Source organism: Salvelinus alpinus, chromosome 12, assembly GCF_045679555.1.
Source record: "Salvelinus alpinus chromosome 12, SLU_Salpinus.1, whole genome shotgun sequence".
NCBI classification, from domain to species: Eukaryota; Metazoa; Chordata; class Actinopteri; order Salmoniformes; family Salmonidae; genus Salvelinus; species Salvelinus alpinus.
Genome location: NC_092097.1, coordinates 14,445,288 through 14,727,263, shown reverse-complemented (window position 1 = coordinate 14,727,263; position 281,976 = coordinate 14,445,288). Strand labels below are relative to the sequence as shown.

The following is a 281,976-nucleotide window of genomic DNA, read 5'->3' as shown; positions in this document are numbered from 1 at the left end:
TAATGAAACCTAAGATTACCTGGGGTACCGATGTAAGAAATAACACATAAAAAAACAAAAAACTGCATATTTTCCAAGGAACGCGAAGCGAGGCGGCCATCTCTTTTCGGCGCCGGAAGTAATCATGTCATATACAGGATTGGATATTATGTAATCATGGGTCATCAAATCACACTGACAGCTTTATGTTAGAACAAGAATGCAGTCTTGAGCAATATTAATTTAATTTGTCAAGATTACAATATATTTTCAATATAATTATTGTTGCACATGAAACCCCTCATTGTACATTATTTAAAAATATGCTGAATTCAGCTCTGAGAGAGGTCTGTTGCTGTAGTTGATTCCATTTCTTGTCACCTTTTCCACAAAGGCCAAAAGCACTTCCAAACCCCACAGATTTGGATGCTTATTGCATTATCCGCTATATACCCAGGCTTACCCTCACACCTGTACACCCCCTGGCAGGGCTGTAGTCTCCACACACTGAGCTTACTGAACTTTTTCAAAGAACAAGTTAACTACTGACTTTCAGCATGCATATAGGGAAGGTCACTCAACTTGTACTCCACTGACTCCAGATGACTGATGATTGGCTAAACTAAATGGATAGTAAGATGATAGTTGGAGAGCTGTACTGTTAGATTTCAGTGTAGCCTTAGATTGCAGGGTGACATGGGAGAACTTGGGAATGTTGAACACCAGGCATTCTGGATATATTGCAGCGGTTTGATGGCAGAAGCGGGGAGCCCAGCCAACAGCGAGTTGCAGTAGTCCAGACGGGAGACGATAAGTGCCTGGATTAGGCGCTGCTTCCTGTGTGAGGTAAGGTCATACTCTACGGATGTTTTAGAGCATGAACTTGCAGGAGCGTGTCACTGCTTTGATGTTTGCATAGATTTTTTAAAATCTGGATTTGGGTGAAGGAGAAATGGGGAGGCTTGGGGAAGTTGCTGCGGGGGGTACAGAGGTGTTGACCGGGGTAGGGGTAGCCAGGTGGAAAGCATGGCCAGCCGTAGAAAAATGCTTATCGAAATTCTCAATTATCGTTGATTTATCGGTGGTGACAGTGTTTCCTAGCCTCAGTGCAGTGGGCAGCTGGGAGGAGGTGCTTTTATTCTCCATGGACTTTACAGTGTCCCAGAACTTTTTGGAGTTTGTGCTACAGGATGCACATTTCTATTTCAAAAAGCTAGCCTTTGTTTTCCTAACTGCCTGTGTGTATTGGTTCCTAACTTCCCTGACAAGTTGCATATCGCGGGGGCTATTCGATGCTAATGCAATACACCACAGGATGTTTTTGTGCTGGTCAAGGGCAGTCAGGTCTGGAGTGAACCAAGTGCTATATCTGTTCCTGGTTCAACATTTTTTTTGAATGTGGCATGCTTATTTAAGATGGTGAGGAAAGCACTTAAAAAAAATAACCAGGCATCCTCTACTGACGGAATGAGGTCAATATCCTTCCAGGATACCCGGGCCAGGTCGATTAGAAAGGCCTGCTCTCTGAAGTGTTTTAGGGAGCGTTTGACAGTGATGAGGGGTGGTCATTTGACCGCATACCCATTACGGACGCAGGCAATGAGGCAGTGATCGCTGAGATCCTCGTTGAAGACAGCAGAGGTGTATTTAGATGGCAGGTTGGTCAGGATGATATCTATGAGGGTGCCTGTGTTTACAGATTTGGGTTATACCTGGTAGGTTTCTGATGTTAACATGCATGAAACCGAGGCTTTTACGGTTACAGAAGTCAACAAATGATAGCGCCTGGGGAGTAGGAGTGGAACTGAGGGCTACAGGGCCTGAGTTAACCTCTACATCACCAGAGGAACAGAGGAGGATTAGGATAAGGGTACGGCTAAAGGCTATAAGAACTGGTCGTCTAGTGCGTTGGGGACAGAGAATAAAAGGAGCAGATTTCTGGGCGTGGTATATTAGATTCAAGGCATAATGTACAGACAATGGTATGGTAGGATGTGAGTACAGTGGAGGTAAACCTATGCGTTGCGTGACGATGAGAGAGGTTTCGTCTCTGGAGGCATCAACTAACCTAGGTGAGGTCTCATCATGTGTGTGGGGTGGAACGAAAGAGCTATCTAAGGCATTTTGAGCGGGACTGAGGGCTCTACAGTGAAATAAAACAATAAAAACTAGCCAAGACAGCAGTAGACAAGGCATATTGATATTAGAGAGAAGCATAAAGCAATCACAGCTGTTGATCAGGAGAGATAAGACAACAATGGGTAAATGGCGATGAATAGGCAGAGTGGGTCAGTTAGGTATATACAGGACCTGAGTTCGATGCTGGGGCCGACAGGTAAACAAAGTGCGGTACCGTGTTGTTGAAACGGTCTAGGGTGTGTCAGCTGTGTAGCCGAGTGATCATAGGGTCAAAAGAGCAACAATAGGTGAGTCAGGATGCTGTTCGGTAGTCACTACTAGCTGGGCGAGCAGGGGACACAGTGTTCAGAAAAGCTAGCGGGCCAGGGCTAGTAGATGGTTCTGCGGCGATATCGTAACAGAATAGCCTGTTGAGACCACATCGGGCGATCACGTCGGCAGTCCAGTCGTGATGGATCGGCGGGGCTCCGTGTCGACAATAAAGGGTCCAGGCCAAATGGCAAAGGAGGTATTGTAGCCCTAGAATTAGCTGGTATTTGGGCCTAGCCCGAGGCTAGCTCAAGGCTAGCTGGTGCTTGCTTCGGGACAGAGGCGTTAGCTAACAGTAGCCACTCATTTGCAGCTAGCTAGCTATGATCTCGTGTGATGATCCTGAGTGGCAGGAATACGGTGATATGGTAGAGAGAAGCAGTCCGATATGCTCTGGGTTGATATCGCGCTGTGTAAGACTGCCAGGTGTTGTCCGAGCTAAGGCTGAATGATGCCGGGGGAAAACAAGGCGAGGACCGCGAGCCATGGCTAACAAAGACTAGTAGCTAGTTAGCTGGCTAGCTCCTGATAGAAGTTCCAGTTATAAAGAATAGAAATAGCAGATCCGTACCACATTGGGTGAGACGGGTTGCAGGAAAGTATATTTAGTTCGGAAATAGAAAGTGAGATTAAGATATATACGAAAAAGACCGGCTATTTACAAGGGATAAGACACGGGATAAGACAAAGACAGATATACACGTCCTACTGCGCCGCCATCTTGGTTCATAAAAAAATAAAACACAAAGAAATAATGACAGGGTGTTGTCTAGGGTCACGCCAAGGTTCTTTGAACTCTGGGAGGGGGACCCCGTGGAGTTGTCAACAATGATGGAGAAGTCTTGGATTGGACAGGCCTTCCCCAGGAGGAAGAGCAGTTCTGTCTTGTTGAGGTTGAGCTTGAGGTGGTGGGCCGACATCCAAACGGAGATATCTGTCGCCACCTGGGTGTCAGAAGGGGGGGAAGAAGAAAAGTAGTTGATTGTCATCTGCATAGCAATGATAGGAGAGACCATATGAGGATATGACAGAGCCGAGTGACTTGGTGTATGGAGAGAAGAGGAGAGGAGAGGGCCTAGAACTGAGCCCTGGGGGACACCAGTAGTGAGAGTACGTGGTGGTGCAGACACAGGTTTTCTGCCCATGATATCATTTCAAGTCTTTTTACATTGTGTTTTATGTGATTTATCTTGGTTTGGTAATATCATTTCGTGATTATGAAATATCAAACTTTCTTCACATTCCCAGTGGGTCAGAAGTTTACATACACTCAATTAGTATTTGGTAGCATTGCCTTTAAATTGTTTCACTTGGGTGAAACGTTTCAGGTAGCCTTCCACAAAGCTTCCCACAATAAGTTGGGTGAATTTTGGCCCATTCCTCCTGACAGAGCTTGTGTAACTGAATCAGGTGTGTAGGCCTCCTTGCTCGCACACGCTTTTTCAGTTCTGCCCACAAATTCCCTATAGGATTGAGGTCAGGGTTTTGATTTGCACTTTTCACACGAAAGTACGTTCATCTCTAGGAGACAGAATGCGTCTCCTTCCTGAGCGGTATGACGGCTGCGTGGTCCCATGGGGTTTATACTTGCGTACTATTGTTTGTACAGATGAACGTGGTACCTTCAGGCGTTTGGAAATTGCTCCCAAGGATGAACCAGACTTGTGAAGGTCTACAATTTTTTTTCTGAGGTCTTGGCTGATTTCTTTTGATTTTCCCATGATGTCAAGCAAAGAGATTGAAGGTAGGCCTTGAAATACATCCACAGGTACACCTCCAGTTGACTCAAATTATGTCAATTAGCCTATCAGAAGCTTCTAAAGCCATGACATCATTTTCTGGAATTTTCCAAGCTGTTTAAAGGCACAGTCAACTTAGTGTGTGCAAACTTCTGACCCACTGGAATTGTGATACAGTGAATTATAAGTGAAATAATCTGTCTGTAAATAATTGTTATAAAAATTGCTTGTGTCATGCACAAAGTAGATGTCCTAACCGACTTGCCAAAACTATAGTTTGTTAACAAGAAATTTGTGGAGTGGTTGAAAAACAAATTTTAATGACTCCAACCTAAGTGTATGTCAACTTCAACTGTATGTATTGTTGATGTGTTTCTGTAGTTGTGGATGGATAAGATGGACAGATAAAACTTGCGTGAGATAAATTATCAATATGCGTCCTAATACCTAGAGAAATCTGACCTGCAATTTATAAACAAAGCTGCTGTAACGGTCATCGTTGCATGAAGAAGGATCGGACCAAAGCGCAGCGTGGTAAGTGTTCATGACTTTTATTTAACTAAACACTGGAACAAAATAACAAAGAGAATAAACAAAACCGAAACAGTCCTGTCAGGTGCAGAAAACACTAAACAGAAAATAACTACCCACAAAACACAGGTGGAAAAATGCTACCTAAGTATGGTTCCCAATCAGAGATAACGATAGACAGCTGACCCTGATTGAGAACCACACCCGGCCAAAACAAAGAAATACAAAACATAGAAAAATGAACATAGAATGCCCACCCAAATCACTCCCTGACCAAACCAAAATAGAGACATAACAAGCTCTCTAAGGTCAGGGCGTGACAGCTGCTGTGCTTATAATTAGTAAAACCTTATTTTTTAAATCACTTTGAAGTGATCCAAATGGAAAATTCATTTATACATTTTGATATATATTAAACTGGATTTACTGAGTCTGTCTTTAAGTTTAGTCACAAAATGTCCCAATTTACAGTATGTCAACCAATCAGCTGAGCAGCCGGACTTTTTTTCAGCCCGTAGTTTTTCTTGAGCTGGTAACTTAACTAGGTAAAACTCTGGACGGTATGGCGTGAGTCAGCTGTTGTAAAAAGGTTTAATAGGGGCTATGATGCGACCAGAGTTTTTCAAATAAACTCCTGGATAAACTCCTGGCCTTGGGGAAGATGGAAACCTTGTCAAACTGCAGCAACCTTGTACTTGTTCATATTACTTATACTGTATTTTAAAGAAGAACTAGTGGGGTTTCCTATACACAGTCACCAGTGGCGGTCGGTGCCATTTAAGATGAGGGAGGAAGATTTTATGAGCATGGCCTTATTTCTATTACAGCATATTGGATGACTGTCATTCATATTCCATTCACCCAGCTCAATGTAACAGCGATAGATTTAGGCTACTACATGATATTCTAATTATCCTTATACGCAACATGAGGTTGCTATAACCTAGCCTGTGAATTAAAGTTTGCAACGTAAGGGCACAGGTCGAGAGAATTTTGAGTAATCAAGATGACAGTGACACATTCAATACCACCTTGCACACTCTTGTCTGCATCTAGCTGATCTAGGGTGTAATCATTAGTCCAACAGTTGCAGATGAGAGTTTATTTTGGACAAATTCAGGTATGTTTATCCCCATTTCATTTTGTTTGCGTCCGTTTAAGAAACGTTTTTCAACGGAACCCCTGATCACACGCATACTGTTAACTTTACTAGCAGCCACATAAAAACAGCATGATCACTTTGCTCATTGTATATATAATTCCTTCTTGCAATTATCTGTGTTCTCCTCCTCTCACATTTTCCCTTCACTTGTGGACAACACATCAGCTGTCTGTGGCCGGTTGAAAAAACCTTTCCAAGCCAAACCTACATCGTTGTCACTTCATAGTCAACTAGAACTACTCGAACTAACGCGTTACAGCTTGATCATACCGACAGCATCATTGCGCAAAATGGTATGTGGCATCATCTGGATATGTTTGCAACAAGAGTTGCACCACACAGAACGCCCTCTGCAATGCAATGCTGCAAGTAAAACACAGTATTCCATTGGAAATGAATCAACTTCTGGTGTACCAAAACACAATGTCGTTGTCGGTGTGATCGAGGCGTTAATAAATCCGCTACAATCATGCAGTACAGTGTATGGTTAGAAAGCAGTGGCAATAAATTAATGAAACCAAAAGCTTACCTTGACTTGGAAGAGTTCCAGTGTTGGAGAGCCATAGTCAGCTAGCTAACATAGCATGCCTCTCTGATTGAGCTGGGTGTTTGAGTAGGCTAAACTAGCTAGCTGCATTTGCTAGCTAAGTGAAAGTTTAAAAAAATACAACCAAATATCTCTCTCTCTCTTGCTTCTCCTTAATTTTGGAAGAAATTAATTTGTTCAAAACTGTTGTCTTTCAGTACTAAATTCATTCTCTGATCATTGATTAGGTGGACAAGAGCTCTGATAGGTTGGAGGATGTCCTCCGGAAGTTATCCTTATTACTGTATAAGTCTATGTAAGGGGGTGAGAACCATGAGGACAGAAGCTAGCTAGCAACACCATGTTGCCACCCTACAGAGTGCTGCTGAGGCTACTGTAGACCTTTATTGCAAAACAGTGTGTTTTAATCAATTATTTGGTTACATGTGAATATATTTTGTATAATTTTTATATTTTGCTCAATCTAATATTTATATATTTCTTAATTCCATTATTTAACTTTTAGCTGTGTGTGTATTGTTGTAAATTGTTAGATTCCACTGCACTGTTGGAGATACTGTAGGAACACAAGCATTTCGCTACACCCGCAATAACATCTGATAAATATGTGTATGTGACCAATACAAGTTGATTTTGATTTGAGTATAGTTTTATCTAAAAATAATAACTTTTTAAAAATGTTTTACAAATTTTTATGAAGTTCAGTGAGGAGGATGGTCCTTCACTTCCTCCTCAGAGGAACCTCCACTGAAAGACACAGAAAAAGCAACATGATTGTACAATAAAACTCCCAGGGCTGAGCTTGCTTTATGAAGGCGTGCATCGTGTAGTCCCGCCCTATGCAACTGTAGGCCTAATTAAAAATTAATGCACAGTCTATGTAAGCTATTGTGTTTGTTTAATTCCAGTTACTAATTTTGAATTTGAAAAAGTCTAGTTAGCGTAATCAGCCCAAGTTTTAATATAAACCAAGTTTGATCCCATTCACATTTTATGACAAACAAATGGGCTATATATACACAAGGTTACCGATTAATTTACCATTGCCAGAGGGACAGGGTGCGTACTATAGTAGGTTAGACTATGCAGCTGCTGTTGTTAGTAGCCTAGAGTTGATCAGACTGAAAAATAGTCTCGTTTCCATGCAATATAGCATGTCAGATCACTAATGTTTAGGTGTAAAGGCTGCTACATTTTGTATGATCTTTTATAAGTTACTTTATGCCCAACCTTTAGCACTTTGACATTCCTTGTTATTGCCACAATGTTATGGTCACTACATCAAATGGGAAATTATATTGCTGTGGAGCAAAGCTTTGCAGTATTAGTGAAGATATGATCAATAAGTGGATGTCACAGATCCAACACTATTGATATGCACTCTAGTTGTTTGAGTGAGAACCTGGGTCATATTGCAGGTATTAGTCACAGTTAGAAGCTCCCTCTTGAGAGGACAGCTAGTTGCTAACCAGTCAATGTTCAGGTCAACCAGAAAATAGACCTCTCTGTTAACATCACACACATTATCAAGCATTGCACACATATTATCCAAATACTGACTGTTACGACTTGGTGGCCTAAAAGAAGAGGCTTTGGATGAGGCAGGTGAACTTGCAACTACAACACTTCAACAACATTTGACATGAGATCCTCTCTAAGCTTTACAGGAATATGGCACTGAACACATACAGCAACACCTCCCCCATAGACATTCATGTATTTTCTGTAGATGTTTTATCCTTATATTGCTACTGCTGTATAATCAAAGGAATTATCTAAGTGAGTTCCAGAGATGGCCAGTGTGTGAATGTTATCCGATGTTAGCAAGCTATTGATTTCATGAACCTTATTTCGAAGGCTACACACAGTATATTAATATGGGCTATTTTTGGCCCTTTCCTGGGTAGCTCATCGGAGATAGCAATATTATGGAGAAAATAAACAAAAACATTGTTTGGCTAATAGTCAGTCAATCAGGCAGTGCTAGTTGGTGTATGTATGTGTGTGTGTGTGTGTGTGATGTTGGGCTGAAACTATGGACCCAGAAGCTTGGCTCTCTCACTCCTCCCAGGCTTTTGGGAGAGAGGGTGGACAATGAGCTTTTCGTAGCAGATGTAAGCAATGTCCCCACACTCTCTGGCAGCTTTCATAGGTCCTTTCTGCCTTTGGCACACAGCTTCAGAGAAGTCCTCATTGATGTTGCCCATTGGGCACAGACGTCAATTCAACATCTATTCTGCGTTGGTTCAAAGTAATTTCATTGAAATGATGTGGAGACAACGTTTATTCAACCAGTGTGTGCCCAGTGGGTGGTTCCTCTCAAGTTCTTGGCTCTCTCCAAAACAGAACCTTAGGAACTTGACCACTATAGGCCTGGGTCTGTCACCTGGGCTGGTTACAGGTTTTACAGACCTTTGGACGCGCTCCACCTCAATCTTCCTATGATCCATCTGCAGTTTTTTGGTAATAATTTCTTACTTTCTCCGTCTGGGTCTCATATGGAGACTCAAGGATGTCATCCACAACAGTGTTATTCTTCCTTGATTGTCCCTCTAGATATACTGTTTTCCCAGTCTTACAGTTTGTCATCCACCTCTCCCCGGAGAAATGCAAACTGTTCTTAATGTCTTAGACCTCTTTGGTTAGATCATCCTGTCACGGATCCCCCCGGTACTGCTGCTAATTCTGTTCACCAGTCTACGTCACCGGCTTTCTAGGCTTCACTGAACGGGTTCATTATCATCAACCCCGGACTGTCTTGTCTGATTACACACACCTGGTTCCCATTTCCCCTGATTAGTATGTTATACATGTGCCCTCTGTTGCCTCTGTCTTTGTCGATTATTGTTCCCATGTCCGTTGGTTGTGTGAGTACTTGTGTTGGTGCAGCGGTTACGCTGAGTGCTATATATATTGTGTATTACGGGTATCGCTCTGTGTCGTTCAACAAGGTTTACCCTCGCTCTTTTGTTTGGGTACAGCCCAGTGTTTTTGTACACATGTTTGTTTTGGGTGTATTAAAAAACCCTATTGTGTATTCCTGCGCCTGTCTCCAAATCCATTATACCAGTGTGACACGTCCTTTCTTTTCTTTGTTGAGCACCAGTATTTGGAAAGCTCTTGAAGCTATTTGACTGTTTCTGTAACGATGGCTTGCAGACCTATTTTTATTGATTTAACCCTTGTGTGGTGTTTTTGTTATTCACCCACTGTTCACGGGTCTGATGGAGCCAAAACATTGAGTTTTTAAAACAATACAGCCATAACAATTTATGTAAAAATACTTAATTCTTAGATGTTGAGTTATATCAATTACAAGTGCTATAGACAGCATACATGGTTAATATTTGCCATTTACCTCTGCTAGATCACATTTATCAATTAAAGCACTTATTAAAAAAAAATGTGATGAGTAAACAAAAATCAATTATATTCAAGACATGCCTGGAATAAATCATGTTTATCTTGAACAAATATGAATGAAACAAGGTTTTCATCACTATTGATGTTTATTGTGTTGAACTGAACAAATTGGAAGGACATTTTACATACGGTACTTTTTGGAAATGATAAATGAGCCCCATTGAACACAAATTAAGGCCTGTCTACACACCACATGTGGGACTACTGTGTGTGTGTTGCAAATGTATTTCTTGCACATGATGCATGTGTAGTGTCTTCCTGTCCCTTTTTGGGTCCATACACATCGCAGCGCTTCTTGTTGCTACCGGCTAAAATTTAGAATGAAGAAAACAGCAATTTTACTAACATCTCACTCACATATGTGACTCACCCCCTGGATTCTGTCTTGTAGCAAAATTTGAAATTGTGTTTTTTACATTAGAAAAATGTAATGAGACTCAGAGCTACAAAATGGTATATCATACACTGCATATTTGAGGAACAATGGGAAAGTAATTCTGCTTTGATTAACTTGTAAACTGACTTTTGAGAAAATGGCCTTTGAATGTTTTGGTATCTAGTGAAGAGCTCTTTGTCTGCACCCATTCAGCATCGTTCACACCCTCTAAAGCTTCAGCCCCACCCATCTCATTTTGCTCTCGGAGCGTTCAGAGTGCACACTTGACGCTCTGGTTGAAGATTTGTTCACCTATAGATAACATTGAAACAGCCTAACCAGCTTTGCTGGCAATAATTTCATAATGCTTTTATGCAGATGTTTACTGACACCGGCCATATTCAATGGGTGTTGTACACTTTAGCTTAAGATATGTAGCTAGGTAAACAATGAACCTAGCTAGGTAAACAACGTGTACTATCACACATGTAACGTTAGCTAACGAGCCAGCCAGCTAATCCTAGCTAGTTAAACAACAATGAACATAGGGGCTTGCGAAAGTATTCACCCCCTTGGCATTTTCACAATTTTGTTGCCTTACAACTTGAAATTAAAATAGATTTTTGGGGGTTTGTATCTTTTGATTTACACAACATGCCTACCACTTTGAAGATGCAAAATATTTTTTATTGTGACACAATCAAGAAATTATACAAAAAAACAAAACTTGCATAACTATTCAACCCCCCAAAATCAATACTTTGAAGCGTCACCTTTTGCAGAAATTACAGCTGCAAGTCTCTTGGGGTATATCTCTAAGCTTGGCACATCTAGCCACTGGGATTTTTGCCCATTCTACAAGGCAAAACTGCTCCAGCTCCTTCAAGTTGGATGGTTTCCACTGGTGTACAGCAAACACACATGCAACAAAATCACTCACACTTACTTCCGGTATTGGAGTTGTTGGTTCTGTGGGTCGGGCGGATGGGGCACCAGCATCCTCCTCCTGAATCCTCCTCACGATGGCTGCAGAAGCTGGGGTCCTTGGGATATGTTGTCTCCTCTGGATTTGAAGTCTTACCAATGCTTTGCCCAGCTCCTCAAGAAAGAGTCATCTCTGTTCCAATCTGGGTTTAACGCCATCCAGATGACAAACGCGTTGTACGCCGAGATGTCCAAAATGTAGAAGAATATCACAAGTGGCCAGCGTAGGGTAGCTGTAGCCAGTCACCAGCTTGTCTAAATTATCCACCCCTCCTTTTGTGGCATTGTAATCCATTATGATTTCTGTTTTTTTATGTTCCTGGCCACACATTCTCCCATCCCTATGGAGCATACTCATGAGTACCACATTTTTGCCTTTGGCACGTAGGACAGTAGGGACGTGTCGGCCGTGAACACAAAATTGATAGGCCTGTTCCGTGTATTCAACAGCTTAGGTGGAAAGTGTTGTCTTGTTTTTTCATACTGTTCCTACCATTCCTAGCAACATACAACATATCACACTAACCAAAGAACACCACATGTAAACACATCACAACATTGTTCTCTGTCATCCTACTTTGACTTTCCTTTCGTTGTATATCCTGTTTGGGATAGGGGGCAGCATTTTCACGTTTGGATGAAAAGCGCGCCCAGAGTAAACTGCCTGCTACTCAGTCCCAGTTGCTAATATATGCATATTATTAGTAGATTGGATAGAAAACACTCTGAAGTTTCTAAAACTGTTTGAATGATGTCTGTGAGTATAACAGAACTCATATGGCAGGCGAAAACCTGAGAAATATCCAACCAGGAAGTGGGAAATCTGAGGTTTGTAGTTTTTCAACTCTTGGCCTATCGAATACACAGTGTCTATGGGGTCATATTGCACTTCCTAAAGCTTCCACTAGATGTCAACAGTCTTTAGAACCTTGTTTGAGGCTTCTACTGTGAAGTGGGGGCGACTGAGAGGGGAATGAGTCAGAGGTCTGCCAGAGAGCCACGAGCTGACCATGCGCGTTCACGTGAGAGTTAGCTTGAGTTCCATTGCATTTCTGAAGATAAAGGAATTCTCCGGTTGGCACATTATTGAAGATTTATGTTCAAAACATCCTAAAGATTGATTCTATACTTCGTTTGACATGTTTCTACGGACTGTAACGGAACCTTTTGACTTTTCGTCTGCTCCTAGTGATCGCGCGTCGTGAGTTTGGATTGTGTACTGAACGCTCGAACAAAAAAGAGGTATTTGGACATAAAGGTGAACTTTATCGAACAAATCAAACATTTTTTGTGGAACTGGGATTCCTGGGAGTGCATTCTGATGAAGATCATCAAAGGTAAGTGAATATTTATAATGCTATTTCTGACTTCTGTTGACTCCAACATGACGGATATCTGTTTGGCTTGATTTGTTGTCTGAGCGCCGTACTCAGATTATTGCATGGTTTGCTTTTTCCGTAAAGTTTTTTTGAAATCTGACACAGCGGTTGCATTAAGGAGAAGTCTATCTTTAATTCTGTGAATAACAGTTGTATCTTTTATCAATGTTTATTATGAGTATTTCTGTAAATTGATGTGGCTCTCTGCAAAATCACCAGATGTTTTGGAAGCAAAACATTACTGAACGTAACGCGCCAATGTAAACTGAGATTTTTGGATATAAATATGCACTTTATCGAACAAAACATACATGTATTGTGTAACATGAAGTCCTATGAGTGTCATATGATGAAGATCATCAAAGGTTAGTGATTCATTTTATCTATATTTCTGCTTTTTGTGACACCTCTCTTTTGCTGGAAAAATGGCTGTGTGTTTTTTGTGACTAGGTTCTGACCTAACATAATCATATGTTGTGCTTTCGCTGTAAAGCCTTTTTGAAATCGGACACGATGGGTAGATTAAGATGAAGTTTATCTTTCATTTGGTGTATTGCACTTGTTAATGTATGAAAGTTACATATTTCGAAAAAACATTTTTGAATTTCTCGTGCTGCCTTTTCAGCGGAATGTTGTCGAGGGGTGCTGCTAGCGGAACCCCTAGCCATAAGAAGATATCCCAATTTCATCCAAACAAAAAATCTAAATACAAATGTTGAATATATGAGAGGGCTGCAACGAAATTTCAAGAACAAAAAATAAATAGATAATTCATATTATGAATAATGGTAAAGTTGGAGCCATGATGAAATTGACAGCAATTTCTAATTATGTACATTATCTGTATACAATTACATGATTGGTGTAATGATTTTGTATCAATAATTTTGTATCAATACACATGATTAGTATTAATTAGATATTATAAATAACATATATTTTCCCCTGTTTTTGTTCACTCCAACTAACTTGGCCCATATTGTTTCATAATCCTTTAACTTTGCATTTAAATTTGCAATAGTATTCTCAAATTTGAAAGTGTTCATTGACAGTTTGAGACATTCTGCAAATGAGGGTGATTGTTCCTCTTTCCAATTCCTTAAAATGACCCTTTTAGCAAGGAGAGTTAGTGACCTGAGCATGGAAGCATTTGGTGTATTTTCTGGGAGGTTAATTCCCAGCAAGATAAAGGCTGCATTTGTGTGTATTCCATTTTCTATTGCTCCTTGAAATAGAGTGTTACGCCCTGACCATATTAAGCTGTTTTTTCTCTGTGTTGGTTGGGGCGTGATAGTGACTTGGGTGGGTCAGCTAGGTGTTTTTGTATTTCTATGGTGGCCTGATATGGTTCCCAATCAGAGGCAGCTGCTTATCGTTGTCTCTGATTAGGGATCATATTTAGGTAGCCATTTCCTCATTTGTGTTTGTGGGATCTTGTCTTGCCTGTCAGCACTAGTTGTATAGCTTCATGTTTCATTTGGTTGGTTGGTTGGTTGGTTGGTTGGTTGGTTGGTTGGTTGGTTGGTTGGTTGGTTGGTTGGTTGTTTGTTGTTTTTGTTCAGTGAGTTTCAGTTTATTAAAATTATGTGGAACTCTAAGCACGCTGGGTCTTGGTCTACTCTTTTCAACGATCGTGACATAGAGAGAATATCATTTTCCAATATGTTTCCAACTTAGGGAACTTGACCAACAGATGCACAAGCCCAGCATCATCTGATTTACATCTCCAACATTTGCTATTGGTTGTCATTAATGCCTTGTACATTTTAGAGGGAGTCCAGTAAGTTATATTCATTATATAATACTGAACAATTTGTGTTTTAGACTCTCTGCACATTTTAAAACAGTTTTTCCACACCATTACATTTCTGGTATATATATATACACCCTAGGTGCCAGGTGTTTTTTGGAATTCATATCCTTTATGAAACTTTCTTATTTGTTAATCATGTTTAAATGTAATTGTTCTATCTGCTGACTTGACTGCCTGTAAAATCTGAATTATTCTCAAATGGTTGGTAAACCTGGTCTTATCCTGTAGCTCATTCAGTTCCATAATTTTACCATCTTTACACAAATCAGAAACTGTTGAGAAAATCTGGCTAGTTTGATAGCTAGCAGCTAGGCTAGCTGCTTTGCCAAGCAGCAGCTCTTCAGGCTCTTCAGACTGGAAAAGTGCTTGGAGGAATTATACTGGCTGAAGGCAGTATCTACTGGCCCCAATGAACTCTGGCCCCAATGAACATTGTTTGAATATACACTGACAGACAAATGTGTTTGACTGAGGGCTTTGAAGGTGTGTCTCACTGCAAAGGTCATGCGCGGTGTATCTGTGACTCAATCCATCAATATCTCCACCACTCCTGTAGAGCAGCTGAGGCAGTGATGGATAAAGTGATGTGGTGGATATGGAGCTGTACAAGGCAGCAGAGCGTCAGGGAACCATTGACTGTAAGGCCTGGCCTGAGTTACAGAGTGACTCATTGAGACCAAAAGTCATTCTGAGACAGAGGTAAGATGAGGATAACGGTCTTGCTCTAGTCTAAAAGCATACTGGTGGGTGTAAACGCATAAATCTTCCTCTAGTATCCTCTCCTTTCCATTAGAACAATATACAGTAGCTCCCTCAGGGACTGTGTGCTGTGGTTCAGATGGGTGTGAGTGGGTGTGACTGTCTGGGAGTGGCCTATCACGTCTGTTTGAAGACTCTTTGGCACCCTGGCTTGGGAGACCCGTGGGATGTAATCTATTTCACTCAGTAGCATCCCACCTCAATGAGATTTGGATTAGCCAGTCAATAAAGGTTCACTGATATTATATTATGTAACTTACTTATCATATAGCCCATCTGATTGACACTACACTAGACAACAACTATAGATTGAAAATACACCCCATTCTGCCATTTTCCAATGAAATGTGAAAAAGTGAAAGACCATTTTACTAAAGATTCAATTTCCTATATACAGTATACTACACTACTGTCTTATTTTTCTCTGTGTGTGTTTGTGCGAGTGTGCAGGGATTTTGTTGCCTCTGAATCTGTCTATCTGAATAATACAGTATTTCAGGGGAATGTGTTTATGCACTTGGTGAAATTGGATTTGGACTGTTATTTGATACACAGTCTCCAATACCATTTGCCCACACATTGATTCAACTCATGGATGTATTGAATGTATATTGAAAGTGTGGAATATGGGCTATATTACGAGGTCCTTATAGTGGAGGTAGTATCTGCACCTTATACAACATTGGTTTATTCATAATTGATATGGGTTGACAGTTGAATAGAATCATATTCAGATATAGCATGTTTTCTAGTACACAGATGTTACATCATACCAAGTGTTGTTTCTCAGCCTCTGAGGCAAGCTCCATTAGAACAAACTCCATTGACGGTCAATGCAAACCTGTGTCATAATTACAGCTGTATGATAGTGCCAATCACTATCACTGCCAGCGTGTGTATATGGAGAGAATCCCTTCCTTTTTCCCCCACCGCTGAGTGTGTTGAAAGTGAGGACTCAGAGAAGTGAGGTTGGATGCCAAAACACACATGGATCCAGGAGTATGTGATGAGGATAAAGTGCTGATCCAGCTTCTCCTCTCTACAGCTCCTGTTACACGTATGCTGGGCCAGCCAGTCTCCTGAGAAACCTACCATGTCAGTAATCACCTCTCCATGCTGAAATATTCATGCCCTGCCTTGAAGTTAGAGAAGCTGAAAATTCCAGTTTTCAACACAGCTTCATTAAAAGAGCTGGTGACAAAGAGAGAGGGATGGTGCGAGAGATAGAGAAGGGGAAGGGGGGAGAGAGAGAGAGAGAGAGAGACACTGCGCCGGAGGCGTACAGTACATTATCCCTTATCTCCTTTTCTCTCTTTAATTAACAGGAGAAAAGGATGCCGTTCCTGAGGTCAGTTCCTCTCCCCTCCACCTCTTATCCACCCCCCACCCACCCCGGGTTGTGGAGGATCTCAAAGACCCATGGGAGTGGAGGCTTTTAATTGCAACTTCCATAGCATCCTGTATAGAAACCTGGTTGTTACACTTTACAGTTCCACCAATAACGGAGCAGAAATGCCAGCAAATAGGCAGTGAAAAGACAGTGCTCGTGACTGAGTAGTAGGGATAGATTAACAAAGAGTGTGATTAAAAGTTGGGTCAGAGGAATGTTAAGGGTGCCAGATGTAGAATACAGATTAGATTGCTGAAATGTTATTCATCGCTATTTATGCCTAAAGCACAGTATTTCAAATCATACAAAGCTGAAGAATTTCCCCAAATCTTATATTCATGCAAAGATACTGGTAATACAACTTAAACATATGGAGTACAATATTACAATTATTGATAGTGGGCTCCATTTGTGCTTAAGTTCTTCTAATAAAGAATAGAATGACAATCTGATTCTAGGAGGGTGAAATGAGAACGCCGCAGCAGGGCATGGCGGCCGCTTTACAGGCTCCTGACCAATTGTGCTATTTACATTTTTTTGCGCTGATCTTAACTTTTTTTGTACATAATGATTCTGCCATCGTTTCCTATGACCCGAAAATAGATTCTGGACATCAGAACAGCTATCACTAACATCAATTTGGATGAAGACTTCTACTTCAATGAGTCGGGGGTGAAAGACAATAATAATGGGATGGAAATCCTTTTGAGTTACATATCCTTAGGAAAAGCTTATATTAGTATAAGAAGGTCATTGGTTGAAGTTTATGTCTTTATCTCTTTGTTAAATTAATATCTGGGGTATTCGTGATTTACTCAATCGTAAGGCTATTTTCTGTGTTACAAACAGTTCAATGCAGACTTTCACTTTCTACAAGAGACTCATGCTTGTTCTTCCGGGTCTAGCTTTTTGGAAAAATCTATGGGGTAACGATATCTGGTAATCATATGGCAACAACCACTCTGCAGGTGTAGCAGTTTTAAGAGGTGCAGTTTTAAGAGGTGCAGTTTTAAGAGGTGCAGTTTTAAGAGGTGCAGTTTCAAGAGGTGCAGTTTTAAGAGGTGCATTTAAAGGGAAGTAGTGGCGATTGGTTTAATTTTAACAGTGAATTTGACTTTTTCCAGATTTTGTTATGTTACAGCCTTATTCTAAAATGAATGAAATAAAAATAAAATCCTCAACAATCTACACACAATACCCCATAATGATGACGCAAAAACAGGTTTTTAGAAATGTTTGCAAATGTATTAAAAATAAAAAAACAGAAATACCCTATTTACATACAGTACCAGCCAAAAGTTTGGACACACCTATAGTACTCATTCAAGGGTTTTTCTTTATTTTTAAAATGTTCCACATTGTAAAATAATAGTGAAGACATCAAAAGTATGAAATAACACATGGAATCATGTACTAACCAAAAAAGTGTAAAACGAATCAAAATATATTTTATATTTATATTCTTCAAAGTAGCCACCCTTTGCCTTGATCACAGCTTTGCACACTCTTGGCATTCTCTGAACCAGCTTCATGAGGTAATCACCTGGAATGCATTTCAATTAACAGGTGTGCCTTGTTAAAAGTTCATTTGTGGAATTTCTTTCCTGAGCCAATCAGTTGTGTCATGACAAGGTAGGGGTGAAATACAGAAGATAGCCCTATTTGGTAAAAGACCAAGTCCATATTATGGCAAGAACAGCTCAAATAAGCAAAGAGAAACAACAGTCCATCATTACATTAAGACCAATCAATTTCCAACATTTCAAGAACTTTGAAAGTTTCTTCAAGTGCAGTCGCAAAAACCATCAAGTGCTATGATGAAACTGGCTCTCATGAGGACCACCACAGGAAAGGAAGACCCAGAGTTACCTCTGCTGCAGAGGATACGTTCATTAGAGTTACCAGTCTCAGAAATTGCAGCCCAAAAATATGCTTCACAGAGTTCTAGTAACAGACACATATCAACATCATCTGTTCAGATGAGACTGCGTGAATCAAGCCTTCATGGTCGAATTGCTGCAAAGAAAGCACTACTAAAGGACACCAATAAGAAGAAGAGATTTGCTTTGGCCAAGAAACACGAGGAATGGACATTAGACCACGTGGAAATCTGTCCTTTGGTCTGATGTTTCCAAATTTGAGATTTTTGGTTCCAACCACCGTGTCTTTGTCAGACGCAGAGTAGGTGAACGGAAAAGAGTAGGTGATCATCTCATCGTGTTTGCGCTTAGTGGAACTATCATTTGTTTTTCAACAGGTCAATGACCCAAAACACACCTTCAGGCTGTGTAAGGGCTATTTTACCAAGAAGTAGCGTGAATGAGTGCTGCATCAGATGACCTGGCCTCCACCATCACCTGACCTCAACTCAATTGAGATTGTTCGGGATGAGTTGGACCGCAGAGTGAAGGAAAAGCAGCCAACAAGTGCTCAGCATATAGTCGTGGCCAAAAGTTTTGAGATTGACACAAAAAATGTTAACAAAGTCTGCTGCCTCAGTTTGTATGATGAAAATTTGCATATACTCCAGAATGTTATGAAGAGTGATCAGATGAATTGCAATTAATTGCAAAGTCCCTCTTTGCCATGCAAATGAACTGAATACCAAAAAAACAATTTCCACTGCATTTCAGCCCTGCCACAAAAGGACCAGCTGACATCATGTCAGTGATTCTCTCGTTAACACAGATGCACTCACATCTGCCTACTGCCATTCCTGAGCAAGCTCTGTACTGGTGGTGCCCCGATCCTGCAGCTGAATCAACTTTAGGAGACGGTCCTGGCACTTGCTGGACTTTCTTGGGCGCCCTGAAGCCTTCTTCACAACAATCGAACCGCTTTCCTTGAAGTTCTTGATGATCCGATAAATGGTTGATTTAGGTGTTGACAAGGACAAGGCTGGAGATCACTCTGTCATGCTGATTGAGTTCGAATAACAGACTGGAAGCTTCAAAAGGAGGGTGGTGCTTGGAATCATTGTTCTTCCTCTGACAACCATGGTTACCTTCAAGGAAACACGTGCAATCATCATTGCTTTGCACAAAAAGGGCTTCACAGGCAAGAATATTGCTGCCAGTAAGATTGCACCTAAATCAACCATTGTTCTGGTTGAATTTTAATTCCAGGTTTTAAGGCAACAAAATAGGAAAAATGCCAAGGGGGTGAATACTTTTGCAAGCCACTGTATGTGGGAACTCCTTCAAAACTGTTGGAAAAGCATTCCTCATGAAGCTGGTTGAGAGAATGCCAAGAGTGTGCAAAGTTGTCATCAAGGCAAAGGGTTGATAGTTTGAAGAATCTCAAATATAAAACATTTTGATTTGTTTAACAATTCTTTGATTACTACATAATTCCATATGTGTTTTTTCATAGTGTTGATGTATTCACTATTATTCTACAATGTAGAAAATATGAAAAAAAAAAAAAAAAAACCTGAATGAGTAGCTGTGTCCAAACTTTTGACTGGTAATTTATATATATATATATATTTCAAAGAGTGCAGCACCCTTAGCACCCCTACTACCCGTGGCTTTGCCTTGACCGCAAAGCGCTACAGAGGGTGGTGGGACAGCCCAGTACATCACTGGGGCTGAGCTCCCTCCCATTCAGAACCTCTATATCAGGTGGTGTTAGAGGAAGGCCTGAAAAACAAGCTCAGAGATATCTTCTACCCCCAAGCCATAAGAATGCTAAATTGCCAGGCTACTAAATCGTCAATTAATTGTACCCAAACTATCTGCACTGACTCTGTCTTGCACTGACCCTACGCACACTCACTAAAAAGTATGTGTCACGGCCTGATCTGTATCACCTGTCCCTGTGATTGTCTCCACCCCCTCCAGGTGTCGCTTATTTTCCCCAGTGTATTTATCCCTGTGTTTCCTGTCTCTCTGTGCCAGTTCGTCTTGTATGTTTCCAAGTCAACCTGCGGTTTTCCCATCCTCCTGCTTTTTGCAGTTCTCCTTTTACTAGTCCTCCCGGTTTTGACCCTTGCCTGTTTCTGGACTTTGTACCCGCCTGCCTGACCATTCTGCCTGCCTTGACCACGAGCCTGTCTGGACTCTGATCTGGTTTTGACCTTTTGCCTGTCCACGACCATTCTCTTGCCTACTCCTTTTGGATTAATACACATTGTAAGACTCCAACCATCTGCCTCCTGTGTCTGCATTTAGGTCTCGCCGAGATTTGGCGACGAATATGAAGCGAGGGCCAGCCAACGAGAGAATACAGGTCGCAGTGGTGGGTAGTATATGGGGCTTTGGTGACAAAACGGATGGCACTGTGATAGACTGCATCCCATTTGCTGAGTGTGACAAATAACATTTGCTTTGATTTGATAAAGAGTTCAGGCGTTACATTTTAAAGCAGTATCGGAATGCCATTGACCAGAACAATGTTACTGTAACTCGGGCCCCATGAGGGGACAGCTGAAATCCAGATACAGAAGTTTAAAGTTGATTTTATCTCTCCCTATAGAAACATACAGCAGCTGGTTTCAGAATTCATACAGGAGCAGTTTTGGCGGAGGAGTCAAGATTTCGCTGTCTGAGCAGTATACAGGAAAAGCATTATACAATGTAGCTACAAACTCAAAACAGACTGTGTGGAAATACTCACATTGATGCCTTTGAACATGTTATTTTTTTATTTCACCTTTATTTAACCAGGTAGGACAGTTGAGAACAAGTTCTCATTTACCACTGCGACCTGGCCAAGATAAATCAAAGCAGTGCGACAAAAACAACAACGCAGAGTTACACATGGGATAAACAAATGTACAGTCAATAACACAATAGAAAATCTGTATACAGTTTGTGCAAATGAAGTAAGGAGGTAAGGCAATAAATAGGCCATAGTGGTGAAGTAATTACAATTTAGCAATTGAACACTGGAGTGAAAGATGTGCAGATGAGGATGTGCAAGTAGAAATTCTGGTGTACAAAAGAGCAGAAAAAAACGAAAAACAAATATGGGGATGAGGTAGGTAGTTGGTTGGATGGGCAATTTACAGATGGGCTATGTACAGCTGCAGCGATCGGTAAGTTGCTCTGACAGCCGATGCTTGAAGTTAGTGAGAGAGATATATGTGATTTTTGCAATTCGTTCCAGTCATTGGCAGCAGAGAACTGGAAGGAAAGGCGGCCAAAGGGGGTGTTGGCGTTGGGGATGACCAGTGAGATATACCTGCTGGAGCGCGTGCTACGGGTGGGTGTTGCTATGGTGACCAGTGAGTTGAGATAAGGCGGAGCTTTACCTACCAAAGACTTATAGATGACCTGGAGCCAGTGAGTTTGGCGACAAATATGTAGCGAGGACTAGCCAACGAGAGCATACAGGTTGCAGCGTGGGTAGTATATGGGGCTTTTGTGACAAAACGGATGGCACTGTGATAGACTGCATCCAATTTTCTGAGTAGAGTGTTGGAGGCTATTTTGTAAATGACATCGCCGAAGTCAAGGATCGGCAGGATAGTCAGTTTTACAAGGGTATGTTTGGCAGCATGAGTGAAGGAGGCTTGGTTGCGAAATAGGAAGCTGATTCTAGATTACATTTTGGATTGGAGATGCTTAATATGAGTCTGGATGGAGAGTTTATAGTCCAGCCAGACACCTAGGCATTTATAGTTGTCCACATATTCTAAGTCAGAACCGTCCAGCGTAGTGATGCTAGGCGGGCGGGCGGGTGCGGGCAGAGATTGGTTGAAGATCATGCATTTAGTTTTACTAGCGTTTACGAGCAGTTGGAGGCCACGGAAGGAGTGTTGTATGGCATTGAAGCTCGGAGGTTTGTTAACACAGTGTCCAAAGAAGGGCCAGATGTATACAGAATGGTGTCGTCTGCGTAGAGGTGGATCAAAGAATAACCCGCAGCAAGAGCGACACACCCCTATCCACATCGACGGGACAGTAGTGGAGAGGGTAGTAAGTTTTAAGTTCCTCGGCGTACACATCACGGACAAACTGAATTGGTCCACCCACACAGACAGCGTTGTGAAGAAGGCGCAGCAGCACCTCTTCAACCTCAGGAGGCTGAAGAAATTCGGCTTGTCACTAAAAACACTCACAAACTTCTACAGATGCACAATCGAGAGCATCCTGTCGGGCTGTATCACCGCCTGGTACGGCAACTGCTCCGCCCACAACTGGAAGGCTCTCCAGAGGGTAGTGAGGTCTGCACAACGCATCACTGGGGGCAAACTACCTGCCCTCCAGGACACCTACACCACCCGATGTCACAGGAAGGCCATAAAGATCATCAAGGACAACAACCACCCGAGCCACTGCCTGTTCACCCCGCTATCATCCAGAAGGCGAGGTCAGTACAGGTACATCAAAGCAGGGACCGAGGGACTGAAAAACAGCTTCTATCTCAAGGCCATCAGACTGTTAAACAGCCACCACTAACATTGAGTGGCTGCTGCCAACATACTGACTCAACTCCAGCTCACTTTAATAATGGAAATTGATGGAAATTGATAAAAAAATGTATCACTAGCCACTTTAAACAATGCCACTTAATATAATGTATATGTATATACTGTACTCTATATCGTCTACTGCATCTTGCCATCTTTATGTAATATATGTATCACTAGCCACTTTAAACTATGCCACTTTTATGTTTACATACCCTACATTACTCATCTCATATGTATATACTGTACTCGATACCATCGACTGCATCTTGCCTATGCCGTTCTGTACCATCACTCATTCATATATCGTTATGTACATATTCTTTATCCCTTTACACTTATGTGTATAAGGTAGTAGTTGTGGAATTGTTAGGTTAGATTACTCGTTGGTTATTACTGCATTGTCGGAACTAGAAGCACAAGCATTTCGCTACACTCGCATTAACATCTGCTAACCATGTGTATGTGACAAATACAATTTGATTTGATTATTGATATATACAGAGAAAAGAGTCGGCCCGAGAATTGAACCCTGTGGCACCCCCACAGAGACTGCCAGATGTCCGGACAACAGGCCCTCCGATTTGACACACTGTCTGTCTGAGAAGTAGTTAGTGAACCAGGCGAGGCAGTCATTAGAGAAACGAAGGCTGTTGAGTCTGCTGATAAGAATACGGTGATTGACAGAGTCGGAAGCCTTGGCCAGGTCGATGAAGACAGCTGCACAGTACTGTCTTTTATCGATGGCGTTTATGATATCGTTTAGGACCTTGAGCGTGGCTGAGGTGCACCCGTGACCAGCTCGGAAACTGGATTGCACAGCGGAGAAGGTACGGTGGGATTCGAGAAGGTCGGTGATCTGTTTGTTCACTTGGCTTTCAAAAACTTTAGAAAGGCAGGGCAGGATGGATATACTGTAGGTCTGTAACAGTTTGGGTCTAGAGTGTCTCCCCCTTTGAAGAGGGGGATGACCACGGCCACTTTCCAATCTTTAGGAATCTCAGACGATACGAAAGAGAGGTTGAACAGACTAGTAATAGGGGTTGCAACAATTGCGGTGGATAATGTTAGGAAGAGAGGGTCCAGATTGTCTAGCCCAGCTGATTTGTAGGGATCCTAATTCTGCAGAAGTGGGGGGGGGGGGGCTTGGGCAAGTTGCTGCGGGGGGTGCAGAGCTGTTGCCCGGGGTTGGGGTAGCCAGGTGGAAAGCATGGCCAGCCGTAGAGAAATGCTTATTGAAATTCTCGATTATCGTGGATTTATCGGTGGTGACAGTGTTTCCTAGCCTCAGTGCAGTGGGCAGCTGAGAGGAGGTGCTCTTATTCTCCATGGACTTTACAGTGTCCCAAAACTTTTTGGAATTAGTGCTGCAGGATGCAAATTTGTGTTTGAAAAAGCTAGTCTTTGCTTTCCTAACTGACTGTGTATATTGGTTCCTGACTTCACTGAAAAGTTTCATGTTGCGGGGACTATTTGAAGCTAGTGCAGTGCGCCACAGGATGTTTTTGTGCTGGTCAAGGGCAGTCAAGTCTGGAGTGAACCAAGGGCTATATTTCTTCTTAGTTCTACATTTTATAAAAGGGGCATGCTTATTTAAGATGGTGAGGAAGGCACTTTTGAAGAACAACCAGGCATCCTCTACTGACAGGATGAGGTCAATATCCTTCTAGGATACCCGGGCCAGGTCGATTAGAAAGGCCTGCTCGCAGAAGTGTTTTAGGAAGCGTTTGCCAGTGATGAGGGGTGGTCGTTTGACCGCGGACCCATAACGGACGCAGGCAATGAGGCAGTGATCGCTGAGATCCTGAAAACAGCAGAGGTGTATTTGGAGAGCAAGTTGGTCAGGATGATATGTGGGTGCCCATGTTTACGGATTTGGGGTTGTACATGATAGGTTCATTGATAAATTGTGTGAGATTGAGGGCATCTATCTTAGATTGTAGGACGGCCGGAGTGTTAAGCATGTCCCAGTTTAGGTCACCTAACAGTAACGTCTAAATTAGTTGGGTGGGATCTTTAGCCTTTAACGTCTTTGGGAAAGGGAGCAGTAATGAGTAGGTTGGATGAATAAGGTGCCCAGAGTAAACTGCTTGTTACCCAGGCCCAGAAGCTATGATATGCATATAAGTAGTAGATTTGGAAAGAAAACAGTCTAAAGTTTCCAAAACTGTTAAAATAATGTCTGTGAGTATAACAGAACTCATATGGCAGGCGAAAACCTGAGACAAATCCAACCAGGAAGTGGGAAATCTGAGGTTTGTAGTTTCATTTAAGTGATTGCCCATCCAATACGCGGTGTCTATGGGGCCAGATTGCACTTCCCAAGGCTTCCAGCAGATGTCAACAGTCTTTAGAAAGTTGTTTGAGGCTTCTATTGTGGAAGCGGGTCGAATAAGAGCTGTTTCAACAAGTGGACTAGGCTGAGGCCAATGAGTTGTTTACTGCGCAGTCACGCGGGCGCGCCGTTCCTTCTTTTTCCTCTGTAATGAATACGCTAGCTATTGTCCGGTTGGAATATTATTGAAGATTTATTATAAAAAGACCCTAAGGATTGATTGTAAACATCGTTTGACATGTTTCTATAAACTGTAATGTAACTCTTTTGACTTTTCGTCTGGGTTTTACGCTCGCGCATTGTGCCTTTGGAATAGTGAACTAAACGCGCGAACAAAACGGAGGTATTTGGAGATAAATATGGACGTAATCGAACAAAATGAACATTTCTTATGGAAGTGGGAGTCCTGGGAGTGCATTCCGACGAAGATCAGCAAAGGTAAGGGAAGATTTATAATGCTATTTCTGACTTTTGTTGACTCCACAATTTGGCAGGTAACTGTATGGCTTGCTTTGGTGGCTGAACGCTGTACTCAGATTATTGAATATTGTGCTTTTGCCGTAAAGCTTTTTTGAAATCTGACACAGCGGTTGCATTAAGAACAAGTGTATCTTTTAATTCTATGTAAAACATGTATCTTTCATCAAAGTTTATGATGAGTATTTCTGTTATTTGATGTGGCTCTTCAATTTCTCCGGATGTTTTGGAGGCATTTCTGAACATGGCGCCAATGTAAACTGAGGTTTTTGGATATAAATATGAACTTTATCGAACAAAACCTACATGTATTGTGTAACATTGAGTCCTGGGAGTGTCATCTGATTAAGATCATCAAAGGTTAGTGATTCATTTTATCTATATTTCTGCTTTTTGTGACACCTCTCTTTGGTTGGAAAATAGCTGAATGCTTTCTGTGACTAAGCGCTGTCCTAACATGATGATATGTTGTGCTTTAGCCGTAAAGCCTTTTTGAAATCGGACACTGTGGTTGGATTAACGAGAAGTGTATCTTTAAAATGGTGTGAAATACTTGTATGTTTGAGGAATTTTAATTATGAGATTTCTGTTGTTTGAATTTGGCGCCCTGCAATTTCACTGGCTGTTGGTGAGGTGGGACGCTAGCGTCCCGAACGATCCCAGAGAGGTTAAATTGTATTTAAACTATTGCTGAGCGTTTTCTCTCAGTTTGATCACATTAATCAGCTATGAGTACCACCTGTATTTAAGGGCGTACTGTTATTGAGAAAGAAAGAAAGAAAGAGATATTCTCTTTGCTATGTAACACCAACATCAAAGGCATTTCAACAGTGAGACAAAATGTTTAAACGTCAACTATGCAAAATGTCCTAAAATTAGTAATCTTATGCAATTTCATCGAGGACGTCGTTCCCACAGTGACTGTACGTACATACCCCAACCAGAAGCCATGGATTACAGGCAACATTCGCACTGAGCTAAAGGGTAGAGCTGCCGCTTTCAAAATGCAGGACTCTAACCCGAAAGCTTACAAGAAATCCTGCTATGCCCGTCTTATGTGTCAGGGCTTGCAAACTATTACAGACTACAAAGGGAAGTACAGCCGCGAGCTGCCCAGTGACACGTGCCTACCAGACGAGCGAAATCACTTCCATGCTCGCTTCGAGGCAAGCAACACTGAGGCATGCATGAGAGCATCAGCTTTTCCGGAAAACTGTGTGATCACGCTCTCTGTAGCCGACGTGAGTAAGACCTTAAAAACAGGTCAACATACACAAGGCTGTGGGGCCAGACGGATTACCAGGACGTGTGCTCCGGGCATGTGCTGACCAACTGGCAGGTGTCTTCACTGACATTTTCAACATGTCCCTGTTTGAGTCTGTAATACCAACATGTTTCAAGCAGACCACCCTAGTCTCTGTACACAAGAACACAAAGGCAACCTGCCTAAATGACTACAGACCCGTAGCACTCATGTCCGTAGCCATGAAGTGCTTTGAAAGGTTGGTAATAGCTCACATCAACACCATTATCCCAGAAACCCTAGACACACTCCAATTTGCATACCGCCCAAACAGATCCACAGATGATGCAATCTCTATTGCACTCCACACTGCCCTTTCTCACCTGGACAAAAGGAACACTTACGTGAGAATGCTGTTCATTGACTACAGCTCAGCGTTCAACACCATAGTACCCTCAAAGATAATCACTAAGCTAAGGATCCTGGGACTAAACACCCCCCTCTGCAACTGGATCCTGGACTTCCTGACGGGCCGCCCTCAGGTGGTGAGGGTAGGTAGCAACACATCTGCCAAGCTGATCCTCAACACAGGAGCTTCCCAGGGGTGCGTGCTCAGTCCCCTCCTGTACTCCCTGTTCACCCACGACTGCATGGCCAGGCACGACTCCAACACTATCATTAAGTTTGCAGACGACACAACAGTGGTAGGCCTGATCACCGACAACGACGAGACAGCCTATAGGGAGGAGGTCAGAGACCTGGCCGGGTGGTGCCAGAACAACAACCTATCTCTCAACGTAACCAAGACTAAGGAGATGATTGTGGACTACAGGAAAAGGAGGACCGAGCACGCCCCCATTCTCATCGACGGGGCTGTAGTGGAGCAGGTTGAGAGCTTCAAGTTCCTTGGTGTCCACATCAACAACAAACTAGAATGGTCCAAACACACTAAGACAGTCGTGAAGAGGGCACGACAAAGCCTATTCTCCCTCAGGAAACTAAAAAGATTTGGCATGGGTCCTGAGATCCTCAAAAGGTTCTACAGCTGCAACATCGAGAGAATCCTGACTGGTTGCATCACTGCCTGGTACGGCAATTGCTCGGCCTCTGATTGCAAGGCACTACAAAAGGTAGTGCGTATGGCCCAGTACATCACTGGGGCTAAGCTGCCTGCCATCCAGGACCAATACACCAGGCGGTGTCAGAGGAAGGCCCTAAAAATTGTCAAAGACCCCAGCCACCCCAGTCATAGACTGTTCTCTCTACTACCACATGGCAAGCGGTACCGGAGTGCTAAGTCTAGGACCAAAAGGCTTCTCAACAGTTTTTACCATAAGACTCCTGAACAGGTAATCAAATGGCTACCCGGACTATTTGCATTGCGAGCCCTCCCAATGTAACAGTATAAATTTAGTACGTCCCCTCGCGCGAACCAGGGACCCTCTGCACACATCAACAACAGTCACCCACGAAGCGTCGTTACCCATCGCTCCACAATAGCCGCGGCCCTTGCAGAGCAAGGGGAACCACTACTTCTAGGTTTCAGAGCAAGTGACGTAACTGATTGAAACGCTATTAGCGCGTACCCGCTAACTAGCTAGCCATTTCACATCCGTTACACCAACCCCCCCCCCAACCCCTATTTTTACGCTGCTGCTACTCTCTGTTTATCATATATGCATAGTCACTTTACATACTACTTCAACTGGGCCGACCAACCAGTGCTCCTGCACATTGGCTAACCGGACAATCTGCATTGTGTCCCACCCACCACCCGCCAACCCTTCTTTTACACTACTGCTACTCTCTGTTCATCATATATGCATAGTCACTTTAACCATATCTACATGTACGTACTACCTCAATCAGCCTGACTAACCGGTGTCTGTATGTAGCCTCACTAGTTTTATAGCCTCGCTACTGTATATAGCCTGTCTTTTTACTGTTGTTTTTATTTCTTTACCTACCTATTGTTCACCTAATACCTTTTTTGCACTATTGGTTAGAGCCTGTAAGTAAGCATTTCACTGTAAGTGGTGGTGCACCTGTTGTATTCGGCGCAAGTGACAAATATACTTTGATTTGATTTGCAGTACTATATGGATCTTTATTCAGCTTACCCCAGCCTAGTCCACACAGTTTCAAATCTTATCATTATGATTTTTTTAATTTAAAGGGCCAGTGCAGTCAAACACGGGATTTTCCTCTTCTTCTTTTTCTCTCTATGTTTCCACGCTATGAGGTTGAAATAATACTTTGAAATTGTGAATATTATGATAATGCCCTTTTAGAGTAAGCTCTTTTTGGAGAAAAACTTTGAAGGGCTAAGTGGGGTTGGCAAAGTCTAGGCAATCCTATCAGGGCTGTGTATGTAAATATATTTTCCAAATTTTCCAATTTCCCAAAGATTGGAAAGCAGCTGCGGTTATCCCCCTCTTCAAAGGGGGGGACACTCTTGACCCTAACAGCTACAGACCTATATCTATCCTACCCTGCCTTTCTAAGGTCTTCGAAAGCCAAGTCAACAAACAGATTACCGACCATTTCGAATCCCACCATACCTTCTCCGCTATGCAATCTGGTTTCAGAGCTGGTCATGGGTGCACCTCAGCCACGCTCAAGGTCATAAACGATATCTTAACCGCCATCGATAGGAAACAATACTGTGCAGCCGTATTCATTGACCTGGCCAAGGCTTTTGACTCTGTCAATCACCACATCCTCATCGGCAGACTCGACAGCCTTGGTTTCTCTAATGATTGCCTCGCCTGGTTCACCAACTACTTCTCTGATCGAGTTCAGTGTGTCAAATCGGAGGGTCTGTTGTCCGGGCCTCTGGCAGTCTCCATGGGGGTGCCACAGGGTTCAATTCTTGGACCGACTCTCTTCTCTGTATACATCAATGATGTCGCTCTTGCTGCTGGTGATTCTCTGATCCACCTCTACGCAGACGACACTATTCTGTATACTTCTGGCCCTTCTTTTGACACTGTGTTAACAACCCTCCAGGCGAGCTTCAATGCCATACAACTCTCCTTCCGTGGCCTCCAATTGCTCTTAAATACAAGTAAAACTAAATGCATGCTCTTCAACCGATCGCTGCCTGCACCTGCCCGCCTGTCCAACATCACTACTCTGGACGGCTCTGACCTAGAATATGTGGACAATTACAAATACCTAGGTGTCTGGTTAGACTGTAAACTCTCCTTCCAGACTCACATCAAACATCTCCAATCCAAAGTTAAATCTAGAATTGGCTTCCTATTCCGCAACAAAGCATCCTTCACTCATGCTGCCAAACATACCCTTGTAAAACTGACCATCCTACCAATCCTCGACTTCGGTGATGTCATTTACAAAATAGCCTCCAAAACCCTACTCAATAAATTGGATGCAGTCTATCACAGTGCCATCCGTTTTGTCACCAAAGCCCCATATACTACCCACCACTGCGACCTGTACACTCTCGTTGGCTGGCCCTCGCTTCATACTCGTCGCCAAACCCACTGGTTCCAGGTCATCTACAAGACCCTGCTAGGTAAAGTCCCCCCTTATCTCAGCTCGCTGGTCACCATAGCAACACCTACCTGTAGCACGCGCTCCAGCAGGTTTATCTCTCTGGTCACCCCCAAAACCAATTCTTCCTTTGGCCGCCTCTCCTTCCAGTTCTCTGCTGCCAATGACTGGAACGAACTACAAAAATCTCTGAAACTGGAAACACTTATCTCCCTCACTAGCTTTAAGCACCAGCTGTCAGAGCAGCTCATAGATTACTGCACCTGTACATAGCCCATCTATAATTTTAGCCCAAACAACTACCTCTTTACCTACTGTATTTATTTATTTATTTTGCTCCTTTGCACCCCATTATTTCTGTCTCTACTTTGCGCTTTCTTCCACTGCAAACCAACCATTCCAGTGTTTTAAGTTTTATTTTACTTGCTGTGTTGTATTTACTTCGCCACCATGGCCTTTTTATATTTTTATTTATTTATACATATATTTGTTTGCCTTCACCTCCCTTATCTCACCTCACTTGCTCACATTGTATATAGACTTATTTTTTTTCACTGTATCATTGACTATATGTTTGTTTTACTCCATGTGTAACTATGTGTTGTTGTATGTGTCGAACTGCTTTGCTTTATCTTGGCCAGGTCGCAATTGTAAATGAGAACGTGTTCTCAATTTGCCTACCTGGTTAAATAAAGGTTAAATAAATAAAATAAATAAATAAAATAAAATATTATATATATTTGTATCAACACACCCACATGATCAGACGGAGCATTTCAATGGCAAAAGGAGGCTCAGGGAAATAAATTATAAAAAATATGTTTAGAGTTATTTTCATTAAATAAACACACAATGATTTATTAGACATAAAGAACGTACAAAATGTATAGCTTAGATATTAGATGTAAAAAGCATTAATTTACACCTCTTGCACCACTAATCCATTTTCACATTTAGCAGTAAACGAAAACCATTTGGGTACTCAGTAGGAAACCTAGGAGCCTAGTTTGTGGTGCCACAGCATGATGTGTTCCTCCCCTGAGTCATGGCGGCGGGAAGGCAGGCGGGTGGTGGTGCACTCATTACCACATGGCTGACCTGCCCCTCGCCCAAGGGTACACAGACGGTCGCCACCGAGCGTCAGACACCACTTAACGGTCCAGCTCACTCAGAGGGAGACACAGGTTACTATTCCTGACTGTCAGGAACATTTGTTCTGTCGACTGGACACTGATTTTGGGATGGGTCGGCCGATGTGGGAACATCCTCTGCTAACCTCAATCGACTGTACTGTGGAGATGGACCCCGCTGGGGGAGTGCCCCTGGCAGGAACACAACTTCACCTCTGCTATAGTGGTTCACTGCTCAAAAGGCCACGTCTTTCGGCAAATGCATTTTTTAAAGCCTTTGAAAGGCTTTTAGAAAGCATTTTTTAAAGTAGGTGAAGTGGATGGTGCCCATTTTTGCCAGCTCCTCCTCAACTTTGCTATTTAGTTTTGTATTTTCACGTTAATTCTCCCTCTCCGGCCTCTAGCTCGCCAGGCTGCTCGTTACGGCGCACACTGGTCACCATCATTATGCGCATCTGTGCATCATCTGGACTCCATCATCTCCTTGATTACCTGCCCTTTATATGTCACTCCCTTTGGTTTCTTCCCCAGTCGTCATTGTTTCTGTTTCATGTTGGTGCGCTGTTTGTGTTTCTTGTTTTGTTAATTTATTAATTAAATGTATTCACTCCCTGAACTTGCTTCCCGACTCTCAGCGTACATCCGTTACACTTTCTTCGTACAGAATGTTTTTGCTATTATTTCTCACGACCACTGTTATTCCCCCTTCCAGGAAGGATATAAGGCACTCCCTCATCTCCCCTTTGGCAAATCAGATCAGGCCTCTATCCTGTTGCTACCCACCAGAGGAGGACGGTTCATAATAATGGCTGTAACGGAGCAAATGGAATGCCATCACACGTAATACATGTATTTGATACCATTCCACTAATTCTGTTCCAGCCATTACCACGAGCCTGTCCTCCCCATTTAAGATTCCACCAACCTCCTGTGCTAACCAATTATAGGCAGAGGCTGAAACAGGAGGAGCCTGTGGTAAGATCTATTCAATGCTGGTTTTATTAGTCACGTGTACAGGATACGCATGGTGCTGTATACATCGTACAACGAACTGCTTACATGCAGGTTCCTTCACGACAATACAACAAAAATAAGAGATCTCTAACCTCCTCCCTATAGGCTGTCTCATCGTTGTCGGTGATCAGGCCTACCACTGTTGTGTCGTCAGCGAACTTAATGATGGTGTTGGAGTCGTGTTTGGCTACGCAGACGTGGGTGAACAGGGAGTACAGGAGGGGATTACGTACACACCCCTGAGGGGCCCTAGTGTTGAGGATCAGCGTGGCAGATGTGTTGCTGCCTACCCTCACCGCCTGGGGGCGGGCCATCAGAAAGTCCAGGATCCAGTTGAAGAGGGAGGTGTTTAGTCCCATGGTCCTTAGCTTAGTGATGAGCTTTGTGGGCACTATGGTGTTGAATGCTGAGCTGTAGTCAATGAACAGCATTCCCACGTAGGTGTTCCTTTTGTCCAGGTGGGAAAGGGCAGTGTGGAGTACGATTGAGATTGCGTGTGGATGACATTTTAATATAATACAGGAAGGAACTAGTTATAGTCCAATATTTACAACTGTGTTGAGGAAGGGGGGATGGGACCAAGCATATAAATTGAGCAGAATAATAAGAGTCTGGTATCAGCAGTTGTGATGTGTGTAGCATGAATGTATACGTGTGTGTTGTGTATATATGAATTACAAATCAGCCTTTACTTAAGTCATGTTTCTAGTCTATTGCATAGTTACAATGTGTAATCATTGATGTCCCAGGAGCAGGAGTGGTAAACACTTTTGAAGTGTATAATTGTAATACATACATGCAGACACAGCATCATTCAAAGAATGGAGTTTGAAATGACTGAAAAAGAATGTCTCAGAGGTTCATACCTGAACCGCACCTTTATTTGCCAAGGAAGAGTACATGGTCAGTGAATATATTCAATGTGGGGATCTCATGCGTGGTAATACCTACAGTACATGTATATAGTTATTATATTTTACTCTATCCATAGGCTTCATTAATGCCATTCAGACTTGAAGTTGATACAACAACCATGATGGCTGAGGTTCACAGACTGGTATGAATATTAGTTCAGAGAAGGAGAAGAGGACCAAGGTGCAGCGTGGTAAGTATTCATAAATACGTATCTTTAATAAATCTGAACACTCTAACAAAACAACACACGACAAACGAACAGTTCTGAAAGGTGACGACAAACACTAAACAGAAGATAATCACCCACAACTCAAAGTGGGAAAACAGGCTACCTAAATATGGTTCTCAATCAGAGACAACAATAGACAGCTGCCTCTGATTGAGAACCACACACGGCCAAACACACAGAAATAAACAACATAGAACACCAGACATAGAATGCCCACCCAAACTCACGCCCTGACCAACCAAAATAGAGACATAAAAAGGATCTCTACCGTCAGGGCGTGACAGTTTTAGGGTCCTTACAAATATTGGCTACATACTGTAGCTAGCTACACATCTATAGGCATACAGTTATTTTTCTCCTCCACTACACAATAAGCAAGTAAATAGTCAGCTAGCTATGTCACTTCAGCTGCATTGCAAGGCAAGCTTACACAATTGTACATTCAATTTGCAGTAAATGCTTTAGCTAGCTAGATTCTTTACATCCACTGTTTCACAAGACGACAGCCTGGTTTGCTGGTTTTCTCAGGAGTCCCGAAAACACAAACTACAAATTAATTATCATGTCACAACACTAGCTAGCTGGCTAATGTTAGGTAGTCAGATAACTTGCTAAATAGCGATTTTTGTAAATTAACTTTATGACAAAGAAATATGCACAAACGTTTGTCTCTACATTAACTAACATATTCCTCTCAATTGTACATTTTTTGCTTGACTCGTTATGACGTTATAACTACTTACATTTGGTTCCACCGTAATGTTTTGTCAGCCATCTTCACCCAGTGATGGGTGGCTCGCGTCATATTCATCATTGGAACCACTCGATATGATTGGTCATATAAAAACCTTGGGATCCAAATGCATAATGAGTGCTCTAACTCCCCCTTGTGGTGGTCTGGAGCAATGAAGCCGTGACGCTGGGTACCTCTAAGTCCCGTGGTGTAAGCTCGCAACTTTTAAAGTATGTATGTGTGGGTGTGTGCATGAGGAGGAGTGCATGTGTGCTAAGATACGGAGAAACAGAGCAAGTGGTCAGTCCAGCTCAAATGTTCTGCAGTCTGGTGGCTTGTAGATAGAAATAGTCTCTGAGCCTGTTGTTATCAGACCTCGTGCTCCTATACTGTCAGCCCGACGATAAGGGTGAGAACAGCATGTGGCTGGGGTGTGTGGGGTCTTTGATGATGCTGCGGGCTTTCCTCAGGCACCATTTGTCCTGGGTGGGTGGGAGCATGGTCCCAGTGATGTACTGGGCCGTCTTCACCACCCACTGAATTGCCTTGGAGTCATGGACGGAGCTATTTCTGTACCAGGCTGTGATGCAACCGGTCAGGACGTTCTCAATGGTGCACCGGTAGCATTTGGGGAAGACCTTTGGCGGCATACCGAATTTCTTCAGCCGCTTTAGGAAGTAGAGATGTTGTTGCGCCCTCTTGACAAGAGCGGTGGTGTTGTTGGTCCATGTCAAGTCCTCATTGATGTGGACGTAGAGGAACTTAAAACTTGTGACTCTCTCTACTGGAGTCTCGTTGACGTGGATTGGGGCATGTTCCCTCTGCTTCCTGAAGCCAACAATCAACTCCTTTGTTTTGCTGACGTTGAGGGAGAGGTTGTTGTCATGATACCATAATGCCAGTTAACTTACCTACTCCCTATAAGCTAACTCGTCATTGTTGGTTATCAGGCCTACAACCGTGGTGTCGTCAGCAAACTTGATGATGGAGTTGGTGTCGTGCAAAGCCACGCAGTCGTAGATGAACAGAGAGTACGTCAGAGGACTGAGGACACACCCCTGGGGGGTCCCTGTGTTAAGAGTCAGTGTGGAGGAGGTTTTGTTGCCAATCTTCATAGGCAGTGGTCTGCGTGTCAGGAAGTCCAGGATCTGGTTCCCAGACCCAGGGCTCTGAGCTTGGTGTCGAGCTTGGAGGGAACAATAGTGTTGAATGCTGAACTGCAGTCAATGAATAGCATTTTCACATATAGTGCCTTGAGAAAATAGTCATACCCCTTGATTTATTCTACATTTTCTTGTGTTACAGCCTGAATTCAAAATAGATTAAATATATTTTTTTTCCTCACCCATTTACACACAATACTGCATAATGACCAAGTAAAAACATGTTTTTATAATTTTTTGCACATTCAATGAAAATGAAAATGACATATCTCATTTACATAAGTATTCACACCCCTGAGTCAATGTTAGAATCACCTTTGGCAGGAATTAAAGCTGTGAGTCTTTCTGGGTAAGTCTCTAAGAGCTTTGCACACCTGGATTGTACAATATTAGCATCATTTTTTTTTTAATTCTTCAAGCTCTGTCAAATTGGTTGTTGATCATTGCTAGACAGCCATTTTCAAGTCTAGCCATAGATTTCCAAGCCAATTTAAGTCAAAACTGTAACGAGGCCACTCAGGAACATTCAATGCCATCTTGGCAACTTCAATGTATATTCAGCCTTGTATTTTAGGTTATTGTCCTGCGGAAAGATTAATTTGTCTCCCAGTGTCTGTTGGAAAGCAGACTGAATCAGGTTTTCCTCTAGGGTTTTGCCTGTGCTTAGCTCCATTTGGTTAATTTTTATCCTAAAAACCTCCCTAGTCTTTAATGATTACAAGCATACCCATAACATGATGCAGCCACCACAATGCTTGAAAATATGGAGAGTGGTACTCAGTGATGTGTTGTGTTGGATTTGACAAAAAGTAAATATTTTTGCTATATTCTTTGCAGTTTTACTTTAATGCCTTATTGCAGAAAGGGTGCATGTTTTGGAATATTTGTATTGTGGAGTAACTACAATGTTGTTGATCCATCCTCAGTTTTCTCCTATAACAGCCATTAACTTCTGTAACTGTGTAAAGTCACCATTGGCCTATGGTGAAATCCCTGAGCAGTTGCCTTCCTCTCCAGCAACTGAGTTAGGAAGGACGCCTGTATCTCTATAGTGTCTCGGTGTATTGATACACCATTCAAAGTGTAATGAATAACTTCACCATGCTCAAACAGATATTCAATGTCTGGTTTACCAATAGGTGCCCTTCTTTGTGAGGCATTGGAAAACCTCCCTGGTCTTTGTGGTTGAATCTGTTCGAAATTCACTGATCGACTGAGAGACCTTACAGATAATTGTACGTGTGGGGTACAGAGATGAGGTAGTCAAAAATCATGTTAAACACTATTATTGCACACAGAGTGAGTCCAAGCAACTTATTATTTGACTTGTTAAGCACATTTTTACTCCTGTTCTGATTTAGGCTTGCCATAACAAAGGGATGAATTCTTATTGACTCAAGACATTTCAGCTTTCATTTTGCATTGATCCTTTTTGCACTAACGTTTTGACTCATCACATATGCTGCTGCTACTCTTTATTATGTGTCAGTGTATTCATAGTTATATGTACATATCTACCTCAATTACCTCGTACCCCTACTCTTTACTGGTACCCCATGTATATAGCCAAGTTATAATTTCTCATTGTGTTTATTATTACCTTTATAATTACTTGTTTTACTTTTCTATAAATTTCTCTATTTTCATTCTCTTTGCATTGTTGGAAAGGACCCGTAGGCATTTCACTGTTAGTCTACACCTGTTGTTTATGAAGCATATGACAAATAACATAATGCAAGACTACTACTCGATCATTAAACTTTCTGAGGACACCACTGTTGTAGGCCTGATAACCAACAGCAATGACAGCCTATAGGGAGGAGGAATGAGCCCTGGCAGTGTAGTGCCAGGACACCTACCTCTCTCTCAACTCTCTGCAAAACCAAGAAGCTGATTGTGGACTACAGGAACATAACCTGTACTGTATAATCTGTCTGGAAAGAATGGGATGCGTGGGATAATGCAGAGCCTGAAGTGCAACTGAATTCATGTATAAAAAGGGCCTCCAGCAGGTGGATGTCTAATCTAATAGTTTGCTGATGCTTGATTAGAAGTGTCAGAAATATACTATAACTGCCAGATTGCAATTGTTATGCTCTGACTTTTCCGCCATGTTTTTTTTTTCTTCCCACAGGAGTTATTTGAAAATCTCCTAAACAATGACAGTTAGTAAGGAATTAGACATTGTTTTATGCACGGCAAGGATCTCTTTATTTGCTATAATTAGAGCCGCTTAATAATTTTGTTCTTTTAAAGCTCTGTTTGTAGCCTTAGGAGTCAGATTGGAAAGCTATTACCTTGGTCAATTATCCTTAAAAGCAATGGGTGAAAGCTTTGCTGAGTGTCCTTAGGCATGGACCATATAAAATGTTACAATTCATTTGTTTATGACATGGTTGGTGTATTTGTCCTTTTCATTAATACCCTCGTCATCATTCTTATCATCATTAGGATGCAATCAGCTTCTCTTGGTTGCACACACTGACCATGGATATTCATCACCATATACTATATAAAACCGTCAAAGCGGGAGCCAAAAATAGCCCAGAGGATCCTGGCATACCAATATACAGTACCTGCTATATGTAAATAGACTGTGGGAGATTTAAATGAATAGTGTGAGAGCTCTGCCATTTGGCTGCATGCCTGTCATTGTGCAGGCCTTTGAGCTCCATCATTTTTCTGTTTGATACAAACACGCTTATCTGGTTGAACATAATCAGCTTTACTGAGCTGAAGGACAGCACTGTCCACTTTGATTCCACTTCTTAAATTCAACATCCACTCAATGCAGAGCGTAAGCCGGCCATAAAACAGCTCATCTAAAGCCTAGACGTTTATGACAGACTGTGGGCAGACTTGACTGCTATTGGGCCTGACCAATGTTGAATTAATTAGTGATGTATACCTGTACAATGACATTTATATGATATGAAGTACTGCATTGTTGTCATTGAATCAATGGGGCAGATGGAGCATCTACTTTGTTAGATTTAACCATTCTGAGACCGGGTATTGTGAAGCGATATCTGTATTACATTGACAGATAGTCTTAATCAGAGAGGTTCTCATTGATTTACCTTATATTGAATAGGATTCACTAACAGGGTCCAGTACATGTGGCCCCTCTCCAGAGCATGTATCACTCCCCTTGTATGTCATGGAAAGTGAATACCTTCCCGTGCTCTCAGGCTAGTAGTGACTTACATCAGTGAACTGTTGACTCCTACAGCCAATATTTCTGTTGCCCAAGGGTCAGAAACAAACAGCTTCTAATTGTACTCTTCCACTGCAGTAGCCACGGAGGGGTGACACTTGTAGGTTAACTCCATCATAGGAAGGATTGGATGCATAAGTGTGTGTGTGCGTATGTGTGTGTCTGTGTGTATGTGTGTAATTAGATCAGTGTGACTGGAGCCTGTTCCACTAAAATGTTGTGTGTTAACCCAATGCAGATTGGTAGTGTAAAAGGTGGTATTGGGGGTCAAATCTGCCTTCAGTAACAACTCTTGGTCTGTGCGTTTCCTACTTTCCTTGTTACTGTAATACAGAATAAAGTTCAAAATTAGAACCACTCTCATGCCCTGTTTATTGCATGTGAGGAATCCAGTTCAAACTGGTCCATACAATGCTTGAAGCCTCTATTATTCATCCTTATCTTAATCACATAGTGAGGGATGTTATGTACTGGATGCAGAAACATTTCACCTCAAGGTTTACAGCAGTTCAATGATTCTACAGGCCATCAAATGTCCTGTAAGTGCTATGATGAGTTTGGATGGGAACATTCATCCTCTCTCCCATTATAGATGTTGAAGAGGCGTAGGTAATGATTGCCCAACTCACAGAATCAGCCACTCAAAAAATATATATTCATAATTTACCAGGCGTGTGTGTGTGTGTGTGTGTGTGTGTGTGTGTGTGTGTGTGTGTGTGTGTGTGTGTGTGTGTGTGTGTGTGTGTGTGTGTGTGTGTGTGTGTGTGTGTGTGTGTGTGTGTGTGTGTGTGTGAAAAGCTATGTTCACAAATACTGAGAAATAACCCTGTGATCATCCGTTGCCATAGTCACCCAGACTGGAGCACTGTGGTGATGCTACAAGGCCATTGATGCCATTGTGATGTCACAGGTTTTGTGACAAAAATGTTTTTTCAAGTAATAAAGCAGTCTTTCAGACCATTAGTCTCCGTTCATAAGAGTTGATTGTTGCAGACATGCTTGGGGACAACTAGAGAAAGAAAAATAACTTCAACTTTTGCTTTCATTGTTCAAACAAATTACAGACGGTCTAAGAATGACTGCAGTGGATAGCAGTGAGGACTTCAAGCAGAATGTGGCTATTGTAATCGACCCAGGATCAGGCTCCATCAAAGCTGGCTTCTCTGGAGATGAGAAGCCCCATAAAGTTCTGAGGTCAGTGGTTGGATTGTCCAAAAAAGACCAAACTGAATGTTATTTTGGAAACAACATTCCCTGCAAGAACTCAGATGATCTCATTCTCAAGAGGCCCATCACCAGTGGAATGATAAGTGACTGGGATTCCCTGGAGAAGCTGTGGAGCCATGTGCTCTATGAGGAGCTGCAAGTCTGCCCAGAAGAGCATGGCATCCTGATGACTGACCCAGCCTTCTCTCCCATCTCCAACCGAGAGAAGACAGCTGAACTCCTGTTTGAAGGGTTTGGGGCCCCAGCGATGTATGTTGGTTACCAGCCTGTGCTGTCCATGTATTCTTATGGACTGGTTACTGGTCTAGTGGTGGACTCTGGGGCTGGCTGCACCTCTGTCTCTCCTGTGTGCAATGGCTACTGCTTACCACATGCCACATTTCACATGGACCTGGCTGGAAAGGGTGTGTCTGACTATCTGAGCAAACTACTGGCCGACGTTGGACATGGGAGTGCTCTCCAGCAAATGTCCTCTGTGCAAGAGATGAAGAAGCAGAGTTGCTACGTCTCCCAGCTGAGTTCTGAGGACAAAGGCACACCTCTGGACTATCAACTCCCCGATGGCACCACCATTACCCTGGGCGACGAGCGCTTCCGTGGCCCTGAGATCCTATTCTGTCCATCCGACGCAGGAATGTCGCAGCCCGGAGTTCACATCCTGGCCACGAACAGCCTGCAGAAGTGCGCCCCCGAGTGGCAGGCGGCCTTGATGGCCAACGTGGCCCTGTGTGGCGGCTCCTCGATGTTCAGCGGTTTCCCGGAGCGGCTCCAGGCAGAGATGGAGAAACTGGCCCCGAGGGACTCCATAATCGGGATGCTATCTGGGGCTCACAGGGAGTTTGCCTCCTGGGTGGGGGGCTCCATCATCACCTGCCTCAGCAGCTTCCAGCCCATGTGGGTGAAGGTGCAGGAGTACCAGGAGGAGGGCTCCAGTGTGGTGCGCAATAAATGCTATTAGAACTCAGACCTTCAGAATTTGTACTGTAGGCCTATAGTATGCAATGATTCAGGAATACATGAAAGTGAAAAATAAATTGGATATTGATTTAAAAATATGCCAGGCTTGTTTTTTTATTGTATGCTTTATTGCACTGGTAAAATGGGCCATTCAATGCCTTATCGTTTGTTAATTCGATGTTCTCTCCAATATCAATTAAACATCATTGTCATCTGAGTTGAAAGTTCCAGAAAGATGCATCATGCAGTATGACGTTTTTCTTGTATGAAAAGGGAGATTCATTGTCTTCATTGGATCTACTATGATGTCTCCCATGCTAGCTGACTAAGGCTATCCAACACTGGAACCAATGATTTTTATAACTAACCCAAGACAGACCAGTCTGTCATTTCCAATGGGAACAAATTAGTCATAGTGGGCAGAACAAGCAAGGAGAGGGGCAGAGCCAATTAAGAGCTATCGTTCTAGCATGTATTTGCATATTTCCATTAGCGAATGCCTACTCTGTGAAGTGAAAGTTTGCATTAAGTCAATTCACCCTTGCACTCCTTCTAAACAACACTTTTTTTTAATTTGTAAAAGGATAAAATCTACAACACTTAGTCCACTCTGTTCATAACAGATTCTAGTTTTGGGCACAGAAAACTGTATTTAAATCAAATGTTTCATTGATGAGAAAATGTGCAAAATGTCGGCCAAAATCCATCTCGCTCCATCTTCTCCCACTGCCTTCTACTGGGCGTCCTCTCATCACAATATTTGGTAAATGAGTGGAAACGCCAACCGGATGCTTCACTTATACATCCGGTGAAATATCTGGCTTATCATTCTATCTGTGCTGGAACTCTTCCAAGTCACGTTAAGCTTTCGGTTATATTAATGTATTGCCACCGGGGCCTGCCGGTGTAACTGCTAAACTGTTTGATGTACATTGTACTGCGTGATTGTAGCGGGTTTATTAGCACGCTAGTTCAAAACGTGACATACACATGGTTAGCAGATGTTAATGCGAGTGTAACAAAATGCTTGTGCTTCTAGTTCCGACAGTGCAGTAATATCTAACAAATATTCTAACAAATTGACAACAACTACCTAATACACACAAATGTAAAGGGTTGGAATAATAATATGTACATATAAATATATGGATGAGCAAGATGCAATACATGGTTCTAGTAGTTATGATGACGATGTACGCTGTGTTTAATTTAGCAGTTATGGTATGAAGGTTTGGCTTGGAAAGGTTTTTTCGCCTGGTCACAGACAGCCATTGTGTTGTGCACTGAAGACCACAAGAGAATGGGTAAAGGTGAGAGGAAAGCACGTAGATGCGAGAAGGAATTATACAACGAGCAAAGTGATGATGCTGTTTGCGAATAAATATAAAAAACTGAAATATAACATTTACATTAAGTATTCAGACAATTTACTCAGTATTTTGTTCAAGCACCTTTGGCAGCGATTACAGCCTCGAGTCTTCTTGGGTATGACGCTACAAGCTTGGCACACCTGTATTTGTGGAGTTTCTCCCATTCTTTACTGAAGATATTGGAAGGTGAACCTTCGCCCCAGTCTGAGGTCCTGAGCACTCTGGAGCAGGTTTCCATCAAGGATCTCTCTGTACTTTGCTCCGTTCATCTTTTCCTCGATCCTGACTAGTCTCCCAGTCCCTGCCGCTGAAAAACATCCCCACAGCATGATGCTGCCACCACCATGCTTCATCGTAGGGATGGTGCCAGGTTTCCTCCAGGTGTGACGCTTGGCATTCAGGCCAAAGAGTTCAATCTTGACCATCAGACCAGACAATCTTGTTTTTCATGGTCTGAGAGTCCTTTAGGTGCCTTTTGGCAAACTCCAAGCGGGCTGTCATGCACCTTTTAATGAGGAGTGGCTTCCATCTGGCCACTCTACCATAAATGCCTAATTGGTGGAGTGCTGCAGAGATAGTTGTCTTTCTGGAAGGTTCTCCCATCTCCACAGAGGAACTCTGGAGCTCTGTCAAAGTGACCATCGGGTTCTTGGTCACCTCCCTGACCAAGTTCTTTCTCCTCTGATTGCTCAGTTTGGCCAGGCGGCCAGATCTAGGGAGAGTCTTGGTGATTCCAAACTTCTTCCATTTAAGAATGATGGAGGCCATTGTGTTCTTGGGGACCTTCAATGCTGCAGAAATGTTTTGGTACCCTTCCCCAGATCTGTGCCTCGACACAATCCTGTCTTGGAGCTCTACAGACAATTCCTTCAACCTGATGGCTTGGTTTTTGCTTTGACATGCACTGTCAACTGTGGTACCTTATATAGATAGGTGTGTGCCTTTCCAAATCATGTCCAATCAATTGAATTTACCACAGGTGGACACCAATCAAGTTGTAGAAACATCTCAAGGATGATCAATGGAAACAGGATGCACCTGAGCTCAATTTCGAGTCTCATAGCAAAGGGTCTGAATACTTATGTAAATAAGGTATTTCTGTTTTTTGTATAAATTAGCAAAAAATGTCAAAACGTAACAAAATGTGGAAAAAGTCAAGGGGCCTGAATACTTTCCGAATGCACTGCATATATGCAAATTTAGTGGGTTCATTAATTTGCCACACCCATTAGGTTCATATCAGATTAACTCGTAATTCGCTCCTCTATGCCCCCCCCCCACTCGTGTGTGTTACATCCTCTTCATTGTGTGTAACCTACTGTATGTAGCCTATTCCGCCCCTCGTCCCTCACGGAGCTGAACTCGACGCGAGAGGCACAACATATGGTAAAAAGGAGCGCTGGAATTTATTTGAATTGTTTTAGAAATAAGTACTTCGTTCAAAGCTAAGTAGAAAGGTCGTTATATTTGCAGTAACAATCAGGAGAACAGTCGAGTGGAAAAAGTCAGTGGATTCAACGTTTATTGAGACATTTGCTGATAAGGTAAGTTCTCGCAATTTTAGTTGTCTAGGCTATCACAAAGAGTTGAGCTCACTAATTAATTTTCACTTTGGTTTGTTTGGGAAACTTAGGCCTTTCCCTTAATTAAGCGATTTTTTTCCTCAAACGCATTACATGTTAATAACATAAACCTAATCAGGTTAATTGTGCCGTTTAATATCAAGTATATAATGCTTGCACATTTTGCCGATAAAGTGATGGAGAACGATGCACCAGAATTTACGCATTATGATAGACTAGACTGGTCGAAACTTCGCAGTCAAATAGATTTTCCCCATGCTCGCTATTACGCCTACTGTAAACGAAGCGCACGAGACACGAGACTGCACGTGAACAACCTAGTGAAGCATATCGTGAGGTAGTATCCTATAATTTGGTAAATCTAAAGGGTACAGTTATTTCGTCGATACATCTCTGTTGTATAAGTTAAGTTATAAGTTATATAATAGCCTATATTTCAAACACCATCGCACCTAACCGGTTTCCAAGACGAATTGAATAAAATGTAACATTTGAGTGAGAATTTAGCTATTCAAGTATTTTTTTAAGAGATTGACTTTTGAGTTGCTCAACTTGTGATGTTCGACTGTGCGTGCCAACAAGTTGATAGTAGCCAAAATAATCGTGTAGCCTATTCGCATACCCGTTTTTCTGCATTCATATTTTCATTAATCTCATCTGCAACACCATGTTTTGCATGACATTGGCTATTTAATATAAAACGGGGTGTATCAGTGATGCTGATGCATGCTAATCAAACGATAGGGCAGCGTTCAACACCTCTGTAACAGTTTAATCAACAAGTTCAAGTTTGTTAAGCCACTTACTGGTAATATATAGCATATTTATATAGTATATTTGACTATTTTCTATAGGAAAGTCAAGTGAGAACTTTTTACCCCTGGTGAGAAGAACTGAGAAGCTGATAGAAAGGATGTGCAGTTTCAAGCAGTCATCCCAATGACGCTGACACTTTCTTTTTATGCCATGACAGTGCCAGATTAGTTTTTTTTTTAAACTCCTACACTCAGTCATCCTATTAATTTGTATTACTTGTATTGTATAATGCTTGACTATTTCTGGGCCCCCAAAGCATGTGGATATAGTAATATATCAGTAATACTTTTTTTTCAATAATAATAACAACAATAAATAACAATAAAAATCAATATAGTAATGGACTAACATACATTGACACATTTTCTTTGTCCTCATCTATTTTTTTGTTGGTTGACAGATCCCATAACCACTATGACATTATCATATTCTTAGAGAAGCAAGTTAAGGGTTTTGTATAATTTCATCCAGTAGTTTTGAAAGTAGTGTTCACAAGCTAAAACGGTCTTGAAAATTGTGAACAATTGTATGACATGTTATGAATTCAAATTCGTACAATGATTCCGAATTTGTAAGTTCCTAATATCACATTCAATCTCGTTAATGTATGTCCAATTCAAATGTATGTCCAATTCAACCTAATTAGCCCCACAATCTATTGCTACAATCTTATGAGGTAGCTAATGGGGATGTGAGAAACTGAATAGATTCGTTTTTTTTTATTGCAGCTGGTGAAACCCTGTGGCGTGACACATTAACACCAGTGTACAATGATCTGGGTTTGAAAGGACATTATAGCTGGTTTTGTGAATGGCACTTATGTGGTGTGTGTGTGTGTGTGTGTGTGTGTGCGTGTGTGTGTGTCGCGTCAGTATGCATGAGTGAGTGTGTGGGTAGAGTTCCGTGTGTGAGCAAGAGAGTTACTGTAAAAAAAGATAAATGCAGGTAGCCCGGGTAGCCATTTGTTTAGCTATTTATCAGTATTGTTTAGCAGTCTTATGGCTTGGGGTAGAAGCTGTTCCTGACTTGGTGCACTGATACTGCTTGCTATGTCATGAGTGGCTGGAGTCTTTGACAATTTCTTGGGCCTTCCTCTTACACCGCCTTGTAGCACCTTGTGGTCAGGTGCCTTGCAGTTGCCAAATCTTTTCAGCTTCCTGAGTGGGAAGAGGTGCTGTCGTGCCCTCTTCACAACTGTGTGGGTGTTAGTGGACCATGTTAATTTCTTAGTGATGTGAATACAGAGGAACTTGAAGCTCTCGACCCACTCCACTACAGTCCCATTGATGTGGATGGGGGAGTGCTCAGCCCCATCCACCAAAGGGCTCCTGTCAGAGAGACTCAGATTCAGGACTTCTCTTTGATCGGTTTTATTATGGCAGTTCAATAGTGCTGAGCGATTAACCAAAATGTCTGTTATTCTTTATAATAAAAGAAAAGTCATTGACCAACATCGGTTCAAATATTTTAATTCCATTTAGGTCTGTTTTTTTCTGTGAACTTAATGTGCTGTTTCTCTAGATAAATCAGATCAAGCCTGAACTGTGCGATGTAGTAGGGAGTTGTCATTTCCAACAGGCCAATATTCGATATATTTATAGTTATAGTTTATAGTTTAACGCAGAAAATGTGGTAATTAACTACAATGACGATAATCTATTACACGCCTACTTTTCCGGTATGTGTGGAGCAGACGACGTGGAGAATGAGAGAAGCGACAGAAGACGCGTGATCGAGAGGGAAAGAGAGTAGTTGCTTTGCAAGGTATTTCTACCGGGAAAATACATGATCTACTGTGCCTTGCAAAAGTATACATTCCCCTTGGAATTTTTCCTATTTTGTTGCATTACAACCAGTCATTTAAATGGATTTCTATTTGGATTTCATGTAATGGACATACACAACATCGTCCAAATTGGTGAAGTGAAATGAAAAAATAACTTGTTTCAAAAAATTCAAAAAAATAAAATTAAACAGAAAAGTGGTGCGTGCATATGTGTTCACACCTTTACTATGAAGCCCCTAAATAAGATCTGGTGCAACCAATTACCTTCAGAAGTCACATAATTAGTTAAATAAAGTCCACCTGTGTGCAATCTAAGTGTCACATGATCTGTCACATGGTCTCAGTATATATACACCTGTTCTGAAGGCCCCAGAGTCTGCAACACCACTAAGCAAGGGGTACCACCAAGCAAGCGGCACCATGAAGACCAAAGAGCTCTCCAAACAGGTCAAGGACAAAGTTGTGGAGAAGTACAGATCAGGGTTGGTTTATAAAAAAATATCTGACATTTTGAACATCCCACGGAGCACCATTAAATCCATTATTAAAAAATGTAAGGAATATGGCACCACAACAAACCTGCCAAGATAGGGCTGCCCACCAAAACTCACGGACCAGGCAAGGAGGGCATTAATCAGAGAGGTAAGAAAGAGACCAAAGATAAGCCTGAAGGAGCTGCAAAGCTCCACAGCGGAGATTGGAGTATCTGTCCATAAAACCACTTTAAGCCGTACACTCCACAGAGCTGGGCTTTACGGAAGAGTGGCCAGAAAAAGCCATTGCTTAAAGGAAAAAATAAGCAAACACGTTTGGTGTTCGCCAAAAAGCATGTGGGAGACTTTTCAAACATATTGAAGAAGGTACTCTGTGTGAACGCTGCGTGTAACACATCCGGTGTCAGGATAAATAAAAAGCAAGGTCTGCTAACTTTCTTTAATTATGTTTAATTACCGCAAACAATGAATGGCAAATGCAATTTTTGTATATACGGGTTCGCTGTATCACCGCGCAGGGTAAACAGGGAACTGGCAGGAAGTACGTAAACAGCTGTTCTTATACCGTGATGACGTAGTTCCAACGCGTCTGTTGGCCTATCACAGTAGAGGCTGGGCGCGGTTTAGACTTTGCCCCGCCTTTGCTGGCCCTCGGACTTGTCCAAGCCCCTTGGCGCTTTCCTTTGTCCACATCTGGTTGCTGGGTAGATTAGCTCCGTCTTGTGTCTCCCCTTGATTCTTCACTCAAACAATTCCTAATATGGTACTGAACAGTCTCCCAACCTCCCTGGTTGGCCTAGAGTGATGCACCCCTCCCCTCTCCAGACTGACCACAGCTTTTATGGCCTGTGTTGGTCAGTCCTTACACACCTACACACACACCCATCTGTATTGTTTGTGTGTGTGTGTAACAAAACAATATTCATCTTCAAACAATATGCTAACAGGCTATAGTGCATAAACATAAATTCTAACAATTGCTCAGATGAGACAAAAATTTTGCTTTTTGGCCATCAAGGAAAACGCTATGCCTGGTGCAAACCCAACACCTCTTATCACCCCGAAAACACCAGCCCCACAGTGAAGCATGTTGGTGGCAGCATCATGTTGTGAGGATGTTTTTCATCGACAGGGACTGGGAAACTGGAATGATGGATGGCACTAAATACAGGGAAATTCTTGAGGAAACCTGTTTCAGTCTTCCAGAAATTTGAGACTGGGACGGAGGTTCACCTTCCAGCAGGACAATGACCCTAAGCATACTGCTAAAGCAACACTCTAGTGGTTTAAGGGGAAACATTTAAATGTCTTGGAATGGCCTGGTCAAAGCCCATGTCACATCTGCTCCTGCAATGCCCTCTACTGCTCATCCTGTGTCTCCTTGACCTGCCGCCACTCCCCCAGTACTCTCTCCCTCTCTCTCTCTGTGTGTGTATGTGATTGTGTGGGCGGAGACAGGTGTGCTGGAGTCAGAGCAGATCTCCACCAGCTACAACCTGTTCCATAATCAAGACCTCTACAAATACTCAGTCCTGCCACTTCCGCGCTGCCAGATCGTAATCTCTGCTCAGTCAGTCTATGTTTCTAGCCGTTTGTTACTATTCAGATCCTGTCATCCTGTTGTGCCTGTTTTCCTTGCCTGACGCTGTTTCCCTCTCACGCTACAGTTCTGCCCACTCTGACTCTGGTCCCTGTCTCCAATCCCACATCTCGTCATCCTGCTACTCTGTCCTGGATTCCGCACAGTTTCCAAGATGTGTCCCGTGTATATATATATTTTTCCCTTCTTATATATTTTGTCTATATTTTTTATATTTTTAACCTCAGTTTCAACATACTCTCCTGCAACCCGCCTCACCCAAAGTGGTATGGATCTGCTATTTTCTATACTTTAGAACCGGATCCCCCAACAGAAGCTAGCCAGCTTACTAGCTACTAGCTAGTAGTCAGTTAGCCACTGCTAGCGGCCATCAGCTAACCTTAGCCCGGTCAACTCCTGCCAGTCTGCACAGCGCGATTCAACCCAGAGCATACCGTACTGCTTTTCCTCCACATCTACGGATTCCTACCGCAAGCTCTGAACCTTTTCACCTGGATCATCGCAGCTAGCTGCTATCCGAGTGGCTACCCCTGGCTAATGCCTCTGTCCCGAAGCAAGCACCAGTGAGCCGGGAACTAGCCCCGTGCTAGGCCCATCTCCCGGCTAGCTGAAGAAGTCCATCAGCCACTCCTTCGGCTACAATACCTATTTTGCCAATTGGCCTGGACCCCTTTTACTGCCGACACGGAGCCCCGCCGATCCATCACGACTGGTCTACCGACGTAATCCGCCCGAGGGGTTTCAACAGGCTCCTCCGTCGCGACGTCCCCTGAAGTCCCATCCGCTAGCCTGCTAGCCGTGGCCCGCTAGCTGTCTAGAGCATATCGGACTGTTAGCTGAAGATGTCCATCAGCCAATTTCTTGGGCTACAATACCTATTTTGCCCCATTGGCCTGGACCTCTTTTACTGCCTACACGGAGCCCTGCCAATCCATCACGACTGGTCTGCCGACGTAACCGTCCGATGGGGCTACAACAGACGGTTCCATCGCGACATCCCCCTAAGGCCCTACTGCTAGCCTGCTAGCCCCGGCCCGCTAGCTGTCTGAATCGCCGTGTCTCCAGCTTGCCTAGCTACCCACTGGTCCCTATGATCACTCGGCTACGCATGCCTCTCCCTAATGTCAATATGCCTTGTCCATTGCTGTTTTGGTTAGTGATTATTGTCTTATTTCACTGTAGAGCCTCCAGCCCTGCTCGATATGCCTTAGCTAACCCTTTTGTTTCACCTCCCACACATGCGGTGACCTCACCTGGTCTAAATGATGTCTCTAGAGACAAAACCTCTCTCATCGTCACTCAATGCCTAGGTTTACCTCCACTGTATTTACATCGTACCATACCCTTGTCTGTACATTATGCCTTGAATCTATTCTTCTGCGCCCAGAAACCTGCTCCTTTTACTCTCTGTTCCGAATGCACGAGACAACCAGTTCTTATAGCCTTTAGCCGTACCCTTATCCTACTCCTCCTCTGTTCCTCTGGTGATGTAGAGGTTAATCCAGGCCCTGCAGCGCCTAGCTCTACTCCCATTTCCCAGGCGCTCTCATTTGTTGACTTCTGTAACTGTAAAAGCCTTGGTTTCATGCATGTTAACATTAGAAGCCTTCTCCCTAAATTTGTTTTATTTACTGTTTTAGCACACTCTGCCAACCCGGATGTCCTAGCCGTGTCTGAATCCTGGCTTAGGAAGGCCACCAAAAATCCTGAAATTTCCATCCCTAACTATAACATTTTCCGACAAGATAGAACTGCTAAAGGGGTTGGAGTTGCAATCTACTACAGAGACAGCTTGCAGAGTTCTGTCATACTATCCAGGTCTGTGCCCAAACAATTTGAGCTTCTACTTCTAAAAATCCACCTTTCCAGAAGTCTCTCACCGTTGCCGCTTGTTATAGACCACCTTCTGCCCCCAGCTGTGCCCTGGACACCATATGTGAATTGATTGCCCCCCTTCTATCTTCAGAGCTTGTACTGTTAGGTGACCTAAACTGGGACATGCTTAACACCCTGATCGTCCTACAATCTAAGCTAGATGCCCTCAATCTCACACAAATTATCAATGAACCTATCATGTACAACCCCAAATCCGTAAATACGGGCACCCTCATAGATATCATCCTGACCAACCTGCCTCTAAATACACATCTGCTGTCTTCAACCAGGATCTCAGCGATCACTGCCTCATTGCCTGCATCCATAATGGGTCTGCGGTCAAACGACCACCCCTCATCACTGTCAAACGCTCCCTAAAACACTTCAGCGAGCAGGCCTTTCTAATCGACCTGGCCCGGGTATCCTTGAAGGATATTGACCTCATTCTGCCAGTAGAGGTTATTCTTTAAAAGTGCTTTCCTCACCATCTTAAATAAGCATGCCCCATTCAAAAAATGTTGAACCAGGAACAGATATAGCAGTTGGTTCACTCCAGACCTGACTGCCTTTGACCAGCAGAAAAACATCCTGTGGCGTACTGCATTAGCTTCGAATAGCCCCCGCGATATGCAACTTTTCAGGGAAGTTAGGAACCAATATACACAGGCAGTTAGGAAAGCAAAGGCTAGCTTCATATTCGTCGCCAAACCCACTGGCTCCAGGTCATCTATAAGTCTTTGGTAGGTAAAGCCCCACCTTATCTCAGCTCACTGGTCACCATAGCAGCACCAACCCATAGCACGCACTCCAGGAGGTATATTTCACTCGTCACCCCCAAAACCAATTTCTCCTTTGGCCGCCTTTCCTTCCGGTTCTCTGCTGCCAATGACTGGAACGAATGGCAAAAATCACTGAAGCTGGAGACTCATATCTCCCTCACTAACTTTAAGTATCAGCTGTCAGAGCAGCTCACAGATCATTGCGGTTGGCAGGTAGCCTAGTGGTTAGAGCGTTGGACTAGTAACCGGAAGGTTGCAAGATTGAATCCCCGAGCTGACAAGGTAGAAATCTGTCGTTCTGCCCCTGATCAAGGCAGTTAACCCACTGTTCCTAGGCCATCATTCAAAATAAGAATTTGTTCGTAAAATAAATAAAATTTGCACCTGTACATAGCCCATCTGTAAATAGCCCATCTGTAAATAGCCCATCCAACTATCCCATCCCCATATTGTTATTTATTTTCTTTGCTCCTCTACATATCACTCCAGTGTTAAATTGCTAAATTGTAATTACTTCACCACTACGGCCTATATATTGCCTTACCTCCCTAATCTTACCTAATTTGCACACACTGTATATAGATTTATTTCTATTGTGTTATTGACTGTACGTTTGTTTATTCCATGTGTAACTCTGTGTTGTTGTTTGTGTCGCACTGCTTTGCTTTATCTTGGCCAGGTCTGTTGTAAATGAGAACTTGTTCTCAACTTGCCTACCTGGTTAAATAAAGGTGAAATAAATAAAATAAAATAAAACTCTACTACTCCCTTGGATTCCCCTCTGGACCTGCTTACCCTGTCTCAACCCCTCTCGCTTCAGCCTCCACACCTGGTTTCCAGCAACCCGCCCGAGCTTCCCCTGACCTGCATTCCACTCATAAAAGTATGCCTTATTTACTTTGATGAACAACTAAAATAGTGATTTTTTTTCAGAAAGCATAGACAGCAGCTCTATAGAGATGAGATGACTTGGAATGAAGTAATAAAGTCATCAAATAAACCAAGTGTAGGGCTGATATACACAACAGCTGAAATAGTTTATTACAGTTATGTTAATAAATGATGTTTAATATTAATGGACAGTCACACCATCATGGGACTTTTATGAATTGTTTAATTCTGAGTTGTTACAGCATTCAACCCACATAATGCAAAGTGCATGTAATTTGTAAAAGCACTAATCGCTCAGCACTACATTTCAATCATCTGAGGACAACAGTTTAATGTATGTTTCTGAGAGCAAAAGGAAACAAGTGGCAGTTGATCATAATCAACATAATGCACAATGAAAATAAAAAGAAGGCTTCAATTACACTGGCTTCACACAGTTCAAAAATACACATTTCCGGTTTTAAACATGAAATAATCTGCAACAGTGCAGCTAATGTGTGCCCTAACTGCTCTTCAGGCATCCTCCTTTGGGATGGCTGGCAAAATCATGATGTCACGTCTGCTCCCGCTCTTCCCTTCCCCTGGTGCTTGAGGGCGCCAGATTACCCCGCATCACACGCTCCTGCCATCCATCACTCACACCTGCCCTCCCTTGTCACTCGCATCAGCGTTATTGGACTCACCTGGACTCACTTATCACATGTTCATTTCGTCCCCTATATTTGTCTGTTCCCTTGCTCTGTTCCCTGCTGCTGCATTGATTGTTTTTGTCCTTAGTTTTAGTTCTTGACGCTGTTCCTGTCTCGTGTTATTTCAGTTATGTAAATGTTTGCTCCCCGTACCTGCTTCGTCTCTTCAGCGTCATTCTACGTGACAGAATGCAGCAGCCAAACATACGAAGCATCGGGGAGTACTGGCGTTCCGGTTGGAATGGTGGCAGCGGCTCTGGGTCGCCACCGATGGAACCAGGGGTGCCTAGCCAGCTCGTCGGGCTTCCACGCCCTAGCTGGTTCAAGAGGTTTCCTTGCCCCGGTTGGCTCGGATGGCGCCCATCCCACGTTGGGCCTCAGCCGGAACGTCAGTTCTTGTTCGCCCAGATGGTCCAGGAGTTTTTGTCTTTGGTTTTGTTGGTGACGTTGGGGTGGATCCCGCCGCCGATGGAACCGGGGGTGCCTAAGCCAGCCCGTCGGGCTTTCACGCCATGGCTGGCTCAAGAGGTTTCCTGGCTTGGCGGCTTTCCATCCCACGTCACACTCCACTGGATCATCGGGCTCCCTTTCTGCTGCGGGATCGACAGGCTCTCCTTGCCTCAGCCGGATCGTCAGGCTCTCATGCCTCGGTCGGCTTGCCAGGCTCTCACACTCCTGCCGGTTCGTCGGGTTTTCACGCACCAACCGGCTTGCCCAGCACATGTCTCGGCCGGTTCGCCCAGGTGGTTACGCCGGGTGGCGTCCCAAGAGGGAGGGGTACTGTCACGTCTGCTCCCGCTCTTCCCTTCCCCTGGCGCTTGAGGGCGCCAGATTACCCTGCATCACACGATCCTGCCATCCATAACTCACACCTGCCTTCCATCGTCACTCGCGCGTTATTTGACTCACCTGTACTCACTTATCACGTTCATTTCGTCCCCTATATTTGTCTGTTCCCTGCTGCTGCATTGATTGTTTTTGTCTTTAGTTTTAGTTCTTGACTCTTTTCCTGTCTCGTGTTATTTCAGTTATTATTAAATGTTTACTCCCCATACCTGCTTCGTCTCTCCAGCGTCGTTCCGTGTGACACGAGGGCCACTGGTCTTGTGTAGACTGTTCCCTACAGAGATCTCCGCAGCTCTCTGGGCCACCGACCCTTGCGCTAGGGTTTTTTCCCCTTTTGGCGGGATTGTAGTGTGGGTTAGTACTCATGGATGAGTCCAAAACCTATCTGCCAGCACCTGACTGTGGCACCATCGCCGCCTCCTCATGGAGTTAGGGAATTAGGCAACTTGAGGCAGGGGTGTATCGTGCTGCCCCTCAAGACCAGGTTAGGGGTCACTAGGTCCCGTGGGCAATCCCAGTGGAGTGAGACAGAAGGCAGAGGATCCTGAGGCAAACTTGTGAAAGGTCAGCCGAAGGTCATCGGCTGCTCAGAGGGACAGGTTTTTGTGCTGATAGAGCAGTGATATCTTCTGAGAAGCTAATAGCCTGGTAGTGTCTTAGGAGAGTCAATTCAGCATCTCTGTGAGAAGGCTTAGGAAGAATGGGATCCTGCAGTGCTGCCCCATGGAGGTCTTGGTAATTTGCTTCTACTAGCTTCTTCCAAGATGCATACTCATCAGTGTCTGGGATATGGCTCTTTACATCTTTGACAGTGAAGTTGCAGAAGGTAATGCCGGTTTCAAAACAATTGGTACTCAGAAATCTCTGACTTCCGACTTCAGTGTGTTCAAGACAACTGCGAACTCGGATAAAATGCACCATGGTAGATGTTGGGGGTCTGACTCTTGGAACTGGGGGTCTGCCTTTCTCTGCAGATGCTCTGCAATTGTTCATGATGGTAGCGCTGGACTAGCCTAGTTGAGAGTCTCTGTTGCTGAGCCTCTTTTTGTAGCCCTCCTGACAAATCTTGCATATTTTAGGGATTGAGGCTTGCTGAAACTCTATGAAACTGTCTCTGAGATACTTGTCTGTCGACATGGGAACCGCAGGTAGCCTAGTGGTTAGAGCGTTGGGCCAATAACCGAAAGGTTGCTGGATAGAATCCCCGAGCTGACGAGGTAAAACTCTGTTGTTCTGCACCTGAGCAAGGCAGTTAACCCACTGTTCCCCGGGAACTGAAGACGTGGAAGTCGATTAAGGCAGCCCCCTGCACCTCCCTGATTCAGAGGGGTTGGGTTAAATGCGGAAGATACATTTCAGTTGAAGTCATTCAGTTGTACAACTGACCAGGGATCACCCTTTCCCTTCAACTCATATCCATAAGGACCTTCCAAGGATAGCAGCATGCTCACCAGCAGACGGACATGTAGATAGCAGCTCTGAAACCCCTGAAAGTCACCAACTTTCAATTCTGGGGCAGTGAGGATGGTGCCAATCTCACTGAGTGGCTGATGAGATTGGCCATACTGGAGCTGGAGTGCCTGAATAGTAGTTGTGTAGGGTGATGACGGCAGGACTGATTTTCCAGTAGGACATGGTACTTTCTCAGTCAGGAGTCAAGGAGATTGTCCAGTGCCAGTTTTAGGTGAGTGGTCCTTCTCAACATCAGTGGTAAGGTGGGTTCAGGGGGTGACTTACATGGAAGGCTGAACCCATCTGCTGAGCTGGACCCCAGGAGGAGGGTGGACCTTGCTATGGGTAAGCTGGGTAGTCAGGCAGTGGAGCAGGGTATGGAACTTGCTTAGGGTATGTTGCATTTATATTTTTGTTCTGTGTATATAATCATACAATCAATTTGACTTTGTTTTTACCAATCTAACTGCAGAACAACATAATGGTAATCATTTATTTGAAAGGTAAATCTCTTGATAATATGGGTAAATCAAGATGTACCCTAGGTCTAGTCACATATTATTCAATAGGAGTGTGCTCATGCATTGAGTTATGGAGCTTGTTTTAGCTGATTTTAGGATCTAGAGATGACAAACAATCACTTCCGTTAAGGACTTATTTTATTGGCAACTGTGAGGAGAAGATATTATTTCATTGTACTGTTCAACAACATTTGCATAGAAGACGCATTCTCTTTATAAACGTGTGCGCCATTTGCAAGGCATAATGTGGCTGTGATAATGTGGCTGTGATAATGATCTAGTGATAACCAGACGGGAGGCGAGGGAAGTAAATTCGTTTTTGGTGGCGAGGGAGACAAAGTGATTTCAGAACTTTTTTTCCCAATCAGCTTGGAAATCAGCATATTTTGCGTTATGATTTAATATTATCACAAACAAAGTACTAGGGTAGTGAATTCAGCTGTGAGCTTGCAAGGAAAGTTAGCCAACAATTAAAGCTACAAGCTACCGGTATCGTCTTGCATTGTAAAAGTGTTGTATGGACATTATTTTAGCAAACAGTAACATTTCTACATGACGTGTTGCATTACTCAAGTGTGTTAACTTCCGTGCAGCATGAGTGGGGAGCTAATGCAGCCCAGACAGCTCTAGCAATGAATGAGTAAGTGGAACAGGCACTTTGCTCTTCATCCTATAAAGGGGCTGCGCTGATAGACAGACTTGATCCTCTCAATCACGTGAGACACATTTGACAGAAGTATCGAACGTAACAAAAATTCTAGTACCAAACTATATACCGTGCAACACAAACGCTGTGTGATTGGTTCTTCCTGTATTGAATCCACTTAAGGGACTTCCCATAAGTGATACACATCTCACCTATATTATCATACAACTGGGGTTACGAAAGTAACCTTGAGTTTCCTCATGCCTCTGTGTGACGTGTTTGTTGTGCACATCTGTCCACAGTGTATGTGCATGTTTGAGAGATGTGAAAACAAACAGTTGCTAAAGTAATGGTGGTTCTACAAAAGTTATGATGTGATTGCCTCATTACAATTCTTGAGGAATCTTAAAGGTTGATCACATAAATATTAGCAGGATGTGTTTTCTTCCTTCATCTTCATTTCCAGTGACATTTTTGGGGATGCCTCTAAATTGTCAAACCCATATTGACAGATTCAACAGAAGAAAGATGACTAGAAAGGTAATGGGTTGTATGTAGTCCTCTCAACTCTAGTGGTGGTTGTAGTTGTATGGCATGCAGCTCTCCGATTTACTTAATTCCAAATGGTTGGGAGTTAAGACTGGGAGTGCGAGTGTCATTCTCCACAGCAGACTGCGCAGTGGGCTGCCTTCCTGTCTGATGGCAGCAAGGTCATTCATTCCTCCACTCAAGAAGATGAATTACGTCTTGACACACAGCTTAGACATCGACAGTGTGGGGAGGCAATGGCAACAGCATTAGAGTGCAGCGAAACATTTTCCTGTGGTCTTTCATTAGATTGAAGTGTCAGTGATTGGACTGTTGTGAAAGTGAGAATAGCAGGCTTTTGGGTGGAGTAAAGGTATATATTTCCACAGTCGAGTGTATTTGTTAATAAGAGTCAGAGTGTTTAATGATTGACGGCAGAGATAACGTCTAAAGAGTTTAAAAGCGTTGGATCTATTAAAGTAATAAGATAAGGCTACAGTTATTTCACAATAACAGTATTGAGAGTATAGTCTCTTCCTTTGATGTATAGAATCAAAGATATTCAACTTCTATAGTCTGACACAGTTATATTGACTTATGTCATTAGCCTCAATCTAATCTTATACATACAATACATTCGGAAAGTATTCACATTTTCTTTAACGTTACAGCCTTATTCTAAAATGGATTTAATACATTTTCTTCCTCATCAATATACGCACAATACCCCATAATAACAAAGCAAAAACAGGTTTTTAGACATTTTTGCAAATGTATTAAAAATGAAAAACAGAAATACCTTATTTACATAAGTATTCAGACCCTTTGCTATGAGACTCGAAATTGAGCTCAGGTGCATCCTGTTTCCATTGATCATCCTTGAGATGTTTCTACAACTTGATTGGAGTCCACCTGTGGTAAATTCAATTGATTGGACATGATTTGGAAAGGCACACACCTGTCTATTTAAGGTCCCACAGCTGACAATGCATGTCAGAGCCAAAACCAGGCCATGATGTTGAGGAATTGTGTCGAGGCAGGATTGTGTTGAGGCACAGATCTGGGGAAGGGTACCAAAAAATGTCTGAAGCATTGGAGGTCCCCCAAAACACAGTGGCCTCCATCATTCTTAAATGGAAGAAGTTTGGAACCACCAATATTCTTCCTAGAGCTGGCCGCCCGGCCAAACTGAGCAAGAACCCGACAATCACTCTGAAAGAGCTTCAGAGTTTCTCTGTGGAGATGGGAGAATCTTCCAGAAGGACAACCATCTCTGCAGCACTCCACCAATCAGGCCTTTATGTTAGAGTGGCCAGACAGAAGCCACTCCTCAGTAAAAGGCACATGACAGCCCGATTGGAGTTTGTCAAAAGGCACCTAAAGGTTCTCTGGTCTGGTCTGATGAAACCAAGATTGAACTCTTTGGCCTGAATGCCAAGTGTCACGTCTGGAGGAAACCTGGCACCATCCCTACGGTGAATCATGGTGGTGAGAGATGTTTTTCAGCGGCAGGGACTGGGAGACTAGTCAGGATAGAGGGAAAGATGAACGGAGTAAAGTACAGAGAGATCCTTGATGAAAACCTGCTCCAGAACGCTCAGGACCTCAGACTGGGGCGAAGGTTAATCTTCCAACAGGACAACAACCCTAAGCACACAGCCAAGAGAATGTAGGAGTGGCTTCGGGACAAGTTTCTGAATGTCCTTGAGTGGCCTTGAGAGGCTGTAATCACTGCCAAAGGTGCTTGAACAAAGTACTGAGTAAAGGGTCTGAATACTTATGTAAATGTAATATTTCAGTTTTTTGTTTTTAATACATTTGCAAAAATGTCTACAAATCTGTTTTTCCTTTGTCATTATGGGATATTGTGTGTAGATTCATGAGGGGATAAAAACTATTTTATCAATTTTAGAATAAGGCTGTAACTTAACAAAATTTGGAAAAAGTCAAGGGTTCTTAATACTTTCCGAATGCACTGTATGTTCTATTCTGTTATAGCAAACACGTGTCTATCTTTTTTTCAAATATGTAACAGCTAAGCACAACAAGGGCATGTTTTTCCCCTGCCATAGTGATAGATATGGAAAATTGTCTAATGTTACCCTGTTCTCCCCCTTTAATGTTATCCAACTCTCCATGTCTGAGTCAATGTGTAATATTGTTAGTTAATGGCCCCCATTATAATGTACTCTGTTTCATTTCTGTTATTGATTGACCAAATGTAAAGTATCTGCTGTCCTCATTTGCCCTGAACAGGAAATAGAATACGAGGAAAGGTTATCTTTCTGCTGTTGAATGTGTAACTGTCTCCTAGAGATGGATACATGGATCGCGTCACATTCCATTACTCTCATCATTAGTGTTATTTTCTCCTCCCTCTATCTTATGTTGATTGGAGTCGATAGGCTGTTTGGAGCAGCAACATATTTGCCTTGTTTCCCTCTTAACCCTTAACCCCCCAAAAGGAAGCTGTAGATGATATATCTGAGTGAATAATCCTTTAGGGCCAAATTCTAATTTGTGATCTGCACACATAACTCAGATGTTTTATTGTCAATGGGAGATTTGTGTAAAAATGTAATATAAGAACCTATTGATTAGTCAAGGTGAGAAAGTCCATCCACAGCATTATACATTCTACACTACATCGGGCAATACAATAAATTACCAAACACATTAATCCATGTTGTATATTATTATTAGCAATTATGATGCCAATTTCTTCTTACACAGTTGGTCATACTGTTAATTAGGTGTGTCCTAGAGATGATCATGTGGAGAGCTTTAGGTTTTAAGTGCCCATCAGTGCACATAGTGACAAATGTAATCTCGGTCTGCCAGTTAATTATTTACCATATGTGTCAGTAAATGTTACTGGCTCTAAGTGGTCACATACAGCATCACTCTTATATGCTATCATCCAGGCAGCATCTGTATGAAGATAGTTATGTTAGTGGAGGATGGAAGGTGGAAAATGGAGCAGCATTATGTCATTACTATTTCAATACCAGGGGTGTGCATTGATTTAGTTTACGTTGATGAAAAATATTTTACTATACTATTACTATAGTACAACCACTACTGTACAGTATTTGGGGCTAACTACCAATGTCATTGGATTGGTTGTTTAGAGCAGTGTTGGATGAACAGAGAGAGTCCCCAGCTACTGTGTTGCATCATTGATGCCTTTTCTATTCTCTTTTCACTGGTCCATGTTACAGTAACTTCCTTTACTCTCTGTCTCTGCCTCCTGCTATCTGATATTGAAGTCTGTCCGCGTTGGTGCATCAATCACACAAGGCCAAGCAGATCAAGGCTGGGAAACACAGTCATAGTTCACATCGGTCACATTTCACAATGCTTGGAGAGATTGGCAAGAGGCTGTGGATGGATTCAGACTGATGTGGAGAAAAGCTAGGATAATAGATCACCGCTGACACGATGTGCCAATACGTTTTCTCAGCTTCAATACTTCTGGGTAGAGGATGTAGCAGGAAAGGTGCCAAGGAGCCATAGCTGCCATTTTAGGGGCTCCTGACCAATTCTGCTATTTTGTGTGTTTTCTTGCATTTTGCACTGATCATAACTTTTTTTGTACATAATGTTTCCACCATCGTTTCCTGTGACCGAAAAGAGCTTCTGGACATCAGAACAGCGATCACTAACCTTGGATGAAGATTTCTACTTCAACGAGTCGGCGGTGCAGAACATACCGCTCAACCCGGACCAGGCCATGATCGCAGAGACTAGGAAAAGGAAAAGACGCCGTATAAGAGGCTGATGTGTGGGCACCCCGACAAAACTACGCTGGCCAATAAATAATCCACCTCTAACCTCCGTTCTATTAGCGAACGTACAATCACAGGAGAACAAACTGGACGAGCTCCGTCCGAGACTATTCTATCAACGGGACCGGAAGAACTGTAATATCATATGTTTCTCAGAGTCATGGCTGAACAAGGACATGGATAATACACTGTACATCTAGCTGGTTTTTCTATGCATTGGCAGTATCAAACAGCAGCATTGGGTAAACTTAAGGGGGAGGTGTGTGTCTCTTCGTTAACAACAGCTGGTGCTCGATCTCTAATATTTAGGAAGTCTCAAGGTTCTACTCATCTGAGATAGAATAACTAATGATTAGCTGTAGACCATACTATTTACCAAGAGAGTTTTCATCTATATTTTTGTAGCTGTCAATTTACCACCACCAAGTGAGGATGAGGATTATTTGAGATACTGTTTAAAGAGGTAGGGTTTTAGATGTTTTCGGAAGATGGGCAGTGACTCTGTTGTCGTAGCTTCAGGGGGAAGCTGGTTCCACCATTGGGGTGCTAGGACAGAGAAGAGCTTGGACTGGGCTGAGCTGAAGCTGCCCTCCTGTAGGGGTGGAAGGGCCAAGAGACCTGAGGTGGCAGAACGTAGTGCTCAGGTTGGGGTGTAGGGTTTGAGCATATCCTGAAGGTAGGGAGGGGCAGTTCCTCTTGCTGTTCCATAGGTAAGTACCATGGTCTTGTAGTGGATGCGAGTTTCGATTGGAAGCCAGTGGAGTGTGCGGAGGAGCGGGACAACATGAGAGAACTTGGGAAGGTTGAAAACCAGGCCGGCTGCTGCATTCTGAATAAGTTGATGGCACAAGCGAGGAGTCCAGCCAACAGCGAGTTCCAATAGTCCAGACGAGAGAGGACAAGTGCCTGGATTAGGATCTGCGCTGCTTCCTGTGTGAGGTGAGGTCATACTCTATGGATGAGCATGTCACTGCTATGATGTTTGCAGAGAATGACAGGGTGTTGTCCAGGGTCACACCAAGGTTCTTTGCACTCTGGGAGGGGGACACTGTTGAGTTGTCAACCAGGATGGAGAGGTCTTTGAGCGGGCATGCCTTCCCCGGGAGGAAGAGCAGTTCTGTCTTGTAGAGGTTGAGCTTGAGGTGGTGGGCCGACATCCAAGTTGAGATATCTGCCAGGCACGCAGAGATGCGTGAACCCACCTTGGTGTCAGAAGGGGGGAAGGAGAAAAGTAGTTGAGTGTCATCCACATAGCAATGATAGGAGAGACCATGTGAGGGTATGACAGAGCCGAGTGACTTGTTGTATAGACATCAAAGGAGAGAGCCTAGAAACAAGCCCTGTGAGACACCAGTAGTGTGAGTATGTGGCGCAGACACAGATCCTCTCCACAGCACCTAGTAGGAGCTACCTGCCAGGTAGGATGCAATCCAAGAGTGTGCAGAGCCTGCGATGCCCAGTCCTGAGAGGGTGGAAAGGAGGATCTGATGGTTCACGGTGTCAAAGGCATCGGATAGATCTAGGAGGATGAGAACAGAGAGTCAGCTTTGGCAGTGTGGATAGCCTCCGTGACACAGAGAAGAGCAGTCTCAGTTGAGTGACCCTTCTTAACTGGTTAGGGTTAAGAAGATTGTTCTGAGAGCGATAACTAGAAAGTTGATCAGAGACAGCACACTCACGTGTTTTGGAAAGAAAAGAAAGGGATACAGGTCTATAGTTTTTGACATCAGATGAGTTGAGTGTTGTTTTCCCAGATACCTTGGACCGACTCCAATTCGCATACCGCCCCAACAGATCCACAGATGACACAATCTCTATTGGACTCCACACTGCCCGCTCCCACCTAGACAAAAGGAACATCTATGTGAGAATGCTGTTCATTAACTACAGGTCAGTGTTCAACAGCATAGTGCCCTCCAAGCTCATCACTAACTAAGGACACTGGGACTGAACATCTCCCTCTGCAACTGTATCCTGGACTTCCCGACGGGCCGCCCCCAGGTGGTGAGGGTAGGCAACAACACATCCGCCACGTTGAGCTTCAACATGGGAGCTGCTCAGGGTGTGTGCTTAGTCCCCTCCTTTTTTGGCATGGGCCCTCAGAGCCTCAAAAAGTTCTACAGATGCACCATTGAGAGCATCTTGACTGGCTGCAACCCCGTTTGGTATGGCAGCTGCTTAGCATATGAACGTAAGGTGCTACAGAGGGTAGTGCGTACTGGGGCGAGCTCCCTGCCATCCAGGACCTCTATACCAGGCGGTGTCAGAGGAAGGCCCCAAAATTTGCCAAGGACTCCAGCCATCCGAGTCATAGACTGTTCTCTCTGCTACCACACGGCAAGCGGTACCGGACCGCCAAGTCTGGAACCAACAAGACCCTGAACAGCTTCTATCCCCAAGACATAAGATTGCTAAATAGTCAATTAAATAGTTAACTAACTCTTTGGACTCATCACATATGCTGCTGCTATTGTTTATTATACTGAACAAAATTATAAACGCAACATGTAAAGTGTTGGTCCAATGTTTCATGAGATGTTTTGGAATGGGTGGCCAGTAATAAACTAGTCCTAAACATCTCTAAAACTAAGAGCATTGGATTTGGGACAAATCATTCCCTAAATTCTCTACCACAGCTGATTCTGGTAATGAATGGTGTGGCTGTTTAACAAGTTGAGGAGACTAAATTACTTGGTGTTACCTTAGATTGTAAACTGTCATGGTCAAAACATAGATTAAATGGTTGTAAAGATGGGGAGAGGTCTGTCCGTAATGAAGAGATGCTCTGCTTTTTTGACACCACACTCCAAAAAGCAATTCCTGAAGGCTCTAGTTTTGTCTTATCTTGATTATTGTCAAGTCGTGTGGTCGAGTGCTGCAAGGAAAGCCCTAGTTAAGACCTAGTCTCTCTTTGTTAAGAGTTGAGGAGAGACTGACTGCATCACTTCTTCTTTTTATAAGAAACATTAATGTGTTGATAATCCCAAATTGTTTGCATAGTCAATTTACACACAGCTCTGACACACACACTTACCCCACCAGACATGCCACCTGGGGTCTTTTCACAGTCCCCAAATCCAGAACAAATTCAAGAAAGCGTACAGTATTATATAGAGCCATTATTGCTCCGTTCCATCTCATATTGCTCATGTGAACAGCAAACCTGGTTTCAAAAAACAGATAAAGCAACACCTCACGGCACAACGCCTCTCCACTATTTGACCTAGATAGTTTGTGTGTCTGTATTGATATGTAGGCTACGTGTGCCTTTTGTATTTTTTTTTAATGTAGATCTGTCCTTGAGCTGTTGTCTATTAATATTCTGTATTATTTAATGTTTCATGTTTTGTGTGGATCCCAGGAAGAGTAGCTGCTGCTTTTGCAACAGCTAATGGAGATCCTAATAAAATACCAAATAACAGATCCCAGAAATGTTCAATAGGCACAAAAAGCTTATTTCTCTAAAATGTTGTGCACAAATGTGTTTACATCCCTGTTAGTGAGCATTTCCCCATTGCCAAGATAATCCATCCACCTGATTAAGCAGCGTTATCATTACACAGGTGCACCTTGTGCTAGGGACAATAAAAGGCACTCTAAAATGGGGTTACTGAGGAGCATTTCCTTACTTTTTTGTTGTATTTTACCCCCCAATTTCGTGATAATCCATTGCAATCTTGTCTCCTTGCTGCAACTCCCCAACGGGGTCAGGAGAGGCGAAACATGACCCGCCAGACCGCGCTCCTTAACACCCGCCCGCTTAACCCAGAAGCCAGCTGCACCAATGTGTCGGCAGAAACACAGTTCAACTGACGACCGTAGTCAGCCTGCAGGTGGCCGGCCCGCCACAAGGAGTCACTAAAGCATGATGAGCCAAGGAATGCCCCCCGTTCCAACTCTCGCCTAACCCGGAAGACGCTGGGCCAATTGTGCGCCGCCCTATGGGACTACCATTCACGGCCGGTTATGACACAGCCTGGGATCGAACCCGGGTCTGTAGTGACACCTCAAGCACTGCAATGCAGTGCCTTAGACCACTGCGCCACTCGGGAGGCCACTGAGGAGTATTTCTGTCGGTAATAAAACACATTCTGATTAGCTGGGCCTGGCTCCCCAGTCGGTGGGCCTGGCTCCCAAGTACCCTAGGGCCTAATGAATGTATTTCCATTGATTGATTTCCTTATATGAACTGTAACTCAGCAAAATCTTTGAATTTGTTGCATGCTGCGTTTATATTTTTGTTCAGTATATATATCCTGTTACCTAGTCACTCTATTCCTAGTTATATGTACATATCTACCTAAATTACCTTGTACCCCTGCACATCGACTCATTGTGTATTTATTTATTATTACATGTTATTACTTCTTTTATTATTTCTCTATTTTCCTTCTCTCTGCGTTGTTAGGGAGGGCTGGTATGTAATCATTTCACTGTTAGTCTACACCTGTTGTTTACAAAGCATATGACAACTTACATTTCATTTGATTTCTCATTGTTAGACGGAGTGGAGTATTTTGTATTTATTTTATTTAACCTTTATTTAACTAGGCAAGTCAGTTAAGAACAAATTGTTATTTACAATGACAGCCTACAAAAATGTGTGGCTGTTTCCCTCTGTTTTATAGAGATTGATTCCATCAATTGCACAGACGACAGAGGAAGGGGAGAGCAGAGGAGAAGAGTGAATTGGAAGATACAGTATCAGACTAGTGCTTTTTCTGCCCTCAGAGCTCTTCTTTATTGAAAGGGTTACTTGTGGCGCCAGGTGGCTTCAAAGAGCCACCCCAGCTAGCATCCACAAATAGCAAATTTAAAGGAGAATTTTAAATGTAAATTGATTAATATTTCACCTCGGTATTGATTCATGCTGGCACTGTAGACATTTTCATCTTCCAGTGAGTCGCTTATGCAAAGAGGAGTGGTGACATTACTGCCTTCTTGATCTGCTGCATCTTCTTATTTTCACTGTGCATGAAAGATTACATTTTTCAAAATGCTAATTATTTCCCAATCAGGGTCGGACATGGACAAGAATTCATCCCTGGCATTTTATCCACTCCAGCCCACATCACTGCGCGCGTCGCCAACTCACCCCCTCTTTTTATACATTATAAAAGCCAAGCTAATGATTTAAGCTATATTGCAAATGAGTGCCTGTCATATGTCTTCTCCTGAATCAACACCTACCTTAAGTGTTAATTACTGGTGCCACTAACTTTTACAGTTGGTTTCACCGGCCCATAATTATTTTTGGACCAAAATTATGAGTAATCATCTTATGAAGTCATTCATAGTGCTTTATTAAGAAGTATAAAAAAATGGACTTGAGGTATTCAATAAAAAAGTTGTTTTATCTAACATGTCCAAGCAGGAATGCGTGATTCAATATATTTTTATGTGCAACCTAATCCAGTGATGTCATGAATTTTGGGTTAACTAGGACAACAAGGACAACAACCACCCGAGCCACTGTCTGTTCACCCCACTACCATCCAGAAGGCGAGGTCAGTACAAATGCATCAAAGCTGAGACCGAGAGAGTGAAAAATAGCTTCTATCTCAAGGTCATCATACTGTTTAACAGCCATCACTAACACAGAGTGGCTGCTGCCTTCATACCGACTTGAAATCATTGGCCACTGTAACAAATGCTCACTAACATTTGAGAGAAATAAGCTTTTTGTGCATATGAAAAATGTCGGGGATCTTTTATTTCAGATCAGGAAACATGGGATCAACACTTTACGTGTTGCGTTCATATTTTTGTTCAGTGTAGTTTGCAGCTATCACTGTCTAGTTGGCTAAGTTATGGATATTTAGTACCCCATACCAGTGCCAAATTTAGCTATTTTATCGACATATGGCAGTACACAAAAAAAATCTATCTCACTTATTTTGCCAGCAAGAAAGAAACAGCCACAAATTCATTCAAAACGTAGGGAGATGTCACGATCGTCTTCTTGAGAGAGATTGGACCAAGGCACAGCGTGTGCAAAATACATCTTCTTTTATTAAAGAAGAGAGAAAAACCAAGAAACGAACAACTATACACAAAATAACAAACTGACGACCGTGAAGCTATACATATAAATAGTGCTGACACAAACACTACACATAGACAATTACCCACAACCAGCTAAAGCCTATGGCTGCCTTAAATATGGCTCCCAATCAGAGACAACAATAACCAGCTGTCTCTAATTGAGAACCAATTCAGGCAACCATAGACTTTCCTAGACACCTACACTGAACACTAAACCATCTACTCTACTTAACCCCCTAAACCATACAACACCCTAGACAATACAAAAACACATACTACACCATGTCACACCCTGACCTAACTAAAATAATAATGAAAACAAAGATAACTAAGGCCAGGGTGTGACATAACCCCCCCCTTAAGGTGCGAACTCCGGACGCACCAGCATAAAGTCTAGGGGAGGGTCTGGGTGGGCGTCTGTCCACGGTGGCGGCTCTGGTACTGGTCGTGGTCCCCACCCCACCATAGTCACTACCTGCTTTCGTAGCTTCCTCCAAATGACCACCCTCCAACTTAACCCCACTGGATTAAGGGGCAGCACCGGACTAAGTGGCAGCACCAGGATAAGGGGCAGCACCAGGATAAGGGGCAGCACCGGGATAAGGGGCAGCACCGGGATAAGGGGCAGCACCGGACTGAATGGCGGATCCTGGCTGGACGGCTCTGGCCGATCCTGGCTGGACGGCTCTGGCGGATCCTGGCTGGACTGCTCTGGCGGATCCTGGCTGGACGGCTCTGGCGGATCCTGGCTGGACGGCTCATGGCTGGCTGGACGGCTCTGGCGGATCCTGGCTGGACGGCTCATGGCTGGCTGACGGATCTGGCTGCTCATGGCTGGCTGACGGATCTGGCTGCTCATGGCTGGCTGACGGATCTGGCTGCTCATGGCTGGCTGACGGATATGGCTGCTCATGGCTGGCTGACGGATCTGGCTGCTCATGGCTGGCTGACGGATCTGGCTGCTCATGGCTGGCGGAAGGCTCTGGCTGATCCTGTCTGGCGGAAGGCTCTGGCTGATCCTGTCTGGCGGAAGGCTCTGGCTGATCCTGTCTGGCGGAAGGCTCTGGCTGATCCTGTCTGGCGGAAGGCTCTGGCTGATCCTGTCTGGCGGAAGGCTCTGGCTGATCCTGTCTGGCGGAAGGCTCTGGCTGCTCCTGTCTGGCGGAAGGCTCTAGCGGCTCCTGTCTGGCGTAAGGCTCTGGCGGCTCCTGTCTGGCGGAAGGCTCTGGCGGCTCCTGTCTGGCGGACGGCTCTGAAGGCTCATGGCAGACGGGCGGCTTTGCAGGCTCAGTACAGACGGGCGGCTTTGAAGACTCAGTACAGACGGGCAGTTCATTCGGCGCTTGGCAGACGGACAGTTCAGACAGCGTTGGGCAGACGGGCAGTTCAGGCGCCGTTGGGCAGACGGGCAGTTCAAGCGCCGTTGGGCAGACGGGCAGTTCAGGCGCCGTTGGGCAGACGGCAGACTCTGGCCGGCTGAGACGCACTGTAGGCCTGGTGCGTGGTGCCGGAACTGGAGGTACCGGGCTAAAGACACGCACCTTCAGGCTAGTGCGGGGAGAAGGAACAGGGCATGCTGGACCCTGGGAGCGCACATTAGGCCTAGTGCGTGGTGCCGGAACTGGTGGTACCGGACTGGGGACACGCATCTCAGGGCTAGTGCGGGGAGCAGCAACAGGACGCACAGGACTCTGGGGACACACAGGAGGCTTGGTGCGTGGTGTAGGCACTGGTGGTAAAGGGCTGGAGACACGCACCATAGGGCTAGTGCGTGGAGGAGGCACTGGTGGTACTGGGTTGGGGCGAGGAGGTGGCGCCGGAAATACCGGACCGTGCAGGCGTACTTGCTCCCTTGAGCACCGAGCCTGCCCAACCTTACCTGGTTGTATGCTCCCCGTCGCCCGACCAGTGCGGGGAGGTGGAATAACCCGCACCGGGCTATGTGGGCGAACCGGGGACACCATGCGTAAGGCTGGTGCCATGTAAGCCGGCCCGAGGAGACGCACTGGTGACCAGATGCGTTGGACCGGCTTCATGACATCCGGCTCAACGCTCAATCTAGCCCGGCCGATACGTGGAGCTGGAATGTACCGAACCGGGCTATGCACGCGTACAGGAGACACCATGCGCTCTACTGCGTAACACGGTGTCTGCCCGTACTCTCGCTCTCCACGGTAAGTACAGGGAGTAGGCGCAGGTCTCCTACCTGACTTCGCCACACTCCCTTTAAGGCCCCCCCCAAGAAATTTTTGGGTTGTACTCACGGGCTTCCAGCCTTGCTTCCGTGCTGCCTCCTCATATCGCCTCCTCTCGGCTTTAGCTGCCTCCAGCTCTTCACGAGGGAGGCGATATTCTCCCGGTTGTGCCCAAGGTCCCTTACCATCCAGTATCTCCTCCCATGTCCATGAATCCTGTGTAGGTGGGTCCTGTTGCCGCTTGACACGCCGCTTGGTCCTAGATTGGTGGGTAATTCTGTCACGATCGTCTTCTTGAGAGAGATTGGACCAAGGCGAGTGGTGGCATTTTTTATAAAACGTTGTCATAACAAATTTAAGAACTTTCTTACCTCAACTGAAATCACCTGGTTTCCACTTTGAAGCTGCTTGGCTGACAGCCGTGGTATATCAGACCGTATACCACGCGTATGACAAAATTGCCAATATACCATGGCCAATGGCTGTATCCAGGTACTCCGCGTTGCATTGTGCGTAAGAAAAGCCCTTAGCCATGGTATATTGGACATATACCACACCCCCTCGTGCCTTATTGCTTATTTAGACAACGGGTGGGTCTAATTCTGAATGCTGATTGGTTAAAACCGCATTCCAGCCAGTGTCTTTTCCACAAGTTACCACAGGCTAAATCTATGACGTTAAAATGCCTATTTACTCTGTTCCATCTGACTGCGCAATCCACTTTCTTATCATCTTGCTTTCCACTATAAAAAGCATCGAGACATTATCTTACATTTCTTTTATTCAGGTTGCACTTTTGACGTGACTGTAAGTTAGCTGTAGTTGGCTAGCTAGCAAGCAAGGGATAAGAACGTTGCCAGCCAGTATGGCAATGGAAGATTTAGAACGAACGACTGCCGGCTTGGGTAGCAACCCTAGATTTGTGTCGGGTCTATATCTTCTGGAAGGATTAAATATTATGAATAAATTCATCAAAATAACTTTTTTAATGAAAATATGTCAACCATTATTTGAATATGTTGGTAACTTCGTCTCGGGCCCAAAAACACCCATGACAATATATCCTCCAAACACCGGTTTCTCGGGCATTATCACTTAAATATGTACATATACTTTTAAATTCATATTGGCTAGGGAAATGTCACGAGCCGAGAGAGGGTTTGATTGATGTTCTTGATTCGCAGCTTAAAAGTACTGTAAATGTCACAGTATCCACTAGCCAGGAGGCTAAGCATTCCAAAATGCATTCCTTCCAAAAATGAACGTTTACCCCTTACTGTACTTTTTATACGAATATAAAAGTACAGTAAGCCTACCTTACAATATTGCAAAAAAACATGCTTAAAACTTCTTATGGCTGCAATCCCACTAACGGGATGATATGACAACAGCCAGTGAAAGCGCAGGGCGCCAAATTCAAACAACAGAAATCTCATAATTAAAATTCCTCAAACATACATGTATCTCATACCATTTTAAAGGTAATCTTGATGTTAATCCCACATCATTGAGCAATTTAGTGTGTGGCAACGGCAGCTATACATCAACTTTATTAACTTCTAGAAGGCGTTCGACAGCATACACTGCAAAAGCCTATCGAAGCTCTTAAGAATTCATAGAATCCCCACCCATGTTGTTAACACCATGAAACAGTTTTACAGCAACTTTTCATGCACTCTGAGAACAAAGAACACACACTTTGCTGTGAAGTCTGGAGTTCATCAAGGTTGTGTGATGTCAGCCTTACTCTTCAACCTGGCAATAGACTGGGTCATGCGGTGAACAACAGAAGGTCAGGCAAGAGGAATACGATGGACCTTGTATTCTATTCTAGAAGACCTTGACTTCTTTTATTACACAGACACACACACACACACACACACACACCATCATCTAAAAAACAAAACTGACAGACTCCAGTCCTTTGGCCAGCAAGTCAGCTGGTAATCAACTGCAGCAAAACAAAGATCATGCCCATATACATCAACAGCAAAAGCAGTCAAAATCAAGGAACAAGACCTGGGCCGGTTACATCAAAATTCAGAAGTGTTTCAGTTAAGGGTTTACCTTAAGGAATAATTATCCCTTACCTAAGGGAATTGTTTAAGGGTGTTGCATATAGCCCCTTAAACATTTCCTTAGGTAAGGGAATAATTTAAGGGAATTACAGTAGTCTGAAGGCATGTATGGCAGAGAGGGTCACTGGCTAATATGGAGATGACCTGATTCACTGAATGAACGTCTCATCAAAGAGATCACATTTATTTTGAAGACAGGAGAAACAAATTGATTCAAAAGATAGTAAAACATATGTATTCTACATAGCAACAAGTTGAGAAAAAGTAACTATTACTTTCTAGCACTTCAATATAATTTACATAGTAGGTAGCTAGCTAGCCTTATAGCCACGGATTGTGTACTTTCCATTGTTTATCGAAGTAGCTAGCTAGTAGATGTTTTTCTTTTGAAACCAGGGCAGAGGAAAGCAACATTCACCTCCACAAATGCTGTTTACATTGATATCCATACCGAATGAAGCACTTAAGGGACCTCATGTGCACCCTTCTAGTTTGCTAGTAGATACCCATAGACTTCCAGTCATTGCGCTATCACTAGTTAGCATTGGCTCACAAAACTACCTTTAACTTCCTTCATACTGGACACAGAGACACAGAAATGTTATCCACGAGTTCGTCTGACTCCGGGGAAGTAGATAAAGGGCCTCGTTGCAAAAGGGCCAGTTGCAAAAAACATCTTAAGTAAATCTTCCCCTTTATCTTTTAAGTTCAATAAAATCTGGAAATACGGAAAATATAGCACAAACACAAAACCAGCGCTGTGTCCTGGCAGCTCTCCTTTATGGTTCGGAATGCTGGAAAATGACCTGAAAAACGATCTACCTTCCACAAAACTTGTCTCCCTAACCCTAATGCACATCTTCTGGCCTAACACAATATCAAACATCAACTTCCTCAGACTGACGAAAGAGGAATTTGTGGATGCCATACTCAAGAGACGTCGCTGGAGCTGGATTGGACACAACCTGAGAAAGAGCACAGACACCATCCCAAGAATAGCTGTCCATTGGACTCCAGAGGGCAAACGTAAGAGGGGGGAGGCCCAAGACAATGTGTCAGCGAACAATCGAGACAGAGCTCCAACAACATCAGCAGAGCTGGGGCACGGCGGAGAAGATTGCCAGAAACAGACAGAAATAGAGAGCCATTGTAACTGTAATCTGTAACGTTACCAGAAAACATTTTGTAATTCAATTACAGATACTATTGAAAACTAGATGATTGCTTTTAGGATTACTCTTTAAATTCAGAAAGGATGTTTGCCGAAATTTTTTGGGGGGCACCTTTCTGTTTTCTCAATGACATTCAAATCAGCATTGAAAAAAGGCACAAGTTTAAGTTTGTTCCACCTGAGCGAGTCTGACCACAGGTCAGAGACCAACCACTATGATGACACACCAAATGTGTTTGATGGATCGCGGGAAGAGAGCAGGAATAGGCTTTTGTAGGCTACAGTCCAAGCAATGTCTTCGTCTTCCAATGGAGCGACTGCTGTCGGCATCCAAAGATTATCCAACTTGAATCAACACATGGTGGTAAGGACGACAGCAGCGGGGTAGCCAATGGGTGATACGGATATCACTTATTATTGATATCTACATAGCGTATTGATGTGTATCACACTGCTGCTATCTCATTTAGCTACAGTATTTGCAGCTGATTGTGGCTGTTCACAAATGTATATTTTAACCCAATAATGTTTCAATTGAAGAATTTTAAGCTGCCTGGTTGCAAAAAAATCATTGTTTTTGCAACCACTGTTCAGCCATTGACAAATACAATCTTGCAACTGCTGCATATTGCGTTTTCAGCCTATGGAATAAAAGTTGTTGCGAGTTCCTCCCAACTCCTCCATAGTATTGTTCTCCATACTGGCAAAAACTAGTTTAATTTAAGAAAAACACAAGTGGGGCTTTTATTGCTCAATCTAATTTGTGCTGATGAATTTGTTTTTCATGGGCCTAATGGACACATGCTCAAACTCTTGCACTTTTGATAAAGTTAAACAGCAGGAAATTATCGAGATATCAAAGTGTCACCAATAAAAACGTAAACAATAGGCCTATAGCAAATGCATTATATAGCAATAATTTTTCACATGCAAGTAGCACTTTTTGGTTGGTAGTCCTCAAAGCATGCCTTTCCATGAGAGCAGCATTTATTTTTCAACTCGGAGCAATGAGCCCAATCAGTCCTCCATGACAACAAAATCATAAACAACAGAGTATAGGCTCCTTAGTTTTTGGGTTATGCTCAGGAAAAATAATTAGTCTAATCTACAGTACCTTCAGAAAGTATTCATACCCCTTGATTTATTCCACATTTTGTTGTGTTGCTGCCTGAATTCAAAATGGATTAAATATATTTTTTTCTACACACAATACCCCATAATGGCAAAGTTGAAACATGTTTTTAGAAATGTTAGCAAATTTATTGATGATGAAATACAGAAATATCTAGTTTACATACGTATTCACACCTCTGAGTAAATACGTGTTAGAATCACCTTTGGCGGTGTTTACAGCTGTGAGTCTTTTAGGGTAAGTCTCTAAGAGCTTTGCACAGCTGGATTGTATTGTATTTTTCTTTTAAAAATTCTTAAAGCTATGTCAAGTTGGTTGTTGATAATTTCTAGACTTCCATTTTCAAATTTTGCCATAGATTTTCAAGCCGATTTAAGTCAAAACTATAACTAAGTGACATAGGAACATTCAATGTTGTCTTGGTAAGCAACTCCAGTGTATATTTGCTCTTGTGTTTTAGGTTATTGTCCCGCTGAAAGATTTATTTGTCTCCCAGTGTCTGTTGGAAAGCAGACAACCAGGTTTTTCTCCATGATTTTGACTGTGCTTAGCTCTATTCCATTTATTTTTATCCCAAAAACTTCCAAGACCTTGCCGATGACAAGCATACCCATAACATGATGCAGCCACCACCATGCTTGAAAATATGTGACCGACTGGCTTTGGTCTTATGTAGCAAAATTTGAAATTGTGTTTTTTACGTTGGATAAAAGTAGTGACTCAGAGCTAGAAAATTGTATATCATACAATACAGTTGAGGAACAATGGGAAAGGAATTGTGCTTTGAAAGTGAATAAACTGGTAACCTCACTTTTGAGAAAATGGCCCTTGAATGTTTTGGTAAACCTACTGGAGAGCTCTTCTTTGTCTACACCCATTCAGCATTGTTCACACCCTCTTAAGCCTTAGCCCCACCCATCTCTTTAAAGATTCATATATGAGGCCATGTACTAAACAACCAAAGATATCAATACAAAAGGCTGGTTTATACTACGGGTGCATTCGTAAATTCAATCTGGCGTGCCAGAGTGCGTCCTGGGCGTTCATAAACTCATTGTCAGATTGTTCGGTTGTAAATTCAGAGCGTTTCACTCTTGGAGTGTTCAGAGCGCACACTGGATGCTCTGGCTGAGGAGTAGGGTTGATCCGAGTGCTCTGCCCTAACAGCAGTCAAGCTCCCAAGCTAACTGGCTAATGATGGCTAGCTTGCTAGCTACTTCCAGACACATAAGAGAACAGCTCACTCTGACCATTTAACTCACTTTAGCAGAGCTGGTTAGGCTGTTTTTATGTTTCCAGAGCATTGGTGACTGTAACTGTGCTGCTGGCAACAATTTAATTACCCTTTTTTGCCGACGTTTACTGACACCGGCCATATTCAACGGTTGTTGAGTGTTCGTAAATTCGTCAGTTGTTCGGCGCTCTGGTACCCTCAGACGAGAGTGCTCTTAAATCGGAGTAGAAAGCCAGAGCGAATTTACCAGCTACGTCTATCGACAGTAGTCGCAGTGACATCATGAACATTCTATTGAAATGGTTACTTGCATAGTGGAGTCTTTTGTTTAGACTTGTAGCTAGATTGCTAAACAATAAACCATAATCCCAACTCATAACATTACTACCCTGCATGAATCTGCAGGTAGCTAACCAACTAGGTTCAATATTAGCTAGCTGTCATTAGGTTATAACTAGCAATGCAATGGCTCTGAGATACGAATAATATTACTACACAGATCCTACACGTAACGTTAGCTAGCAAGCCAGCCAGCTAACGTTAGCCAGCTACCTAACAGTACGCTGTAACTTGAAAAGAAAATTAGAAATGTGTAATGTCTGAAAATGTAGCTAGCTAGACTATCTTACCCCGTATACATGGATGGACACTTCTCCCTCTCTGTTTAAAGATGTAATCCAGAGACAGGTGTTTTATACAGCCTTTTGTGTGTTCTCTTTTCGACACTCTCTGCATATTTGCAATCAAATGCCAGAATTTCTCCATCGCCTTAGCTACCATGCTCTAATTCCACCGGGCCTTCCACTGATTTCAAAACTTGGTCCTCCAGAAAGTGGAGCGCAACACTTTGATATCTTTAAAAAAAGCCACGTTAGAACGGATTACATACAAATACTGACCAGCTCATGTTATAGACAGAAGCGGGCTACATGGCAGACCAATCCGAACTCATCTCTCGGCATGTCCAGCCCAACTATTATCTCAGCCAATCATGGCTAGCCGGAAGGTTCCTAACCTTTTCCATGGCTAAATCAACTAGGCTCGTAATTTAACAGTTGTATTCGTATTTACAGATGGCATACACATTTGTTATTAAGGCACATGAAAGTGCACATGTTCCAGAAGGCATTCCTGCCAAAAAATGCATTTTGATCCGCCCAAAAAGTTTACATTCAAATGGCGCTCCTGTGAAGTAGTGACGTGCGACATACTCCTAGTTTCCTGAAACGAGTCACGTGAAGATTGTTACTCAGTGATGTGTTGTGTTGGATTTGCCCCAAACTTTAAGCTTTGTATTCATTACATAAAGTTGATTTCTTTGCCACATTTTTTGCAGTTTTATTTTAGTGCCTAATGGCAATCAGGATGCATGTTTTGGAATATTTTTATTCTGTACAGGCTTCCTTTTTTTCACTCTGTCATTTAGCTTAGTATTGTGGAGTAACTACAATGTTATTGATCCATCCTCAGTTCTCATATCACAGCCTATCAACTCTGTAACTGTTTTAAAGTCATCATTGGAGTCATGTTGAAATCCCTGAGCGGTTTCCTTCCTCTCCGGCAACTACATTTACATTTAAGTCATTTAGCAGACGCTCTTATCCAGAGCGACTTACAAATTGGAAAGTTCATACATATTCATCCTGGTCCCCCCGTGGGAATTGAACCCACAACCCTGGCGTTGCAAGCGCCATGCTCTACCAACTGAGCCACACGGGACCGAACTAAGTTAGGATGGACACCTGTATCTTTTTACTGATACACCATGCAAAGTGTAATTAATAACTTCACCATGTTTAAAGGGATATTCAATGTCTGCTTCTTTTTTCCCCACCTATCTACCAATAGGTGCCTCCTTTGCGAGGCATTGGAGAACCTTCCCTGGTATTTGTGGTTGAATCTGTGTTTGAAATTCATTGCTCAACTGAGGGACCTTACAGATAATTGTATGTGTAGGGTATAGAGATGAGGTAGTCATTCAAAAATCATGGTAAACACTATTACTGCACACAGAGTGAGTCCATGCAACTTGTTCTGTGACTTGTTAAGCAAATGTTTACCCATGAACTTATTTAGACTTGCCATAACAAAGGGCTTGAATACTTACTGACTCGAGACATTTCAGCTTTTCATTTCTAATTAATTTGTAAAAATTCTGAAAAACATAATTCCACTTTGACATTATGGGGTATTGTATGTAGGCTAGTGACACAAAATCTCAATTTAATCAATTTAAAATTCAGGCTGTAACAACTAAATTAGGACAAAGTCAAGGGGTGTGAATATTTTCTGAAAGCACTGTACTGTACATATCCCTATTTCCAAGTCCTATTCTTGAAGATCAAGGGGTATTGAATGAATTTGAATGATATTGATGTTTTATTTAAAGATATAGCCTAATCATATTATTATCTGTAGTAGAAAGCAATGGGTTAGAAGAAGCCAACATAACCCTCCCATAAAGTAAAATGCATCATCCATGTATGGCCAGCTATATAAACTCTAACATTGATTTATCATTCAATAGATGTTGTTCAATTGGTAATATTTATTTTTGTCTTCTAATAAGGGGAAAGTAATCCAAAAGTTAGGTTACTGATGACAATTTTGGACAGGTAACTAGTAACTGTAATGGATTACATTTAGAAAGGAACCTAACGGCCTCCCTAGTGGCGAAGCAGTCTAAGGCACTGCATCGCAGTGCTTGAGGCGTCACTACAGACCTGGGTTCGATCCCAAGCTGTGTCACAACCGTCCGTGACCGGGAGTACTATAGGGCGGCGCACAATTGGCCCAGCATCGTCCGGGTTAGGGGAGGGTTTGGCCGGGGGGATTTACTTGGCTCATCGCGCTCTAGCAACTCCTTGTGGCGGGCCGGGCGCCTGCAGGCTGACCCCAGTCGTCGGTTGAACGGTGTTTCCTCCGACTCATTGGTGCAGCTGGCTTCCGAGTTGAGCGGCGGGTGTTAAGAAACATGGTTTGGTGACTCGACCTTTGCCTCTCCCGAGCCCGTTGGGAAGTTGCAGCGATGAGACAAGATCGAAATTATGGGGTAAAATACACACCAACAACAAATAAGTAAGAAGAATCCTCCTGACCCCTGTCACATGCTATGAGTCACCTCCCTCTGCTCTGCCTCGACTGCCTGTTCCCTGTGTGTTCCGTGAGCCTCTCTCTCAGCGCTGGCTCCAAACGCTTAGGGCCCCCGGCCCTTTTAGGAACTCAGTCGTGATCTCAACTTACTGTTAAGAGTTAGAATAGCAGAATACACAAGGTGTAATTTCATTTTTTTTGTGTGCATAAAGCAGTTTTTCTCTTATTTTTTCAGTCACTCAATATAGCATGTCAGCTAACAATTTTTGGTTTGGTGAGTTAGTCAAGCCACATATCTAAACTTGTATTAATCATGGCTAGAATACCGACCGGGCACACAGGGCAGGTGCCCAGGGGCCCTGACCTCCATGGGACCCCCATTGATTTTGTTAGTCACTCTCACTCAATTATCATTAACATGGTATAAGTCTTGGCAACGTGTGTAGAATTGCAAGCAATTTGCTTTAAACTACAAATAATTAACTCCACCGCATGGCAAAAATCTGCAAAAATGTTCTCTCTCCCCCTCGGCAAAATGAGTGGAATTGCATGAAATTTGTTATAAAACCCAAAAGGCTAGGGCCGGCCATACACTCGCTGCTCTGCACTGAGCAGCGCTACAGTACCCAGAGAGGATTAATTTTATCAGTGCCTCTAGACTGTACGAATCACAAAGGATATATTCAGACTGCTACAATTGACTGGTGAAGGGCCTCAGAGGTGTGCTTTGTCATCCACGTAGGAGTAAGGAAGCAAAGTTGCAGCTTTATGGTGGATAGAAGGTTTTGTAGAGCAATGCCAGTGAGGCTGCTCTCCCAGCACCATTAACATACACTGTATAGGGCAAGCCTGTTGCCTCAGAACACTGACCCATGGGCTTTCATTTCCCTGGCCCCAATTCTCTCAGCTCACATTTGTACTGTACCCTTTTTCTGCTGAAATTTGAAATGAGCCTGACTCAGTTTTCAATCTGCTGAATCTATTGCGCCTGCATTGCCAGTTGTAGTCTACTTCAAGTTACAGTGTAAACATACTGAATGTTTATGTAATAGTGGATTTTCGGCTGCAGCGTGGATCTTATATGCATCACTGACAGGATCATACCCTTTCGGAAATAGCCGACAAAGACACATTTAGTCTTCACTGCTCTAAACTACTGACACCCAGGGGAGGATGGTCCATCCACAACATCCAAATTAAACATTAAAGCCTGAGCTTTTGGTGCAGGGATGAAGACACACTTCAGCAACCATCCCAGTATAGAATGCACAATAAACTGCCTTGGTCTGAGGGGGAGAAAAGAAGGAGCATAGAGGCAGGAGGGGGAGGCTGGCTGTTGGTTGGGCCAAACCCTCTTAGACCTTGGTGCATATCTAGGGACAGAACAAATGTGATCTCACTGTGTGTGTGAGACACGCATCAGTGCCCATAATGATTTACATTTTGGGTTGTGTGTCAAACACAATGACGTACTGTGTGTGTGTGTGTCCCTAAGTGTATTAGTGAGAAAGTGCGCTCAGCATGAGGACAGGGTTTGGTTGGCTCTGGAGGGAAGCTGGTGGGCAGGGGGTAACATGATTTATCCAGGACTCTGGGCCATATGCAGAGCAGCTCTCAACCCCTTATTGTGTCTTTCCCCTGGCCCTGAGCTCAACACATACACCATCCACCATCCAGCCCTGTTGCCTTACTTCCCTTGGTATCACGTGTTTTTCATATAAATACTAAGTGATGTGTTTATACAATACGCCCTTTTGATCAATATGGTTCAGGCCATAATGTACGTACCATTAGCATACACTATAGTCCTACAGTGCAATAACTTTGCCTCGTGTTTTAATGCCTTTATCTGGTTTTATATACCCTTGGATTGTCCCTGCCTTTGTTCAATGCTTTATGTCCTTTGTCAGCCCTAGATACAGATTTAAGAGAGACAAAGATGAACGTAATTAGAATCTTGGAACGTGTTACAATGGCCATATTAACTGTTGTCTGCTGGCACAACTCACGCCACCTGAAATCATCAGGGGAGGAAAATGTTTAAAATCTCTGGATGTATATTAATACCTTTTAGCTTTCTTAGCATTTAGCAATGATCCACCAAGCTGTGCCCAATCCAATGAGCAAGTCTCCACCAGTTCAGTAATGGATCCTTTGCACATACAGTGGGGCAAAAAAGTATTTAGTCAGCCACCAATTGTGCAAGTTCTCCCACTTAAAAATATGAGAGAGGCCTGTAATTTTCATCATAGGTACACTTCAACTATGACAGACAAAATTAGAAAAAAAAATCCAGAAAATCACATTGTAGGATTTTTAATGAATTTATTTGCAAATTATGGTGGAAAATAAGTATTTGGTCAATAACAAAAGTTTATCTCAATAGTTTGTTATATACCCTTTGTTGGCAATGACAGAGGTCAAACATTTTCTGTAAGTCTTCACAAGGTTTTCACACACTGTTGCTGTTATTTTGGCCCATTCCTCCATGCAGATCTCCTCTAGAGCAGTGATGTTTTGGGGCTGTTGCTGGGCAACACGGACTTTCAACTCCCTCCAAAGATTTTCTATGGGGTTGAGATCTGGAGACTGGCTAGGCCACTCCAGGACCTTGAAATGCTTCTTACGAAGCCACTCCTTCGTTGTCCGGGCGGTGTGTTTGGGATCATTGTCATGCTGAAAGACCCAACCACGTTTCATCTTCAATGACGTTGCTGATGAAAGGAGGTTTTCACTCAAAATCTCACGATACATGGCCCCATTCATTCTTTCCTTTACATGGATCAGTCGTCCTGGTCCCTTTGCAGAAAAACAGCCCCAAAGCATGATGTTTCCACCCCCATGCTTCACAGTAGGTATGGTGTTCTTTGGATGCAACTCAGCATTCTTTGTCCTCCAAACACGACGAGTTGAGTTTTTACCAAAAAGTTATATTTTGGTTTCATCTGACCATATGACATTCTCCCAATCTTCTTCTGGATCATCCAAATGCTCTCTAGCAAACTTCAGACGGGCCTGGACATGTACTGACTTAAGCAGGGGGACACGTCTGGCACTGCAGGATTTGAGTCCCTGGCGGCGTAGTGTGTTACTGATGGTAGGCTTTGTTACTTTGGTCCCAGCTCTCTGCAGGTCATTCACTAGGTCCCCCCGTGTGGTTCTGGGATTTTTGCTCACCGTTCTTGTGATCATTTTGAACCCACGGGGTGAGATCTTGCGTGGAGCCCCAGATCGAGGGAGATTATCAGTGGTCTTGTATGTCTTCCATTTCCTAATAATTGCTCCCACAGTTGATTTCTTCAAACCAAGCTGCTTACCTATTGCAGATTCAGTCTTCCCAGCCTGGTGCAGGTCTACAATTTTGTTTCTGGTTTCCTTTGACAGCTCTTTGGTCTTGGCCATAGTGGAGTTTGGAGTGTGACTGTTTGAGGTTGTGGACAGGTGTCTTTTATACTGATAACAAGTTCAAACAAGTGCCATTAATACAGGTAACGAGTGGAGGACAGAGGAGCCTCTTAAAGAAGAAGTTACACGTCTGTGAGAGCCAGAAATCTTGCTTGTTTGTAGGTGACCAAATACTTATTTTCCACCATAATTTGCAAATAAATTCATTAAAAATCCTACAATGTGATTTTCTGGATTTTTTTTTCTCATTTTGTCTGTCATAGTTGAAGTGTACCTATGATGAAAATTACAGGCCTCTCTCATCTTTTTAAGTGGGAGAACTTGCACAATTGGTGGCTGACTAAATACTTTTTTGCCCCACTGTAGCTTGGCTATTTAAGGGAACCGGTCATTTTAAGGGAAACTAGTAATTTAAAGATGCTATTTTACTTATCGTTCAACCAACCAGCAGCAACAGATTCAGCAGCAGAGAGTCTCTTGGACTGTTGCAGTATATTGTGGTTCTGTGCTTACCTTGTAGTTATGAAGCCTAGATTTAGGGATGAAGGAAACTACAATGCAGCATTTCAGCTTGTGCTGTAAGGAGATTGCTTTTTCAGCTCCCAAAGCTTACAAAACATCCCACTAAGTCTCTTTATTATTTTCGCTTTGGATAGAAAAACTCCTCTCCTATTGTAAGAGTAACTGAAAAAACGCTTTCCTCATCCAGCTAATACTACCACTGATGTGTGGGGTGAACGGGAGTGCTCAGTGAGCAGATATTTAAGAGATAAAGGTAGAGCAGTATGAATGTAATTAACCCTCAGTGGTCCATGTGTTAATGTGTAGTAACCTAAAGTATAACTCGTAAACACTTTACTTGACACCCTGCGTCATAACACGTTATGCCATGGTCATAACCATGTCATAATATGTCATAACAGCTGACATAACTTGTCATAACCTGACATAATATAGTCCTAACACTGTCATGACCAATATATTTACACCTGTTGTGACATATGTTGTGTTATTTAATGACACTGTCATGAAGCATTATGACCATCCTGTGTCACTTTACTTGGACTAAGAAAAGACACTATGACACTGTCTAGAAGCATTATGACCATCATAATAATATAAACCAGATAGGCCTATCAGGTCCAGTGAAGTCGGAAGTTTACATACACCTTTGCCAAATAGATTTAAACTCAGTTTTTCACAATTACTGACATTTAATCCTAGTAAAAATTCCCTGTCTTAGGTCAGTTAGGATCACCACTTTTTTTTAAGAATGTGAAATGTCAGAATAATAGTAGAGAGAATGATTTATTTCAGCTTTTATTTCTTTCATCATATTCCCAGTGGGTCAGAAGTTTACATACACTCAATTAGTATTTGGTAGTATTGCCTTTAAATTGTTTAACTTGGGTCAAACATTTCAGATAGCCTTCCACAAGCTTCCCACAATAAGTTGGGTGAATTTTGGCCCATTCCTCCTGACAGAGCTGGTGTAACTGAGTCAGTTTTGTAGGCCTCCTTGCTCGCACACGCTTTTTCAGTTCTGCCCAAAAATTTTCTATGGGGTTGAGGTCAGGGCTTTGTGATGGCCACTCCAACACCTTGACTTTGTTGTCCTTAAGCTATTTTGCAACAACTTTGGAAGTATGACTGTGAACCATCAGATCCTCCTCTCCACCCTCTCCGAGCTGGGCATCTCCGGCGCGGCCCACGCTTGGATTGCGTCCTACCTGACAGGTCGCTCCTACCAGGTGGCGTGGCGAGAATCTGTCTCCGCACCACGTGCTCTCACCACTGGTGTCCCCCAGGGCTCTGTTCTAGGCCCTCTCCTATTCTCGCTATACACCAAGTCACTTGGCTCTGTCATATCCTCACATGGTCTCTCCTATCATTGCTATGCAGACGACACACAATTAATCTTCTCCTTTCCCCCCTCTGATAACCAGGTGGTGAATCGCATCTCTGCATGTCTGGCAGACATATCAGTGTGGATGACGGATCACCACCTCAAGCTGAACCTCGGCAAGACGGAGCTGCTCTTCCTCCCGGGGAAGGACTGCCCGTTCCATGATCTCGCCATCACGGTTGACAACTCCATTGTGTCCTCCTCCCAGAGTGCTAAGAACCTTGGCGTGATCCTGGACAACACCCTGTCGTTCTCAACTAACATCAAGGCGGTGACCCGTTCCTGTAGGTTCATGCTCTACAACATTCGCAGAGTACGACCCTGCCTCACGCAGGAAGCGGCGCAGGTCCTAATCCAGGCACTTGTCATCTCCCGTCTGGATTACTGCAACTCGCTGTTGGCTGGGCTCCCTGCCTGTGCCATTAAACCCCTACAACTCATCCAGAACGCCGCAGCCCGTCTGGTGTTCAACTTTCCCAAGTTCTCTCACGTCACCCCGCTCCTCCGCTCTCTCCACTGGCTTCCAGTTGAAGCTCGCATCCGCTACAAGACCATGGTGCTTGCCTACGGAGCTGTGAGGGGAACGGCACCTCCGTACCTTCAGGCTCTGATCAGGCCCTACACCCAAACAAGGGCACTGCGTTCATCCACCTCTGGCCTGCTCGCCTCCCTACCTCTGAGGAAGTACAGTTCCCGCTCAGCCCAGTCAAAACTGTTCGCTGCTCTGGCACCCCAATGGTGGAACAAACTCCCTCACGACGCCAGGTCAGCGGAGTCAATCACCACCTTCCGGAGACACCTGAAACCCCACCTCTTTAAGGAATACCTAGGATAGGATAAAGTAATCCTTCTAACCCCCCCCCCCTTAAAAGAGTTAGATGCACTATTGTAAAGTGGTTGTTCCACTGGATATCATAAGGTGAATGCACCAATTTGTAAGTCGCTCTGGATAAGAGCGTCTGCTAAATGACTTAAATGTAAATGTAAATGTATGACGGCTGCGTGGTCCAATGGTGTTTATACTTGCGTACTATTGTTTGTACAGATGAACATGGTTCCTTCAGGCGTTTGAAAATTGCTCCCAAGGATGAACCAGACTTGTGGAGGTCTACACATTTTTTTCTGAGGTCTTGGCTGATTTCTTTTGATTTTCCCATGATGTCAAGGAACGAGTCACTGAGTTTGAAGGTAGGCCTTGAAATACATCCACAGGTACACCTCCAATTGACTCAAATTAGGTCAATTAGACTATCAGAAGCTTCTAAAGCCATGACATCATTTCCCAAGCTGTTTAAAGGCACAGTTAACTTAGTGTATGTAAACTTCTGACCCAATAGAATTGTGATACAGTGAATTGTAAGTAAAATAATCTGTCTGTAAACAGTTGTTGACAAATTACTTGTGTTATGCACAAAGTAGATGTCCTAACCGACTTGCCAAAACTATAGTTTGTTAACAAGAAATTTGTGGAGTGGTTGAAAAACAGGTTTTAATGACTCCAACCTAAGTGTATGTAAACTTCCCGACTTCAACTGTACATGCCCTTATGTCAGTCATCAGTCAAAAAGACGGTGTCTTGTCCTGCTCCTGAAATCTGCTCCTACATTCATTTGGGCTCCCGACTGGCGCAGCGGTCTAATGCACTATATCTCAGTGCTAGAGGCATCACTACATATCCTGGTTCGATTCCCGGCTGTATCACAACCGGCCGTGATTGGGAGTCCCACAGGGCGGCCCACAATTGGCCTAGCATCGTCTGGGTTAGGGTTTGGCCGGGGTAGGCCGTCATTGTAAATTAGAATTTGTTCAAAACTGACTATCCTAGTTAAATAAAAAATAAAGAAATTCATCCCAGTTATCAGAAACAGAGCATGGGATAGGTGCATGTGTGACATCAATGTGTGCACAATTACAATGATAGTTTAATATGGTAAATTTCAGAAAATTTTATATAACAACAACACACTGGTGACAAGTAGGCTATGGTGTAATGGAAGGTTTTGCCTTGTGTGGTAGGTTTTGTGCGTTTTGACACTCTTATGTTTCGAGATTCAAGTTTTATGTCACATGCACAAGTACAGTGAAATGCCTTTCTTGCAAACTCAAAACTCAGCAATGCAATAATCAATAACAATGTATTACTAGAATAAAAACACACGAGAAATAGGTGTCATAACCGGCCATAAAATAACTACTGTGGCAGGTTTTGTGGGTTTTGACACTCTTATGTAGGTGTCATAACCAGCCATAAAGTATAGCAATATGTCACAACAGGTCTAAATATATGTGTCATGACAGTGTCATGACCATATTATGACAGGTTAGGACAAGTTATGACAGCTGTTATGACATGGTTTTGACCGTGTCATAATGTGTTATGACGCTGGGTGTCAAATAAAGTGTTACCTTTAACTCTTCCTCTCTGGGTCAGATCTCTTCATATTCGTGGGATTGTTGTTTTTCATAGGATGTGGGTAAACAAGTGAAAGCAGTGTCACTCCCAGTATAATTCCCAGTTATCTGACTTAACAAGAGACTCGAGCTACTTGTAGAGTGATGTAGTAATTCTCAATTATCCCAATCTTATGGGTCTCATCCAGAGTATGTTCAGAATCATGCATTACATGGAATCATTGTAATCGTTATTCCAGTTGTTGGAAGAACAATACACTGAGAAAACCTGGAAGGCAGAATTGGAATGAGTTGCTCCATTTTCGTGGCTCGTCCATTCTCAGAAGAACGCAACAACGTTAAGAATTTTCACTTTGATTTCATGCTGAGGCCCCTAAAAACAACAGCGGTTCCATAACACTTAGATCCACCAGCGTCTATCTCTCCTGAAATCCAGTGCAACACTCTTAATGAGTCTCTCCAAGGTGCTCCTGCCCTGTCCTCACATGCAGTGTAGAAGAGCACTGTGATCTTGCCAATTGAAAGAGAATCCAAATGAACACTGCAAGGCTTTCAAGATTAAACTGTGGAAATGGACCAGATGGCCCTTTGATTTTCTTTTTGAACGGGGGAAGACAAAAAAAAACTTAATTAGGATAATTCACAGTGAGGAAATGAGTCCTTACTAGCCTTCCGACAATGTTTGACCAATAGGTGGCACCACTGATCAAAACAAATGACCGCTGGCCATACACACATTATTTATGAATATTGGGCTATAGCGATCTTAATTCACATAGATTTATATGTTACTTTGTGTTCAACCCATGCACACATCAATAGTTGGGGAGTCGCTCTTTGCCTTTATGCTAGGCCTTATCGTGTACAGGTCATGTGTGTATGATTCCACTGCATTAATTCTACAGTACTCCCTCTTGCTGACTCACTACACTTTATCCTCTACAACACTTCTGCACTACTATAATATGCTCCCTATGAACTACAGCAGCCGCATGACAGACTGACAGAGGAGATCCAAGCAAGTTCAATGAGTTAAACACTGAAGCGTTGTGTCCTGATTTGGTTTTGATCTCAGAAATGCTTATTTAGGTCTTTAGTGGCTTAACCTGCATTCATAACCAGGTGGGAAGGTGGTATTTCCCACATACGACTGGGAAAAATCCACTTGAAAACTCCTCCAACTGTCAATTACTAGTGGGAAACATGCATATCATCCCTTAGCTCCGTCTTCTCCCACATGCTGACCTCTGACGTCACCTACCTTGATATCAGCAAAAACAAAACATGCTTTATAAAAAGCAATCTATTCATATTCATATTTTTTTAACAATATAATTTGTTTACAAGCATGATAGCAGTCCTTTTAGTTTATGGTTGACACAGCTTATTGGCCATTAGCCAATCGACGTTTCTCAACGAGTTCAAAGCACTTGAATGCGTTCAACTGGTATATATGACTTCACAACTGGAAATTTCCACTTTCCCACGCCGTTATGAACGCAGCATAAGAAACAACACACCTTTGCAATGAACAGCTCTGTGGCCTTTTTAACATATTCATAAAAGTATCCTCCCTTTTGGATTTTGGGTTATTCAGGATAAGGATATCACAGCCAAACAATATAATGCTATGACCATTTATATTCATACCTCATCTATACCTTTGAGCAATTTATTTATCATATTCAATTCAAGTTTTGGCCATCTTGAAGTTTAGACTAAACCCTGCACGTTTCCCTTGATTAAAACATCAGTCTTTGGGCACAGTTCTGTTTTTTCCACCTCCTCTGGCATGTTTCACACTCTGCACTTCTCTTTTCCAGTTCAGTGGAGGGATGTAGTTGACTCATAACCCGCAGTCCCTGTGGTTATATCCGCAGGGAGGGTGGGTTCAGGATTTAAGGTTATGAAATATTGTGTGGATGAAGGGTAGCTGTTGGGTTGAATAAAGAGAAACAATACATTAAAAAAAGTAATAAATGTATCATTCTTGTGTAATTTATATCTATAGGCTACATTGACATTTTTCTTTCGTTATTTGTAGGCTATTAGTGCATTAGCCTTAGCTTTAGGGCCTAATTTTACACGTGCCAAGTAGCCTACACGCCAATCACCGAACGCTTTTGGAAATGGGCAGAAAAAGTTAACTTAGATCCACTGAGGCAAAAAGGACAATATCTGACTTTAATTCAATAAGAGAAAAGCTGCGAAATGAAAAGTTGAAAATAAAGAGATGGGAGGGTCAGAAAAGTAATGTTTGGGAAAGATTTGGTAAAGTGGTAAAATAATTTGATAGCTTATGTGATGATTGTGAGACGCTTTACAAATTCGACAGTCAGAAGACAGAGACTTCAAATAGGCCTATGGCACGGTCATGGGAACTGTAGTCTACTGTTCAGATGGGTTAAATGGACACTGACTGTACAGTACCAGTCAAAAGTTTGGATACAACTACTCATGCCAGGGTTTTTTATTTTGTTTTACTATTTTAAGCGAAATATGATGTGACTGTCTATGGTTCTTATTTCTGTGTGCATATTTGTGCATGTAGAAAAACATGTTGACTCACCCTACTTGTAGAGAAACGCTAATGCCATCCTCCTCTCTTTCATGTTGATTAAACAGTCTATCACTTAGTCATACAGCACATGCTTTTATTTTTTGTTGTCCTAGGCTACCTGGCTAAAATGCTTGCTCACTAGCCTAACTTCCGTTCATGGGCAACGTTAGCTAGTTAACATTAGCCTTCTACATCTAGCTACGTATTGAGCTTCCATCCTCTCAGGCCAGGGGCATAACAATGTATGAATTAATGGTTGGATCAGAATCGCCGTTAAAATCATTGGACCGGACTGGAGAATTAAGTAAAACTACAAGTCCAAATCCCTATCTCCATCTATGGCTAATTTAGAAAAGGGACAATTTTAGCTAGCTGGTTAGCTAGCCACCGGAGGACAACAAAACAACGAGATGCAACAATTCAAGTTTCTCTGTCAATGATGTATGCCAGATGCTCGCAGGCTTCACTTGTCTTCAATGCTACGGACGACAACAATGTCATACTTGTTTGGACCAGACAGCATCAGATAAATGGCCTACACGTAGAGAGACAGAGGGGCACTGTTTCACTCACCCAGAGAAATTACAGTAATGAGACCTTGGCTATAGTTTCGACTGCACTTTCTCTTTGATCCAAAACAGTGACAGTGTAGTGAGCAGATGGACAGCTTGGTTTTAACTTGGTTCAAAGAATTTGTTTCCAGCATAACATTCTTGAAAGGGGGGGGGTTATATATTTACTTGTGGAACCTTGAGATACAAGATGGAGACTGAATTGAACCTGTAACATCTGGACTAAATAACATCTGGACTAAATAGCATAGAAGAGTGCCAGTCTGGGTGCCAGTCTGTCTGCTTTGGATAATTGTTTTGCAGAACATTGACACATCTTACAACACATTGAAATATCAATGAATTCTAGAATCGAATTGTAATTGTATTGCAGAACTATTTCTAGTAATGTCACCTCTTTTCCCCGTGGTATAAGATGGGTAGCAGTGACAGGACTGTGTTTTGTGACAGTCATCTTAAGAGCTCGGCTATATGTTATCTGTTCCCAGAATCATCTTGAGATGCAGAGCAACAGGCTGTGTGTGGAGTGAGCTACGTGCCAGAGAAAAGACTGGGTGTCTGTTTGGTTCACACTTACTGTGCTCTGATGTAACACTGCCCCAGAACTAAATAGGTGCTGAAGGAGGACTACCTTACTTGCAAATCCTGTTGAAGTGTGAAACATGGGGGAAACTGTGGGGAAAACTGTACATATTAAATTGATTATGTAGTAGGACTGTCAAAGTGAATGCGTTACTAACACGTTAACGCATAACATGTTTCTAGCGGAAAAAAATGTGATGCCTTTAATTGCATCTCCATTTCTTCAACGCACAGAACCTTATAAGCACACGTGTTTCCGCACAGCCCTTTTTAACCGCAGGACACAACACGGAACAAAGCTACAGTCAATGCTTGTGCCTTTACACCTCTGAAGACCGTGTGCCTCTAGCCAAAATCCTATCTTTCATATCGGCGAGAAAGAATATTTCAAATAAAAAAGATACACTTAGGCCACTGTAACAGTTTTGCCACAGATCCACAAGCAGCGTGCCTCCAGTTGACGAACTACACTTCCTCCCCAGTTACGATGACACACAGGTGTTCGGAGCACGCTAGATAGCTAATTAGCACAGGTGGCAACCTATGTCTTCCTTCTGTCTTCCGTTAATGTAACATGGAGATATGGCAGCATGGGAACACTAACCCTAACCCTATGATGGTGTGTAGTAATTTAACCTTTTGTTTTTGAAAATAATTTCTCGCTGATTTAAAAGATACGTTTCTTATGTTTCCAAAACTGTACCACAAGCGATGCGTGTTAATGTTAGAACAAGCATCGGGGCTCTGAACAAAACTCCCGCGGTCAGAAGATACTATCGTCAATAGGCGCTAAAGCAGATAGCGTCTATGAATGGGGTACCTGATAACTTGACCACTGACTAGGCTATGCACAAATTTGTATGGCACATGAAGAACTGGAAAGGAATAGGCTACGCAAAGAGCTGCGTCAAAGGTAGCATGTATATATGCAAGAATGTGGTGTGTGTGTGTGTGTGTTTGTGTGAGGATGTGTGTGTGTGTGTGTGTGAGAGCGGGAGTAAGTGAGAGAAAGAAGGTGTGGGAGGGAGGAAGAGTGTGTAAGACTATGTATGTAATGTTACCTAACAGTACAGATGGTTACAGTGTTTTTATAACATTGTTGGACAATTTTTAAATCTCTTTGCTCTTTGCATCCATAGAGACAGTTATTTTGTCCTATGGTCACACTCATTTAGAATGCCTGAAGCTTTAACAGTACTAAAAGCTGTATATGTGTGTGTGTGTGTGTGTGTGTGTGTGTGTGTGTGTGTGTGTGTGTGTACAAGTGTTAAACTTCAAGAACATTGATAAGAGGGATTAGGCCTACTTAAACATTGGGAGCATTAATAGCTAGCTGTATGTTAGTGACTTTTGTGTTGTTTATGATGATTTTTGTGTTTCTGTCCCTTACAATCAAGGTATAGTATGACTAACTCAATGCACTGCTTTGTAATGGAAAAATATTTATTTAGGGCCACATTTTTTGTAAATTCAAAAACTGCGATTCCAGTAGGTTCAACAACAGTACAGAGGTGTCTATTCCCATCAGTTCAGCAATAGGAAGCGGTTCATCCCTACCACTTCAATGGGAAGCATCCATCCTCGCTTGGCATCTTTTTTCATAATGTGCTTTCTTGAATTTACTGCACTAAATTTGTCTCTATTTTGCACTCTCAACACTGTAGTCAGCACTTTGAAGGACCTTCAATTAGTGTGGATCCCACATTTAAACTGAGTCTGCTATTATTTATCTGTGGCATGAGACATGTAATGTCAATTTTATGTGAGACAATTAAAGTGTGTAGCTGAAGCAGCATTGAGGAATAGCAATCTAATGAGTTTAGATGTGCAAGTGGCTCTGTTTGGAGGGGGAGAGAGGAGGGGGTCCAACCAATGAATGCACTCGTCTCCCAGAAACTAGTCATACACTAAATGGCCAAAGGTATGTGGACACCTGCATTAATATGGAGTTGGTCCTCCCTTCGCCGCTATAACAGCCTCTACTCTTCTGGGAAGGCTTTCCACTAGATGTTGGAATATTGCTGCGGGGACTTGCTTCCAGTCAGCCACAAGAGCATTAGTGAGTTCGGGCACTGATGTTGGGCTATTCGGCCTGGCTCGCAGTCAGCGTTCCAATCAGTGGAGGCTGCTGAGGGAAGTATGGCTCATAATAATGGCTGGAATGGAGTATAATGGCTGGAATAGAGTGAATGGAATGGTATGGTATCAAACAAGTGAAAAACATTTTTGATACCATTCCATTTACTCCCTTCCAGCCATTATTATGAGCCGCCTTCCCTTCAGCAACCTTCCAATTCATCCCAAAGGTGTTCGATGGGGTTGAGGTCAGGGCTCTGTGCAGGCCAGTCAAGTTCTTCCACACGATCTCGACAAACCATTTCTGTATGGACCTCGCTTTTTGCACGGGGTCATTGTCATGCTGAAACTTGAAAGGGCCTTCCCCAAACTGTTGCCACAAAGTTGGAAGCACATAATTGTCTACAACAGGGGCTCCTAAACTTTTTCAGCCTGGGACCCAAATTAGAAATTGTGTGTTTTCCTGGGACCCAAGCTTAGGAAAATATGCGACTATACATAAATATCGATATATTTCATTGCCCTTATGCCTATTTTTTTTATTTTTTATATTGTAACGGCTGTCGTAGTCGTTCTCCTCCTCAGACGAGGAGGAGCATGGATCGGACCAAGATGCGGATTGGTAAGTATTCATTATTTAATGGAAAAACAACAAACACTACAAAATACAACAACCAACAAACGTGACTAACCTGAAACAGTCCTGTGTGGCCCAAACACTGACACAGGAACAAACACCCACAAAACACAGGTAAAACCCAGGCTGCCTAAGTATGATTCTCAATCAGGGACAACGATTGACAGCTGTCTCTGATTGAGAATCATACCAGGCCGAACACAAAATCCCAACATAGAAAATCAAACCTAGACCAACCCACCCAACTCACGCCCTGACCAACTAAAACAAATACAAAACAAAGGAAAACAGGTCAGGAACGTGACAAATATAGACAAAAACAAATAACAATTAAATAACCATAAATATATTTTCATGTTTATTTTTCCCCATTAAAAACACTCTTACATTCCTGTCTAGGTTGGAACTGTTGCTGTTAAATACCATAAATAATTTCATTCTGAACTGGAATAAACGGATTGATCACATCACACAGATGTATAACAGAAAACACACACATACACACAGTCCTAATGAGAGGTGTGTGGCTGGTTGAAGTTTTCAACAAGCATGTCTATTCTGGGCTCAGTTTTTAACAGTGCAACACTGAGGCGATGCTCAGCACTGACACTGTTCCTGTACTTGAGAACCCTAACTTGCATAGGTATGTGGTGCCAAACTGGATCAGAACATCTACTGCTTTCTCAGTCAGACAGGAGAATGCTTCCTGCTGCAGATGAGCAACCCAGAACTGTGAAAGTATTTGCCTCAAAAAGCATCTTGCTTCAATCAGTTTATTCCAGTTCAGAATAAAAAATATTACTTGTAACAGCAACAGTTCCAACCTAGACTTGTTCTCAACAATAATTGATACAGTAAAATGTACAGTAGGCCTGAACTTTTCATCTTCATCTGTACTGTTTCTTAGGGTTGCACTATCAGTAGCTAGTTAGCTTGCTTTGGCTAATGTTAGTTATTAGATGTGTAACGTTACAAGGCCAGGGGATTGTTTGAAAGAGAAACTCACATCCACTCCTATGAGAGATAGTACTCCCTTATTTATTCTTATCATCACCTGTTATATAATGACAACAATGCCTTGCTAGTTGACTTACTCTTCCACTTTCGAAGCACTGTTTCCCGAAGCATTCTGCCCTGTTCTGAAAGAACTCCCTGGGTTTACCGTCATGTTGTGCCTGGATGTTTGATCAGAACGTGTCGTTTTATTAATTTGTTCGTTTTGAAAGACTCATTACTAAGCACTTCCCCACACAAAACACATTGTGGGCGCTCCTCATTATTTCTCAAAGTTTGTAAGAAAGAGACAAAGTTATCGCCGTATTTGCGTTTCATGACAATTGAGCTCAGTCAGAACTTGGAGTGATCTTCAAGAAAACTGCAGAAAAAAGATCCAATAAACCGCGAAGCACACCGGCATCTCCCTCTCCCTCTACCTCTCCCGCAGCTACCAAACTGAGCAGGGACCGCTGCTAAGCAGAGAGCGCACTGAACCGAGTTCGCAGTTGCACTTGGCCAAATCAATTCCAGTAATTCATTAAATAATTATAAATGTACGTCTTTGGGTCGCGACCCATACTTTAAGATGGTCTACAATGTCATTGAATACTGTTGTGTTAACATTTTCCCTTAACTGGAACTAAGGGACCTAGCCCGAACCATGAAAAACAGCCCCAGATCGTTATTCCTCCTCCACTAAACTTTACAGTTGGCACTATGCATTGGGGCAGGTAGCGTTCTCCTGGCACCCGCCAAACCCATATTAGTCCGTCAGACTGCCAAATGGTGAAGCGTGATTCATCACTCCACAGAACGCGTTCCCACTGCTTCAGAGACCAATGCCGGCGAGCTTTACACCACTCCAGTTGACGTTTGGCATTGCAAATGGTGATCTTAGGCAAATGGTGATCTTAGGCTGCTCGGCAAAGGAAACCCAATTCATGAAGCTCCCAACGAACAGTTATTGTGCTGACGTTGCTTCCAGAGGCAGTTTGGCAGTGTTGCAACGATTTTTACGCGCTTTAGCACTCGGCAGCCCCATTCTGAGAGCTTGTGTGGCCTAACATGCTTACCAGACCGGACGCGTCGCGTGCGCGAGCGTCGCAAAAATAAATTTAGAAATCCATGTTATTCAATTATTGCACCCAACGAGCGTCTGCGATGCCAAGGGCTAAATTAGAACTCCTTTCTATTTCTGAGAAAGATTGCACTGCAAGTCCTGCCTCTCCCATCTCCTCATTGGTTTATAGAAGCAGGTACCCACGTGCCATCTCCTCATTGGTTATACCCACGTGGGTGATTGAAAGATGAAATGTTTTGCCGGTTGTCGAGGTAAAAGTGTAGATGCCAATCAGTTCAAAGATGGAAAAGCCTGGAAGGAGGAGAGATTACTAGAAACAATTCGGTTGGCCGTTTTTTGTGTGGATTAATTGTCAGGTAATCCACACAATTGTGCATTTCAGGTAAAATAACAACTCAATGTTTATATCCCAGGACAAATTAGCTAGCAACAGCAAGCTAGCTAAATAGGACAAATTAGCTAACAAGTGCAAGATAACTAGCTAAATTGCCATAAATGTTTAATGCTTTTTGACCTGTCCCCAAAATTAATGTCATTGGTTCAGAGTTTGTTTTGATATTTTAACCTGCGTGTCTTGATCGCGTTTGGTGTAGGGGGACAAAATACATTTCTGCACGATAGCGCACGATGGCGCACGCGCGCAGCCGGTTTAGGTTCCGTGTAACACTTCGCGGTTGAGCCATTGTTGCTCCTAGACGTTTCCACTTATAGTAGTAGTTCTAGCAGGACAGCAATTTGACGAACTTACTTGTTGAAATTCACTGAGCTCTTCAGTACGGACCATTCTACTGCCAATGTTTGTTTATGAAGATTGCATGGCTGTGTGTTTGATTTTATACACCTGTCAGCAACGAATCCACAAATTTGAAGGGGTGTCCACATACTTTCGTATAGTGTATATTGTAGTGTTGTGTATATTGCAGCCATTTCAGAAGGTCTCCCCAGAAGTCACTACATTACTGCTAACATCATGTACTGTAAATGTCTGTGTAAATTAATTAGATTATGTTTCAGATTAATCATTGTAAACTTCAAAGAAAGAAGAAAACAGTTATAAGTTAGCAAGCAAAAAGCTTTTATGTGTGTGTGTGTGTGTGCATACAATGTGCATGTGTGTGCGTGCGTGTGAATGTACACTTCCTCCAAGGTTGTCAGGCGTAGTAAAAGCATAGCCACAGGAGAGCAGTATATCTGTTTTTTTGCTGGAGAGTCAGATATCTCTGTCGGGGCCTGAGTTATACCAGTCATGCTCGTTAATCGCTCAGCCTCCACAGGCCACCCTTCATCATGAATAATTTGCTGCGATATTGAGCTCCTTCGGAAGAGAGCTGGGATTTTTTTTATGTAATTAGGTGTCCAAAATGCACTACCATCACCTCACATTGATATCTACACACACCCACACCCTTTCATCTTCCACTGCACTGTAGAGTTGACACAGTACTACTAAATACCCTCGGACAGACACACATGTGCAGCTAAATTTAGACAAGGTATTAGTTTCCTATGCAGATCTGAAAAGACACATACACGTGCAGGATACACTTCACACTTAAATGCACATGTGCATGCATGCGCTCACTCAGGCATACTGTGCAGTGCATAGTATTGCCACACACACACACTGTCCCTTAGGAAGTATTGTCTCTAACTGTAGTATCATCAACACAGATCTACATTGTACTCTAACATGCTCTATTTAAGTAATAAGACACGGGGGGGGGTGTGTGGTATATGGCCAATATACCACAGCTAAGGCCTGTTCTTAAGCACCATGCTACGCAGAGTGCCTGGATATTGATATATTGCCATAATACAACAAACCCCGAGGTGCCGTATTGCTATTATAAACTGGTTACCAATGTAATTAGAGCAGTAAAAAGGAATGTTTTGTCATACTGTACCTGTGGTATGCGGTCTGATATATCCCGGCATTCAGACAATCAGCATTCAGGGCTCAAATCACCCAGTTTATAATTAATCAATAAGGCACGAGGGGGTGTGGTATATGGCCAATAAACCACGGCTAAGGGCTGTTCTCTTATGCACGACGCAACACAGACTGCCTGGATACAGCCCTTAGCCATGGTATATTGGCCATATACCACAAGGCGCCTTATTGCTGTTATAAACTGGTTACCAACATAGCAGTAAAAATACATGTTTTGTCATACCCGTGGTGTACGATCTGATATACCACCCAGTTTATAATGTAGAATATTGTCTAGCATCTCTCATTGTGACAAGGGCTGAATACAGTCTAGATTACCTGAGGTATAACCTACAACCTTTGCTACCAACTAATACGATGTTAAGCTCTATACTAGTGATGCACCGACATGACATTTTTGGCTGATACCGATATCCAATATTTTCCTTGCCAAAAAAACGATACCGATAACCAATATTTAAAATTATAGCAGCTTTTTAAGCATTCTAGTACAGTTAAATAGTTAACACACACACATGGACGCAGCGATCTAAGGCACTGCATCTGCACTGCATCTCAGTGCAAGAGGCGTCACTACAGTCCCTGGTTCGAATCCAAGCTGTATCACATCCGGCCGTGATTGGAAGTCCCATAAGGCGGCGCACAATTGGCCCAGCATCATCCGGGCTGTCATTGTAAATAAGAATTTGTTCTTTACTGACTTAGCCTAGTTAAATAAAGGTTACACACAAACACACACACCACACTGACCAAAAAGGTATTTTGTTGGCATTTACGTATGTCCCCATTACCAGTAAAACATAATCAAAACCTATTTCTTTCACTTACTTGCTGTGCTGTTTCGTTGTTCAGTCGTTTCATTCTCAACCAGGATTTCTATGGAACGCAGTTTGGGTCTTTGCGTGTCAAAAAAGATACATGTTAAATAACACTATTTGACGTGTCAAATAACACTATTTGACGTGTCAAATAAACTTGTTGACCAATCAGGACCTGAATATGACTGCACGTCACATAATAATTTAACGCATTCATACATTTTTTACATAGTTATTACACATTGATTACAATATCACTCGTATTTCATATCTCACAACGATTCATTGATACGTATGCTATGATGCTGGTAAAGTTGTCTCGTGCTTATACAGTGCTGGTCATAAAAAAAGCTAGCTCATGGATGCAAACAATGTTCTTCCACAAAAACATAGCAAAACAACAATCTGTTTCAGTAGCTATAGTTAGCTAGCTAACTATATAGCTAGGTGTCATCATCTAAAATAACCCTAATTTATAAAACAGTTCTTATTTGATTAATGGTAGTCGGACCCATCTATGTGAAGCTAGCCACAATATGGATTAGCCACAATATAGTGGACTTTGCGGTTAGCCTTCAAAATAAAAGTATGGCATAATTATACTATTTGTATTAATTTGCATCACTGTCAATGACATACTTTTATTTTGAAGGCAAACTGCAAAGTCCACTATTGCCTAATCCTTATTGTGGCATGCTTCACAACACATAACCCGGTCCGGTCGAGAGTCACTAGCCAGATGAAGCTAGCTGGCTCCTTATAATGTTAGCTTTGGGCAACAGGGTTAAGTAGCTGGGTAGCTATTTATTTTCATGAACTGAAGTTCAATTTCAATAGGCGAACAACAAATGGCAACCTAGCTAATACTTACTCACAAGGATTCCTAAATCATTGCTAAGAATAATGAAAATGACTGCAGTTTCTACTAGTCATTGTTTTCAGGCTGGTTGTATTGGTGCTAGCTAGGTACCAAGCTAAAGCTAGCTACCCCAGAAGTTGCAGTCATACAAATGATGCTTTATTACCAACGCGGTATTGTAAACACATCGTTTGTGGCCAGTGTTTGCTTGTTTGCAGACTTTTTTGTACAGCTTTGACAGTGCTACGGTATCTTTTTTGACACGCAAAGACCCAAACGGCGTTCCATAGTATGTATGTGTACGTGAAGCAAATCGCAGTGACGCTATTACTTTGTAACTCCGGTAGGGCAACATCTGAAAAATAGCGTACTTGGTAGTGTGTACCGGTGCTTGACCAGTCGGCGAAAGCCAACATCACCCACGACAGACAACAGTTGATTGTCAAGGGCAATGAATTCCATTATCTTGCCTTTGAGTTGTCTCGCAGAAATGTTCTTACTCTTTCAAATGACTGCTCTACTTGTTGACTGCTCGATCCACACAGCAGACATTGTGTGGGCTAGGCTAGGAATGCTGTGTTGCGCGGCTAGCGCAAAATTTTACGTGGCGTCATTACGTCATGTACCTACGTTATATAGGTATGCACGGTAGCTTTGACATAGGTTTTTAACATCAGCGTTAAGCTAGATATCGGGCCGATACCGATGTTGGCATTTTTAGCTAATATCGGCTGATTCCGATATGTTCACCGATATATCGTGCATCCCTAATCTATACATGTATTGCAGGAATTAACTTGCATGTACATTTTAAATTTCTGATACAGTATCATGATCATTGTGAGTTTGAATCATATATAGACTATATATACAAAAGTATGTGGACACCCCTTCAAATTAGTGGATTTGGCTACTTCAGCCACACTCATTGTTGACAGGGGAATAAAATTGAGCACACAGCCATGCAATCTCCATAAACAAACATTGGCAGTAGAATGGCCTTACTGAAGATCTTAGTGACTTTCAACATGGCACGTTTCCATCAAGTCAGTTTGTCATATTTCTGCCCTGCTAGAGCTGACACGGTTAACAGTAAGTGCTGTTATTGTGAAATAGAAACGTTTAAGAGCAACAACGGCTCAGCCGTGAAGTGGTAGGCCAAACAAGCTCACAGAACCGGACAGCCGTGTGCTGAAGCACGTAGAACATAGAAATCATCTGTCCTCGGTTGCAACACTCACAACCGAGTTTCAAACTGCCTCTGGAAACAATGTCAACACAATAACTGTTTGTCAGGAATTCCATGAAATGGGTTACCATGGCCAAGCAGCCACACACAAGCCTAAGATCCCCATGCGCAATGCCAAGCGTCGGCTGGAGTGGTGTAAAGCTCGCCGCCATTGGACTCTGGAGCAGTGGAAACACATTCTCTGGAGTGATGAATCATGCTTCACCAACTGGCAGTCCTACAGACGAATCTGGGTTTGGTGGATGCCAGGAGAACGCTACCTGCCCAAATGAATGGAAGCAAGTCTCCGCAGCAATGTCCCAACATCTTGTGGAAAGCCTTTCCAGAAGTGTGGATGCTGTTATAGCAGCAAAGGGGGGACCAATTCCATATTAACGCCCATTCCATGATTTTGGAATGAGATGTTAGACAGGCAGGTGTCCACATAGTTTTGGTCATGTAGTGAATATATTAGTTAAAACATATTGATGGATCAACTACCAACACTGAATATAACATTCCCGTAGTGTCTCACATTCACTGTCTCTCTGTGACTGTATTACCAGGGCTCTGCCATGGTTAAAAAGGAGAGGGTGGCAAAAAGGGATTTCTTCTGTTCACCCTGGCAGCTTACAGAGAGGAGCTGCTGGCATACATAGATCTCTGGTTATCTCTGTTATGAAACAAGAATAGTCAGATTAATGCCTCTGGCTCTGACAAATTACAATTTGTATGATATGCTACAAATACATTTTTTGGGGGGGGCTAACATTAGCTAGGTGGCTAACATTAGTTATGCTAGGGGTTAAGGTTAGAGGAAGTTGTATTTAACCTTTATCTAACTAGGCAAGTCAGTTAAGAACAGTTTCTTATTTACAATGACAGCCTACCTGGAAACAGTGGGTTAACTGCCTTGTTCAGAGGTAGAATGACAGATATTTATCTTGCCAGCTCGGGGATTCGATCCAGCAACCTTTCGGTTACTGGCCCAACACTCTTACCACTAGACTACCTGCCGCCCCAAAGTGTTAGCTGACATGCTACGTAGCAAAATAATTATAAGTAGTTGCAAAGTTGCTAATTAACTAAAATGCTCAAGTTGTCCGCGATGTAATTTGAACATGCAACCTTTCGGTCGCTAGACTTTCGCATTTTACACCCACCCACCAAATCATATGTGAAGAATGCAACAAAGATGCAGAATCATCTGTCCAAGTGCTTAAAGTTCCCTCAGCGTTCACGACAAGCAGCCTCTGACAAAAGTCCCTTTACTTCTATTCAAAGTGAAAATTATGAATCAGACACCTTATCGATAGCAACTGCTCAATTTTGACTCAATGGAGGAACGTAGTCAGAGAAATGCTGATGAATGTTTTGCTCAATCCTGTGTATGCAACTGATTCAACTCTGATGCTCACAGGCAATGTGAATTGGAAGAGATTTCTGAATGTTCTTCGCCCAGCATACAGCCCTCCAACCAGACATGCTTTATCTACTCATTTGCTGGATGCAGAGTTCAATAGAGTTCAAGTGAAGGTCAAGCAAATCATAGAGAAAGCAGACTGTATTGCAATCATCTCTGATGGGTGGTCGAATGTTCGTGGGCAAGGAATAAATAACTACATCATCTCCACCCCTCAACCAGTATTCTACAAGAGCACAGACACAAGGGACAACAGACACAACAGTCTCTACATTGCAGATGAGCTGAAGGCAGTCATCAATGACCTTGGACCACAGAAGGTATTTGCGCTGTTGACAGACAATGCTACGAACATGAAGGCTGCTTGGTCTAAAGTGGAGGAGTCCTAACCTCTCATCACACCCATTGGCTGTGCTGCTTATGCATTGAATCTTCTCCTCAAGGACATCATGGCACTGAAAACAATGGATACACTCTACAAGAGAGCCAAGGAAATGGTTAGGTATGTGAAGGGTCATCAAGTTATAGCAGCAATCTACCTCACCAAGCAAAGTGAGAAGAATAAGAGCACCACATTGAAGCTGCCCAGCAACACCCGTTTGGGTGGTGTTTTTATCATGTTGTACAGTCTCCTGGAGGGGAAGGAGTCTCTCTAACAAATGGCCATATCACAGTCTGCCGATATGGACAGCCCCATCAAGAGGATGCTCCTGGATGGTGTATTTTGGGAGAGAGTGGTAAGCAGCCTGACACTCCTGAAACCTATAGCAGTATCCATTGCACAGATTGAGGGAGACAATGCCACCCTGTCTGATGTTCAGACTCTGCTTGCAGATGTAAGAGAATAAATCCGTACTGCCCTGCCCACTTCACTGTTGCTCCAAGCAGAGGAAACTTCCGATCTGAAATACATCAAAAAGCGTTAAGTCTTCTGCCTGAAGCCCATACACGCCGAAGCGTACATGTTGAACCCCAAGTATGCTGGCAAGAGCATCTTGTCTGGTGCAGAGATCAACAAGGCCTATGGTGTCATCACTACCGTGTCTCGCCACCTTTGTCTGGATGAGAGCAAGGTTCTTGGCAGTCCGGTGAAGTACACTTCCAAGCAAGGGCTTTGGGATGGAGATGCAATATGGCAGTCGTGCTAACATATCTCATCAGCCAACTGGTAGATCTGAGGCTCTTTCCCCTGTTGCCTCCATCATCCTCCAAATCCCACCAACATCAGCCGCCTCAGAGCGCAACTAGTCCTTGTTTGAGAACACACACAGCAAAGCACACAACAGGCTGACCAATGCAAGGGTTTAAAAATTGGTGGTCATCTGGGCAAATTAGATGCATTTTGAGCCTAACAACGAGCCATCCTCAACAAGGTCGGAAAGTGACAGTGAAGATGAGGCCTCAGAGTTTGATGTTCAAGAGGTGGACATTGAGGAGGTCCAGGGAGAAGACATGGAAGCTTGAGAGGAAGACAACCAAGCTTTACTTTAGACTCATTTTACAGATGTATGTTGAAAAGTTTTTGGGAGATGCGATGGATCATTGGGGATTATTCAATATTCCCTTTTGTTATTCATTGAAATCATCCCATGTGAAGTTGCAACTCATTTAATTAAAGTTAAATTTGTAACTAAATATATTTTTTATTTCTATTGGAAGGATTTAATCATTTGCAATTATGTCTACTTATTATAAGGTAAAAGGTTTATGTTTCTGTCTCCATATGATATGGTAAATATATCCAATGCAAAAACATCTACATTTAAATGGTATTAATATTAATTTGCACATATTCCCGTTAATTCCCATATATTCCCGTTAATTCCCATATAGTCCTGTTAATTCCCACAAAGTTTCCACGTCTGAATTTTCCCCAAAATGTGCATCCCTATTTGTGTGGATGTTTTGGTTCTACAAAGCTGTGTACATCTTAATATTCAATAATCAGTTAATTGCATTCATTCTTGCACCATACGATCAATTATCAGTTCTAAACATGTATTTCTCTTCTTTATGCTGCCTGCAGCATGATCCATTTTTTCTGCGTGCATATATGACAGACAGCTGTTGTTCGGAGCACGTCTCCGGAGCCACTCTGAGCGTATTAACGCTGGTGTAGAATTATGGCAGCCAGCCAGCAGGTCAAACTAGCAACTAAAATGAACGAGTCACTCAGAAAAACAAATGTTGACTCTCGAGTCAGTAAAAACAGTTGTTCAAAAAGAACGAATCGTTCACGAACTGCACATCACTAGTCAGCGAGCTGCCTTTGAGAGAAACGGGAATAATTGATAGAGAAGCCTTCTTATTTTACCCTCTCATTTTTTCTCTCTGTGTCTCTGTCTTCCCCCCGACATGCAAAGGTACAGAGGAGCATCAGTGGCAGTCTCTCAGACCTGAGAAGGTTTGACGTGGTTTAGATTATACCTCATGATGGGCTTCGATGTCATTCAGGCACTGTAGCACTAGCAAAGTGGACGGAGCTACAGTTGAAGTCGGAAGTTTACATACACCTTAGCCAAATACATTTAAACTCAGTTTTTCACAATTCCTGACATTTAATCCTAGTAAAAATTCCCGGTGTTAGGTCAGTTAGGATTACCACTTTATTTTAAGAATGTGAAATGTCAAAATAATAATAGAGAGAATGATTTATTTCAGCTTTTATTTCTTTCATCACATTCCCAGTGGGTCAGAAGTTTATATACACTCAATTAGTATTTGGTAGCATTGCCTTTAAATTGTTTAACTTGTGTCAAACGTTTCGGGTAGCCTTCCACAAGCTTCCCACAATAAGTTCGGTGAATTTTGGCACATTCCTTCTGACAGAGCTGGTGTAACTGAGTCAGGTTTGTAGGCCTCCTTTCTCGCACATGCTTTTTCAGTTCTGCCCCGTTCTATAGGATTGAGGTCAGGGCTTTGTGATGGCCACTCCAATACCTTGACTTTGTTGTCCTTAAGCCATTTTGCCACAACTTTGGAAGTGTGCTTGGGGTCATTGTCCATTTGGAAGACCCATTTGCGACCAAGCTTTAACTTCCTGACTGATGTCTTGAGATGTTGCTTCAATATATCCACATCATTTTCCTACCTCATGATGCCATCTGTTTTGTGAAGTGCACCAGGCCCTCCTGCAGCAAAGCACCCCCACAACATGATGCTGCCACCCCCGTGCTTCACGGTTGGGATGGTGTTCTTCGGCTTGCAAGCCTCCCCCTTTTTCCTCCAAACATAACGATGGTCATTATGGCCAAACAGTTCTATTTTTGTTTCATCAGACCAGAGGACATTTCTCCAAAAAGTACGATCTTTGTCCCCGTGTGCAGTTGCAAACCGTAGTCTGGCTTTTTTATGGCGGTTTTGGAGCAGTGTCTTTTTCTTTGCTGTGCGTCCTTTCAGGTTATGTCGAAATAGGACTCGTTTTACTGTGGATATAGATACTTTTGTCCCTGTTTCCTCCAGCATCTTCACAAGGTCCTTTGCTATTGTTCTGGGATTGATTTGCACTTTTTCGCACCAAAGTACGTTCATCTCTAGGAGACGGAACGCGTATCCTTCCTAAGTGGTATGACGGCTGCGTGGTCCCATGGTCTTTATACTTGCATACTATTGTTTGTACAGATGAACATGGTACCCGTTTGGAAATTGCTCCCAAGGATGAACCAGACTTGTGGAGGTCTACAATTGCTGATTTCTTTTCATTTTCCCATGATGTCAAGCAAAGAGGCACTGAGTTTGAAGGTAGGCCTTGAAATACATCCACAGGTACACCTCCAATTGACTCAAATGATGTCAGTTAGCCTATCAGGAGCTTCTAATGCCATGACATCATTTTCTGGAATTTTCCAAGCTGTTTAAAGGCACAGTAAACTTACTGTATGTAAACTTCTGACCCACAGGAATTGTGACACAGTGAATTATAAGTGAAATAATCTGTCTGTAACCAATTGTTGAAAAAATTACTTGTGTCATGCACAAAGTAGATGTCCTAACCGACTTGCCAAAACTATAGTTTGTTTTCAAGAAATTTGTGGAGTAGTTGAAAAACGAGTTTTAATGACTCCAACCTAAGTGTGTGTAAACTTCCGACTTCAACTGTATACTGTATTCCACACAAAAAGATGAAGCCCTTGCATTGCTGTAGTAGCCTCTTCATGTAATATATTGGTCAGGCCCGATGGTCAGGGGGCCGGAACATAATTACAAATCACTTGTAGACTGTAAATTGACTGCAAGATGCCCAAACAGATATATTATTTGACTAAAACATAATAATTTCAAACCAGCGATTGTATTTTTAATATGGGTTGCTCTGCTTTTCACTGACACTCGCAACTCAACAATCATCTATTTGGTATTTGCAACGTGCTCTGCCCAACTATGCAATTTAAGACAATCCACTTTTTTAAAAGAAGCTAATGGTCAATCCTCTGTGGCCAAATCATGCTTTCTGGTGTAGTAGCTTATTTTGAATGATGTATTTATTTCTCTATAGACAGGAATTAGCTAGTTAGGCTATATCATTTTGGCAATTTAATTCAATTTACTTGCGGGAAAGCTTCCCCTAGCCTTAGGGACGCATGGCGCATTGTAAAGATGGGGAGAGGTCTGTCCGTAATAAAGAGATGCTTTGCTTTTTTGACACCACACTCCAAAAAGCAAGTTCTGCAGGCTATAGTTTAGTCTAATCTTGATTATTATTCAGTCGTGTGGCCCAGTGCTACAAGGAAAGACCTAGTTAAGCTGCAGCTGGCCCAGAACAGAGCGGCACGTCTTGCTCTTCATTGTAATCAGAGGGCTGATATAAATACTATGCATGTCAGTCTCTCTTGGCTAAGAGTTGAGGAGAGACTGACTGCATCACTTCTTTTTATAAGAAACGTTAATGTGATGAAAATTCCAAAATGTTTGCATAGTCTACTTACACACAGCTCTGACACACACACTTACCCCACCAGACGTGCCCCCTGGGGTCTTTTCACAGTCCCCAAATCCGGATCAAATTCAAGAAAGCGTACAGTATTATATAGAGCCATTATTGCATTGAACTCGGTTCCATCTCATATTTCTCAAATATACAGCAAACCTGGTTTTAAAAAACAGATAAAGCAACACCTCACTGCACAACGCCTCTCCTCTATTTGACCTAGATAGTTTGTGTTAATGCGTTGATATGTAATTTAAAAAATGTATGTAGTTCTGTCCTTGAGCTGTTCTTTTCTATTCATGTTCTGTATTATCTCATGTTTTGTGTGGACCACCAGGAAGAGTAGCTGCTGCTTTTGCAACAACTAATGGGGATCCTAATAAAATGCCTAAAAATGTCATGGTGGGATTAGGCAGGAAGGCTGTACTCTACCGTCTTCAAATTGCTCATCGGAATTCAGTAAAAATGATGCACGCCGTTGCATCCGAGTTGCATGTTCTTTTAAGATGAATTACCATAAACTAAATGTGATTTCTGTCATTCTGAGAACCGTGGGTGGATGCCCTAATCAGGTTACACAACCAATGCATATGGTTCCGGTAAATTTCTTAAATGTCTTGTGAATTAAAATGCTGCCGGTCAAATGTCCGGCGCCACATTTTCCTAACGGAAACTCAGGTGTGTGGGTGTGTGTGCATGTGTGTGTGTGTCTCAGTCACCAGATCTCAACCCAATCGAACACTTATGGGAGATTCTAGAGCGGCGCCTGAGACAGTATTTTCCACCACCATCAACTAAACACAGAATTATGGAATTTCTCATGGAAGAATGGTGTTGCATTCCTCCAATAGAATTCCAGAATCTATCGCAAGGCGCATTGAAGCTGTTCAATGCTGATTCAAAGTTCACCTTGAATCGGAGACATCCTTGACCTTTTTAGGACTTTTTTCTGTTATACAACCAGGCTGGAAAACGTTCATTAGCATATCTGCGTGCAAGGCAGCTTTACCCTTCACAGCGTAATGTTTGCAAATGCAATAACTCACTTTTGTATTACCTTTGGTTAAAATAAATTAGATTTCACCGAATTGGATGGGCAACTTTCATTTCGTTTAGACATTGTGATAGGAATTAAAAGGTGTTTAAGAAACCCTTGCATTTTTTTCTGTCTCCAGTAAGGTTGCAGGGAAGGTGGGCGAGGCTCCTACCTCATATGGTATACATGGCTAGAGAAATAGGCTCTGGAAAGTATGTACTACTGTATGGAAAGATTGTACTGTATGGATATTGTCCACATTGTGTACCGTTGAAGTCCGTCAGAACTCTGTAATTGATTGTTTTGTTGCCATTGCTAGCAGTGCACTTATTCAAGCCACAAGGATTATGACTAACACACAAAACATCTCAGGGAGCATAAAGAGCCATCCGGAAGATGTTGTAGATGTGAATCAGAAAATAAGGTGCCCTTTTGGTTTACTTCTTTATGGCTAGTTGCAGCATTTCATTTGTTTGCCAGGGGTGATCTTTGCTTTGCTTTGCCTCTGACAGCACTGACATTCAGCCCACACTTAACCAGCCAGCAAGCCAGCCAGCCCCTAGCCTGGTCCGCTCCCCTCTCCTCTCCATCACACTCTCAAGCCTCACACTAAGAAAGCAACACACCATTCTCTAACCTGTCTCCACAGTGGCAATTTTCCTGCAATTATCACGTTACTCGTTAATCTAAAAGACCAATTCAAGAGAATACAGTAGGCTCTCTTCAATTTGCACTAGACTCCACTGCACTTAATGCTTGATTGGTTCTTTTCTGCTATCTTCATTGTATTTCAAGTTGCTAATACTGGAACAAGCACATCAGTTTTTCTCCTTATAAGAATACTTTTCAAAGTCACTCACACCATCAGAGCATGTATTTCAATGTCATGGTTACAGGCTGACTACACGCGAGCGTTGCAAAATACATTTAGAAATCTTTATTATTTCATTATTGCACCCACACTGCTCGCGCGCACCAACGAGCGTCTGTGTTGCCAAGGGCTAAAATAGAAGTCAGTTCTATTTCTGATGCAGATCGCACGGCAAGTCCTGCCTCTCCCATCTCCTCATTGGTTTATAGAAGCAGGTACCCACGTGCCATCTCCTCATTGGTTATACCCACGTGGTTGACTGAAAGACGAATGAGTCAGTGGCGGTAATGTACCTAATTTATGAAAGTTGCCAATCGCAATATAAAGTCAAGAGAAGAAAAAGACAAGAAGGAGAGACAACTAGAAACTATTCGGTTGACCATTTTATGTGTGGATTAATTGTAGGAGCAGAGGACCTTGTGCATTTCAGGTAAAATAACAACTCAATGTTTATATCCCAGGACAAATTAGCTAGCAACAGCAAGCTAGCTAAATAGGACAAATTAGTTAGCAAGTGGAAGCTAGCTAGCTAAATTGCCATAAATGTTTAATGCTTTTCGACCGGTCCCCAAATTAATGTAATTGGTTCAGAGTTTGTTTTGATATTTTAACCTGCATGTCGTGATCGCGTTTGGTGTAGGGGGACAAAATAAATATATGCACGATGGTGCACGCGCGCCGCCGGTTTGGGTTCCATGTTAGGTTGAAGTGGAGTAATAACATGTCAAGTCCTCATAGCCTTTATTTTCGGTGTCCCTCTCTCTCATCGGAGTGCGAGACAGTAAATGGCAAACATTAGAACATCAGCGACCTTCTGACACCAGTATTTCTTTAGTCCATACGGTTGTTGTCCTGCCCCTCCATATTGACCGTATCATAGCCACTCAATTCCAGGGAGGGAAAGCCATATCAGAGTCGTCCTGACCCTACAGCAATCCCCAGGGTTCAGGACGGATGAAAGAAATGAATGTCAAGAATGTTCGTCTTAGAATGGTGGGAATGTGTGCAAGAAAGAGGGAGGAAAGAGAGAGGCAGAGCACAGACAACACTGCACTAATTTCACACACTTTGTACATTGCATGAGAGAAAAAGGAAAGGAAAGGGGGATACCCAGTCAGCATTCAACTGAGTGCCTTCAACTGAAATGTGTCTTCCGCATTGAACCCAACCCCTCTGAATCAGAGAGGTGCGGGGGGCTGCCTTTGTCGACATCCACGTCTTCGGCGCCCAGGGAACAGTGGAGAGCTAGAGAAAGAAAGAAAAAAGTAGATAACAAAGGTATATTTCACTCAACATGTACTGCACTGACACAACTGACCAATGATTTTTTTTGAAAGAAAATGATATTAGGAAGATTGTGGGAGCTGTACTGTTAGATTTCAGTGCAGCGTTTGATATTATTGACCATAACCTGTTGTTGAAAAAAAGTGGATTTTCAAACTCTGCCTTATCATGGATTCAGAGCTATCTATCTAATAGTACTCAACGGGTTTTCTTTAATGGAAGCTTTTCTAGTGTCGAACATGTAAAGTGTGGTGTACCGCAGGGTAGCTCTCTAGGCCCTCTACTCTTTTCTATTTTTACCAATGACCTGCCACTTGCATTAAACAAAGCATGTGTGTCCATGTATGCTGATGATTCAACCATATACGCATCAGCAACCACAGCTAATGAAGTAACTGAAACCCTTAACAAAGAGTTGTCTGTTTTGGAATGGGTGGCCAGTAATAAACTGGTCCTGAACATCTTTAAAACTAAGAGCATTCTATTTGGTACAAATCATTCCTTAAGTTCTAGACCTCCGCTGAATCTGGTAATGAATGGTGTGGCTGTTGAACAAATTGAGTAGACTAAATGACTTGGCGTTACCTTAGATTGTAAACTGTCATGGTCAAAACAGAAAGATTCAATGGTTGTAAAGATGGGGAGAGGTCTGTCCGTAATAAAGAGATGCTCTGCTTTTTTGACACCACACTCCAAAAAGCAAGTTCTGCAGGCTCTAGTTTAGTCTAATCTTGATTATCGTCCAGTCGTGTGGTCCAGTGCTACAAGGAAAGACCTAGTTAAGCTGCAGCTGGCCCAGAACAGAGCGGCACGTCTTGCTCTTCATTGTAATCAGAGGGCTGATATAAATACTATGCATGTCAGTCTCTCTTGGCTAAGAGTTGAGGAGAGACTGACTGTATCACTTATTTTTATAAGAAACATTAATGTGTTGAAAATTCCAAATTGTTTCCATAGTCTACTTACACACAGTTCTGACACACACACTTACCCCACCAGACATGCCACCAGGGGTCTTTTCACAGTCCCCAAATCCAGATCAAATTCAAGAATGCGTACAGTATTATATAGAGCCATTATTGCATTGAACTCGGTTCCATCTCATATTGCTCAAATAAACAGCAAACCTGGTTTTAAAAAAACAGATAAAGCAACACCTCACTGCACAACACCTCTCCCCTATTTGACCTAGATAGTTTGTGTTTATGCATTGATATGTAGGCTACGTGTGCCTTTAAAAAAAAATGTAGTTCTGTCCTTGAGCTGTTCTTGTCTATTCATGTTCTGTATTATGTCAGGTTTCATGTTTTGTGTGAACCCCAGGAAGAGTAGGGGTATAGGGATCCTAAGAAATAGGGATCCTAATAAAATACTGAAAAATGTCATGGTTGGATTAGGCAGGAAGGCTGTTCTCTCCTGTAAGTAAAGTTTACCTACCCAGACAGATACCATTTGTCTGGGTTGTAAAACAATCCCCTACTGCAGTACCTTGTGTTAAACTTAATTCAGCTTTATCCCGAAACATGAAGTAAGAGAGTTTCACATCGATTTCAATGGGCAGGAGAAAAATTCTAATTTGCTCATCACCTTGCCTCATTGGAAAAAGCATGCTGCTTCTAAAAACCCTTGCTCTTTATCGTTATCAATTTTCCTTCCCATAATTCTTTGCTGTGTCTGCAGAAAAACATCAGGGATATAGAAAGCCCCCCTTGCAGGGCTGCTGTCTGGGTGAGGGTCACACTGCAGAGTGCTGTAAAGTGTCTCACACAATCGATCGCTTCTCCCCGTTGGAAGATTAAGGTAGGAACACAGGAAGATAATGCTGATGGTGGTCAATCCAAATGTGCTATTACATTGCGTACATTGCAATACCTCTGCCTTGTGCCTCTGGCTTCTACGTGGATTAATCAATATACAAAGGAAGCAGCTTTGGGTGCTTTAGGTTCATTCTTAGCCTTTTTTCAGAGATTCTAAGAATAAGTACTATGTATTTTTTTCTCTAATGGAAATAGTTTTGCGTTTGCATTTAGATATCAAAGAAAGAACACTCTCTGTGAACCTGTGTGTTGAGTGACTGATACAATCATTTATAAGGTTTAAGATAAATGATTAAATAATTCTACCCGGAAACTTAACCAGTAGGGATTAGAGGTTATGTAGCATGGATAAGGAGTAATTAAAAATATGAAACATAAGTCCAACTAGGTTAAACTGGGAGAGAGAGGAATGTGTGTATGCCTAAGAAAACACCTAGAAACAATTAAACTATGGTTGAACCGACCCGGCTATAAATCTGGGAACGTACGATAGGACAGGGAGTACCCTTCTAGGTTTCCTTTATCTGGGGGGGACTGGAACTGTCCGCTGGGTAGTGATAAACTGTGGTGAGAATTCTAGAGAAGAAGATAGCTCTCCTAATGTTAGTGTGCATGTGTGTGCGTAGGTTAGAATAATTTAATAAAAGGAACATCTTTGTATGTGAATGGGAGAGCTCTCGTGAATAAAATTGGATTTGACTAATTGTAAGCTGGGAATTCTGTCTGTTTCATTTAAACCAGAACTTTACACACTCTGGGTTGCAGACCGATTAGAATAATTGAAAATTATAGACATTGATAATAAAATTCTATATCAGTGTGACTGAGAGTAAAAAATCTTATCTGAAATCACTTCCATTTTTATTATTCATGTTTGATTAGATGTGTTACTTTAATGGACCTGAATTTGACCTTGGCAGCATCCAATAGAACTAATCAGAGCTATAAAAAAGAGAACTGTAACAGACAGGCTTTTATTTAATCTCTCTCTTCTCTCTTTCTCTCTCTCTCCGTCTGTCTGCCTCATTCTTTCTCTATAATTGTCTGTCTCTTTGGCTGTTATTGCCACTTGGGGAATGAACATGTTCCTTTTATTGTCTTGTATGTGCATTAGTAGAATATATTTTTTCCTGATGCGTTTGTTAATGGCGTGGCCTGCCAGACCAGTTCTGCTCTCATTTAAATGATGCTCCTGCAGGAGTCTCTTTCTCTCATGGAGTGAGAGATTGAGCAGAGAAAGGTCAACGCTTTGCCTCACCTGCACTACACAACACAGGCTCTCTCCTCAAATGAAAAACATATCTCAGAGAGAGCACCGTTTCCTCTCCGCATTTCAGATGTCTCTGATTGACTTTTCAGTCAGTAAACAGGGTTCTTTTGAACAGATTGCCCTCACTTGGCTGCTCTCCCTCTCTGCTCTCTCTCTCCCTCTCTCTGGTTTCCTCCATCCAATTTATTCTCACAGACAATAATTGATTCAGTAATAGCTCATAGTCAGCTATTGTGTGTTCATAGAGACATTCACTCCTGGTGTGCCATACAACCATGTCAGACAGATCAGGGAAATATTGGGATGGATGATCCAAGGTATTTGTATTCAAATTTTCCCTATTCAAAGGTATGAGATGTTATCTATTGGGCCTTCTAACATCGAACACAATGTAATATATTTCAGACAATGGGAGATACTATAAATAGAGCTATTAAGTCATTCACTTATCCAGATTCTCTCCAAACTGACCACTTCATAGCTGGGATGACTGCATACTGCAGAGGCTGCGGAGTGGTCAAAACGTTGCTGCATTGGAACTATGTATGAACAAAATTTGTCCATACACTCCTTTCTTTTCATGACTGCATACTGTAGGATCACTATTAGAGGAAAGAATGGATGTCCCATTATTGCAGACTCTTAATTATACTAGGTCAAGATAAGGGCAACCTCAGAGGGGACACAATTTGCAAACCTTAAGGTAAAAACACACAAAAACTTCCAGGCCCTTTTCAATTTGGTAATTTACGGCCTCTCTCACTCACTCTCCCCAAGATTATAGTCACAGGAATCATTTCAAAGAGACAATGACAACCGCATTTTCCCAGAAAAACACAAAACACTTTGTTAGTATTCATTACACTACATCGATTCAGAAACTCAAAAGTGAACTATAAACCAAACCTAATGATAATTCCACTGTACCTCAAATCTTAAAACAACTAAACTTAAAACAAAGAAACGTCCTCTCACTGTCAACTGCGTTTATTTTCAGAAAACTTAACATGTGTAAATATTTGTATGAACATAACAAGATTCAACAACTGAGACATCAATGAACAAGTTGAACAGAAATGGAATAATGTGTCCCTGAACAAAGGGGGGGTCAAAATCAAATGTAACAGTCAGTATCTGGTGTGGCCACCAGCTGCATTAAGTACTGCAGTGCATCTCCTCCTCATGGACTGCATCATATTTGCCAGTTCTTGCTGTGAGATGTTACCCCCCTCTTCCACCAAGGCACCTGCAAGTTCCCGGACATTTCTGGGAGGAATGGCCCCTGCCCTCACCCTCTGATCCAACAGGTCCCAGACGTGCTCAATGGGATTGAGATCTGGGCTCTTCGCTAGCCATGGCAGAACACTGACATTCCTGTCTTACAGGAAATCACGCACAGAACGAGCAGTATGGCTTGTGGCATTGTCATGCTGGAGGTTCATGTCAGGATGCGCCTGCAGGAAGGGTACCACATGAGGGAGGAGGATGTCTTCCCTGTAGCACACAACGTTGAGATTGCCTGCAATGACAACAAGCTCAGTCCGATGATGCTGTGACACACCGCCCCAGACCATGACGGATCCTCCACCTCCAAATCGATCCCGCTCCAGAGTACAGGCCTCGGTGTAACGCTTATTCCTTCGACGATAAACGTGAATCTGACCATCACCCCTGGTGAGACAAAACCGTGACTCGTCAGTGAAGAACACTTTTTGCCAGTCCTGTCTGGTCCAGCGACGGTGGGTTTGTGCCCTTAGGCGACGTTGTTGCCGGTGATGTCTGGTGAGGACCCGCCTTACAACAGGCCTACAAGCCCTCAGTCCAGCCTCTCTCAGCCTATTGCGGACAGTCTGAGCACTGATGGAGGGATTGTGCGTTATTGATGTAACTCGGACAGCTGTTGCCATCCTGTACCTGTCCCGCATGTGTGATGTTCGGATGTACCGATCCTCTGCAGGTGTTGTTACACGTGGTCTGCCACTGCGAGGACAATCAGCTGTCTGTCCTGTCTCCCTGTAGCGCTGTCTTAGGCGTCTCACAGTACGGACATTGCAATTTATTGCCCTGGCCACATCTGCAGTCCTCATGCTTCCTTGCAGCATGCCTAAGGCACGTTCACGCAGATGAGCAGGGACCCTGGGCATCTTTCTTTTGGTGTTTTTCAGAGTCAGTAGAATGGCCTTTTTAGTTTCATAACTGTGATCTTAATTGCCTACTGTCTGTAAGCTGTTAGTGCCTTAACGACCGTTCCACAGGTGCATGTTCATTAATTGTTTGTGGTTCATTGAACAAGCATGAGAAACAATGTTTAAACCCTTTACAATGAAGATCTGGTAAGTTATTTGGATTTTTACGAATTATCTTTGAAAGACAGGGTCCTGAAAAAGGGACGTTTCTTTTTTTCTTTTTTTGCTGAGTTTATGTTACCATCTGGTCTTTAGACTCTATGATCCTTTCTTTCAGAAAGTATACAAACTACCCAACAAACATAAAAATAACATGCCAATTAAGCTTGCCATAAAATCTTGATTCTCAGCAGTAAACTTAGTTAGGTTTTCTTCAGTTTCACTCAGTGCGGTTAGAGAGAGAGAGAAGCAGCACTGAAATTAGATCCGTAAGTGTGATGCGGAGCTCATAAAGTGCTTTAATTTGTGTTTTCGGATGCTCTGCTCATAATCGCTCGCTCCTCTTCCCTAATTGGAAATGCTTCACTTGTTGCTGTGGCACACTGGCAGGCTCGCTGAGTGAGCACAATTGCATTAGTGTTTTTCTTCTCCTGCTCTGCCTCCATTAGCACCCGGTTCCCCTGTTCAGACTCCTCAAAGGAACCCTGGTGCTGACTGACACAGTTGCATGCTGTAAATGAGATCTGCTTTTAAAGTTGAGTCCCCTAGCAGCTCCTCACATCACGCTCTGCAGCCCATCAAAGTGGTGTTTGTTAATACAGGATTATCAAAGGCTTGTTACAGTTGTCAAGTGAAACAATCGGCTCAACAGTGATAGCATCAGCTGGCGTTGGCTGTTTATCAGTCCCTTTACTCTGGAAAGATTTTCTCGCCATCAGTGCAGTGCAATGTTTCATGATTGAGGGATTCTGTTTGATGTGGTGTGTAATAATGTACACTAATGGCTAATAGTGTGTGACATTACATGATACCAGGTTGTTCTCCGCTCTCCCTCAGGGCAGGATTGGCCATGCCATTTGGCTGTTTGACGCTTGGGGAAAAGAAGGATTACAACAATCCCTCAGAGGTGACAGATAAATATGACCTGGGACAGATTGTTAAATCGTAAGTATGCTCTTAGTAGTCCACCTTACTGAACAAACAGGAAATACAGTAAACCCAATATCAGCCCTCTAGTCTGGGTTTTTCTTTGTCCAATATGGAACCAGATAATTAGAAAATTAACTAACTTTAAAAAAAGACTTAAATACAGACAAATGGTTTATTCAAGTCCACCTAAGGATGCTGTTTCCATGGCCAATAATTATGAAATTGTAATCAAGGGCTTTACAAAATTAACTTAGAAATCCATTAAATGTACTTTTGATCTTTATAAATGTGTGGTTTTGTGCATTTCCTTTTCAGAGAGGAGTTCTGTGAGATCTTCAGGGCCAAGGACAAAAATACACTGAAAATGTTTACTTGTAAAAAGTTCCTGAAAAAGGATGGAAGGAAAGTTCGGAAGGCTGCAAAAAACGAGATCCTTATTTTAAAGATGTGAGTTTTTGTTATGAACTTTAAACTCTGCTTTCTGTCATTTTGCATCTGCGTTCACAAAACTATTCTCTGTAAATGCTTTTTGTTTCATAAGAGATGGTGTATTATTCTAGTAGGCTATGTGAATTTGCCGACAACCATTAGAGCGAAGAACAAAGAAAACAAAATATGTCTGCATCATTTTTTATGAAAAAGTAAAGCAAACTACATTCCACTGAATGATCACACTGGGTAGCAATATTTACTCCAACTTTGTTAATCCTCAAATATTTTTCTCACATTAGGCTTCTTATTCATCATGTGTGGCAGACTCCCTTTCATTGCCTCCCTCTCCAGTAAACATTAGCATAACCTGAGCCTTATCAAACAATTTGTTGCAGGCAGTAGGGAACTCAAAGAATACAGATGAAAAAGCCAATGCACGTAATGGAAGATGAAAGTGTAATTTATTGAAGGGTTATCTAATACGTGGAGTCTTTTCTCCCAATACACAAAAGCATGACCTTCATAGGGCTCGCTATTTCAATTGGTTTCTTCAAACTCTGGAACTGAAGGATTTGATCAATCTTCTTGTGGTTGGCGGCCATTACTTTCAGTGACTGGAAAAGATACCATTCCATCAGTCCAATCCCCTGAAGCACCATTGAAAGCCAGCAGCACACAGACCACATATGGCCAATTGTTTCCATGTTGTCTAACACATTATGTGAAGCTTTAAACTCTTCATTGCTCTTAGCCTCGCTGACAAAACTCACCATGAAGTTTCTTAGCCGGTGCAGTCGTTATCGTGGTCACGGTCAAACACGCCATACTGTTCTGCCGCGTGGTCGTGATTGCACATAAATGCCCTCATCAATTCAGATGTTTAAGCATGCAGATCTCACTGTCCTTTTTTAAATAAATTGATTATGTTTATTGCTGCATTTTTTCCTGCACATGGTTGCTGTTCCTCTTGGCATGGTTGACTGTTGTTGTGTTTTATTCATGAGCATTATTATACCGTTATACCGTACTGTGTATCTCAATGAAGGCACTCTCATTTCTCTCCATCTGTACACTCCTTCTAACTCTCCTCTCTCCCCCTGTGGCCTGCTCTCTCCAGGGTGAAGCACCCAAATATTCTTCAGCTGGTGGATTTCTATGAGACCAGAAAAGAGTACTTCCTCTTCCTTGAACTGTGAGTCGAGTCATCTGATTGGTTGAGATTGCGCCCCTGTTTTTGTGGCAGCAGGGGTCTATGTGTTGATTATGCACTTATAGGGAATGAGCTGTAGTAGCCTAAGGCCCTGTAAATATGAGCACAGCTCTGAACTACCCTTCTGCAGCCTTCATTTGGTATTCAGATATGATTCATTTCTGCATGCTCCATTTTTTCATTAGTCTGTGTTCTGGGGATTTGATACATTACCATAGAAACATTAAATGTGACATGCTCCATCATAATCAGTCGTAAGTCGTGCTAGTGCATTAGCATAACACTTGCACATTTCGTAAAAAATATTGGCATGGCCTGTTGTTGGATTAAAACAGAATTCAATAGAACAACATGTTTTCTAGCCAACCCAATTCATTTGAATGTCGAAATCATAGTTTTAGTACACTTTGAAAGCCTCAGATGATAAGAAGATCCACCTTTCAAAACAAGTCAATGGCTAGCTAACAGTCAACTGACAAGCTAGCTGACTACAACCACAAACTAATTTTTAAACATATTATCTAGCTAGTAATACATTATCTTGTCAAACTGTTAAATGAGTAGCAAGCCAGCTACAAGTGATGACAAATAATATGTTTTATACAGTGGGACTTGCATTGCGACGTGCAGATTGCAATCGGAAAACCAACAACAAACTTTGGGGGTGATTTTCTCTAAACAGCTGATCAGGGAGACCTCTGTTGTAACTATGCTGTGCTCAATTGGAACAGTTAGTACACAAGTTCTAAATAGTTTTGAAGCTAATAATCTCCTATTTCCAGCAGTGTATAAAACTCTAAATCTGTTTATGGGTCTATATGACTGATTCACAAATTCACAAAATATATGATACTCATATCCTCCAGGATTGCATTGATTTGTGGGTCTTTTATTCTGATAATGACCATCAGAAATCATCACATTAAGCATGTTTGGTAATTCTGTAATTTTGTCAAATGTTGATGTCTTCGCCCTTGGCATGGTGTCACTTCTATGGTAATTGCATAGTAATGCAAACATTTTTCCCCAAAGTGTCTCCGTGTCAGAGATATCAAATAAAGTTGTATTATTAAAAAGGATCTGTGAATTATTTGAACCAGAGACAGTCAGGCTCAAAGCACCTACTGTAGGTCAGCACCATGCTTCTGCTTCATGCCACTCACTTTCTCCCCACAGTGCTACTGGCAGAGAGGTATTTGATTGGATCCTGGACCAGGGCTACTATTCAGAGCGCGACACCAGTAATGTGGTCCGTCAGGTGTTGGAGGCCGTGGCCTATCTTCACTCCCTGCACATTGTCCACAGGAACCTCAAGGTACTAAGCCCACTGCTTATTTTAAACGCCACTGGTTCTTTTAAATACATTTTTGACTTGTTTAATTGGGTTGAAGTGTATACAGTACCAGTCAAAAGTTTGGCCACACCTACTCAGTCCAGGATTTTTATTTATTTAGACTATTTTCTACATTGTAGCACAATAGTGAAGACATCAAAACTATGAAATGACACATGTGGAATCATGTAGTAACCAAAAAAGTGTTAAACAAATCAAAATATATTTTATATTTGACATTCTTCAAAGTAGTCACCCTTTGCCTTGATGACAACTTTTACATTCTTGCCATTCTTTGGAATGCATTCCAATTATTAACAGGTGTGCCTTTTTAAAAATGATTTTTTGCAATTTCTTTCCTTCTTAATGCGTTTGAGCCAATCAGTAGTGTTGTGACAAGGTAGGGGTTGTATACAGAATATAGCCCTATTTGGTAAAATACCAAGTTCATATTATGGCAAGAACAGCTCAAATAAGCAAAAAGCAGTCCATCATTACTTTAAGACATGAAGATCAGTCAATCCGGAAAATTTCAAGAACTTTTAAAGTTTTTGCAGCCACAAAAACCATCAAGCACTATGATGAAACTGGCTCTCATGAGGACCGCCACAGGAAAAGAAGACACAGAGTTACCTCTGCTGCAGAGGATAAGTTCATTAGAGTTACCAGCCTCAGAATTCGGCAATTAACTGCACCTCAGATTGCAGCCCAAATAAATTCAGGCAGGCTCGGTGTCAGGACAGGCAGAGGTTTGTAAACGGGTCAGAGTCAGACAGGTACAGAAGGGCAGGCAGGCTCGGGGTCAGGGCAGGCAGAATGGTCAGAACCGGGGAAACTAGGAAACAGAACTTGAGAAAGCAGCGAGACGGGAAAACACGGTGGTAAGACCTGACAAGACAAGACGAACTGACAAGAGACAAACAGAGAACACAAGTATACAATGCCTTGCAAAAGTATTCATCCCCATTGGTGTTTTTCCAATTTTGTTGCATTACAACCTGTAATTTTAAATATATTTTTATTTGAATTTCATGTAATGGACATACACAAAATAGTCCAAATTGGTGAAGTGAAATGAAAAAAATAACTTGTTAAAAAAAAAATCTTAAAAATACAAAACCGAAAAGTGGTGCGTGTATATGTATTCACCCCCTTTGCTATGAAGCCCCTAAATAAGATCTGGTGCAACGAATTACCTTCAGAAGTCACATAAATAGTTAAATCAAGTCCACCTGTGTGCAATTTAAGTCTCACATGATCTCAGTATATCTATACCTGTTCTGAAAGGCCCCAGAGTTTGCAACACCACTAAGCAAAGGGCACCACCAAGCAAGCGGCACCATGAAGACCAAGGAGCTCTCCAAACAGTCCAGGAACAAAGTTGTGGAGAAGTACAGATCAGGGTTGGTTATGAAAAAATATCAGAAACTTTGAACATCCCACAGAGCACCATTAAATACATTATTAAAAATGTTAAGAATATGGCACCACAACAAACCTGCCAAGAGAGGGCCGCCAACCAAAACTCATGAACCAGGCAAGGAGGGCATTAATCAGAGAGGCAACAAAGAGACCAAAGTTAACCCTGAAGGAGCTGCAAAGCTCCACAGTGGAGATTGGAGTATCTGTCCATAGGACCACCTTAAGCTGTACACTCCACAGAGCTGGACTTCACAGAAGAGTGGCCAGTAAAATCCATTGCTTAAAGAAAGGCATGTGGAAGACTCCTCAAACATATGGAAGAAGGTACTCTGGTCAGATGAGACTAAAATGTAGCTTTTTGGCCATCAAGGAAACCGCTAGGTCTGGCGCAAACTCAACCCCTCTCATCACCCCGAGAACACCATCCCCACAGTGAAGCATGGTGGTGGCAGCATCATGCTGTGGGGATGTTTTTCATCAGCAGGGACGGGGAAACTGGTAAGAATTGAAGGAATGATGGATGGCGCTAAATACAGGGAAATTATTGAGGGAAATCTGTTTCAGTCTTCCAGAGATTTGAGACTGGGACGGAGGTTCACCTTCCAGCAGGACAATGACCATAAGCATACTGCTAAAGCAACACTCGAGTGGTTTAAGGGGAATTCCAGGTTTTAAGGCAACAAAATAGGAAAAATGCCAAGGGGGTGAATATTTTTGCAAGCCACTGTAAATACACGGGGGCTAACCAGGAAGATGGGCTACACCTGGAGACAAACACAAAGACAGGTGAAACAGATCAGGGTGTGACAGAATCAGACCTTCATAGTGGAATGTCTGCAAAGAAATCCCCTACTAAAGGACACCAATAATAATAATAAGAGACTTGATTGGGGCAAAAAACATGAGCAATGGACATTAGACAGGTGGAAATATGTCCTTTGGTCTGATGTGTCCAAATTTGAGATTTTTGGTCCCAACCGCTGTGTCTTTGTGAGACGCAGAGTAGGTGAACAGATGATCTCCACATGTGTGGTTCCCACCGTGAAGCATGGAGGAGGAGTGATGGTGTGGGGGTACTTTGCTGGTGACACTGTCAGGGATTTATTTAGAATTCAAGGCAGACTTAACCGACATGGCTACCACAGCGTTCTGCAGCGATACACCATCCCATCTGGTTTGCACTTCGTGCGACAATCATTTATTTTTCAACAGGACAATGACCCAACACACCTCCAGACTGTGTAAGGGCTATTTGACCAAAAATGAGAATGTCAAATATAAAATATATTTTGATTTGTTTAACACTTTTTTGGTTACTACATTTTTCCATATGTGTTATTTCATAGTTTTGATGTCTTCACTATTGTTCTACAATGTGGAAAATAGTAAAAATAAAGAAAAACCCTTAAATGAATAGGTGTGTCCAAACTTTTGACTTGGACTGTGTTTTTAGGCAAACTTTTCTGAAAAGGCACATTTATAATGCAAATGTATTATGCAAATGTACTTGATCAGATTGACACCACACTGATCTTGCTTTGTTTGAACAAAGAAAATTGGACTGTCATTTTTAGACACTTGTGTGATGCTAAAGTAAGAGTTTGACTGCTTCAATATTTACCAGTGATGAAGTCTGCTCTAAGTCTGTGTAAGTTTTGAATGAGATTACTTTAGCAAAACTTGGGCAAACGTCAGCTGTCGCCCTGTTCCTTTTCTCAGCTGGAGAATTTGGTGTACTTCAACCGCCTGAAGCACTCCAAAATAGTGATCAGTGACTTCCACCTGGCAAAGCTGGAGACCGGGCTCATCAAAGACCCCTGTGGAACCCCAGAGTACCTTGGTAAGGACTGGGGAAGGAGCGGGGGTGGGATTAGTACCTTGTTAAGGGGGAGCACAGACTGCCTGGGAGAGGGAGCAGTGGGTATCTTCGAGAGTTGGTTTTGGGGAGCAGTTTATGGGAGCGCAGGAAAGCATATGTGAGAAGAACATCAACAAAAAATTCAACAGAGAGCTTGCTGTATATTGTTTTGTTACTGATATAAAGAGAGAATCTTTAACTGTGTTTGTGTCCCTGCAGCACCAGAAGTGGTTGGGAGACAGAGATACGGCAGGCCAGTGGACTGCTGGGCCCTGGGTGTCATCATGTACATACTGTGAGTGGTTTGATTATCAGCATAGGGAGCCATGGGCCCATATACAGCGGTTGCTCAACTAAACGTTTTGAGATTATGCTGCAGGATTTAGAGGTAATTTGTTGTTTAGTACGGTACCCTGCGTCACTGCTTCATTGCTCCAGACCAGCGCAAGGGGGAGTTAGAGCACTGATTATGCTTTTGGGCCCCAAGGTGCTAATGTGTCTCTAACTGACAATGAATGGGTGACATAAACCAAATAGAAACTGATAATTGTGCACGACTTCAAAATTGAATTTCAATGAACTGAATGATGAAGATGAAGAAGATGATTGAATTTAGAACAATAGTGTAAGAATTGCTATTCGTCTGTCCTGCACGCGCACCCCCTGAAAAAGACACTTATTTTTTTGTTTCTGCTCGTCAGTATTACTTACTAAAACTGTTGTTACACTAAGGTTTTTATTCTAAGAGAAATGAAAATGTTCAATTATATTCCATGATATTCTTAAGATATATGTGTTGACTGAATATAAGCAAGGGATGTCTGCTAAATAATCAAGTTGATGGCGCAGTCATATAGCCTCAGCACCTACATAAAGCTGAGTGACTCACTCATTCATAGCTTTGGATCAAAATTAACAAGTACCAACATTCTTTCTGAAAGTCTTTAATAAAGACATGTTTTGGTTATCCTGACCTGGACACCATGTATTATAATAGTCCATTATCGGCTGTTAGCAGGACAACAGACTCTTGCCAACACCTCTCTGTATTTTGATACTTTGTGCAAGGCAATTGATCAGTATTAAAAACTTTGTGGATGGGGCCTCCCGAGTGGCCTAAACAAACTGCGTTGCTGCAGATGCTGGTTTGGTACCCGTGCCGGCCGCGCCCGGGAGACCCATGAGGCGACAGTGGCCTTTTGGTTTCTCTCCCTATAAAAACTGAAATAAATAATTCAAAACAACAGATTGGCTTTATTTACAAATTAGTAAGAATGTCTCACCCTACTGTATGTTCAAGAATGGCCTTTTTCTCACTCAATTTAGGTTATTTGAAAACAAAATCATCTCCAAAATATAGTTATTTTTAAACAAAGCGATTATTATTATTAATTAATTTAGAATGATATAAAAGCCCCTTAGATATTCTCACAGATCAGATTTGCCCTAACGAAAATGTCTCTTAGATATTAATTTAGAATCCTCCAATCCTCTAAATCGAATTATTGACGAATTATAGTCACATCATTGAATATTAAAAATATTTCAGTTTGGGTATATGTTAGACTACAATTAGGGTGTGGAAATGTTATGCTCTTAGTACTGTAGCCTACTCTCCCGACTGTCACGTTGTACATCGCCATATTTTCCGGTCCATCCTAAGGGAAACCCGGAGGGTTTTTCTTGGAATAGAAACACCATAATATTAATCAAATGAATTAAGTTGCATTTATTAAAATCAATCCCATATACTATGTTCTTACAAAAAAATATTTTAAATTCTCTAGTACAGCCAATATTGAAGGCTATCAAATGCTTCTCAAAGATGGCCTCTGGTGGTCAAACTAGCACTAACTAGCATTAATGGTAACAATGGCTGACAATTAAATAATGTGCCATAGAATTCTGCGGCAGCCCGCAAGGTGTGCTGCAGTATGACGCAACTTTTAAAGGGAGAACCACTGTATACTACTGCAAGAGGGGTGGGTTGTGAGTCTACTCAGAGGATGGGAGATTTGGAATTATACAGACGGACAACATGAATGGTGACTACTTTACTGAAAGAGACCATCTTCACTCTACTCCACATGGTATGCTCAAAAGCAGTACGGATATCTTATTTATAGGGTATTACCTACTGCAATACATCAAATCTTTACATGACATTTGTGCACATGGTATTACAATACAAGCTGATAAAGAGCTCCTTTTGTTTTGTGGCCCTCAGGCTTTCAGGCAACCCTCCTTTCTATGAGGAAACTGATGATGATGATTATGAAAACCACGACAAGAACCTGTTCAGGAAGATCTTGGCGGGGGACTATGAGTTTGACTCTCCGTACTGGGACGACATCTCAGAGTCAGGTACTGTTAAGATGAAGTAGAGACACAGGAGACTATAAACAACAGCTTACTGGGTAAATAGAAATTCAAAAGGGAGGATTTTATCTGTTCACTTTTTCACGTTCAAAAGCATATCCTGTTTGTGTTCTGATTCCATCAGGAGGATTGCAGTTGAAGTCAGAAGTTTACATGCACCTTAGCCAAATATATTTAAAATCAGGTTCACAATTCCTGACATTTAATCCTAGTAAAAATTCCCTGTCTTAGGTCAGTTAGGATCACCACTTTACTTAAAGAATGTGAAATGTCAAAATAATATTTGAGAGAATGATTTATTTCAGCTTTTATTTCTTTCATCACATTCCCAGTGGGTCAGAAGTTTACATACACTCAATTAGTATTTGGTAGCATTGCCTTTAAATTGTTTAACTTGGGTCAAACATTTTGGGTAGCCTTCCACAAGCTTCCCACAATAAGTTGGGTGAATTCTGGCCCATTCCTCCTGACAGAGCTGGTGTAACTGAGTCAGGTAACTGAGTCAAGCACCCCCACAACATGATGCTACCACCTCCGTGCTTCACGGTTGGGATTGTGTTCTTCAGCTTGCAAGCCTTCCCCTTTTTCCTCCAAACATAACGATGGTCATTATGGCCTAACAGTTCTATTTTTGTTTCATCAGACCAGAGGACATTTCTCCAAAAAGTACGATCTTTATTCCCATGTGCAGTTGCAAACCGTAGTCTGGCTTTTTTATGGCGGTTTTGGAACAGTGGCTTCTCCCCTGCTGAGCGGCCGTTCAGGTTATGTCGATATAGGACTCGTTTTACTGTGGATATAGATACTTTTGTACCTGTTTCCTCCAGCATCTTCACAAGATCCTTTGCTGTTGTTCTGAGATTGATTTGCACTTTTCGCACCAAAGTACGTTCATCTCTAGGAGACAGAACGCGTCTCCTTGCTAAGCGGTATGACGGGTTCGTGGTCCCATGGTGTTATACTTGCGTACTAATGTTTGTACAGATGAACATGGTACCTTCTGGCGTTTGGAAATTGCTCCCAAGGATGAACAAGACTTGTGGAGGTCTACAATTTTTTCTTCTGAGGTCTTGGCTGATTTCTTTTCATTTCCCCATGATGTCAAGCAAAGAGGCACTGCGTTTGAAGCTAGGCCTTGAAAAACATCCACAGGTACACCTCTAATTGACTCAAATTATGCCAATTATCCTATCTGAAGCTTCTAAAGCCATGACATCATTTTCTGGATTTTTCCAAGCTGTTTAACGGCACAGTCAATTTAGTGTATGTAAACTTCTGACCCACTGGAATTGTGATACAGTGAAGTATAAGTGAACTAATCTGTCTGTAAACAATTGTTGGAAAAATTACTTGTCATGTACATAGTAGATGTCCTAACCGACTTGCCAAAACTATACTTTGTTAACATGAAATTTGTGGAGTGGTTGAAAAACGAGTTTTAATGACTTCAACCTAAGTGTATGTAAACTTCCGACTTCAACTGTAACTGCTGTTTGTTGAGATATTGCTTTTATTGTGTTGCAGCAAAAGGCCTGGTCGCCCGTATGATGGAGGTAGACCAGGATCAGAGGCTGACTGCTCAGGAGGCCATCAACCATGAGTGGTATGGAAATACACACAGTAGCCTACTATAGGGATATACCACAAGGCCACAGTACTAAGGAGATATACCAGATGTGAAGTGAAAATTAACCAGATTAATCTAGTTGATTGATGAGTCCGTATGATGTGTCCGTGGTAAGTATGATGTGTCCGAGTGTTCTTATTAATAAATACATTTAAACAGGTTGTCAGTGATGTTGTTTTATTAGTATTACTCACCCCCATCTGCTGAGCTGTCACTTGTACTGTACATGTCAAGAGAAGATTACAAAGCCTCATTATAGTGAAGTTTCCTTTTCCCCCTTTATCTCCTCAGGATTTCTGGAAATGCAGCCTCAAATAAGAATATTAAGGATAATGTCTGTGCACAGATAGAGAAGAACTTTGCCAAAGCTAAGTGGAAGGTAAGCCTCTCTTTTTATCTGTTCCAGTTCTTCATCACTGAAGGAGAGATGGGAGGGAACTATTGTAATGACCCTGGGTTTATAAGCGCTGATATCGACTCTGCCGCTTGAGCGTGCGTTTCCTTCACAGTCGATAGCGCGCTGGACTTCGGGCTAGACGGTCGAGGGTTCGAGGCCTGCTCCCTGCCTGTTTCATTACACTATCTATCACTTGCTATATATGTTTTATGGGCCTTGAGAATTTGAAATGGGATAAATGATTGGTGACAGTGCAAGTATAAGGCTTTAGAATTGGCTACATGTTCTGTAAAAGCTTTAAAATATATAGTAACTAGGCGCCTTGAGTTGAGTGTGTTCTGCTACTGCCTCCCACAGAAAGCGGTGCGGGTTACTACCATCATGAAGCGACTGAGAGCTCCAGAACAGAGTGCTGACTCGGGGGCAACCATCCCAGCAGTAGTAACCAGCTCTGCAGCAGGAGAACCCGCCCCGGCTCTCAGTGACCCCTCTGCAGCTACCGCTGCTGCAGCCCCTGAGGGGGAGCCTGCTGCTGTCACAGAGCCCCCTGCTGGCATGGAGGCCGTGACGTGTGATGCCACTCCCCAAGGTGCAGCAGAGGTCACAGCTCCACCCCCGGCCCCTGAGGAGGCCAGCCCAGTGGAGGCCCCAGTTGAAGCCCCGGAGGAGGTTGATCCGTTGTCACGGTGTAACGGAGAGTCCCCGACTCCCCTCCAACCAGCAACTGAAGTTGACGATGAGCAGGGTTAGACGGTGAACTCCCTCCTATGACCTCCTTCACTCCCAGCGATCGTCTTTCCTGCACACTAGCATGGTGACACTGACTTATCTCTCTCACTTGCAGCATGAGTAACATCTCACAGAGCCTGTGTCCTATCTTTCCTGAGTGTTGAATTGATCTGGCTACATGTATTCTGTATTTTTGAAACATCCCTCTGGCCTTACAGGGGCTTTTTGTGTCTAATGCAGCCCAGCTAACAGCTACATATTTTCCTCTGAACTCTCCCCTTTAAATCATATGGAAATATGTAATTGTACCAAACCTGCTTTGATTTCCTCTTAATGAGCCAAGTTTGGGAACGTTTTTACCCAGTCCTACTCTCACAGTATTCCAATGCATTATCATGGCATACAATAAGGTAATGAACAGCTTGGCTTTGCTCTTATAGTGTTGATTTTACATAATGATCTGTAGCATTCCTCCTTCACACCCCTCTCTACACATGGAAAGATCCTGTTTGATCTCTTTTTGGGGGGTGAACATTGCTCTCTTTGTTATTTGTTGTATACACTCATCACTAGTTTTGTCTGTGCTGCAGCAATTATGTTTACTGGGGGATGCAGCAGGCCCAGTGTAAGTGAAAGGCAGCATCCACAACATGCTGGGTGAAATGCGAAAGACATATTTCAGTTGAATGCATTCAGTTTACCAACTGACTAGGTATCCTCCAATCCCTTTCCCTCGCCAGCTTTCTGCTTAGGAAAGCACCACATGGCTGTCAGTGTAAAGATTCTGTATATTGAGACCTTTGTAGAAGTAGTCAAAACAGCATGCATTCTTAACTTTTGCTGTTAATTTCAAAATGATAAGCACTTGGTGGAAAGAACGTGCTAATCCTGCTACTGCCTTTAAACTGGAAACATGAAGGTCTTTCTGTTCGTTAGGCTCCAAGTGGAGGGCACTGTTGATGCTCATGTTTTGTTCAAATGGACTACATCATTCCATAAACTTCTAACTATTCATATCATATCATACATCATGTGCCACTACTGTAAATGTACGTTATATTAAATGAGTTGTGTTTGTTACACAGTAGTTTCTATGCATCTAGAATTAAGTTTGTGAATTTATGAATTTCACGGCAGGCCTCAGTCATAACATATCTTCATCCATCCTATGCGATTAGATCAACTTTTTCTATACATTTTTTATTTATTTTTTCATTACGTTTCTGGTTTAACAGTTCTTCTGGCTTATTCATTCTTATGCATCCTAAAGTACGTAGATCCATTTGTAAATAAATACAATTTAGCCTACAAGGAAAAGCATGATATTCTTTTCGCAGTTGTATAACATTAGATTGTGACTGTGTAAAGCACCACCTGTAAAAGCCATTTTTATCCCCCACCAGCTTTTTACAAGGTGTTGTTGATTAAAGGAAACAGAACAATTAAGAGCAATTGTGTTAAAATGATCTCATGTTTTTACAAACATATGTATTTGTTTATTTATCTATTTATTCATAGGTTTAATTATTCTCAAGATATTCATAACAATAACAAAAACATAATAGTAGTCGGTCTTCGGTCCCTTTCAGTATAGTCAATAACGAGGTACTGCAAGAGTTCTCTGTAATCACCGTAAGTTGAGCAATATTCTACTTGCTGCCGAAACTGTGATTCTTCTCTTGGTGTCCTCTATAAAGTGCATGTACGTACCTGTAAGTTAAAAGCCTATAGACTTTGACAACAGTCGATACCCTGTCCAGACAGTTAGTCAACTAACACATGGCCAGTGTCAAACAAGGCAGAGCCAAGATCATATTAGTCATGCTTCTGACTTGGCTCCCATCTTTCTGGTTACAGTACCAGCCATCTGTGCAGAGGGTGGCTCTTTCCTTGATACAGCAAGACAGTGATTTTATTGTCAGCAAACAGTAGCTATTATATACAGCTGCTTAATTATACAGTGTATTAATGCATTTGTTGTCAAGGGGCTATGCTTCTGTGTTCACCTGCACGTTCTATGGAAGTATGTATTTAAGAAAAGTTTGAGCAATTATTTTCAATGAAAGGCAGGAAGTCAAATCAAATGTGCTACTTCATTTTTTGTTGATCAGAGAAAAGTTATTGCTCCCCAGTCTATTGCTTATGCATGTCTCTGACACCTACGAGAACATATATACTGTATATATACATTACCAGTCAAAAGTTTGGACACCTGCTCATTCAAGGATTTTTCTTTATTTTTACTATTTTCTACATTGTAGAATAATAGTGAAGACTTCAAAACTGTAAATATAAAATCAAAATATATTTTATATTTCAATTCTTCAAAGTAGCCACCTTTTGCCTTGATGACAACTTTGCACACTCTTGGCATTCTCTCAACCAGCTTCACCTGGAATGCTTTTCCAACAGTCTTGAAGGAGTTCCCACATATGCTGAGCACTTGTTGGCTGCTTTTCCTTCACTCTGCGGTCCAACTCATCACAAACCATCTCAATTGGGTTGAGGTCTGGTGATTGTGGAGGCCAAGTCATCTGAGGCAGCACTCCATCACTTTCCTTCTTGGTCAAATAGGCTTTACACAGCCTGGAGGTGTTTTGGGTCATTGTCCTGTTGAAAAATAAATGATAGTCCCACGAAGCGCAAACCAGATGGGATGGTGTATCGCTGCAGAATGCTGTGGTAGCCATGCTGGTTAAGTGTGCCTTGAATTTTAAATAAATCACTGATGGTGTCACCAGCAAAGCAACTCCACACCATCACACCTCCTCCTCCATGCTTCACAGTGGGAACCACATATGCAGAGATCATCTGTTCACCTACTCTGCGTCTCACAAACCCACGACCGTTGGAACCAAAAATCTCAAATTTGGACTCATCAGACCAAACGACAAATTTCCACTGGTCTGATGTCCATTGCTCGTGTTTCTTGGCCCAAGCAAGTCTCTTCTTATTATTGGATTCCTTTATTAGTGGTTTCTTTGCAGCAGAGGTAACTCAGAGTCTTCCTTTCCTGTGGCGGTCCTCATGAGAGCCAGTTTCGGTTTATAGCGGTTTATGATTTTGGCGACTGCACTTTATGTCTTAAAGTAATGTTGGACTGTCATTTCTCTTTGCTTATTTGAGCTGTTCTTGCCATAATATGGACTTGATCTTTTACCAAATAGGGCTATCTTCTGTATACCACCCCTACCTTGTCACAACACAACTGATTGGCTCAAACGCATTAAGGAAAAAAAATCCACAAATTAACAAGGCACACCTGTTAATTGAAATGCATTCCAGGTGACTACCTCATGAAGCTGGTTGAGAGAATGCCAAGAGTGTGCAAAGCTGTCATCAAGACAAAGGGTGGCTACTTTGAAGAATCTCAGATATAAAATATATTTTGATCTGTTTAACACTTTTTTGGTTACTACATGATTCCATTTGTGTTATTTCATAGTTTTGATGTCTAGAAAATTGTAAAAAAAAAAAGAGGCAAAACCATTGAATGAGTAGGTGTGTCCAAACTTTTGACTGGTACTGTGTGTATATATATATATACTGATTGATTGATATGCATATTCAGATACATTATTGAGATATAACATTACACAATGTCTTCATTTTGCCAGAACATTTTGATTTCCATGAAAAGCTTAACAGCAATATCTGAAGAAATGTGTGAGAATATACCATCCTCTTACTTATGACCGCAAATAAATACTGTTACACAATCTTAAGCAATGCTTTGTTTCAGTGCCACTGTATTTAGTATTCCATGTCTGTTAATTTCATGCTCTTTCTGATGTACCTATTATTTCTCAATTTAATGGTCATCTAGACCAGTGGTCACCTGTAGGTCCTGACTGTCTCTCATTTGTAGGCTCTGTACTGTACTCCTTGACTGAGTTCATGACTTTGATGGTAATAAAAGTATACTCATGGAATATGTGGTCACGAGTCCCCATGGCTCCCTACATTTTGAAGGATGTATAGTATTATATGTCTTTCTGAGACCAGGTTGCTTGTTGCTTCGTAACTACAGTATAAAGGGGAGGATTTACGTTGATGGTTAGGTGAACTAACGACAAAGGTTAGGATAATTTACATGAAAGATTAAGTGAATATTAGAATAGGGATTAGGGGAAGGGTGAGCTAACATGCTACAGTTGTACCTTACGCCACTCAAACACGCAACCTTTAGATTGCTGGACGGTCACAGATTACGCCCACCCATCCTCCCTGACCAACCTCCCTACTTTTATTTCTGTCTAAAGTAACTAGACCATTAGTAGGTATCATACATCTTGGAGGTGCTCAGAAATACATCATGGATGTTACGTATGGCTTTGAGGCCAGGCTGCTATGTCTATCTCACTTATTCTTCTCAACCGCTTTTCTAAGATGTGCTGTACACGGCTAGAACATGTTTTATCTGGAACGGCAAGCAACCATCCAATACAGGGCAAACACTCATGGCTCGATTCAATCCGTTTCGCGGAAGATACAGCGTGATTGAAATGTACAGGTAATTTCCGATTGAGCCGACATATGCAGCGTTTACCTGAATTCAGTCTCCGCCAATGCGTGAACATTGCCTTTAAATTTCAAACACGAGCACATATCTTCAGCTCTACGGATTTAATTAAGCCATCAAATACTGTTGCTATTGAAAGCTGACTCATAAAAACAGCTTGTACATGAAATGACATGATCAAGCTTAATTTGAAAGCTTAAATGGACAGATTCACCAGTGACTCATAAGCAGGCTCATCATATCGTGCCCTCTGTCATGTGTTATGTACGTGTTGACAGTAGCCTCTCTAAACAATAGAGCGTACAGTGCATTCGGGATGGATTCAGACCCCTTGACTTTTTCCACATTTTGTAACGTTACAGCCTTTTTCCTCATCAATCTACACACAAGTTTCTGAATGTGCTTGAGCCAGAGCCCGGACTTGAACCCGATCTAACATCTCTGGAGAGACCTGAAAATAGCTGCGCAGTGACGCTCCCCATCCAAGTGTGCTATGCAAAAACGGACACAATTCGAGGATCTCTAGGATACTTGGAATTAATTCAGATTGGCATAGCACACTTAGGGATTGTTCTTACTTTGAATGTTAATGGATAAAGACGGCTGAGATGGGAATGGGATATCCTTCCTTTAGAGAGGCTTACCATGTCTCATGCCTTCTGTTCATCTGTATTTGGTGGGAGGAATGAGAGTCAGTTTCCTGCCCCTCTTAAGACTGGCGGTCGCTGAGATTAAAAGCCAGTAATAACAGCTATTCCTTACCCAGTGGGACATGGGACTTTAACATGCCTTTCACTTAATTTCCGGTTAGATTTCAATGAATAATTGATTGGATAAAAGACGGAACAAATCAAATCAAAATGTATTGGTCGTGTACACAGACTTGCACATGTTATCGCAAGTGCAACTAAATGCTAATGTTTCTAGCTCCAACAGTGCAGCAATAGCTATCAATTCAAAACAATACACACACAGAGCCTCACCTGTTTTGAGCCCCACCTGTTTAGCTAAAAAGAAAACAGTGTTGCATGTTTTGCATGTTATTTGGGTATGTGTCACATATCAGTTGGCAACAATGTAAAAAAAGATATATATTGAGTTAATAAAGCCACAAAGGAATATGGTCTCTTTTTTGCTTTCTTGAGTAAGTTAGCTCCAAAATTCAGGTGTTTCAGCCTAGCTCAGTGGATTATGTGGTGGACGGGCAGCCAGCAGAAAATACAGAGCGTAGGGTTTGGTAATATTCTCTAAATGCGCAGTGATTGCATCAGTGCTCTGTCACAGCAAAATCTACAGGGAGAGCTAGAAAGTTCAAGCCCACTTGGGTGCTGCCATCCAAGAAGGCTCAAGGTCATTGGCCACAAATAAAATGACGTCAACTCGCGTTATATCTACCGTAGCTTTGATTAGCTAAACAAGCAGTCATCATCATGAATCACTTTGATAATCTACTGGCAAATGCTTTTCAATCTTTGTCATTTGCAGATCCTTGTCATAGGGTGGCAGGTAGCTTAGAGGTTAAGAGCGTTGGGTCATTAACTGAAAGGACGCTGGATCAAATCCCCAAGCCGACTAGGTGAAAAATCTGTTGATGTGTCCTTGAGCAAGGCACTTAACCCTAATTGCTCTGGATAACAGTGTCTGCTAAATTACTAAAATGTAAACATATGAAGATAAATTATAGATTGGTGCTCGTCAGCCATTGGCTATAAACATTACACAAAAAGTTGGAAATCGCAAATTCAACAATGAGTGGTTTGGAAGGAATCAGTTGCAAAGCAATCACTGTCTTGCTTCCGCTGCCTGTTATTAGGTGGAGAGGGTGTGTGGTCCAAGTCTGGGTTTAAGGGTCTCTTTTCCAAGCTTTAAAGGATAAACATTCACACGCAACACCATGGGCCAGAAAAGGTTGAATAAAGTGGCCATGCTGTCAATCCAGCATGACTTCTGCCGCATTCAAAACAACTGGAAATTCGGAACTGGGAAATCTCAGACTTCAGTGAGTTCAAGACAACTGGGAAAATACGTTTTGAATGGTCATCCAACTCGGAATTCTAAGTCGGGAACTCAGGCCTCTTTCTAGAGCTACACCCTGAAAATCACTGACGTCATGATTCAACCTAGTTTTTTTCAGAGATCCCAGTTGTGTTGAAAGCACCATAAATCCAAAGACTGCCAGAATTTGATGACAAAGTTTCATGACAAACTTTGCCCACAAGAAAGCCCGCTGCGCCACCTTCCTGTTCAAGTGAGCACAGACAATGTTGAGTCCAAAAATGTATTGTATGCTGCTGCAGAAATTATGTAAAATGCCAGGGAGATATGTATACTGTAGCTGAGAAATGAATTCTAAGTGTATGTTGTGTAGTAAGCTTTTAGTAGCCCATGTGTCTCACCCTAATAATTTGTTCCCTTTCCCCCTTATAACTTAGCCTACTTTTCTGATTTGGTGGTACACATGTAGCCTATAGCCTGTTTAGAGAAATGTAATCATCAAATATTGTAAGAGCTTTCATTGTCTGCTTATATGCCCTCTTTATTTATGCTACGCTTCTGACTTGGTGTACTGTAAGAACAGCCCATGTTCTGAAAAAAAAAAAAAGTAAACTACGTCCATCTTAGCTCGCTCATTAATGTCTTAATCAAAATTACGGATTGCCTCCTATCCTCTTATCATTCCTTTATGCCATAGTTTGTTCATTTCAATTGTCAGTAGAAACCACATTTGTTTAAGCAAGTCAGCCATATCAGCTATGTTTTTAAAAAGGCAGTAAATGAGGCTGAATTAACTGTTTCGCTGCCAAATAAGGCTCCGCTGATAGCCAGGTGTAGCGTTGGTAAGGATTCACTCCATGGTGCTGAAAAGAAAGCTCTGCTGTTGGGACAGCTTTATGTAGGCCCTAACAGTTTGCTGGCACCGTTTGTCACCGTTATAGTGCAATTAATGTATTGTTTAGCGTTGTGTTGTGTAGTGGCTTTTCTGGCATGCATAAAATAACATAAAATGAGTTTTCCACACCAAGAATGACATGCTAAAATTGCCACTGGACACACATCATTCAAAAAGTGAAAATATAGAAATTAAGAAATGTTGGAATGAAAAACAAACATGCACATTGCTGTCTGGATTATGATAAAAAAAGGAGATAAAGAAATAAGAAGCTTACAAACATGTAACACGCAATGGTATAGTACAAACATGTTATTGAACAGTAAGGTCTTTCCTGAAGGCAGATTGACATATGCTTGGAGGAAATGGTCATGGAATCAATGAGACATTCATCCGTTAGATGAAGCGAATGTGTGTATCTGTAATTGATGTGACGTGATAGTATAAAGTGACATGATTCTTAAATTCAAATTCAGGTATGGAATGTCGCTCTGCCTTTCTCTTAATAATCCACTCAGCTTTACAATTTACTTTGGATGCCTCTGTTTCCTGTGACACTGAAGTGACTTCATCCGTCATCATCAGAGTGACTGAGTACATTCCCAGTGGACAAAGATTATAAAGACGATGAATATGTGCAGTTTGTCTTATTGATTTATTGGCAGTTGAACCCAGATGCAATACAAAGGCATGAATGACATTCAAGCATAAGTACATCATAGCATTTTGTTTTTCATCATGGCCACTGGTTTATCTTGCCATCTACTGGGTGAAATGCTACAATGCAGTTTGTAGGTGGAGATTTTTCCTCCAGAGCAAAGTATGTACAGTTGAAGTCGGAAGTTTACATACACCTTAGCCAGATACATTTAAACTCAGTTTTTCACAATTCCTGACATTTAATCCAAGTAAAAATGTTCTGTCTTAGGTCAGTTAGGATCACCACTTTATTTTAAGAATGTGAAATGTCAGAATAATAGCGGAGAGAATGATTTATTTCTGCTTTTATTTCTTTCATCACATTCCCAGTGGTTCAGAAGTTTACATACACTCAATTAGTATTTGGTAGCATTGCCTTTCAATTGTTTAACTCGGGTCAAATGTTTCGGGTAGTCTTCCACAAGCTTCCCACTATATTTTGGGTGAATTTTGGCCCATTCCTCCTGACAGAGCTGGTGCAACTGAGTCAGGTTTGTAGGCCTCCTTTCTCGCACATGCGTTTTCAGTTCTGCCCACAAATTGTCCATGGGATTGGGGTCAGGGCTTTGTGATGGCCACTCCAATACCTTGACTTTGTTGTCCTTAAGCCATTTTGCCACAACTTTGGAAGTATGCTTGGGGACATTGTTAATTTGGAAGACCCTTTCAATTCCTGACTTGAGATGTCTTGAGATGTTGCTTCAATATATCCACCAAATTTTCCATCCTCATGATGCCATCTATTTTGTGAAGTGCACCAGACCCTCTTGCAGCAAAGCACCCCCACAAAATGATGCTGCCATCCCCGTGCTTCACGGTTGGGATGGTGTTCCCTGGCTTGCAAGCCTCCCCCTTTTTCCTCCTAACATAACGATGGTCATTATGGCCAAACAGTTCTATTTTTGTTTCATCAGACCAGAGGACATTTCTCCAAAAAGTACGACCTTTGTCCCCATGTGCAGTTGCAAACCGTAGTCTGGCTTTTTTATGGCGGTTTTGGAACAGTGGCTTCTACCTTGCTGAGCGGCCTTTCAAGGTTATGTCGATATAGGACTCGTTTTACTGGGGATATAGATAGTTTTGTACCTGTTTCCTCCAGCATCTTCACAAGGTCCTTTGCTGTTGTTCTGAGATTGATTTGCACTTTTCGCACCAAAGTGCGTTCATCTCATTCCTGAGCGGTATGACGGCTGCGTGGTCCCATGGTGTTTATACTTGTGTACTATTGTTTATACAGATGCACATGGTACCTTCAGGTGTTTGGAAATTGCTCCCAAGGATGAACCAGACTTGTGGAGGTCTACCATTTATTTTCTGAGGTCTTGGCTTATTTGTTTTGATTTTCCCATGATGTCAAGCAAAGAAGCACTGAGTTTGAAGTTAGGCCTTGAAATACATCCACAGGTACACCTCCAATTAACTCAAATGATGTCAATTAGCCTATCAGAAGCTTTTAAAGCCATGACATCATTTTCTGGAATTTTCCAAGCTGTTTAAAGGCACAGTCAACTTAGTGTATGTAAACTTCTGTCCCACTGGAATTGTGATACAGTGAATTATAAGTGAAATAATCTGTCTGTAAACAATTGTTGACAAATTACTTGTGTCATGCATAAAGTAGATGTCCTAACCGACTTGCCAAATCTATAGTTTGTTAACAAGAAATTTGTGGAGTGGTTGAAAAAACGAGTTTTAATGACTCCAACCTAAGTGTATGTAAACTTCAGACTTAAACTGTATGTGTTTTGGGAGGGGTAGAAGAACAAGAGTATAAGATAACTGTATAACTAACAGACATTACCATTCAGTTGTTTGCAGGTTGTCAAATTAATAAATGGAATAACTAATGTGTATGAACGATTATGCTAAGGGCTCTATTCAATCTTTATCGAGGAAGTTCTGCATTACAGCGTGATATAAGTTTAAAGGCAATGTTCCCGCGACAGAGGTGACTGCATTCCCGGTAAACGCTGCATATGTCGGCTCTATCAGAAATTTCTCTTCAGCGATACAAATTGAATTGTGCTTTAAAATGCTTCTGGAAAAAACCATCTTGGTCCACTAATGACATGGTTTATACTATAACTGTCCAGCAGGGAGCACCATTGACCGCTTTTTTTAATCAGCTTTGCCTACCCAGGTCAAGTCACTGCAGAGTGACACTGCAGAGTGACCTACCCAGGTCAAGTCACTGCACTACTTGCTAACCCAATTTTGTGTAGAGCCTAGAGTTTTTCTTGGTCAGATAGTAAGTAGGTAAGAGAGTTTTTTTTCTGCCAAGACCTGGGAATTTGTAAATAACCCTAAATGTGACCCTAACCCTATATACAGTATTCCATGCGGTACATTGCAATTGTAATTGGTATAAGAACAGTTGATCTGCTCAAATCCCCATCAGGCAACCACCCCAGGTTAGGACACTGATGATGTCAGTGGATTATCAGTTCTGAGCAACTGAGTGGGTGTGACTGACTGGAAAGAACCAATCACTGACTGAGGGATGCCAAACTGCTGCCTCTCACTGCTCCCAGTTCAGAATCAATCTCCCTGGCCCAACAAAGCCATTTGTGTTCCTGGGCTTCTCTATTGTGTGCTGTGGGAGAGACAGAAGAGAATGTTGATACTTGTTCTAATTATTTTTGCTCTTACTATTATTATCATTACAATAATAAGTATTACTTTTAACATTATTAGGCCTTGTAGGCTAGCTGAGAGAGCACATCCTGTTGTTATAGCTGTCTTTAAAGTAACATTGGCCTGCTTCAATGTATCTCCCAGCCTCTAGCCAATTTATAGTTCTTTGTTTTGAAATCTTTGTTTTCATTTCAACAACTTTCTACTTGTGATATGTTAGACGCCTTGATTAAGATTGATGTAAAAAAAATCCACTGGGGCTCATCTGCTTGCTCCTTTCTTACTGCAGCTCCCCTGATTGCAGAATTATTGACACATATTTTTAACCTGACAATTATCTCAGGTACTTTCCCCAGGGTTTGGAAGGCGGCCCATGTGCTCTATCTCCGCAAAGGAGGTGATACCTCCGACCTAAATAATTATCGGCAATCTCTGAACTGTCTTGCGAAGCGATTTTTTAAAACTCTTTGATCAACTCTCAGCTTAGATCTTTCCAAGCTACGAACTGTATTCTAAGTGTTTATCAATCTGCTACAAACTGTATTCTAAGTGTTTATCAATCTGCTACGAACTGTATTCTAGGTGTTTATCAATCTGCTACGAACGGTATTCTAAGTGTTTATCAATCTGCTACGAACTGTATTCTAAGTGTTTATCAATCTGCTACGAACTGTATTCTAAGTGTTTATCAATCTGCTACGAACTGTATTCTAAGTGTTTATCAATCTGCTACGAACTGTATTCTAAGTGTTTATCAATCTGCTACGAACTGTATTCTACGTGTTTATCAATCTGCTACGAACTGTATTCTAAGTGTTTATCAATCTGCTACGAACTGTATTCTAAGTGTTTATCAATCTGCTACGAACTGTATTCTAAGTGTTTATCAATCTGCTACGAACTGTATTCTAAGTGTTTATCAATCTGCTACGAACTGTATTCTAAGTGTTTATCAATCTGCTACAAACTGTATTCTAAGTGTTTATCAATCTGCTACGAACTGTATTCTAAGTGTTTATCAATCTGCTACGAACTGTATTCTAAGTGTTTATCAATCTGCTACGAACTGTATGCTAAGTGTTTATCAATCTGCTACGAACTGTATTCTAAGTGTTTATCAATCTACTACGAACTGTATTCTAAGTGTTTATCAATCTGCTACGAACTGTATTCTAAGTGTTTATCAATCTGCTTTCAGGTCAGGTCATAACACCATCTCCGCTGCATCACTTTAATTGATGTGATAAATTGTATGGACAAAAGGAAACACTGTGTTGCCCTCTTCATTGATCTGTCAGGTCCTGTACTTTTTACTGTGTATATTAACAATATTGGTCTATCTGCAAAAAAAAAAGTACATACACCTGTATGCAGCTGACACTGTTGTGTACGCTTTTGCCCCCACGATTTTCAAGGCTCTTTCGGAGCTACAATCTGCCTTTGTTGAACTGAAATTGGTACTTAATGCAGGTAAATCCAAGTATATTTTATTTTCCAAAACACTTAAAAATGTATCTGATGATTTATGCATGAGTACATTGGATGGTGCCCATATTGATCGTGTCCCCACTTATAAATGTCTGATCATCTGGATTGACGATATATCTTCATAAATATCTTTATTTCTATATGGACATTTTATTCACAGCTGTACGCGGTATTTGGTTGTGGCAAACCGCATACGATCCATTTGTTTCAAACGAAGACCATGATCTTAATTCAGCTGGCCATTGTGATTTTTTTCAGGGCGAGACAACCGTGACGTTGGCCAAATGTATACGCTTTTGTTGTCCGGATTTGTTTACACTTCAAAGACATCCGCACAATATGCGTCTTCGACTACCTCCAGAGGCGGTCAGGAAGATCTAATCACAATGAGATCACAATGCGTCTTTTGATTGTCTACACCTGTCGACAAATGTGGGCACAATCAGAATGTGGACAAGATCAGCACAACAGACACATGTTAGAACAAGGTATAAAAGGGGCTACTATGTCAGTTTGGCCATGACCTAGATCGGTCATGGAGAAAGTGACTCAGTCTGGTGCTGCCTGGTAAGGGTCATTTCTAACCCGCTGTCTAGGCTTTTACAAGGTGTGGAAATCCTCAAGGCCCTGCTTTAACCATGCAGTCTCCCATGGCCTTGTAGTCAGCGCCATCCTCTAAGGCAGTGTTTCCCAACTCCGGTCCTCGAGTACCTCCAACAGATCAAATTTTTGTTGTGGCCCCGGACAAGCACATCTGATTCTACTTGTCAACTAACCATCAAGTTGAATCAGGTGTTTTTGTCCGGGATTACAACAACAATGTGTGCTGTTGGGATTGACGTCCACAACAAACCATACAGTCCATTTGATCATAGTGAACATGATATCTACTAGTAATGAGGTTATAGGCCATGTGATTCCGTATTGAAATATTCGAGGAGATGCTAAATATGTTAAGGCTGAAGAAAAGCTCTACGCATCTATTTCCTCCCAGTGTTCCATCGTGGATAATAACAGAGCGTCAGTCAGTCAAGCTGCCAATGATGACCTTGTCTGCCATAAATGGCTGGTAGCTCATCTTTCTCTCTCTTTGGTAGCTTGGAACATTTATTCCCAAAAGTTCTGAGTGATACACAAAATATAATATGGAAACATCACACATCAGAATAAAAGTAGAGCATTATATTTTATAAAATATAGAGCTTTAATTTATTAGTCAGCAACAACAATGGAAAGGGAAGAGAAAGTAATTTACACAAGTCATTACAATAACATCACCTCTGTGCATTGAATCTTAACTGATAGCAAAAAGAACACAAAAACTAAATACAAAAACAAAAGAAAAAAAGACACCGTAAAAATACCAAGAAATTGTACAATCATTTTTTTGCTGTAACACCCTGTTTTCAACTGGAGGAGAGTAACAGGGGCCGTCTGGTTTTATTCTGGGAATGAATACTATCCCATAGTGAAGAGTGGAAAAGAGAGCATATCTGTTGGTACATTACACATAGTAATTCTCCTCCATTCTGCTTCATGCTGCACTGAGGCTGTCCCTCATGTCTTCGCTGAAGTTTGACCATACTGTACACTTGAAGAACAGAAAAACTACAACATAGTTTTTTTTGTTTCATAATTACAGTACAAATACATATTCATGCACACAATGAATATTTTGGTTATTGTCACAACGCTGTTACAATGTTTTGTTGTGTAAGGAGGACATACATTTTTTTCACATGTAAAGTCGAAGAATCCAGATGCACCGGTAAATGAAAAGAGATGGCTCTTAGTTTGAACCAACATGGCTGCTTAGTGAAAGTGATCTGGGCATTGCCATAGATTATCCATTATATTGATCAGATACTCCCTTGACCTCTCTAGCAATGAAAATAAATGCCTCCAAAAATGGAAGGTAGTTGGTAGGAGGCAATATCAGGTGGGACCATTCTAGCCAATGAGAAGGCAGATACGATTGTGATAAAAGGCACAACTCCGATACAAAGTGTTTTTTCTCAAAGTTGCCTGGATGTGACGTGTCCTACTTATATCAGTACATTCGTAACAACCTAAGCATTGTGAAACTTCTGTTCGATCAAATAAGCCACAAGTAGCAAATAAGCCGTTACATTTTTTGTTAACCAAATCCTACACTTTCCTTGACCTCCATACAAAAACTCTGCTTGGTGAGAGGGGAAAAAAAGAAAAAATGTCACCTGCTGGTGAAGACAGATTTTGGGCCCAGTTATCCCTCTCGCTTCGCCTCTTCCTCTCTAGCATCGCTTGATCTCAAACTGAATTCCGCTTTGTTTTTGTTGACCAAAAGGAAATGTATTTGGCCAAAGTGTGCTAGGTTTGGCCCTGGCCAATGTTTTCAATATCTTATACCTTCCATAAGATTCAATTGAATAATTTAAAGGTAAGAGAATAATGCCCTTTGTGCACAACCTTGACCCTTTACTGTACCTCACACTCAGTCCCATTCGATGTTTAGATTGCAAAATAAACCAAACAGCGCTCGTAGACGTCCTTAAAATATTTCTTTGATAAGTATCTACAGTGTTTTTTTCCTTCTGATTAAGTTTTACTTTCTGATTCTCACAATGTCATTTACCACAATTTAGCTGCTGAAAGGTAAGGTTTTAATCCGTTTTTCACTCTTTGTTAAACAATCTATTCGATTGACCTGGCCATTCAATAATAACCTTAGTTTCAACCCCCTCCCCCCCTCCTTTTCACGGACTCTGGTAATCTAGAGATGATTTCATGCATAGGCTACATGGCAACACTGTATTTATAACAATTGGTTTGCCTGAGTTAATGGCACATACTGTACAGTGAGGAATAACCAATGAAGCCGAAAATAAATAGCATCAACCTATTAGGGGAGCCAATTATGCCTAGCAGCAATAGTATTCAACATAGTCATTTAGACAACAGGTTCACAGGGAGAATGGACAGCTAGCCAATGGGTGGGGCCATTTGTGCATCCTCTGAAATTGGAGTCAGGAGTCTTTGTTCTTATGCACTGATTGTGAGATTACTGTATGTTCAAACAATTCCTGGTGAGCCGAGAATATGAGTATTGACATTCAGTCAAGGCAAACAAGAAACCATTATATCCCCATCTACCCCAACCCTCGGTTAACGTATCTGTTTACACAATGACCCCTTTCAGCTTACTACCAACAGAGTTTACATTCCAAACAGAGCTGTCAATGTCGAAAGATGGAAAGATTAAGATTTTTGTAATGACAGTAACAACAATTATACAATTAATAACAATAATACAATAACATTTACCCAAAAGGTACCTATACACAAAGAGCATTTTTCTATAAGTACAAAGAAATCCACAGAATGATACTATATACAACCTACAATAAATACTGTGTATCATATACTTTATTGTTGAAAGGGATGTGAGCTGTGTTTGTTTGTATGACTTGTTTTTTTTCCACTTCCATTTCTTTTATTTGTGGTTATTGATTTTCTTTCACCTTGTCAGTCTCTTGAATTGAGTCTTTCCCAGTTTCCCTGGGGTGCGGTTGAAGTTTGGGAGAGTTGAGGGACCCCTCATGTCTCCACCTCCTCTTCGTCCTCTCCCTCACCGTGATGTCGGCGGTTGCGTGGTTTCTTCTGCTCCTTGAGCTCTTTCATGTCATTGGCCTTGATGGCTCCCATCATGGGGTCTCCCAGCTGCCAGTAGTCCTGGCAGTACTGGTTGATCAGGCCCATCTCTGGCTGGCTCAGGATGGTCAGCAGGTCCTTGTACTGACCCGCGCTGGGCGTCCAGGCGCTGGACTGGAGAGCAGATGGCCCCAGTCCCCCACCCTCCACCAGGACGTTGTTGATGGCTCGGCCGGACAGGACCACCAGCTGCAGCTTGACCAGCGTGTGTTTGAAGTTCTTCTCTGTGGCCGTGCACTGGTAGACCCCGGAGTCTGAGGGCTGGAGAGAACGCAGCAGCAGGCCTTGTTCTGTCTTCAGTACTCGCCCGTCAGAGCGCATCTGAGAGAGAGAGAGTTATGACTTGAATCTACAATGATGAAATGAGGCACGATGTAAAGCCAGGGCAGTAACATCAGTGGAGAGGCAAAGCTGACAGCTAATCTCCTGTTCTTATTGGCAGCCCAGCACCACCAACCACCTACTATATCAATATATCAGTGTTATGTCGACCTGTACATTCTTCCACTAACATGATCCACATTGATCTGCAGTTAAATATGACAGTCAATTCCACTTCAATAAAAGTGCTCTAGTGATGTTTTCCATTGTCTCTCGATGTATTCCTGAAACGTATCCAAGAGTTTGATTAGCTGCTGACAGCTTTTATACCCAGAATCAGATGAGCAGAGCAACAGCCCAGCCAATTGAGCCATGCCAATGGGGAAAGGCAGCATCCAACCGAAAAGCCAAATAAAACAGACGTTACACTATAGCTTCACAATAAAACTTCAAGAATAGCCTCAGGGTGAGAAACTATGAGCAGGTCTTATGTTGTTTTATGGATGGGCCCTCCCTTTGGGTACTTGGACAGTTTGGGCTTTATCCCTTCAGGTTGAAAACCAACCACCTGGTTATCATATCTGTATGGCTGTTATCTCGTTATTACAGTATTACATCAATAGACTGACAACAGTAATACATCAATAGACTGACAACTCCAGCTTTTAGATGAAACAGACTGCAACCTGAGGAAGACCCTTCGGCATCATTATGTAACAGAATGAGAAGTGCAGTCGACAGAGGGGAACATCATGTCATTCCTGGGAGATTTACTCCTCAGCTAATCCCACTTTATCTGAACAAGATCACATCCCCTGTCACGAAGTTGATGTATGGTTTGAGTTACCTTAGGTCATAGTATACCAAAAACCCATATATATATTTTATTTAAAAAAAAATTGATTTCACCTTTATTTAACCAGGTAGGCTAGTTGAGAACAAGTTCTCATTTACAACTGCGATCTGGGCAAGATAAAGCAAAGCAGTGCGACACAAACAACAACACAGAGTTACACATGGAATAAACAAGTGTACAGTCAATAACACAATAGAAAAAAAAGAAAGTCTATATACAGTGTGTGCAAATGTCGTGAGGAGGTAAGGCAATTTAGCAAATTAACACTGGGGTGATAGATGAGCAGATGGTGATGTGCAAGTAGAAATACTGGTGTGCAAAAGAGAAGAAAAGTAAATTAAAACAATATGGGAATGAGGTAGGTAGATTGGATGGGCTATTTACAGATGAGCTATGTATAACTGCAGTGATCGATTAGCTGCTCAGATAGCTGATGTTTAAAGTTAGTGAGGGAAATATAAGTCTCCAGCTTCAGCGGTTTTTGTAATTCGTTCCAGTCATTGGCAGCAGAGAACTGGAAGGAAAGGCGGCCAAAGGAGGTGTTGGCTTTGGGGATGACCAGTGAGATATACTTGCTGGAGTGCGTGCTACGGGTGGGTGTTGTTATCGTGACCAGTGAGCTGAGATAAGGCGGAGCTTTACCTAGCATAGACGTATAGATGACCTGGAGCCAGTGGGTCTGGCGACGAATATGTAGCGAGGGCCAGCCGACTAGAGCATACAGGTCGCAGTGGTGGCATATATATATAATATATAATACGTCTGGGCTCAATGGGCAGAGAGTATAGATCGCAACAGTGTTTTGGGAAGAATACTAGTTTGAGTGATATTGTGTGTGTCATAGATGGCCGCTCACCTCTTTCCGGCGGTCACTGTTGTCCCTCTGCAGGTGCCACTTGATGGCGGCGTGGGGAGAACGGGCCTGGCACTCCAGGAAGGTACTGCTGCCCTCCACCCCATACTGCACCATCTCCAAGGTGTTCTTATTAACTGAGAAAGACACCATGGCAATCATAGATTCAGTATCATGTCCCACAAAGACCAAAAATCCAAAAGAGCAATGTTTTATTTCATATCTATTTGATGAAAATGTTGAATGAATGAATGAGATGTATTCACTGCCACTGAAAATCTCTACTCCATCCACCCTCTGGTACACACTGGTCTTACCATTGGAGTTGAAGCCCCTGCACTGCCGGATGGGGTTCCCGTACTTCACGTCCTGCCTCCGGCTGCGTCTAAAGGGGTCAGACCAGTATTCCCGAATAAGAGAAGAGAATAAATTACCAAGCAAATGCAAAGCCATTCAACATTCCATAGAGTCAGTCAACAATCTGCCATAAAACATTGCATGCAGTAGTCATTCAACGACCTATAGTATAGAGTTTTTCAACCATTCAACAATCCATATACTGGAAGCCATTCAACAATCTATAGAGCTAGCTAACAATCCATATACATCAACCATCCAATCTATAAAAACAATTCAACAATCTATAGAGCCATTCAACAATCTATAGAGTCATTCAACAATCTACAGTATAAAGCCATTTACAATCTATAGAGCCATTCAACAATCTATAGAGCCATTTACAATCTATAGAGCCATTCAACAATCTACAGTATAAAGCCATTTACAATCTATAAAGCCATTCTGAGCAGCTCATGCTGATGCTCACCTCTTCTGCGAGGTGGAGTAGCGGGAGCAGGACTTTCCGTCCCAGGCGCAGTAGGGGTCCCGGGCCAGGCAGCAGTCGGCACACGCCTCCCCGTACACATCACAGCGGTGGAGGGCCAGGTGGGTCACACCAAGCTCAGAAGACACGTAGAGCTGTTGCTGTGAGAGTAGAACGCAAAGGAGGATGTGAGATCCCAGCTGGATAAAGTAGGGGAATATCCAATATTTACCACAGATCAAGTCTCAGTGCAGAGGGTTACAGTGGCCAAGAGTCGGTCAAAGCTATAACAATGTAATGTGATAATATAACTATTAAAACACATGTAAATATAGTTTGCTACTTGGAAGAGTTGCGAGCACACTCGGAGAGCTCATCTTTACTGTAGAACTAAGATTTCCATTGTCCCAGGACAATGCACCTTCAGCTTTTACGATCAGCTGTATTGAATTCATCATTCTTGGCAGCCTGTGTAAAATTGTAACCCTTTCTAAGAAGGATGTCATGTCATGTATCCAAGGCCAACTATTTTAACCACAGCGAAAGACAACACTAACTCAATGCATTTACCATGTTTCCCTTTTCATTGTTTCGACCAGACTGCAGGCATTCTATGAATTATGAAGGGAAACATTAGTTCCACAGCTTCATATAGGTAGCTCATGGCATTCTTAAATAATTTCCCTTTATTTAATTCACTCCCTCCTCTTTATCCTACGAAACATACACTACCGTTCAAAAGCTTGGGGTCACTTAGAAATGTCCTTGTTTTTGAAAGGAAGGCACATTTTTTGTCCATTAAAATAACGTCAAATTGATCAGAAACACAGTGTTGACATTGTTAATGTTGTAAATGACTATTATAGCAGGAAACGGCTGATTTTTTAATGGAATATCTACATAGGCGTACAGAGGCCCGTTATCAGCAACCATCACTCCTGTGTTCCAATGGCACGTTGTGTTAGCTAATCCAAGTTTATCATTTTAAAAGGCTAATTGATCATTAGAAAACCATTTTACAATGATGCTAGCACAGCTGAAAACTGTTGTTCTGATTAAAGAAGCAATAAAACTGTCCTTCTTTAGACTAGTTGTGTATCTGGAGCATCAGCATTTGTGGGTTCAATTAGAGGCTCAAAATGGCCAGAAACAAAGAACCTCCTTCTTAAACTCGTCAGTCTATTCTTGTTCACACATTAGAGTGTCTAGTTTGAGAAACAGACACCTCACATGTCCTCAACTGGCAGTTTCATTAAATAGTACCCGCAAAACACAAGTCTCAACGTCAACAGTGAAGAGGCGACTCCAGGATGCTGGCCTTCTAGGCAGAGTTGCAAAGAAAAAGCCATATCTCAGACTAGCCAATAAAAAGAAAAGATTAAGATGGGCAAACGAACACAGACACTGGACAGAGGAACTCTGCCTAGAAGGCCAGCATCCCAAAGTCACCTCTTCACTGTTGATGTTGAGACTGGTGTTTTGCAGGTACTACTTAATGAAGCTGCCAGTTGAGGACTTGTGAGGCTTCACAAACTAGACACTCTAATGTACTTGTCCTCTTGCTCAGTTGTGCACCGGGGCCTCCCACTCCTCTTTCTTTTCTGGTTAGGGCCAGTTTGGGCTGTTCTGTGAAGGGAGTAGTACACAGCGTTGTACGAGATCTTCAGTTTCTTGGCAATTTCTCGCATGGAATAGCCTTCATTTCTCAGAACAAGAATAGACTGACGAGTTTCAGAAGAAAGGTCTTCGTTTCTGGCCATTTTGAGCCTGTAATCGAACCCACAAATGCTGATGCTCCAGACACTCAACTAGTCTAAAGAAGGCCAGTTTTATTGCTTCTTTAATCAGAACAACAGTTTTCAGCTGTGCTAACATAATTGCAAAAGGATTTTCGAATGATCAATTAGCCTTTTAAAATGATAAACTTGGATTAGCTAACACAATGTGCCATTGGAACACAGGAGTCTAGGTTGCTGATAATGGGCCTCTGTACCCCTGTGTAGATATTCCACCAAAAATCTGCCGTTTCCAGCTACAATAGTCATTTACAACATTAACAACGTCTACACTGTATTTCTGATCAATTTGATGTTATTTTAATGGACAATTTTCTTTGCTTTTCTTTAAAAAATAAGGACTTTTCTAAGTGATTTCTAAGTCTATTAGGTAAGCTTATACAGACATGCTTACCCTTTTGGACGAAATCTTCATTGTTGTAATTGGAGTTGGAACCTGGAATGTGGAGACAATGCATTTATGAGTCTTCTAAAGTATCTTTATTGAAAATAGACGTGGATATAGGCAGAGAGAGAGAGAGAGAGAGAGAGAGAGAGAGAGAGAGAGAGAGAGAGAGAGAGAGAGAGAGAGAGAGAGAGAGAGAGAGAGAGAGAGAGAGAGAGAGAGAGAGAGAGAGAGAGAGAGAGAGAGAGAGAGAGAGAGAGAGAGAGAGAGAGAGAGAGAGAGAGAGAGAGAGAGAGAAGAAAGACAGTGAGTGCTCACCTTGAACACCTCAACCTCCTCCAGGACCAGTTCTTCAGTCTGCAGGTCGTCTTTGGGCAGAACAATCACCTTCTGAACCGTCCCCCTGTCTGTGGCCCAGGGAAACACCTGAGAGTTAATATTACTACACACACCTACTGTGGCTTGACACTACCCTGCCTTGCTGCCTGTCAATCAAACAGCCCTCACTATAGCTCCCTCTCAGTCTGCTTATGTAAAGGTTAATCCTCACTGCTCATTCCATCAGGCTTTACACTTCAGTACTCTTCACCTCTTTCAGACAGCTCTCTCTCAGTGTTCACCTTTGCGCTCCCCTATATGAACATCATCTCTTTCACTTGCTTAGTACTGCATGTCAACTGTCATAACGTTATCCTCTTCCTCTCTGCGTCCCGATCTACCGGAGCCCGGAGGTAGGAATTTCCCCCAGACAGCCCAGCCGCGCCCCAACAGAATGGCATGTTTGATTTCTGCACCCAGGCATTCCTGAGTGCAGGATACCTGAGATTTATTATGACTCTCAATGTGCCCCAATGCAGCGATGAATGCGTGCTCTTGACGGCGGCTCAAAGGAGAGACATTCCACTGACTCCGGGCACAGTGGAGCACGGTGCACTCAGATAAAAACCCTTTAGTCTCCAAGAGACGCAGAGCAGAACAAAGACGGCACACTAAAGGATAATGCGCTGCACATATGGGAGAAAAAAATAAGAAAAATCTCTACTGCTGCACTATGCTGGTGGTGAGATTAGTGTAATGGATTTCATTACTCTAACCCCCCACCTCCATTCCCCCTCCTCTCACCCATTCCCCCTACTCTCACCCATTCCCCCTCCTCTCACCCATTCCCCCTACTCTCACCCATTCCCCCTCCTCTCACTCATTCCCCCTGCCCTGCAGGTAGAGAACTCAAAAGCTTTTACTTCAAGTGAATGACGCAAAGGACAACCCTGTTTATTGGTTAAACATCCATTTTGACAAAAATGAGGTCAGAAGCTTGTCTCCTGGTGATAAATGATAGTGAGAAAGACACCAGGTCCATCTGGCGGAAGTTTTCTCCTTTGTATTCCTTTCAGAAGGAAATCTGTTGAGCATCCTTGGACATTGTACAAAGAGTTATAGAAAGTAACGCTAATGTGACTTTATGTAGGCCTACTATATTTAACGTGAATATAGACTAGTGACGCCTCACCAGTTCCCAGGAACAGCACTTCATAGTTCCCGTCTGCGGCGGCCACCTGGTCCACAGTGATGGTGGTGAACTCGTAGTCCACGTTGGTCCGGACCACCAGGGGGCGCTTGTGCATTGGGTACACTGCATTGTACATGTTGGGGTGGTTCCTCATGAAGTTGATGACTTCGTCTGGGTAGTCTTTGGTGGACTTCATGTTGGGGGTGAACGTTCCACCTGGGCACTGTGGTTGAAAATGAAATGAGCATTAAAACTTTGCCTCTCACCACAGAAACAACAACCACTTATCCACAGCATCAACATGGGAGACATGCGGACTCTTATAGCAGGAGAACACGGCTATGGAGGCTAATGTTTGTGTTCTGCTTGACAGACAGACGCTTTCTATTTAAAGTCTAAGTGTCTGTTATGCCAGCTTGGTTTGGTATTAACACTCATGGTCATGGGAGGGTGAGGCTCACCGTCCCTGGTCGAGGGTAGGGGATCTTCCCACTGTAGGCGACCCACTGGTAGTTGGGCCCTTCTTTGTGGGCGAAGGGCCCATTGAAGACCTGGCGGATGTCTGCCATGGAGTAGACACACACTGCTGAGCCCCTAAACACTGAGCTGTGTGGAGAGGGGAGAGACAGACAGCTCATCGGGTTAAGAACTGAAACAACTAATAGGGACATCATATGACAACGAAAGTGTATAGAAATAATTATTTCATCAGTGTTTCTAATAAAAGTTTCTGAAAACAAGTTTGACCACTCACCCCGAGACGGAAAAGACTCCGTAGATAACAGGATTCTTGGTATCCTGGGTTGGCTGTATGTAAACGTCTCCTTAAAGAGATACACAGTAAGAATCACGTCAGTGCAAAGAGAAGCTAGTATTTACAGAGGTCCAGTCAATCCACCTTTCGCTTTTCACACCTTTTGGCAAAACCTGAACTCCCATCAGAACAGCTCTGCTCTTAGGGCTGTCGAACAGGAGGAGCAAATGCACACAATGTCTCTCCTCTCCTCTTTTAGAGGGCAGCTCAGAGGCACGCATTTCATTTCTCTTTATCTTCACATGAATCGTTTCTATTTCACTTTGACCTGCATTGCTGGAGCTCGGAGCTTAACATTTTCACTGTACCCTGTGATTAGACCTGCAACACTACATGTAACGATTCAACTTGTAATCTAAATCTTATGTCAAGCTTTGTGTTGCTTGAAGACATTGTGTGACCGGACCACAATCATGCAGGGGTGGCAGGTAGCCTAGTGCTTAGAGTGGTGGGCCAGTAACCGAAAGGTTGCTAGATCAAATCCCTGAGCTGACAAAGTAAAAATCTGTCGTTCTGCCCCTGAACAAGGCAGTTAACCCACTAGGCCGTCATTGTAAATAAGAATTTGTTCTTAACTGACTTGCCTAGTTAAATAAAAAATGCAGTGGGCTTGATGGAATTGGAGATAAACTAGCCTAGCAGTGAGGATGGGGTCAAAATGAAAGGAGGAGAAGATGTGGCTAGCCTCTTCCTCCAGGGCTGTACGACTTACATCCATCATACTGCTGACGGAAACAGGAAGTGTAAGCCCATGGCACATCTTTACAGAGCAACAGGAAACTAACAGAGACAAAGTCCACAGGATTCCTCCCTAGGCCAAGGTGAAGGCTACAGTACTCTCTGTACAGTACACAATATGATAAAACAAAGACAAAGTGCTTCAGAGACCACACCTTTGAACATAAGCATTCTATCCATGAGCGGATATTCCCAACTGAACCCAGAGGGTAATGAAACTCATTATTGAGCATCTATGTATGCAGAACAATTAATAAAAAAGACCAAACTGGGACACCATGTAAAGATATATAGCAATGAAACCCACACAGTCGCCTGAGGTGTTTAGGCTTGAGTGAGACAACATGATTGCTGTGTCACCTGAGAGTTTTCTCCAGAATCTGAGTTATTTAATATGTGACGAACAGACACTTTCCACTTCCTGTTGGGAGGGGTGGCAGTTGGGCTTTGTTCTAAGCCCTAGAGCAGGGGTGTCAAACTCAATCCTAGTGTCTGCTGCTTTTTGCTTTTTCCTTTCAATTAAGCCCTACACAACCAGGTGAGCGTAGTTCTTTACTAATCAGTGACCTTAATTAATTAAATCAAGTACATTGGAGGAGCGAAAACCTGCAGACATTCCCCCCGTGGAATGAGTTTGACACGTGCCTTAGAGGAAGATGGAATCATACCTCACATGCCTCTGGGGGTCCCAGAGAGAAACTACACACGATTTGGCCAGTTTATTTCTGGTTGGAGCCCAGGTGGCTGCAGAAGGAGACCTACTTTAAATCTGATTGGCCTCTGGCCAATAGTGATAGTCTCTCCCCGCTGGCCTGCTTTCTGACTGGCCCACATTCTCCTCTCAGGAGTCCCATCCACCTCACAGAACAGAACTCAATAGTGAGTCAGACTTCTTGTGTGTAGTAGGGGAATGGCCATTGGCCAGAGGATAAAGACACTGCATGTCTACATGCAAGAGCCTGTGAAGGGCCTGTGAGAACTCAAATTGAAAGCATTATCATGCAATGGACACCAATGAGACGTATGATAAATTCTGCATGTCCTAGTCTACAATTCTTCCTTTTGCGTAGACTGGGCACATTGTTATTCACTAGGATTAGCAATTCGACATACTTAATAGAATACAGAGAGAAAGGCTGTCAGGGTTGTCATATAACAGATGAGCCCCACCAAGAAACACAGCTGTTCCACTACAGGAAGTGATGAATCAGATACCGTAGACTACACTGCAATCACAAACAGCCAGAAAACCAGAGCTATCATTAGCTCAATACAGTTGGCTGTCCGAGTCGGTTGTCTCCCAAAAATGTACTTATTATTATGAGAAAAGCTACTTGATTTAAAATAGAAATATTCTGACAAGGCAGAGAAGAGTTGGCAACAGGAAGGCTTCTCACATGCATGTTAGTTAGAGCTGTGAATGAATCCAGACTCCAAACTGCCCTTTCACCTTCCTACTTTTGTAAGGCAATAAAAATCCTGTCTTTACATTTTTCGTTTCCTCAAAAGTAAGAATGCATTTTTCCTAGAGCTTAGCCTGATATTGCCCTCTACCTCTCCCCCTTCTCTTTCAGTCTTTCTTTCCCTCTACCACTCTTGTTCATCTCTCATAAAGTCTTCTCTGTGAAATCCATGCGCAGGTACCTGCGGAATGTTGAAGCAGTGAGATTGATTACGGTAACTTCAAACTTGTAAATATTGTTGATGCTCAATTTCATGCAATGAACGTCCTTATTTATATAAAACCATACAATCTAAACCTTTACAGTATCCATTTCTATAATTGCTTTGCATTATTCATTTTGACATAGAATACAAGCACATGTGCCTGGATAAGGGCCTCTACCTTGTGTTTCAATTTACTGGGGGTCATTTGGGTGCAGGTTCTCAAGTAGAGCCAAATCTTTAACTCTTTTCAACTGTAAAACTCTCTGGGTCTCTGGCGTCCGAAGCTAACAGCAGTCACACATAAAACTGTTGCCACACAAGGAATACAGCTGGGCTGGAAGGCTCATCAAAGTTCACAATAATTACCCCAAGGTCCTCTTTACTTTACTACTACACTAATAGAGAGAGTGAAAATGTAAGTTCATCTGTTCTCTTTATCCAGGCACATACCATAACTCCACCGCCACCATGGGGCACTCTGTTGAAAACGTTGACATCAGCAAACCGCTCTCCCACACGACACCATACGACACCGTGTTCTGCGGTTGTGAGGCCTGTTGGACGTACTGACCAATTCTCTAAAACGACGTTGGAGGAGGCTTATGGTAGAGAAATGAACATTCAATTCTCTGGCAACAGCTCTGGTGGACATTCCTGCAGTCAGCGTGCAAATAGCACACTCCCTCAAAACTTGAGACATGTGTGGCATTGTGTTGTGTGACAAAACTGCACATTTTAGAGTGGGCTTTATTGTGCACAGCACAATGTGCACCTGTGCAATGATAATGCTGTTTAATCAACTTCTTGATGTGCTAGACCTGTCAGGTCACATTTGTGCAAAACATTTGTGCAAAACATTTGTGCAAAACATTTGAGAGAATTAAGCTTTCTGTGCATTTGGAACATTTCTGGGATATTTTATTGCAGCTCATGGAACATGGGACCATCACGTTGCATTTATACTTTTGTTCAGTGTAGAAGGCACATAGAACGTGTTGCCCTGCACTAATGGAGTAATCCTTCCATCCTTATTCTCCCCTGTCAACACCACAACCTGAGCATGGACCGACAGATGTAGGATCTTCATTGGATCACTCCTTTGTTGCTGAGCATTTTTGTGGCACAGTAGGAACTGCAAACTTGTAGTGCATTCAAGGTTTAAAAAGACTTCTAAAGTTTGTAATTTCCACTTTAAAATGTCAGCCCTAACACCCCCTACAAAATACACTACATGACAGAAAGTATGTAGACACCTGTTCGTCAAACATCTCATTCCAAAATCATGGGTTTTGGAATGAGATGTTCGACGAGGGGGTGTTAGTTCCCCCTTTGATGCTATAACAGCCTCTACTCTTCTGGGAAGGCTCTCCACTAGATGTTGGAACAATGCTGTGGGGACTTGCTTCCAATCATCCACAAGAGCATTAGTGAGGTCGGGCACTGATGTTGGGCGATTAGACCTGGCTCGTAGTCGGCATTCCAATTAATCCCAAAGGTGTTCAATGGAGTTGAGGTCAGGGCTCTGAGCAAGCCAGCATTCCGGAGTCGCCTCTTCACTGTTGGCGTTGAGACTGGTGTTTTGCGGGTACTATTAAATTAAGCTGCCAGTTGAGGACTTGTGAAGCGTCTGTTTCTCAAACTAGACACTCTAATGAACTTGTCCTCTTGCTCAGTTGTGCACCGGAGCCTCCCACCCCTCTTTCTATTCTGGTTAGGCCCAGTTTGCTATGTTTTGTGAAGGGAGTAGTACACAGCGTTGTACAGTTTCAGTTTCTTGGCAATTTCTCGCATGGAATAGCCTTCATTTCTCAGAACAAGAATAGACTGACAAGTTTCATAAGAAAGTTCTTTCCAGTTTCTGGCCATTTTGAACCTGTAATCGAACCCACAAATGCTGATGCTCCAGATACTCAACTAGTCTAAAGAAGGACAGTTTTATTGCTTCTTTAATCAGAACAACAGTTTTCAGCTGTGCTAACATAATTGCAAAATTGCATAATTTACGTGTTTTCGAATGATCAATTAGCCTTTTAAAATTATAAACTTGGATTAGCTAACACAACGTGCCATTGGAACACAGGAGTGATGGTTGCTGATAATGGGCCTCTGTACCCCTATATAGATATTCCATAAAAAATCTGCTGTTTCCAGCTACAATAGTCATTTACAACATTAACAATGTCTACACTGTATTTCTGATCAATTTGATGTTATTTTAATGGACAAAAAATGTGCTTTTCTTTCAAAAACAAGGACATTTCTATGTGACCCCAAACTTTTGAATGTTAGTGTATATATATATATATATATATATATATAATATATATAATCCACATAATAATTCACATTTCCTGTTGCCGCAGGATTACTTTCCTGCTGTAGCAAACTGGCTCAAAAGAATATCCTACACCTGTATTTAGACCAGACATTATAACCCATCAGTAAACTGGAGCCTTGGCATGGAGCGCACCTATACCCAGTTAAACACATGCACTTCCTAGGGGTACAGTACCTGGCAGGTGTGGGCAGTGGCCACTGGCATCAGGCCTGTCTGACCTTTGCTTCCTAGTTCGGGACGTACTGTATGGATGTACTGTATGGACAGCCTGTGGCAAAGCTGAGTCTGCACTGTTCATTAGGAGACTGCAACAGCCCATGTCTTTACACATTTACAGCTTTATTAAAGTAATATCCTGAACGGTGCACTGTACATGTGAACCAGTGCCAGCTCTCCACACTCCTCTAAACCCAGTGTGCACGGCATGCCTGTGTCAACAATGAGCCGACTAATAAAGACACAAAGTAATTTATAACCATAGAGTACGCTGCTCACGGTTTGGATATCCTTTCATTTACTTGGCCAAAATGGTTATATAGCACCAGCGAGGTTTCCATACAATTGTCGCAGATTTTCATGCAAACATTCTAAAATCTGCATAAAGAAAATATGTGCATTTTCCAACCAGTGGTGTGTTTCCACCAAACTGACTTGTTGCAGATAAAGAATCAGTGTGTGATGACGTAGTGCACACAAAATGTACTTCTTCACCTCCATGTACTTAATAAAAATCTAAAGTTCAATGTGTTTCCATCGCATTTTAAACTCTACCAAAAGTTTAGTCACAAAAACTGTTGCATTAAATAGCAAATGTGCCTACTGGACGAGGCATGTGCGCTCTAGCACAGGGTTTCCAGAAGTTGGTCCTGCCCCCCCCCCCCATTATTGGAAAGTAGATCAAGATCACTGTGCATTTTCACCATCCTGTGAAATTCTCTGTAACTTATTTCATATTTAGCCTAATAGACTGCACGGTTTCCCGAGTCGTAGTGGGAGGAATACAGACCATGTCATCGTGACTCCAAGTTGACTTCGATATGATAGTTGTTATATCAATATTTGTGGATAAAGGCATTTCCATCGCCATTTCTCGCGTATTTAATTTTACCGACCATGTTGAACTAACAAATGATCTGTCGGCATTTATAAAATTGTACAGAAACTTACTGTTTCCATCGCAGCTGTAGTGATTTTTAAATATATACACGGTATGACTTAACTCGCATAAAAACTTTGGATGGAAACGTTACTGAGAGAAAAAAACTTACAAGACTAATGCACACGCAAGCAGAATGAATCAACCATAACCTACACCGTAGTTCAATTAGGCATAATGCAAGAGCGCACTCTGGGACTAAAAACAGCGGTCAAATAGAAAGTAATACAAGCTTTTCATTCTTGAGGTTCGGACTTGTCTACTGTAGGCTCGGTCATAGAATAATCAGAACTCTTATCATTCCAACATTCTATTTGGAAGCAGTGAGACAGAGATAGAAAGACATGGCAATGGACTTGACAGTCCTGCCTGGCTACTTGATCTGTCTGCCATGAGGCAGCAAGCCCCTCATATCCAGTCTATTACAGGATGGGAGTGCTTCCCAGACACCGTTTACTGCACAGCAAGGAAAAAGGAGCCTTTTGTTTGAGACATCTTGAAAGAAAATAACAACTATAGTACCGGAGTGTGCGCAATTCCCATTACAGCATGCCGTATGGGCCACAGGAGGATTGAGAGGAGGTTGTGTAATGGAAGAGGCTGCCATATGGGGCAGAGACTGGGCTGTGTGCAGTGCAGCGCAGTGCACAGCAGTGTAGTCAGGCACTTGTCAGGTGGTGGTATGCAGAGCTAAAACTGGCCTTAGATGAGCCTGGGTGGATAGTGCAAGCAGGGTGATAAAAGACAGGCAACACCAACAAGTTCCTCTATCAGGGGTGGGCATTTCCAGTCCTCAGGGGCCTGATTAGTGTCACAGTTTTGCTCCAGCCCCACCTAACACACCTGACTCCAATAATCAACAAATCATGATCTTCAGTTAGAATGCAATTTGATTAATCAGCTGTGGGGGATGGAGAAAAAGTGTGACACCAATCAGGCCCCCGAGGACTGGAATTGCCCACCCCTGCAACTGGTCTGGAGTCAGTTCCACCACCATCATTTTTAACTGGTCTCTATTTGACACAGTTTTAATACCAATCAGAAACCTCAAGATATTCAACAGGCTGTCTGGTTCCTCGTTCCTTACTTTGATGTGGATAGCGGATGAAACCACAGTAAAGGGGAGGAAGGAGAACTCACGGAGCTCGTCGAAGTGCGTCTCAATCCCGTCGGCCCCCGGCACTGAGCAGATGAGCCGTGCCTTCAGGAAAGTGCTCCACTTGTTGACCAGGCAGCAGTGTCCACCGTCATCATTCTGCAGAGAGAGAGGGGGAGGAAGAGAGGGGAGAAAACACAGTCTTCATCACACACACACTCACATCCTCTGTCTTCCCACCAAAAACAAACAGGTGGAGCCACCCACATACATTGTACATATTTTAAAAAGCAGGCCGGTTTTGAAAGCGGCCCTGCAAAACGTTGAGAAATGCTTAGTTGTGGGGGGATGAGATGGTAAACACTGTCTCCTCTTATTTAGAGCCTCTCCCATCTGTCATGGAGCAGGGCCAAATTCCAGTAGATGTGATTTAGAGGTTTCCTCCTCCTTAACCAACACATTCTCCTTAAAGCACGTTCCACTTTGAAGGGGAAAACACACTGCCGTGTCATATATTTAAAAAATATTGCTGTAACAAATTGTTTTCACCACATATATCATTTTAATACCCACACGGCAGTTGTAGGCCTGTACATACTGCACACTACCTTCTACACATGTATTTGGAATAAATCCCTAAACGGGATTTGAAATTGTTTTCACAAACTTTGTACTTTTTTAGAGCAAGTACGCTGTACAGTTGTTCATGTTTTGGGGTACGAGGAGTGTATAGAGCCAATAAAGTGAACGGCATTAAGAGCATCCAGATGTGTATGGACGTGAAAATGATAGAACAGCATCCCTGGGGACCAGTGTAAAAAACACTGAGAGGGGAATGAGTGTTTGTGTGCAGGGTCACTGCCTCACCCTTTCAAATAAACACAGTGGTGAGCTGCGGAAGAACTGGAGCACGGTGACTAACTGAATAAACACTACGCTCTCCATGTTTGTAAGCTAAGCCCAGAAAGATGCACCCTAAGCTCCAAGTTTACCCTACAGGGACAAACACATTCCCTGTTATTAGTTTTTGCTGTTCTTCTCAATTTGTAGCTCTGGGGTAGAAGGTCAGGGCCGTGCTTTTATTAAGACAGTGTGCGGTTAATTACCACAAACACTAGAGAATACTGATGTCGAAGGGCTGCTGGGCTGGTTTAGAGGCTCTGAACTTTACCAAGCTGTTAACTGAATACCTAATATACTACGTCCTTTAGAGTTTTTTAAGACTACCCGTCAGGAGAGGTCAGAGGATCATGGGGTCTTAGGTCAGAGTACCATCTCATGGACAGAGGCAGGCATTGTACACAGGAAGGTTAAATAGACATGTGGATTTCAGTGAGTTAGTGTTAGACTAACACAAGTAGTTCCACATCCAGAAAGTCCCAACAAAACTGGTTCCTTTCCCTTTCTTAATGAAACTAGGGTTTATTTGTCATGTTGTGCATGTCACATGTTTTGTTATTTGACAGTTCTGAGGTGAACGTGGCCTCATTATTAATACACTCCATTCTGAGGCTGTGCTCACCAGGCAGATCCGACCGATGCGGGCCTGAGTCACGGGACTCTGGCCCATCTCAGCAGACGTCTCACGGAAGAAGAAGTAAAGCTTGTCGTCATTCCTCTCTGCACTGTCAGGGATGGGCTGCACATGGACAAAGGAAGGGTCTGGGAGAAGGAGAGAGAGAAGCTTAGGAGGAGATTCATTTCCCTGAACATCTGGTTAATATCATTTACAAACTGGCTGCATTTCGTGTTTAATAAAGGATTAGATTTTGTAAACATAAACATTATTAAACTTTTCAATAGTTTCGGGTCACATGTTGACAAATGGTACTTTCAAATTCGTGCCATCCCATGCATAAATTACAGCACAGTAGTCTTAATAGCATAGACAAGCTCTTGTATAACACATATCTCGAGTGCCAAAGAAGCCATTTATTTATTTACCATTTAACCATCTGGAGTTATACTGGTCTGTACGCATGGCGGTCTGTTTCCCAGTACGGAAGATGGCAGAGTCTGTTCCCATGAAGTCAATATAGACCCCAGCATAGAGTTCACCATCTGAGAGAAAAGGAAAAGAGAGACGGAAGGACAGAGGGAGAGAGAGAGAGAGAGAGAGAGAGAGAGAGAGAGAGAGAGAGAGAGAGAGAGAGAGAGAGAGAGAGAGAGAGAGAGAGAGAGAGAGAGAGAGAGAGAGAGAGAGAGAGAGAGAGAGATTAATCGGCTGAGCCAAATACTTTTGACTCGTTGATATAAAGCCAGCCACACCCTTGGCATGAAGGACTGAGGCTCTCCTTACGCAGAACCCCCCACCCCTATAATTAAACCTTTAGTCCCTGGCAGGTCCCCTGACAGGACCCTAGTGCCCAATACCTCAGGGCTTTCCATCCCCTACGTCCAGATACATATCTTTAGACTGTTATCATCACGGTGCCTGTGTAAAAGACATATTTAGCACATAATGTGGACAAAGACAGATGAACAACACACATTATATTACACAATCATACATAAGGAAGATTGCACAGTTTGCCACTAACCAGGCCTTTTAAAGTTATGTACAGAGAAGGAGGACCATAGTCTTGTTAGTCAGTGGGGAGGCTGGGTGTTGGTCCTTCAGTTGCTGGTTGGGCCTCATATGACAGCAGGTGTCTCAGCATGCATTTGACAGCTACCGGGAGTTCTCAAGGGTGGGGTTAACAGGACAACAGGGGCTCAGGGAAAACGGAGCAACAACTAAACTACTAGTATGTACTAACTAGAGTCAATAAAGGCAGTTTTGTAATACCTGTGGCAATCGAAAACGCCTAAACTGCCAAAACCTGACAAACCAGAGGCCACCTCACTAAGATCTAACTTTGACGTGCAAGAGAAACTGCATTGGCAAGTAACAATGGCGGGCATTGCCCCTGAACTTGAGAAAAATGTTGTCTTAATAGCTGAAGGATTCAAGACTTAATTTGCTAGAATGGATGCGAAACTGGACAACATTCACACTCTAGTTACTTCTCAAGGCCAGCGGATCATCGACATTGAAGCAGCTGCTGAAAATACCTCAGGCAGGGTCTAAACACTAGAAACGACATGCGAAAAGCTGAAGAGAGACATCGAAATGCAATTTTTAAAAATGTAATCTTTATTTAACTAGGCAAGTCAGTTAAGAACAAATTCTTATTTACAATGACAGCCTACCCCAGCCAAACACGGCCGACTGTGTGGAGGTCCTAGGGGAAGATGTTTTCCCCTCTCCTCCAGAGCTAGACAGGGCCCACCACAGCCTCATTCAGAAGCCTGGACCAGGCCGGAAGCCTCGCACTGTCATTGATTGCTTCCACCGTTACCAAACCTTGTGTTGTGGACTGCACGGGTGAAGGGGCCCCTGAAATACCATGGGCACACTGTACGCTTCTATGAGAACTACAGCCCTGAGGTCACTAATAGGAGGGCTGAGCTCAAAGACGCCATGTCCAAGCTCTACGAACGTGGCCTCCGACTCTACCCTGCCCAGCTGAGAATCACCCAAAACGGAGAAGTGGTGTGGCTGCACTCTGCCCTGGAGGCCGACAGATTCATGGAACTTGCAGAAAGATCCACTGGGGAGTAGAAGACCTGGAAAACTATGGCCGAAAAAGTTTGCCCTGAGTTGCCACCGACTAGCTGGCCAAAACACTGGCTAGTTTGGCTGAGACTGGCTTCGCTAGCAAACCACAACACTTTTTGGAGACATTCCACTGAAGGTACGGGACTTTCAGTTCATTATTGTCTGTTTATACTAATGGATGTAGGCCTTTCTCCGGTCGTCCGGGAGTCATCTATTCTTTTGACCAATCGATTGGTCAAAATGTTTAAATGTGTATTTTTCCATATATGTTTTAATCTAATCAACTATATGCACTGAGCTTGTCTGCTGCTTTAAGCACACTGTTTGATGAAATAATTAAGACACACAAATGACTAAAGGTAGTCCGACCGCAATTGATTTGATTGTGGCGGGCCGGGCTCAGACTTGCTGCGCTGTGTTAAACAAAATGAAAGCGAGTGACTGTGTGACTAGCACCCATTATCTCTCCCTCCTCCCTGCTGCAGCGACCACCACTGTCCCTTTTTGTCGTTAGCTGTAATCGTTCTAATTGTGCGTTGTGACAATGTCAAGCACTAAGTTGTAATCGTTCCCATATTAAGCACCTTTTATTTTGGCTAATCTACAGTGGTAAGAAAAAGTATGTGAACCCTTTGCAAATTACCTGTATTTCTGCATAAATTGGTCATCAATAGAAAAACATAGTGTGCTTAAATTAATAACACAGAAATTATTGTATTTTTCTTGTCTATATTGAATACATCATTTAAACATTCACAGTGTAGGTTGGAAAAAGTATGTGAACTGCCTATGCTAATGATTTAAAAAAAAGCTAATTGGAGTCAGAAGTCAGCTAACCTGGAGTCCAATCAATGAGACGAGATTGGAGATGTTGGTTAGAGCTGCCTTGCCCTATAAAAAACACTGACAAAATTTGAGTTTGCTATTCACAAGAAGCATTGCCTTATGTGAACCATGCCTCGAACAAAAGAGATCTCAGAAGACCTAAGATTAAGAATTGTTGACTTGCATAAAGCTGGAAAGGGTTAGAAAAGTATCTCTAAAAGCCTATATGTTCATCAGTCCACGACAATACAAATTGTCTATAAATTGAGAAAGTTCAGACTGCTGCTACTTTCCCTAGGAATGGCCATCCTGCAAAGATGACTGCAAGAGCACAGCGCAGAATGCTCAATGAGGTTTAAAAAGAATCCTAGAGTGTCAGCTAAAGACTTACAGAAATCTCTGGAACACGCTAACATATCTGTTGACAAGTCTACGATACGTAAAACACTAAACAAGAATGGTGTTCATTGGAGGACACCACAGAACGAAGCCACTGCTGTCCAAAAAAAACATTGCTGCAAGTCTGAAGTTTGCAAAAGTGCACCTGGATGTTCCACAGCGCTACTGGCAAAATATTCAGTGGACAGATGAAACTACAGTTGAGTTGTTTGGAAGGAACACAACACTATGTGTGGAGAAAAAAAGACACAGCACACCTACATCAAAACCTCATCCCAACTGTAAAGTATGGTGGAGGGAGCGTCATGGTTTGGGGCTGCTTTGCTGCCTCAGGGCCTGGACAGCTTGCTATCATCGACGGAAAAATGAATTCCTAAGTTTATCAAGACATTTTACAGGAGAATGTTAGGCTATCTGTCCGCCAATTGAAGCTCAACAGAAATTGGGTGATGCAACAGGACAACGACCCAAAATACAGAAGTAAATCAAAAACAGAATGGCTTCAACAGATTTCCCCAAAAATATGCCTTCTGGAGTGGCCCAGTCAGAGTCCTGACCTCAACCCGATTAAGATGCTGTGGCATGACCTCAAGAGAGCAGTTCACACCAGACATCCCAAGAATATTGCTGAACTGAAATAGTTTTGTAAAGAGGAATGGTCCAAAATTCCTCCTGACCGTTGTGCAGGTCTGATCCGCAACTACAGAAAACATTTGGTTGAGGTTATTGCTGCCAAAGGAGGATCAACCAGTTATGGAATGCAAGGGTTCACATACTTCTTCCACCCTGCACTGTGAATGTTTACACGGTGTGTTCAATAAAGACATGAAAACGTATAAATGTTTGTGTGTCATTAGTTTAAGCAGACCGTGTTTGTCTATAGTTGTGACCTAGATGAAGATCAGATCAAATTTTATGACCAATTTATGCAGAAATCCAGGAATTTCCAAAGGGTTCACACTTTTTCTTGCCACTGTACATCAGGTTTGATTGTTGTTGTTTTCCCCCTGTATTGGCCTGACTGACTATGACTATGTCATTACGTCCAATCGCTGTACCCACATGGCTAATAATACTCTTTCTTTTTGACAATACTCATTAATTGTGCATTGTGATAATGCCATGTAAATCAGCTGATACTGACGCTGACCACCCCAAAAAATGATGCTCAAATTTCCCACTTTCCCTTTTTTGTTTTCTTTTTATTTTCTTACTCATGCTAAACCCGATCCCCAAACTAATTTAATGACATTACATTCTATCTCACCTTACTCCATACAGTTTAATGATATAATGGCAACCAAAGGTAAATCATAGTCGCTACCTTCCTAGCTGGAATAGCAAATTATTGGATTTCTCATGAAGGTAAATGACCACAACAAATCATGTGAATATGTTCTTGGTATTTTTCCATTGGAAGTCACGAAACCACGATGGAAAGGATTTGCTTATTAAAACAGTGAACCCAGTGGTATGTGCCCAGACTGACCACAGCTCTTTCAATCCTAACAAAGCAAAATGCCTTATGATTTTATCATGAGAGATGAGATGACCATTCCACTGTGATCTATCTCGTGGGAAATAGGCACAGAATGGAAAAGGACACTGTCTGGACATAACTTAGGCATTAAAACATTTTTTAAGTGTGCCAAAAACAAAATTGGCCATTGAATTGAGGATAGAGGAGGTGGCCATTTTTAGTAGTGGGAAATAAAAGGAGGCGTACACAGGGGACATGGCCTCAAGGTCCCTCAGAGTCACTGAGTGAGCCATGGGGACGAACTGGATGATCTGGACTGGACTGGGGACCTCTCCAGCCATTCTCCAGCCATGTGGCCGAGTGTAGATGATACTCACTGATCAAAGCTGAGACGCTGTTGAGCTTTGGGTCGTAGGAGCACTTTCCCTTCCCAGACTCCACTTTGCCCGGCTCCAAATGCCATATGTATTCCTGAAATAGAAAAATCATAAGAAAAAAGCGATACATTCATAGTGCTCTTCATCATGTCACAGTAATTCCCTAGTGGAGGGAAAATGAGGCAGTGCAATATGTTTCCAGTAGGTCCTCTGGGGCCTATAAGGCATTGTGGTTTCAGAGGATGAAACATAGAATAATGAGAGTGCCTTCATACAGAAAAAAAACTCTCAATTCAACTCTTCTAAATCCATCTATAGTGCACTAGAAGGACTGGGGGAATAATGCGTCAAAGGTTGTTCTTTCTGCACAAAAATGTCTCCTATGCCAAATGTCTCTCATCCCCTCTTGATTACAATTGTTTATGTACCCCTACTGCCGCTGACACCTGCAATCCTGCTCAGTGAAAACACTTCCTGGATGGAGGCTGGATGACTGATGCTCATGACTCCTGGCATCCCTATACACAGCACTGAAAGGTGATTGGCAGGTATTTGGATTTGCGGGTGGGAACAGCCAATGGCATGCGATGACATGCCCCGTAGCCTTGCCACAAACCAGAACAAGTCAAATCCCCCAAACGCTCGCTCTTCAATCGAGGAAGAAGGGGAGCAGAGACGAAGACATCTCTGTCCTTGTCCGTCAACACCCGAGCAGGAGAAAGTGAGGTGCTTGCCAAAGTTATTCTCCACTGGCTCCTACGTGCACCTTTATGAGATCCCCTCTCACCTTTGATTAAAATCAACGGCACATGTAAATCTGAAGGTGTTGGCAGCTCCCTGCAAGAGATGCCAGATGTTGACGTGCACCAAGTCACCAACGGTTACATGTGCCAAGGGATATACTCTGAACATGTTTTTAAACCTTTAAGAAAGATTTTACCCTACAGACGATTAAGTGTTGCATGCAACACATTCAAAACATAAGGCTGAAAACATAATGGCCCTGTCGTTCAAAGGGTTAAGAGTTCCTTCCTGTGCTGCGAATGGTGGGAGAGCACAAACATTCAAGTAATGCTCAGCTATATGGGTCTATTATTTCCTTTCTGCTTTAGTAGTTGGACACAGTCGGCTGGTGTTTGTCCTGAACCAACGGGGCTGCAGTGTGAGAGGGTCAGACATTAACCGTGTGAGATTTGTGAGAGGGGTTGGCCCGCATTCCTACAGAAGGAGGATGGGTGGGGGGTAAAGGAATGGAGGGTGGGGCATTCTGTGCCCTCTAAGACAAGTGACAAGACAATGTGAGGAGGAGAGGAAAGTTACTAATGTATCTATCACAAATAAAACATGTATATTTGATTGTGTACTGTATCAACATGTTCTGTGACCTTGTGTAGCAAATCACAAAATGCTGGGCTTCCATCTCTCTCATGCATAAGAAGCAGGCAACGCAAATACTGACAAATCAGTTCACCAAACACACACAGAGAGAGAAAGAGAAAGAGAGAGAGAGAGAGAGAGCACTCAGAAAGTGAGGCTTACACAAAAATGGACAGATGAACAACGAGAGCAACGGACAACACAAACATGATGGATGAAACTAAAAATGGACAGGGTCTAGAGAAGACATGCTTAGCCATGAGGAGATAAGCGATCCACTTCACTAGACAACCAACAGAGTGGGACAATTCAAATGATAAAGACAGAAATACTTCAAGACACACAGAATGAGCACAGATAGAACTGAGGGGTCGGGAGACATGCACAGCCCTCCCCTACAGGGAGACAGAGAGAGAGAGAGACAGAGGCATGGCATGTTGGCTGAGTCCCATAGTGGGTCTCCCCAGCCCATAAAAGTAAGGCTCAGGCGCAGACAGGCAGGCAGGCAGACGTGCCCATGCTAGTGATGGGCACCTGACCCAGACCCACGTCCCACCTTTAGTCCCAGTGTTTCGGACACATCGTTTGGTTGGGCCGCGCGGCTAGCCCTCCCTCCGGTCTGGGGCATCTGCAGGTGCATGGCGGCCTAAAACAGGAGACAGCGACACATTCTAGATGTTACGCACCTGCAGTAGGTGGGACCTGACGTGAGCTCAGTAACTCTGTAAACTGGTCTGGGACTGATGTGACTACATGACTGTTTCAATAATGTCATTTGGAAAGCCTGTGGGGAAAATGTGTGGATATCTCATTCTCTACATTCTCTGTGCAAGGAATGCCTGCGTGGCTCAACTTCACCAGATGGTGTGAAAATCATCAATATTAGTTCTGTACCATGTGGTTGAGTCAATACAGTCTCTCACAGTATGGTACATACATTAAATCCTGGCCTGAGCCACCGCCAAGAACCAACATTTGGCTTTTACAGACAATACTAGCTATCATAGCCCCGTGTAGGCTAATATATATCCTTTAGGTATTTAGAAAGGAAGTTGTCTACAGCTGAGTGAATAGTACGTGTCTGAATAACGTCTGAAAAAGAAAGAATGATGGTATCTGGCAAGCTGATAACAATATATCTGGATGTCTTCAGTTACAAATGTCAAAGCAGGTTCCTGACGTGTGAGAATGAGTGTGTGTGTGTGTGTGTGTGTGTGTGTGTGTGTGTGTGTGTGTGTGTGTGTGTGTGTGTGTGTGTGTGTGTGTGTGTGTGTGTGTGTGTGTGTGTGTGTGTGTGTGTGTGTGTGTGTGTGTGTGTGTGTGTGTGTGTGTGTGTGTGTGTGTGTGTGTGTGTGTGTATGTGTATACATCTACATGAGACAATGAGCACAGTAGATTTCTGGCAATGAGCAGCATTTCGCCTTCTCCTGGCTTCCTGTCTGGAAAAGCTGTGTGTATGGTGGTGTACCATTTCACATCTCTGCTCCCATACTTAACTCCAGACCAGCAGAGAGAGAGAGAGAGAGAGAGGGGACTCACGGGAAGAGTCTGACCTGTCTGTTTAATATGAAGGGGAAAATAAAAGCCATCTCATTAATGTACTATAACTAGAACATTCCACTGGCACCCCATAACGGGAGCTCTCATGGCCAATTACCCAACTTCTCATATGGTGAGGACTGGAGGCTGAGGGAGCATAGCGGGAGCAGGCCAACTGAGAGTCTCACAGGGCTTCTAGAGCTATGAGTGGATGGATGGATGGATAGATGGATGGAGGGAGGGATGGATGCCCTTTGTTAGTAATGATCATATGGATCCATATGAAATAGCAGAGGGGTAAAGTATTCCGTGGTGGTGATGCCTGGCTCTACGAAACTCAAGACCTCAAATTAAAGAGTGAGAATTAACATTCAGCGCCGTAACAGTAACGGTGAGAAGTAACGCTGGGGACGACAGTTGTGAAGACTGAGACTCCAATGGCTGCCTAGGCCTGGGGCTGGAGATGAAGCAGTGGAGATCGAGAGGGGTAGAGGATGGTGAAGGTAGGAATGAAGGTAGGATGGCGAGAGAGACATAGAGAGAGAAAGAGAGATGTGGGGATGAAGAGAGAGAGAGGAGAGAGAGAGAGAAACAGAGAGAAAGAGAGAATGAGAGAGAAAGATGGAAGGGAGGGAGGCTGTGGGATGGAGAGTAAATGTGGAGATGATCTCTACAGATCATTTCTTGGCCGGTGATTTTAATCCAGGGAAACTGAAATCCGTTTTACCAAATTTTTACCAGCATGTCTCCTGTGCAAAGAAACGCATAGAAGGCCCTCCCTCGCCCTCCCTTTGGCAAATCAGACCATAACTATATACTGCTTTCTGCTGACAAGCAAAAACTCTAACAGGAAGTACCAGTGACGTGCTCAATATGGAAATGGTCTGATGAAGCGGATGCTAAACTACAGGACTGTTTCAGAATCACAGCCTGGAATATGTTCCGGGATTCATCTGATAACATTGAGGAGTTTACCACATCAGTCACTGGCTTCATTAATAAGTGCCTTGACGAGGTCGTCTCCACAGTGACTGTACATATCCCAACCAGAAGCAATGGATTACTGCAGTGATTCCCAAACTAGAGATCCCGACCCAATGTGGTGTCATCTGATATGAAAATGGGGTCGCAGATGAATTTCCAAAATCTACCCCCAAAAAATACAAAAATACATATATAGTATAATATCGTCTTTGTATCTAAAAATCATTGTAATGTGGCTAACCTTAAAAATCTAAATCAAAATTATTCAAATCTAAATGACTAAATTCAATCAGAGAGCGCCCTTATATCATGGGAAATGTCACACCCTGATCTGTTTCACCTGTTCTTGTGATTGTCTCAACCCCCTCCAGGTGTCACTTATTTTCCCTGGTGTATTTATCCCTGTGTTTCCTGTCTCACTGTGCCAGTTCGTCTTGTATGTTCAAGTCAACCAGCATGTTTTTTTCCGTACTCCTGCTTTTCTATTCTCTTCTACTAGTCCTCCCGGTTTTGACCTTTGCCTGTTTTCTGGACTCCATTCCCGCCTGCCTGACCATTCTACCTACCCTGACCTCAAGCCTGCCTGCCATTCTGTACCTCTAGAACTCTGAACTGGTTTTGACCTTTTGCCTGTCCACGACCAGTCTCTTGCCTACCCCTTTTGGATTGTTAATAAACATCTTGGACATCTCTGCCTCCCGTGTCTGCATCTGGGTCTCGCCTTGTGCCCTTATAGGAAAAGGCCGCACGTGTTGCACTTGAATCATTCCCATGGTGAATGGCTAGGCCAGCTACGCTATGAAGCCACACACTATTGCAGAACCTTTGATATTACCGGACGCAATTGATATGGTGAAAACAATGTGTGCGGAGGCAGAGGCACAGAAACTCACATCAATACCATTCTGAGAACACTGTTAAACAAAGAATTGATGCTATTGCTAGCAATCAAGAGGAAACTGACTGAACGACTCAAACTCCCCAGCTTATGCTCTCCAAATGGACGTTAGCTGTGAGGGCCGAGATGCCCATGCATTTGTATTTATTATGGATCTCCACCTGCTCTTCCTGGGGTCCAGCAAAATTAAGGCAGTTTATACAATTTTAAAAACATTACAATACATTCACAGATTTCACAACACACTGTGTTCCCTCAGGCCCCTATTCCACCACTACCACATATCTACAGTACTAAATCCATGTGTGTGTGTGTGTGTGTGTGTGTGTGTGTGTGTGTGTGTGTGTGTGTGTGTGTGTGTGTGTGTGTGTGTGTGTGTGTGTGTGTGTGTGTGTGTGTGTGTGTGTGTGTGTGTGTGTGTGTGTGTGTGTGTGTGTGTGTGTGTGTGTGTGTGTGTGTGTGTGCGCGCGCCAATGTTTGTGTTGCTTCACAGTCCCCGCTGTTCCATAAGGTGTTTTTTTAATCTATTTTTTTTATATAACTTTGCTGCTTGCTTCAGTTACTTGATGTGGAATAGAGTTCCATGTAGTCATGGCGCTACGTAGTACTGTGCGCCTCCCATAGGCTGTTCTGGACTTGGGGACTGTGAAGAGACCTCTGGTGGCATGTCTTGTGGGGTATGCATGGGTGTCCGAGCTGTGTGCCAGTAGTTTAGACAGACAGCTCGGTGCATTCAACATGTCAATACCTCTCATAAATAAAAGTAGTGATGAAGTCAATCTCTCCTCCACTTTTAGCCAGGAGAGAATGACATGCATATTAATAATATTAGCTCTCTGTGTACATCCAAGGGCCAGCTGTGCTGCCCTGTTCTGAGCCAATTGCAATTCTCCTAAGCCATTTTTGTGGCACCTGACCACACAACTGAACAGAAGTCAAGGTGCGACAAAACTAGGGTCTGTAGGACCTGCCTTGTTGATAGTGTTGTTAAGAAGGCAGAGCATCACTTTATTATAGACAGACTTCTCCCCATCTTAGCTACTACTGCATCAATATGTTTTAACCATAACAGTTTACATTCTAGGGTTACTCCAAGCAGTTTAGTCATCTCAACTTGCTCAATTTCCACATTATTTATTACAAGATTTAGTTGAGGTTTAGGGTTTAGTGAGTGTTTTGTTCCAAATAGAATGATTTTAGTTTTAGAAATATTTAGGGATAACTTATTACTTGCCACCCACTCTGAAACTAACTGCAGCTCTTTGTGTGTTGCAGTCATTTCAGTCACTGTCGTAGCTGACATGAATAGTGTTGAGCTATCCGCATACATAGACAAACTGGCTTTACTCAAAGTTAGTGGCATGTCATTAGTAAAAATTGAAAAAAGCAAGGGGCCTAAACAGCTACCCTGGGGAATTCCTGATTCTAACTGGATTATATTTGAGAGGCTTCTATTAAAGAACACCCTCTGTGTTCTGTTAGACAAGTAACTCTTTATCCACATTATCGCAGGGGGTGTAAAGCCATAACACAAGTTTTTCCAGCAGCAGACTATGATCGATAATGTCAAAAGCTGCACTGAAGTCTAACAAGACATCCCCCACAATCCTTTTATCCTCAATTTCTCTCCGCCAACCATCAGTTATTTGTGTATGTGCTGTGCTTGTTGAGTGTCCTTCCCTATAAGCATGCTGAAATTCTGTTGTCAATTTGTTTACTGTGAAATAGCATTGTATCTGCTCATACACAATTTTTTCCAGAAGTTTACTAAGGGTTGGTAACAGGCTGACTGGTCGGCTATTTGAGCCAGTAAAGGGGGATTTACTATTCTTGGGTAGCAGAAGGACTTTAGCTTCCCTCCAGGCCTGAGGACACACGCTCTCTAGTAGGTTTAAATTGAAGATGTGGCAAATAGAAGTGGCAAAATCGTCTGCTATTATCTTCAGTAATTTTCCATCCAGATTGTCAGACCCCGGTGGCATTGACTTTTGTTCGATATATATGTTGGGGGATGATATTCACGAAGACATATAGTTCTGTCTCATGATTCCCGAGGATTAAATGGCACGGGATGTTCAATGTGCTATGTTGATGAAAAACAGATTCTATGGGATCAAATGGTGGGCTTTTGCACAGATGTGGCTCCATCTATGGTGGGATGGTGGGCAGGCCTCTGCACTCTAGTTATGAATATGTATGTCTTCCTCTGACCTATGGATGCATTGTATGATACACCGAGAGCAACTAGTGGCAAAAGAGCTGAGCACAGAACTAGGAGATATACTGTAGCAGATAACTTAAATTGTAAACTACATCAAACAACATCCACTGTGTGCACGCCTGTTTGCAAAACTATGTGGAGATGTGGGTTTAGAGAATGATAACGATCTATTTCGTACCAAGGCTTGGTGGTTACCGAGGGGTAGTGTTGGAAAGATGTTTCGCCTTGAGAGAGGAACTGTTATTCACAATATACAGTTGAAGTCGGAAGTTTACATACACTTGGGTTGGAGTCATTAAAACTTGTTTTCAACCACTCCACCACTTTTTTGTTAACAAACTATAGTTTTGGCAAGTCGGTTAGGACATGTACTTTGTGCATGACACAAGTAATTTTTCCAACAATTCTTTACAGACAGATTACTTCACTTATACTTCACTGTATCACAATTCCAGTGGGTCAGAAGTTTACATACACTAAGTTGACTGTGCCTTTAAACAGCTTGGAAAATTCCAGAAAATGATGTCATGGCTTTAGAAGCTTCTGATAGGCAAATTTATATAATTTGAGTCAATTGGAGGTGTACCTGTGCCTCTTTGCTTGACATCATGGGAAAATCAAAAGAAATCAGCCTGATTTTGAGGACCTCCATAAGTCTGGTTCATCCTTCGGAGCAATTTCCGGCTGCGTGGTCATAGGACCATACCGCTCAGGAAGGAGACGCATTCTGTCTCCTAGAGATGAACGTACTTTGGTAAGAAAAGTTCAAATCAATCCCAGAACAACAGCAAAGGACCTTGTGAAGATGCTGGAGAACACAAGTACAAAAGTATCTATATCCACAGTAAAATGAGTCCTATATCAACATAACCTGAAAGGCTGCTCAGAAAGGAAGAAGCCACTGCTCCAAAACCGCCATAAAAAAGCCAGACTACGGTTTGCAACTGTACATGGGGACAAAGATCATACTTTTTGGATGAATGTCCTCTGGTCTGATGAAACAAAAATAGAACAGTTTGGCCATAATGACAATTGTTATGTTTGGAGGAAAAGGGGGAGGCTTGCAAGACAAAGAACACCATCCCAACCGTGAAGCATGGGGGTGGCAGCATCATGTTGTGGGGGTGCTTTGCTGCAGAAGGGACTGGTGCACTTCACAAAATAGATGGCATCATGAGGTAGGAAAATGATGTGGATATATTGAAGCAACATCTCAAGACATCAGTCAGGAAGTTAAAGCTTGGTCGCAAATGGGTCTTCCAAATGGACAATGACCCCAAGCACACTTCCAAAGTTGTCGCAAAATGGCTTAAGGACAACAAAGTCAAGGTATTGGAGTGGCCATCACAAAGCCCTGACCTCAACCCTATAGAAAATTTGTGGGCAGAACTGAAAAAGCTAGTGCGAGCAAGGAGGCATACAAACCTGACTCAGTTATACCAGCTCTGTCAGGAGGAATGGGCCAAAATTCACCCAACTTATTGTGGGAAGCTTGTGGAAGGCTAACTGAAACGTTTGACCCAAGTTAAACAATTTAAAGGCAATGCTACCAAATACTAATTGAGTGTTTGTAAACTTCTGAACCACTGGGAATGTGATGAAAGAAATCAACTGCATTCCTCGTGTTACTATTTCAATTTTGTATGACATTTTGATCTTTAACTCTGCATTGTTGGAAAAGGAACCATAAGTCAGCATTTCACAGTCTACACCTGCTGTTTACAAAGCATGTGATGAATATATACATTTGATTTTACAGACAGCGCCATAGGCTCCCTCACCTCTTCATTATGTGAACACAGACTCAATGTATTCAATAAGGTGTGGAGCTCTAACCTGTGGTTTGCGTCCACGGTTGACGTAGGTGCAGATGGGGTTGTAGGCCCCAGTACCACAGACATACAAGTGGGTCCTGTTCCATGGCTCAATCAGACGGATAAAGTTCCCACACTCGCCCTGCATGGGGACAAACATAGACAGACATGAATGGATTATCAACATGTATGATAATACCTATATACAACATAAAGCATAGTACAAGAGGCAATTATCTTTAACATCAATGGAAATGTCAATATATTAACATGCCAGTGTGCCAGTATAACAGTATACTGCTAGTATAATCTATTTATCCACACCCTACACTGGCAGATGGGGAAGAGTGAGACTTGTTGGTGCCAGTCCTGCCCTGTCTGTTTGTCCAGACAGAGAGGAACCAGGATTTTACAGGGCCAAATAAAATCCTCGTAGGTATATGGGGCGGCAGGTAGCTTAGTGGTTAGAGCGTTGGACTAGTAACCGAAAGATTGCAAGATCGAATCCCTGAGCTGACAAGGTAAAAATCTGTCGTTCTTCTCCTGAACAAGGTAGTTAACCCACTGTTCCTAGGCTGTCATTGAAAATAAGAATTTGTTCTTAACTGACTTTCCTAGTTAAATAAAGGAAAAAAATATGCCCTTCAACTGGGCTTCATAATAGCGCTTGATGGTTTTTGCGACTGCACCTGAAGAAACTTTCTATGTTCTTGAAATCTTCCGTATTGACTGACCTTCATGTCTTAATGATGGACTGTCGTTTCTCTTTGCTTATTTGAGCTATTCCTGCCTTAATATGGACTTGGTCTTTTACCAAATAAAGCTGTCTTCTGTATTCCACCCCTACCTTGTCACAACACAACTGATTGTATCAAACGCATTAAGAAGCAAAGAAATCCCCCAAATATATATTTTTAAAGGTACACCTGTTAATTTAAATGCATTCCAGGTGACTACCTCATGAAGCTGGTTGAGAGAATGCCAAGAGCGTGCCAAGCTGTCGTCAAGGCAAATGGTGGCTACTTTGAAGAATCTCAAATATAAAATAACACTTTTTTGGTTACTACATGATTCCATATGTGTTATTTTATAGTTTTGATGTCTTCACTATTATTCTACAATGTAGAAAAGGCGTAGGTGTTGTCCAAACTTTTCCGGAACTGTATATATACAGTGGGGAGAACAAGTATTTGATACACTGCCGATTTTGCAGGTTTTCCTACTTACAAAGCATGTAGAGGTCTGTCATTTTTATCATAGGTACACTTCAACTGTGAGAGATGGAATCTAAAACAAAAATCCAGAAAATCACATTGTATGATTTTTAAGTAATTAATTTGCATTTTATTGCATGACATAAGTATTTGATACATCAGAAAAGCAGAACTTAATATTTGGTACAGAAACCTTTGTTTGCAATTACAGAGATCATACGTTTCCTGTAGTTCTTGACCAGGTTTGCACACACTGCAGCAGGGATTTTGGCCCACTCCTCCATACAGACCTTCTCCAGATCCTTCAAGTTTCGGGGCTGTCGCTGGGCAGTACGGACTTTCAGCTCCCTTCAAAGATTTTCTATTGGGTTCAGGTCTGGAGACTGGCTAGGCCACTCCAGGACCTTGAGATGCTTCTTACAGAGCCACTCCTTAGTTGCCCTGGCTATGTGTTTTGGGTCGTTGTCATGCTGGAAGACCCAGCCACGACCCATCTTCAATGCTCTTACTGAAGGAAGGAGGTTGTTGGCCAAGATCTCACGATACATGGCCCCATCCATCCTCCCCTCAATACGGTGCAGTCGTCCTGTCCCATTTGCAGAAAAGCATCCCCAAAGAATGATGTTTCCACCTCCATGCTTCCCGGTTGGGATTGGTGTTCTTGGGGTTGTACTCATCCTTCTTCTTCCTCCAAACACGGCGAGTGGAGTTTAGACCAAAAAGCTCTATTTTTGTCTCATCAGACCACATGACCTTCTCCCATTCCTCCTCTGGATCATCCAGATGGTCATTGGCAAACTTCAGACAGGCCTGGACATGCGCTGGCTTGAGCAGGGGGACCTTGCGTGCGCTGCAGGATTTTAATCCATGACGGCGTAGTGTGTTACTGATGGTTTTCTTTGAGACTGTGGTCCCAGCTCTCTTCAGGTCATTGACCAGGTCCTGCCGTGTAGTTCTGGGCTGATCCCTCACCTTCCTCATGATCATTGATGCCCCACGGGGTGACATCTTGCATGGAGCCCCAGACCGAGGGTGATTGACCGTCATCTTGAACTTCTTCCATTTTCTAATAATTGCGCCAACAGTTGTTGCCTTCTCACCAAGCTGCTTGCCTATTGTCCTGTAGCCCATCCCAGCTTGTGCAGGTCTACAATTTTATCCCTGATGTCCTTACACAGCTCTCTGGTCTTGGCCATTGTGGAGAGGTTGGAGTCTGTTTGATTGAGTGTGTGGACAGGTGTCTTTTATACAGGTAACGAGTTCAAACAGGTGCAGTTAATACAGATAATGAGTGGAGAACAGGAGGGCTTCTTAAAGAAAAACTAACAGGTCTGTGAGAGCCGGAATTCTTACTGGTTGGTAGGTGATCAAATACTTATGTCATGCAATAAAATGAAAATGAATTACTTAAAAATCATACAATGTGATTTTCTGGATTTTTGTTTTAGATTCCATCTCTCACAGTTGAAGTGTACCTATGATAAAAATTACAGACCTCTACATGCTTTGTAAGTAGGAAAACCTGCAAAATCGTCAGTGTATCAAATACTTGTTCTCCCCACTGTATATATATACTTTATAGATAGCTTTATAGCTAAATATAGAAAATACATTACTACATATTACAGGTGGCACAAGTCACCTGATCTGAAACATAAATCCTGAATTAGTTGTGTGGAGATCGAGAGTCAACAGAAATACTTACATTGGTGTCCTTTCCACTTAGAAGACACTCAGTCTTCCTCTGCTGAGAGACAGGCCAGTGGAGCTGAAGGCAGGGGGGGAACAAAGGTCATTTTATAGCAATAACCCAACACATCGCACAACCCGTTCAACATCACTGGACTTTATAGATGTGGGGCTAAACCTGCCACAGGGTACTATTAGCCCCCTTGGAATGGTCATATCCAGATTTTGTTTTTACAATGTTTTACAACCCCTGTCTCCAGAAAATAGTGCAGTCCAATACAAACTGTAGGTGAGCTAATCAAAATGTCAGACACAGGGCAGCGAAATGAGACATATGACCCTCGGGAGCCGTTTTTGAGAGCTGAGGTAAAGGGTTAGCCTCACCACGGATCATAGAGCTCTGGAGATGAGAGAGGAGGGGAGAGGGGGCAGGAGAGGTGAGGGGAGAAGAGGTGAGAGTAGGTAAGGGAAGGTGAATAGATACAGGGTTAGTGACTGTAAGGTCTTACAATGAGCGGCTCCTTGTTGATGTCATGCAGGTCCAGGGACAGGATGTAGTCCTTACTGCCAACGTACATGCGGTCATGGTCCTCGTCCATACGCAGGATACGGTAGTCAGACGTGTTGAGCAGGTAGGCAAAGTGTTGGGCAGTGCCGGTGGACCTCAGCTCTGCAGAGAGGAGAGGGGGAAGAAGAGAGCAAAATATCCATTAGGGAAAGACAGCTGCTGTACACAAACAGATTAACACACACATGCAGGCTCAACTGACACATTCCACCCCTGTCCTGCATACCCATGTGGGGTTATGGGATGGTTTTATATTATCAACACTGTTGAAACCCAATACAGTCGGTCAGTGACAAGTGCTAGAGAGCGTATCATTGTGTTGCCATCTCAATACTGTCTTTCCTCCATATCTCTGTTAAATACCGGCATGGACATCTGCCAAGGGTGCTTTTCTCTGGTCATCTGAAGGTCTGAGTGGGTCTTCTGCGGCTACATTAAGAATGCAGTTGACAGACATTCCTATGTCAAGAGTAACAGGACTCTTCCTATAGACCCTTCCCTGTGAGACTGGAGTGTTTGTTTGATACGTTCTCCACAGTTCAGCAGCCATGTACAGACAGGGCAGTGCTGTTTGAGAGGCCCACTGTCTCTCCGCTGCTCGGGCCCGACACCAAAGACAAACAATCAATGGGACCCTACAGTGTAGGGCTTAGCAGGGTGGCAATCATATACTGCTGCTTGACAAACATTGAGGTTTTACTCAATAAGCTTCTACTGAACTAATTTAGGAGTCCACCAAAAAACAACATCTCCACAATGCCACAACTATCCTTCATGTATGGTAATTTTAGTGGTTAAATTGTGGTCAGGAAAAAACAGTAGATGACAGATAGGAAGGATGTAGATCTAATTCAAGTATTTTACTGTTTAAATACTATATATTAGAACTAAGGTATGCCTGCACATAATCAGAGGGTCAACTTCAAATAAAATGGTCCTGTTGTATCACAGCTTCAAATTGTCCCGTTGTATCACAGCTTCAAATGGTCCTGTTGTATCACAGCTTCAAATGGTTCTGTTGTATCACAGCTTCAAATGGTCCTGTTGTATCACAGCTTCAAATGGTCCTGTTGTATCACAGCTTCAAATGGTCCTGTTGTATCACAGCTTCAAATTGTCCCGTTGTATCACAGCTTCAAATGGTCCTGTTGTATCACAGCTTCAAATGGTCCCGTTGTATCACAGCTTCAAATGGTCCTGTTGTATCACAGCTTCAAATGGTCCCGTTGTATCACAGCTTCAAATGGTCCTGTTGTATCACAGCTTCAAATGGTCCTGTTGTATCACAGCTTCAAATGGTCCTGTTGTATCACAGCTTCAAATGGTCCTGTTGTATCAAAGCTTCAAATGGTCCTGTTGTATCACAGCTTCAAATGGTCCCGTTGTATCACAGCTTCAAATGGTCCTGTTGTATCACAGCTTCAAATGGTCCCGTTGTATCACAGCTTCAAATGGTCCTGTTGTATCACAGCTTCAAATGGTCCTGTTGTATCACAGCTTCAAATGGTCCCGTTGTATCACAGCTTCAAATGGTCCTGTTGTATCACAGCTTCAAATGGTCCCGTTGTATCACAGCTTCAAATGGTCCCGTTGTATCACAGCTTCAAATGGTCCTGTTGTATCACAGCTTCAAATGGTCCTGTTGTATCACAGCTTCAAAGTCAAAACCTGCACAACATAGTTTCAAGTAACAAATCCTTCTGATATTGCAAAAGGGTAAAAATACGTTTATTCAGATCCATGTTTATGCAGGACCTGTTTCTAAACTGGTCACCCTACTCTGGGAATAAAACATGCCTCCATAAAGCCAAAGAAGGTGTGTGTTTATATTCAATCCCCTCTGTTTGAACATGGTGAAAAATACATTCCTATCTGGTTGTCTGACTGTCTCTCAGGAAGTTTTCTGAATACCAAGACAAGACGAAAGCCATCCCCATGTCCCCCATCAAACCACAGGACCTTAAAATAAACTCAATCCACAGACGTTTCTCAACATACTTACCATGGAATCTGATATTACAAGTCTTCCATACCGTATCTAAATTTAACTCTGGGTTACTTCAATAATCAACGATTCATAGCATTAGATTTGCTATATTTGTACAGTTTGATTTAATAAGAGTATCTGCCAAGGGTCTGTTTATAGGTCATCTGTGTGATTGACAGCTGTCGGGGCCCTATGCGTAAGAGCTGCGACATGTGGTCTCACCCCGTGATTATTTGTGTTTGAGAGTTGGGTTGAATGATGAGTCCCCATACTACACCCCTCTGTATATCATTGGCTGTGTGCTACTGGATGGGAAGTTCAACACACATGCACACACACGCTTGCACGTACGTGCACATGTACACACACAGACACGCAGGCAGGCAGGCAGGCAGGCAAGCAGGCAGGCAGGCAGGCGGGCAGGCAGGCAGGCAGGCAGGCAGGCAGGCAGGCAGGCGGGCAGGCAGGCAGGCAGGCAGGCAAGCAGGCAGGCAGGCAGGCAGGCAGACAGACACACTCCAGGGGCCAGTTCAAGCCCTTTCTGAACCAGTTTGTCAGCAACTCCTCAGCGTATGTTTGTTTTCAGAGAGTAGCTGAATGTAACCATCTGTTTGGTGAGGAGGGAGTCAGAGCACTACAGAGCAACAATAGACTCTATAGAGCTCTCCGTATCCAGCTCCAAAACATATGTAATCGAAGCCCATAATCATCTGATAACGGACGGATAATGGAGTCATAATGTACACTAAAGGGTGGTGACAAACCAAACATATGACCCTTTTAAACATCTATGGCTAGCTTGCCATATGTTAATTTTCCCCAAACCAAAAACCTTAAACATCCATAACACTTGAAATAAATACTGTTATGCATTAGATATGCATATTTAGATAATATTGTTATACATTAGATATGCATATTTGGATAATAATAATGTTATACAGTAGATCTGCATATTTAGATACTTGTTATACATTAGATATGCATATTTAGATCATTGTTATACATTAGATATGCATATTTAGGTAATTGTTATACATTAGATATGCATATTTAGATCATTGTTACACATTAGATATGCATATTTAGATAATAATACTGTTATACATTAGATATGCATATTTAGATAATTGTTAGACATTAGATATGCATATTTAGATAATTGTTAGACATTAGATATGCATATTTAGATAATAATACTGTTATACATTAGATATACATATTTAGATAATTGTTATACATTAGATATGCATATTTAGATAATAATACTGTTATACATTAGATATGCATATTTAGATAATTGTTATACATTAGATATGCATATTTAGATAATTGTTATACATTAAATATGCATATTTAGATAATAATACTGTTATACATTAGATATACATATTTAGATAATTGTTATACATTAGATATGTATATTTAGATAATAATACTGTTATACATTAGATATATGTCACGACTCCTACCGAAGGTGGCTCCCCTTCCTGTTCGGGTGGCGCTCGGCGGTCGTCGTCACCGGCCTACTAGCTGCCACTGACTTTTTCCTCCCCCTCCTTATTTGTTTATTGGTTACACCTGTTTGTGGTTAGGGTGATTAGTGGGGCTTTATTACCCAGCAGCCCTGCCTGCTGGGTGTGCGGGATTGTTTTGTGTACGGTTTGTACATGCTTGTGTGTCACGGTTCGTGTACGTTGTCTTTTCTGATTATTTTGTTCCCTTAGTGTGTTGGGGCATTTGGTTGGAGTGGCGTCGTGTTCACCTCTGTGTGATTAAAAGTTACGCTACTCTGAACTCTCTGTCTCCTGTGTCTGACTCCTTCCTCCACTACACCCCGGGCATTACAATATACATATTTAGATAATAACTCCCTCCCTCCCCTTGTCAGTGAAAGAACGTTCTCTAAACAAATACAGAACGTTTACCAGGCTGCGTAGAAAATCATATTCCATCTGTTCCTTAATGCTCCTGTAGCACTGCAATTAGAGCATTACTAAGAGGAAACTATTGTTCCTATACTAGCATTAGAGGCCATTCTCCTGGTGATTTGGCATTGAGCTCATTGTAAACCCAACATGCCACTTAGGTTTCTTGTTGTATCAGTCAGAGAAATGGAACTTTCTGATGTCTCGTTGGGGGTAAATACACAAGAAAAAAAAGAAGAGGAAATCTGAAAGGAAAAGTCTGCCAGCTACTGTACATTATCCCCTGCTCTCCTCTCCCCTCCTCTCCACTCCTATCCCCTGCTCTCCTCCTCTCCCCTGCTCTCCTCTCCCCTGCTCTCCTCTCCCCTCCTCTCCCCTCCTATCCCCTGCTCTCCTCTCCCCTCCTCTCCCCTCCTCTCCCCTCCTATCCCCTCCTATCCCCTGCTCTCCTCTCCCCTCCTCTCCCCTCCTATCCCCTGCTCTCCTCCTCTCCCCTCCTATCCCCTGCTCTCCTCTCCCCTCCTCTCCCCTCCTATCCCCTGCTCTCCCCTCCCCTGCTCTCCTCTCCCCTCCTATCCCCTGCTCACCTCTCCCCTCCTTTCCCCTCCTATCCGCTGCTCTCCTCTCCCCTCCTATCCCCTGTTCTCCTCTCCCCTCCTATCCGCTGCTCTCCTCTCCCCTCCTATCCCCTGCTCTCCTCTCCCCTCCTATCCGCTGCTCTCCTCTCCCCTCCTATCCCCTGCTCTCCTCTCCCCTCCCATCCCCTGCTCTCCTCTCCCCTCCTATCCCCTGCTCTCCTCTCCCCTCCTATCCCCTGCTCTCCTCTCCCCTCCTATCCCCTGCTCTCCTCGCCCCTCCTATCCCCTGCTCTCCTCTACCCTCCTATCCCCTGCTCGACCCTGCTCGACCCTCTGCTCAGACAGACAGAAGCACTGGGGAGTGGCTCATATTAAATGTTGATCCAGGGCTCATAATGGCGGGAGACTGGGCTCAGCTACGCCACACTGCCTCAGAGGTCAGGCCACCTGTGGAAACAAGCCCAGGAGGCCTGGAGAGGGACTGGGCAAACACTGAGACACCATCAGCAAGCTAAGGCACACAACGACAGAGGGGAAAACGTGCATGATCAAGACGGATGGTGATTTTTAACCAGGCTACTACATTTGCTGTCAAACCATTTGACAAGCAGAATGAGAGATTTGGTTGAGTTTGGAGGGAACAGGGTGCCCTCATACCACATTATTATTTTGTTTTGTTTTGCTTACTTCATTCAAAACTACCATCTATAAAGCCAATCTAAGGCCTATTCCAAGAAGTGCTGGTTCTATCTATATTACAGGACAGGTGCATGATCCCCAACAGTAGAGGGAGTGAAGCAGCAGGAATTAGACCTCTGCAGGGCAGGCCAGGGGAGCTTTAGTACAGGAAGATGCTCCAAGCATGAACTCCTCTGAGCTCTGTGAGTCATCCGCATTAGGGCAGGACGCCATTTTCACCACACAGACTTGGAGATGTGGAGACCTGGAGCAACATAAGAGCGTATATATTAGAGGCAGATCAGCTCTTAAAGTAGTCCATTACTGCGTGTGGGGTTTTAGCTCACTCTGGGGGGCCTGTAGGACAGAGGGGGGCTTTGTTTCGGGAGCGGACCAGTTCCCCCTGTTGAATGGCAATGGCTCTATCAGTGGGGAAAGTTAGACTTCCTGTTGCTGGTGAGGGAACCTGATCCGAGTACTCCTGATCCCTCAAACACACACACATACACACACACACAAACACTGAAATGAACGTTACTCCCAGGAGTAATGGTGCACAGAGAGGAAGGTGATCCCACTGTAGCTTGAGCTGAGAATTCTCAGTAAAGTCGTTAGTGGCGGTCCTGTCCTTTCTCTCTAGTCTACTGAGCAGGGACAATCCTCTTCCCGCCGTCTGGATATCTCTAGATGGTGCTGGCTTCCCATTCTATTAGCAGAAAAGGTTATGTTTGTGGATGTAGCTTGGAGTCATGTAAGATGAAGCCCAAAATGCACTGTTTCTGAATAGCCTATTCTCTGGCAGATGCCACAAGTCCCCAACTCCTCAGCCGGCCATCGTACAGCCCAAACTCAAGCTCAAGGTCACACGTAACACATTGACACATGTTCAGAGGGAGCAACAGGTTAAAATGCATATGTGCACTTCACTATGTTGTGAAATGGCCACAGATTCTAATTCCCCATCTCTAGTGGTTCAGGGTAAGTCATAAGGACTTCCTCTGGGATTACACAGAAACGGGCCAGAGAGCCTGCCAATCCATGTTTCTGGTGGCTACAGGAGGGAGGCAGAAATCAAAGGGTGAACTCAGAAGCCCCACAGTTTAACAGGATCAGTCCTCCTGAGAGAATACTTGGCCACTGACAATGAGATCCCATGGCTGCAGGCACGCATGTTACACCATACAGGTAACTGCCAAAATAAAGGAAACACTTGAGTAAATGAGGGATACAAAGTACTGTATATTGAAAGCATGTGCTTCCACACGGATGTGGTTCTTGAGTTAATTAAACAATTATCCTCCCATCATGTTTAGGGTCATGAGTAAAAATGCCCAGTTGCCCATTATTTTGGCTACCATGACTAGAAGAAGAGATCTCAATGACTTTTATAGAGGGGTCTCAACGGAGCATGGGGGGTTTCAAGTGTGTGTGTGTGTGTGTGTGTGTGTGTGTGTGTGTGTGTGTGTGTGTGTGTGTGTGTGTGTGTGTGTGTGTGTGTGTGTGTGTGTGTGTGTGTGTGTGTGTGTGTGTGTGTGTGTGTGTGTGTGTGTGTGTGTGTCTCAGTCACCAGTTCTCACCCGAATTGAACACTTATGGGAGATTCTAGAGCGGAGCCAGAGACAGCATGTTCTACCACCATCAACAAATTATGGAATTTCTCATGGAAGAACGTTATCGCATACATCCAATAGAGTTCCAGACACTTGTAGAATCTATGCAAAGGCGCATTAAAGCTGTCCTGTCCAATGCCCTATTAAGACACTTTATGTTGGTGTTTCCTTTATTTTGACACAACTCCCCACCTTCAATTAATTGCCCATGGGTTTAGATTACTTATTTATTTATTTTTAGCATGAAAATGCTGAGTTCAAGGGCATATATTCTTGAGATCCCCTGGCAAAACTGGACATCTCCATTTCAAGTTTTTGTATTTTTACACAGGTTAAAGCTGTCTTACAGCTCCGTTGGACATTCCTGAAGTCAGTATGCCAATCGGCTCACAGCCCTCAAAGCTCATCACTAAGCTAAGGACCCTGGGACTAAACACCTCGCTCTGCAAGGTGGTAAGGGTGGGTAACAACACATCCGCCACGCTGATCCTCAACACGGGGGCGCGTGCTCAGTCCCCTCCTGTACTCCCTGTTCACTCATGACTGCACGGCCAGGCACGACTCCAACACTAATATTAAGTTTGCAGATGACACAACAGTGGTAGACCTGATCACCGACAATGACGAGACAGCCTATAGGGAGGTCAGAGACCTGACCATGTGGTGCAAGGACAACAACCTCTCCCTCAACGTGATCAAGACAAAGGATATGATTGTGGACTACAGGAAAAGGAGGACCGAGCACGCCCCCATTCTCATCGACGGGGCTGTAATGGAGCAGGTTGGCATCCACATCACCAACAAACTAACATGGTCCAAGCACACCAAGACAGTCGTGAAGAGGGCATGACAAAACGTATTCCTCCTCAGGAGACTGAAAAGATTTGGCATGGGTCCACAGATCCTCAAAAGTTTCTACAGCCGCACCATCGAGAGCATCTTGACGGGTTGCATCACTGCCTGGTATGACAACTGCTCGGCCTCCGACCGCAAGGCACTACAGAGGGTAGCGCGTACGGCCCAGTACATCACTGGGACCAAGTTTCCTGCCATCCAGGACCTCTATACCAGGCGGTGTCAGAGGAAGACCCTAAAAATTGTGAAAGACTCCAGCCACCCAAGTCATAGACTGTTCTCTCTGCTACCGCATGGCAAGCGGTACCGGAGCACCAAGTCTAAGTCCAAGAGTCTTCTAAACAGCTTCCCCTACCCTCTTTTATGCTGCTGCTACTCTCTGTTATTATCTATGCATAGTCACTTTAATAACTCTACCTATATGTACATATTACCTCAATTACCTTGACTATCCGGTGCCCCCACACATTGACTCTGTACCGGTACCCACTGTATATAGCTTCACTATTATTATTTTACTGCTGCTCTTTAATTATTTTATTTTTTTTCTTTCTTTTTTCTTAAAACTGCATTGTTCGATAAGGGCTTGTACGTAAGCATTTCACTGTAAGGTCTACACCTGTTGTATTCGGCGCATGTGGCAAATAAAATTTGATTTGATTTAGATTTGAATTGCATGCTCCCTCAAAACATGAGACATCTGTGGCCGTTGCGTTGTGACAAAACTGCACATTTTAGAATGGCTTTATTGTCCCCAGCACAAGGTGCACCTGTGTAATGATCATGCTGTTTAATCAGCTTCTTGATATGCCACACCTGTCAGGTGGATGGATTATCTTGGCAAAGGAGAAATGCTCACTAACAGGGATGTAATCAAATTTGTGCACAAAATTTGAGAGAAATAAGCTTTTTGTGCGTATAAAAAATGTCGGAGATCTTTTATTTCAGGTCAATAAACATCTGAGCAACACTTTACATTTTGCGTTTATATTTTTGTTCAGTTTATAATGCACAATCCACACAAACAACCAAAAGAAGCAGAAATTGTAGATTTATAATTTAGACTGTATTAATGAATCATGTTTTGTGGTGGGCTTAGAAACCTGAGCACTTCCTCTCATTAAGGACAGATTACCGCATCTACCATGATTTAAGAGTATATTTACTTTCCTGGCAAATCTACAAGACGAATGAGGCGAATGATTGAATAATGGAAAATGTTTGACTGTATGGTTAAACATAACACAGGGGGAAAAAATACTTCTGGCACCCAACTGTGCGGCTCACATTAGCTACATGAACTTGATGTGGGTGTTCCACCCAGCTACATACCGTATTTCTCTGGTTTCGAATTGGGTAAATTAAAAGTGTGGGCCCTGTCAAAGAAAGACAGAACAGGGCATGTTGCTGCATGAAGACTGCCTGTGTTTCTGCAGAGGCCTGGAGGAAGGGGAGGGTGGCAGAGTGGAGGGAAACAGGGTTGGGGGGATGAATAGTTACATGGAATCTGCCAGATTGAGGATAGGGGCAGGGATTGCAAAAATATCTGGTTTTATACCACATGAGCCATCTAGGTTTGGTGGTTTCCTTTTTAAATATGACAGTCTCTCCTTAGTGGAATTGTAGTGAGTTTTAAGGCTAGAATACATGCAGTAACATCAGTCTATCCGGTTAAACCATATTCATTCACTGGGACATATTTATTGAAAAACAAACAATGCGATTTGGATACACTAACACAAGCCTGTACTACTACTACTGGAGTCCTGAGGCAGTTTTCAGCTCCTTGGAGCGCCGCGAGGTGTGTGAGTTCACACACACTGGAGTGGCAGGAGTGATAATTAGGGTGTTTAAGAGGGGGCGGGAGAAGTGGCATGCTCACTCACATGAAAGGAATTGCATGTCAGAAACCGGGGTCTAATATTTTAAAAGCTGTCAATGTAGTGAAGAAAAATGGCAAATTGGTCAACACTACTCCTTTACGCCCACTCCATTTCAACACCAGTGGACGGGATCTCAAACCCTATAGATTTAGGACCTAAGGAAAAAACGAACGCCAAGACGAAGGGCAGAATGAGCTGCCATGTTGGCAGTTCTGTCAGATTTTTACGAGGTGCAGTAATGTGTCAACCAGGCAACGGTGCCACGGGTTTAACAGATTTACCCGTCATCCATTACCTTGTGGAAGTCTAAGTCAGACATTCTCATTAACGTCTGTGTTATTCTTCTCGCCCTGCCATAATTAGGAAGTGTCTGCTGCCTATAGCCCTGTACATATAAGAAAGGCTCATTTGTTCTCAGGCAGAGTAAATGTCAGTGGTTGGTTAGGCCTGCCAGGGGTATGATGGACCTGGGAATGGGCTCGGCACTCAGGCTCTGCTATCTGGAGATCAGAGCTACAACCATTCACTGTGCCATTCTGTCCCTGTCTAGTCCAAACTGTAAGAGAAAAACATGATGTGGCAGCTTAATGCTGCCAAGAAGGTTCTCCTTCACGGTTCTACTGTAAACATGCTTCAACTAGTTTAAGGACAAATATGAGAAAATTCTGCATGCAGCGTTTTGGTTGATTTATCATCTAATGATAGATGTATCTAATCATCATAGCCACTCAAATAATGTGAGAGATTTGTATGTAATCAGAGTTTTCCAGGAAGAGGTAATCAGCTGTTAATGAGCCAGCTTGTGTTTAACTCTGGAAATGCAGTGTGATATTTAGCGGTTGAATTTGCACCTCACTACCAAGTGTCAGGACAAAGCAGTAAAAGTAAATGTGATGAGGCAATTAACTGGTACATCCTCTGAAAAAACCACAGCGATACTCTAAGAGTGTTATCGGAGTATGTGACCTCGTCCTACCAGGGTAAGATGCCACCATGACCAGAACCGTGGGGAATCCAGTTTAGTTTAGTTACAGAGATATGGTCCATCTCCAGATACCTGCATGTCTACGACCGGTTGTTAACTTTCTCACAGTGACTTCCTGTTAGTGCTGAGCGATTAGTGCTTTTTGAGCTTGATTTGGATTCAGTTCGATTTTTTTTTTAAGAAACACGGTTTTCGATTCGTTTCAACAAAAAAAAAATTCAACATTAAAAGCTTTATGAAATAATCACATAAAAATGATTTTAGAGCTTATTAATGGAAATTCCAAAGGCAATAGTGAACATTAAATAGCCAAAACATAGAAAATATTCCATTGTCTCTGTCAGGTCCACATTGGATAGACATCAATAGAAAAATAAGAAATTACTATGAAATCATACAATATTTACATTTAGTTTTTATTTGATTACTTTAATATTTTTTAAGTCGTCATCTCATTCCTGCTCAGGCAGTAGCAGCCAGCCAGCCAAACCATCTAACGTTATCTCTGTGCTCCCCATACTGTACTGTCATTAGTCATCCTATTTAGCTACGCTAGCCTGACTAAGTATGCTGCAGAACTGTCGAACTAAATAATTTTACTAGTTCTTCAAAGTAGATAAGGTATATATATTCACAAACTGTCTATAACCCTCTCGTCGTTGTGTTGTGCACATTCCTCCCTCATGTGGTCTACACAGTCTGTGTATATCTAACCTAATGTATCTAACCTAATGTATCTACAGTGGAAGTCAGAAGTTTACATACACCTTTGCCAAATACATTTAAACTCAGTTTTTCACAATTGACATAGGAAGGCCCAAGCATACTTCCAAAGTTGTGGCAAAATGGTTTAAGGACGTCATAGTCAAGGTATTGGAGTGGCCATTACTCAATCCCATAGACAATTTATGGGCAGAACTGAAAAAGCGTGTGCGTGCAAGGAGGCCTACAAACCTGGGCCGAAATTCACCCAACTTATTGTGGGAAGCTTGTGGAAGGCTACCCGAAACGTTTGACCCAAGTTAAACAATTTAAAGGCAATGGTACCAAATACTAATTGAGTGTATGTAAACTTCTGAACCACTGGAAATGTGATGAAAGAAATAAAAGCTGAAATAAATCATTCTCTCTATTATTATTCTGACATTTCACATTCTTAAAATTAAGTGGTGATCCTAACTGACCTAAAACAGGGAATATTTACTCAGATTAAATGTCAGGAACTGTGAAAACTGAGTTTAAATGTATTTGGCTACGGTGTATGTAAACTTCAAACTTCCACTGTATATACACACACAGTACCCTGCATTTGACCTTTAACCCAGCTAGGTGCTTCTCTGATGTGGAAAGGGAAGCACAGCCGTGAGCTGCCCAGTGACACGAGCCTACCAGATGAGCTAAATCACTTCTATGCTCGCTTCGAGGCAAGCAACACTGAGGCATGCATGAGAGCATCAGCTGTTCCGGACGACTGTGTGATCACGCTCTCCGTAGCCGACGTGAGTAAGACCTTTGAACAGGTCAACATACACAAGGCTGCGGGGCCAGACGGATTATCAGGACGTGTGCTCCGGGCATGTGCTGACCAACTGGCAGGTGTCTTCACTGACATTTTCAACATGTCCCTGATTGAGTCTGTAATACCAACATGTTTCAAGCAGACCACCATAGTCACTGTGCACCAGAACACAAAGGCAACCTGCCTAAATGACTACAGACCCGTAGCACTCACGTCCGTAGCCATAAAGTGCTTTGAAAGGTTGGTAATGGCTCACATCAACACCATTATCCCAGAAACCCTAGACCCACTCCAATTTGAATACCGCCCAAATTGATCCACAGATGATGCAATCTCTATTGCACTCCATACTGCCCTTTCCCACCTGGACAAAAGGAACACTGATGTGAGAATGCTATTTATTGACTACAGCTCAGCGTTCAACACCATAGTACCTTCAAAGCTCATCACTAAGCTAAGGATCCTGGGACTAAACACCTCCCTCTGTAACTAGATCCTGGACTTCCTGACGGGCCACACCCAGGTGGTGAGGGTAGGTAGCAACATATCTGCCACGCTGATCCTCAACACTGGAGCTCCACAGGGGTGCGTGCTCAGTCCCCTCCTGTACTCCCTGTTCACCCACGACTGCAACACTATCATTAAGTTTGCAGACGACAGAACAGTGGTAGGCCTTATCACCGACAATGATGAGACAGCCTATAGGGAGGATGTCAGAGACCTGGCCGGGTGGTGCCAGAATAACAACCTATCCCTCAACGTAACCAAGACTAAGGAGATGATTGTGGACTACAGGAAAAGGAGGACCGAGCACGCCCCCATTCTCATCGACAGGGCTGTAGTGGAGCAGGTTGAGAGCTTCAAGTTTCTTGGTGTCCACATCAACAACAAACTAGAATCACACCAAGACAGTCGTGAAGAGGGCACGACAAAGCCTATTCCCCCTCAGGAAACTAAAAAGATTTGGCATGGGTCCTGAGATCCTCAAAAGGTTCTACAGCAAGGCACTACAGAGGGTAGTGCGTACGGCCCAGTACATCACTGGGGCTAAGCTGCCTGCCATCCAGGACCTCTACACCAGGCGGTGTCAGAGGAAGGCCCTAAAAATTGTCAAAGACCCCAGCCATCCCAGTCATAGACTGTTCTCTCTACTACCGCATGTCTAGTCTAGGACAAAAAGGCTTTTCAACCGTTTTTACCCCCAAGCCATAAGACTCCTGAATGGGTAATCAAATGGCTACCCGGACTATTTGTATTGTGTTCCCCCCCAACACCCCCAACCCCTCTTTTGACGCTGCTGCTACTCTCTGTTCATCATATATGCATAGTCACTTTAACCATATCTACATGTACATACTACCTCAATCAGCCTGACTAACCGGTGTCTGTATGTAGCCTCGCTACTTTTATAGCCTCGCTACTGTATATAGCCTGTCTTTTTACTGTTGTTTAATTTCTTTACTTACCTATTGTTCACCTAACACCTTTTTTGCACTATTGGTTAGAGCCTGTAAGTAAGCATTTCACTGTAAGGTCTACTACACCTGTTGTATTCGGCGCACGTGACAAATAAACTTTGATTTGATTTGATCTCCACTACAGTGGAACAAGATTAAGCCTGACACCACCACTGACATCCCCTCAGTCCCAGTTTGCACACATGAGCGACAGGGGAGCCTCTTCTAATCAGCAGCCCAGAGCCTACAGGGTCTTTGATTTGCCTTTAACAGCTCCTTTCAACACGACTTCTCTTCATGTCAAACATTAACAGGAGTTATTTGGCTTTGAGTTGGCTGCATGCGAGGTGACACATGTAAAAATAATGCCTGTGTGATTGCTGGAGGTTGGTACTGTAGAGAGTATGAGTTAGTGGAGGCTCCTCAGAGGAGGAAGGGAAGGACCATCCTACTCAGTGAATTTCAGAAAACCAATACTTAATATAATCACGTTAACAAATAACTGATTAAAACCCAATGTTTTGTAGTGAAGGTCTACCTTAGCCTCAACAGCACTCTCTGGAAAGCAACATTGTGTAGCCGGAGGACATCTATTTTCCATCCTCCCCTATGTATATTGACTTCAATACAAAACCTTGGAGGCTTATGGTTCTCACCCCCCTTCCAAAGACTTACACAGTAATTATGACAGCGTCCTATCAGAGCTCTTGCAGAATGAACTGACATATTGTCCACCCAATCAAAGGATCAGAGAATGAATATAGTACTGAAAGCATAGCTAGCACTGCAGGGCATAACATGTGGTGAGTAATTGACTCAAAGAGGAAGAAAGACAACAGTTGAACAGTTTTGAACAAATTAATGTATTCAAAAAATAAGAAGAAGCCGCAGAGCGAGAGCGAGAGCGAGAGAGAGAGAGAGAGAGCTAGCTATATGTTGTTGTATATTTTACACATTCACTTACTTAGCTATCTAATGCAGCTAGCTAACTACTCCGAGAATAATGTTAGCTAGCTGGCTAAGCCTATCCAACACTGGAACCAAAGATTTTTTATAACTAACCCAAGATAGACCACAGTCTGTCATTTCCAATGGGAACAAATTAGTCATAGAACATGCAATGAGAGGGGCAGATCCAAGCAAGAGCTAGCGTTCTAGCATGTAGTTGCATATTTCTGTTAGGGAACGCCTACTCTGTGAAGTGAGAGATGCATTAAGTCAATTCGCCATTGCACTCCTTCTAAACAACACTTTTTTTTTACTTTGGCAAAGGGTAAAATCTACAAAACTCAGTTCACTCTGTTCATAACAGATTCTAGTTTTGGGCACAGAAAACTGAATTGAAATCAAATGTTTCATTGATGAGAAAATGTGCAAAATGTCGGCCAAAATTCATCTCACTCCAACTTCTCCCAATGCCTTCCACTGGGCGTCCTCTCATCACAATATTTGGTAGTTGAGTGGAAACGCCAACCGGATGCTTCACTTATACATCCGGTGAAATATCTGGCTTATCATTCTATCTGTGCTGGAACTCTTCCAAGTCACGTTAAGCTTTCGGTTATATTAATGTATTGCCACCGGGGCCTGCCGGTGTAACTGCTAAACTGTTTGATGTACATTGTACTGAGTGATTGTAGCGGGTTTACTAGCGCGTTAGTTCTAGTAGCTATCGTGACTATGGTTTGGCTTGGAAGTTTTTTCGCCTTGTCACAGACAGCCATTGTGTTGTGCACTGAAGTCCACAAGCGAATGGGTAAAGGTGAGAGGAAAGCGTGTAGATGCGAGAAGGAATTATACAACGAGCAAAGTGATGATGCTGTTTGTATGTGGCTGCTATGAAAGTGAACTGTGTGTGCAGGTGATCAGGGGCGTATTCATTCTGCCGATTCTGTTGAAAAATGTTTCTTAACCGGAAGCAAACAGAACGAAGTGGGGATAAACCCACAGATAAAAATCTGAATTTGTCCAATAGAAACTCTAATTTGCTACTTTTTGGACTAATCACTGTCTGTCACTTTGATTACTCCAATTTGTTATAAACTTTATTTCGTAGTAGCCTAAACCTATTAGATGTTACATTTAATGGAATATGAATGACAGTCATCCAATATGATGTTATAGAAATAAGATCATTCTCATAAAACAAAAATGTCCTCCCTACTCTTAAACAGCACCGACCGCCACTGGTATGAGTAGCTGTGCTACTTAAATGAAAAGGAATGATGATAAGAGCATGGGACATGGAAATACAGCAGCTGCTGCTTACTGAGCTAGTGCTTCTAGAAAACCACGGAGGGTTAAAGCATAATGGACAGGGTCAGAGTGGCTGGCAGTGTCAGATCAGACAGCAAATAACGACGATACAAGAGCACGGCTTCATGGTTAGAATGAGGAGATACTGTATGATCAGTCTTCCTTGGTGATGCCTTAGAGGCCAATGGAGTGGGGGTGGTAAACTCACGTTTTTGTCTCTCAGTGGTGTGGTCACGCTTCCCTGCACACTGTATTTTAGTATCTAAGTGTAGAGACAGCCTTGTTGCTGGGGAAGCAAACAAATAGAGACATGACAGCATGCCTGTGTCCTGTGCTGTGTGTGTTACCTTACTGCTGTCTCTTACATGTAGAGCTAGAACCGAAACCTTTGCAATTTCCTTTTATTAGTGGCCTATGTGAATACCAATACTCTACTTCATTTCTAGCTTCTCCTGCAGGAAACATACCTGTATATACAGCAAGAAAGCCATGCTAAAGGGAATCCTCAGACAACTGCACAGGGTACTATATCATCCCACCCCATCTCGCCAGCTGTCCCACAATAATGCACACATACCCAATCATTCACGGCATGCTGTTGATAGTCTCTTGCATAGAGCTCCCTTAATATTAAAAAGGTGTGAACCCGGAACTGCTTAAGAATGTCTCAAAGCATGGTGTGTGAGTGTGTGTGTGTGTCACATGAATGTGCATTACCAGATGAAGATTATTAGTGTATAGCTCTGACCCCACAGAGTTCAGAGGTTGTGCTGTGATGTCCCTCTATGCCTCTGACACATCTCTGTTTACCACCATCGCCACCTCATTATCACCCCCGACCCCCACCCCCGACCCCGGGACTCACCCACCGTATAATTAGGACCCACTCATGGCTGCTCCCTTCCAGCTAAAGGCACCAATTTGTATTCACTGTCAGCTCTGATGGGCTGTCATGCGGAGTGATGGCCCTTCACTGGCGCCTCTGATTCCTGTCGCCTAAGCCCTCTCCTCTCCTCTCCTGCTGCCAGCCAGCCCCACATCAGTGATGGACAGGCTTGGTGAGAGAGGATACAGGCTGGGAAGGTATATGGGGAGAGGCATACTGTATGTTTGTCTCTATCGTCATTCTAAATGTTGCAGCCGCAGACAGCTGTGGCCTACTTCAGTGTCAGGTTAACAACATGGGTGGGAGGAGATGATGGATTTCTAAGGGAGTCGTTCCTCATGAAGAAGACACTCTCCTCTTTTAATGTTTCATCTTGTTCAGAAGGTAGGGGGAGGCAAGAGTGAGAAAGAGTGAGGAGAAGGAGAAGGTGAATGAGAGGGAAGGAGATCCTCCCTGGGTAAAAATGTCTCTCTCTCTCAGTGGTCATGTGCTTTATCTCCTTTTCAACAGTGACAAATCTCAACCCTGCTCCTATCTCACACGTCCCCCCCTCGCCACATATTCCCCATCGGACTGCGAGCCCAGTCAATGTGTCTACACCACAGCCTGCTGTTAATCAGGTCCATTCTGGATCGAGTCCTCCCCCATCTCTTTCTCTGGGGGTTTGAAACCAAAGTTAAGATGATTATTGCAGACACACTCCTGTGTTGTATCTGTGTTGTAGGCACTGAGTGGATTTTAATGCTTGGAGAGATGACATGGCGTGTGTCTCTGGTCGACCGGCTTTGACCTGGTTTCCATCTCACAGTGTTTTGAGTGCTGTTCAGCAGTGCTGAGCATGCTCCAGCATCAGCTCTGAGACCGAGAGGTGAAAGGTCAGCAGTGGTCAGCAGTGGCCGGCCATGCTCCAGTATAATCTGGGATTAGCTCATTGTCAGGGTTACCTCCCCCCGGCCTGAGAGGAATCAGGAAACAGGGATTGTCCTGGGGTAAAGTGGCATTACTGCACAGTGCACAGAATCCAAATGAGCCTGTGTTCACCAGGAGAGGAGGAGAGATGCAGAGACCAAACACACAGAGAAGAATGGGCAGAAAGAGGCTCATCCATGTTTCACTGAGCCCAGGGTCGTGACCCCTGCCATCACTTTGAAACATTAGGTTCCACTCACTGGAAGAGTGAGTGAATTACAATGCCCTGTCTACCCATGAATCACATGCATTAACAGTATGTGTCTAGCCACATTTATTGCAATTTCTGGCTTTCAGCCCCACAAAAAAAGATGATAAATTAAAAAGTTGCCGGCCAAAATGACCGTTGAGAAAAAAAAATAACATTGCAAAATAACGCTTTTTATTCATTGATGGGTATACCAGTCGATGGAAATATATTTGACCATCATACTTATCAGTCTACTGGGCAATTTGCATAATTTAGTGGATTTAAATGGTTCTGTGTGTATTTTCGTTAGTCATCATGTATCTTATTTATCCAACACAACTATCACATGCACACAGTGGTAAAAAAAAGTATCCAATCGTCATACTTGAGTAAAAGTAAAGATACCTTAATAGAAAATGACTCAAGTAAAAGTGAAAGTCACACAGTAAAATACTACATCAGTAAAAGTCTAAAAGTATTTGGTTTTAAATATACTTAAGTATCAAAAGTATTTAAAATTGCTTATATTAAGCAAATTAGACGGCACAAATGTTTTTTTTTTTTTTACGAATAGCCAGGGGCACACTCCAACCCTCTGACATCATTTACAAATGAAGCATTTGTGTTCAGTGAGTCCGGCAGATCAGAGGCAGGAGGGATGACCAGGGATGTTCTCTTGATAAGTGGTTAACTGGACAATTTGCTGCTAAGCATTCAAAATGTAAAGAGTAAAAGTTGTCAAAAATATAAATAGTAAAGTAAAGTACAGATACCCCCCCAAAACTACTTAAGTAGTACTTTCAAGTATTTTTACACCACTGCTTTCCTTTTGATTCAGTGCGCTTTTCTTTCTGCAAGGTCATTTTTTATGGTGTATAGAGGTAAAGCATTTGCTGTATTTTTCAAAATAAAACTGTCAATTGTTCTCATTGGCATTTTTTAAATCAAGCAGAGGATATGGACATATATTTTTGACAACTTTTACTTTTAATCCACTGCATTCCTAAAGAAAATATGTACTTTTTGACTTCCATACATTTTCCCTGACGCCAAAAAGTACTTGTTGCATTTGTAATGTTCAGGCAGAACAGAATTATGGCCCAATTCATGCACCTATCAATATAACACATTGTCATCCATGCTGCATCTGATCTGACAAACTCACTCAACTCAAATACTCAGTTTTAAAAGATGTCTGAGTGTTGGAGTGTGCCCCGTCTGTCCGTAATTGTGGCATCTGGTTTGCTTAATATAAGGAATTTGATGTACAGCATTTACTTAAAATGTTACTCAAGTATGACAATTGAGAATTTTTTCCACCACTGTACTTAAGTACATTTGAAACCAGATACTTTTAGACTTTTACTCAAGTACTATTTTACTTGGTGACTTACAGTATGTCACGCCCTGATCTGTTTCACCTGTCCTTGTGCTTGTCTCCACCCCCTCCAGGTGTCACCCATCTTCCCCACTTATCCCCTGGGTATTTATACCTGTGGTTTCTGTCTGTCTTTGCCAGTTCGTCTTGTTTGTTCAAGTCAACCGGCGTTTTGTCTCAGCTCCTGCTTTTCCCCAGTCTCGCTTTTCTCGTCCTCCTGGTTTTGACCCTTGCCTGTCCTGACTCGGAGCCTGCCTGCCGTCCTGTGCCTTTACGCCTACTCTGGATTACCGACCTTTGCATGACCTGAGCCCGACCCTGGGTCTCTCTGCTGTCCTGTACCTTGGTCCCACTACTCTGGATTACCTGCCTGCCTTGACCTGTCATTTACCTACCCCTGTTGTTACAATAAACATTGTTACTTCAACACAGTCTGCCCTTGGGTCTTACCTGAAACCTGATACAGTATGCTGTCCCTTGAGTCATTTTCTATTAAGGTATCTTTACTTTTACTCAAGTATGACAATTTAGTACTTTTTCCACCACTGAACGAAAGTAAGAAGAGACAGGGGTTTCAACTGAGTAAGAGAATGAGGGTCATGGGGAGACAATATGCAGAGCTTTGGAAGACCGTTGGAAGATAACTGCACATATCTCTCTCTCTAACATTTACACTGTATCCTCAAGTCTGCAGTTGATTTACAACACAGAAGAAACAGGATGGTGACCTAATGTGACCCCATATGATGACCCCTAAATGTACAGTTGAAGTCGGAAGATTACATACACCTTAGCCAAATACATTTAAACTCAGTTTTTCACAATTCCTGAAATGTAATCTGAGTAAAAATTCCCTGTTTTAGGTCAGTTAGGATCACTACTTTATTTTAAGAATGTGAAATGTCAGAATAATAGTAGAGAGAATGATTTATTTCAGCTTGTATATCTTTCATCACATTCCCAGTGGTTCAGAAGTTTACATACACTCAATTAGTATTTGGTAGCATTGCCTTTAAATTGTTTAACTTGGGTCAAACGTTTCGGGTAGCCTTCCACAAGCTTCCCACAATAAGTTGGGTGAATTTTGGCCCATTCCTCCTGACAGAGCTGGTGTAACTGAGTTAGGTTTGTAAGGCCTCCTTGCTCGCACACACATTTTCGATGGGATTGAGGTCAGGGCTTTGTGATGGCCACTCCAATACCTTGACTTTGTTGTCCTTAAGCCATTTTGCCACAACTTTGGAAGTGTGCTTGGGGTCATTGTCCATTTGGAAGACCCATTTGCGACCAAGCTTTAACCTCCTGACTGATGTCTTGAGACGTTGCTTCAATATGTCCACATAATCTTCCTACCTCATGATGCCATCTATTTTGTGAAGTGCACCAGTCCCTCCTGCAGCAAAGCACCCCCACAAAATGATGCTGCCACCCCTGTGCTTCATGGTTGGGATGGTGTTCCCTGGCTTGCAAGCCTCCCCCTTTTTCCTCCTAACATAACAACGATGGTCATTATGGCCAAACAGTTTTATTTTTGTTTCATCAGACCAGAGGACATTTCTCCAAAAAGTACGATCTTTGTCCCCATGTGCAGTTGCAAACCGTTGTCTGGCTTTTTTTTATGGCGGTTTTGGAGCAGTGGCTTCTTTCTTTCTGAGCGGCCTTTCAGGTTATGTCGATTTAGGACTCGTTTTACTGTGGATATAGATACTTTTGTACCTGTTTCCTCCAGCATCTTCACAAGGTTCTTTGCTGTTGTTCTGGGATTGATTTGCACTTTTCGCACCAAATTACGTTAATCTCTAGGAGACAGAATATGTCTCTTCCTGAGCGGTATGACAGCTGTGTGGTCCCATGGTGTTTATACTTGCGTACTATTGTTTGTACAGATGAACGTGGTACCTTCAGGCGTTTGGAAATTGCTCCCAAGGATGAACCAGACTTGTGGAGGTCTACAATATTTTTTCTGGGGTCTTGGCTGATTTCTTTGGATTTTCCCATGATGTCAAGCAAAGAGGCATTGAGTTTGAAGGTAGACTTTGAAATACATCCACAGGCACACCTCCAGTTGACTCCAGTTGATGATGTAACTTAGCCTATCAGAAGCTTCTAAAGCCATGACATCATTTTCTGGAATTTTCCAAGCTGTTTAAAGGCACAGTCAACTTAGTGTATGTAAACTTCTGACCCACTGCAATTATGATACAGTGAATTATAAGTGAAATAATCTGTTTGTAAAGAATTGTTGGAAAAATGACTTGTGTCATGCACAAAGTAGACGTCCTAACCGACTTGCCAAAATTATAGTTTGTTGACAAGCAATTTGTGGAGTGGTTGAAAAACAAGTTTTAATGACTCCAACCTAAGTGTATATACACTTCCGACTTCAACTGTAAATGTCCTATTTGTACACCAGTGTGGGGTCACAGTTTTGGACAGCATTATTGTTTCTCCTCATCCTGTGAAGGACAGGAAGAGCAGACAGAATGTGACATAGGCCATTGTGACGGGGCTCTTCCTCCCACCAGCTATTACCCGCCTGCTGCTGCTTCACTTTGGGCCTGGCCTCTACAGCACAGCGCCACCTCAGCGTTTATCTTCCTGAGCTGTGGGAGGGATGTTGTGTGAGGGGAATGGCATTGTTTGGCCCTTTGTGTGAGTGTTTTCTGTTTTTAGGGATGGAGGAATGAAGGAGGATACACTAATTGCTTTATCAGCATCCCCTTCCCAAGTGTCCAACAGTTGCAGCCTGCACCCCTTACATGGAGTTTGGTTAGGGGAGTTAGGGTTAGTTATGGGGGTTGGGCCAGCGGGTGGCCCAGTCAGCCCCTCCTATAGCAACGGGCACGGCTCAGTCCCCAGGCAGGTGCCCCGTTTCCCATGCCGGAAGAACAGGAAACGGGATTAGGAGTCAAAGCGGGTGTTTTCTCACGCTTATGTCAGCAGGGTCATGCATTTTGCCTTCTTTACTTTCTCTTTTGAGAGGGCACTCATCTGAAATAAAAGTGATTAGCCCATCACCAACAGCATGGTGTTTTTGGTCCGCTGCCGCCTCTCCGGGCCTCTCACCAAGCAGTGCGCTGAAGTACCCTACATCCCCAACACTTGCTCCCATGGGAACGAGAGGCCACAGGGTTAACCCCTCCAGCACAACACTATCAGACAGCCAGCCCCAACCAGCCTCAGCCAGACACAGGGAGCAGAGAGCAGATAGCAGAAGTCACTGAGCTCAAGCCATGGTGGTTTGTGACTATATGCCAGTCCTGCATGCCAGTTTTAAAGGGCCTTTCTAGCCTTGGCTGTCTGATCCGCTTCGGGAACCAGAAAGAGGTAATAGTCTCCCTTAAGACACTAGCATTCTATCTGGTTAGAAAAATCCTGTCTTTCCATTTGTCATGTTTGTGTCAATGCGCTTGTCCCTTCACATTATTGGACAGTGGTTTACTTCTGTACAATACTCAATGTCCATTAAACATAACAATAATTCATAACATAATAATGACAGAATTGCTAAAACAATCTCAATTATTCTACTTCACTGTATGGATTGTATGGAATAATGAGCACAAGTTGGTAGGCCTACTTAAAAATGTACAGACAACTGTCACAAATGGTTCAGATGGCTTCCTGCAGTCCCCAGAGCTTTATCAGACTTAACTCTGCTCTACTCTACACCTGCTCTACTCCCAGTCCATGTGAGGTGGCGGTGTAAAGAAGATACAGGATAAGGGGAATGGGAGCCAGGGTCAGTGAGTTGGAGTTTGCCAAGCCGATTTAGTCCTCCCAGTTTGTCACTGGTAATCTCTCTGCAGCTAACAGGACGAGACAGGGGGTGGGAAGTACTTCAAGCTGATGAGGACAAGCTTTCTCTAATTTCAACTCTCCCTCTCTGACAGACACATACACTCGTTCAGACCAAAATAATCCACAACATTCCTTATGTTTCTTAACAGCTTAAAGGGCAAAATTGAGAGGGCAATGGTTAAAGCTAGGATCCTTAGTTGCTACATCCATTTATATATACTCATTGATTCTTGAAGAACATAACTTATAAATGCCTCATGAGCTTAGTTTAACTGTCGTACTACTTAAGAACCCAAAAAAGCTGATTTAAATTGCAACCAACATTGCCCATCGAACAAATTAGTCCTACTTTGAGCAGACTAAGGGCGATTTATCCGTTTGACAATCAGTCCATACAACTGAAATAAAGTATTTCCTCGTTTTAACCAGGCAAATCTACTGTGTGGGAATTTACCTGACACGTATGAATGGAAAACTAATGTTGGTGTAGCCTACTCTTATTATTTTATATGTTTCTAATTTATGTAATCCATTAAATACTTTAAAATAAAATGATCTGAATGTTCATTTCTTATCAAGATCAGGGGTAGTAGTGAATCTAGACCAGCTGTCTGGTATCATCATCACTTGACACGGTAACAACAAGAGATCAACTGGTCGGCTGGTTAATTCTTGTAGGTTTTTCCATTTGCAATCAAGCTAGCAGCGTTTTAAAAAATCCAGTGTGTTAAGTTCTGCCTATTCGCTGAAATCAAGACATTATTTATATATCATGGATGGTCAATCCTTGCATCCATAGCTCTGTCTATGAATTTGAGTGTGGTTACATTTCTCCATGCCCACCCCTCAGCTTTTTCCCAAAACAGAGGCAGGGTGGCGCTTTGTTATTGTTTCAATTAATGATTCTAGCTTTTAGAATTGAAAGAATGAGATAACCAAAGACCAAGGACAGAGAAAGAGAGTAAAGCAAGAAGCGTGTGAACGAGGCAACGTTCGTATCAGGCCGGTTCCTGAGGTGTTTAGTTTGGCTGTGCCTAGGACCTCAGCTAGCTACGAAGCCAAAGTATCCCTCATTCCCTTCCCTCAAACACCACAGTGTGACCTCCCCACACCCCCACACGCCGTACACCCGTCATCTCACCCAGACCCCGCGCCTCTGACAATATGCTTTCTGAATTAAGAAACACCTCATCTCCACCCCAGAGTGAGAGAGAGATGGGGGTCTATGTGAAAACGTCTTCATTCTGCCTGTCCGTGAGCCGAGCCAACCACAGCCAAGTCTCCTTTGTTGAAGGGGAAACACAGAGATATTATTCTAAATAAAGTCATGTGTGAGCTGCTAGCATGACAGGCCAACAGATGCTCAACTGGAGCACCCAGATTAATTTCCTCACTTTTACTAAATGAAAAGTGAATTACGTCGAAATGCATTTACCAACTGCAGGTGCAAGCAGTTTTAGCTATGATATGCAATAGCTTTTTGGTGTGCACCTCTGCATGTTTTCATGCCAAACCGTACAATTTCATGACTCAGATGACTAAACGTAACATACTTTGGGACTAGGATTTACTCACACTGACCAGATACAGTATATGACCACATGTAGCTGTAAATTAACCAGCTAATCTATCAGGCCTATGGCAGATTAACTTCTTGAGAATACAGGGGGTGCTATTTTTCCATTAGCATAATTTGCTCTACAGATTAAACTGCCTCTTATTCAATTATTGCTCTTACTATATGCATATAAATAATACCATTGGAAAGAAAACAATCTCTAGTTTCTAAAACCGTTTCAATTTTGTCTCTGAGTGATACACAAGTCATTTGACAGCACTTTCCCTGACCAAGAAGTAGAATGCAAGAAGTCTATGCTCGCTTCAACGCTCTGCCTATATATGGTCATGACCCCTATGACCAGAAACACACTTCATTCGCCTTCCTCTGGGTGTCAAGAGGACGTCAGAGGAGAAATTCTTTGTTTATCTGGTACTGACGTGAAATAAGACCTATTTCTTTGGCGTGACCGACAACTTCCTGTTTTCTGATTCGCACGAGTTGGAGCTGCGATTGTGTACTGTTTTGCTGGCGTTATGGATGAAAACTATCTCCGTGTCGAATTTTGTTTGATACATGTGACCATATCATCGTAATGTATGTTTTTTCAATATAGTTTAATCAGATTATTTGAATTTTTTCGGGAGTTTTGTGGTGTTCCGTTGTCTGATTTTATTTACGTTTGAGAGATCCGTGCCACTCGACCAGTACCTGTGCTAAATGGAGTGGGAAAGGAACAATTCTGAACGGAACCAACGACTCATCTTGACAAAGGACACTTTGATCAACATTCTGATGAAAGATCAGCCATAGTAAGACCCAATTTACGATGTTATATCATATCTGTTGTGCATGTGAACTGGCCGTGGGCGCCTAGCCGAATCTGCCTGGTATAGCTATGCTAATTTAGCGCTACATTTTGTTTTCGTTATAAAACATTTAATAAATCTGAAATATTGTTTGGATTCACCAGATGTTGGGCTTTCAATATCTGTACGCTGTGTATTTTTCTGAAATGTTTTAAGATGAGTAATTCGTTATATGACGTTGGTCTCTGTAATTGTTCTGGCTGGGTCAGCACTATTTCAGATTGCAGCTGCAATGTAGAACTGTGATTTATACCTGAAAAATGCACATTTTTCCCCAAAAAAACTATGCTATACCATAAATATGTTATCAGACTGTCATCTTATGAAGTTGTTTCTTGGTTAGTGGCTATATATATTTTTATTTAGTCGAATTAGTGATAGCTACTGACGCAGGAAAAAACTATTGGGAGTAAAAAAATCGTGTCCTTTGCTAACGTGGTTAGCTAATAGATTTACATATTGTGTCTTCCCTGTAAAACATTTTAAAAATCTGAAATGGTGGCTTTATTCACAAGACCTGTATCTTTCATCTGGTGTCTTGGACTTGTGATTTAATGATATTTAGATGCTACAAGTTACTTGTGACGCTATGCTAGCTATGCTACTCAGTGGGGGGGGGGGGGGTGGGGGGTGCTACCGGATCAGGGTTGGTGACTCGTGAGAAGTTAAACAAATACTGTACCCTAAAGCTGAATTGCATTGTAGGGAGCAGAGATGACAGCATCACAAAATCATTCTTCCCTCTTGGTTCTGTTCTGTCCTGCTCATAGCACTAAATCCTAGACTACTTGACTGCAGCCCCCACCTCTCTACTTCCCTCTGGTACTAGACCGACTGGGCACAGACGTCAATTCAACCTCTATTCCACGTTAGCTCAACGTAATTTCATTGAAATGACGTGGAAACAACGTCGATTCAACTAATGTGTGCCCAGTGGGGAGAATCTGAAGAGACAAAACAAACCTTAATTTCCACTCATTACTTGATTGGCCTACAGCTCTGACAGGCTAATATTGTCTGTCTGGGTGACCTTAATTGACGAAAACCAAACTGTCAATCAATGATTGCAGAGAGTTTTTACCCTTTCAACATTGATCAATCAGCCAACAGGACACTGGGCCATGGCGGAAGAGGGGAAATTAGTTGACATTCAGAGAGCGAGAGAGAGAGAGAAGGGGGGGGGGGGGGGGTAATGCAACTGGTGCAAGTATGGAGTTGTTTGTTGATCAGAATGGCAGGCATGTGACCAAAGCATACCAAACCCCACAACAGTTCCTACATCCGACCTACCTACACTTGATCCCCAGGTATGAAAGAGGAGTCACCCTCTCTACTAAGCTAGTGCCAATACAGAGACATAGCATGCCGGGGTAGCTTCTGACCATAATGTCATTGGACATGCACGATATATACAAACAAAAGGCTACTGTCCTTTCAAACAATGACATCACCAGGAAGACTGGATCCTCCTTTTCACTGCTTGTGAGCATCAACATTTTTCACAACACTCTTAATTACGCATAATGTTATGAAATATCCCCTTTTAGGGAATATAATAATGCGTATGACTGAGAGATAACATAACAGTACAGCCCTCTCTACACTACACAGCCCTCACTATGAAACTAGTACTGCTGCCACAGTAGAGTTTGTGCCCTGGTTATGAAAACGTCATCGCTGCCACAGAGCAGGAGAGAAAAGCCTGTTAATGTTAGAGAAAACAAGTCCTCCGTACTCATAAACAAACACATTTCTACATTGGCATCACAGACTTCACTGAATCGGTATCTGTAATAGTCCGTGCCTCAGGCCTGTGAAAACAACCACCGAAAGACCAGCGCTCTTCACCTGTAGCAGGTTTCAATGTTCCTATATGAGCAGGGCCTTTAATCCTACTACTGTAGGCCTATATCCCAGTAAAGCACTACCTGAGCCCTCGGTCTGTGTACGGTACATGGTCGGAGGTAGAAGCAACAAGTCCTACACCATCAGCGCATTCCACAGTAAAGCCGGGACCATGACTGGAAATAAACAAAAAGCACGTTGGGTTATTAAACTCATTCACAGTGTTGTATCCTGGAAAGTGTTCTGTTAAAACGTGGAAAACTTTGCTCATTATTCCTGGAGAGTATATTTGACATAGAATTAGGGAAGGGGGAAAAATCGATACAGTAGAGTACAGAAATATATTTTTTGCCTATTTTATGTCAATACTGTGACCCCAAGAAACGCTAGCTAGAACTATTTGGCTGTAGCTGCAGTAAAACTGACATTTCTCAACCTAAACTTCAGAAACTATTCACAACCCTTGACTTTTTCCACATTTTGTTGTGTTACAGCCTGAATAAAATGGATTAAACTGAGATTTTGTGTCACTGGCCCACACACAGTACCCCATAATGTCAAATTGGAATTATGTTTTTAGAAAAGTTGTGTGTGGAATAATAGTGTTTTTTGAATGACTACCTCATCTCTCTACCTCACACATACAAGGTCCGTCAGTCGAGCACTGAATTTCAAACACAGATTCAACCACAAAGACCAGGGAGGTTTTAGGAACACGCTTGTCATCAGCAAGGACTAGGGCGCTTTTGTGGGGGATAAAAAATAAATGGAATAGAGCTAAGCACAGGCAAAATCCTAGAAGAAAAACTGGTTCAGTCTGCTTTCCAACAGACACTGGGAAACAAATTCACCTTTCAGCAGGACAATAACCTAAAATACAAGGTCAAATATTCACTGGAGTTGATTACCAAGACAACATTGAATGTTCCTGAGTGGCCTAATTACAGTTTTGACGTAAATTGGCTTGAAAATCTGTGACAAGACAAAAAAATGGCTGTCTGGCAATGAGCAACAACCCACGTGACCGAACTTGAATATTTTTTAAAGAATAATGCAAATATTGTACAATCCAGGTGTGCAAAAATCTTAGAGACTTACCCAGAAAGAATCACAGCTGTAACCACTGCTATAGGTGATTCTAACATGTATTGACTCAGTGGGTTAAATACTTATGTAATCAAGATATATTTGTGTTAAATTTTTCATAAATGTTATTTTAATCTTATTTTGTACTTTATTTATAGATTTTCAGATATGAGAACAGAAAAATAGTACAACCCCAAACCCACCCTCCCTCCCTCCCTCCCTCCCTCCCTCCCTCCCTCCCTCCCTCCCTCCCTCCCTCCCTCCCTCCCTCCCTCCCTCCCTCCCTCCCATCCATCCATCCATCCATCTATCCATCCATCCAGTAAAAGTTCTATACAAAGTTCTATACAAATTAAATTGGTATCATAATTATAGTATAATCTTATCAGCACAATAAATGTCAAATGTTTTACAAATGGTAGAATTCTTCTTCCACTTTGACGTTACAGAATATTTTGTGTAGATCGTTGAAAAAAAACAACAATTAAATCAATTTTAATCCCACCTTCTCCCACCTTAATCCCACCAACAATGTGGAAAAAGTAAAGGGGTGTGAATAGTTTCTGAAGGGACTGTATAGAATCGCAACACATATCGTATCTGCACCTACGTATCATGGTAATATTGTATCATGAGGTCCCTGTCAATTCCCAGTCTTATATAGAATCAGTAGTAAATCCCTGAGAGATCCTATTGAACGACAATGCCCTGACTACAGGCTGGGAGTGGGTTGTAGGGGGATGCTGGGCTGCAGTGCCTGTTAAACCTGACCATAAGCATCCTGCTCTGTACATTGGCAGAGAGCTATAATCATAGACTCCCCATAATGACTCATTGATCGAAGCTTCTCAATCCCTGCCGGGTTTATCTGAGCTAGTGGTCCAAGCTCGGGATCTCTCACGAGCCACCCCCAATCTCCACCGCCGCTAAGTGCACTTAGAGTTCAGCGGAGGCGCGGAGGCTGCTTTTTGTAGCAGAGCACTCAGTCTGTGTGTAGAAGAAAAGCTCCATCCATCTCTCTGGATGGAATGTACATCCCCCCTGATTAGAGGGCTTCCCCTCTCCCTCTATCTCCTCCAATCTTTTTGTCTTCCAGTGGAAGAGTGGTAACATGCATCACTCGGACTTCCTGTTATCATCTCAAACACTAAACTAGCATCTCACACGATGTGACATCTTCCCAGTGTACGATAGCCTCGTATTGACCCCAAACATTTGAAACTCACAATGGGACTCCCTCTGCACACCCATGACAGGCTTACTCATTTACATTCATTTATAACTTTTTGGATGGCATGACAACAGAAAGCAGCAGGGAGTGGTATGGGAGGGGGAGGCTGTGAGTAAAGGAAACATGGTAGAAAAAGAAAGGGCAGAAAACTGTATTAGAAATACAATACATTTCCCTCTGAACAGTTTTGATTCGTTGAGCCTACTCTCACTCTCACTTGGACAACGAGAGTTCAACGTCTTAAACTGTACAGAAGGAAAAATCCTTCTTTAACCTGTCTCCTCCCCTTTATCTACACTGATTGAAGTGGAATTAACAAGTGACATCAATAAGGGATCATAGCTTTTACCTGGATTCACCTGGTCAGTCTATGTCATGGAAAGAGCAGGTGTTCCTAATATTTTGTACAATCAGTGTATATATATATATACATGTATATTATATTATCATATAATAATATTATATTATATGGATGATATTACACTAAGAGCACTCTTTAAAAAATAAAAAACGGATCGATTGTGTATTGTTCTGAATCAAGTCCATCACTCAAGGTCTAAGCGTTACGTTCTAACACACATTAGGCCTGTCAAATACCAGCTAGCCTATTTTATTTATTTATTTATTTTACCTTTATTTAACTAGGCAAGTCAGTTAAGAACAAATTCTTATTTACAATGACGGCCTACACCGGCCAAACCCGGACGACGCTGGGCCAATTGTGCGCCGCCCTATGGGACTCCCAATCACGGCCGGTAGTGATACAGCCTGGGTGTGATACAACCAGGGTGTCTGTAGTGATGCCTCTAGCTCTGAGATGCAGTGCCTTAGACCGCTGCGCCACTCGGGAGTCCGAGTTGCGTTGCAGCCCTATTGGTCATCCACTTCAGGCACTCTAAATCCATGGGTCCACTCTTAGAGACGAGAATAAAGCACTTCTAAGCTCTCTGCAGCCGTCTAGCATCCAGGGGCCCTGACATTAATCTCATTTGAGCCCTACGGGGGTCAGGCCAGGACCAGAGGCATGAGAATATCTAGAGAGAGTCAGAGACGACCCAACCAGTAACCCCCATTCACCAAAGCTGAGATCTCTCGCTGTTTTCATAATATTACGTCTGGGGTCAGAGGGGTGTTAGCTACACTTGCATTTGGAAAGTGTTCAGACCCCTTGACTTTTTATCACATTTTGTTACGTTACAGCCTTATTCTAAAATTGATTAAATCGTTTTTATTAATCTACACACAATACCCCATATGTGACTCGTTTCAGGAAACTAGGCACATGTCGCGGGTCACTACTTCACAGGAGAGCCATTTGAACAAACTTTTTTTTTTAATCAAAATGCGTTTTTGGCATAAATGCCTTCTAGAACATTCATGTGCGTTAATAACATATTTATATGCCATCTGTAAATACAAATAAAATTATTAAATTACAATCCTAGTTGGTTTAGCCACAGAAAAAGTGGCAACCTTCCCGGTAGCCATGATTGGCTGAGATAATAAGTGGGCTGAACATGCCGAGAAATGAGTTCGGATTGGTCTGCCATATTGCACACTTCTATTTGTTTTGAGCTGGTCAGTATGTGTAGGTAATCCTGTCGAATGTGTCTTTTGTAATGTATTGCACAGTAGAACCGCATAAGTGTTGCTCTCCACTTTCTGGAGGACTGAGTTTTGAAATCAGTGGAATTAGAATATGATAGCTAAGGAGATGGAGAAAACACCTGTCTCCGGATTTTACACGTTTCTAATTTGGACAGAAAGTCGTTTTCATTTAAAGTTAAAGTGTACTGTTAGCTAGCGAGCTAACGTTAGCTGGCTGGCTCGCTAGCTAACATTACATGTATGATCTTATTATTCGTATCTCAGAGCCATTTGCTTTGCTAGTTATAGCCTAATGTTAGCTAGCTAACATTGAACCTGGTTGGTTAGCTACATGCAGATTCATGAACGGTAGTAACATCATGAGTTAGGATTATGGTTTATTGCTTACCTAGCTAGCTACTGTAGCTACATGTCTTAACAAAAGACTCCACTATGCAAGTAATCATTTCAATAGAATGCCACTGCGACAACTGTTGATAGATGTAGCTGGTAAATTCACTCTGGTTATTTACTCCAATTTCAGAGCACTCTCATCTTGAGTGTGCCAGAGCACAGAATAACTGATGAATTTACAAACGCTCAACACCTGTTGAATATGGCCAGTGTCAGTAAACATTGCCAAAAAAGAGTGAATTGTTGCCAGCAGTACAGTTGCAGTCACCAACGCTCAGGATAACATAAAAACAGCCAAATCAGCTCTGCTAGGGTGCGTAAAATGGTCAGTGAGCTGTTCTATCATTTGTGTCTGGAAGTAGCTAGCAAACTAGCCAATGTTAGCCAGTTAGTTTGGGTGCTTGACTGTTGTTGTTTGGACAGAACGCTCGGATCAACCCTTAAAGAGATGGGTGGGGCTAAAGCTTAAGAGGGTATGGACGATGATGAATGGGTGTAGACAAAGAAGAGCTCTCCAGTAGGTACCAAAACATTCAAAGGCCGTTTTTTCAAAAGTGAGGTTACAAGTTAATCAACTTTCAAAGCAGAAATACTTTCCCATTGTTCCTCAAATGCAATGTATGATATACCATTTTGTAGCTCTGTGTCTATGCTTTTATCCAATGTAAAAAACACAATTTCAAATTGTGCTACATAAGACCGAATCAAGGAGGACAGTGACATAGCAAAAACAGGTTTATAGAAATTTTTGCAAATGTATTAGAAATATAAAACTGATATCACATTTACATACGTATTCAGACCCTTTACTCAGTACTTTGTTGAAGCACCTGATTACAACCTTGAGTCTTCTTGGGTATGATGCTACAAGCTTGGCACACCTGTATTTGGGGAGTTTCTCCCATTCTTCTCGGCAGATCCTCTCAGCTATTTTCAGGTCTCTCCAGAGATGTTTGATTGGGTTCAAGTCCGGGCTCTGGCTGGGCAACTCAAGGACATTCAGAGACTAGTCCCAAAGCAACTCCTGCATTATCTTGGCTGTGTGCTTAGGGTCGTTGTCCTGTTGGAAGGTGAACCTTCACCCCAGTCTGAGGTCCTGAGAGCTCTGGAGCAGGTTTTCATCAAGAATTTCTCTGTTCATCTTTCCCTCGATCCTGACTAGTCTCCCAGTCCCTGCCACTGAAAAACACCCCCACAGCATGATGCTGCTACCACCATGCTTCACTGTAGGGATGGGGCCAGGTTTCTTTCAGACGTGACGCTTGGCATTCAGGCCAAAGAGTTCAATCTAGTTTTCATCAGACCAGGGAATCTTGTTTGTCATGGTCTGAGAGTCCTTTAGGGGCCTTTTGACAAACTCCAAGTGGGCTGTTATGTGCCTTTGTCACGGCTGTTGAATGAAGTGGACCAAGGTGCAGCGTGGTGAGCATATATTTGATTTTTATTCGAAATGACGCCGACAAAACAATAAACAATACAAAACAAACCGTGAAGCTTAAGGCTATGTGCCACAAACAAAGTCAACTTCCCACCAAGACAGGTGGGAAAAAGGGATACCTAAGTATGGTTCTCAATCAGAGACAACGATAGACAGCTGTCCCTGATTGAGAACCCTACCCGGCCAAAACATAGAAATACAAAGAATAGAACATAGAATACCCACCCCAAATCACACCCTGACCAAACCAAATAGAGACATAAAAAGGATCTCTAAGGTCAGGGCGTGACAGCCTTTTACTGAGGAGTAGCTTACGTATGGCCACTCTACCATAAAGGCCTGATTGGTGGAGTGCTGCAGAGATGGTTGACCTCCAGAGGAACTCTGGAGCTCTGTCAGAGTGACCATCAGGCTCTTGGTCACCTCCCTGACCAAGGCCCTTCTCCCCTGATTCCTCAGCTCTAGTAAGAGTCTTGGTAGTTCCAAGCTTCTTCCATTTAAGAATGAAGGAAGCCACTGTGTTCTTGGGGACCTTCAATGCTGCAGAAATATCTGTGGCTCGACACAATTCTGTCTTGGAGCTCTACGGACAATTCCTTCTACCTCATTGCTTGATTTTTGCTCTGACATGCACTGTCAACTGTGGGACCTTATATAGACAGGTGTGTGCCTTTCCAAATAATGTCCAATCAATTGAATTTGCCACAGGTGGACTACAATCAAGTTGTAGAAACATCTCAAGAATGATCAATAGAAATAGGATGCACCTGAGCTCAATTTTGAGTCTCATAGCAAAGGGTGTAAATACTTATGTAACTAAGGTATTTCTGTTTTTATGTGCAAAAAAAATCTAAAAACCTGTTTTCAATTTGTCATTATGGGGTATTGTTGGTAGATTGATGAGGGGAAAAATGTATTTAATCAATTTTAGAATAAGGCTGTAACGTAACAAAATGTGGAAAAAGGGAAGGTATCTGAATACTTTCTGAATGCACCGTAAATAAAAGACAGGTTGACAACTCAGAAAAAGAGTGAAATAAAGACTCTTCCTCTCCCCCAGCGGTGACTGTCCAGGTAGTCTCTCCCAGAGGAACTAAATCTTCAACTGCAGTCAAAACTGACAGTCTTAATGTTTAATTGGCATTCTATCCCATGACCTTGTAGCCCATCGCTGGAGGAGTTTTGGTAGTGAGTGAGGTCGGAAGTGTATATTCCAACTGCTTTTCTCAGTGAATTTCTAGATAGCAAGTAAGGCAATGATGTGGTTGGGAGGAGGCAACAGGACCAACTACAAGCTCAATGAGAGGGTGCTCTCTAATTGTCATACAAATCACAGATGAGATACCTCACACCTGGTTGCAGACAGAGTGCCTGTTGGTGTAGCCGTGTGGAAATGACACAGATGGATAAAGGAGGAATTGAAGTTATAAAGTAAAAAGGAGCAAGGCAGGGAGAGATGGAGAGAGAAGTAAAGGAACAAGTACAATGGAAGCCAGCGACTAACTTATTTTGGTCTGTCTATAATTGGGGTTATCACAGCCTTTCCTCTTCCTCCGAGGCAGCAGTGTTATGCTTTGATGCACCCAAACTGCTCTGTGGAGCTGAGAACTCCGTCTGGCCCTGGCCCTGTGTAAAAGCCCGGCATGCTCCAGTACTTCTCAGCACTCCTTTGTGGCCTCCATGTCTCAGCAATTAACCATCAACTGGGCATCAAACCATGGATGGAGAGCATCCCCTTGTTTGAGGGAAGAGATTAATGGATTCCCCATGCTGTGCCAAATGGAACAAAACCCAATCCCAGTATGTAAGCAATTAATATGGCATGTTATTGTTGGCTCTATTCAAGTAAGGAAACACGGATACACTGAAAGGCACGTCTCTAATAGTTACATCATTCACAACGAGGGGGCCCCAGAGTCATTTTACCAGAGTGCTTACTATTCACTTAGTATGAGAATGACTTCATATTGAGTTATACAAAGTAATCAATGTCATACTCTTCCAAAAAATCTGAATGTATAGTGAAGGGGCTTTGTGGCAACGATTTTGAACATCTAACAGAGGATTTGATCCAGTGAAAAAAAAGTGGAATGAAAAGGGTGTTCCACAAATGTAATGTCTGTGTGGTGTGTAGAACCATGACCACCCAGCATGAGGACCTAACAATACACAAAGGAGGAGGAGGAGGCAGGAATGAATGCTGGGAGGGTACCGGGTGTTCTGTACAGGGTCAGTAGTCTTCTATCTCTGGTGGCACTGCTGTTCTATTGAAGTAGCACAATGAAGCAGATGAACACAAAACCCTTTTAAGTGTTTGCGATTACAACAAGTTGTTCTCTTGTTAGGGTCTTTCTCCTTTGGTTTATTTCTCTCTTGTTTGAATTGTTTGTTTCCTTTTGATGTACATTAATTTTCAGTTTGTCTCTCAGTCTCAGCACTTCCCATGTGCGAAGGTAACAGCAAGAGACTGACCGGTAGGGCTTATTCCGATAATGGAAATGTGGGTAATGTTTAATTGTCATGCAAATGACCACAGTTGTCATAATTGTCATTTTTGTAGATTGTTTGTTGTTGTTGCTTGTAATGCATCATAATGCATCTTTGAAAATTAGCTACGACATCCCTAATGAATACAACACAGCTTTGGTGACACCTCTGTCTGTCACGACTTCCGCCGAAGTCGTCTCCTCTCCTTGTTCGGCGGTCGACGTTACCGGTCTTCTAGCCATCGCCGCTCCATTTTTCATTGTTCCATTTGTTTTGTCTTGTTCCCCGCACACCTGGTTTACATTCCCTAATCACACTGCATATATATATTCCTCTGTTCCCCCCAAGTCTTTGTGTGGAATTGTTTTTGTTTTGTGTTTATTGTTTATTGTATCGCGCCAGTCTGTTTTTTTCACCCTGGGCATTGCCTGTACCCTATTGGGGAAATTTTGGTGAAACTTATGGTTGTATTCTTGATGGTATTTTGCGCTTGTCACTTTTGCCGGTTGGCTTGAGTTGTGGCTGTTTGCGCCTGTCTGTTATTGCTCTTGGCAAATAAAGTCGCCTGATCACCTATCTCTGCTCTCCTGCACTTGACTCGAATGACCAGCAGCGAAAACACTGACACTGTCTTAAAAACGAATGGTATTGACCGCTTGTAACTCTTGGAAGTGAAACTTCTCCTCTCGACTATGCCATTCATTCTGCTCGTAAAATAATTACCAATTTTACCCACTTCATATAAAAATGAAAACCTGCTATTGGGTAAACTCGATTTACTTTAATATAAAGTTGATTCTTTACTGCTCCTAAAATGAATGTATTAAGATGATTATGACGATAATTTTATTTTGTTCACGGATTGTTGTCCATAATTGTTGGTTACACGATTATTCAATAATTGTGCCAGCCCTGCTGACAGGGTGGTACCACCTGCAATGAAGATTTTGCTGGGCATTTTTTTATCTCTTACCACGACTGCCAACCAAGCTCCACTCCTTCCATCTGCATCAGGTCAAAGCAGATGATATCAGAGGAGCTCCAGAAAGAACCACATGTATATCATGATAAAGGAGGTGCCTCTCACTTACTGGAATCTTAGTAATATTGTTCATCTGATTTGGACTGGACCACAGATATGATTTTTGGCCCACTGTTTGTTTTTGCTCGCCAGCTTTTCTTCTCTACAGCAGCTACACTAGAGACGTTGCACAGCTGTGAACAAGATCGAGATGTAGCCTTCTGCGATTCGCCTGGCCTCTATCCCACCGTCATGATGTTTCTGAAAAACAGTTTAATTGCCACGGCAATTACGCAAGACAAGTCAAAACGGAGCTTTGTGTAAGGTAGAAGGTAATCTGCTTCCCCAGGCAAGTTTCTCTTCCAGAGAATGCTCGGAGAGAATGCAGAATATCCGTTGAAGATCTATGGCTTGAATCAAAGCCAGAGAAAGTGCACTGAAGGGGAAATATTTGGGCTGTTGGATAATGTGAAACTGCAGTACATCAACTGCTAACATGTCCTAAATCAATTTTGACGGATGCTTTATGCACCAACCCCACACTGTCTCAGCTATGATATGATGTGGGAGAGCTGTTGGGTGTAGAAAAAAAAACATTGAATTGTTGCAATGTTCTTTTGTCATTCATAGCTGTAGTTAAAATACATTTCCATATGTGGGGACACAGCATTCAAAAAATGTTGAGACATATGCAAACCTATCTGTTTTTATCCAGTGGGCAGACAGGGTTTACTGTGAAGCTGAGAAGAATGGAGAGAGAACAACTTGGATTATCCATCCACTCTAAATCAGAATGTGTTGACATTGATACATTACCTTTGAGAACTCCTTTTCACAGATGATGTACACCACCATCGACCTCCAGACCGTTTCTATTTCCTCACAAGCTTCTGAAGAATGAAGTGAGAACTTAAGTTACTCTGAAACTGAGTACCTTACACCTACAATCACAAGATTCAGATCTGCTCTCCTGTATATTCCCATTACTCAAACCACAAGCACTGCATGGTTGCACACAGAGAGGCATTTTGATAACACAAGCATCTTCATAAACTGATTAGAGGAAAAACTATGTTGTTTAGCTAATCAAATTTGATCGTGGTGCAGCTGCTGTAGTAACTTGTGCCAGCCTCCTAGAACACAGACAAAAACAGTCAAGTAATGCCCATAGGCCTTCTGTATATCACACTGATGCAGATCAACATGATGTTAATCAAATGTGGAAATATCTGGCATGAAAATATCTTGCTGGCAACTGTTTTTGTGTTTGATACAGGAAAGTAGGAGATGAAACTCCATGACAGGAAATATGGCAGGCAGTTGCGTACCGCATTTCGGGTTTCACTGATGGATGTGAATCTCCTCTCCTTCTCAAATGGCAGCCATTGGCAGGTAACTTAAGAATGTTACTGAGAAGGAGAATTGGGGTTCTTTTGAACAGAGGACAATGACAGCTCAGCTGAGATAGAAGCCTGACTGTGAAAAAAACTAAACAAGTGATCCAAAACCAACTCTCAGTTTCACTATTGACCTAGAAACACTTAGCTAAGGGGTTGACAAAATACACCTTTGGAGACAATAAGAAAGTATTCATTGTAACACAACTCAAAAGCAAAATTGCAAAACATCTCCTGGACCTTCATTTGATAGGAGGCCATGAACGCCTCAGAGAGCAATATTATGATCTTGTATTGATTTACTCTCTCTGTTCTACGGTAATCCAATTAACAGGTCCCTCGTAGCTGTTTGAATGTAATTACGGCGTGTTAAAAAAGCTCCCATTGGTAATGCATCTATGACACTAAAAGCACTAAACTGAAGCCTCAGCTTAACTTTGGCTTCCACCACAAGACACTTTCTCTTTCCTAATAAAACCACAGAAATCATTACAAGTGGAACCATAATAAAGTCACTTCTGAGTTGTTTGGGAGATTTCGCAGTCTTGCCAGATTCTCTTTTCAGGAAGGCCCATTATTTATTACAGCTCCTAGACAAAACCAGAGCTGTGCTGCATGGGCCTTCCTGGCAATGCCAGCTGACGTGTGACATGGAGAGGCGTGGCTGTTATAGGGACTGGCATGGGGTTGGAGCAGTAGAACAGTGGAACAGGTCTGGTCAGTACAGAACCACACCCTCTCTCGCTTTCGCCATGGCAACATCATCTCTGTATAGTGCTGATTAGTAAAGAGAGCAGGATCCAAGATGAGTAAAGAGAGAAGATAGAGTCAACCTGGTATAGTGCTGATTAGTAAAGACAGCAGGAACCAAGATGAGTAAAGAGAGAGTCAACCCAAACTAGCCCAACAAGGTCACTACTTCTCCCTGGAGAGGACATAAACCCTAGCTCTATTAAACCCTCTTCTAGAGCCAGCATTCAATAAAACATTTATTTCCACCAAAAACCTTTTTGTAAAGGCTTTTGGGTATAAATGTCAGAGACTGGAAAATTCTGTCAATTAAATCATCTAAACTGCTTAGGTTTCCATACACCAGCATGGCCAGCAATGAGAAAAACTCATGCACGCACACACACATACACACCAAGCGCCATCTCGTGCTGCAACCGTGTCAGGATGTTGAAGAGTTAATTCCACAGTGCATTCTATCCTCCAGTGTGTCATTAAAACCACTGCATCTCATCCGCTCGGCATCGTTTATCTGCGCTCCGCTAATTAGTTACGATCAATTACATTTACTCAACGCTGCTTTCATGTCAAACACAACAGGAAAGAGATGCTTATGTGCCGCTGCTCTTTTGGCCCACCGCTTAAATATTCCCCCGGGTTGGTTGGTTGGTTTGTTTCAATAGCTCAGCTCAGCCTTATTTCTGCTGAGAAGGCAGGTCCCATTAAATAGACATAGCTCGCTCAGGGGTCCTGGGGTGGACAGAGGTGCATCCAGAGTGAGACCCTCCCTGGCTGGCACCCTCCTCTGCATGGTCACACACCCCCCTCCCCTGTAGCGGAAAATGAGGAGGTGCATTTAGTTAATAACATAGATTAAAATAGCCAACTGTCATCATCACAGCCGTGCTATGTCATTTACCCTAAGCTGACAGGGTTATGCGCTGTATCTTTTCTTACTCCACAGAGTAAAAAGCAACATTACAAAGGGGCTGATGATATCTGTCATCCAACAGTGAAAAAGCGTGAGGTTGAGTTGAGTAGTTTGTTCATACTGGCACTAAAGGAAGCAGAAATAAAACCTCAATGGTGACAAACACATGGACCCCTGCCTGACTACTCACTAGTAGCTCTCAACTCCAGGGAAGTGACCGCATGCTGCCACGGCCCACAGTGTACAGTTACAGACAGGGCTGCAGCCAAATCCCAACGCTCTGCCCCCAAACAGCTCACTCACTCCATCCCTATCCTCCTCCGCTAGTCTACAATTTTTGTCTCTCCGTCTCTCACCCCGTTCTTTTCCTCTTTCTCTCTATTCATATCCTGGAAGACACAGCATAAACATGCCAAAACTGGGCAAGTGGAAGAGAACAACTGTGGATGAAATGTGATCCATGCTGTAGCCCAAGAGAGAGATTGTCTGTGGACCGATGGAGAGCCTAACTGAGGAGGAGTGGGAGAGTGTAATCCTATCCTAACCTCTGCCTCTCTCTTTTTCGCATTTACTCCCTCTCTCCCTCTCTCCCTCTCTCCCTCTCTCACTCTCTCCCTCTCTCCCTCTCTCCCTCTCTCCCTCTCTCCCTCTCTCCCTCTCTCCCTCTCTCCCTCTCTCACTCTCTCTCTCTCTCGGAGTGTATGAGTGAGTGGTTCTTCTCAGACTCTGGGTTCGTTTGTCTTCCCACAGAAAGGAAATGCAAAAGAGGCTGTCGTGATACTCTGGGAAACGCCATGGGACGTCTCTGGGGGAGGGGTGGATTAAATACGCTCACTGAGATACAAACAGTAAAGTAGCAATAAAGTATTCATTAACCCCCATTCAGAGGGGAAGCGGGCGAAACAAGCGGCCAAGTTAATAAGTCAAACAGAGACTTAACATTGTAACCCCCCCCCTTTTTGATTTGTAAAACAATGGGACGCCATTGATGAGCTCAGGTTTGGGGTGCACCTGAGGGGGGTAAGAGAATAAGAGAACTCCAGAGCTGGAACAAATTGAAATGAAATCAGATGAATGAAATCTCCCAGGGTTAAGTGGAGTATTATGTCATAGCATTCACCAAGGCATTTAAAAAAAGCATTCTCTTTTCTCTCCACACCCATAATATCCACAGATATTTCCGATTACAACACCGGGCTCATGTCGACATGGCGATAGGCCAGCCAGAGGAGAGAGTGTGAACAATCCTCCCAGCTCCTCTGACTCCATCCTAGCACCCCCATGTCCACCCAAGGACTTCATTTTTCACCCATATTCAAAGCAGCTGTCGTCCCTTTGCATCTCCAAAGCGATCCTCTCTGGGGCCGACCTATAGAGTACATGCAGCACAGAGAGAGGCCTGTGGGATGCAGTGCAGGGCATTCATTGACAAAAAGGCCTGATGCCAGTTTGACACCCACCCCCAGGTCTCCCAGAATGTGAATGAACTTCTGTGAATGGGAGGCAGACCTATACAAACGCCCCTGTGGCTTGAGAGGCCTGCGGGACCTTCACAGGGGGAAGAGTGTGTGGGCGACACACAACAACAACAACAACAAGGGGAATGCATGCCGGGGTCCCCCCTTTCACTCCCTCGCCAATGGAGAGGAGGCACCACCACAGGGGGGGGGGGGGGTTGAAAAGATGAGCCACAAACAAAACCAGAGGGGGTAAAAGCTGCCCTGGCATGGCCTCAATTGATGTGGATGCGAGTCCATCTCCTCACATAACAATCAACACCTACCTACTCCACCAACATGCAAGAGGCAGCAAAGGGAAAAGTAGAAATCAGCATTTCAAAACGCCCCACCACAAAAGCATCAAAGCAACACGCATCCTATTACGCCTGAGTGCTCTTTGGGGCCACTTCCAATACATTGTGCCTTCCTAAGGGCTTAGTTTCCCCTGTTCCAAACGGGGGATATGACTACAGCTGACCAGTTGAAGAGGTGGAGTGGGGGGACTTGACAGTCATAAAGGGAACAGAGAGAGAGTGGGTGAAATGCTGATGGTAATTTAATCTAAGTGAGAAATAATGAAAACGTACTTGACGTTTAGAGGTCTACCTCTGGAAATTATATTGTTATATTATCCATATTATTCCAGCTTGTTGTCTATATCTGTTGCATGCATTGGAAAACACTTAGTTGGTATACTTTATGTAAAATGACCTGAAGTTAACGATGTAGCTAGCATTTTGATAAAACAGAATGCTTTAATGCCCAGAACTCTACGTTCAGACATGGGGCATGGAGTCTTCTTTTTTAGAAGTTGGTTTGCAACATCGTACTATGGTCAACTTATATGACCTTTTCCTCCTCAGGTCCAACTCAGTTGAGCCCATTTGGTTCAGGTCTAAACTTTACTCTCCCACTCTCATAACTCAGCTTGGTGACTGCGTGGTGTTCCCAGTGTCAGCCGAGAGAGAGAGAGACTACGGTAACAGAATCTCCGACTGACAGAAGGGTGAGAAATGATGGTTAGGCGGAATGATCAGAGGGGAAGGGCGACCTTGACCTCCACAGTCAGAGTAAGGCCTGCTGGCACAAACTTTCGGAGGAATTCCCACATAGCTCACCTCTTGGGAGAAAGGAGCTGTGTACATAAATGCATGTAAGAGTGCTACTGTCTATCTGTTTAAGACAAATAGGGTATGGGTTAAGTCCATACCCCATGTTACGTGGCATAACTCCTGAGATATACCAACAAACATCAACTAAATCAATAGATTATCCAGCTGGACACAGTTTCAGAGGATGGTTGTTGTGCGTCAACGTGCTCCCCATACTGCTGAGAGAGAGAGACAAGTTTGAGATTTAGCCAATTACTAAACAACAGTAGCCATGAAAGACAGGAGCCATCACAACCATCTTGTTCCCACCCTGACACCCTGAGAGAGATTTCCTTAAACAGATGGAGGACAAAACAAGATTAAAATGACATGAATGTACTGTATATCCACCCATGGATATCGTCCCCAACTCTACAGGCATTTTCACCTCGTATCTTAAAAGACACTTTTCCAAGTGCTGCTGTCATGAGCCATTGTGGTAACGGGAATAGCACTGGTGCTGTATTCTCCCTGTATCCAAATGACAAGACAAAGAAGCCTGTCAAGGTCATGGCTCAGTCAAACTGCACTTGATCACTGTGTGGGTCATTGCATTCAGGTTCTCTCTCTCTGTCTCTCCCTCCCTCATTCTCTCTTTTTCCCACCACTCCAGTAAATCAGATTATTTTAAGTTGGTCCTGTTATAATACTCTCACTTTCACCAGGGTTCTGTTTTCAGGTAGCCTTCCAGCCTCAGCTCAGGTTTAGGGAGGATACATACATGCATGCACACGTAACTAATTATTAGGCATCTAATCCATCTGGACTATCATTCTCACTGACACCTTAATCGTATCTTCCACAGGCTTAGCACTACATCTAAGAATACACTGTGGTTCAGGTCTCAAACTGAGAACATAGAGTGTCGGGTAGAACAGGACAAAGTCAGACAGGATTCTAGACCTGTTTATCCAGTAAGCACTAATGCTCTGTCTTCACTGGTGAGAAAAGCCACCAAATCCCACAGGATGTGCCAATTGTGCCACCTAGAAAAGAGTCACCTTGAAGGGTAAAACCCTGCAGGTGAGTGAAACATTTCAGTATCACTGCTCCAGTTTAACCTGACAAGCCTGTTCTGAAAGAGAGCTCATTTCTGAGAACCATAAATTGCTCTATCAGTTTCTGTATAATTTCTTTGGACAAAGTGACAATATAATCTTGCTCTCTAAGTTTGTCCATATACAGTGGCTTGCGAAAGTATTCACCCCCTAACATTTTTCCTATTATGTTGCCTTAGAACCTGGAATTAAAATTGATTTTGATTTACACAACACTTTGAAGATGCAAAATATTTTTTATTGTGAAACAAATAAGACAAAAAAAGTGTGCATTGAGTGTGCATAACTATTCACCCCACCAAAATCAGTACTTTTTAGAGCCACCTTTCGCAGCAATTACAAATGCACGTCTCTTGGGGTATGTCTCTATAAGCTTGGCACATCTAGCTACTGGGAATTTTGCCCATTCTTCAAGGCAAAACTGCTCCCGCTCCTTCAAGTTGGATGGGTTCCGCTGGTGTACAGCAATCTTTAAGTCATACCACAGATTCTCAATTGGATTGAGGTCTGGGCTTTGACTAGGCCATTCCAAGACATTTAAATGTTTCCCCTTAAACCACTCGAGTGTTGCTTTAGCAGTATGCTTATGGTCATTTGGAAGGTGAACCTCCGTCCCAGTCTCAAATCTCTGGAAGACTGAAACAGGTTTCCCTCAAGAATTTCCCTGTATTTAGCATCATCCATCATTTCTTAAATTCTGACCAGTTTCCCAGTCCCTGCCGATGAAAAACATCCCCACAGCATGATGCTACCACCACCATGCTTCACTGTGGTGGGGATGGTGTTCTCGGGGTGAGAAGGTGTTGGGTTTGCGCCAGACATAGCGTTTTCCTTGATGGCCAAAAAGCTCAATTTTAGTCTCATCTGACCAGAGTACATTCTTACATATGTTTGGGGAGTGTCCCACAAGCCTTTTGGCGAACACCAAGCGTGTTTGCTTATTTTTTTCTTTAAGCAATGTTTTTTTCTGGCCACTCTTCCATAAAGCCCATCTCAGTGGAGTGTACGGCTCAAAGTGGTTCTATGAACAGATACACCAATGTCCGCTGTGGAGTTTTGCAGCTCCTTCAGGGTTATCTTTGGTCTCTTTGTTGCCTCTTTGATTAATGCACTCCTTGTCTGGTCCGTGAGTTTTGGTGTGCGGCCCTCTCTTGGCAGGTTTGTTGTGGTGCCATATTCTTTAAAAAAAAATGTATAATGGATTTAATGGTGCTCCGTGGGATGTTCAAAGTTTCTGATATTTTTTTTATAACCCAACCCTGATCTGTACATCTCCACAACTTTGTCCCTGACCTGTTTGGAGAGCTCCTTGGTCTTCATGGTGCCGCTTGCTTGGTAATTTCACCTCACCAATTTGGACTATTTTGTGTATGTGTATTACATGAAATCCCCCCCAAAATATTTTTAAATTACAGGTTGTAATGCAACAAAATAGGAAAAACGCCAAGGGGGATGAATACTTTTGCAAGGCACTGTACAAGCCATCTGTAACTGTAGCTGCATGTAGTTCACTAAATGTCATTCCTTACCAATGGCAGAGAAGACTGACTTTGCTTGTAGACTGGAAATGTCTGTACAAGTTCTTTGTAAGAGGTTCAGTGTAACCTTCACAATATCAATATAAAAACAAATGTGTACAGGCCCCGCTGCTCTGGTACAGTAGGGAAGAAGTTATTCATAGTGTCTGGATGATTTGGATTTTCCAGCATGGCGAGGGAGCAACAGATGCAACAACATGGCTGTGAAACAGAAGTCAGACAGACAACACTGGGCATTTCTTTTTGGGACGATCTCAGTTTCAATGAAGACAAGGCTCTAAAAGAATCAGGAACCCGAGTCCAGCGAGGATGTCCACAGGTGAAAGTCGGAGCAGTGTAGGAACACTACACACACACACACACACACACACACACACACACACACACACACACACACACACACACACACACACACACACACACACACACACACACACACACACACACACACACACACACACACACACACACACACACACACACACACACACACATACACACACACATACACACACACACACACCAGCAGCAGCTCTGTTCCTGTGTGTGCTAAAAGAAATCACCACTGCCACTCCAGGAATCCCAAACACTCCACTCCCTTTGCATTTACTGCCATTCCCTTGTTAATTGAAGAGAGAAGGAAGAAAGAAGGAGTGAGAGAAAGTGGGAGGGAGTGTGAGAAGAATAGAGGGAGTGGTAGTAGTAGAAAGGGAGTGGGAATAGGAGAGAGGGAGAAGGAGAGAGGGAGTGGGAGAAGAGAGGGAGTGGGAGCAGGAGAGAGATTGTGGGAGAAGGAGAGAGGGAGTGGGAGTAGAAGAAAGGGAGTGGGAATAGGAGAGAGGGAGTGGGAGTGGGAGTAGGAGAGAGGTTGTGGGAGTAGAAGAGAGAGTGGGAGTAGGAGAGAGCTCTGCACCATGAAACTGAGCGGCTGAGATGGGGAGGGCTATGTTTAGATGACACACTGTCACCTTCAGTTTCCCTCCCCAGAATAATCCGCCTGCTGCACTTAGGGTCCCTGCCGAGCACAGTGGGGATTGGACCTGCCTGTGTCTCCTGTTCCTCCACAGAATCTGTTTACACACTTAATGACACACACACATATGCACTCCGCACACACGCACTGCCACACAACGGATCCCTCATGAATGCATGAAACAGAGACTTATCAACATCTATCATTCAGCAACTGGGCCCAGATGTGCACACACTGAGCAATGCTGCTAACTCTTATTTAACCCCAATAGATTCCAGAGAGAAGCCCCAACCCTTTATCAGCTTCAAAAATGAGGACCACCCAAGTGGTTTTTGATACATATTCTCTTAAAGACTTCATGGCTGTGGTCTCAGTATGGCATAAAAACCTGGTCTCAGCATGACTCCCTGCTTAGATAGAGGTTAATTAAAAAATAAATAAAATGGCCACATGGCCTTAGGTACTGTACTGTAAGCTTTCTGCAGACTCAAGTGCCAGCTGGCAAGATTCTGTGACAGCGATTCTATAACCCATCACCACAATGACCGCAATTCATGGGCTGTCATAAAAACTACAGTGTGCCTATACTGACCAACACATGAAGATGTGAGACAATATTACAACTGAATTTAGGACAGTATGTGCAGAACCACTCCCCCATGTGTGACCCTTCTGGGATCGCAAACCCCTCTAACACACCACCTGATGTGGGTGAGGGTGAGAGGGTAAGGGTGAGGGGGTGCGGTGGTGAGGTGGGGGGGAGGGGGGGGGGGGGTAAGAGTGAGGGGTAGGTGTAAGATGAAGGCAGCTTTCTACATGACTAATCCTGTCAAGTAGGAAACACAGCTCTGCGTTTAGTGCTCTCACGCTGTGTAAACAGATTTACAAATAGTTTTGGTTAATTACTAATCCATGGAGCTATACTGTTGGTATGCCAGCCAACCACACTCCCCTTCACCCCTTACACACCCTTACCTTCACCTCCCCTCCACTACTCCCCCTCTCACTTCCCCTCCCATCTCTTCCCTTCCACTCCATTCCCCTCTCCTTCACCCCCTCCTGTCATGTGGACCACAGTGGAGGATCAACACTGGTTTTGGAACACAAGAGCTCAATCTACTGACCTCACAGCATAGAGCTTCAACAATCTCTCTCTCTCTGTCTCTCATGCACACACACACACAATTTTGTACACAAACCATATGCATCTGACAGAGTGAGACTTGCTTGCCTGACAGAAGTGACACACTTGACACGTGTATCATGAATACAAAACCCAGAGAGAAAGGCAAGACCAGGCAGTGTTTCCACATATCCACTGGCCTTCATCTGTCTCTGGTTAACAACTATATTACAGATGAGCGCTATGTGCCTAACACTTAGCGGAGCACAGCATTTCTCACTAAATATAGCTGCTATGGTGAGAAACTGAGGTCTGGGCCAGGGCCAATGTAATATATATTCTTTAATGCTTTGTCAGTAATTACCTCTCCACCACTGGCCTGCTAACTGTAATTAGAAAACATAGCCAAACATTTTCATCTGTGCCAGATGACAGCGGTTTGGTTTCATAGATTCAACACGTCTTGTGGTCCATAAGAGTGTTATGAGCTAGGTATTCGGTCTAAAGGTGTGTCTAAAAGTGTATGCTTGAGGTGCCATGAAAATCAGGTGTCCTGGAGTGCAGGTAGTTTGCCCCTGGTGATGCGTTGGGCAGACTGCACCAACCTCTGGAGAGCCCTGCGGTTGCGGGCGATGCAGTTGCCATACCAGGCGGTGATACAGCCCGACAGGATGCTCTCAATTGTGCATCTTTAAACGTTTGTGAGGGTTTTAGGGGCCAAGCCAACATTTTTCAGCCTCCTGACGTTGAAGAGGCCCTGTTGCGCCTTCTTCACCACACTGTCAGATTGTCAGTGATGTGCGCGTCGAGGAACTTGAAGCTTTCCACCTTCTCCACTGCGATCCCGGAAAGGGGCATGCTCCCTCTGCTGTTTCCTGAAGTCCACGAACAGCTCCTTTATTTTGTTTTATTGACATTGAGTGAGAGGTTATTTTCATGGTACCACTCTCCCAGGGCCCTCACCTCCTCCCTGTAGGCTGTCTCATCATTGTTGGTAATCAGGCCTACTACTTTTGTGTTGTCTGATAACTTCATGATTGAGTTGGAGACGTGCGTGGCCACGCAGTCATGGGTGGACAGTACAGGATGGGGCTGAGAACGCACCCTTGTGGGACCACTGTGTCGAGGATCAGCAAAGTGGAAGTGTTGTTTCCTACCTTCACCACCTGGGGGAGGCCTGTCATGAAGTCCAGGATCCAGTTGCACAGGGCGGTGTTCAGACACAGGGCCCCGAGCTTAATGATGAGCTTGGAGGATACTATGGTGTTGAATGCTGAGCTATAGTCAATGAACAGCATTCTTACATAGGTATTCCTCTTGTCCAGATGGGAAAGAGCGGTGTGCAGTGCGATGGCAATTGCATCGTCTGTGGATCTATTGAGGCGGTAAGCAAATTGAAGTGGGTCTAGGGTGTCAGGGAAAGTAGAGGTGATATGATCTTTAACTAGCCTCTAAAAGCACTTCATGACAGAAGTGAGTGCTACGGGGCGATAGTCATTTCATTTAGTTACCTTTGTTTTCTTGAGTACAGGAACAATGGTGGACATCTTGAAGAAAGTGGGGACAGCAGACTGATTGAATATGTCCGTAAACACTACAGCCATCTGCTCTGAGGACGCGGGTAGGGATGCCGTCTGGGCCGGCAGCATTGCGAGGGTTAACACACTTAAATGTCCTACTCACGTCAGCCACGGAGAAGGAGAGCCCATAGTCTTTGATAGCGGGCCGCGTCGGTGGCACTGTGTTATCGTCAAAGCGGGCAAAGAAGGTGTTTAGCTTGTCCGGAAGCAAGACGTTGGTGTCCGCGCCGTGGCTGGTTTTCCCATTGTAGTGCGTAATTGTCTGTAGACCCTGCCACATATGTCTCGTGTCTGAGACGTTGAATTGCGATTCCACTTTGTCTATATATTGACGTTTTGCCTGTTTGATTGCCTAACAGAGAGAATAACTACACTGTTCGTATTCAGCCATATTGCCAGTCACCATGATATGGTTAAATGCGGTGGTTCGCGATTTCAGTTTTGCGCGAATGCTGCCATCTATCCACGGTTTCTGGTTTGGGTATGTCACAGTGGGTACAACATCTCCTATACACTTCCTGATGAACTCAGTCACCGTATCCATGTATTCGTTGCTGTTAGAGGCTACCTGGAACATATCCCAGTCCGAGTGATCAAAACAATCTTGAAGCATGAATTCCGATTGGTCAGACCAGCGTTGAATAGACCTTAGCATGGGTACTTCTTGTTTGAGTTTCTGTCTATAGGAAGGCATGAGCCATGAGTCATGAGTCATGATCTGACTTGCCAGTGGGAGGGCGGGGGAGAGCCTTGTAAGCATTTCGAAAAGTAGCAGTGGTCCAATGTTTTCCCAGCGCGAGTACTACAGTCAATGTGTTGGTAGAACTTCGGTAGCGTTTTCCTCACATTTGCTTTGTTAAAATCCCCAGCTACAATAAATGCTGCCTCGGGATATGTGGTTTCCAGTTTGCATAAAGTCCAGTGTAGTTCTTTGAGGGCCGTCAGGCTTGAGGGGGAATATACACGGCTGTGACTATAAACAAAGATAATTCTCTTTGGAGGTAATATGGTCGGCATTTGATTGTGATGTATTCTAGGTTGGGTGAACAAAAGGAATTGAGTTTCTGTATGTTATCACAATCACACCATTCTTCCCGGAGAGTTCTTTATTCCTGACTGCGCGATGTACTAAGAAACCTGACTGTATGGACAGGGACAGTATATCCCAAGAGAGTCATGTTTCCATGAAACAAAGTATGTTAAAATCCCTGGTGTCTCTCTGGAAGGAGATCCTCGCCCAGAGCTCTTCTAATTTATTATCCAGAGACTCTAAAGCGGTGGATGGTGTGCACGCCTCCTGAGTCGGAATAGAAGTCCACTCCGAATTCCTCTTCTCCGCCGGTGGTGTTTTGGGGCCGCCTCTGAAATAAGTTAAATTGGCCTGGGAGGTACAAACAAAGGATCCAATTCGGGAAAGTCATATTCCTGGTCATAATGCTGGTGAGTTACTGTCGCTCTGATATCCAAAAGTTATTTTCGACTGTACGTAATAACACAAAAAAATTCTGGGCTAATAATGTTAGAAATAACACACAAAAAAACTAAATCCTGCACAGTTTCTTAGGAGCTAGAAGCTGAGCTGCCATATCTGTCGGCGCCATCTTACCACAGGTTTTTGGAGGTATGTATGAAAGTGAAGCCATTGTTGAAAAAAGAGACTGGTGGGACTTTTTCTGCAGAAAGTACAGATTGGGTCATCAGATATCGTTTCCCACAAGCAATCTTGTAGGATTTTTTGTGAGGATTTAAGACCTACTTTGGAAAGGAAAACGAATGCCATTCCGGTGCACATCCTCTCCACCCTCTGTTTTTTTGCAACAGATACTTTTCAGCGGGCGGCTTGCTGATCAGCATCTCACAGCCCTTGATGAGACAATGTTTTTGATACAATCATCAGCAAAACCAACAGTAATACATAAAATGTTTATACACCAACAGGTTGAAGTCAAGAGGGGTTCCTTTGCCATCAATGGGTTCCCAAATACGAATGGAACAATACCTCGCCATAAAAGCACCATCCCAAAACGATTTAAACTTTGTCGACAGAAAAGGCTTCCACTCTTTATGTATAGGTAATGTGATGCGGTGGCAAGGTGACAAGGTGGAATGCATGACTCATTCATTCTGCAGAACAGCAATTTTGGCCTATATGCCTACAGGAGGGAGCTTTTGTCACGTCTACACCCGCTCCCTCTCCCTGGCGCTCGTTGTTACCAGTTTACTCATTATTACGCACACCTGTCACCATCATTACGCGCACCTGCGCCTCATGAGACTCACCTGGGCTCCATCACCTTCCTGACTACCTCCCCTTTATCTGTCCCTTTGGTTCTTTCCTCAGGCGTTACTGTTCCTGTGTTTATGCGTAGACGCTACTGTTATGTTGTCTCGGTCCATGTTTGTTGTCTTATTAAACGTTTCACCTGCAACAGCTTCTCGACTCTCAGCGTCTCGGTTACAGCTGTTGAGGATGGGTGGCTTATTGGTGAGTGTTGCCTACTCATTTGAAGTATATTTGCCATTGCTAAAGCAACTTGAGTTGTTCTAATGGTCCTCTCTTTGTAACTATGTTTTTTTTTACTGGCCAAGCCACAACTGAGCGAGCTGAAAAAAATGGAATGTTGTATTCAATCTCTGATATTAGCACCTCTCTTTCAGTCTCAGAAAGGTTTTTTTAATTCGCTTTTTTTAGTTGCGCCATTGTAATTCATGGTACAGCGTATAGGCTTTAAAGGGATGATTTTGACTATATGGTTAATAAGGGGTGTTTCGAAATGAAAACAGCCAAGGTCATGCACCAGCACTGACGCTGAGAACAATAGGTATTTATAAATAGTTATCGCCAACCGGTGTGCCTATGACACTCATAGGATTGTTTGATAAATCACACTTTTTCTATGTGTACGACCTTTCCAAATTACTTTCGTAACTAGGATTTTAGAATCGTTTCTACTCAATTTTGATACGGTGCATTTGGAAAGTATTCAGACCCCTTTTTCCACATTTTGTTATGAGGCCCGAGGTGTTTTAATCGGCATATGCTTACTTTGATTATAACCTTATGATAAGCAGAGTACGGTGTTTACATGACTAATGCCATACTCGGCCTACTGCCATAATCAGTTTAATATCAAATTATTAGTGTGCATGTAAACAAACATACTCAGGAGTTCAGGATGAGACAACTCTCTCTAATGTATTCCTAACCTAAGTAAACACTTGGGCTATTGTCTGTACTCTGTATCAATGTTGTAATGGTTTAAACATTGACGAGTGGAGACAGTGAGAGGGCACCACTGGGGGATTAGCTGAAAGATGAACTGGCACTAAGATTTATAAAAGGGAAAACAACTATTGCTAAACAGCATGTATTTTATTCATGGTTTTTAAATCCTTCTCTGTTGTTGTTCAGGTTCTAAGGCGTTAACCCAGAAAAACACTGGCAAATAACACTTTAGATTACAGATACATTAATACTGTACTTCAAGGGCACTGCCATTCCTGAGTGCAGGGCCTTTAGCCCTGAAGGGGAGTTTTTAACCCCAGCAGTACCCGAAATAGAAAGTCTGCTGCTACCCCCGGCATGGATGGGGAGGATGCAGATGACAACTGTGAATGAAAGACAGGGGCAGTCATTCAGTGTAGCTTCCTCCTGCTCTGAGATACCTACCGCTGATATTCCTGACCCCAACCACGGTGGTAACAGTTACCCCTTCCGGTGGATTTGGTCCTGTATGCCAATGGGGGAGTAATGTGATGTCACGGCATTCCCACCATGGTCCATAATTCCAGAGACTACACTGGAGAACAGCCGCTTCAAATGTCATTAACTCCGTCAGGGAAAAGGTGAAAGGCAGAGTAAAGGTGCATGTATAACTTCTCTCTAGCAGTTAATGGGAAGCTAGAAACAGTAAACACAACCAATTATGTGTGAGTATACACACTAGTGTGCTCTATGGTCATATCAGCATGTTTCTAGTGATGATGGTTGCAGGGGAGGGCTATGTCACCTTCACAGCCATGGTCATGTTATTTACAACTGTGGTGGCTCTTGACCCTGTGCCTTTTACAATAAAATGAAACAAAAGCTGACGTTCTATAAGAGTACAATAAGCATTTAGTCAGTTATAGTAAGCTACGTATTTACCAGCACAGCTGTAGCCAGGGTTCACGTGTGGTTTAAGACCTCAAAAGGCAGAGCTATAAGCATGAATTTAGATCCGTAATGCACGAGCAGAAATGTGTCAGAGGGGGAATATGGGCCAACATAGTAAGGTTACACTTATCTGTGATGCAGGGGAATTCTATACCAAAACATAATAGAGAAACTTCCCTGGAGCAATGCCTAGCAGTGCATTTGTTCATCCAAATGATTTGTCATTCTCCATGGGTATTGTCAAACTGTGATACGGAACGAGTAATCTGTAAAAGTACACAGATACATCTGTTGTAATCTTTAAATGGATTTACAAGGGGCCTTGCATGTAAACAATCACTTAGTAGTTGTCACATTGGAGGCCTGTATTCTCTCACACAATCCTTTTGCATGGCAATAAACCCAATCTGGAATAATGCCTTTACCCTCCATTTATTACATAAATATAGAACTGTGTTGGTCATCGAGTTCCGTAGAAAGGAATATTATTTTTTGGCTCAGGCACACAGAGTTACGGCAGATTTCACTCCCTATGAATTCCTGCTGGCTCGGAACTCAACTTTGATCCTTAAAATACGGTCATTGGGGAAAGGCTCAAACTAATTCACTGTTTTTTCAAAAAAATTCCAGGCACTCTGACTTACGTGCGAAGAGGGGCGGAGACATTCCCTTCTTGGGGATTTCTGGAGACAGCAGTCTTGTCTGAGCTACCCCCATAGAGTGCAATTGATTATCTATGGCGACTCACTTCTCTTTATGCCTAAGTTAGGTTGGCAATTTAAACAAGCTGTGCGGTATTGATTACACAGATTCCTATAAGCTCTCCTAACTGAAGCAGACTTCACAGCTCCGGCTATCAAAGTCCTTCACCTTGGCTGTGATCCTGCAGGGCAGGAGACAGTTATAAGCCTGTCCAAAGTCTACTTTTCCAAGGCGCTTACCTCATGCTTTCGCTAGCTACAGAGGAGTATCCTTTTGATGGCTACACTTCGTCACTGTGGTTCATATCAACAGTTACATAATTTAGCTCCAAAACATACTGTATGTGCAGTACATAAGCATTTCTAACTATCAAGCATTAGAGTGAATATCTTGAGACATACTAACACATCTGCATTTAATGGACACTCAGTCAGTAGACCAGACTGTGGATCATAGATGGTGTTCCCCGGGGAAACATTTAAGTGAAGCACAAAATAAAGGGGAAAGAAAAAAAACAATTAAGAGGTTCTTGATTTACTCTCCACATGTGTACGACCTGTTTTAATGGGGAAGTGAGGGCCTCTTGAGTAAGAGGTCACGGTCCTTAAACCGTCTCGGGAGAAACAGAGGTAATCAGTTTTTGGCAGGCAACCAACTTCGTAATATTGAGAGACCGGACCGTCAGGTAACCAAGAGAGGGATGTAAGCTTAAAGTTTTTAATTTGAGATATGTTTAATATGATACAGCACCTTTATACGGCATGTTCATAATGAGTATATTCTAGCAAAAAATATATCATGATCAACTTCATGCTGTGCCAAAGCCCATAGCCAAAACATCTAAGGGTGCTATAAAGAGAATCTAAAACTTGTTGCCAACAATCTAGTAACCTAAATTGCTGGCCAATAGTCAACGTATTCTTGCAACTGAAGTGAAGAATTATAACACTATGATACATCGGTGAGGTCACCAAGAGATTAGAAAAACAATTAAGTGCATTTCACAATATTTAAAGGCAAAATGGTCTCTCCAGAGCTTTGGAGAAAAGCAGAGTCAGTAGACTGTGAAATGCATGTTGACTGGGGAGAAAAACAAACAGGTAAGCAAGAGAGCCAGGGACTCCTCTCTCTTCTCGTCAGCTAAACAATACTGCTATAGTAAGCTGGTTTAACAGAAATGAATGACTCTTTTAGAGTCTTGCAGGTGAATAAAGAACTGGCTACAATTTCGAGTACATACTTCTGAGAAAAATATTTGAATAAAAAGTAATCCATTATAAGAAAGGCATTGAACCGAAAAAACGAAAAGACCAACCTACAGTTGAGTAAAAGCAATATATTTGCAGATATTAAACTAGAGAACTGGGTAAATAATATTTGGAAAAAAACATGAAAGAATTGCTGAGCTCTGGATACGTGCTCAGTGACATGTAAAATCCGACTTGATTAAAAAGGGAAAGAACCTTTAGTAGTGAACTGTGCCAGTCCAGTTAATTAAGTCAACTGGTGCTGTGGAGAGAGCCCAGGGAAATGGAAGCAAAGCAAACAGGGGCACTGCTCAGTCCCTTAGCTCCGCTCCGGCTGCTAATCGCAGGCTAGATCTGAGAGTGGGACAGACCTTAGGGACAGACAGCGCTCTGCTTGGCTGAACCAGGCAATTTGCTCTCAGTAATACCCGCTACCTGCTCCCTCCCTACCCCACCTCATCTACATGACCACTGAAGTGCATGAACAAAGCCCTGAGATGTGTCGTTCTGTAGAGGGACCCCCAATCTGATAATGGCCATGATAGTGTTATTATTACATGCTAATATGCTGCAGGCGACGTCTTTTTAATGCATCACTTTCACCTTTAGATTGTTCCTTATAACTAGCATTCTGTACCAGACGCAAAAGGCTTCTCAAAAATACACTGTTGTCTTTGTTAACCTCAATTTGAAAAAATAAATCCGTCTTTGTTTATGTTTTTAATTATTCGTACATACAGTCAAGTGGAAGCAGCTGCTGAGAATTACCATGCCAGGATGTTTAAGAGGGGAAGCAAATTAGCATCGCATGATTTGTTAGTGGTCACTGGGACGGGTCTGCGGTGTAACCTGAGAGTCTGAGTTCTTCCTATGGAATCTAGAGCACTTATCAAAGCCAGAATCATCCCATTTATCTGATCATCAACTCATCAGTCACACATAAGGGTGCACACACACATTGCAGAGTAGCAGAAAACAGCAAATGAGGCGATTCTTTTAAAGATGATACACAGAGCTATTAGAGAAGAGCACTGCATGAATTCAAGACACCATGTAGAAACCACTAGCACAAAACTTAGTGTTTTGTGCTAGTGGTTTCTACGTGTGGGGATGGGATGTGGTTGGGGGAGAAATAGACCAGAGACGTTTGCCTCTTACCTTTGAAGGAGATGAAGACGCGGGGTGCAGCATGAGGGTCGATGATGTTGTGATTGCACAGAGCCCTGACAACCAGGGCCAGGAGCATGTGGACCGTCCACAGACTGTCCAACAGCATGGTAAACCAACCTCCAGGAATAGAACGATCGCAGAACACTGGAGGAAAGAAGAGGTCAACAATTAAAGATTTAAAAACTTCCGCTGCCAAAAGCTATACACATTATAACACAGCATCCTTGAGTGTAGATCTCGAAACATTGGTGTTCAGTAGAGCTTCTTTGTGAGAGATGTGAACATCTGAAGTACATCACTGATGTTCAGGGATTATAACCAGACCATTGGAAACTAAGCCTTTCGAAAGTAGAGCATCCAGCCTTTTAGTTTTCTAAACAATTCCATTTGGCAAGAGTCATATTTGACCTTTATGTATGTGTGACACAATGATGGGAACATCAAGCTGGTCTCCTCCACTGTTCCCTGCCTCTTGTGCAAGAAGATCCTGTTGTCTTCTAGTCCCACCAAACACAATCCTCTTTCATGACCACCAACCCTGTGCACTACTCTGTAATTATGTACTGTAGTCACCTAATGTAAGGTTCTACCTTGTCTTCTTCACACAATATACCTTGTTTTCACAAAATTCAGTGTGACAAATGGTCACTGATGTAATCTCATCTCTACAAAGGACAATACGGTACTGAAGATAAATAAAATCAGTCTTGCCAGAACCACTGGGAATGTTGATTGAAACTGTATATAACATTGTAATTAAATTGTGTAATGGAGCCAACCACATCAAACAGGAATGTGCAATAAACTCAAGTTATAAAGGGTAAGCAGAATACTGCATGCTTCTTTATGGGTATACAGGGTTGCCTAGAAACGTTATTTAAAAAATCTACAAATTGGTCTTATTTCATGGCTTTAACAGTGTAGGACGGATGCCACTGTAATTATGTTCACCATAATAAAGCATGGATCCACGGATATTGAGGCTTGGATAAAAGGTAAATCTACAAATTGTAACAGGGACACTGCCAACCTTCATATTCTCCTAATTCCCACAGGCAAGGAGCTATTGTGCTATTACTTCAGCTGTAACAGGGAGCTTCTGTGTCCCGTAGCCCAGGGTGCTATGGCTCAACACTTCAATTCCAAGAAGCATCACATACACATTGGATTTAACACAAGTACTGTATCACTTTTACATTGACGGCCATCTAACCACTCTGCATGTGATTGCCAGAGGGCACATTTTAAAGGGCACTTCCACCACAAACACAAACTCAACATGTAGACTGCTGGAGAGCTGGAGCCAGAGACTACAGTCCAAAATATATCCTCGAACCAAACGGGTTGGTTAGGGGGGATTTACAAGTATAACCATCAGCTCAAACCTCAGCTGTTTATGGGTAAGTTATTAACTGGCCAGCTATTTATTCTGAGTCAAGTGCAGATATATTTACACAATTCAATTAAACAACAGACTATTTACAAATTACATTTCAACACACACCACATAGGCAGACACAAACACACATACAGGCGCACACACACACACACTGTCACACACACAAAGGGATGACGTTCCACTTGAGTTGATTATCTAAACAGGTCAATCTAATGTATTCATCTTTAAATTCATGAAGAAAGTGCAGGAAGTGTAATGGCAGTGTAATAGCGTGGGCCACGGTAAAACATATTTGGCGCTAAATACAGGAATCAAGGTCAGTAGCCTTGACATGGTTCTAATCAAAGGATCAACCATGTATAATAAACATGACATCTACATTAAGGCAACGTATCCCCCACCCCATCGGTTCACTGGCATTTTGAACGGTTCCTCGTTTATTACTTTTATCAAGACCATTCCAATAAAAGGTGAGTGTTGACCAATTGTCTTTTCGCAGTTCTTGCATGTGTTTTAGACAGCCAAACTTAACTTATTGCTATATTGTGAGTCAAGAGTCAAGACAATCGCCATGTTGAGCATGATTTACAAGCGCAGGGTGGTAAAGACCACTATTACAACGCGCTTTCAGCCAATCACCCTCCCTGCTTGGTCCAGCCGCGCTTGTAAATTCAGCCGTCTATAGGGGATCGTATTCCAAGAGTAGCCTACATTTGTGCATGTTCCCAATTATTTGGAAATTAGCTATTTTTCCCTTTCAGGCGTGGGTAGGCTAAATACTGCATTGCTTTTCTTAGAGACATTTGTGCGCTGTTAATGATTTGTGCGCGTTTACCAGCAGCAAAATAAACTGTTGATGACTAAATCTATCCCGTCCGTATTTTTATTCTAAAAAGAAAACACCTAGGCTATTACAAAACCATTTTGAACAATTTTTGAATTGTTATGCTATTTTGAAAACACTTCAGCTGTCAAATTCCAGTGCGAACAAAGCAATAGGCTGTGGATAAGTAGTCTGGCAATTTAATTAGATCATATCGATACATATTTCCTTAATTTCACATCAACACTATCGGTGTTGGACTGCGAGAGATAAAGCTATACATTTTTCTGATTTTAAATCTGTAAACAATCTGAACCTGGTAGGAGTCCATGCGCAACTTGCAAGAGTGCATATAATAAATTAAAAATACAAATTTAAAGCACGTTAAAACTCACTGACATGAAATATAATATTTAGTTCGATGTTAATAACAAAGTCTAAGTGTCCAAATATTACTCTCACACTTTCAAATGCAAAAGTTCATTATCATAATTGAAATAGCCTCATGATGGTTTTCATAAGGCTAATTAAGCCTAATCAAATTAACATGTTTAACGGTTACAATGCCAGTACAGAACTTATAAAACCAAATTGGCACTGTTATTTTGAGGTAACCAAATGTCCCATGTAACACACCAGTAAATTAAACAGCATAGGTCTACATCTCACGGTAATATAAAGTAAATGAAAAATGACAGGGCTGTGCGAGCCAATTGCAGGCTGTTTGAATGCAAATCATTATCGTTATAAATAATTAGGCATACCTGATTGTCACTTTACTCTCCACAAATAACTTTGAGTCCAAGTCCAACCTTACAAGTCATCGAAGAAACCAACAGAATTCCACGGAATCGTTCGCCTCAATTCTCCAAGTTTAAAATGTATTAAGATCCGGGGTGCCGTGGCCCCGTTGCAGGAGTCCTTATAGAGATACACCTGGAGCACGGTGTGTTTACCGCTGCCCGGTCCAATGCTCATGAGGCGCAGCTGAAAATATCGTCTCTCCAAGTAAATCTCGTGTAAGTTTAATGACCAGAAGTTGTGACAAGTCCAATGTGACAGCTCCTTCAAAATTGTCAATTTAAAGAATTCCTCGTCTGAAACTCGGCTAAACATGCAGCCAGTGTTACTGGTGAAAGTGTATTCGCTCCTGACTGCTGGGGAAACGCGCTGGCAGGTGGATGCAATGGCCATTTGCGTAAAACACACCCACTGGGCGGGAAGTACCTTAGCTGCCACCGCCCATTCCTCCAGCATCTAGATGAGCAGGCTTTTAGAAAATGTCGGATTATTGTGGTGATTAACTGGACAACAGTGGCCCTCAAACCAGATTGCTTCCACAATTATGAAAAACACACACATTTAAGGCTTTTTGCTTTGATAGTGTGTTACCAATGTATATGACCTTAAACCTATATTATAAACTCTTATCGACGTCTATTGTAATTACAGTGAACACTTACAATTTAGTCATTTAGCAGACACTCTTATCCACAGCGACTTACAGGAGCAATTAGGGTTAAGTGCCTTGCTCAAGGGCACATCAACAAGCCAGCTCAGAGATTCTAACCAGCACCCCAACGCTCTTAATTGCTAGGCTACCTGCCGCCCCTACTAGCCTACACATTGTTATAGCCTACGTGTAGACCTTACCTGCTCACAGGGCATACTGCCTTAGTCTGTATGATAATGATATGAGAAGAAAATATCAGAGATGAATCCGGAATTAAGAAGATTAAATCACTTACCTATGACGGAACATACTGTACCTGACTGCAATAACATCTTGGTCTTTGACACGTTTCCATGAACAATTTCTTTGATGTTGGAATGTAGGTGTGGTGTATGGACACAAATGAAGACAGACAGCCACTAACAATATAGCAGGGAGGCACACATCTTGCCATACATCAACAAGAATGAAGTTCAAACACAGTTACATGGATATTGTTGCTTGACTCGAACGTCAGACTTTTGGCAGATTTACATTAGGTCTGTATATTATAGGCAGTATTTCATTACACAAAAACAGGAGTAGCATACTGTATTGCTATTACAGCTGAGACAAACTGACAAGATTACCTTCAAACAAAGGTCAATAAAACATTCACCTTCAAATATTCTACATTCACCTTTGAACGGCTCCTTTCCATTGTTAACAAATCAGAGACTTGCTCATAGAACAGCAGTGACTTATCCTGTAACACAGAAATATGTATAATTCCAATGTTACAAAATAATTCTCGAAACTGTAATGGATATGAAAAATATGTTAGAGAAAGTAACCTCTATTATCTTTATGTTTTCAGCACTTGGGAATGGGAATTACTCAAAATCCTGTTATTCATACTCTATTTCTTCCTTTGGAATTTATATTACCATGTCTGACTCTGACTATTGAGAGGGTGTTTGTTTGCTTTGAATCAACTGCCTGTCTGTATTATTTCCATCTCCCGTCCGACCGACAGCCAGCAACGTACCATCTGCCACCATCACATGAAATGTGGAAGGAAAATATTCAACAGGATTTGGCTGAGTATACACTTCCTAATAATGTGTTGTATATTCCTACGGATTTCAATGCTTGTCCAATCCACAAGTGGTATAAAGTATACTTTTTTTGTGTGTTTTTACTGGAACTTCATGTACAAAGAAAAATCGACAAATGAAGACATATTGCAAATCACTGGTAATGCACATGTTGCATATGTTCAGTTCGCTACCTCTGTGGCCATGAATACTGTGTGAGATCACATACTAACTTGACCTTTAAGCCTTTTAACCTCATTCACATCTCTTTCCAAATAATGTTTGACTTTCACTCCCACTAATGTGACTGAATCAGAGCACCTTAACAGGTGCTGATTAATAACCCCATTGCAAATGTCAGAAATTACAAAGTGTTATCTTCGTCATGTACTTATGATGATAATTTGAATAGTACTTTCAGAGGGCAGCTGATGTAATTTATTTAACAGCGATTGTGAAATTACCATTAAAATTGTTACTTTCCCCTTCCAAACTTGTTAGAACTTAATATATTCATTGAGTTATTGCTTATAAAGACTTGTTAATTTTCAAAAGGAGACTCATTCTTTTCACCGTCCTTTCCTACCTGCATTATCAGTTCCTTATTCAATCTCATCCCTTTAAATGTCATGCATTAGTTTCTCAATAAAGCCTGCCAATGACTTCAAAGAAGTTAGCTAGAAGTGTCAGGATGGAATCAATGTGGTCAAAAGAAACTGTCCTTCCCAAGTATTCACACATACAAAGCCATGCCATTCACTCTATACTCCTGAATCTCCAATCTATTCTGGCCTTCCACAAAGGTCCTTTTACAAATCCACTTGGCAGAGGTAAAATGAAAAAGATCTCCCCGATGATTCCAAGTTGACTTCTTCCTCTTCATCTCTTCAGGCAAGGTCTGACAAGTTATCTGTTGACTGAGGGTGAGAATGGATCTGCTGGCTGAGATGAGAAGCAAGCCTGCGAGTCCTGCAAAGCCATCTCTACATTCTTCTCCCCATCCAGTCTTCACGCTTAAAGAAGAAAGTTGGGGGTGTCAGATGTAGTTCCACTCTGCCCATATGGGAGTTGTGCTTTTCTGCTTGATAGAAATCCAAGATGACTTGTGCACATTTTGCCGCCAACATTACTTTTTAAGTGGGCCTGAACTATAATATTTTGGATAAAACCTTGCCAGCACAAGATTTAATGATGCTGTTGACATCTATCTAAGTGGTGTATGACGTTGTTTTTAGTGTTCTGCAGAATACGCTGCATTCCAAATGGAGTGTGCAATACCTGCTCAGGGCCACTGACTGCCTTTGGGGCTCAAATGGAGGGCTGGCATTGGACACCACACTGCAGAGTTCCAGGGATCATCCACATTGTGTAGGCTTATTGTGTAGGGAGATGTAACACCCCTGGTGCATGTCTCACTCTCCACTCTTTGTGAATGCATGCGATCCAGTGCTGCTGGCGTTCTGCTGAGAAATTCAGGGTTCAGAATCCACCTCGTGTCGGTGCTGCTGAGCTGAAAGGTGTAGTTGTCAGCCCTGAACTCTGTCTCTGGCTGAATGTTTCAGGCAAGTTGTGGGAAATGTTTTCGCCATTTTGTGAGAAAAACATGAGGTGTTTTGTTCGTCCTGGAAATGAGTATTGCAGTTTCCACATGCTGTGTTGCCATGTCAATGGATGTTTTCTTAGCAGTGGTGTTTTTCTAATTTTGGGGAAATTCCAACTCAATGGTATTTTACAATATCTATCATTCACATACGAACCTGGTTATAATGTGGTTGTGATATGCTGTGTTGGCACATGCTGTCTCCACATGCTGTGTTGCCATTTCAATGAACGTTTTCTTGGTACATAGTGCTGTTGAGTCTTCAACTCCAAGATAAGGAGGCGTAAGCCCCTCCTGCTATGTTTTGTGAGTTGATGTTAATTAATACAGAGATCATTTCTCTCCGCTCTCCTCTTTTGTGTTCAGAGAAAGACACATATCATAACCCCATGGGTTGTTCTGCCCTGAAAACAGGAAGTCAACAGGACAATATTGACCCTGTTCCATTGTCATAACAAAGGGAATTCCAATCACAAACACTCTGTTTCGGGATGTCTACCTCATTGCTTGGCAACTAGTCCCAAGTGTAAAAATCATGACATCATATAACTCATGAGAGTTTTAAGTCCTTCTCAATAAGCCTAAAGGTAAAGCATAATCACAAACATCACCAAGGGAGAAACAATGTTAAAAGGAAAAAAGGTTGGCTCGACATAAGCCTATTTCATTATACGTTATTGGTCTTCGGCTATGTGTTTAACATTGAACCTTCTTACCTAGAACCCAGAACTACACGCACACGCACACGCACACGCACACACACACACACACACACACACACACACACACACACACACACACACACACACACACACACACACACACACACACACACACACACACACACACACTTTAACCCCCCCATGCTCCGTTGAGACCCCTCTTTCAAAGTCATTGAGATCTCTTCTTCTAGTCATGGTAGCCAGAATAATGGGCAACTGGGCATTTTTACTCATGACCCTAAACACAGAAAGACATTGCCCTGTTGAGTTTCAGGACTGCACATGTGGTAATCTTTCAACTTCAATAGAAAAGCTTTAACCTTATGGTGTGACGAGATATGACAAAAAGCCTGACTCTTTGCTGGTGTGAAGTCAATGTTCTCAGAGTTATTTGCATTTAAATGGGAAAAGAAGATATTGCAGTAGACAGCATCTCACCTTGATTATGGAAGAAACTTTTTCCTATACTGCTTATAGGAAAGACCAGGGTCTAGAGTGAGAGTTTTTGGAAAAGTGTTTATATTTTTGTTGGTGTGCACTTATAGACCTGCCTCAGGTCTAATGAATGACAGTCAGAAGTACTTCAGCTGAAAATACTTTTGAAATGAAACACACATACACTATGAATCCACCTGAGATGATGTATAGAAGCAAGTGAGCGAGCAAGAGTGAGTGAGAGAGTGAGTAAGCAAGATAGCGAGCGAATGGCTGAGAGAGGGAGTAAGTGTGGCCTGGCAGCAGTGTTAAACAAGCCGACTGGCCATGTGATGGCCCCTTTAGCAACAGACCACAACCCTCTGCAGCTCTTACCACATAACCGTGCCTGTTTGTACAGCTGCCCCCTCAGCTTGACCAGTCAGTGCCAGAAATCAACTACATTTCAAAGATTATATATGTATTGATAATGTTCTCTGAATGCTCGTAATAGCATGGTACTCACAAGAACACTAATGTTACAGGACCACCTTCTTTTCCCCGTACCTGTGGTTGGAGTGATTGAGCAACAGTTTCCCATATTGTTTTTGGCAGAGGGTTGAGCCCTGCATGCAGAACATCTCCCTACCTCCTTCCCTCCCTCCCAGACTGAATGCAGCCCCCCATGTTTCCTTATGGCCAGTCTCTCATTGGAGCCACAACCCACTGTGGCCAGAACCATTTGAAGGAATGGCTTTGATTTCCTTCCACCTTTCACACATCAAATAGGGAAGTAGCACTATAAACTGCTCTCGTCTAAGCTGCACAAATATACCAGTATCCCAGTGAGACTACTAGACCACTTCCTAATGTGTGTGTGTGTGTGTGTGTGTGTGTGTGTGTGTGTGTGTGTGTGTGTGTGTGTGTGTGTGTGTGTGTGTGTGTGTGTGTGTGTGTGTGTGTGTGTGTGTGTGTGTGTGTGTGTGTGTGTGTGTGTGTGTGTGTGTGTGTGTGTGTGTGTGTGTGTGTGTGGGTGGGTGGAGGAAGAGGTGACTTAATTTTTACCCAGGGCTGCCCTACATCAATGTTGAAATATGTCTAAAGTAAATAGTCTGTCATTTAATAAAATCACAACTCTACAGTGCTAGGATGGAGAACATATCAATGCCCACAAAGTAAATGTTCTGCAATAAGCCTCTGTTCTTAAGGGCAGGACCTCAACTTCAAATTCTGTGGTCATTCTTGGCTGCTAAAGTCAAGGGGCAGAAATGTAAACAAAAAATCTGTCTTCCAAACTTTGAGTGGTGATTCATTCTGCGGAAAAGGAACAGTTTCGATAAAAGGAAATAAGCACAATTAGAAGGTGGGTCATTCATGATTCATGTACTGTATGCGTCATGCTTTGATGACATTCCAAGGGATGTTTCAGGGAGGTAAGAGCAAGTACTGTAGGGACTGTGTTTTGTGCTGGCTGGTAGTACCCTTGCGAGAAGTCAAATGCTCTATTATGTAATTATTGCATTGTTATTGGAAGGCAGGCATCGTTAGGAGTGTCTACAGTATTTACAACAAGTTAATTTGAATAAGAGTAAATCTCCATACAGTTGCAAATACCAATATACTGTAAATCCAACATCTGATTGTGATATCACCAGGCCTTTTTCATTTTCTATTGTCACCAATGATGAAAACCACAAATCAAGATGTTACATTGGACAATAAAATCGTATTGTATTGTATCGTATTGCTACACTGACATTGTGGTGTGTCCATCAGACAAACGGAGACAGTAGAAGGGAACTGAGAGGTATGGGTACGTTTAAAAACATATTAGCAGCTGTCTCTCTCTCATCGCTGCATGCCCCACCACATTGCCAATGCCACGCAGTCTCACTTCCAGCTACTGTGGTGGCTAATGTAAGGACACATCTGCATCTCCCCCAGAGGAATGCTAGGGTTATTCTCTACAGCAAGGTTTTATTTATTTATTTATCCTTTATTTAATTAACTAAGCAAGTCAGTTAAGAGCAAATTCTTATTTACAAGGATGGCCTACCAAAAGGCAAAAGGCCTCCTGCAGGGATGGAGGCTGGGATTAAAAATGTAGGACAAAACACACATCATGACAAGAGAGACACCACAACACCACATAAAGAGAGACCTAAAACAACAACACAGCATGGCAGCAACACATGACAACATAGCATGGTAGCAACACAACATTACATTTACATTTACATTTAAGTCATTTAGCAGACGCTCTTATCCAGAGCGACTTACAAATTGGTGCATTCACCTTATGATATCCAGTGGAACAACCACTTTACAATAGTGCATCTAACTCTTTTAAGGGGGGGGGGTTAGAAGGATTACTTTATCCTATCCTAGGTATTCCTTAAAGAGGTGGGGTTTCAGGTGTCTCCGGAAGGTGGTGATTGACTCCGCTGACCTGGCGTCGTGAGGGAGTTTGTTCCACCATTGGGGTGCCAGAGCAGCGAACAGTTTTGAGTGGGCTGAGCGGGAACTGTACTTCCTCAGAGGTAGGGAGGCGAGCAGGCCAGAGGTGGATGAACGCAGTGCCCTTGTTTGGGTGTAGGGCCTGATCAGAGCCTGAAGGTACGGAGGTGCCGTTCCCCTCACAGCTCCGTAGGCAAGCACCATGGTCTTGTAGCGGATGCGAGCTTCAACTGGAAGCCAGTGGAGAGAGCGGAGGAGCGGGGTGACGTGAGAGAACTTGGGAAAGTTGAACACCAGACGGGCTGCGGCGTTCTGGATGAGTTGTAGGGGTTTAATGGCACAGGCAGGGAGCCCAGCCAACAGCGAGTTGCAGTAATCCAGACGGGAGATGACAAGTGCCTGGATTAGGACCTGCGCCGCTTCCTGCGTGAGGCAGGGTCGTACTCTGCGAATGTTGTAGAGCATGAACCTACAGGAACGGGTCACCGCCTTGATGTTAGTTGAGAACGACAGGGTGTTGTCCAGGATCACGCCAAGGTTCTTAGCACTCTGGGAGGAGGACACAATGGAGTTGTCAACCGTGATGGCGAGATCATGGAACGGGCAGTCCTTCCCCGGGAGGAAGAGCAGCTCCGTCTTGCCGAGGTTCAGCTTGAGGTGGTGATCCGTCATCCACACTGATATGTCTGCCAGACATGCAGAGATGCGATTCACCACCTGGTTACAACATGACGACAACACGGTAGCGACACAACATGGCAGCAGCACAACATGGTGGCAGCACACACATGGTACAAACATTATTGGGCACAGTCAACAGCACAAAGGGCAAAAAAGGTAGAGACAACATGGGCCTGTCAGCCCCAGTGATGACAGACACCCAGTGTCTCTGTCATCACTGTCCACTATATGAACATGATCATGATAAATGATTCAATGTGGTCCTTGTGGTCATTAGGCAGTATACACTATCACCCTGTATGGTTGCATACCACTACATAAAGATAAACTTCCGTATTATTGCATAACAGATAGTGTTTACTGCCTAATGACCACAAGGACCACATTGAGTCACTTATCATGATCATGTTCATGTAGTGGACAGCCCATGGAGCAGGCGGTGAGGTCAGTGAGGTCACTGAGACCATGCAGGTACTCCGTCAGGCAGAGAGCATGTTCACTTCTCACCACCATCTGCTTACATGAGGCTGTACTGGGACCTTCTCCTTCCACTTTGTGCTCAACCCAATAACCTATATCCCTACATGTTTGATGTATTTTGTCTACCCTCTGTTTTCTTTACCAGTTATATGGTACACATCTTGAAGTGACAGAAAAATACATTTTTTTTAAAATATAAGTCAAGTTCTGTATCATCTTTTACTTAGTCCCTCTCTTGTGCAAAATGAAGTCAGCTACCATTGGAACATTCAGTGGCCTCTCTCCCCAAGTGGTCTATTGTGCTGTAGGCTTGGCATTGCCCAATCCATTGATACTTCATGAGGATACTGTGGGAAGGTAGCAGGCTCCTACTGGATAAGAGAGCAGAGGTTCCTCTGTCTACTTCCTGTCTTCCTATTTGGCAGTGGGGCTGTGACACCTGTCTCAACATCCTACTAGGGCCATACAAATAGGAAATATGGTCAAAACTCTGTAATTCTGCCAATGCAAACCTCTCCTGCATACTGTACAGCCATGGTAGTAATGGAATGGGTTGACTGTTTTGCGGAATCTGTCTTCATATCCATTCTGGTCACTGTGAGTTGGGCTTATGACGGTTGCCGGAGTAAAGGGTCTTGGGTGAAAAAGCCTGGGAGAATCTCACTGGCTGTCCTATCAGCTATTACTGCAGCAGAGACAGAGCACTCCCTTTCCTCTCATTGATTGAGGTGACACCCCCGATGATCGAGTAGACTAGAGATTAGACATGGGAGATAGCCTACAGTACACAACAGTGGTGTCTACTATGTTGTACCACACCAGAATGAAACACCATCTGACAACATTCACACTGTAAATGAGGTGTGTTGAGACTTTGGTTGCTCTGTCTGCTGTCTATGGATGCTGGTTGGAGAATGCATTAGACCTATGGGAGGAATGTATTAACAGTCCCCCTTCCGATTCATGTACTACAACACTGGTGGGTGAGTATCCATGATATACATAACCTTCATAAACACATTACAATGGAGATTTGTACAGGTAATGTGTGAGTGGCAGACAGCGCAAGTGTCTGAGTTTAACCATGGGGATTTTCGGGAAAAGGGCATGTGTCTGACAGTCATTCAGGACAGTGGCGCACTCCTCATCACGTCATTCCATAATAAAGGAAACATTCTCCCATGTAGTTGCTGTTTCCCTTCCCTGCTGATGCTTGCCTATTTTCCCTGTGCCAGCCCACAGGAAGCCAGGCAAAGCCCAGGGTTCCAATGTGCCATGGTGTGCTCTCCAGACGTCACTCTATGACATAACTCATAACTCCCACATGCACACCACCCAGAAGTCATGGAAACTCACTCTCATATGGTTCACAGGAAAGATGAGTAGTCGAGATATCGCAACTTGGAAACCACCTGTTTGCTTCCGACCAATTGGAGCCAAGAGAATTGACTCATACTGTTTCTAACCCTAACCCGGAGTCATGATGTATGACGCAGGTCCTTCAAGAGGATAATTGACAAAAGATGTCTGAAAAGGAACTGTCAGAACAAGTGTTTGTATACTTCAGCTAATCTCAGGATGAGTGTCCACCACCTCCCAGTAAGCTTTTTCACAATATCAATATCAATATCGTTGTGTTCTTGAACGTAGCCCTGTCTCTCATTTTTGTTCATTGATTTCACCTGTGTTAGTTACTCACCTGGTCTCATCAGCTCCTTATTTAGTTCAGTTCATTCTGTTTGTGCCTTTGTGAGGTGTTGTTCGTTTTGACTCTACTAAGCCTTTTACTAGCTTGTTTGTGAGAACCAGTTATAGCTTTCAGTCCTAGTTTTGATTCACCTGCCTGTTTGCCTACCTGTGTATGACCATTGCCTGCCTGTGACCACGATTCCTGCCTTCTGCGAAATAAACACCTGCTGCACTCTGCGTGTGAATCTACACCTTTTTCTCCCTGAGTATTCATTACAACTTTCATTAAAAACCTGCTTTATGTAAAATATGGTGTGCACTATAAATAAGCAATACATGTGACTCATGTTGTCAACCAAAGGTGTCCCCCCCAACATAAGGATTTTTTCCCTCAATAAATAAAATCAGGTTAATGTTTTGTTTCCTTGCCACAACACTTGCAATACTCGCGATACTGGTATCATGACAGCCCTACTCCCAGTACAAACGACCAAATGATGAGTATCTCATCCACTCTGAAAACTTCCCTTAGAACAGCTCCACGGCATTTGTTTGCTTGGTGAATCAGCCTTTGATGTCGGGAGGGGAGTAAGACTGGGTGGTGAGAGCTGCTTCAGGATAATTAACACCTCAGCACCAGAATCTACAGTAGTTGGACAGGAGACAACACACACACACACGCACACACACACACACACACACACACACACACACACACACACACACACACACACACACACACACACACACACACACACACACACACACACACACACACACACACACACACACACACACACACACACACACACACACACACACACACACACCCCTACAGTACCTGCCTGAGAGTTGTCTAGGTGACAGACAGCCAGAGACTTAGTGAAATTGTGTTGAGGAAGGGGAGAAGCCTTGGCTGCTATTAGAGGCCCTTGTCTTGTCTGCCATAGTGCTGGAGGGACTGTGGGACCTGCATGTCTGGGCTCCTCTGCATAGACTACACAAACCCCATAGAATGTCTCTAACACTTTAACTTTTCTTCTGCCTGTCAATGACATGCTGTTTCTAAAAAACTGTGTGCCATCAGTTGTTACACGTAACTTAACTACCTCGCCAACAGTTCTCTTTGTTTCTAAATCTTCACCGACACCAGAAATTCGATTTTTGAATGCTTTTGTTCTTTCTTTTGCCAGGCCTGGTTCAAGTTTGGGGAGTGAATGATGTCATAGGAGATGTTCCTAGCAGAAAGTTCATTTCTGGGCTGAGTGCTGAGAGACCCCTGGATGTTTTCAATAACTCCCTCATTCCCTGCAATAAACACACATGGCTGCTGCGCAATGCCAGGACTTAGCAAATGTAAACCCTCTGTTTGTGGTGCTATTAGGAGCGCTTAATGTAACTGCTGACCTGGTGTTGAATTACCATCTCTCCCTGAGGAGGATTCAGTAATGAGATTGCTGAATCGTTTCTGTGGTTTAAACACTAATTCCAGTGAAATCAAGAACATGTCTGACGCAATAAATGATTCACATACCTACAGTACTCAGCATCGAATAGACATGATGGGCGACTAGAGATGACCAGACCACACTGCCTTCCTCTCTATGCCACTGGCTCCTATGTATTGTTGCACTGCAAGTGAGGGTGGATTTGACAGAAACAGCCAGCGGAGCATGTTCTCCGGATGAAATCTGTGAGTAAAGTCTCTCCTCAGTAAATTACAGGCATGGCACACCTCTTGATCAGTCTGTCAAACAGAGTTTGAGAGGCCATCCTGTGATCTTCTGTAGGGGACATAGCTGATAAAGGATGGCTTGGAACTGTGGTGCCTCTAAACCCCACAGGTGGAAAACACATCCAGCTCAAATGTCATCCCATACAGACAGACAGAGATCCCAAGAGGGTCTGGATCCCAGGAGGGTCTTTCCAGCCCAGCTCACCCAGTAGAGGTGTTAAACCACAGGTTCTATCTAGGGTTCCTGGGCTATAGGCTCCAGGTGAAAAACCAATTAACCTACTAATGACTGGCAGTGCTGTGTGCCATAGCCAACACCCTTTGAACGCAGTTGAGTTATGAACTGTTTAATAAAGTATATATGCTTCCCAATGGGACCACCTACAATTCCCCAGAGACTGTCACTTAACTTCATTGATATGTTTGAAAAAAGTATAAATTCAGCTACCATCCAGTTATTAAAACATATATCACAGCTTGATTTTAGCTCCAGTTGGATTTCTGGTCTACCCTGAACCCCCATGCTTTCTCCCTATATGCCCTATTGGCAGTGTTATATACACAAGAGGTTTTACAAGGCAGTTCTGCCATCAGCATCAAACACACCTAATGCACCAGAATTACTACATCTTTGGACAAATGAACATGAATCACGCTCCACTTACAAAAGCCGTGTTCACCCACAATTATAAAAATACTTTCCTTGGAACATCAATGTGCCCTCATTTGTTTTGAATGAGGAAAACATATTCCAACTATTGTCTTTGGAAAAAACTATGCAACTACAGTATAGTGTGAAGTAGTTCTGAGGACAATGTATGTACTGTATATATCACAGTTGTGCACATATCAAATCATTAAATAGGCCACAGACGGAATGCACCCAGAAATACGCCTCACTTACTTCCAAGGGCGGATCCATTTCTATCTGTTCTCCTTGGGTCTATATTTACATTTACATTACATTTACATTTAAGTCATTTAGCTGACGCTCTTATCCAGAGCGACTTACAAATTGGAAAGTTCATGCATATTCATCCTGGTCCCCCCGTGGGGAATGAACCCACAACCCTGGCGTTGCAAGCGCCATGCTCTACCAACTGAGCCACACGGGACCATCTGATTTACAGTGTGGATGGAGCAACTCTGCATGACAGGAGAAAAACGCCTCTCATTGGAAAAAACATAGCCTTTTCTCTAGAGAGATGTGTCCTCCTCCCAGGCTTGAGTAATTGTGTCTGATGTAGAGTAGGCCTATCCAGTGCTGACCGGAGCCAATAGTTAAGCATTCTGGCCTGGTTTTCATAAGTAGAGGTTCAGATTTGTTTTCTGCTTTGTGCTCCATGGCTGAAGGATTGGTCGTTCCTCAGAGAGCACCTCTCCCAGAACTCGACTCATGGCATCATCCCAGGACTGTGATGTCACTGGGTCACCATCACAGTTTAACTCATTGGCCAATCATTGGTCGCCAACACAGACATTAGAGCACTCTGTGTTGGTTTCTGGTCAAATTAAAATAAACAGGAGCTGATTCTCTGGGGTTTAAACTTCCCACATGCTTTATCTTTGTACAGCTTAGAGGAATCACACACAAGTGTCCAACCAACACAGACAGGTCATTTGGATGTGATTTATGCTGGAGTTCATCATTTTTTTCTGGCAAGCACTGGCTATGCCTCTGCCAGACATCAGAGAGTCCAGTGTGACAATAACTAAACTATGTAGTAAACTGAAACCTTTTTATAATTCACACGATCTTGTTATTTCATCCCCCTGTGATTTATTTAAAATGTTTTATTTGGCAGTGGTGTGTACGTATTGCACGTCGCACAGAGACGCTTGACTTCACCAGTGAGACTCCAGTAAAACAGGGGACTCCACCACTGTGAGTGTCCTACAGTAACAGTAACTACAGTCACCTGACCTTGCAACTCTCTGCATAGAACCCACCTGAGTTTATTGGTTGGCTTGTAAAGGTGCAGCGATAGGAAAAGGACTCGGTGTGTGTGTGGGTAGGTAAGCACCAGCACACACAGTAGAAAAGATGAAAGGGCCATTTGCCATCATTTTGGAAGGGGGTAAACATATGTAACAAATCTGATTGTCTAGTTACTCTTTAGCCCTGCTATATTAGTAATACAAAGTATTTCCGCAGAACTGTCCTCCATAAAAATAAAGCACTTAAAGGGACTAGTACAATGTTGAAGTCTTAATTAATATTGACTATCACACTTCAGGTAAGACCCAGATGCAGACAACGTCGAAGTAAAAACAGTTTAACTTCTTATGGCTGGGGGCGCTATTTTCACGTTCGGATGAAAAGCGTGCCCAGAGTAAACTGCCTGCTACTCAGGCCCAGAAACTAAGATATGCATATGATTAGTAGATTTGGATAGAAAACACTCTGAAGGTTCTGAAACTGTTTGAATGATGTCTGTGAGTATAACAGAACTCATATGGCAGGCGAAAACCTGAGAAAAATCCAAACAAGAAGTGGGAAATCCGAGGTTTGTAGTTTTTCAAGTGATTGCCTATCCAATATACAGTGTAAAATTTCTTTAGAACATTGTTTCAGACTTCTACTGTGAAGGGGGAGCGAATAAGAGCTGTTTGAATCAGGGGTCTGGCTGAAAGCCTTTAGTTTAGTCACGCGTGAGTGAGTGCAAGCTCCGTTCCATTTCATTTCTAAAGACAAAGGAATTGTCCGGTTGAAACATTATTGAAGATTTATGATAAAAACATCCTAAAGATTGATTCTATACATCGTTTGACATGTTTCTACGAACTGTAATATAACTTTTTTGACTTTTCGTATGGACTTAATGATGGACTTTATCGAACAAAACAAACATTTATTTTGGAACTGCGAGTGCATTCCGATGAAGGTCATCAAAGGTAAGTGTATATTTATAATGCTATTTCTGACTTTTGTTGACTCCACAACATAGCAACGTTTATGATGAGTATTCCTGTAAATGGATGTGGCTCTCTGGAAAATCATCGGATATTTTGGAGCAAAACATTACTGAACATAACGAGTCAATGTAAACTGAGATTTTTGGATATAAATATGAACTTTATCGAAAAAAAACATACATGTATTGTGTAACATGAAGTCCTATGAGTGTCATCTGATGAAGATCCTCAAAGGTTAGTGATTAATTTTATCTCTATTTCTGCTTTTTGTGACTCCTCTCTTTGGCTGGAAAATGGCTGTGTTTTTGTGACTAGGCGCTGACCTAACATAATCGCATGGTATGCTTTCGTCGTAAAGCCTTTTTAAAATCTGACACTGTGGTGGGATTAACAACAAGTTTATCTTTAAAATGGTGTATAATACTTGTATGTTTGAGGAATTTTAATTATGAGATTTCTGTTGTTTGAATTTGGCGCCCTGCACTTTCACTGGCTGTTGTCAAATCGACCCCGTTAACGGGATTTCAGCCGTAAGAAGTTTATAATCGAACGGGAGCAGGCAAAAGACAGGTGAAGGGCAGGCAGAGGTCGGTAATCCATATAGGTGTGGCAAAGGTACAGGACGGCAGGCAGGCTTAGGGTCAGGGCAGGCAGAATGGTCAACACCGGGAAAACTAGGAAACAGGAACAATCGAGAGACAATGGGCTGTGAGACACGGGTTTAACTCTGGGCACATGAAAAGTAGGATGTATACGAAGGGTCCGGGGCAACAGAAGATGAACAGCAGAGGGGCTAATGACTTTGGAGATGAGAAATGGGCCAATAAACTGGGGGATCTACCCAGAGGGGCAGATCCCGGGTGGACAGCCATACCTTCTGCCCTAGCCGATACCGGGGAGCCTGAGTCCGGTGGCGAACTGCTTGTCATCGATACCTGGAAGTGGTCTTGAGGAGGGCCGACAGGGCAGATCCCGGGTGGACAAACATGTGGGCAGAAGGTATGCCGACCTCTTCTTCCTGCTTAGGGAAGAGTGGGGATTACTCAAAAGGTGATTGGCCTGTGACAGAGCAGAGAAGGGTGTTGTGGGTGTATTCGACCAACACAAGCTGCTGGCTCCAGGTAGTGGGGTTGGCGGAGACCAGGAGACCCTTGACAAAGTCCAGGGAGATGTGAGACCAGGGACAGGCAGAGGTTGAAGGAGACCAGCCGGCGCTTGCTGAGGAGTCTTGTTCTGTGCACAAACCGTGCAAGCGGCGACGAATGTGAAACATCAGGGATCATGGTAGGCCACCAAAAGCGTTGTCACACAAAAGCCAGGGTCCGACGGGAGCCTGGGTGGCAGGCAAGCCTGGAGGAGTGGGCCCACTCCAGGACCGCGGGTGAACGGCGTCAGGAACAAACATCCGGTTATCAGGGCCCCCTCCAGGGTTCGGCTGGAAACGCTTTGCCTCACGGACCTGCTTCCCTATTCCCCAGCTGAGTGCCATCGCCAGGCACGAAGTGGGAAGGATGGGCTCAGGTTGTGGGGTAGTAGTCTTTGGGCTATAGCGGCGTGACAGCGCATCCGGCTTGACATTCTTGGATCAGAAGTTGAACCGTGTGAACAGCAGGGCCCATCTAGCTTGCCTGGATTTGAGGCGCTTGGCAGTGTGGAGATACTCCAGGTTCTGTGGTCGCTCCACATGATGAACGGATGTTCCACCCCCTCCAGCCAGTGCCTCCATTCCTCTAACGCCATCTTCACCGCGAGAAGCTCACGATTCCCCACGTCGTAGTTCTTCTTCGTGGCGTTGAGGCGATGGGAGAGGAAGGCGCAGGGATGTAGCTTGAGGTCCAGGGCTGGGACAGGACAGCCCCCACTCCGTCATCCGAAGCATCGGCCTCCACCACGAACTGACGGGATGGGTCAGGATGAACCAAGCTGGGAGCTGTGGTGAAGTGATGTTTGAGGTCCCGGAACCCCCGGTTAACAGCTGGAGACCACATGAACGGAACCTTGGGCGAGGTGAGTGCTGACAGGGTAATGGGGAAGATAGGCGACAGCTGGAGGGGGGTGGAGACAATCACAATTACAGGTGAAAGATCAGGGTGTGACAATTGAATAACACTGGAACTAAATTACCTTCAACAGCCTAGGTATTGGGGTTGACATCTCAATTAGGAGGTGAGAAATTTTATTCGACACAGTAGCCTTACAGCCAAGGGCCCAGCACTCAGGCATTAGAAGACGGAGGTCAGGATAGTGACACAGAGCCCAGTACTCAGGCATTAGAAGACAGAGGTCTGGATAGTGACACAGAGCCCAGTACTGAGGCATTAGAAGACAGAGGTCTGGATAGTGACACAGAGCCCAGTACTGAGGCATTAGAAGACAGAGGTCTGGATAGTGACACAGAGCCCAGTACTCAGGCATTAGAAGACAGAGGTCAGGATAGTGACACAGAGCCCAGTACTCAGGCATTAGAAGACAGAGGTCTGGATAGTGACACAGAGCCCAGTACTGAGGCATTAGAAGACAGAGGTCTGGATAGTGACACAGAGCCCAGTACTCAGGCATTAGAAGACGGAGGTCAGGATAGTGACACAGAGCCCAGTACTGAGGCATTAGAAGACAGATTTCTGGATAGTGACACAGAGCCCAGTACTCAGGAATTAGAAGACAGATGTCTGGATAGTGACACAGATCCCAGTACTCATGTTTAGAAGACAGAGGTCTGGATAGTGACATAGAGCCCAGTACTCAGGCATTAGAAGACAGATTTCTGGATAGTGACACAGAGCCCAGTACTCAGGTATTAGAAGACAGAGGTCTGGATAGTGACACAGAGCCCAGTACTCAGGTTCAGAAGACGGAGGTCTGGATAGTGACACAGAGCCCAGTACTCATGATTAGAAGACGAAGGCCAGGATAGTGACACAGAGCCCAGTACTCAGGAATTAGAAGACAGATTTCTGGATAGTGACACAGAGCCCAGTACTCAGGTATTAGAAGACAGAGGTCTGGATAGTGACACAGAGCCCAGTACTCAGGTATTAGAAGACAGATTTCTGGATAGTGACACAGAGCCCAGTACTCAGGTTCAGAAGACGGAGGTCTGGATAGTGACACAGAGCCCAGTACTCATGATTAGAAGACGAAGGCCAGGATAGTGACATAGAGCCCAGTACTCAGGAATTAGAAGACAGATTTATGGATAGTGACACAGAGCCCAGTACTCAGGTATTAGAAGACAGAGGTCTGGATAGTGACATAGAGCCCAGTACTCATGTTTAGAAGACGAAGGCCAGGATAGTGACATAGAGCCCAGTACTCAGGAATTAGAAGACAGATTTCTGGATAGTGACACAGAGCCCAGTACTCAGGTATTAGAAGACAGAGGTCTGGATAGTGACACAGAGCCCAGTACTCAGGTTCAGAAGACGGAGGTCTGGATAGTGACACAGAGCCCAGTACTCATGATTAGAAGACGAAGGCCAGGATAGTGACACAGAGCCCAGTACTCAGGCATTAGAAGACAGATTTCTGGATAGTGACACAGAGCCCAGTACTCAGGAATTAGAAGACAGATGTCTGGATAGTGACACAGATCCCAGTACTCATGTTTAGAAGACAGAGGTCTGGATAGTGACATAGAGCCCAGTACTGAGGCATTAGAAGACAGATTTCTGGATAGTGACACAGAGCCCAGTACTCAGGTATTAGAAGACAGAGGTCTGGATAGTGACACAGAGCCCAGTACTCAGGTTCAGAAGACAGAGGTCTGGATAGTGACACAGAGCCCAGTACTCATGATTAGAAGACGAAGGCCAGGATAGTGACACAGAGCCCAGTACTCAGGCATTAGAAGACGGAGGTCAAGATAGTGACACGGAGCCCAGTACTCAGGTTTAGAACATGGAGGTCAGGATAGTGACACAGAGCCCAGTACTGAGGCATTAGAGGACGGAGGTCTGGATAGTGACACAGAGTCCACTCAGAGCAGATAAGGGAGCCGGAGATATCACAGAGAGAAACGATAATGTCTCATAACAAAAGACTAAGAGAGAGATGGCCTTAGTTTGGTGTGTTATTAAGCATGCTTTTGCATTGTTGTTCCCCACATTGGTACTGTGAAAGGGAGAGGCATGGTAACTGGATTATTTGGTATTTGGTAGACCCCCAACAGTGGCAGTCGGTGCCGTTTGAGATGAGGGAGGACAATATATTTTTTTCATGAGCATTACCTTATTTCTATTACAGCATATTGGATGACTGACATTTATATTCTTTTCACCCAGCTCAATGTATCAATAGGTTTAGCCTACTACATGATACTCAAATTTGCCCAATACAGTAAGTGACACATGGATAGACAGTGACACATTCAGTAACGCCTTGCACACTCTTGCCTGCATCTAGTTGATCTAGGGTGTAATCATTAGTCCAACAGTTGCAGACGAGAGTTTCTATTGGACAAATTCGAGTAGGTTTATCCCCACTTCGTTCCGTTTGCTTCCGTTTCAGAAATGTTTTTCAACAGAATCGGCAGAATGAATACTCCCCTGATCACACGTAAACACAGTTCACTTCATAGCAGCCACATTGTATTCTTACTCGCATCTATGCACTCTCCTCCTCTCAACTTTTCCCATCGCTTGTGGACAATGCACAACACATCAGCTGTATGTGACCAGGTGGGAAAAAAACATATCATAACTGCTGCACACAGCCTACATCGTTGTCACCATATTAGCTAAAGTAACATCACATTCAACATAGTTAATATAACTAACGCGTTAGTAAATCTGCTACAATTATGAAGTACAGTGTACTGTCAGTAAGCAGTTTAGCAGTTACACCAGCGGGCCTCGGCAATAAATTTGTAAAACCAAATGCTTACCGTGACTTGGAAGAGTTCCAGTGTTGTGTTGGATAGTCATTGCCAGCTAGCTAACAGAGCATCCCTCTGTTTGAGCTGGGTGTTTGAGAAGGCTAAACTAGTTACCTGCATTTGCTAGCTAAGTAAGTGAAAGTTAAAAAATATATATATATCTTGCTTTTCCTAGATTTGTTAAGAAATTAATTTGTTCAGAAATGTCAACTATTTTCTTTCTCTCGCTTTGAGTCAACTACTCACCACATGTTAGCTTCAACTACTCACCACATGTTAGCTTCAACTACTCACCACATGTTAGCTTCAACTACTCACCACATGTTAGCTTCAACTACTCACCACATGTTAGCTGCAGCTTATGCTTTCAGTACTATATTCATTCTCTGATCCTTTGATTGGGTGGAAAACATGTCAGTTCATGCTGCAAGAGCTCAGATAGGTTGGAGGACATCCTCCAACCTATCTGTGGGTGAGAACCATGAGCATCCTAGGTTTTGTACTGAAGTCAATGTACCCAAAGGAGGATGGAAACTAGCTGTCCTCCGGCTACACCATGGTGCTACCCTACAGAGTGTTGCTGAGGCTACTGTAGACCTTCATTGTAAAACAGTGTGTTTAAATACATTATTTGGTGACATGAATATAGTTAGAATAGTTTTCTTCGATACTCATAACTTTTGAAATGTTTCACTATTTTAATTTTTATAAAACTCACTAAGGATGGTCCTCCCCTTCCTTATCTGAGGAACATCCACTGCACCCCAACCATGAGAAACCAACTAGGCTGGTGTGTCAGTCTCTCCTCCCCACCCCCACCCACAAACACTAGCATACTATCATCATGACTGCATCTATTATTGCGTGCTTCTTGGTATGATGCCAGAAAAACAAACTGCTGGTACAGCTTACAGTTAGTTATGTGCAGTGAAGCAGGATAAGCAACATCAATACATTTCTAGGAATCCATCGATAAGGTGATATAAAAAAAAACATATTTTGATACAGTGCAGTGCTGCCAAACCCTGTCTTGTAAAACATATCTCAGTAACCACGACTACAATCCCTCTGCCTTTCTGTCTGGCAGTGCATTTAAACTTTCACTCAAACTGACTCATCAGTCAGCGTTCAACATTACCACAACAACATCCATTCTCAATCAATGCCATAGGAGTGGACATGACAACTCTGACCTCGAGTGACGTGAGTAGCATGACCCATCAACTGAATGATTGGCATGAGTTCTGTTTTCACTGTTATCCCTCTCTCTTCCACACTCACATACTAACTCACTAATCGACTCACAAACTCTCTTGGACACATGTGCGCGCACACACACACACACACACACACACACACACACACACACACACACACACACACACACACACACACACACACACACACACACACACACACACACACACACACACACACACACACACACACACACACACACACACACACACACACACACACACACACACACAGACACACACACACACACACACTCATGCTTAGCATTAAAGAGTGGGCGACTATAGGCCCATAAGATAGTAAAAGGTATATATTCCTGTGGTTTCCTGCTGTTGGTATTTGCATCACAAGCACCTTGACAACACAGGTGGTCTATTGACTGGGAAATGTGGGTAACACAAGTCATCAGGAGATGGTGTATAACTGACACCTTCACACAGAGATCTGTTCAAGTTTCTCTATGAGCAGATGCTAAGTGTAGCATTATATACTTCAGTCAGCCTGCCCTGAGGGCATGTCATCCAGGAGAGCTCTGGGGATCTGACCGCTTACACTAAGAATGGAATGTAGTGTTTCTCCACATCTGATCTATTGTGTTGTCTACAGTGACCCTGCGACCTACTGACAAAGGGACTGCCCCTCTGTGGTGCATTCATTCTGGGCCAACTACTCTACTTACCCTTATGGAACATCATAGAGAGTCCACTTCTCCTTTGCCCTCGTGACACAACGGGTTTTTTTGGAAAGAAATTGTGTTTATGAGTAGGGATATGAAAATAGTGTTGGCTATTTGTACAGATTAGCTCAATTGGCAAGTATTATTTGCATACATACGTCAGTTTGATCCCTGAATCTGAATGTAAACACCTGACATCTTCAAAGTCCAAGCTAGAATCTTACTTCCCATACTTTCTAAAAGGAATTACGAACTTCTTGAAGTACTTGAAAACTTTGGACATGCCAGGCTTTGAGAGTGTGAGCCGAGGAGAAGCCATCGTTTGATCCAAACTGACAAGGAGCTTGGGGGAAAAAATGAATAAAGCACAATAACATTCTCAAGTCTTTCCCTGTCTCTCTCTTGAGAATGGGATAGCAAAAGGAATATCTAATAAAATGTTAAAACGGAGAGAAACAGATTGAACTTTAGGTTGTAAATTATTAAGGCATCAGTGTAATTTGAGTCTGTATCGGCTTGTGCGTATGGTGTCTGTATGTCTGTGTGCGTGCGTGTGTGTTCAATGTGAATCTTGAACGCTCCTTCTCTCCAAAACGCTAGTACACATGAAAGAGCTCCGAGAGTGTTGTGAAAACGAACACACCACTAATGATCCCTTCAACTTCCTTACCCCGTCGGTCAAAATATCACTCCTGCTAACAACACACGGTAAGAAGAAACAAAACACAGTGGAAGATCAAACCAGTAAAAGACCTCATCTTGGTTTAACAGTACTACTGGGAATGGAGAACTGGCTAGTGGACTCTCATAAGGCATGACAGACAAAATGATGGGGAAAGGCAGGGCGTAGGGGTGTGTCTCAATGGAGACCATACCATGTTGGTGAGAGGGGACCCCAGTGAGAATTGTTTGTCTAGAATAAGTAAGTAAGCATCTACAGTAGTTCTGGGTGAAACCGAAGGCAAGGCAGGGGGGTGTCCATTTCATGTGCTTGATTAGGAACATGCTCACATTTCTTATACCTTGTATTAGCACTGCCGAGCTTAGCCCAGCTCTAACTCTGAAGTGTCCATAGCAACCAGTGATACTGTACACCACTGTTGGCTATCTACCACGACAACAGAGAATGGTGCCGCATGGAGCAGAGCCATAAACCTGCTGACGTTTTTGTTTTTCATTTTAGAAGGACCATAATTACAGAAGCAAATTAGGGAATGATTGATTTGGAATGCTTGTTCTGCGTGGCCAAACTATTAGACTACTCAGCTCCATTTGAAAGCAGCTGCTTTGAATTATTACCTGCCACCAAAATGGGTGACATGTTGTCCCTAAGGACCTTGGGATGCCGAGTCACTACAGAAGCCACTACATTCAGAGCCCAGAGTCCATCACCTGATGCCAGAACGCACAGCAGTAAAATGTCTGGAGAGTCAATGCAATGATTGACGTGGGGATTACATTCCTATTTTGGAACTTCTGGACTGACAAGCTACAATACGCATGTAATCATAGCTGGCATCTCTCACTGAAGGTTCAGGGCTACTGTTAGAGAGAGTATTCATATTGTATGAATAAATCTGTTCATTGCAGATGCTCTCAAATAAATCATCTACACACAATTGAACTTTAAATAAAAGGTTAAGGGTTTGTTATTAACATTACATGATATGTTCACTTACTGAAGTATGTTTTACTAGTCCAATAAGAGCAATAACAAAAAACTACAAAATTCACAGCAGAGGTAACCAATACAAAAAGAAAATCACACTTTTAGCACCTCAGCACCGCTCAGTGGAGTTCCACTGTGGCTATACTCACTTCCTAATGGGAGATCATTCACAGTCTCTTGAGTTAAAGAGGTGATCTTTCTCTGCCTCAAACTGCCATTATTCATGGTCTGTCATCTTAGGAGCAGACATGTCTCAAAGGAGCCTGAGTTTGTGTGTGAGTGTAACTTTGTGTGTGTGTGTGTGTGTGTGTGTGTGTGTGTGTGTGTGTGTGTGTGTGTGTGTGTGTGTGTGTGTGTGTGTGTGTGTGTGTGTGTGTGTGTGTGTGTGTGTGTGTGTGTGTGTGTGTGTGTGTGTGTGTGTGTTCAGGCACCCTAGGTGTGTGCTGACTTGGATTCCAATTCAGCAGAGAAAACCTGTTGATATTAAAATGTACATAGGGCTGAACGTTCTGTATGTGAAGTCCATTGAGTGTGGAGTACAGTTCATACCAGTTGGTCCATTTTAAATGTGTTTGCCCTGAGTCACATCATTACATAAGAATGAATTACATAACGTTTGTTTTGGTGAATCATTAGCTCGGAAGACATTTTAAAATGCTAAGAAAGAGCTGAATGGATAATGGACATTCTTTCCTGAAGCCAAGTGCAAGTTTGGCATTAAAGATGAACAATGTTGGTTGGAAGAAAGGATACAAACATGTGGACGTCAAAGCGAGTGTCACGACTTCCGCCGAAGTCCGTGCCTCTCCTTGTTCGGGCGGCGTTCATTGGTCGACGTCACCGGCCTTCTAGCCATCGCCGATCCACTTTTCATTTTCCATTTGTTTTGTCTTACACACCTGGTTTTAATCCCCCAATTACTTGTTCATTATTTAACAATCTGTTCCCCCATGTTTGTTTGTGAGTGATTGTTCATTGTATTGCGGTCCGTTATTGTGGCCTTGGATTTATTTGACGTGTATTGTGATTATTGTTGAGTAAAATTGCGTACATTACTCATATCTGCTGTCCTGCGCCTGACTCATCTACACCAGCTACACACAGACGCATTACAGCGAGTATCTACAGTATCTGAAACATCAGTAGACTATATAAAGGACGGGGCGCATGGACCTCTGGGCACTCATTAGAATGTAGCACCTGTTCCCCAGAGCCATCAAGAATGGCAGTAGATGGGGGGTCAATCAACAACACAGCATTTGGCAGCATTAGAGGGTGACAGATAATCCCATCATTGTCCTGTACCAATGACCTGGCCACTGCTCCACATGAGAAAATAACAGAGAGCTAGGGCCTGGAGATAGACCTTGATGATGTACTGTATTTCAGTGTCCCTTAGCGGCTCTTAATCTACCTTGATATGACATCTCATTAGCTATCTGGTTAGAAAGTATTCAGGGCAGGTACAGGTGGGCAGGCTTGTTGGGTATGCTGAGTGACGTTCCCTTTCATCTCAGGCCAGACCTGCAGCCGTTCCCTTTTATGTGACCAGGTTACCGGCGAAAAGGGGCTCCCATTTTGGGGGATTGAAGAGCAAGGCTCCAGTGACAACATATATTGTCTTTCTGTCTTGCCTGCCTCGCCCAGTCTGAGATTATAGATGGTCTTATACCACAGGGTATCATTGGCGAGGCTCTGGGAGAAAAATATGAAATTGATGTGGATTCCTAGTGTGTTTGCAATGCTTTCTTATGACATCAGTTATCTGAGCTGTGTGGCAACCTGGATAAAAAAATATCAGTCACCTTTTCACTTTTCTTAAGAAATGATTTGTTGATAGGCATGATATCACCTCCGCTTGTCCCTTAAGGGACATAGCTGTGATATCAGTGGGAAAGGTAATCTGTGCTAATTAATCTAATCATCTGATGGGTGATGACTCCATTAAAGAAGTCCCTGCCAGGAATATGTGTCTATTAATAATAAGTTGTTTTTCCATATTGGTAAAATAAGTCTCCACAGAATATTTCCCACCTCTCAGTGTCCAGTATCACATTTCTTCTCTTACCTGGCAGAGATACAGTACATTAAACCAGAGCTATGAGTTCCAAGACAGCTGTGGAAGGTTAAAAAAGATAAACCCTTTGTTTCCTCACATGCCTGTGTGGCTTTTCCCAAAACAGAGGCATGGCCTCCAGCTCTATTGTGCTGCTCTATGGAAAGTAGCAACCCGCAGGCCCCGCCCACCTGAGGATCTATCCTTTTCATCCATCTATTTCCTGTGTTTGAGGGGGGGTGAAATCCACTTGTTACTTAAAACCTTGCTGGATTGATTGCTTTCATTTTACTCTGGCGACTCTTGCGGCATTCGTTTTTCCCCGTTAACGTTACGACCACGGAAACATTTGTAATGACCTGTCAAACACACTCTGGTATTGGCTGAAATGGGCTTGATGGAATACAATGGTTTTCCGTTGCCTCTATAAGAACGCCAACGATTGGTTGCAGATCACACTTACAAGAAAGAGAGGAAAAATAACTTTATTTTGGTGGGTGTTGGTCTTTTGTGCAAACGAATAAAAAAACGAATAATTTAATACAGTTGAAATGTTTAGAAAATAGATGTTCTGAAATGAAAGCAGTTTCCGAAAAGGGAACACTCGGATTATTATGTCTGTTCTTGCAAACAATGTAAATGATGTATAGATAGGTGTAATCTAGAGCAAAACATTTTGATTTTAAATGGCATAGGTATCCTTCTCTTGACACACGTGTTGAAGTATGCAAGAGAAGGTGAAAACAACAGTTATGAATAATTAATGAGGCAGTCTAGACAGCGCAGTTATGATTGGAGGTTTTTGGTGGTTGCAGCCCTGTTCCACCCCTTTATATTCATGTATTAATGTATGCAAATACACATACGCAAATGAGGTACACGTACAGTCATTTTATGTATTTTATCACAAATTATTAAAACAATAGCTAATATACACCTCCTTTTAAAGGATTGGGGTCACTTAGAAATGTCCTTGTTTTCCATGAAAACATACATGAAATTAGTTGCAAAATGAATAGGAAATATTCACCTCCCACAAGTTGGATTAGCCTGATGGGTACTTTTTACATACCATGCGGTCAAGCTGCTCCCACAACAGCTCAATAGGGTTGAGATCTGGTGACTATAATGAAGTGACAAGCACAGACATAATACCAGCTGACTGCTTATTCCCTAAATAGTTCTTGGATACTTAAGAGCTGTGCTTTGGTTCATTGTCCTGTTGTAGGAGGAAATTGGCTCCAATTAAGCGCCGTCCACAGAGTATGGCATAGCATTGCAAAATGGAGTGACAGCCTTCCTTCTTCAATATCCCTTTACCCTGTATAAATCTCCAACTTTACCACCACCAAAGGACCCCCAGACCATCACATTGCCTCCACCATGTTTGACAGATGGCGTCAAGCACTCCTCCAGCATCTTTTCATTTTTTCTGCTTCTCACGAATGTTCTTCTTTGTGATCCGAACACCTTGAACTTAGATTAGTCTGTCCATAACACCTTTTTCCAATCTTCCTTTGTCCAGTGTCTGTGTTATTTTGTCCATCTTAATCTATTATTTTTATTGGCCAGATATGGCTTTTTCTTTGCAACCCTGCCTAGAAGGCCAGCATCCCGAAGTCGCCGCTTCACTGTTGACGTTGAGACTGGTGTTTTGCGGGTACTATTTAATGAAGCTGCCAGTTGAGGACTTGTGAGGCATCTGTTTCTCAAACTAGACACTCTAATGTACTTTTCCTCTTGCTCAGTTGTGCACCGGGGCCTTCCACTCCTCTTTCTATTCTGGTTAGAGCCAGTTTGCGCTGTTCCATGAAGGGAGTAGTACACAGCATTGTACGAGATCTTCAGTTTCTTGGCAATTTCTTACATGGAATAGCCTTCATTTCTCAGAACAAGAACAGACTGACGAGTTTCAGAAGAAAGGTCTTAGTTTCTGGCCATTTTAAGCCTGTAATCGAACCCAGAAATGCTGACGCTCCAGATACTCAACTAGCCTAAAGAAGGCGAGTTTTATTGCTTCTTTAATCAGAACAACAGTTTTTAGCTGTGCTAACATAATTGCAAAATGATTTTCAAATGATCAATTAGCCTTTTAAAATGAAAAACTTGGATTAGCTAACACAACGTGCCATTGTAACACAGGAGTGATGGTTGCTGACAATGGGCCTGTCACGGCCGTCGTAAGAAGTAGACCAAAGCGCAGCGTGGTGAGCGTAAAAATTCATTTTATTAGGATGACGCAATAAAAACAATAAACAATACAAAAACAACCGTGAAGCTTAAGGCTATGTGCCACAAACAAAGTTACCTTCCCACACAGAAAGGAGGGAAAAGGGCTACCTAAGTATGGTTCCCAATCAGAGACAACGATAGACAGCTGTCCCTGATTGAGAACCATACCCGGCCAAAACATAGAAATACAAAATCTTAGAAAACAAAAACATAGAATGCCCACCCCAAATCACACCCTGACCAAACCAAATAGAGACATAAAAGGCTCCGTAAGGTCAGGGCGTGACAGGGCCTCTGTAGGCCTATGTAGATATATATATTTTCAAATCAGCCGTTTCCAGCTACAATAGTCATTTACAACATGAACAATTTCTACACTGTATTTCTGATCAATTTTATGTTATTTTTAATGGACAAAAAAAATTGCTTTTCTTTCAAACACAAGGACATTTCTAAGTGACCCCAAACGTTGGAATGGTGGTGTATATATATATATTAAGGCGGTCAAAGTTAACGCAAACTTTTTTTGATATACTCAGAGGACCATTATTAGCATGTTTTAACCACTCCTATATAAATGGTAGGTTATCGGACACTCAACAAGAAGGTCTGATTTAATTATTATTGAAACAGGATCCAAGTGCTGTATATAAAGATTAAAAAAAGTGGAGGCTTCTTACACTTCAGTGTTGTGATGCAAAAATTATATCTAAATGCTTAGCGCATAGAATTAAAAAGGTTTTGTCAGATAATATTCATCCTAATCAGACATTTTTTTTTACATGGACGATACATTGGAGATAATATAAGACAAGTACTGGAAACAATAGAACACTATGAAAAATCGGGGAAACCTGGCCTGGTTTTCATAGCTGACTTTGAAAAGGCTTTTGATAAATTACGACTGGGGTTTAAAGAGTTGAAGTCGGAAGTTTACATACACCTTAGCTAAATACATTTAAACTCAGTTTTTCACTATTCCTGACATTTAATCCTAGAAAAATTACTTGTCTTAGGTTAGTTAGGATCACCACTTTATTTTACGAATGCAAAATGAAGGAATAATATTAGAGATAATGATTTATTTCAGCTTTTATTTTTTCCATCACATTCCCAGTGGGTCAGAAGTTTACATACACTCAATTAGTGTTTGGTAGCATTGCCTTTAAATTGTTTAACTTGGGTCAAAAGTTTCAGGTAGCCTTCCACAAGCTTCCCACAATAAGTTGGGTGAATTTTGGCCCATTCCTCCTGACAGAGCTGATGTAACTGAGTCAGGTTTGTAGGCCTCCTTGCTCGCACACACTTTTTCAAGGTCTGCCCACAAATTTTCTATAGGATTGAGGTCAGGGCTTTGTGTTGGCCACTCCAATACCTTGACTTTGTTGTCCTTAAGCCATTTTGCCACAACTTTGGAAGTATGTTTGGGGTCATTGTCAATTTGGAAGACCCATTTGCGACCAAGCTTTAACTTCCTGACTGATGTCTTGAGATGTTGCTTCAATATATCCACATAATTTTCCTTCCTCATAATGCATCTGTTTTGTGAAGTGCACCAGGCCCTCCTGCAGCAAAGCACCTCCACAACATGATGCTGCCACCCCCGTGCTTGGGATGGTGTTCTTTGGCTTGCAAGCCTCCCCCTGTTACCTCCAAACATAACGATGGTCATTATGGCCAAACAGTTCTATTTTTGTTTCATCAGACAAGAATACATTTCTCCAAAAAGTATGATCTTTGTCCCCATGTGCAGATGCAAATCGGAGTCTGGCATTTTTATGGCGGTTTTTGAGCAGTGGCTTCTCCTGTGCTGAGCGGCCTTTCAGGTTATGTCGATATAGGACTCGTTTTACTGTGGATATAGATACTTTTGTACTTGAACCCTCCAGCCTCTTCACAAGGTCCTTTGCTGTTGTTCTGGGATTGATTTGCACTTTTCTTACCAAAGTACGTTAATCTCTAGGAGACAGAACGCGTCTCCTTCCTGAGCGGTACGACGGCTGCGTGGTCACATGGTGTTTATACTTGCGTACTATTGTTTGTACAGATGAACGTGGTACCTTCAGGCGTTTGGAAATTGCTCCCAAGGATGAACCAGACTTGTGGAGGTCTACAATTTATTTTATGAGGTCTTGGTTGATTTGTTTTGATTTTCCGATGATGTCAGGCAGAGAGGCACAGAGTTTGAAGGTAGGCCTTGAAATACATCCACAGATACACCTCCAATTGACTCAAATTATGTCAATTAGCCTAACAGAAGCTTCTAAAGCCATGACATAATTTTCTGGAATTTTCCAAGCTGTTTAAAGGCACAGTCAACTTAGTGTATGTACACTTCTGACCCACTGGAATTGTGACACAGTGAATTATAAGTGAAATAATCTGTCTGTAAACAATTGTTGGAAAAATGACTTGTGTCATGCACAAAGTAGATGTCCTAACCGACTTGCCAAAACTATAGTTTGTTTACAAGAAATCTGTGGTGTGGTTGAAAAACGAGTTTTAATGACTCCAACCTTAGTGTTTGTAAACTTCCGACTTCAACTGTATATATATTGGAGTGCATTATAAGAAAATACTTCATTATTTGTCCGTGCCAGTACAATGTTTTTTGTGATATACTATAATTCAGTCAATATATGATCGATAAAAAAAAATAGTAAACCTTTTGAGTATCATCATCAATTGTCCAACTGTTGCATTTATCATAATTGTAAATAGAACCTTTTAACAATTTAGAAGGCTGTTGCTAATACAAAGGGTTGAAAAGGAGCACACGCATAGCCATCATGGAACAGGGGGTTAGCCACGGCTGCTAAGTCTGGTCGCTCTGGTGCCACGCCATGCCATACACACACACACACACGCATACACGCACGCACACGCACGCACGCACACACACACACACACACACACACACACACACACACGCACACACACACACATACACTTATATACCCTCACACCCACTGTGACATGCTTTCCCACGCCCTGGGACCACACTGGGCAGGCTCATTACAGTGCTTTGTCAGTCACTTAAAGCCAGAGGACAGCTGTGGGCCAGCAGCTCAGTCACACTCAGAATGGCCGAGCCCTAACCCAGCTACATGACTAATCACCAGGCCCCACACACCAACGAGGTGGCTATAAATAATGCCAGGGCCAGGCGGAAATGAAGTTACACCTCCACCTGTCAATTGGATGTGCAGATATTGATTGCTGTGCTTGTGTTTCCCCCTGTCAGCCACTGGATCCAAGGTCCTGAGCCCAAACACTCTGGCCAGCCAGGCAGGCAGGCAGGCATTATTAGTGGAGCGTCAGTCTGGCTCTGTCAGTCAGGGGCGTCAAACCAAACCACCAGAGAAGATGTGACCTCGCCACCCCTATCTGTCTTGAGTGCTCCACATTAATGAACTGCTCTTAACAACGGCCTTGAGCTGTCCGTTGACCTGAGTGCCATATGTTCAACCTCTAGAGTGATTCTAGTATTGACCAGATGACATTGATCAATGCAAATATGGGATATTCATTCATACATTCATAAATACATTAATACGCCTGTAGGCACCAAATCATTATCATGCATAACATGCACTGATAAACAACGTATATTACATCAGGTGCCTTTTAAAGAGGTATCCCTCCTCATGACCCATTTTCAAGTTGACATTGACCCAGATGTGTCCCATTCTGAATGACTGACTCTGACAATGTGATACAAATAGGCACAATACTTCACACATCCTTGTCACGCATCACCCAAGGGGCAGTAAGATTTTCAAAACAGCCTAAATGGAAACTCATTATTTTAATCATGTTATCACTAGCTGGCTTGCTTGGGCCTCCAGATATTGTAGCCCTTATTTGACATTGAAGCGTTCCTGATTATTTTGCATACCTGAAGGATATGTTTTCCTGGAGCGCAGGACAACTTGTCTGTTTTGGTTACTGTAGGACATTCTAAATAATAATGGACATCTTGTATTAATAATGTCAGAGCCTTGGAAAGTTATGTGGAAGACTCTATTCAACTGTAGAGGTCAACTCAAAGTGTGTTGCGAGTGTACACAATCCTTTGGACCATGGTTTGAGAATATTCCTCAATGTCTTGAAGACACACAGCTCGCCCCTCCCTGCCCCATCCCCTCTGGCCTTGTAATTACTTAGTCCTCCACAGATTGATTGACTGGCTCTGCCCTTCAGACTTCAAAGGAGCGCATCTTTCACAAGTTACAACAATTATCCTAACTAGAAAGTGAAGTACAGCTGTTGCAATATCATCTGAACTAAATCCCTCGAAAAAGGGTTGACATCCTGAAGGACCGAAGGTTCACGGGGATGTAACCTGTTTCTCCCGTTTTTCTTTTAATATATCCAGTTGTTCACTTTTGACATGAGACCTATTGGAGGTTAAAGGGACAGTTTAACAGTCAGTCAATTAAATCCAAGCAGCCATTAATCATGTTTGGAATTCGAAGGATCATCACCCTTTATTGAAAGCAGTAATGATATACCACTAAACAGTGCTTTTCAAGTGGCTACCCTGTAGCAGTGGAGCGAATAGCTGAATCCACATTCTAAGTTGTAAGACCTCTGGTGAATGTGCCCTAGTTGAGATCAATTTCTGTTTTCAGACAGCATTATGGCCAATGCAGTTTAGAGTATAGAGGTGCTGTGACTGGTCAAAACATTCCTTACAGATATTACTATGGGAACAGAGTAACTGCCAGATTGGAGAATGGGAAAGTGGAGTTTTTAAATAGTACATACAGTGCATGGTGGTAAGTGTAGGCCCATTTGCATGGTGACTATATATGGCCTTTATACAATAATCTTATACCCCTGCATGTTTATGTTAGTGAAAATGAAGTGTGTCAGGCCCCATGCCCCACTGGAAACTGTGGTCACTACAAGGCCCTATAAATTCTCCTTTATTAAAGTTGCATTACCACCACCGTAACCGATATGGTCACACTAAGATATACTTCCAACGTCAGCCTCACACACAACTGTAGTAAAATGGTACTACAGCACAATGAATGTGAGGTAGTAAAACATGACTTGTGATATATTTGAGGAGGAAACATTCTGAGTGCACGCAGAGTGGAGGTCATGCCCTGTGACATCGCTCCAAAAACTCTCATCCAGAATTAGGCACTATGTGTTGTTAAGGACAGGAAACCACTTACTGCTTCCCCCACCCATCCGTCCCCAAATAATTCAGAAATATTTAGCAATTCATCAGATCGTTGATTATCTAAAACAATCCTAAACCTACTGTGCTTTCACTTATGACAGGCACATTACAGCACGGCTTAGTGAGGAGCTCATTCAAGTAGGGATGGTTACAGGATAATTAAAGGGACATTTCACTGCTGCTCCATTTCCCTATATACTGTACTGTATGTCCATTAATATGTTATGAACATATCATAGGTGTCGTAAAAATGTAGAATTTCCTCACTACACACAATTATGAGCGTTTTTGCATCTCACCTTTAGAAACGGGCCGGCAGAATGTTCTGGTTGTAAGCAAACTACAATATCCTGAATCCAGTGATTTCAGGACATGGAGGACTGCCCCGTGGATGTATATCCAACTGATGTGAGAAATATCAAAATGTCTGTCTTTGTAGCCAGCACATTCAGCCAGAGGATTTCGAAAATGGAAATGAAGTCTCAACTGATGGGGTTGCCATGTCATTGAATGTTGAAAAGTGTTGCTATTCCATACAAAAGTCACCTTTTAAAATCTTACTAAAATATACTACATCTTTCCATGATGAAGAAATACATATACTGGAGCTAGGCATAAACATGGTCTGTGTCTTGCTGTCATAGTTGATGTATTTACAAGTAGGCTACAACTTCTACTGTAGTTTTCTCTGTATTATGGAGGCTTAGTTGATTGTTCAGGCTTGAAGTCTAAATTGGAAAAAGGGAGATATTAGTAAGGAGGGGTTGGTGTGGGTGACTGACCGGCGTCTGTTGGGGGTGAGTAATGTGTGTGAAGGTTAGTATGCATGATCTATTGACATGAGAGAAAAAAACACCAATACACTAAACTGTCTACAAGACAAGTGCTCCGCAAACTTGTTATAACCTTACAGTCAGTTCTTTAGCATGGGGGAGAGGGGCTGTTAGTATAATCTTCTAACCTATTCACTCATTTGTTGGCAGTGCTGGTCTACTGAACAGCACAACTACAAATCAAGACCCCCGCAAACTTTTCAAATCTTTAGGAACAGCACATCTCAATTCCCCATTATTGAGTCTGAGTGTAACAAAACACATACCAGTCTACTGTACCATTTTTTGTTTATAGATGAACATGGTTTATTGTATGGTTACACATCGTCATGATCAGTCTTCATGTTTTACACATCCTCAGTCTTCATGTCTTTCAAATAGACTTTCAGTAAAAACAAATCTTCTGCAAGAGGTCGAAGCAGTGGGTGGTGAGGAAAGTGTACGAGAGGCTTGGCTGTGGAGTGTAGAAAATACTAGTCTACAAGGAGCCATAGTCACAGCCCCCTAAACCCAACATCCCTGACAACATCGCCACAGCTGCCATTACCCAACATAAGATGAGGTTCACCAGCTTAAGAACATTCTGGAACCTGCCTAGATCATTCAACCAACACAACATCCATATTCAGTTAGACTGATGTTGAAGTACAATATAGAATGTCTAGTATACTCACAACTGCATTGTGGTATAGGCATATCTAGCTGTTGTATTTATGTACAGTATATAATTGTGTTTTATACAAAACACATGTTTTACAAGTGTATTGACAGACTAAATGATTCCACCTGCATCAGAAACAAACAAAGGGTTGACATCAACTTCTTGAAGAATTAATTGTGATATTCATTAAATGTGTTAGGATTAAATACCTTCAGTCTTACTGTTAAAATAATGGATGCAGGGGGTTGGTTTATCAATTAAACTTTAATTTGTTGTCAAGCAAACATGTTTTAATAAAACAGTAGATTAGTGTATCAATATAGCAAATAAGCAGACATGGCTCGTTTTCAAGAATTCTTTTTTTTTCTTTCTGGAGACCGAGGTGAGTTTACACAGCAGTATGCAAGAAGAGTTATGGCAATGTATGACATATATACAGAAGAAGAAAAATCGAGCACTGACGCTTATAATAAATGCTGCAGTTCTACAAAGGGGATACTTCCATATGGTGTGTTTCGGAGTCACTTTGATACAAGGGGAGATTGTTGTTATGAGACCTTTCACATCTCCTCTTGAGACTCTGGGATAGACAGTGCACGGTGACATAACATCTAGTACCTGTTTTGAAAAGCCTGCCTTTGAGGGTGGGAACACGGAAGTATGGCTCCTATCAGAGTCAAGTCGACATCGATACATTGGTGAGCAATGTTATTTCCTGTAGGTCTGCCCTTACAGGGAGTACCCTGCAAACAATAATGTGTTTTTAGGACGTCCCTTGGATGTCACGAAATGGTCGCCTAAAGCCGTCAGGACGTTGTCTCATGAACCTATGGAGGGTCTTTGTCTAATTCCTGGTTAGTCCCGGGGACGTTCCCAATTACGTTTTTAGGGCGTTATTGGGACATTGTGTCATGGTCCCATGGAGGTTTTGTCTAGTTCCTGGTTTGTTCCCGGGGACACCCCGAGGACATTTTTAGGACATTCTTGGGATGTTGTGTCACTCCATGTGTAACTCTGTGTTGTTGTCTGTTCACACTGTTATGCTTTATCTTGGCCAGGTCGCAGTTGCAAATGAGAACTTGTTCTCAACTAGCCTACCTGGTTAAATAAAGGTGAAATAAAAAAATAAATAAAAATGGTCCCCCTGAAGGTTCTTGAGACATTGTGTCATGGTCCCTTGAAGGTTTTTGTCTAGTTCCTTTGTCCTGTGGACGCCACCTGATGGTTGCAAAGAAATGTTCTCCCCCCAAAAACACAAGTTTCACCCAGGGCATGCACACATGCACACCCAGGGTATGCACACATGCACATTCATTACGGATCACCCCTTGTTACTGTTGCTAATCCCACCAAGGCCTCTGATCCAGTCACTGCTCTTTGGTAATGCTAGGGACACCCACACACAAACAGTGTTTTCAACTTACATATTTGACATAGATGATTACATTGTGTATGTTTATTCACAATGTACAACTGGGTTGGCGCCCCCCTTGGGTTGTGCCGTGGCAGAGATCTTTGTGGGCTATACTCGGCCTTGTCTCAGGATGGTAAGTTGGTGGTTGAAGATATCCCTCTAGTGGTGTGGGGGCTGTGCTTTGGCAAAGTGGGTGGGGTTATATCCTGCCTGTTTGGCCCTGTCTGGGGGTATCATCGGATGGGGCCACAGTGTCTCCTGACCCCTCCTGTCTCAGCCTCCAGTATTTGTGCTGCAGTAGTTTATGTGTCGGGGGCTAGGGTCAGTCTGTTATATCTGGAGTATTTATTCTGTCTTATCTGGTGTCCTATGTGAATTTAAGTATGCTCTCTCTAATTCTCTCTTTCTTTCTTTCTCTCTCTCGGAGGACCTGAGCCTGAGGACCATGCCTCAGGACTACCTGGCATGATGACTCCTTGCTGTCCCCAGTCCACCTGGCCGTGTTGCTGCTCCAGTTTTAACTGTTCTGCCTGCGGCTATGGAACCCTGACCTGTTCACCGGACGTGCTACCTGTCCCAGACCTGCTGTTTTCAACTCTCTAGAGACAGCAGGAGCGGTAGAGATACTCTCAATGATTGGCTATGAAAAGCCAACTGACATTTACTCCTGAGGTGCTGACTTGTTGCACCCTTGACAACTACTGTGATTATTATTATTTGACCATGCTGGTCATTTATGAACATTTGAACATCTTGGCCATGTTCTGTTATAATGTCCACCCGGCACAGCCAGAAGAAAACTGGCCACCCCTCATAGCCTGGTTCCTCTCTAGGTTTCTTCCTAGGTTTTGGCCTTTCTAGGGAGTTTTTCCTAGCCACCATGCTTCTACACCTGCATTGCTTGCTGTTTGGGGGTTTAGGCTGGGTTTCTGTACAGCACTTTGATATATCAGCTGATGTAAGAAGGGCTATATAAATACATTTGATTTGAAATTTGATTTGATATTGTCACCTGGGATTTGAACTCACAGCTTCTTGATTTAAAGCGTTCAGAGCTTCCTGCTACGCCACCATATCTGTAATCAATGACTTATTTCACCTGTAGGCATATTTCTACACTTCGCACTTCAAAGTAACTCTCAGCTCGGTTAAAAGTACACTGAAGAAAAAAGTATATTTATCAGTGATTCAAGAGTAACATTAAAACGTCATAATATGCCCCACCAACATTAGACAACTATATAAAAAAAACTCTAATTGCTGAAATAAGTACATGAAATCAATGAGCGAATAGTCAGATGAATAAATATCTAAAGTAGCAGGGCAGATGGCACTCTTTTGTTAAGTGCAGAGATGTAATGAGGGTGTAGATGACTTCAGAACTTTCTAAAGACTGTGACGCAGCATAAAGATCAACTTACTCCAAATCCAGGGGTTGTGAGTTCAAATCCCTGCTGGGGTAATAGTCAGTACTTAGTGATCATGTCAAACGTAATCGTATTGTCATTGATTAAAGATTATTTACACTATTTTAGTTGAACAGTGTAACACTTACTTTAAAACCCCCATACCATTTCATTACTTTACTTCTAATGTTTTGGGACACTAGGGAACTAAACAAAGGTCCCCCAGAGAACGTTCCCTTAGGACTATCACGCGACGTCCTAAGTCTTAGCAAAATTAAAACCTGAGAACATCCTAAAAAGGTCCCGACATGGTTCTCTGTGAGATGACACTCATTTTACTAATAACTTACTAGGGAACAGGGAACTACACAAAGGTCTACACAAAGGAACTACACAAAACTACACAAAGGTCCCCCAGAAAACATTCCCTTGGGACCATCATGCAACGTCCTAAGGACTAGTAAAATTAAAGTCCTGAGAACGTCCCAAAAAGGTCCTGACATGGTCCTCAGTGATGTCCTAGGGATGTACTGGGAACTACAAAGGTTCCCCATGGAATGTTCCCTTGGGAACATCACGCAACATTTCTTAGATCGTTCTCAGAACACCAGTGGGGTAACATCGCACCGGAACCCTTAAGGGACCTTATGGGAACGTCACCGAATGTCCCCAGGACGTCCCCTGTTTGCTGGGTATGTTGGTCATAAGTAGTAAAAAAAAACGTTCAAAGTCTAATTGTAATTCACCTCCAAGGCTAGTATTAGTGTCAAGCCCAATTCACACAGCATCATATAAAAACATAGGGGAGAGCATCTGTGGTAAAAACTACCCTCGACAGAGCCAACTTAGGTGAAAGTCAGAGTATAATCACACATTTTGCTCAAAGCTGGATTGATTTGTGAGTGTGTATTTGGGGGAATTTGTGGTTGTTCCTATAATCAAGTAGTTTCAAAATTGTTGCCATGGTGTTCTCATGCACGTAATTGATGTCACTGATGTGTTGACAAAGGGAATTTACACCTTGGAAGATGTGAAATATGTTTATGGGTAGACTTACAGGGACATTATGCTGTCCCACTGAAATCCCATTCATAAAGCACAGAAATTGCAAAATAGATATGATCCAAAGCGAGACACTCAAGTATCAACACTACAGTTATTGAGGAGAGGAGGACAACATCCAACAGTGCTGGAGAAATGTATTTCTACCTTAGCTTAGCACTCAGTGCTGTGTTTATTCTGCTTCTCTGTGTGACAACATTCAGCATCAGTTTAGATGATGCAGAGCAGTGTCCACTGTCACTCTCTTTAAAGCCAGCTTTGAGCAGAGTGAGGAGCTCCGTTATGTTTCACATTATCAGTGTATAATTTTACAAGGCATTTAGTGGAGACATATGGTATCGGCCTATGCTGATCGAATAAATATATTGTCAGCTGACAATGATATGCTATTACGATAAATGTAGATATCAACAAAACTGAAAGAGCTATATAAAGTTTACTATGAGTTGGAATTACAGGACTTATCCACTAAAAGCCCTAGTAGCATATGGTCTTGAGGAGGACAGAGCGATAAATAATGAGACAGTAGATTACAGGCAAAAATAATGATGGTAGATAGTGAGATAATTACAGGAAAGAGGCCACTGAATCAAAATGATGCATAGGCGAGGAGACTTGATAACCCCTTGTTTCCCCAGAGGGCAGAGGAGAGAAGTGGAGTTATTTGGAATAGGGAGCACTATTATGTGCCTGTGTCTTCTCTTTTCTGTTTCAAGTGGAAGACATTGTTTTACAAGAGTAATTTGATACTTGTAGTAAAACTCAGAATCGCAATTACACTTCCCGTCTAAATCCGGTTGATAGGAATGCATTTATATCCCTGCTTCCTAGAGGAATCAGAAACAGATGTACTGTATGAAAGTAGTCCTGTGGCAAAAAAAAAACAGGGATGAGTGACGATGTAATGCCTAAAACCCATAAATAAACACTTTGCATTCAGATTCACTGAGGGTTGAACTGAAGAGGTACAGGACACTCAACAGGACAGGACTGACAACATTGTGTGATCAAGAGCAGAGGCCCAATCCCTCCAAGGCAACAGAAACTCAAAGGACCTTTATACAGTGAACTGCCAGGTTACGACGAGAGTTTAATGGAAAAACAAGCCAGCGGTAAAAAGGGGTCTTGGGTCTGTATCCACAAAACGTCAGAGTAGAACATTTGTTGTGAGTGAATAGAGACACTTCACTTCTTCTCTGAGTCAAAATAAAAACGCTACATCTTTTTAGTCATTAGAGTCCCAGCTAGTCAGATATTTAGAAGATCTCATGAGCTGTCCTAACCAGGTGTCTTGATAACCGAAAAATGCAGCGAATCAGTGGTCCCTGCGCCACGTGCAATTGCTTTGGAGTTGTTAAAATAATGTTTTGATATATGATCAATGCAACAGACCAATGCAACAGTAGGCTCTCTTGTGCTTTTGACAATGATTTCACATGAAACCTATTTCACATGATATGCCTAAATACTAGGCTAATAAATGAACACGTTATTCTTTCGATTATTAAATGACCTACATTACGTTATTTCAAGTTATCCCTTTGTGCGCAAAATCACTTTGTTAAACAATGTGCCTACATTCGCATGCCTATAAGTTGGGCAATTGAAGGCATCTAGGACTTATGTTAACTTTGATTGTGTTGTGAATTGATTGTGAAAATGATAGACCTTTTAAACGTTGCATGCAAAGTTGCCTGCAACATTATTGGCAAGTGACTTGATGCCGACTGTGCCAAAGCGATTTAGAGTTGTTAAATGGGAGTGACAAGAGTGTAGATAAAACGGTAACATTATAAAAATTCAGCTTTTAAAAACTATCAGAATTGGTTAATTTGGCATTCCTATCATGACACAAGGCGAAATCCTGATGCAGACACAGGAGGCAGATGGTTTGAGCTCTGGTATTTATTATAATCCAAGGGATAGACAAAAGGCAGGTCAGGGACAGGCAAGTGTTCATAGCCAGGGCAGAGTCCAAAACGGTACAGGGCAGGGAGGCTTGAGGTCAGGGCCAGGCAGAGTGGTCAGGCAGGCGGGCTCAGAGTCAGGACAGGCAAGGGTCAAAACCAGGAGGATGAGAAAAAGAGAGACTGGGAAAATCAGGATCTGAGAGAAAAATGCTGGTTGACTTAGCAAACAAGGCGAACTGGCACAGACAGACAGAAAACACAGGTATGAATACCCAGGGGATAAGTGGGGAAGATGGGCGACACTTGGAGGGGGGGTGGAGACAAGCACAAGGACAAGTGAAACAGATCAGGGTGTGACAATTCCATATTAGGCAATAGTTAAAAGTAGGCAAAGTGATCGTGTCAGGTGAAAAGGATATCAAATGTTTTACTATTGCAAGATTTGATAAAGTCATATTAACCGTGGTTGTCTGAAACATGCTATAGAGTTCACCGCTGGGTGATGACTCATCGCGATTGGTTATTCCCCATCATTTGCAACAATGCCAATGAGCGTCACCACTATCTTTCCTTTGCGATACCTCAAACTGTCGTGATTACCAGATGAGATTAACTTTTATAAATTGATTTTACTCCTGGCTCAAAGTTTGTCTGGGCATTGTCTTAACGTCATCCTAAAACCTACTCTGAACTGGTAGTTTTTTTATTTTATTTTTTAAACAGGGTTTAACAGGATTCCTTTGAACTTTTCTGAGATGCTTTGTGGTTACGTGCCCCGATCTGGCATTTAGGTGTTTTGTCAACCTAGTTTCACTGGGGAATAACCATACATTCAGCACAGCAGGAGTTGAAAGGCCAGCATTTAACACTAGAGGCTGTTTCTGGTTTACATTCCCTCAAAATGGGGCAGCATATACTGGATATCACCATTTAAAACCCATTGACCTTTGACTCCAGTCCTTAGTGTTACTCCCATAGACCAGAGCTTGGCTGCTGTTGGTGTAAGCCATAGGAGTCAGAATGCACCATGACAGGCATTGGTCTCTGTTCCCCCGCCCCTCTAGTCCTGCTGCCTGCCTCCACTGGAGAGCTGTCATGCCCCAGGGTCTGGTTAATGCACACGCACACAGCCTGGCCTGCAAGCACCACACTACACCTGCTCTTCACTTAAGTCTAAAGCAGGTTAATCAGACACATTCACATTCATTTCCTCAGAAAAACATCAGAGAGAGGGGAGAGAGGGAGAGAGGGAGTGAAAGAGACCTACTGTAATGGTCCGGGCCTAAACCACACAAAAACAACACTAGAACACAAAGCTTTTACTATCTCATCCTGGAATATACAAGGTCTGAGGTAATCTGCTTTTGGCCTAAAGAACAGGAACCCAGACCTCATGAAATAAATTGGAAATACAGACATTGTCATCCTACAAGAAACATGATACAGCGCAGACCTTACCCACACTATTAAATTTGTCAAAACAGGAACATTTTACTTCTGCTTAGAAATGAATAAGGAAATTATCTCAACAGAGAAATATGTCCTCATGTGTGCTACCTATATCCCCCCAATATAATCTCCATACCTTTCCCTCCCAAATATGCCCAACTAGACACAACTATGACAAAACAACCAACAAAAAACGGTCACATCTCCTGCAGCTTTGTCGCATGCTGGGTCTGTACGTAGTCAATGGTAGGCTTCGAGGAGACTCCTATAAGAGGTACACCTACAGCTCATCCCTTGGCAGTAGTACTTTAGATTACTTTATCACTGACCTCAACCCAGAGTCTCTCAGAGCGTTCACAGTCAGCCTCATCATTGAGTATTGCTCTGTTAAGGTAGACTGTGCTTTTCCTGTGATTTGATAAGGGTGTTAGTGGGCTGACTGTGAACACTCTGAGAGACATCAAAGCTAAAGGAACTACACAATATAAAGAAATACTATAGATGGAAGGAAAGTAGTGTAGAAACCTACCAAAAAACAATTAGGCAACAACAAATTCAGTCCCTTGTCGACAACTTCCTGGACAAAACATTTCACTGTAAAAGTGAAGATGTAAACTTGGCAGTAGAAAGCCTAAACAGTCTATTTGACCTTTCAGTTTCCCTATCAAATAAAAAAAAAATCAAGCAGACAACCTAAGAAAATTAACAACAATGACAAAATGTTTTGATGAAGAATGCAAAAACCTAAGAAAGATATTGAGAAATCTATCCAACCCAAAACATAGAGATCCAGAAAACCTGAGTCTAAGCCTTCACTATGGTGAATCACTAAAACAATACAGAAATACACTACGGAAAAAGAAGGAATAGCATGTCAGAAATCAGCTCAATGTAATTGAAGTCCATAGAATCTAACCCCTTCTGGGAAAATTGGAAGACACTAAAGAAACAACCACACAAAGAGTTATCTATCCAAAACTGAGATTTGTGGATAAACCACTTCTCCAATATTTTTGGCTCTATAACAAAGAACAAACAGCAATAACATATACATGATCAATTACAAATCTTAGAATAATCTATTAAAGACTACCAGAACCCACTGGATTCTCCAATTACATTGAAGGAACTACAGGACAAAATATAAACCGTCCAACCCAAAAAGGCCTGTGGTGTTGATGGTATCCTACATGAAATGATAAAATATACAGACCACAAATTCCATTTGGCTATACTTAAACACTTTAACATCATCCTCAGCTCTGGCATCGTCCCCAATATTTGGAACCAAGGACGGATAACCCCAATCCACAAAAGGTGGAGACAAATTTGACCCCAAGAACTACCGTGGGATATGCGTCAACAGCAACCTTGGGAAAATCCTCTGCATTATCATTAACATCAGATTTGTACATTTCCTCAGTGAAAACAATGTACTGAGCAAATGTCAAATTGGCTTTTTACCAAATTACCGTACAACAGACCATGTATTGACCCTGTACACCCTAATTGACAAACAAACACACCAAAACAAAGGCAAAGTCTTCTCATGATTTGTTGACTTCAAAACATTTTTGGACTCAATTTGGCATGAGGGTCTGCTTTACAAATGAATGGAAAGTGGTGTTGGGGGAAAAACATACGACATTATAAAACCCATGTACACAACAAAAAGTATGAGGTTAAAATTAGCAAAAAACACACTAATTTCTTTCCACAGGGCTGTGGGGCAAGACAGGGATGCAGCTTAAGCCCCACTCTCTTCAACAGATATAGCAACGATTTGGCGAGGGAACCCGGCCTCACCCTACTAGAATCTGAAGTCAAATGTCTACTGTTTGCTGATGATCTGGTGTTTCTGTCCCCAACCAAGGAGGGCCTACAGCAGCACCTAGATATTCTGCACAGATTCTGTTTGACCTGGGCCCTTATAGTAAATCTCAGTAAGACAAAAAATAATGGTGTTCCAAAAAAGGTCCAGTTGCCAGGATCACAAATATAAATTCCATCTAGACACAGTTTCCCTAGAGCACACAAAAACCAATACATACCTCGGCCTAAACATCAGCGCCACAGGTAACTTCCACAAAGCTGTGAACGATCTGAGAACGACCAAGAAGGGCCTTCTATGCCATCAAAAGGAACATCAAGTTTAACATACCATTTAGGATCTTGCAAAAATACTTGAATCAGTTATAGAACCCATTGCCCTTTATGGTTGTGAGGTCTGGGGTCCGCTCACCAACCAAGAATTTACAAAAAGGGAAAACACCAAATTGAGACTCTGCATGCAGAATTCTGCAAAAAAGATCCTCTGTGTACAATGTAAAACACCAAATAATGCATGTAGAGCTAATTATCAAACTCCAGAGAGAGCTGTTAAATTCTACAGTACAACCACCTAAAAGGGAACGATTCCAAAAACCTTCCATAACAAACCAATCACCTACAGAGAGATACACCTGTAGAAGAGTGCCCTAGGCAAGCTGGTCCTGGGGCTCTGTTCACAAACTCAAAAAGACCCCACAGAGCCCCAGGACAGCAACACAATTAGACCCAACCAAATCATGAGAAAACAAAAAGAGAATTAACAAAAAAACTGAGCAAACTAGAATGTATTTGGCCCTAAACAGAGAGTACACAGTGGCAGAATACCTGACCACTGTGACTGACCCAAAATTAAAGAAAGCTTTGACTATGTACAGACTTAGTGAGCATAGCCTTGCTACTGAGAAAGGTCGCCATAGGCAGACCTGGCTCTCAAGAGAAGACAGGCTATGTGCAAATGAGGTGGGAACTGAGCTGCACTTCCTAACCTTCTGCCAAGTGTATGACCATATTGGAGACACATATTTCCCTCAGATTACACAGACACACAAATTATTTGAAAAAAAATCTAATTTTGATAAACTCCCATGTATATTGGGTGAAATACCAAAGTGTGCAATCACAGCAGCAAAATATGTGGCCTGTTTTGTTTATCCATTTCACTTGCTTTGGCAATGTATACAATGTTTCCCATGCCAATAAAGCCCCTTGAATTGAACTGAATTGAAAGAGAGAGAGAGAGAAAGAGAGAGAGAGAGAGAGAGAGAGAGAGAATTGAATGACAGCGAGAAGGAAAGAGAGGGACAGTGTGATGAAAGTTATGCCCTCATTTTGCCCTCAGATGTAAATACATAGGATTTCGTATGAGCCACCACTAAATAATGCATATTGCAATTATATAAGAATAAATCAATTGCATGTCTCAAACAAATGGCAAAACTGGTGTGAAAAGCATGATGTCCTCTCTCGTTATTTGACCAAAGCGAGTGAGAAACTAGGAGGTCTAAGAGTGACCACTCAAACACTCAACAGGTTTCATTGTGGTGGCCGTCTTAGCCCAACTCTACTGGCTTGACTAACAGATCACCAGTCAGAGAGATGCTTGTGTTCTCTTTTCTCCACTTCTAGGGGATTTCACATAGTGCTTCCCTTCCCTTGGAGTCAGTCTACCATGTAGAAATGTGAGCGGTGGGTGTTTTGGGGTAGAGTCTCTTTAGAAGTGTCTTGATAACTGAGTTAAACTGTAGTCGCCCATCTTTAAACTGAAAAGACGGGAGATCCTATCTGAACCCAACCCTCCCTGCTTATCTCACAGGCGTGCACAGAAGGAAAAACAACAGCAAGCTTCAGCCAAGGCATGCAAGATCAACATATTTGTGAACTCTCCGCGTGCAGTGTTCAGCTTCACACACTGTATGCTGTGGATAGAGGTTATGGTTCAAAATGCAGATGGTGGAGTTCGCTAATGCTTTCCCCATGCTGCCCTGGCTTGGCTGTAATTCAACACAATCCTATCTTTTATCGCAATGCTTTCAGTTCCATTTGACAAATAAGATAAAGATGTTATAAATGGGACCTGCATTGGAGGACCAACAAGATTTCCAGCCCAATACAGAGTCTGGCAACAGCAGGTCCCTCTGCCTCTAATGCAATTCCTCTATGTTCTTTACGTGCTCTGAAGTCACATGGCCAGCAACGACTAGTCTATTTATTGGTTGTGATTTTTTTATGATTGAGTGTTCAGAATTATGTCACCATGTGTGGCCACGAGAGAAGCCAACGATACCGCAGGCCAAGCTGCGTTCTCCCTCAGAACCTCAGAATAACACCCAAATGAAACACAGGGGAAAGATGACAGGTTGACTTGGCCAGTGTTGAGTCCAAAAACCTCACCACCCCTGACATCAAACATTAACCATATACCAACCTCAGTAGAATAACAGAATCATTACTGCAATGCTGACAATAGAATTGGAGAGATAGATTAGCTTTAATGTCTTGTTATATACTGTCATTACTAATATCATTATTAAAACTACAAAAATGTATGGTGCACATTTATTTTTGATAAAGATGTATAGTATATTAATCATGTTTTATTAATTTGGACATACATTCCTTGTGACATTGCATTCTAGGCAATAAGTGAAGTTTCATGATTTGATGTATTGGTACTGTTTGGCAAAGCAAAAAGCACAGGAGGCAATGCCAACAGTAAAACATTTATAACATTCTGTACTTTATAAAATATAGAAATATCTACACATGACCCGTTAATAATCATTTTAGATTTGTATGTATGCCAACTTTTATTTTTCAAACAAATCAATCACTTATTGATATTGGCAGCTAGAAGGGCCTTTATGGTAAGACTTAATCAAAACATGCCAGTTACAATTTCACTATGAAGTAGAGATGAAACAACTAGCCAGAGGTTAGTCATGACTATGTAGAATGCCAAAAGACTGATACTTATGCAAAGGCACACTGAGTAACACAGACAGTTCTCTGATATAAATTCAAGTTGAGGAACGGGTCTTTGCTAGGTCCAACACAAGTAACTACACTGAATCCACACTGAATGTCTTTGCTCTGTATCCCCGTTTATAAGCCAACTTCTCTGAAGGGCCTTCTTAGGATAGCATAGAGTGAGCCAATGTCATAATAAAACAAGCTGACTGTGGTCGACCTCAGTAACTGCTCAACATTACGAGCCAATGTAAAGTCAATTTGAATGTGTCTACTTGGCTAGGTGACATACAGTTTATTCGGAAAGTATTCAGACCCCTTGACTTTTACCACATGTGATTACTTTACAGCCTAATTCTAAAATTGATTAAATAATTCCCCCCCCTCATCAATCTACACACAATACCCCATAATGACGAAGTAAAAATAGTTTTTTAGAAATTTTTGCAAATGTATTACAAATAAAAAAACTGAAATATCACATTTACATCAGTATTCAGACCCTGTACTCAGTAGTTTGTTGAAGCACCTTTGGCAGCGATTCCAGCCACAAGACTTCTTGGGTATGACACTACAAGCTTGGCACACATGCATTTGGGGAGTTTATCCCATTCCTTTCTGCAGATCCTCTCAAGCTCTGTCAGGTTGGATGGGGAGCATCGCTGCACAGCTATTTTCAGGTCTCTCCAGAGATGTTTGATCAGGTTCAAGTCAGGGCTCTGGCTGGGCCACTCAATGACATTCAGAGACTTGTCCTGTTGGAAGGTTAAAATTTTCCCCAGTCTGAGGACTTGAGTGCTCTGGAGCAGGTTTTCATCAAGGATCTCTTTGTACTTTGCTCTGTTAATCTTTCCCTCGATCCTGACTAGTCTCCCAGTTCCTGCCGCTAAAAAACATCCCCACAGCATGATGCTGCCACCACCATGCTTCACCCTTATGTATGATGCCAGGTTTCCTCCAGACGTGACGCTTGGCATTCAGGCCAAATGGTTCAGTCTTGGTTTCATCAGACCAGAGAATATTGTTTCTCAACTCTAAGCGGGCATTCATGTGCCTTTTACTGAGGAGTGGCTTCCGTTTGGACAATCTAACATAAAGGCCTGATTGGTGGAGTTCTGCAGAGATGATTGTCCTTATGGAATGTTCTCCCATCTCCACAGAGGGACTGGATCTCTGTCATAGTGACCATTGGGTTCTTGGTCACCCCTCCCCCGATTGCTCAGTTTGGTCTGGCGGCCAGCTCTAGGAAGAGTCTTGGTGGTTCCAAACTTCTTCCATTTAAGAATGATGGAGGCCACTGTGTTCTTGGGAACCTTCAATGATGCAGTCATTTGTTGGTACCCTTCCCCAGATCTGTGCCTTGACACATTCCTGTCTAGGAGCTCTTCGGACAATTCTTTCGACCTGATGGCTTGGTTTTTGCTCTGACATGAACTGTCAACTGTGGTACCTTATTTAGACAGGTGTGTGCCTTTCCAAATCATGTCCAATCAATTGATTTTACCTGAAGTGGAATCCAATCAAGTTGTAGAAACATCTCAAGGATGATCAATGGAAACAGGATGCACCTGAGCTCAATTTCGAGTCTCATAGCAAAGGGTCTGAATACTTATGTAAATAAGAATTTCTGTTTTCTACTTTTAATAGATGTGCAAAAATGTCTAAAAACCTGTTTTTGCATTGTCATCATGGGGTATTGTGTGTAGATTAATGAGGGGAAAAAATGATGTAATCAATTTTAGAATAAGGCTGTCAAGGGGTCTGAATACAAGGGGTCTGAATACTTTCCAAATGCACTGTACAAACACCTGGATCATGGAGACACTGAAGTGTAGGGGTAGGAGCAGTGGTAGACGTCCCTACTGTAAGTGATTATATAATGTGTCTGGAGCTGACCACCCCCAATTCTGGCTGGTGTCACACAGCTGTACATGCACCCA

The 281,976-nt window shown here is 42.7% G+C and overlaps 3 protein-coding genes across 7 annotated transcripts; 2 read left to right on the top strand and 1 right to left on the bottom strand.

Moving 5' to 3' along the window:
• Positions 1-39,902: 39,902 nt before the first annotated feature.
• Positions 39,903-41,148, top strand: LOC139535224 (uncharacterized). The gene has a single exon (XM_071334565.1). It carries the CDS (start codon positions 39,993-39,995, stop codon positions 41,100-41,102), a length of 1,110 nt encoding a protein of 369 aa, XP_071190666.1. The 5' UTR covers positions 39,903-39,992; the 3' UTR covers positions 41,103-41,148.
• A 2,639-nt stretch (positions 41,149-43,787) lies between these two features.
• On the top strand, positions 43,788-130,024 carry LOC139535581 (caM kinase-like vesicle-associated protein). 2 transcript variants are annotated; one of them, XM_071335136.1, is made up of 12 exons: positions 43,788-44,015; positions 110,018-110,137; positions 114,607-114,714; positions 115,015-115,146; positions 116,249-116,323; positions 117,518-117,656; positions 120,816-120,936; positions 121,174-121,249; positions 123,182-123,318; positions 124,858-124,936; positions 125,252-125,339; positions 125,715-130,024. In XM_071335136.1, exons 3-12 carry the CDS (start codon positions 114,620-114,622, stop codon positions 126,105-126,107), a joined length of 1,335 nt encoding a protein of 444 aa, XP_071191237.1. In that variant the 5' UTR covers positions 43,788-44,015; positions 110,018-110,137; positions 114,607-114,619; the 3' UTR covers positions 126,108-130,024. The 2 variants fall into 2 exon arrangements, with proteins under 2 accessions (XP_071191237.1, XP_071191236.1); XM_071335135.1 differs by lacking the exon at positions 110,018-110,137.
• A 9,462-nt stretch (positions 130,025-139,486) lies between these two features.
• Positions 139,487-234,473, bottom strand: LOC139535580 (semaphorin-3F-like). Of its 4 annotated transcripts, none has more exons than XM_071335131.1 (19): positions 234,086-234,473; positions 231,088-231,243; positions 175,291-175,451; positions 174,798-174,860; positions 171,901-172,020; positions 164,979-165,068; positions 163,046-163,139; positions 158,308-158,424; positions 157,886-158,025; positions 156,408-156,522; positions 149,308-149,377; positions 149,015-149,159; positions 148,554-148,776; positions 147,362-147,450; positions 147,053-147,094; positions 144,866-145,023; positions 144,357-144,424; positions 144,043-144,176; positions 139,487-142,330 (listed from the first exon to the last, which is right to left on the bottom strand). In XM_071335131.1, exons 2-19 carry the CDS (start codon positions 231,203-231,205, stop codon positions 141,896-141,898), a joined length of 2,382 nt encoding a protein of 793 aa, XP_071191232.1. In that variant the 5' UTR covers positions 231,206-231,243; positions 234,086-234,473; the 3' UTR covers positions 139,487-141,895. The 4 variants fall into 4 exon arrangements, with proteins under 4 accessions (XP_071191232.1, XP_071191231.1, XP_071191234.1 ...); XM_071335130.1 differs by having other exon boundaries at positions 144,357-144,440; positions 144,867-145,023; XM_071335133.1 differs by lacking the exon at positions 164,979-165,068.
• Positions 234,474-281,976: the final 47,503 nt, after the last annotated feature.

Coding starts and splice junctions, on each gene's coding strand:
- LOC139535581 (XM_071335135.1), top strand. CDS start 114,620: ATGCCATTTGGCTGTTTGACGCTTGGGGAAAAGAAGGATTACAACAAT. Junction 116,324..117,517: donor TACTTCCTCTTCCTTGAACT/GTGAGTCGAGTC, acceptor TTCTCCCCACAG/TGCTACTGGCAGAGAGGTAT. Junction 120,937..121,173: donor TGGAACCCCAGAGTACCTTG/GTAAGGACTGGG, acceptor GTGTCCCTGCAG/CACCAGAAGTGGTTGGGAGA.
- LOC139535224 (XM_071334565.1), top strand. CDS start 39,993: ATGACTGCAGTGGATAGCAGTGAGGACTTCAAGCAGAATGTGGCTATT.
- LOC139535580 (XM_071335130.1), bottom strand. CDS start 231,205: ATGCTGTTGGACAGTCTGTGGACGGTCCACATGCTCCTGGCCCTGGTT. Junction 158,026..158,307: donor TAACTCCAGATGGTTAAATG/GTAAATAAATAA, acceptor TCCTTCTCCCAG/ACCCTTCCTTTGTCCATGTG. Junction 147,451..148,553: donor AGTGCTGTTCCTGGGAACTG/GTGAGGCGTCAC, acceptor CCTGGGCCACAG/ACAGGGGGACGGTTCAGAAG.